Source organism: Bubalus bubalis, chromosome 4, assembly GCF_019923935.1.
Source record: "Bubalus bubalis isolate 160015118507 breed Murrah chromosome 4, NDDB_SH_1, whole genome shotgun sequence".
NCBI classification, from domain to species: Eukaryota; Metazoa; Chordata; class Mammalia; order Artiodactyla; family Bovidae; genus Bubalus; species Bubalus bubalis.
In genome coordinates this window covers 31828276-32102651 of record NC_059160.1, presented here as the reverse complement: position 1 = coordinate 32102651, position 274376 = coordinate 31828276, and the positions used below count along the sequence as shown (strand labels likewise).

Sequence of the window (274376 nt, the reverse complement as noted above, 5' to 3'; positions counted from 1 at the left end):
AACTTGTATTTCTGTTCTATGAGGTCTTTCAAAGAGTACTGTGAGAATCTGATCTAAGCTCTGGAACTTTTCTCCAGAAAAATAAGCACAGAGGTGAAATTTTGCACACTATTTCAGGTTTGTTGAAGCCCCATTGTTGAGCTCAAGTTAAATTTAGTACAGGCCCCAGGTGGTGCTAGGGGTGAAGAACAATGCAGGAGACATAAGGGGCATGGGTTCCATCTCTGCATGTGGAAGATCCCCTGGAGGAGGGCATGGCAACCCACCCTAGTATTCTTGCCTGGAGAACCCCATGGACAGAGAAGCCTGGTGGGCTACAGTCCATGGGGTCAGAGTCAGACATGACTGAAGCAACTTAGCACAGCACAGCATATGGAAGGGAATAAGGAACCAGGCTGAAGGAAACATTAGGAAGATTTGGGTAAATCCTGTCCTAAAATGTTTGCCTCTTCTCCAGTAGAAAAGACATTTTTAAGATTAGACATTTAAATATTTGAAAGATGTATATTTATGGTAGGCATGATGATGTCCCCCTGGCCTCCCATCTCCCAGCAAAGATGTGCACAGCCTAACCTCCAGGGCCTGTGAATATATTACCTTACGTGACAAAAGGGACTTCGCAGATAGGGTCAAAACTAAAGACCTAGAGTTGGGCAAATTATCTAAGTTTATCTGTGAGAGTGCTAGAACCTAATCTTTCTTCTTGAAATTCAGCAATGGCAGGTTGAGTTTCTCTCTCAAAGAGGGATAGGAGACTAGGTCAGAGAGATTCTTTGAGAGGTGAACTCAACCTGCCATTGCTGACTTTCAAGAAGAAAGAAGAGAGCTATAAACCAAGAAATGTGGGTGGCATCTCAGTGCTGGGAATGGCCACCAGCTGACAGCTAGCCAGGAAACAGGGTTCTCAGTTCTACATCTGCAAGGAACTGAACGTTGCCTCACCGCAAATGGAGGAGAAAATGGATTCTTCCTTTGAGCCTGCAGAAAGGGGTTTTAGCCTAGGCAGACCCACATCAGACTTAATGACCTGTGGAACTGTAAGCTAAACTTGTATAAGTCACTAACTTTGCAGTCATTTTTTAATAGTAGGAATAGTAAACTAATACAAGTTCTCATAAGTTTAAACTGAAGAGATATAGTTCAAATATCGCTCTTTATGAGCGACTTAAGCACAGCACATGGTAATAACATCTAATACAAAATGCTTCACTAACTCAAGGTACGAGTATAGTTGTATCTCTTTTGTTTGCCAATTAATTTTTTCATACTCATTGACTAAGCAGAAATTCATGATCTCCAGTCTTTGAAGTTGCCTTCAATTCTAGGTCTCAGCCCCCAAAACGCTCAGCTCCCAGAACCTCTTTGGTTTGCACTTGCTTCTCACTGCCACATGGTGTCACTGTTGTAATGGGTTCCACACAGTAGAGCAGAAGATGCTGGTTTTTCTGCGGTGAGGATGTCAAACTGGCCAAGATGCGCATATGTTTCCAGGATTCTTTAGCAAGTAATTTTCTTCATGCCTGCTCCATCTGAGGAAACCTGCCAAGATTCAGTTCATGGTGCTCAACTGTTTATTGAGTTCTGAGAGTTACAAATTCTAGATATCAGGGGTTTTTTTGTTGTTGTTTTTTTTTTTTAATATGTATTTTGCAAACATTTCCCCTCAGTCTGTGGCTTATTTTGCATTCTTTAAACATTATCTCTGAGGAATAGAAATTTTAAATTTCGGTGAGGTCTAATTCTTTTTTTTTCTTTTGTAATTTGTGTGGTGGTCTAAGAAATTTTTGCCTAATGAACCTCGAAAACATTTTCTGGAAATTTCAGTTTTTGCCTCTACATTTAAGTACATGATCATTTCAATTTACATTTGTATATGGTATAAGGTAGGGGTCAAGGATTTATTCATTCATTCATTCCTTTGCTTGCATATGGATGTTGAATTGCTCCAGCAATGACAATGTTGACGAGCTTTGCTGCACTGGATTGACATGACCTCTTTGTTGAGAACTGATTTTTAGTATATACAAATATTGATTTTTTACATTGATATTGCATCCTGCATCCAGGATGTATTGATTCTATTAGCTTTCTCTGTATTTCTTTGGAGTTTTTATGTGGAGAATCATTTTTATGACTGTACGTGGGGACCGTTTTATTTATTCCTTTGAATCTAGTGTATATTTATTTTTCTTGTTCCTTACTTAATTGGCTTTATTAGTAATTATCTTATTAAATTATTAAGTATAATGTAGAATGATAAGAGTGGATATTCTAACCTTGTTCCAGATCTCAGGGGGCGAAGAAGCATATTTTCAAAGAAAGCTTTTGGTTTCATTGATTTTTCTCTACTGTTTTTCCCTCTGTTTTCAGACTCTGTTATTTGTGTCTGCTCTTACCTTTATATTTCCTTCTTTATACTTGCTTTTGGTTTAATTTTCTCTTATTTTTCTAGTTTCTTAAGGCAGAAGCTTAGATCATGGATTTGAGGCCTCTTTTCTAATGTAAAATTGAATGTGACACATTTCTCTATATACACTCCTTTAAGAGGCTCCCCAAATTTTTATATTTTTCTTAAATTCAAAATAGTTCACAATTTTCCTTTTAACTTCCTCTTGAACTAATGAGTTGTTTAAAAGAGTGTTAATTTCCAAATATTTAGGGATTTTTCCAGTTATTTTTTTGTGGTGATAGCCAGATCGAGTCTTTCAGCAATTTTGAAGTTTATAATACATGATGTTCGTAGTGATGCTTTCTAAGGCCCATTTGACTTCACATTCCAGGATGTCTGGCCTTTGACTGTGTGGATCACAATAAACTGTGGAAAATTCTGAAACAGATGGGAATACCAGACCACCTGACCTGCCTCTTGAGAAATCTGTATGCAGGTCAAGAAGCAACAGTTAGAACTGGACATGGAACAACAGACTGGTTCCAAATAGGAAAAGGAGTACGTCAAGGCTGTATATTGTCACCCTGTTTATTTAACTTATATGCAGAGTACATCATGAGAAACGCTGGACTGGAAGAAACACAAGCTGGAATCAAGATTGCTGGGAGAAATATCAGTAACCTCAGATATGCAGATGACACCACCCTTATGGCAGAAAGTGAAGAGGAACTAAAAAGCCTCTTGATGAAAGTGAAAGTGGAGAGTGAAAAAGTTGGCTTAAAGCTCAACATTCAGAAAAAGAAGATCATGGCATCCAGTCCCATCACTTCATGGGAAGTAGATGGGGAAACAGTGGAAACAGTGTCAGACTTTATTTTTGGGGACTCCAAAAGCACTGCAGATGGTGACTGCAGCCATGAAATTAAAACATGCTTACTCCTTGGAAGGAAAGTTATGACCAACCTAGATAGCATATTCAAAAGCAGAGACATTACTTTGTCAACAAAGGTCCATCTAGTCAAGGCTATGGTTTTTCCAGTGGTCATGTATGGATGTGAGAGTTGGACTGTGAAGAAGGCTGAGCGCCGAAGAATTGATGCTTTTGAACTGTGGTGTTGGAGAAGACTCTTGAGAGTCCTTGGACTGCAAGGAGATCCAACCAGTCCATTCTGAAGGAGATCAGCCCTGGGATTTCTTTGGAAGGAATGATGCTAAAGCTGAAAGTCCAGTACTTTGGCCACCTCATGCGAAGAGTTGACTCATTGGAAAAGACTCTGATGGTAGGAGGGATTGGGGGCAGGAGGAGAAGGGGACAACAGAGGATGAGATGGCTGGATGGCATCACTGACTCAATGGACATGAGTCTGAGTGAACTCCGGGAGTTGGTGATGGACAGGGAGGCCTGGTGTGCTGCGATTCATGGGGTCGCAAAGAGTCAGACACAACTGAGCGACTGAACTGAATACATGATGTTGACTGTAATAACTATGCTGTGCGTTGGAGCTCCAAGACTTACTTATCTATTGTTTGCAAGTTTATACCCTTAAAGAGCATCTCCCCAATGCCCCCATTGGTTCCCCATCCTGGGCTCTGATAACTACCATCCTGTTCTCTGTTTTTATGCATTCAACTTTTTATTTTAAAATGTTTACTATTTATTTAGCTTATTGATATAATTGATGTGTAACCTTGTGTAAGTTTAGGGTGAGCGATTTTTTATTAATTTGTTACATTTATATATTGCAATATGATTGCCGCCATACTGTTAACTAGTACCTCTATTTGCTCATGTAATTATCATTTCTTTTTTGTGATGGGAATAATTAAGATCTAGTTTCTTAGCAAGTGTTATGTTTGAAATACAGTATGTTGTCTATAATCACTATACTATAACAAGTTTTGTTTTTTTAAGATTCCACATACCTTACAGTATTTGTGTCTTTGTCTGACTTATCTCACTCAGTATAATATCCTCAAAGTCAGATTTTCTGATTTCATTTTGTCTTCAAAATTGACATATAAATTTTGCCTCTTCTTAATATAGCTTTGGTGGTTGCTCTAGACTTTTCAATATATATTTTTATATTTATCACAGTCTACCATCAAATAATAGGATAGCAGCATAACTTTGCAGTTCAAGAATATTCTTTGAATGATTGAAATCAATTTTACTTTTCATTTTTCTTCCTTTGGACTTTATCAGCTTCCTAGGGTGAACATTTAGCTTGTTTATTGTCACTCTTAGTTAGATACACTTTCTAACTAATACATTCTTAGTTAGATACACTTAGATACACTCTCATACGTGTATCTAAAGTTATAAATTCCCCTGCAATTGCTTTTTTATCATCCCACAAGTTTAATTCAGTATCTCTAGATTTTTATCTGAATATTTATATTACCATTATGGTGTCTTCATTAGAAGTGTATTCTTAGTTTCCAAAAGCATGTTGTTGTTGTTGTTTTCTTTGGTGTTTTCTAATTAAGTTGCACTATGATAAAATATTGTGATCTCAATAAGTTCTTTGAAAATTGTTGAAAATTCCCTGGTTGATTTTCTGTTCAGTTTATGTAACTGTTTCATATGCACTTGAAAAGAAAATTCATTTGTTGCAAGCAAGTTATATATCTCTATATCATCTATCTGTCATCTATCATCATGGCTCTATTAAATCAAGCTTATTAGTTATGTTATTAAATCTTCTTCTTCCTTACCACTATTTTGTCCCCTGACCTGTCAGTTTCTGAGAGAGGTGACTGTGCTGCATTGATTACACCGATGGCCCTAAATAATGGCCTCCAGGTAATCAGGCATTTAGCATATGACTTTGTGGCTCCTACTATCAAGAGGTGGACTCTCTTTCCCCAGATTTTGAGGAAACAGACTGGCCTCCTGCTTTGCAAAGGCCAATGGGATAAAGCAGAAGTATATTTGCTTACACTGCACTTGGATCACAGATGTATTGTACTGTGCGTTTCTGCTTTCTCTCTGGAACCTCTACCATGTCATGCAAACAGGCCCTGGCTAGTCTGCTAGAAGCTGAGGAACCTTGTGAAGCAAAGATAAGTCCTTCTGAGTCCATCTCACACTTGAATTAATTAACTGTTAGGTAGATTCATAAATAGTAATGAATGACAATTGCTTTAAGCCAGAGAGTTTGAGGGTAATTTTTATGAAAGAATAACTAACTGATACATAATTTTAAAAATTTTCCACTGTAATTATGTAGTTGTCAGTTATTAGTAATGACATTTTGGAGAATGTGACTTTAAGTCTATTATCTCTGAATTAGGCAGACTTATCTGGTTCCTAACAGTGTAGAGTAACCACAGGACTCCTTCCGTACTGAGGAATAAAACAGAACAGAGCAGAATTCGTGTTCTCTACTGATAGATCAGATCAGATCAGATCAGTCGCTCAGTCGTGTCTGACTCTTTGTGACCCCATGAATCACAGCACTCCAGGCCTCCCTGTCCATCACCAACTCCCGGAGTTCACTCAGACTCATGTCCATTGAGTCAGTGATGCCATCCAGCCATCTCATCCTCTGTCGTCCCCTTCTCCTCCTGCCCCCAATCCCTCCTACCATCAGAGTCTTTTCCAATGAGTCAGCTCTTGGCATGAGGTGGCCAAAGTACTGGAGTTTCAGCTTTAGCATCATTCCTTCCAAAGAAATCCCAGGGCTGATCTCCTTCAGAATGGACTGGTTGGATCTCCTTGCAGTCCAAGGGACTCTCAAGAGTCTTCTCCAACACCACAGTTCAAAAGCATCAATTCTTCGGCGCTCAGCCTTCTTCACAGTCCAACTCTCACATCCATACATGACCACAGGAAAAACCATAGCCTTGACTAGATGGACCTTTGTTGGCAAAGTAATGTCTCTGCTTTTGAATATGCTATCTAGGTTGGTCATAACTTTCCTTCCAAGGAGTAAGCATCTTTTAATTTCATGGCTGCAGTCACCATCTGCAGTGATTTTGGAGCCCCCAAAAATAAAGTCTGACACTGTTTCCACTGTTTCCCTGTCTACTTCCCATGAAGTGATGGGACTGGATGCCATGATCTTCATTTTCTGAATGTTGAGCTTTAAGCCAACTTTTTCACTCTCCACTTTCACTTTCATCAAGAGGCTTTTTAGTTCCTCTTCACTTTCTGCCATAAAGGTGGTGTCATCTGCATATCTGAGGTTATTGATAGCTGATCCCAAAGATTAGAAGGGACTGAGCTATAGCTAGAGAAAGCCTGCATACAGCATGGAAGGACACTTATGGACACTTGTGGTTACATGTAGGACCCACCTGGATTAACCAGGATTACCTCCCTATCTCAAGATCCTTAATCCCATCAGCAAAGCCCCTTTGGTGTATAAAATAATATTCACAGATCTGGATTTAGGGCATGGCTGTCTCTGGGGCCCTTTAAGGAGCCTACCACATATATGTTTTTTTTTCTTAAAAAAAAAAATTGCTTATTTATCTGTCTGCATCAGGTCTTAGTTCTGTGCATCATGCAGGTTCTTTCATTGCAGTGCAGGGTCTTCTCTCTAGTTGTGGCACATGGGCTCAGTAGTTGCGGCACAGGGTATATGACATGTGGTTCCCCAAGCAGGGATCAAACTTGCGTCCCCTGCATTGCAAGGCAGATTCTTAACCACTGGACCATGAGATAAGTCCTCATGTATCCATTCTTAGTGTGTTATTTCTCTAACAAGTTGAAACTTTTGAGTGTTCCTATCTTTCTCCCTAATAAGCAAAGATTTAATGTTATTGTCTATGATTTTTAATTCTCACACTTTAAAACATAAACAAATTGTGGTTGTTTTTGAGTTTTATGTATTTATGGAGATTACTGATGTACTTTTCTGATATCTACTTAGCATTGCTTTTTGTGTACCATTCCTTTTTTCTGGGTTTATTTTCATTCTTGTATCACAAGTATATTTATTAGAATTTAGTTTGCTCGGGTCCTGTGCATATTTAAAATTTTGTATCTGAAATTTTTTTGTTCCACCTTCACTATGTAGTATAGTTGACTCTATAATTCTAGGTTCACAATATTTTTCCCTCTGAAGAGTACCATATTTTCTAGCGGAGCACCAGATACCTAGGGGTGAATGAATGAATGAACTTTACAGATATTAAGAGAACAGAAGAGTGAAAATAATCATTAGGATGAAAACATGGACTGGCGTTCAGAGGAACTGGCCTTAAATGCCAGAGCTCCTTATCACAGTTTGGTTTAGACAAAGCCACTTAACATAACAATCTCACTTGAAAATGGGGATATTAATCTGTGCTCTAAATCACAATGGTCTTGTGAGTTTCCAAATAAAAAGAAAATAATGGACTGAACATTCTTTGTGAATTGTAAAATTTTACAATATCTGAGTAATCAATTACTTGTTATATTAATTATTTTTATAATAAGTAATTGATTACTCAGAAATGGTGACTGCATCCCTGAAAAAGACTCTTGCTTCTTGGAAGAAAAGTTATGACAAACCTAGACAGCATATTAAAAAGCAGAGACATAACTTTGCCAACAAAGATCCATCTAGTCAAAGGTATGGTTTGTCCAGTAGTCATGTATGAATGTGAGTTGAACTATAAAGAAAGTTGAGCATCAAAGAATTGTTGCTTTTAAACTGTGGTGTTGGAGAAGATTCTTGAGAGTCCCTTGAACAGCAAGGAGATCCAACCAACTCAATGGACATGAGTTTGAGTAAATTTCGGGAGTTGGTGATGGTGCAGTCCATGGGATCACAAAGAGTTGGACACGACTGAGCGACTGAACTGAACTGAACTGAAAAGCATTTCCAAAACGCTGATTTAAATCTACATCCACTTACTGGACTTGAGAGTGTCTCTTTCAAATTATTCAGAGTATTTGACAAGGTTGATTTTTTGTTGTTGTTGCTAAACAAGGGAATGATTATGTTTCACAAACATAACTTTGACCTGTGAGATTTAATTACATCAATTAGTAAAAAGTATATTGCCACAGCAAGGGGCTTCCCTGATAGTTCAGTTGGTAAAGAATCCACCTGCAATGCAGGAGATCCCCGGTTCAGTTTCTGGGTTGGGAAGATCTGCTGGAGGAGGGATAGTGAATACCCACTGTAGTATTCTGGCCTGGAGAATTCCATGCAGTGTATAGTCCAAGGGGTCGTAAAGAGTTGGACACGATTGAGCAACTTTCACTTCACTTTCATATTGCCACAGCAAAATATATTGTGTATCTGAAGACTCTTCTCTAGTATATCAGTACAGCGTTTCCATAGTGATGGTTTTTGAAGTAACTTAATTTGTAAAAGGTTAATTAGAAGCCTTGATATTCCTAGCAGTAATGTTTTCTTGACAGGAAATTATTTATTTGAGAACTGTTTAAGGGAGTTGATGAGATCTGTAGAGAAGATGACAGATGAAGCTTAGAATGAATAATGAACCAGAATCTGTAATGGTTAGAAAACATTTTGCATTGCAGTCAGTCACACATAGCACTTTATCCTCACAGGTAAGATTTTCAAAGAAAATCTGTGAAATTTTCTTTGAAAATCTTACTAGGCTTCAGGTTGAGGGAACAAGATGGATTCTTTATGGCATAAGAATGAAAGTAACTATTCCACACCCATAAGACAAAAAGGCACACATGCATGTTTTAATAGCAGAGTCATCTAGGTGAATTGCTCTTGCCTGCCTTGGGTGGTGTTTGCTAGGTGTTTTTAGAGAAACGATCTAAATAGAAAGGATCTATTTACAGACATTCTCATCTCTTTCTCACTCTCTGAAGTTGAGGAAATTGAGGAATAATCATTTCTATTTTTGCTTGGTCACATTCAGTTATGTTGGATGGACCTTTGCCAAAATTTCCATTGATCAGTCTCCTAATCCTCCACTTTGAAATAAAGTACTCAGCCATTATTGGATCCCAGGATAGATAGAAGAAATACTTATTGGTCCCTAAGATTTTCCTCCACACATTGGCATAAATACCTCATTTACCAGAGTGGTTATAATGATGGAAATAAAAGATGAAGCATCAGTTTGTAATGGGTGGAAGGAGGTGGGGAGCAGCTGGATTCCGTGGACTGATTGCTATTCATAACCTTAGGCATTTTCCAGAAAGGCCTTTCACATTTATTCTTATCATGTTTCAGAGGCATGGACCCTAAGGGATTACCACTTAATGTCTCTAGCTGGGAAACTATAGGCCAGTTTTCTTGGATGCTCACTGGGATGGACATAGATACCACTTTATCCCTCAGATTTTAGGTCTTAAACTACTAATAACCTATTTACAGTTTCTTTTATTTTGCTTCAACTGATCTTAGTATATTAAGAGTTCTGCCACTCTTCTAATGCAGTGACTGGTACATAGTAAGGGCAGAGTAAATATTTATTACAGGTAAAATGAATGAGAAGCTTTTGTTTCTTTTTTCAAAAAAATCGAAATGCAATTCAAGATAAACTTTTAAGCATAAAGCTGTTTAAGGTAAAAACCAGTTATATCTCTTAGTGCTTGTATATCTCTAATAAATTTTATCATTTTGGCATCATGCTCCCTGAGTTTTCATCTGTCCTAGGAGTTGCCTTGTGTGTCTTTTTTTTTAATTAACTTTAAATTTTTTTTGATCCTAGTGTTTAAGAATCTTTTATTTTATCACTTTCTTCATACACTTGTTTGTTTGAATCTAATTTTCAGAACCTCTGATATTTTAAAACTAAGATCACAGGCCAAGAATCTTTTGGTCATTTTTAAGTAAACATCCTGATATTAAATACATGTTATCTAAATAGCAATCAATCAAGAAAAGAATAAAAAGCCAATGAGGTTAATTATCCCTCTGCCCAAACTCCAGATTGATACTCTTCCGTTCTGAAATTGTTGTTCAGTCACTAAGTTGTGTCCGACTCTTTGCGGACACATGGACTGCAGTCCCCATGGACTGCAGTTCATCAGGATTCCCTATCCTTCACCATCTCCCAGAGTTTGCTCAAACTCATGTCCATTGAGTCAGTGATGCCATCCAACCAGTTCATACTCTGTTGCCCCCTTCTCCTTTTGCCTTCAATCTTTCCCAGCATCAGGGTCTTTCAGTTCAGTTCAGTTCAGTCACTCAGTCGTGTCCAAGTCTTTGCGACCCCATGGACTGCTGCACACCAGGCTTCCCTGTCCATCACCGACTTCCAGAGCTTGCTCAGGCTCATGTCCATCAAGTCGGTGATGCCTTCCAACCACCTCATCCTCTGTCATGCCCTTCTCCTCCTGCCTTCAGTCTTTCACAGCAGCAGGGTCTTTTCCAATGAGTCAGTTTTTCATATCAGGTGGTCAAAGTATTGGAGTTTCAGCTTCAGCATCAGTCCTTCCAATGAATATTCAGGACTGATTTCCTTTAGGATTGACTGGTTGGATCTCCTTGCAGTCCATGGGAGTCTCAAGAGTCTTCTCCAACACCACAGTGCAAAAGCATCAATTCTTTGGCACTCAGCCTTCTCTATGGTCCAACTCTTACATCCATACATGACCACTGTAAAAACCATAGCTTTGATTAGACAGACCTTTGTTGGCAAAGTAATGTCTCTGTTTTTTAATATGCTGCCTAGGTTTGTCATAGCTTTTCTTCCAAGGAGCAAGAGTCTTTTAGTTTCATGGCTGCAGTCACCATCTGCAGTGATTTTGGAGCCCAAGAAAATAAAATCAGTTTTGTCTGATTATTTAACACTTTGGCAAAAGTTTTCGCAGGAAAGTTGATATTAAGTAATTGTTTTTCTCCTTCCCTCCCTCTCTTCCTTTCCTCCCTCTCTCTTTTTCTTTCCCTTTCCATCTTCCTTCATTCTTCCTCCCTTCTTTCCTTCCTTCCTTCTTTCCTTCCCTCCTTTCATTCTTCATTTCACAAGGATTTTAGAGATTCATTTCTTCCAAAATCACAATGAATCAAAGCGTCAATGTTTTTTTTTTTTTAAATTCATAAAACACTATCCATCTAAGGCATTTCCATTTAAAATGATGAGATAAAAAGTAGTTTGCTTTAAAGTCCACATTAGCTTTGAAATAAGAATTGTGCCTCCAGAGTGGAAAAAAAAAAACCTGTGGATAAGCTTTGGCACAGTAATTATACTCTCAGCCTGTGTATATTGGCAAAGGCACTGGTGTTCAGGAACTGGTGTCCAGGTGGGTGGCTCTTCCACTCACCTAGTATTATTACTTCTTCACCTTAAAGTCACCTCCTTGACTCCTTGATCTTTAAAGCCACCCAATCTCTCTCTTACACATCACCTAATACTAATTCTCTACGTAGCCCTTATCACTTACTACTTGATATTTTTCTTATTTGTTTCTTGTGACTGTGATCCTCCCAGAATTTAAGCTTCAGAGACATTATGTCTTTTTCTTTGCTAAATATCCAGCGTCTAGAAGAGAAGCAGGAGTATACCTATCTCACCAAATCTAGCATGATGTCAATTATAAGATACACCATCATTTTACATATGTATGAAAAAAATGCCACCACTTAAGCTATGGCACAATGTCTTCTTGTCACTTTAGATTTTTAATCTCAAAATATTGAAGAGCTCTTTTAGATTTATTTAGAAAGACCATAAATTTATCATACATCTTACCGAACACTTGAAAGATGAGAACATAAGCAAAACTAAACTGGTTAACCTATTCCTGAAACAACTTCTCACTCAGAATCCAACTTGCCAGTATCAATTTTCAATGAAAAGTTGCCAGTACACACACTTTTCACACAGTATTATTGTCTTTGTCATCAAGAGCATTAGCAAAGCAGTGTTTCTTAAAAGACTGAGCCATTATTGTCTCTGTGATTTTCTTCCCAGAGGGTAACATTTGCTCTGCAAGTTTTGATGCTTGTGGACAGTCAATGCCTGGCAGATAGCAACTCTAAAAGTCACCCAGATTTCAGAGTTGTCAAATTATGAAAAATTGTACATCCATGAATTGCCCGAATGGGTTATAGATACTCAATAAATAAATGTGTTTTGAATACTTGAAGAAATGAAGCTCTCTGTCCTTAGGCAAGCCAGTTTATTCCTTGAGTCTTGTTTTCTAATATAGAAAATTAAGGTGTGAGACTAGAAGCCCTCTAAGATCATTTTTTACTAAAAGAAAAATTGTCTCTTCTTTGTAAGTGGCTAGAGTTGTATAAATGTAAGACAGTGTAGTTCAGGTGAACTATTAAAAAAAAATCCTCTAACTAATTTTGGTCTTCAAGTGTTCAAAATTCCAGGTTAGACAGTAAGAATCCCACCCATCTATTTCTTCAGGAGACTGATGGAAGGTGCAAGAGCTCAGCTCAAAAGATGTAAGTTATGTGGAGGGTGGGGATTCTCACCACACTTAACTGGCGCCTTTGCCTAGCTGCCCGGTTGCAGATGGTGAGTGAGTGTACAGCACCCAGAACACTGCCATCAGAGAGAGAAAAACATCATTGAGCGGGTTTCCAGTAAGGAACAAATATATGTTTAACCTCTATATGGCTCGGGATGTAAAGAAGGGATGATCTGACCAAAACTCAGGTTCCAGACATTGTAAAAGGACTATCTGGTCTGACTGCTGGTGACCCAATGGGTATAAGTTAAAATGTCTTGTCTGTCCAATTTTGTCTTGATTCTGTCTGTACACAGCCCTCAGGGTCTTATAACTCCAGACATGGCTGAATGGACACTTTGTGAATACAGAATTGCTCCTTTATAAGCCTGAAGGTAGTGCTTACAAATTTGGGGAGCAACTCCATGAACCACCAGATAACCCGTGTATGTATGCACACCATCCAGCTAAATATGTCTATAGGCGCTGCCCAGAATGGCTACCTACACCAAGTAATCTCTATGGTCTTGAAATTGCTATAAACCTCGCTATGTTTCAGGAGGCCATATCTTAGATACAGTGACCTCCTGCACATCAGTGAGATGACTGAAACTAGAAAAAGGAAAACTTGGATTGGTTTCGCCTTTGTTTTTGCTATTACTGACAGTATCTGACTATTGTAAGTAATTGTTTCCTGCCTGTTTCTTTCTCTAGGTTATGAGATACTCCGCAGAGAACTGGGGAAGAACAATGGAGTACACATTCCTTTCTTTTTTTTAATGCCATCCTGTAATAGATAATTTATTGTAGTTTTAGTGCCCCAGGAAACATTCCAGTTTTGTTACGTGCTACAGAGAGAAGTTGTCGTAAACTTGCCTCCCAGACCCCTTCTTATATCTGGAGTGGTGCTAACACCCCCCACTACCTTGGGACTCTTTCTTTCTCAGCATAATTTGAAATTCTACTTCCAAGTCAAAATCAAAGAAGGATTAGAAAGAAGCCCATTTCAATATTTAAAGATGACTTCAGGAATACTTATAATATCCCACCAGTTGTTAATATCCCACCAGTTGTGAATGTATTGCATTTACTAAAAATTATTAAGTACCCTGCTAAATTATTTTGTTAATATTATCATCAAAAGTATTTAGTTATAGGTATTTCTGCAGCCACTGAAAATACCAAGTAATGATATACAGAATATATTTTCTCCTTTGAAACTGCAAAACCCTAGAGGTTCAGACTAATGGCCACACTCTTTCAGATACATTATTCATTATATACTAGCTTTCAAGAATCCTACATAATGGAAAACTAATTACCTGCCACATTTCAAACCACATGTATGCTAATTTACACTATTAGCATTTTGAACAATCACTCTTGGTCAACTGTTTTCTTTTTATTTAATAATAAAGGCACTAAATATATATATATATATATATTTGGTAAAGCTTAAAGAAAAATAACAAGTTAGGGAAATTTGACACAAAGACATTGACAGAATTTATTATTAGATGCAGGATAAACAAATATAATGAAAGATGGGTAAGAGATTTATGTTCCGAGCCAATTGTTTGCTGCTAAGTCACTTCAGTCGTGTCCGATTTTGTGTGACCCCACAGATGGCAGCCCACCAGGCTCCCCTGTCCCTGGGATTCTCCAGGCAAGAGAACTGGAGTGGCGTGCCATCACCTTCTCCGTTTAAATATGTCTTTTATTGTTTATGGTTCTGTGCAGATGCTAAGGCCTGAAATGGAGGTGATAAGAGATGTCTCCCAACTGAGGATGCGGAAAACATCACTTATCCATTTGCAGCTAACACCTTGGAGAAGATTAGATAGGATGCTTTTTCTAGGTAACTTTTTCCCCCTTCTTGGAAGCTTCCCAATGATTGTATATGGAATTATATGCCTGGTAAATTTGGGTTTACCAAGACCCATCTACTGTCCATTAAGTTTATTCTTTTTTACAGTTTTTTTTTTAACTTTTTATTTTGTATTGGAGTATAGCCAATTAACAATGTTGAAATAGTTTCAAGTGAATACCTAAGCAACTCAGCCATACATATACACATGTATCCATTCTCCCCCAAACTTCCCTCCCATCCAGGCTACCACATAACACTGAGCAGAGTTTCCTGTGCTTTACAGTAGGTCCTTGTTGCTTATCCATTTTTAAATATTTTGCTACAGGTTTTAGTGAAGGATATTTAAAAGCATATTAAAATGCAGAGACATTATTTTGCCTACAAAGCTCCATATAGGCAAAGCTATGGTTTTTCCAGTAGTCATGTACAGATGTGAGAGCTGGACAATAAAAAAAAAAGAGTCTGAGCAAGGAAGAATTGATGCCTTCGAACTGTGGTGCTGGAGAAAACTCTTCGAAAGCAAGTCCCTTGGACAGCAAGGAGATCAAACCAGTCAATCCTAAAGGATATCAACCCTGAATATTCACTGGAAGGACTGATGCTGAAGCTGAAGCAAAGATAATCAAGGGAGGAGAAGGTGAAACATATGTATGTATGACTTCTCCTCCCCTGATCTCCTTCACCTGATGCGAAGAGCTGACTCATTGGAAAAGATCTTGATGCTGGGAAAGATTGAGAAAGGTTGAGGGCAGGAGAAGAGGATGACAGAGGATGAGATGGTTGGATGGCATCACTGACTCAATGGGTGTGAGTTTGAACCAACTCTGGGATATGGTGTAGGACAGGGAAATCTGGTGTGCTGCAGTTCATGGGGTCACAAAGAGTCAGACACGACTGAGCAACTGAGCAGCAAATTAAAAATTTATCTCACATGTAATGTTCAAAAACCCTGGGAAGGCCTGAAATATTATCACATATAGAATAAACATAGAGAATAGTTAAAATAACAACAAACCAAGTATAACTATATTAGTGAACCTGAACACAGAGTTTTCAAGTCAAACTCTCCCCCAATAACCCCCTTACCCTGCTTTTAAGTCTCATTCATTTAGAATGCAATTAAAATCCTGCAAGATCCTATATGAATTGTCCCCAGGCACCCGCTCTGACAGCAGCTCCCAGCCATCCCGGCTTCCTCCGCTTCAAGGTGTCTCTTGTTCATCACTGCATCCCTTACATAGTTGTTCAGTTACTAAGTCATGTCCAACTCGTTGCAACACCATGGACTGCAGCATGCCAGGTGTCTCTGTCCTTCACCATCTCCCAGAGTTTGCATGAGTTCAGTTCAGTTCAGTTGCTCAGTCGTGTCCGACTCTTTGCAACCCCATGGACTGCAGCAAGCCAGGACTCCCTGTCCATCACCAACTCCTGGAGTTCACCTAAACTCATATCCATTGAGTCGGTGATGCCATTCAACCATCTCATCCTCTGTCGGCCCTTTCTCCTCCTGTCCTCAATCTTTCCCAGCGTCAGGGTCTTTTCCAATAAGTCAGCTCTTTGCATCAGGTAGCCAAAGTATTGGAGTTTCAGCTTCAACATCAGTCTTTCCAATGAATATTCAGGACTGATCTCCTTTAGGATTGACTGGTTGGAGTGCCTTGCAGTCCAAGGGACTCTTAAGAGTCTTCTCCAACACCACAGTTCAAAAGCATCAATTCTTCGGCACTCAGCTTTCTTTATAGTCCAACTCTCACATCCATGCATACTGGAAAAACCATAGCCTTGACTATGTTATTTTGACGGACCTTTGTTGGCAAAGTAATGTCTCTGCTTGCCTTGACTATGTTTTTTTGACGGACCTTTGTTGGCAAAGTAATGTCTCTGCTTTTGAATATGCTATCTAGGTTGGTCATAACTTTCCTTCCAAGGAGTAAGCGTCTTTTAATTTCATGGCTGCAGTCACCATCTGCAGTGATTTTGGAGCACCCCCAAATAAAGTCTGATACTGTTTCCACTGTTTCCCCATCTATTTGCCATAAAGTGATGGGACCAGATGCCATGATCTTCATTTTCTGAATGTTGAGCTTTAAGCCATCTTTTTCACTCTCCTCTTTCACTTTTATCAAGAGGCTCTTTAGTTCTTCTTCACTTTCTGCCATAAGGGTGGTATCATCGGCATATCTGAGGTTACTGATATTTCTCCCAGCAATCTTGATTCCAGCTTGTGCTTTATGCAGCCCAGCATTTCTCAAGATATACTCTGCATGTACGTTAAATAAGCAGGGTGACAATATACATTCTTGACGTACTCCTTTCCCTATTTGGAACCAGTCTGTTGCTCCATGTCCAGTTCTAACTGTTGCTTCCTGACCTGCATACAGGTTTCTCAAGAGGCAGGTCAGGTGCTCTGGTATTCCCATCTCTTTCAGAATTTTCCACAGTTTATTGTGATCCACACAGTCAAAGGCTTTGGCATAGTCAATAAAGCAGAAATAGATGTTTTTCTGGAACTCTCTTGCTTTTTTGATGATCCAGTGGATGTTGGCAATTTGATCTCTGGTTCCTCTGGCTTTTCTAAAACCAGCTTGAACATCTGGAAGTTCACGGTTCATGTATTACTGAAGCCTGGCTTGGAAAATTTTGAGCATTACTTTACTAGTGTGTGAGATGAGTGCAATTGTGTGGTAGTTTGAGCATTCTTTGGCATTGCCTTTCTTAGAGATTGGAATGAAAACTGACATTTTCCACTCCTTGTTTCATTAATATTTACACAGGTCTACAAAAAAGGTAGAGACATATATACACATATATATAAATAATATATTTGGGTGCATATGTATATGTAATTATTTCTTTATTTTAAAATTATTTCTTTATTAGGCTGCAATGGACCTTCTTTGCAGCACACAGGCATGTCTCTAGTTGTGGCTCCAGGACTCTAGAGTGCATGGGCTCAGTAGCCCTGTGGCTTGTGAGACCTTAGTTCCCCCCAACAGGGATCAAACCCACTTTCCCTGCACTGGAAGGCAGATTCGTAACCACTGGACCACCAGGGTTATTGATGTTATTAATTATACCATGTGTACTTATTTAAATTGTAGTGCTTTATACTTTCCCCTCTTTGATCTCTATCTTGTTTCCAGAAACTTTCTATCAGTTTCTACCAGTTTTCTAAAAACTCACCTCTTCTTGATATCAGATTATTAAGAGGTTAGCAGTCAGTAGAAGTAATTGATAAAATAAAAGAGTCAATCCATGTGGCATGTTGGTGCCTTTGAGAAAACAAATTAGTACAGAAATAGATGGGAAAAAGTGTGTTTATTTTCCATTAGAAAATACATGAAAAAGTCAGTGATTTGTTAGAGAAGGCAGACGGGATGTAGTCAATTCCTCTAAGGTAAAGGAGCTGCATTTAGGGGCTCCTTCAGGCTGTTGTCCATGATTCTCCTTTGTGAATCACAGACAGCAGTCTCAAATCAGAGCAAAAAGTCACGCCTCCTTAGATTGGAAAATCTGTCTTATCTTTAAGCCTCTCTTGTATGGATGATGGTTCTATCCATCATGGTGTCATTTAATGAGATTGAAAACCTGGGTCCCTGTGCCCTCAACAGGAAGAATAATTAACACGTGGCTTCAGATTCTGTTTATGCTTCTGTTGTGACTGGAAGTCATTTTCTAGGTTGGATGCAAACAATCTTTATTTTTTAAACTGATGTGTAGTTGCTGTACAATATTATACAAGTTAGAGGTATGCAATATAGTGACTCACAATTTTAAAGGTTATACTCCATTTACTGTTATTATAAAATATTGGCTATATTCTTTCTGTTGTACAATATATCCTTGTAACTTATTTTATATCTAATAGTTTTGTACCTCTTCCTCCTAACCCTTATATTGCCCCCTCCCTTCTCTCAAACTACTAGTTTGCTCTCCATGTCTGTGGCTCTGCTTCCTCTTTTTGGTTATATTCACTAGTTTGTTTTATTTTTCTAGATTCTGCATATAGGTGATAACATACAATATTTGTCCTCTCTCTGATTTATTTCATGTAGTATAATGCCCTCCAATTCCATTCATGTTTCTGCAAATGGCAAAATTTCATTCTTTTTTAAGGCTGAGTAAATGTGAATGATGGCTTCCCTGGTGACTTAGCGATAAAGAGCCCGCAATGCAGGAGACGCAGGAGACTCAGGTTCGATCCCTGGGTTGGAAAGATCCCATGGAGGAGGAAATGACTGCCCACTCCAGTATCCTTGCCTGGAGAATCAGATGGACAGAGGAGCCTGGCGACTACAGTCCATGGGGTCACAAATAGTCGGACATGACTGAAGCAACTGAGCATGCAAATGTGAATGACACAAACGCTTTGAGGTAAAGAGGATAAGCCAGTAGTTTTCCTGAAGACCAAACAGGAAGGAATACACTGAAATCACAGGAGGGTTAGGACACGGGCTCCATCTGTGTTCTTCATTTCCACCTTAACAAACCACCACAAAAACAGCTGACATTTATATCATGCTTCTCATATACAGTTACTACTTCAAAAGCTTTACATCTATTAAATTTTTAACTTTCATGCAACAGTTCAGGAAGGGATGAATTTTACTCTCCTCATTTTTTATTTTGTGGGCTCCATGAAACACAGAGTAATGAACTCTTTTCCCCAAAGTCACACAGCTAGCAGTGGCAAAACTGTCATTTCAATTTAAACTCTCTGAGTCCAACACTGCAATAAAACCTGGACAAAGCTCTCTAAATCTATTTCCCAAACATGAGTAACCACAGCTACTTCTATTTTTAACATCTTTTTATATGGCTTCCTCTTCTGCCACAAGAGAGGAACAAAAAGGGCAACTGATACTCTAAAACAACAAGTGTTTCTCCCCTGGAGTATTTCTTATGCTCCCCAAAGATAGTAAGAACAAGAAATTCCTGTTGCTACTCCAGGGACATCAAGGAGGTGCCAGAATACTGTGTGGTTGCTGGCCTGGGAGCTGGAGGAGGCAGGTGTGAGAGCATTAGAGGGGCTTTGAGTGCTTCTCCTGAGTCATCAGTGTTTTGGATATTTACAAATTTTTTAAAAGATTTTTTTGACATAGACCATTTTTACTTAAAGTCGCTCAGTCGTGTCTGACTCTTTGCAACCAGTCCATGGAATTCTCCAGGCCAGAACACTGGAGTGGGTAGCCATTCCCTTCTCCAGGGGATCTTCCCAACTTGGGATTGAACCCAGGTCTCCTGCATTGCAGGCAGATTCTTTACAGCTGAGTTATCAGGGATACCCAATTAATAAAAAAAAGTCTTTAAAAATTTAAAATTTACATTTTAAAATTTACAAAAATTTTAATTAATTAAAAAAAGTCTTTATCGAATTTGTTTCAATATTACTTCTGTCTTATGTTTTGATCTTTTGGCCCTGAGGTATGTGGGATTTTAGCTCCCTGGCCAGGGATTGAACCTGCACCCCCTACATTGGAAGATGAAGTCTTAACTACCGGACCACCAGGGAAATCACAGGATATTTATGATTCTTACAAAAAAAAAAAAAAAAAAAAACAGTGCACATCGGCTTTAATTCCACTCTGGATCATTGGAAGCTCCTAAAACAGAAATTATTGCAAATGCTCGGCAAACACGGGAAAAGAATCTTCAGTCAGCCTTTTACTGGCTTACACATTAAAGCCATGTCTTGCTGATACTCTTTGTAGAACTTGAGATGTTTTGATATTTATGTTGTTGAAGTTATAAAAATAGAGAAATGGAAAAATTGTAGAAGTAAATCAACAAGAACTGCTTCCTAATATTGAACATATGCCCCTTCTTACAGACAAAATCTTTTCTTTTGGATGACGTGATTTTTCTTCTGCAAATCCAAATCCTTATTTTGTCTTTTTGCTCTTTGTACTGTAGAGCTTGGAAAAGGCGAATCTATTTTCGCATTTCAATAATAAGCCTCAACAGCCTCTGTTTAAATACTTCCTGTGATAAGAATCAAACAACTCAGAGGACAGATTTTCTATTTTAGGAAATACAGCTTGGAGTATGAGAACATTGATATCGACGGTTGGCAATTGTCAGAGCATGTTTTCGTGGCGTGTAAGGACAAAATATTCCTCATGACCTGTGGCTGAGGAAACGTCCATCTGACAAAAGTGTATGGAAGATATTGTTTGGGGTCTTTAACCACCGGGACTCCACAACTTCTTCTCCCCACAGCCTGTATCTGGCCCTATATTTAGCCTCTTGGTTGCCCAAATACTAGTGTTCATACTCTATGCTCACCCCAACCTGGAATCTGAATCTAGGGACGTGCTTAACTATAGTTACTCACTCCGTGACACCACTCTGCTGAGTTCTGGCCTAGAGTGATTCTTCTGGTAGCATGTTTAGAATAGCAAACTTCTGTAATTCTACTTCCTAATTTTCTTTTCTTAGAAATGTTATTTATTTACTTGGCTGTGCTGAGTCATGTGTTTCCCTGGTAACTCAGAGGTAAAGAAAGTGCCTGCAATGCAGGAGCCTTAGGAGATGCAGATTCAAACCCTGGGCGGGGAAGATCCCCTGGAGAAGGGCATGGCAACCCACTGCAGTATTCTCACCTGGAGAATCCCATGGGCAGAGGAGCTATAGTGCATAGGGTTGCAAAGAGTCAGATACGACTGGAGCGACTTAGCACTCATGCACACTGTCTTAGTTGCAGCACGTGGGATCTAGTTCTCTGACCAGGGATTGAACTCAGGCATTAAGAGTGTGGAGTCTTAGCCACTGGACCACCAGGGAAGTCCTGTCTATTTCCTACTTTTCTACTTGAGACAGTTTTTAATTTTTCTGACCTGGGGAGCCAGGCCTCTAGCACAAAGACCAGCCCTGTTTCTAAATCACATTGAAAAACTGTACTGGTAAACAAGAAAACTTCCCTTTTTAATTATAATAATGATATGAACACTGAAAACTCAAATGAGACAAGAGCTTCCTTTTAAAAAAATAAAATAGCCATATTCTAGTTCCAAGTGTGGTTCTAAGACAATGGATACTACTCAACACTCATGTGGAAAAAAGAGCCAAAGAAGTAACAACTGGATGTAGATTGTGTAACACTGGATTTGAAAGTCCTCCAAGATGTGAGTGTTGTCCTGGAAGGCAAAGTTATGATAGCCCCAAATACCACAAGATAATATTTGTTACAAGTGGTGCTGGAAGAATATGTATGGGAAGAAAACATTATCCATATTTTTAGTTGTTTTCCTTCAAGAGTGAGAGTGTAACAGATACCTACTTGAAACAGTGATATATTTTTCTTCCCTTTAAAAGGTGGTGTCCCAGGACTTTCCACTTAATGAACCAGTGGGTTTCAGTTCTTCAGAAGAAGGGTGTGTGTGTTGTGCTAAGTTGCTTCAGTTGTGTCAAACTCTGTGCAGCTCTGTAGTCTGCCAGGTTCCTCTGTCCATGGGATTTCCCAGGCAAGAATACTAGAGTGGGTTGCTTTGCCCTCCTCCAGGGTATCTTCCCAATCTAGGGATTGAACCTGAGTCTCTCATGTCCCCAGCATTGGCAGGTGGGTTCTTTACCACTAGCACCACCTGGGAAGCCCCTCAGTGGAAGGCTAGGACAGACTACTTGATTGCTTGGATATTTATAGGACTCTTGCAAAAAGCAGGATCCTGGGAGGCAAGGTTTGATGAGAGAGAAAGGCTTTCTACATTTTCAAACTCCTTAAAGATTGGTGGTCTGAACTTCAGCTTTCACTAGGGATTGCAGGAAGAGGGAGCAGATGGGCTGAGATCTAGGAAGGATATTGATTGCACAGGGAAGAACCGGAGATCCCCAGGGATGAGTAGAAAAGAGGAAGACAGAGGACATGGTCAGATCCATGACTCCTTCCTCCCTGTTTCACATCAAGGCCTGGAAGTGAGGTGTTAAAAACAACCAGGTAAGGTTTCGGGCATGTAAGAGAAGAAGGGCTTTCTCTCCATTTTTTCTGGGCACAGGCTGGAATTTCAAGTCCCCTCATTGGAAAAGACCCTGATGCTGGGAGAGATTGGGGGCAGGAGGAGAAGGGGACAACAGAGGATGAGATGGCTGGATGGCATCACCGACTCAATGGACATGAGTTTGAGTGAACTCCAGGAGTTGGTGATGGACAGGGAGGCCTGGAATGCTGTGATTCATGGGGTCACAAAAAGTCAGACATGACTGAGTGACTGAACTGACTGACTGACTGACAGAAAGAAGAGCAACCAGCCAGGTGCATCCAGCTGACAGGTTAGAACAGATGTTGGGGGCGTTGTCAACTCCTCGCCTCTCCAACCAAGGCAGAGTTCAGTCATCGTGGAGGGACAAGCACAAGGATCTGATCAGGAAAGAGAAAAGACTGCAAGTTTTCCTCCTGGTGACTTTTAGCAACAAATAACAGAGACTGCAGTTTCAACCCCTGGGTCAGGAAAATCCCCTGGAGGAGGGCATGGCAACCCACTCCGGTATTCTTGCCTGGAAAATCCTATGAACAAAGGAGCCTGGTGGGCTTCAATCCATGGGATCACAAAGAGTTGAACATGACTTAGCACCTAAACAACAACAAATGAATAGAAAAATGCCCAGTGTCCAGGGAAGATCAGAAACAGCCTCAGAGAAGTCAAACAGGGTGAGAGCCCCAGGCCTCAGGATCCTTTCCTCCTCATCTCCGCCTCCACACATTCTCTGACAGAGGAAACATTCTGAACACCTGAGCAATCACCTGAAATAAAAAAAGTTAAACCCAAGTAGAATTTTAAACAATATGGGTGCCCAAGTTATATTTCATTGCCAAATTTAATTGCACTTTTTGCTTCAAACCTTTACAGGTCAAGATGGGAAAGCTTTCTTCGTTCTCTAGAAAAATAGGGAATGCCATGCGTTTCTTCTTTTTTCCCCCTCATCTGAAAGTATTGTAGAAATGCTGATTCCTCCACAGAAAACAAAACTCTAGATGTATTTGTTAACTTTATTTGGTCCAGGCACTAACTCCTATTGAGTAAATTCTGAAATTCCAAAAAATGATTTCATGTTTTCCATGATCACATCACCTTGTTGGACTGTAGCAAGGAGATCCCTGTATCCTTTTCAAGACCTGTTTCTTTTTTATTCCTGAAAGTGAAAGTGTTAGTTGCTCAGTTGTGTCTGACTCTTTGTGACTTATGGACTGTACCTCGTCAGGGAGGCTCCTCTGCCCATGAAGTTCTCCAGGCAAGAATACTGGAGTGGATAGCCATTCCCTTCTCCAGGGGATCTTCCTGACCACACAGATTATATCTCAGATTCCCATTAACAGGTTGGGCTATTGGCTACATGCTGTGATTCATGGGGTTGCAAAGAGTCGTACACGACTGAGCGACTGATCTGATCTGATCTGATGGCTACATTCCAGTCAATGAAATGTGGAAGTGATTTATTTTTTTATTGAAACATAATTGCTTTACAATGTTGTGTTAGCTCCTGCTGCATGACACAGTGAATCAGCTATATATTATACATATATGCCCTCCATCTTGGATCTCCCTCCCACTCCACCCCCCTTATCACTCATCTCAGTCATCACAGAGCACCGAGTTGAGCTTCTTGTTCTATATAATAGCTTCCCACCAGCTGTCTGTTTTACAGCTCGCTTCCCACTAGCTCTTTGTACTTATGTCAAACAATCTCTCAATTCCTCCCACCTTCCCTTTCCCCCTCTGTCCATATGTCCACTCTCTACATCTGCACCTCTATCCCAGCCCTGGAAATAGGTTCATCTGTGCCATTTTTCTAGATTCCACACACATGCGTTCGTATACAATATTTGTTTTTCTCTTTGTGACTTACCTCACTCCATATGACTCTAGGTTCATCCACATCTCTACAAATGACCCAATTTTATTCCTTTTGATGACTGAGTAATATTCCATTTTATATATGTACCATGCCTTCTTTATCCATTCACCTCGTGATGGACATTTAGGTTGTTTCCATGTCCTGCCTACTGTAAATGGATGGAAGCGATTTATGTTGCTTGGTGGTCTGGCCCCTAGAACCTCCTATACATTCCCTGTTACTTCCCTCACCTGTCATTTGTGTGCTGAAGATGTAGGTGAGGACTCATTGGCTGGAAAAGCTGATATATGCCTTGATCCCTGAACAATTGTGTTTGAAACAGAGCCCCAACCTCCACCTGTCAAGAATTATGAAGGATCTGGGATTTTACAAGACTCACAGGATAACTGGTGTATCTGCTACTGTTTCGTAGATCTTGGAAGAAGACATAAAACTCCGTAGTCAGAAACAAAAGACTTTACTATTCCTGGCAAAATCGGTAGCCAGAGCTTCCTGTTGGTTTGTATCTATTTTTCTTGTCTCCCAAGTTCTATTCAGGCTACACAGGACATGGGAGAGATGTCTCCACATACAGTGAGCTACGTTATAGGGAAGGAAACTTAGCTTGGGGAATTCACCACTTTTATTGTAAGCAGAATCGAGCCTGCCCTTGTCTGTGGAGAAGACATTACTTCGTCTTTCAAGGCTGACACAGTAACTATAACCCTGCGGACGGTCCTGGTAAAGAATGGTAAAGATCTGAATGAAATTTGCAATGATGCTCAGAGTCCAGGCAGGACTGGATAGGAAACAATCTTCTATAAGGTTAAGCCATGGTGCTCCTGGGTTGCTGTAGTATTTGCCAGTCCTACCTGATACATGGATTTACCCAGAAAGAACCTTCCTTGCTCATCCCAGAAATTTAGCAGTAATTTCTCCCCTTCTGCCTCATTCCATAGATTTTATTTTCTTCTTCTTTCTTCTTTTATTTTCTTCATCTGCAGCTGTTAAGCAGCCAGGGGCTATATTTGTAGACTAAAGAAGCAATCCATTTCTTTCTAAGGTAACTTTATCTTCAAAAATTATGACTAGAATTCAAGTATCAAGGTTTTGGTTTAATTAGATTCAGTGTTAATTTTTTTATTTAAACATCTACACTTGAAATATTTGATGAGTAGCAGTTTGGACAAATTGGCAAAGATTTTCAAGGTGTCCCAACTAATGAGTCATTTCTAAACACAATAAATAAATACTGTTACTTTTATTATACTAGTATTTGTATACTAGTGGTAATAGTATTTGCCTGATTAGTGTTATTATTAAGTTTTTAATAGCTATTTCTTTAACTCACAAAGGAAAAGTCAAGTGCTAAAAGCATTGTAATGACAAGTGTCATGGAAAAGAACTAACAGAATGACATTTTGCAATATCAGGGGCAAGATCATTAGAATATGTTCCTTCTCCATGAGTTACTATGGTGAGTTCTTTTGATGTTTAATGCTGAACTAGGAAAATTGCAAAGAAGATACAGTTTTCAGTGTCCTGGAAAACTGGGACACATTTTACTTTATGTCAAAAGTAAAAGTCATATTTCTGGAAATAATGTTTAACATCTAATCATAATAATATTTGGAAGAGGGCATGGCAACCCACTCCAGTATTCTTGCCTGGAGCATCCCATGGACAGAGGAGCCTTGTGGGCTACAGTCCAAAGGGTCGCAAAGAGTCAGACATGACTGAAGCAACTTGGCACACACCCAATAATATTATTTAACATTTCCACCACTGATATGAATTACAAGTGTCTGCTGTGTTCATAATGATTGGTTCTCTCTTGTTTTAAAGGTGAAACTGCTGACCTGTCACTAGCAGAATAAGCCATTTGAATGGCTTTCCAGTAATAGAGATAGATCCATACATTCTCAATGCCCTCCTTTTTTTGACCTATTTAAGGGCAAATTGCACAGTGTAGCCTGAAAACACAGAAAATTGGCCTACCTGGGGTACTGAACACACAACTTTGACCTGGTTGCTGATACATTAGCACCATTTTCTACTCAAAAGAGCAACTCTGTCACAGACTCAAGATCTCTGCCCCTGTAACATGTATGTTCTTAATCAATTTTCTATTTTCACAGGGTCCTATGCAGGCTGTACTGTGACTCTATCACATTGAGTTATATTTCTGTTCAAATAGAGAAGCATAAAATATATATATTTTTTATCCTAGAGTTGATCATTCTGGGATTTTATGTTTTGTATCTGGGTGATGTAATTTACAACTACCTCACCAACTTCCATGATGGATACCTGCTGTACCAAGACTAGTAACTGTACTGATATATGGATGGATGCTATTTTCTGAACTGATTGGTTGATGTTTGTTTTCCCCAGAAGATTTATGCTGTCTATTAAATCTTCCACCACCATCTGGTATAATTAATGACTTGTGAATCTTGCCTCTTGTAGCCCAAAATCCATTGATGGCAGACAATGCCGGTGGGCATTCTATGAGATGAGCCAAGGTTTCAAAAATAAACATTTCCTCAGCCAGCAGGGGGCAGATATACAAAGAGCCCACCTGGAATTTATTCTCCTTCCCCATTCACTGTTCCAGAATCCCAGAACATGGGGCAGCAGCTAGATGTTGACTATGACTGAAACTGAAGCTTCACTTTACTACACTGAAGCCTAGTCCAACCTATGTCAACATCCAGAGGTTTTGACGTCAGACTTATTTGTTATTTGCTAGTACCTTTGTTTTCTTGTTCTTTATTCACAACTCTTTACATTACTCTGTGCTCTATTCTTTATCTCATCTCTGACCTGACAAATTGCCATTTTCTTCCATCTCATTTTTTTCCCCAGAAATAATGTAAGATCATGATAAAACCATTCAAATATTAAAAAGTATTATAGAACATCCCTGGTGGTTTCAGTGGTTAATAATCCACCTGCCAACACGGGGGACATAAATTCCATCTCTCATCTGGAAAGATTCTACATGCTGTGGGGCGACTAAGCCTGTGCACCACAGCTACTGAGACCACGAGCCACACTAGTGAAGCGCATGTGCTCTAGAACTTGTGCTCTGAGACAACAGTAGCCACCGCAATGAAAAGCCTGCACACTGCAGCTAGAGAGTAGCCCCTACTTGCTGCAACTAGAGAAAAAGCCTGCATGCATCAATGAAGACCTGGCACAGCCAAAAATAATAAAATAAACAGAAAATAAAAAATTTTTAATTTAAAATATTATAAAGTAACAGCCTAATATTATGCAAAAAAGTAAACATTGTTACTAGTTTGCTTTGTTTCTTTGGATGAATTTTTTATGCATATGACATGTAAATAATACATATGTATTTTGTTTTGCATAAATGGAATCATACTATACATACTATTTTGAATTGTTTTTCTACTATCATGTTTTTGAATATATATATATCACCCAATTTTTATATAAGGAGGGTCATTAACTATGTTATATAAACCAAAAGTCCTGAGATAAGAAATCACCAAGGCTTTATTTCCTCAGTTGTCATTGGCAAGTCGGCTTTCTCTTCCTAGTTACGCAATGGCTGTTGTAGTAGCAGAAAGTGAATTCTGGCATATGCCAAAGCATTGTTTTGAAAGAGGAACTGTCTTTTCTTGTTTCTTTAAGAGTGAAGAAATTAACTGTACTTCAGTTAAAAAAAATAAAGAAAACTTTCCCCCTTACACATCATTGGGCAGATCGCCAAACACCCACATTGAGGCAAAGAGGATGAGACATGATTGTCGATTGTCTAAGACCAGTTACAATGAGCCCTAGGAATGACATGGGAAAGGGGCATTCCTTCTGCAGCAAAGAAGGTGAACACAACTGGAGCTCTGGTAACGAGAAAGAATGGGGAAATGGTTGCTGTGTAGGCAGCTAATAGTATCGGTTATAGTCACTGTAACCATTTTTTTTCAAAGCTGTGTCAATTATCCTTAAACATTTATTCCTTCTTTTAAATTTGAGAGTCTGTTTGTCATATTTTTCTTAAAGTCCACCTGGGTTTTGATTGGGACCATGAGGAATTTCTGGATTATTTTTCTTTATGTGTTTCTGTGCAAGGAAAAATATCTCTACAATCTCAGGTTTTTCAACCATGAACATGGTTATCTCTCCATTTATCGAGTTTGTTTTTAAAATCCTTAATACAGTTTAAAATTGTTGTAAAATAACAATGATCTTGTTGGAGGTTTACAGGAACAATATGACCAGACCTTCCAGACAGCTGCAAGAACAAAGTATTCTGGTGCCAAAATGTTTGCAACAAACAGCCACACTCCTTCCCCTTTAGTATAAAGAAGCCTGCATTCTAACTTGGGTAAGATTTTTGGGGGGACACTAGTCCATTATCTTCTCGGTTTGCTAGAGTTCCAAATAAAATCACTGTTTCTTGTCCCAACAACTCATCACTCGATTTATTGGCCTGTTGTGTGGTGAGCAGTATGAGCTTGTATTCAGTTACAAAAGTAGTTGGTTTTATAGAAGAATTCCAGATGAAAATGTAGGAAGAGTGATAGTATTATAAATGAACCATTTTATAACTTCTACAGTAATAACTATTTCAAGCAATAATCATTCAGATCAGATCAGATCAGATCAGTCACTCAGTCATGTCCAACTCTTTGCGACCCCATGAATCGCGGCACGCCAGGCCTCCCTGTCCATCACCAACTCCCGGAGTTCACTCAGACTCATGTCCATCGAGTCAGCGATGCCATCCAGCCATCTCACCCTCTGTCGTCCCCTTCTCCTCCTGCCCCCAATCCCTCCCAGCATCAGAGTCTTTTCCAATGAGTCAACTCTTCGCATGAGGTGGCCAAAGTACTGGACTTTCAGCTTTAGCATCATTCCTTCCAAAGAAATCCCAGGGCTGATCTCCTTCAGAATGGACTGGTTGGATCTCCTTGCAGTCCAAGGGACTCTCAAGAGTCTTCTCCAACACCACAGTTCAAAAGCATCAGTTCTTCGGTGCTCAGCCTTCTTCACAGTCCAACTCTCACATCCTTACATGACCACAGGAAAAACCATAGCCTTGACTAGACGAACCTTTGTTGGCAAAGTAATGTCTCCGCTTTTGAACATGCTATCTAGATTGGTCATAACTTTCCTTCCAAGGAGTAAGCGTCTTTTAATTTCATGACTGCAGTTACCATCTGTAGTGATTTTGGAGCCCAGAAAAATAAAGTCTGACACTGTTTCCACTGTTTCCCCATCTATTTCCCATGAAGTGATGGGACTAGATGCCATGATCTTCGTTTTCTGAATGTTGAGCTTTAAGCCAACTTTTTCACTCTCCTCTTTCACTTTCATCAAGAGGCTTTTTAGTTCCTCTTCACTTTCTGCCATAAGGGTGGTGTCATCTGCATATCTGAGGTTATTGATATTTCTCCCGGCAATCTTGATTCCAGCTTGTGTTTCTTCCAGTCCAGAGTTTCTCATGATGTACTCTGCATATAAGTTAAATAAGCAGGGTGACAATATACAGCGTTGACGTACTCCTTTTCCTATTTGGAACCAGTCTGTTGTTCCATGTCCAGTTCTAACTGTTGCTTCCTGACCTGCATACAAATTTGTCAAGAGGCAGATCAGGTGGTCTGGTATTCCCATCTCTTTCAGAATTTTCCACAGTTTATTGTGATCCACACAGTCAAAGGCTTTGGCAAAGTTAATAAGGCAGAAATAGATGTTTTTCTGGAACTCTCTTGCTTTTTCTATGATCCAGCGGATGTTGGCAATTTGATCTCTGGTTCCTCTGCCTTTTCTAAAACCAGCTTGAACATCAGGAAGTTCACGGTTCACATATTGCTGAAGCCTGGCTTGGAGAATTTTGAGCATTACTTTACTAGCGTGTGAGATGACTGCAATTGTGCAGTAGTTTGAGCATTCTTTGGCATTGCCTTTCTTTGGGATTGGAATGAAAACTGACCTTTTCCAGTCCTGTGGCCACTGCTGAGTTTTCCAAATTTGCTGACATATTGAGTGCAGCACTTTCACAGCATCGTCTTTCAGGATTTGGAATAGCTCAACTGGAATTCCATCACCTCCACTAGCTTTGTTCGTAGTGATGCTTTCTAAGGCCCACTTGACTTCACATTCCAGGATGTCTCGTTCTAGGTGAGTGATCACACCATTGTGATTGTCTGGGTCGTGAAGCTTTTTTTTGTACAGTTCTTCTGTGTATTCTTGCCATCTCTTCTTAATATCTTCTGCTTCTGTTAGGTCCATACCATTTCTGTCCTTTATCGAGCCCATCTTTGCATGAAATGTTCCTTTGGTATCTCTAATTTTCTTGAAGAGATCTCTAGTCTTTCCCATTCTGTTGTTTTCCTCTATTTCTTTGCATTGATTGCTGAAAAAGGCTTTCTTATCTCTTCTTGCTATTCTTTGGAACTCTGCATTCAGATGCTTATATCTTTCCTTTTCTCCTTTGCTTTTCGCTTCTCTTCTTTTCACAGCTATTTGTAAGGCCTCCCCAGACAGCCATTTTGCTTTTTTGCATTTCTTGTCTATGGGAATGGTCTTGATCCCTGTCTCCTGTACAATGTCACGAACCTCATTCCATAGTTCATCAGTAATCATTCATCATCATAGTTCATCAATAATCATTAATGGATATCAAAACATCAAGAGGAAAGTTGATGACTATAATAGAAAGATCAGACAGGCACTCTTGAATTTACTTGTTAGTAAATGTAAACATGTCAATATTTCTTGCAAAAAATGTTGGACTTGACTGTAAGTGAGGTTATTAATTTCACTTCTGGTTTAATGAGAGAAGAAGAGTAGGGGAAAAGTTAAATATCACCAGGGGGAAGCAAATAGACAAATTCTGAAGGAGGATATTCTACAGAAGAACCATCTTATTTCATCCATAAGTCAATGACATGAATACAAAAGGGAGGATGACTGTTCTAAACTAACAGCGCATACTAAGTGGCTTCAGTCATGTCAGACTCTGTGACCCCTGGACTGTAGCCCACCAGGCTCTTTTGTTCATGGGATTTTCCAGGAAAGAATAAAGAGTGGGTTGCCGTGCCCTCCTCCAGGGAATCTTTCCAACCCAGGGATTGAACCCACATCTCTTACGTGTACCTGCGTTGGCAGGAGGGTTCTTTACCACTAGCACCACCTGGGAAGCCCAAACTAACAGAGACCTAAGAAATATAACCATCATATGCTGTGTGCGAACCTTGTTTTTTTTTCTGTTTCAAAGGAATCACAAAAGATATTTTTGATACAACTGAGGAAATACTATTACAAACAAGTTATTAGATAATATCAAAGAATTATTGTTGATTTTGTTACAAAAGAAAATAAGATTGTTATTACATGAACAATGCTCCTAATTTCAGTGACATCTATGGAAGTACTTGTGATTTTAAATAAGATAATACCAAGAATTTTCCTGAAAATACTATAGCACCAACTCCACCCTCCCACTTCCAACACATACCCCTAGAAAAGAAAACATAACAAAACAAAAATGAAGGAAATAAAAAGGGAAAAAAATTAGTTGAAAAGAGTATTTTTAAAATGTTAATAGTAATAACAGTTTAATCTGAGAAATATGTAGTTCACTTATACTATTAATTGTACATTTCTGTATGCTTGACAACTTTCATCTTAATAGATTTTTCTTTTAAAGTTTGAGTGGTCTCTGGGAGATGGTGAAGGACAGGGAAGCCTAGCGTGCTGCAGTCCATGAGGTCGCAAAGAATCAGCACGATTGAGTGACTGAACAACAGAAGATTTAAAATCTAAAATCAAATTTTTTTACTTTTGTGAGTCATACATCCAAAAAAATGTAACTCCTAATCAAATTTTCTTGATCTATGAAAGTCCAAAGAAATTATAACCTAACTTTCTTAAATTAACCCCCTACCCCAATTTCCCAATCTTTTTTTCTGCTTAATCTCAGCCAGGTGCATCTCCAATTGCATGAATAATTTAGTGTTTGCTTCTTTTTTTTTTTTTTTTAATACAGTGGTCCTTAGTCTTATGTTTAGGCTTGTCCTCCAAAAATTCTAATTTCCTTTGCTTGAGATGAACTAGAGAAGTAGTTCTCAACGTTTTATGTATCTTAGAATCCCCTGGAAGGTTTAATAAAACAAAGATTGCTGGACCCTATCCCCTGGTTTGTACTTTTTTTTTTCTTTTCTTTTTGGTTGAACCACATGGACTGTGGGATCTTAGTTTTCTGACCAGGGATCAAGAGGTGCCCCCCTTACAGTGGAAGCACAGAGTACCATCTGCTGGACTACTAGGGAAGTCCCTGATTTGCATTTCTGAGCAGTTCCCAGGTGCTATTGGTGGTTCTGGTAGCAGTCTGGGGACCAAACCCTGACACTCACTGCGCTGTGAAACTGGCAGTTTTTTAAAAGCTCTGAGCTGATTTTAATGTCAGTCAAGCCTGAGAACCACTGTTTGAAAATCTTCAGCAGGTACTGTCTTTAACCGATGTGGGTGTGGTTCTTTGGGGATCTCAGAAAATTAAATATGACTCATCCTTGAATCATTCTTCCCTCATAGCTCAGTTAGTAAAGAATCTGCCTGCAATGCAGAAGACCCCAGTTCAAATCCTGGGTTGGGAAGATCCCCTGGAGAAGGGAAAGGCTACCCACTCCAGTATTCTGGCCTGGAGAATTCCATGGACTGTATAGTCCACAGGGTCACAAAGAGTCAGACACGACTGAGCAACTTTCATTTTCACTTTTCATCTTTGAATGACAGGCTACACAGGATAATCAGCTTCAGACCCCACACCTACCCCACCACAAGACTAAAAAAAGAAAGAAAGAAAGAAAAAAAAAGCCTCCTAGAGAAGACCTATACCAAGCAAAATGATGTTCTTAGAACTTGTTGCTGCTGCTGCTAAGTCACTTCAATCGTGTCTGACTCTGTGCGACCCCATAGAGGGCAGCCCACCAGACTCCTCCCTCCCTGGGATTCTCCAGGAAAGAACACTGGAGTAGGTTGCCATTTCCTTCTCCAATGCATGAAAGTGAAAAGTGAAAGTGAAGTTCCTCAGTCGTGTCTGACTCTTCTCGACCCCACGGACTGCAGCCTACCAGGCTCCTCCGTCCAAGGGAGTTTCCAGGCAAGAGTACTGGAGTGGGTTGCCATTTCCTTCTCCATCTTAGAACCTAGAACTTGGTAAACTCCAAAGATGGGAACTCTGTAAGTGAATGAAGGAGACTGATGGAAAAGAGAGAACCATGAATGATTTCTGGCTCACCAGGATGCCAATCCATCTAAGTGAGTTGTTTGGATTCCATGGTTTGTCAACATTAATTCACCAGAGGTAATTATATGTGTGTGTGTGTGTGTGTGTGTGTGTATTAGTTGCTCAGTTGTGTCCAACTCTTTGCGACCCCATGGACTGTAGACTGCCAGGCTCCTCTGTCCATAGAATTCTCCACGCAAGAATACTGGTGTGTGTTGCTATTTCCTTCTCCAAGGGATCTTCCCAACCCAGGGATTGAACCCAGGTCTCTTGTATTGCAGGCAGACTCTTTACCATCTGAGCCATGGGGTTTCCTGAGGCAATTACGCTACTGTGCATTTGTTAGAATATCCCCTGTCCATATTTTAAAATAGTTTTTTCTAAAGTTTTTTTTTTTTTTTTTTTTTTTTTTAATGGGGACTATTTTAAAACCTTTATTGAATTTGTTACAGTATTGCCTCTGTTTTATGTCTTGGTATTTCTTGGTCTTGAAACTCGTGGGATCCTAGCTCCCACACTAGGATTTAAACCATATCCTGTGCATCGAAAGGCAAAATCTTACCACTGGACAGCCAGGGAAGTCCCTGTTGTTGTTGTTCAGTTGTTGTTCAGTCATGCCCAACTCTTCGTGACCCCATGGACTATAGCGTACCAGGCTTCCCTGCCCTTCACTGTCTCCCAGAGTTTGCTCAGTTTCATATCCATTTGGACAGTGATGCTGTCTAACCATTTCACCCTTCAATCTTTCCCAGCATCAGGGTCTTTTCCAATGAGTTGGCTCTTCACATCATGTGGCCAGAGTAGTAGGGTTTCAGCTTCAGCATCAGTCCTTCAATGAATGTCCAGGGTTGATTTCCTCTACAACTGACTGGTTGGATCTCCTTGCAGTCCAAGGGACTCTTAAGTGTCTTATCCAGCACCACAGTTCAAAAGCATCAACTCTTCAGTTCTCGGCCTTCTTCATGGTCCAACTCTCACATCTGCACATGACTACTGGAAAAATCACAGTTTTGACTATACAGATCTTGGCAAAGTGATGTCACTGCTTTTTAATAAGCTGTCTAGATTAGTCATAGCTTTTCTCCAAGGGGCAAGCATCTTTTAATTTCATGGCTGCAGTCACCATCCACAGTTATTTTGGAACCAAAGAAAATGAAATCTTCACTATTTCCACTTTTCTCCCTTCTATTTGCCATGAAGTGATGGGACTGGATGCCATCATCTTAGTTTTTTGAATGTTGTGTTTTAAGCCAGTCTTTTCACTCTCCTCTTTCACTTTCATTAAGAGGCTCTTTAGTTCCTCTTCGCTTTCTGCCATTAGAGTCATATCATCTGCATATCTGAGGTTGTTGATGTTTCTCTCAGCAATCTTGATTCCAGCTTGTGCTTCATCCAGTCCCACATTTCACATAACATACTCTGCATATAAGTTAAATAAGCAGGGTAACAATATACAGCCTTGACATACTCCTTTCCCAATTTTGAACCAACCCTTTGTTCCATGCCAGTTTTAACTGTTGCTTCTTGACCTATATATATAGAGATTTCTCAAGAGACAGGTAAGGTCATCTGGTACTCTCATCTCTTTCAGAATTTTCCACAGTTTGTTGTGATCTGTACAGTCTAAGGCTTTAATGTAGCCAATGAAACAGAAGTAGATGTTTTTCTGGAATTCTCTTGCTTTTTCTACCATCCAATTGATGTTGGCAATTTGATCTCTGGTTCCTCTGCCTTTTCTAAATCCAGCTTGTACATCTGTAAGTTCTCAATTCACTTACTGTTGAAACCTAACTTGAAGGATTTTGAGTACTACTTTGCTAGCATGTGAAATGAGTGTGCAATTGGACAGTAATTTGAACATTCTTTGGCATTGCCTTTCTATGGAATTGGAATCAAAACAGTTTTTCTACTCCTATGGCCACTGCTGAGTTTTCAAATTTGCTGACATATTGAGTGCAGCACTTTAACAGCATCGTCTCTTAGGATTTTAAATAGCTCAGCTGGAATTCTGTCATGTCAGCTAGCTTTGTTTGCAGTAATGCCTCTGAAGGCTCACTTGACTTCGCAATCCAAGATGTCCAGCTCTAGATGAGTGACTACACCATCATGGTTATTCAGGTCATTGAAACCTTTTTTATATAGTTCTTCTGTGTGTTCTTGCCACTTCTTAATCTCTTATGCTTCTGTTAGGTCCATACCACTTCTGTCCTTTATTGTGCCCATCCTTGCATGAAATGTTCCCTTGATATCTCCAATTTCCTTGAAGAGAGCTCTAGTCTTTCCCATTCTACTGTTTTCCTCTATATCTTTGCATTGTTCATTTAAGAAGACCTTCTTATCTCTCCTTGCTGTTTTCTGAAACACTGAATTCAGTTGGGTTTATCTTTCCCTTTCTCGCCTGCCTTTTACTTCTTTTCTTTCCTCAGCTATTTGTACAGCCTCCTCAGACAACCAGTTTGCCTTCTAGCATTTCTTTTTCTTTGGAGTGGTTTTGGTCACTGCCTCTTGTACAATGTTATGAAGCCCTGTCCATAGTTCTTCAATTGCTCTGTCTACTAGATCTAATCTCTTGAATCTATTCATTACCTCCACTGTATAATCATTATAGATTTGATTTAGGTAATATCTGAATGGCCTAGTGGTTTTCCCTACTTTCTTCAATTTAAGCCTGAATTTTGCAATACAGAGGTGATGATCTGAACCACAACTTGCTCCAGGCCTTATTTTTGCTGACTGTATAGAGCTTCTCCATCTTTGGCTACAAAAAATATAATTAATCTGATTTTGGTATTGACCATTTTGGTGATCTCCTTGTGTAGAGTCATGTCTTGTGTTGTTGGAAAAGGGTTTTGCTATGACCACTATGTTCCCTTGACAAAACTCTGCCAGCCCTGCTTCACTTTGTGCTCCAAGACCAAACTTACTTGTTACTCTGCATCTCTCTTGACTTTATACCCTTGCATTGCAATCCTCTATGATGAAAAGGACATTTTTTTTTTTTTTTGGTGTTAGATCTAGAAAGTGTTGTAGTTTTTCATAGAACAGGTAAACTTCAGTTTCTTTGGCATAGTGGTTGGGGCATAGACTTTGATTACTGTGATATTGAATGGTTTGTTTTGGAAATTAACTGAGATCACACTGGCATTTTTAAGATTGCACTAAGTACTGCATTTTGGAGGTTTTTGTTGACTATGAGGTCTACTCCTTTTCTTCTAAGGGATTCTTGCCCACAGTAGTAGATATAATGGTCATCTGAATTAAATTCTCCCACTTCCATCATTTTATTTCACTGATTCCTCAGATGTGAACGTTCAATCTTGCCATCTCCTGTTGCTGCTAAGTCGCTTCAGTCGTGTCCGACTCTGTGTGACCCCATAGACGGCAGCCCACTAGGGTTACCCCCGTCCCTGGGATTCTCCAGGCAGGAACACTGGAGTGGGTTGCCATTTCCTTCTCCAATGCATGAAAGTGAAAAGTGAAAGTGAAGTTGCTCAGTTGTGTCTGACTCTTAGTGACCCCACAGACTGCAGCCTACCAGGCTCCTCTGTCCCTGGGATTTTCCAGGCAAGAGTACTGGAGTGGGGTGCCATTGCCTTCTCCTGCTTGAGCACATCCAATTTACTTTGATTCATGGACCTAACATTCCAGGTTCCTATACAATAATTTTTCTTTACAGCATTGTGCTTTACTTTTACCACCAGATGCATCCACAACTTAGCATTGTTTCCACTTTGGCTCAACCACTTCATTGTTTCTGGAGCTATTAATAGTTATCCTCTGCTCTTCCTGCATAGCTCAGTCAGTAAAGAATCTGCCTGCAATGCAGGAGACCTGGGTTTGATTCCTAGGTCAGGAAGATCCCCTGGAGAAGGAAATGGCAACCCACTCCAGTATTCTTGCCTGGAGAATCCCATGGACAGAGGAGCCTAGCAGGCTACAGTCCATAGGTTTGCAAGAGTTGGACATGACTTAGTGACTAAACCACCACCACTTCCCCAATAGCATATTGGACCCCTTTTGACCTGGGGGAGCTCATCTTCTGGTGGCATATCTTTTGCCTTTTCCTATTGTCCATGGGGTTCCCCAGGCAAGAATACTGGAGTGGACTGCCATTTCCTCCTCCAGTGGACCACACTTTGTCAGAACTCTTCACTACGACCTGCCTGCCTTGGGTGGCTCTGCATGGCGAGTCTCATAGCTTCACTAAGTTACACAAGCCTCTTCGCTATGACAAGGCTGTGATCCATGAAGAGGAGGGATGTCCCAACCTGTGTACCTTATGGTCTTTCTCAAGAATTGAGGTATTTCAATGGTGTCAGTCCCAGTTCTCAGGTCTTTCGTGGGTCTCTAGTTTTATCTCAGCAAGAATGTACAAAATCTCTTTATTTCCATTGATCCTTTGAATTTGGGCACTGTTCTACTTTTGTGAGCCAAGTTCAGCTCATGACACAGGGGTGACTGTGACTTCCTCTCATTGATGAAGTGTGTGTGAAACCTACTTGTTCTGGAAGGTTTTTACCTTGTCTCCATTTAGGTTTCAACTAGAGAGGATGCCTCAGTCAGTTCCTGAACTGAGGGTCTCAAAAGTGTGCCACCAGGGGCATAAGGTGGATGGGCGCCTCTGCCACCTGCTCCTTAAGACATGTTCTGTCAGCCTTTTGTTTCATGCCCTAAGTAGCATTTCTTACTCTTATATCTTTATTTTGTCAATTGCAGGATATATCTTAAGTATTTTACTTCCCTTTTGCTCTTTCTTGACCTCTTTCAGAAAGGTTTGGCTGAGATCCTTGCATTTAAAATGCTTGTACCCTTTACTTCTGTACTGTAGAAAAACCCCAAGATGAATGCATTTTTGTTTTTAATTCTTTCTTCCCAGCCCATATGTTTATTTTCTCATTTGTTCTATTGGAGTTTGCTTTGTGGTATTTCTCATAGTAAGATAGATGAATCATTTAAGTTATGGATCTATTAAAAGCATCAATGTTGAAACAAACCTCATCCATCTTCACCTTTTTGAACTGACTAATCTGACAGAGGAGGTATTTTGTATTCTGTGAACATCTACCACAGGCCTATTTTTGATCTATTGTTGTCCTACCTGGCTCCCTTTTATCTTGGCTCATCCTGGTTGGGTCTTTCCTTAAGAGTCCCAAATTCCATACATTTCTTGGCATGTCTCTACAGGGCCTGGCTAATGCTTGCATTGTCTACTTAGAGTAAATGTGTTGTTTTGAAGCTCATCCAATAATTCTTTGGATAATTTACTCTGTTCTTGGTTTCCCCCATCAAATCTGTCCAAATTTTATTTAGCAATTTTGCAAACCTTTCCCAATCTTCAAGGTTAATTCTCCCAGTTAATTGTACTGTGGTCTCTCTGCACCTTTGATCCTGTTTGCTGTTGGGGGTCAAAGGCTGGGCCCTTCCTGATGACGGTCTGAGACCTCACCGCTCTTCCTTTGTCAGATTTATTGGAGCTCCAGTTGCCCTTTCTGTTATACAGCTTGTACATCTCTCTTTTCCTATAGCTGGATAGATCTTTTTCTCCATTTTAGGTGTATTTTTGCTAGTCTCTAAAATCTCATTTTCCTTTCATGTTTCTCTAGTATGCCCTCAATCCCACTTCCTAAGAAAATATCTTTTTTTTCCCCTTCAGTGTAATAAAGTTTTTTCCTTTCTTTTGATTTTATTCTTCTGCTGTTTCTGTCCTGATAGTAAGTCAGTCAGACTAGGTGGTTGAAATGTGTGTGTGGTGAATATGTAAAGGACATATTCAGATGCTCCTATTTTATTGAATTTTACATGTCAAGATTGATGTAAATTCTGTCCATTCCACCTTACTTTCTGAAAATTCTGTTCCTATTATTTTGTTTGTTTCTAAAGATATTCGTGGTTTCCTCCACCTACTATCTTCTTTCCTAACTCCTTTTTATATTTTCAAGACATCATTCCCTTCCTTTCTTCCTCTTTTATTATGTTACTATATAGTCTATTTCATTTTCAGAAGACAGTATACCTGTGGCGGATTCATTTTGATATTTGGCAAAACTAATACAGTTATGTAAAGTTTAAAAATAAAATAAAATTAAAAAAAAAAAAAAAGAAGACAGTTTTACTTTCCTTGTCATCTGCTTCCATTATAATTCATTAACTGGACCATAGCTCAGTCAAAAGCATATTTCTTTATTTACAAACTTGGAAGTTTTTTTCCATTATATATATATATATTTTTTTTTTTTTTAGTCATTATTTATTTATTTATTTATTTTTAAATTTTATTTTATTTTTAAACCTGAAACACTGTATTAGTTTTGCCAAACATCAAAACGAACCATTATATTTTTGTTACTGACTTCTAAGTTGAATTAAGGTCATAGTATATCATTTATGTGACTTCAAATCTTTTTGTAAATAATTCATGTGTATTTGAAAGAATGTGATTTGTAGAGTTTGTGCATATGTTCCAGAAGCACTGCTGTTCATCAGGTCAGGTTTGTAGGGTGTGCTATTCAAACATTTTATAGCTTTTTTTAAAATCTGAATTCTAATCTACTGAAGGAAGAGGTGTTAAAATTTTTCCATTCTGATTGCGCAAGTATTAACTTTCCCTTATAGTTACGTAAAATTTTACTCTCTATATTTTGTGGTTATAAACAGGAAAGTACACATTTAAAAAATTTATATTTTCTGAATGTTTTATTTTTATGAATAAATGTTTTCTTTTAGGAATAAAATTTTTCCTTAGAATCTTCAATAAAAAGTTATTTAAAAGTGATGAGCCTATACTCAATGATCAACTGTAGCTTCAGTAAAATTAATATTTCTTGTAAGGTGCATCTGCTAGTGATGGATTTTTTAAGTTTTTGTTAATCTGGGAATGTCTTAAATTCACATTTGTTTTTTGAAAGACAGTTTTGCTGGATATAATATTCTTGGCTGACAGTCTATTTCTCTCAGAACTTTGAATATGCTGTCCTACTGTTCCCTGGCTCCATGATTCCTGATGCAAAGTCATGGAATGTGTGCATTTATTAATTATTATTTTTCAAATATTCCTCCTTTTCAATTTTCTCTCACCTCTCCTCCTAATATGCCCATTATATGTATGTTGAATGCTTGAGGGTTTCCCATAAGACTCTGAGACTCTGTTCAGTTTTGTTTATTCTCTTTTCTTTCTACTCCTACGTGTATATAATATCAAGTAACCTAGGTTATAGTTTTATAGTTTTTTCTTCTGCCATTTCAAATCTGATGTTGAGCCTGTCTAGTGAATTTTTCATTTCAGTTATTCTTTTCAACTCCATAATTTCTCTTTGGTTCTTTGTCATAATTTCTGTCTCTTTGTTGATATTCTCTATTTGGTAACACATGGTTCTCACACTTCCCCTTAATTCTTTAGTCATGGTTATTTTTATTTCTTTGAAAATATTTATAATAGATTGCTTAAAGTTCTTGTCTAGTACATCCAGTGTCTAGAAATATTCAGGGACAATTTCTATTAACTTTTTATTTTCTGAGTATGGGTCATAGTTTCTTGTTTCTCATCATTTTTTTTGTTTAAGATTTAATATTTAAAATAATAAAATATTTTAATTCTGGGAATCACAGTCTCCTTCTTCCTCCTTTAGGGTTAGTTGTTGCTTTTCATTGGTATTACTACTGTTGTTGCTGTTTGATTGTTTAGTGACTTTCCTGGACTAATTCTATAAAGTCTATATTCTGCATTCTGTGCAGCAACTGAAATCAGTTAACTTATTGATCAGGTAATGATTTTAATAGTTATTTCAATAACTATCCCAGCCTTTGCTAAGTATCTTTGCACTGGACATGTTTTCAATGCTACAGCAGGAAGTTCACAACTCTGCCTTAACTCTCTTCTTACTTGCACAGAGTCTCAAGGTCTGTGAGAAGTTAGGGATTATGTTAAACAATTGCCAGTTATTGTTTCAAGAAATATGCTAGGACAGAAAAGCTTGTACAGACCATGTGCTGAGTCAAGTCTTGAGAATGAAGCTTTTTCAGGAAACTAACAGATATTCAGATACTGACAATTTTCTGCATATGGGACTTTCAGGCAGCTTCAAATCTGTCTGTCCTCTCTGGGTTCTCTAGTCTGCTGGTTTTCACACCTATGACAGTTGTGAGGCTGTTGGCTTTCATGGCTACCATGGAGCTGGAAAGGCAGATGAGAATAGAGCAAATTAAAACATCACAAGGCTCATAATTACTACTAAGATGCAGCTGTTTTCTTGAACAATACCCTTTAGATTGTTGTAAACTAGTAGTTAATTTCCAGAGTTCTAAGAAAGTTGATTTTGACAACATCTACTTTTATGAAGGAGATGATTTTCAGAGATCCATATTCCACAATTCTGGAAGTACTTTCCCCCCATGTTTTGAAAATCTTTCAAAAAATATTTTCAATTTCTTTTTCTCATTGTGCATCTTTCTGGATAATTCCTTCTGAGCTATCTTGCATTTCACCAGTTCTCTCTCTAGCTCTGTCTCATCTACTGTTTAAATTTCCAATGAATTTTCATTTCAGTGATGATGTTTCTTTGTAACAGTGTTGCCATAACTTGTGAGCAACCTCTCAACTTCAAAGAAGTAAAAAGGAGAAATAAGTACATATTATGTTCATGAAATTCATTATTAGATTTTTTTCAATTCTAGAAGCTCTGTTTTCATGCTTTTCAAATCTGTTGGTCATTCTTTACAGTTTTCTGATTTCAGATACATTCAAATAAATCTTTTATGTTTTAAGCATAGTAATTATAGAATTATATATCTGATGATTCTACTATATCATCCTTTTTAATGTCTGTTTCTACTGTCTATTATTTCTGCTATTTTGCTGCTTTGTTTCTCCTTGTTTCCAGTGATTTTGGGGGGTGATTCACGAGTTTTTCCTGTAAAATTATTTTTGGAAGTTCTTTGATGCCCAGGATGAAGATGAATTCCACAGAAAGAATTTTTGTTTTCATTTGATATTTCCAGGTAAAACTATTCAATATAATCTGAGATAATTTTAAGCCAAATTTTCAACTTGAGGTGTTTTTTGCTATCCAGGAAATAAGAATAGAATCTAATAATCCATCTAATAATCTAATAATCACTAGTGTTTCCAATTTTTCAAGCTCATTCTCACTGTCTCCATTTTTTGTTCAACTTGAGATGGTGTTCCCTTTGTTTCCTAGGTTTAGGATAATAGAATGAGTTGACATTGTTTTTACATTTATGGGGTTTAAGGGCTCTTCTTAGTTTCCAAATTTGTTAACATAATGCTCACAAGCTGCTTCAGCCAAAACCTTGGTGGTTTGAAAAAATAGAAATTTATTATTTTGCTCATGTCACAATCAGCTGTAAGTCAAATGGCTCTCTTGGGTTCATCTCCATCACAGTCCCTTTCTAGAAACCTTGAACTTTTAGCTTAACAAGCCAAGGACATTGTGGATTATGCGAAGAGTCAGGCCTAAAGCTGCAGACATTAAGTTTTGCACATATTCCATTGTCCAAAACTAGACATGTGCCTTCAACATTCCTATAAGTAGGAATGGGAAATACAGTCACCCTGCAGGTCTAGGATGAAGAAAGGGGATGTTTGGCACATACACTGTCTTTGCCTATTCCTTCCACCCATGACTATACACTCCTATAGGTGGTGAAAACAAAATCAAAAGTTGTCTAGTTTTATCAAATACTCTCAGGGAAAAATTAAGGCTTGATTTCCCTCTGTGGGTCTCTGTCTTCATTTAGATTTAGACATTGAGATTGCTTATTATCTCTTTTTCTCTTTAGTGACTTTAAGATGAGATAAAAACATATAAATTGTATGCAACATTTATAGTTATTTTCAGCTAGAGTGAGGATAAAGAAATTCAGCCAGCATGAGGTTGAGAAGTGTCATAAAAACATTTTCCACTGCGTGGGCTTTTTAGGAATACCCCTAAGCGTGTGATTCCCAAGAGCTTAAATACCCTAAATTATTTGTTTGGAGCTGGTAATTATTAGTGTCTTTTTCGCAAGTCTAAATAGCACATGTCTGAAGATAGAGTAGCATTTCATACAGTTTAAGTGACCTCATCTTTAAGCCTCATACCAACAATTTCAGGAAGGGCTACTTTGTCTTTCTAGGTGAATGAGGAAGATGCTTGGTCCTACCATACATCTACTTACAGCAGAGATGATGTGCTTTTCCATGAGACTAATCATAGTTACTCATTCTAGCCTGCATCTATCTGCCTCCCTCATTCTTGGGCATTGCTTTGTTTCTTCAGTTTTTCTCTGATGCTTTCTTTTAAATTGGTTCTGCCAGCATGGCTGTGTCCAGGCTTTGTATGCCCAGGGATGAGGGAATCCCACAGTCTTACTGGAGTCTGGATACCACACATCAGCTTTCAATTTGGGGATCACTTTCTCACCCCACATTTCTTCCGATTCTTGGCATCTGAACTTCTGATGCATGTTAACTAACTCTGAAAATATAGTTTTTTTCTTTGATTAATATCACTCATCTAGGGCTTCCCTGGTTGGCTCAGTGGCTAAGAATCTACTTGCCAATGCAGGAGACATGGGTTCAATCACTGATCTAGCAAGACTCCACATGCCTCGGAGCAACTAAGCCTGTGCATCACAACTATTGAGCCTGTGTTCTAAAGCCCAGGAGCCACAACTACTGAGCCTATATGCTGTAACTAATGAAGCCTGCATGCCCTAGAGCTTGTGCTCCACAACGAGAGAAGCCGCTGCGATGTGAAGCCCGCTCACTGTAACTGGAGAGTAGCCCTCACTCGCCACAGCTAGAGAAGAGCCAGCACGGCAATGAAGAGCCAACACCAACAAAGATAAATAAATAAACAAATGAAGCATCACTCATTTAACATCCCTCTTTTTATGAAAAAATGTAGAAAAGGAGAATTCAAACTTCGACTTCTTTGTGAAACAGTTCAAAGCTACAGAAGCTGTGGCCTCAGACCAGGGTTTCAAACTACCTAAGCCGAATTATATTTTCCTCACTGCTTAAAATGTCAGTGAGGTATGGGTATGATGCAAGCTTGTTTCTTTTTTAAATTTAATTTAATTTTTATTTCATATTAGAGTATAGTTGGTTTATAATGCTGTGTTAGTTTTTCCTGTAGAGCAAAATGATTCCGTTATACATGTATCCATTCTCTTTCAGTTTCTTTCCACATACAGGTTCTTACAAAACACTGAGCAGAGTTCCCTGTGCTGTATGATGTTGCTGTTGTTTAGTCGCTAAGCAGCGTCTGATCCTTTTGCGATCCCGTGGACTGTAGCCTGCCAGGTTTCTCTGTCCAAGGGATTTCTCAGGCAAGAATACTGAGGTGTATTGCCATTTCCTCCTCTGGGGGATCTTCCCCACCCAGGGATCGAACCATGTCTCCTGCATTGGCAGTTAGATTCTTTACCACTGTGCCACCAGGGAAGCCCCATGATAAATTGTACATCCTCGTTGATTACCTATTTATGTATAGTAGTGTGTATATGTTAATCTCAAGGTCTTACTTTATCACTTGCCCTCACCTTTCACCTTTAGTAACCATAAAGGTGGTTACTTTTACGTAAAGATAGCAACCGAATCTCTTTGTGTTTGGTAAGTAAATTCATTCAGATGATTTCTGTTATAGTTTATGAAGATCATTCTTACCTAACAAGATTTACACATGAAATAAAAAATAATAAAATAGAAATATTTGAAATATTGAAGATTAAAATAGAAAAATTGAACACTTTAGTAGCTTTCTCTCAGTGCCAGGTTTTAATTGAGTAAGATAGATTTTCATGCAAATGATGAAGCTTATAAAAGTCTCAAAGACATTTAATCAAGGTAATATGCTATTTTGCTTGGCCCAGATAAATACAAAGATTTACAAGTAAATTATTTTCTGTACACGTTGGCAATGAAAGTTTCAGGAATCTATTAAATACCTAGTTCAAATAGAGAAACATTTCTGTCTCTGTCTTGAAGCAACACATTTTTCTTGAATCTAATTTGTTTGTATAAGTATTAGTGATTCACGCCAGGATTGTCACTAAGGAGAACAATTTTTAGTACACATTTGAAAGGAGTTAGATGAAAATATGAATTTATGAGCCAACATAGGAACTAAACTATTTCTCCCATAATTAGCCTTTTATTACTATTTTCAGATACATAATACGTATTTATCATTTACTGTTTTAAGGTAGAAAGACTATTTCTTTCATAGTAAGAGGCAGTATTCCTCTTGGATATAGATTTCTGATGCAACTTGACCCTTTTCCTTTCCCTGACATGGATACACCTTGGCAACTCACTTAGCTTTCCTTGGGCCTTGGCTTCCTCATCTACAAGTTGGGTCAAATAACAGTAAATCATTTCCTAGAGTTTTGAGTGTGAAGAGAGCTAACATATGTAAAGCATTTGGAATAGCTCTTGGGGCATAGTAAGCATTAAGTGTTACCTGCTACAATTATTAGCCTAAAAAGCATTTTTATTAACTTTATTGTTTCATATAAGTAAACTATTATTACAGTAACAAAAGTAATTTAAAAATATTATATTCTATGGTTACCAAAGGGGATGGTGGAAACAGGGAGATAAATTAGGAGTTTAGGATTAATGTATACACACTACAATACATAGAACAGATAACCAACAAGGACTTACTGTGTAGCGCAGGGAACTATATTCAATATTTTGTAATAAACCATAATGGAAAAGAATCTGAAAAGGGAATACATATATATCAATATATACGTGCATATTGGAGAAGGCAATGGCACCCCACTCCAGTACTCTTGCCTGGAAAATCCCATGGACGGAGGAGCCTGGTAGGTTGCAGTCCATGGAGTCGCAAAGAGTCGGACTCAACTGAGCGACTTCACTTTCACTTTTCACTTTCATGCATTGGAGAAGGAAATGGCAACCCACTCCAGTGTTCTTGCTTGGAGAATCCCAGGGACGGGGGAGCCTGGTGGGCTGCCGTCTATGGGGTCGCACAGAGTCGGACACGACTGAAGCGACTTAGCAGCAGCATACTTGCATAACTGGTTCAACTTGCTGTACACTTGAAACTAACACAATGTGGTAAACTAACTATAATAAAAGACAAAGGTTATACTCTAACAGACACAAGTCTCAACCTTTTTGGCGTGACGTCTGTCACAGACCTGGGTAAAGTTCTCAACTTCTCAGTGTGTAGCTTCTTCATTTACAAAAATGAAAATCACACTTGTGTCCACTTACAAGGATGTTCTGAAAACCAGTTGAATGAACATGAGTGGACAAATACCTAATAGAGAGTGTGGGTACAGTAGACACCCAACAAATCAGAACCATCCCCATATCTTTGTCACCATTGCTGTAAAAGTCCATATGACTCCTTTTATTCCAAGTTTTATCTCATTCTGATCCAGTCAAGTATTAAATGGAACTCAGTGATGTATCTTATGTTCTATTTTCAACCTTGTACTTTTTTTGTTTGTATTTGTTAAATGCACTATTAGAACATTTTACTATAAGTAACAGTACATTTCTTGTACAGTTTGGTGAAGTCAGAGAAATATTTTGAACATTTTTATCTAGTTCCCCTTCTGATTTTCAGGATTGTGTCTCTGAAATGTAAAAATCAAAATCAAACAACAATAGCAAAAACAACCCCCCGCCAATTCTATGGGACAGGGAGAAAGATTACAGTGTTTTAAGTAATATAATAAGATTATCCATCTTTCATGTATTATGACAAGTCTTTAAAAAATTATCTCATTCTATCCTCATAGCTGGGCTTCCCAGGTGGCTCAGTGGTAATGAATCCACCTGCCAACACAGAAGACTCGGGTTTGATCTCTGGGTCAGGAAGATCCCTTGGAGGAGGAAATGGCAACCAGCTCCAGTATTCTTGTCTGGGAAATCCCCTGGATAGAGGAGCCTGCTGGGTTACATTCCATGGGGTAACCAAAAAGTTGGACACGACTTAGCGACTTAACAGTAACAACAATTCTCATAACCACCCTATTATTCTCCCCATTTATAAATAAATAAACTGAGTTAGAGAATAATTGAATAAGCTAAATAATTTGTCCAAGGTGACACCAGTATTAAATGGCTGAGCCAAAGGAGTTAAATCTATGAAATCTAGTTCTCATACATGGACTCTTAAATAAAATATTATGATTCAGAGAAAAGATTTTATAATGGGGTAATTTAATCTTTTATAACAAGTGATTTCTCTCAGTGGATTCTTGCTTCCTTACGACATTATAATCAGAGAAACCTAGAGTAAAGGGAGACAAGTATGAAGTAGTAATTTGTAAAATGAACATTCTTCTGGAAGGTTTTTTATGTGTGTAGAGGAATCTTCACTTTTATGTTTGTTTAATCCTTAATACAAATATTTACAAATTATTTTTATAACTATATGTAGAAATTTATTTATGTAGTCAGTTAAAATTTCCACATACTTAAACATGGTTGTAATCATAAAGTGTTCGTAAGTCTAGCACAGCAAATTTTTAAAAATTTTTGAAGTCTTTAAAAAATGCATTTAAAATAAAGCAACGATTAAAGAGACTTTTTTCTTTGTTTTTATACCCAAGCCAGTTTTAAATATAGCATGGCTCAAAATGTAGCTTTATCTTTTTACTCTTATAGAGAGGATTTGCTACATGCAAACTAGAGAATTTTTCAGTTTTTACTCTCACTCCCTCCCCCATACTCTTTTGTTAGTAAAAGTTTGATTTATTGAGACACTCTCCATTTTCAAAAAAAAAGATTTTCTCTGATTTATTTCATACATAAATCATCTATCCACTTAACAGGGTGAACCTAAGTTTTGCACTTTCAGTGCCTCTCAGAGATGAAGAGTATTACCTGAGCCTGAATACCCATTTAGGAGTAAATCGAATTTACTTATTATTATTCCAGGTAGTGTTAGTCACTCAGAGGTGTCTTGACTCCTTGCGACTCCATGGACTGTAGCCTACCAGCCTCTCTTGTCCATAGAATTTCCCAGGCAAGAATACTGGAGGTCTGAGTTACCATTCCTTTCTCCAGGGGCTCTTCTTGACCCAGGGATCAAACCCAGGTCTCCTGCATTGCAGGCAGATTCTTTACCATCTAAGCCACCAGATTCCAGGTAAAGAAGTACCAGTTTCCCAAGTATTTGAAAATATATTCATGCTGGCATTCTACACCAAAAGCTAGTTTCCTTTTTTGCCCTCCCTTTTGCTATCACTTTAAAGAAGTGCCACAGGAATAATATTAGCTCTCCAGTGGAGGCCAGCTGTGCACTCTCTAGAACTGCGGAAGTTGCCATTCCTGATCACAGGATCTGTTCCTTTTCAGGGTTTATGTGGTTGTATAAATCAGGGCTCTGTCACTTGAGTCAGAAACTAATTGCAAATGGTCAGTATGACTGAAAACATCTTTTTTTAAGGCCTTAGGAAAGTCTGGTAGTGGAGCCTGTGGTCTTTTACCCAGAACCTGTGATACTTATCCGAAAACCCCAAACATTGAAAACTGTAAAAGCCACCGGAAACCCAAACAAGTACTTGACCTAAAAATAGACACAAATAAGCATGTAGATGTTGAGAGACACAGAGGACAGTTTTCCAGCCTTGATTCTCTTGATATTTTGGACTGGGTAATTTTTTGTTGTGGAAGGCAGTGTTGTGCACTGTAGACTTTTGTGGCATCCCTGTTCCTGGTCTCTACCACTAGATGCTCGTAGCACCCTCTCCCCCAGTTATCACAGCCAAGACTGTCTCCCTCCAGACATCGCCCAGCAGCACCTGGAGAAAAAATCTCTTTGGTTGAAGACTGCTGACATGCATATGTCACAATCCACTTGTATGGTGCTGAACGGAGAATCAGACACAGTTCAGTTCAGTTCAGTTGCTCAGTCATGTCCAGCTCTTTGCGACCCCATAGACTGCAGCACGCCAGGCTTCCCTGTCCATCACCAACTCCTGAAGTTTACTCAAACTCATGTCCATCGAGTCGGTGATGCCATCCAACCATCTCATCCTCTGTTGTCCCTTTCTCCTCCCGCCTTCAATCTTTCCCAGCATCAGGGTCTTTTCAAATGAGTCAGTTCTCTTCATCAGGTGGCCAAAGTATTGGAGTTTCAGCTTCAGCATCAGTCCTTCCAATGAATATTCAGGATTGATTTCCTTTAGGATGGACTGGTTGGATCTCCTTGCAGTCCAAAGGACTCTCAAGAGTCTTTTGCAACACCACAGTTCAAAAGCATCAATTCTTTGGTGCTCAACTTTCTTTATAGTCTAACTCTCACATCCATATATACATGACTACTGAAAAAAACAGCTTTGACTAGACAGACCTTTGTTGGCACAGTAATGTCTCTGCTTTTTAATATGCTGTCTAAGTTGGTCATAACTTTTCTTCCAAGGAGTCAGTTCAGTTCAGTCGCTCAGTCGTGCCTGACTCTTTGCGACCCCATGAATTGCAGCACGCCAGGCCTCCCTGTCCATCACTAACTCCTGGAGTTCACTCAGACTCACATCCATCGAGTCAGTGATGCCATCCAGCCATCTCATCCTCTGTCGTCCCCTTCTCCTCCTGCCTCCAATCCCTCCCAGCATCAGAGTCTTTTCCAATGAGTCAACTCTTCGCATAAGGTGGCCAAAGTACTGGAGTTTCAGCTTTAGCATCATTCCTTCCAAAGAAATCCCAGGGCTGATCTCCTTCAGAATGGACTGGTTGGATCTCCTTGCAGTCCAAGGAACTCTCAAGAGTCTTCTCCAACACCACAGTTCAAAAGTATCAATTCTTCAGCGCTCAGCCTTCTTCACAGTCCAACTCTCACATCCATACATGACCAATGGAAAAACCATAGCCTTGACTAGACGTAAGCGTCTTTTAATTTCATGGCTGCAGTCATCATCTGCAGTGATTTTGGAGCCCCCAAATATAAAGTCTGTCACTGTTTCCATTGTTTCCCCATCTATTTGCCATCAAGTGATGGGACCAGATGCCATGATCTTTGTTTTCTGAATGTTGAGTTTTAACCCAACTTTTTCACTCTTCTCATTCACATTCATCAAGAGGCTCTTTAGTTCTTCTTAGCTTTCTGCCATAAGCGTGGTGTCATCTGCATATCTGAGGTTATTGATATTTCTCCTAGCAATCTTGATTCCAGCTTGTGCTTCAGAATCAGACACAAATAGAAGCTTTTTAAAAAATCTTCTCTTGGGCTTCCTTGGTGGCTCAGTGGTAAAAAAAAAAAAAAAAAAAAAAAAAAAAAAAAAATCCACCTGCCAATGAAGGAGATACGGATTTCATTGCTGATCTAGGAAGATCCCATTTGATGTGGAGCAACTAAGCCCGTGCACCACAACTATTGAGCCTGTGCTCTAGAGGCTGGAGCCATCCTGTGCTCTGCAACAAGAAGCCTCTGCAAGGAGAAACCTGTGCATTGCAACTAGAAAGTAACCCCTGCTGGCCACAACTAGAGAAAAGCAATGAAGACACAGCATAGGCCACCCCCTTAAAGAAAAAACCCAAAAAACAAAACTTTTCTCAATTTGATATTGCTGATGGGAAATGAGGCAGAGGGGCACTCCACACTTCCTGTTTCCCGACTCATTTTTGCAATCAGTTGCCCTATCTACTGGTCCTTCACTCTTACTGCTGGTTTTTCAGTTTTGTTTTTGTTTTTTTGAATCATAAATGTAGAAAAAGATGCATATAAATTGTATTAGCCTGGGTGCTTTCCACTAGATTTGGCAGGTCCTAACTCAAACGGACTAACAAACGTAGTAAATTTATTCACTCAATAACCGGAAAGTTCAAAGATAGAGCTACAGAAATAGATCCAGAGATGTACATGATACCATCAGGGGCTCAGTTTCTATCTACATCTAGAGGCTCTGCTTTCTCTGTATTGACTCCTTGCTCAACTCTCTTTGCATGGTAGTAAAGTGTTAGTCTCTCAGTCATGTCCAACTCTTTGTGACCCCACAGACTGTAGCTCACCAGGCTCCATGGAATTCAACAGGCAAGAATACTGGAGTGGGTTGCCATTTCCTTCTCCAGGGGATCTTCCTGACCCAGGGATTGAACCCAGGTTGCCTGTATTGCAGGCAGATTCTTTACCATCTGAGCCACCAGGGGAGATGGACACCAATATCTTAAGATATACTCTCTACTAGTTCAACTTCAGTAGAAAGAGAGCTTCACTTTCACAACAAATTTTTATAAAAGTCTTAAAACAGAGTCTTATTGGCAGTGGTTGACCCAGGTTGGGTCAGGTGCCCATTCCTGAATCAATCATTCTGGTACGGGGAGCCTCAGATTTTTTATTGTCCATGCTTTGTCCACAAGCCTGTTCCAGAAACTGGGATAGTCAGCTTTACCTAAGTGACATCGACAGATATATTTTTTAAGCATGTATTTTATTATTTTAAAATTGTATTTATTTTTGGCTGTGCTGAGTTCTTTGTTGCTGCACAGGTTTTTCTCTTGGTTGCAGGGAGTGGGGGATACTCTCCAATTTTGGTGCACGAGCTTCTCATTACAGTGGTTTCTGTTTTTGCAGAGTGCAGGCTCCAGGGCACTTGGACTTCAGTAGTTGTGACAAGTGGGTTCTGTAGCTGCTGTTCGCTGGGTACTAGAGCACAGGCTCGGTAGTTGTGGTGCATGGGCTTAGTTGCTCCACAGCATGTGGAATCTTCCCTGGTCAGGGGTTGAACCCCTGTCTCCTGCATTGGCAGGCAGATTCTTTACCACTGAGCCATCAAGGAAGTCCTAACATGTACAGATACTAAAGGATGTTTGACTTTCCTTATGCTAGGACTTGAAGAAAAAGAATTAGAGACAGGGAAGATGGAAAACTAAGTTGACCATTCTAAATGTGCTCATTGGAAATTCTAGGAAGAATGTTCTGATGTATTTTGGTCCACAGTTCAAGAATGTTCTTAATAATTCATCTCAATAGACAATGCATTTAGCAGAACTTCTCAGAATTTGATATATCATCTTCTCTTAGCTTTAATTTATAGTGCTCATGGCAGCCTCTCTGTATATATTTTCATTGTCATTTTAATTAATACTATTTGATTGAAAGCATTTGGTGTTTTATTTTAACTAAAGAGGTTACTTTCTTATGCCATAAATATAGCCATGCCACACTGCAGTACTGTAAATGTTAAACATCTCATATTTCATTGATAACTTTGGTAATCTTATAAGTTGATTTTAATGTTGTTTTCAACCTAACATCTATGGAAAAAGCAATTTCTGCATGCTTAAAGAATATGAGAACTGGCATCAAATATACTAATAGGAGAACACTTAGACAATTTCATTTTCTGAGAAACATAGCAATCTTTTATATGCCAGCTCTAAGGCAAAATAATTGACAATGTTTTTGCACAGAAGAAGACTTTTAGAAATTTGTTTTAGTGTGTGAGAAACTTAATTCAAATCCAAAAAATGATAATACTTTGTACCCAACTAATGTTTTTGCTTTTGTATCTATATTATGGGAAATGTATTCTGCATAAGAAATAAAGATCTCATATACCCTATTTCTTCCATTTTATTTTCCCCACTTATCTTGTCTTCCCTTTCCAACTTTACCTCTTCTCCCCTTTTTACACTGCATTCTCCTTTTACCCTGATTTGTACTTTTCCTTTCCTTTCTATCTCTTACCTTTTTTAAAAAACTCTTTATTTCACATTGGCACATAGCCAATTAACAATGTTTAGTGGTAGTTTCGGGTGCACAGCAGAGTGAACCAGCCGTACATCTACATGTATCCATTCCCTGGTGGCTCAGTTCTAAGCCACCTACAATGCAGGAGCCACAGGAGACGTGGGTTTTATCCCTGGGTCGTGGGAAGAGTCTCTGGAGGAGGGCATGGCATCCCACTCCAGTTTTCTTCTGGTGGCTCAGACAGTAAAGATCTGCCTGCAGTGCAGGAGACCCGAGTTTGATCCCTGAACCAGGAAGATCTCCTGGAAAAGGGAATGGCAACTCACTCCAGTATTCTTGCCTGGAGAATCCTATGGCTAGAGAAGCCTGGCGGGCTACAGTCCATAGGGTCACAGAGTCAGACACAACTAAAGCAACTTAGCACACATTCACCCCCAAACTCCCCTCCCATCCACACCACAACATAACACCGAGCAGAGTCCCTTGTGCCAAACAGTAGGTCCTTGTAGGTTATCCATTTTAAATATTATTTCTGTTCCTTTCTGTTTTTTCCCTTTGGCTTAGTTTCTTCATCTCTTAATAGTCATTGAACAGCCTGAAATGGCTTTACTGAGTTTCTATATGAATGAGAGAATTGCTACAATTATTTAGTTCTACTGACTGCAGATTTTTAATCTTCTTACCATTTATCTTTATGGGCCTTTCCAAAAGGTTTTTCATTAGTGAATAATCATATACAGAATTTAACTTTCTATAGTGGACCCTACTGATTGTCCACAGAAGTCTGTTCTCCCCTTATAGTAATTATTGCTAGAAATAAGTGCCCAGGTGCAATCAAATATACATGGAGATGGGATCCAACAAGGTTTTACTTAATACTTTATTGTAATATGTTGACTTTGCATACAGTAAAATGTGCACTTTTTGGTGTACAGTTCTATGTGTTGTGAAAGATGAATAAAGTCATACAATCACCACCACTGGCTTCCATGGTGGGTCAGTGGTAAAGAACCACCTGCCACTGCAGGAAATGGGGGTTTGATCCCTGGGTCAGGAAAATCCCCTGAAAAAGGAAATGGCAACCCACTCCAGGATTCTTGCCTGGGAAATCCCATAGGCAGAGGAGCCTGATGAACCTGATGTGTCCATAGGGTCACAAAAGAGTTGGACATGACTTAGCGACTAAACAACAACAATCGCTGCCATCACAATCAGGAAACATAATCCTTTCTTTACCTAAGAAAAGGTTTCTCATGCTACTCCTTTGTAACCAAGTACCATCCGAACCCAAACCCACAACCAATGATCTGTCCCCTACCCTATGATCCTGCCTTTGCCAGAATATTATATATTTGGAATTGTACAGTATGCAGCCTCTTGAGTATGGCTTTTTAAATCTGGCATGATGCATTGAGGTTTACTCTTGTTTTTGTGGTATCAATAGCTGTTTTTAAAATATTGCTGAGTAATATTCCTTTTTATGGATGTAATAGAGTTTACCACTCACCAGAAGACATTTGGGTTGTTTCCAACTTTTGGCAGTTGTAAATTAAACTACTATGCACATCCTTGTACAGATGTTGAGTGAACATAAGCTTGTATTTTTCTGGATAAATATCTAGGAATGAGGTTACTGAATCACACAGTAAGTGTATACCTGGTGATGGTGGTTTAGTGGCTAAGTGTCTGACTCTTAAGACCCCGTGGACTGTAGCCCACCAGGCTCCTCTGTCCATGGGGTTCTCCAGGCAAGAATACTGGAGTGGGTTGCCATTTCCTTCTCCAGGGGATCTTCCTGACCCAGGGATCGAATCCAAGTCTTCTGCACTGCAGAAGGAACCAAGGAAGTTCAAAGTGTATACTTAGCATTATAAGAAAATGCAAACTGTTTATTCCCATCAATCGCATGTGAAACTACTAATTGCTTTGCATACTCACCAGCATTTAGTATTGGTAATGGCTTTTAATTAAATTTATATAATTAATCAATTAAGCTATTTAATAGATGTGTGGTGATACTACAGTTTTAAGTAAGTATTCATTATTCATAATGAATAATGATGACAAACATCTATGTGTTTATTTTCCATTTGTATATCTATTTTTTAAAGTGTCTATTGATATCATTTGTCCTTTCTGAAAAACTGAAATGTTTGTTTTCTCATTCCTAAGTTTTGAGAGTTCTTTATTCTAGATACCAGTTTTTTGTCAGTAATGTGACTTATAAATATTTTCTCAAATTCTGTGGATTTTCATTTCATTCTCTTTATAGTGTCTGTCAGAGATAGAAATACTGTAAATTCGATGAAATACACTTTACCAACTTTAAAAAGAAATGACTTAGCGACTAGATCATAGTATCTTGCAAACTTGCTACTCATTTATTAGTTCTAGGTGCTTTTTTTATAGCTTACTTTGGAATTTCTGTGTAGATAGTTATTTAATCTAAAAGTAGAGAAAATTTTTTTTGTTCCTTTCTTATCTGCAAGCTATTTATTCTTTTACTGTTTTATTGCACTGGTTAGAACTTCCAGTATAATACTGCATAGGAAGGGTGGAAGTAGATATCCTTACTTCATTATTGATCTTAGCAGCAAAATTTTTAGTCTTATCAATAAGTGTTATGTAGAATGTAGGGTTTTCTGAGTATTTTTGTAGATGTTCATTATCAGGGGCAAAGCATTCAATCATTCATCATTTAAGTGGGAGGCAGAATACAGGTTTTATGTAGATATATTTTATTAGGTTAATGAAGTTTGTATTCCTAGTTTGCTAAAGGTTTATATCATGAATGGATGTTGAATTTTGTAAATCGCTCACTTTTTGTATCTGTTGAGATAACTTTGTAGTTTTTCTTCTTCTAAAATTATGAAATACATTGATCGTTATCCTTCAATTCTTAGGAAACAGCCACTTGGTTGTGATGTATTATCCTTTTAACACATTGTAGGATTCTATTTGCTAATATTTTGTTGAAAAGTTTTGTGTTTGTATTCTTTTTTAATTTACTTTTGATTATTCTTGATGGATAATTTTATCCAGTTTTTATTTCTTGTAATGTCTACGTGTGGTCTTGGTCTTAGGTAGTGCTGCTGTCATAACATAAGTGGAGAAGTGTTTCTGCCTTTTCTTTTTCCTGAGGAGCTTATATAGACCTGGTATTATTTCTTCTTTGAATGGCTGGTAGAATTTGACAGTCAAACACTTTGTATATGGAATTTTTGTTTTAGTTGTTTCTTTTTAAGTGAGTTTTAGTAGTCTTTCAAAGAATTTTAAAAATTCATTTAAGGGATTATTTTATTTTATCCACATTTAATATTATGGGCATAGAGAAATTGGTAGTGTTTTCTCTTTATCTTTTTCGTGTCTACATGGTCTGTAGTAATAGTTCTTTCTTTTCTGTCATTAGCAATGTGTATCTTCTGTGCTTTTCCCTGAGAGCCCTATCATTTTTATAATTTGATTCAAGTAATTGGGTTTTACTTTTATTTATTTTCTCCTAAAAATTCTAAGTCATTGATTTCCGCTTTTTTGTTGTTGTTCTTTTCTTATTTTTTTTTAATTTTATTTTATTTTTAAACTTTACATAATTGTATTAGTTTTGCCAAATATCAAAATGAATCTGCCACAGGTATACATGTGTTCCCCATCCTGAACCCTCCTCCCTCCTCCCTCCCCACTCCATCCCTCTGGGTCATCCCAGTGCACCAACCCCAAGCATCCAGTATCGTGCATCGAACCTGGACTGGCAACTCGTTTCATACATGATATTTTACATGTTTCAATGCCATTCTCCCAAATCTTCCCACCCTCTCCCTCTCTCACAGAGTCCATAAGACTGTTCTATACATCAGTGTCTCTTTTGCTGTCTCGTACACAGGGTTATTGTTACCATATTTCTAAATTCCATATATATGCGTTAGTATACTGTATTGGTGTTTTTCTTTCTGGCTTACTTCAGTCTGTATAATAGGCTCCAGTTTCATCCACCTCATTAGAACTGATTCAAATGTATTCTTTTTAATGGCTGAGTAATACTCCATTGTGTATATGTACCACTGCTTTCTTATCCATTCATCTGCTGATGGACATCTAGGTTGCTTCCATGTCCTGGCTATTATAAACAGTGCTGCGATGAACATTGGGGTACACGTGTCTCTTTCCCTTCTGGTTTCCTCAGTGTGTATGCCCAGCAGTGGGATTGCTGGATCATAAGGCAGTTCTATTTCCAGTTTTTTAAGGAATCTCCACACTGTTCTCCATAGTGGCTGTACTAGTTTGCATTCCCACCAACAGTGTAAGATGGTTCCCTTTTCTCCACACCCTCTCCAGCATTTATTACTTGTAGACTTTTGGATCACAGCCATTCTGACTGGCGTGAAATGGTACCTCATAGTGGTTTTGATTTGCATTTCTCTGATAATGAGTGATGTTGAGCATCTTTTCATGTGTTTGTTAGCCATCTGTATGTCTTCTTTGGAGAAATGTCTATTTAGTTCTTTGGCCCATTTTTTGATTGGGTCATTTATTTTTCTGGAATTGAGCTGTAGGAGTTGCTTGTATATTTTTGAGATTAGTTGTTTGTCAGTTGCTTCTTTTGCTATTATTTTCTCCCATTCTGAAGGCTGTCTTTTTGCCTTGTTTATAGTTTTTTGTTGTTGTTGTGCAGAAGCTTTTAAGTTTAATTAGATCCCATTTGTTTATTTTTGCTTTTATTTCCAGTATTCTGGGAGGTGGGTCATAGAGGATCCTGCTGTGATGTATGTCGGAGAGTGTTTTGCCTATGTTTTCCTCTAGGAGTTTTATAGTTTCTGGTCTTACATTGAGATCGTTAATCCATTTTGAGTTTATTTTTGTGTATGGTGTTAGAAAGTGTTCTAGTTTCATTCTTTTACAAGTGGTTGACCAGATTTCCAGGCACCACTTGTTAAAGAGATTGTCTTTAATCCATTGTATATTCTTGCCTCCTTTGTCAAAGATAAGGTGTCCATATGTGCGTGGATTTATCTCTGGGCTTTCTATTTTGTTCCATTGATCTATATTTCTGTCTTTGTGCCAGTACCATACTGTCTTGATGACTGTGGCTTTGTAGTAGAGCCTGAAGTCAGGTAGGTTGATTCCTCCAGTTCCATTCTTCTTTCTCAAGATCGCTTTGGCTATTCGAGGTTTTTTGTATTTCCATACAAATTGTGAAATTATTTGTTCTAGCTCTGTGAAGAATGCTGTTGGTAGCTTGATAGGGATTGCATTGAATCTATAGATTGCTTTGGGTAGTATACTCATTTTCACTATATTGATTCTTCCAATCCATGAACATGGTATATTTCTCCATCTGCTAGTGTCCTCTTTGATTTCTTTCACCAGTGTTTTATAGTTTTCTATATATAGGTCTTTAGTTTCTTTAGGTAGATATATTCCTAAGTATTTTATTCTTTCCGTTGCAATGGTGAATGGAATTGTTTCCTTAATTTCTCTTTCTATTTTCTCATTATTAGTGTATAGGAATGCAAGGGATTTCTGTGTGTTGATTTTATATCCTGCAACTTTACTATAGTCATTGATTAGTTCTAGGAATTTTCTGGTGGAGTCTTTAGGGTTTTCTATGTAGAGGATCATGTCATCTGCAAACAGTGAGAGCTTTACTTCTTCTTTTCCAGTTTGGATTCCTTTTATTTCTTTTTCTGCTCTGATTGCTGTGGCCAAAACTTCCAAAACTATGTTGAATAGTAATGGTGAAAGTGGGCACCCTTGTCTTGTTCCTGACTTTAGAGGAAATGCTTTCAATTTTTCACCATTGAGGATAATGTTTGCTGTGGGTTTGTCATATATAGCTTTTATTATGTTGAGGTATGTTCCTTCTATTCCTGCTTTCTGGAGCGTTTTTATCATAAATGAATGTTGACTTTTGTCAAAGGCTTTCTCTGCATCTATTGAGATAATCATATGGTTTTTATTTTTCAATTTGTTAATGTGGTGTATTATATTGATTGATTTGTGGATATTGAAGAATCCTTGCATCCCTGGGATAAAGCCCATAGAAACGAATGAAAATGAAAACACAACAACCCAAAACCTGTGGGACACGGTAAAAGCAGTCCTAAGGGGAAAGTTCATAGCAATACAGGCACACCTCAAGAAACAAGAAAAAAGTCAAATAAATAACCTAACTCTACACCTAAAGCAACTAGAAAAGGAAGAAATGAAGAACCCCAGGGTTAGTAGAAGGAAAGAAATCTTAAAACTTAGAGCAGAAATAAATGCAAAAGAAACAAAGGAGATCATAGCAAAAATCAACAAAACCAAAAGCTGGTTTTTTGAAAGGATAAATAAAATTGACAAACCATTAGCCAGACTCATCAAGAAACAAAGGGAGAAAAATCAAATCAATAAAATTAGAAATGAAAATGGAGAGATCACAACAGACAACACAGAAATACAAAGGATCATAAGAGAGTACTATCAACAATTAAATGCCAATAAAATGGACAACGTGGAAGAAATGGACAAATTCTTAGAAAAGTACAACTTTCCAAAACTCGACCAGGAAGAAATAGAAAATCTTAACAGACCCATCACAAGCACGGAAAATGAAACTGTAATCAAAAATCTTCCAGCAAACAAAAGCCCAGGTCCAGACGGCTTCACAGCTGAATTCTACCAAAAATTTAGAGAAGAGCTAACACCTATCCTGCTCAAACTCTTCCAGAAAATTGCAGAGGATGGTAAACTTCCAAACTCATTCTATGAGGCCACCATCACCCTAATACCAAAACTTGACAAAGATCCCACAAAAAAAGAAAACTACAGGCCAATATCACTGATGAACATAGATGCAAAAATCCTTAACAAAATTCTAGCAATCAGAATCCAACAACACATTAAAATGTTCTTATTTTCTTTGTTTTGAATTCAATTTGGTCTTCTTTTTTTAGTTTCTTTAAGTGGAATCTTAAATGACTAATTTGAGACATTGTTTCTAGCACAAACTTTTAATTAATTATATTTATATCAAATGTAAATAGTCTAAGCACATTATATATATATATATATATATTATATATATATATAATATATATATATCCCTCTAATTCCTGATTTAGTAGCCCACTACAAATTTTGATATGTTTCATGTTCATTTTTATTTAGTTTAAATGACTTTTAAGCTTTTCCACAACTTATTTAACCCTTATGGCATTTAGAAGAAGTTGTTTAATTTTCAATTGTAGGAGGGAATTTTCCATATATCTTTCTATAATTGACTTTTCACTAGACTTCCCAATAAGTACAGCTAAAAATCCTGGACAGTGTATGGAAAGCAAACAGAGAAGACTTTGAAAGACAGAGAGAAAGAAGAAAGACTAGGGACTTGGCAGAGTTGCTGGCAGAGTCCCTTTCTGTTACTGCTGTTGCTGTTGTTGATTAATATCCCCTGGCCTGGGTGCTGCAGAAGAAAACATGGAAACACCAATGTAATGATGATTAGTTGCTCAGTCGTGTCCAGTTCTTTGTGACCCCATGGATTGTAACCGCCAGGCTCCTCCATCCATGGGATTCTCCAGGCACGAATACTGGAGTGGGTAACCATTCCCTTCTCTAGGGGATCTTTCCAACCCAGGGATCGAACCTGGGTCTCCTGCCTGTAGTCAGATTCTTTACCATCTGAGCAACCAGGGAAGCCCTTACTTTACCACTAGTGCCACTGAAACACCAATGTGTATAGCAAAAAAATTTTCAAGAAAAACTGACTCTCTCTAGCCAAAGGACCAGGAAGGTGGAAGATGAGCAAGAAAGAAATCTTTTAGACACTAACAACCTTAATGCAGCCCACTAAAACCCAGAATAAATAGTTGCCATATGTTCTTCTTCCAAGGCTGAGGAGGCTAGACTTCACCGTCACCCAGCTGTAATGACTCTCCCCACCTCCTCCCACTGCCCGCGGTATCAGTAGAGAACATGGGGACGTGGACTTCAGTGCCCACCTGGGAGTAATAGGAAAGTTCCATTTCTCCCCAACTGGCCTGTTGTTAGAACATCTGCTAAATCAGAGGTTTAAATGAGTCTTATGACAATACTCAAAATGTCCAGAATACTATCAGAATCACTCATCCTAAGAATCAGTAAAATTGTAATATATGTATGTGTGTTAATCGCTCAGTTGTGTCCAACTCTTGTGACCCCATGGACTGTAGCTCACTAGACTTCTCTGTCCTGGGAAATCTCCAGGTAAGAATACTGAAGTTGGTTGCTGTTTTTTTGGTCCTCTGGCAGGAAAAAGAAGATTTCTCTTTGAGTTTTTATCTTATTTGCTGTGCACTGGGCCACACTTGGGTCAAAGTATTGTGATAAGGGGAGGAAAAATTTTATAAATTCACTCTCATACTGATTATTTGATTCTGCTTCCCAATCTCCCTGCTACTTTTTAATTTTCAAAGCTCTCAGGTGGGTGCCTTTGTGTCTTGTCCAGAGTTGTAATTGGGCTATAGTAGATGGACACCATCCTGGCCAGAGTGGAAATCTAAACACATTTTGAAGCTAAGTTGCTAGTCTACCTGCCCTAGGTTTGGAGCTGTGAAAGCTCTGTGACACATTACCTTGGGCAAATCTTACCTATGATATTTGGACTCTAAAATTTTGACTTTTTTTTGGTCTATGTCTGTTTTGCAAATAAGATCATCTATATGTGGAATCTAAAATTTTGACTTTTGAGGAATTGGTAAAATGTATTGAGAAGGAGAGGCAAAATAAGGAATAAGTGGCCAGAAATACAGTCCTCTGATTGCAGCAAACTGCTTTCATGAAAATTAAATCCCTGATGGGGCTAAGGGAAAAAAAACAACATGAGACAACATAAAGTAGTTCTTTAGAAACCAAAGGAAAATGTCCTGACTCTGCACATTACCAGATTGCACATTATTGCTAGCTGGGAAAAGAAAAACTCCTTCCATAAGGTGACCAGCTTGCCTAAAGGGTCTTGTCAAATTCACTCTATTTGTTCCAGCTTGGATAAATTTAAATTCAGTAGTACTGATGGGGAGTGGAAGAAGGATGTGTGAGGAGGGTGCTGAGGTTGCTCCACCTGTTAGGTGGTGAAAGAAAAGACGATTGACTTGAGTCCTACAGGAAGGGTCCAAGGCCATATGCTATGGCTAAACTAAATAGCCTTGGGTGGTACAGTTATAGCACACTGGTGAATAATGTACTGCAACACTTGCTCTATAGCGCTAGGAAAAATCAGGAGACCAAAAGCAAATCTTTAGGGATACGGTGATTTACAATGTGAAGAACTAGCATTATGGCAAAACCATTATTTGGAAAGTGAGAAACAAAAGAACCATATCAAAATAAATAAATAAAACCTCCTAAATGCAAAAACCTGTAGTGGCATTACCTATGTACTTGAGTGCATAGTTGGAATAAATATGTTTGTGAAAGAAGGGCTTTGCCATTGTGTGCAATCTCTGTTGCTTGATTTTAATTGGTCATATTAATTATGGATTTTTTAAATTGCCTACACCCTTCTTGCTACTAAATACTAAACACTACCAAGACCTAAGAAAATAACAAGAAATTTAATTTTTAATTTTTAAATGTTTTAAATTTTAATTTAAATATTTTAAAGGATATTAATTCCCAGAAACTGGCTCTGCAACCATCCTCTCTGGTCTGTGAGGAAAAAAACAGATGATTCATGGAGATGAAGTGCTGTTTATTGTGATTAAAGCAAGTGTTCCACTGATCACTCCTGCTGTGTCACACGTGTGGAAAGCTGCTCAGAAAATGCAGTAAGCTAAGCTGACTGGGATGCTGTTATAGTCTTGGCTAATACTTTCTTTACTGTCCCAGTTTTAGAAGCAAGTCACGCAAAATTCTCCTTTTTCATAGAAATCACTGATATACATTCACCATCCTCTCCCAAGGGTTATTGAATTTTCCAGCCCCTTTTGACAACCTGGGGAAGTTTAGCCCAACCACAGTCAAAGGCTAAGTGAATATGTGCATTAATGATCATGTAAAGGTTTCCCTCTCAGAGAAGGAAGACCCCAGGATTTGAAAACAGCACTGGTACATATGACTAGTTGAAGATGGTTAATATGTGTGGCTAAGACACAGAGCTGAATTCATCACCTAAATGCTTGGGAATTCCTTGGGTTGGAGACCATGAGAGGCCACCCAAGGCAGGGAATAAACTGATATATTTGTCAAGCCCTGCTAATAAGATAGTCTTCGCCGGTGGCACTAATGGTAAAGAACCCACCTGCATTGCAGGTTAGACGTAAAAGGCACAGGTTCAGTCCCTGGGTTGGGAAGATCCCCTGGAGGAGGAAACAGCAACCCACTCCAGTATTCTTGCCTGGAGAATCTCATGGACGGAGGAGCTAATAAGATACAGAACTTGTGGGGCACTTTGGGTTTGGAGGACACCATTGACTGTTCCTGAGCATCTTGCAAGCACTAATATATTAAATGACAAGAAAGAAATCTGAATGAGATCCAAAACAAAACCAGGCTTTGAGAGATTTGCAGAGGAGGGTTGTGGCCTCAAATAGTACCATTTGGGTTACCCTAATGCACAGATTATTGTGGAGGCTTTTACTAGCTAAATACACACAAACTAGTCTCTTGCAGAAGTCTTTAACACTACCCTTCCCTGCCCAAGTGGTAGTTGCTGAAATATTGGATTCAAGGTTCCCTGATGCTGAAAAGAGATATGACTCTTGAGAGATAATTACCAGCCTTTTACTGGGCATTAATGGATATTGTTCCTGCCACTCAGGTATTTAAAATAACTCTGAGATCCAAAATACCTTCATGTCTTGGGCAATGTCAGAATCATGCCGTTCAGGAAGAAGCAGCTCAGAAGAGCTCAGTGTTAAAATGGAAATGATATATATAGGAATATCCCACAGACTATGGCCCTGGGGATGTATTAAGACATTGCATCCATAATTATATCACCACCCTGCCCTTAGAGCCAACCACAGGAGCCTCCCAAACTGGCAGCTCTTAGTGCTAAATGGTTTGAATCACTGGTTTCTCTTCTTGTTAAAGCAAAGTCAATTTCCTGATTTACTGATAGAAGTTCCCAAACTGGAGAATGCTTTGCAGTCTCGAAATTTGCCCCATTTGATCAGTGGGTCAGAAAACCTGGGCTGCAAAAAGCAAGGATGAGTTTGAACAGTGGTCAAAATTGAGGGTAATATATCTGTGGTACAGCAAGATCTTGGTCTTACCAAGATCTTAATGTATAGTCAGGCAATGCTTTGTGGAGAATGTAGTTATGAAAATTCCTATAGGAATTCCAAGGATGAATTGAAGTGGCCTACATAGATGCCAATGAGGGAAGCCCAGTGGGTGCCTCAGAAGGGGACTGGAATGTAGAACTGTCGTTGTCCAGACCCTGGAAATAGCTACCCAGATACATGAACTGAGCTGCATGATAGATGCTTAAGTTAGGAAATGTCAGTGAAAACATGACAAATTCCTTTGCCTCCTCCTGAAGCTGCTAATGAACTAAAAGACTGTAGAAAATGTCAAGAAGAAAAGATGGCTGAAGATGGCTTTAGATAACAGTCTCCGAGTTCAAGAGCCAGCATTTAGCCGACAAGTGGATAGTAGGACTCTCATGAGTAGCCCTAGCTGGCTTCCAGTGGGTCCTCCCTGGAATAGAATGTAATTTTTTTTGGCCTGTGCTTCCCCAGTGACCTCAGCAATGGCTGAGAAGCTCATCTAAGGTATGGGGCACCAGTTATGCATTAGCTGGTCCCCTGGACCAGAGTTCATTGGACTCTATAGTTAGCTGCTGGTTATGTACAGAACTGGACTAAAGAAAGTAATAACATGTGGACAGATGTCCCTGACCACACGCAGAGTAGAAGTTTGGTTGAGAGCTAGAATGAGCAATTAAAGCACCTAATAACAAACCTGGAGATGATAAGGCAAGAAAAGATGGCTGACTCACACGATGAATGCGTATTTCGTCTGATTATATGGGTAATAAAGGGGAGACACCTTTGGACAAGTTTCTGGAATGCGGATTGGGAAGAAAGGAGCGGAGTTTGATGCGCTCACAGCAATTCTGCTTTCTTCCTGTCTCACAACATTTTTTCCTTGTTTTCCCTCATTCAAATGGGCTGGTTCTGAGACTGCTCTTGTGGGTCTGGAAAAGGAAAATAGTATTCAGAACACTATTTGTTAAAGAAGAAGTGTTTTTTTTTTTTAATTATTTATTTATGTACTATTGGCTGCACTAGATCTTTGTTGCTCTGTGCGGACTTTCTCTGGTTAGAGCAAGCGGGGGCTGCTCTCTAGTTGTGGTGCGCGGGCTTCTCATTGTGGTGGCTGCTCTTGCTGCAGAGCATAGGCTTGAGGCATGTGGGCTTCAGCAGTTGCGGCTCCCAGGCCCTGGAGCTCAGGCTCAGTAGTTGTGGCACATGCAGTTTGTTGTCCCGCAACATGTGGGATCTTCCCGGACCAGGGATCAAACGGGTGTCTCCCGCCCTGGCAGGCTGATTCTTAACCACTGCACCACCAGGGAAGTCCCAGAACACTGTTTTAATTGCTTTGAATTTGACTCAGTGTATTCTTAAGGGAACAGTGAGTTGGGTAGCATGTCATGTGCTTAAACCACGCTGTCTCCCTGCCGGGTGGTGGAAACAGGCTCATCACCCTTACTCTTTCTAACTCTCGTCCTGTTTCCTCAGCAAGGACAGAAGAGGAAACTCTGGCAAGCTGTGCCTGCAGCTTGCTCTATGGTTAGGCTGGGACTCTCAGCCAGGAAGGCTGAAAAAAGGTAATAAATGAAAGCAAATGGAAACTGCAGAGGATGGAAAGGAGTTAGGTAGCAGGGTGATGATGCTAGGAATAGGCATCATCACATTTTTCCTGGGAGAACAATCTCAGAACAAGAGAATCAATACTTGTAGCTGTTTCAGATGTACTGTTGAGTCATGGCCAAGGCTAGGCAAAGCCCCGAGATTTGTTTTCCCCTGAGAAGGAGATCTGGACTGAAGCCATACTATAAGATTCATCTGAAGAATGTACTTGGGAAACTTGGAGAAAAGCTTAATCAACAGCATCTTATGATGAATCACTGGAATGAGAGCAGGTTGCAAGTGCCATTTGGGTGATGTTCTATTGATTGTGTTTATTGTATTGAATCTTTTGTGGTTTTAAAAGAAACCTGTCTTTGAACTGGAAGAGGAATCACAGGTTTAGCATCTATAGCTGATACCATGGCTTGCCAAGATGACAGCCTGCTGAGGCAACTGGGTATGATGGGAGACGATTTGCTGCCTGCCTTAGATATCAGGATCTACTTTGCTCTTTCAATAATACCAGATGTGAATGTAGATAGAGTGCTTTACAAGCCTGTCTTGATGGAATCAGGATGATCCTCCAGAGGGTGAATACTGGTTTGATATGATTATCATATATCATTGGTAATTTATGCCTGGAACTTCAAAATGAAAAATTATGGAGAGTTTTATGGTTTACTTAAAATGAACTGTATCTAGGAGTTTCATAGGCTCAATGAACACAATTTCTGAATCTCACTCAAACCACAAACATATGGTGGGAAACATCTGTTGTGCCTTAATCAATATTAGCCACAATCTACTAAGAGGGACTTTCGGGTTTGGGGCGTTGGATTTGGTACATGAAGACAAGTGGAGATAGGGGGTGGCATCATGATAGTAAAGATCTGTTAAGCTGGAAAATGACAACTAGTGAGATAGCTACAGGCTTGGCATTGGGTCTGGAAAGATGATGAAGCAATAGGAGAATGGACTTTCCTTATTTCTAATCTGATGAAGGGCCAGGCTTGATAATATCTCTGGGGGAAGGCATGAGCCTTGGCACGTTGCTTACAATAGAATCTGATATACTTAAAAAGGCAGTGCCAGAGGATACAATAGAGGTTCAGGCTAGGAGGGGGCATTTGCAGAAAAACTGAACCCAGCCTAAGCTATGGCAAGATAACACCAGAAAGTAGGTGTTTTTTTTTGGTTCCATTACACCACGGTGCCATTAATTTAAAATATATTTATATTCCCTGTGGCATATGTTGGTTAGATTTTGACAAGTTAAGGATCATTGTTGACCACACAGAATAGCAGGCCTGGACTCCAAACCTTATGAAATCGAATCTGGATTTTAACAAGATGCCCAGATGAACTTTATGTGCATTAAGGTTTGGGAGACACTGGAATAGGCCTTTTTAAATCCTTCTTATGATATAGGATTGCTTCTGTTTATGTCACTAGATCTGAAAGAATAACTAGGGACTTTGCCTGGTTTTGATATTTGTGTGCGTGTGTACTCAGTTGTTCAGTCGTGTCTGAGTCTTTTGCAACCCCATGGTCTGTGGTCCGCCAGGCTCCTCTGTCCATGGAATTTTTTAGGCAAGAATACTGGAGTGGGTTGCCATGCCCTCCTCCAGGGGATCTTCCTAACCCAGGGATCAAACACACATTTTTTTGTGCCTCCTGCATTGGTAGGTGGATTCTTTACCAATAGCGCCACCTGGGAAGCTGTATTATCTAGAGTAAAAGAGATTTGTCAAGTGCCAAGTGCTTATCCCGTCCCTTGTTTATCAGCTTCCCTTGTGGCTCAGCTGATAAAGAATCCACCTGCAATGCAGGAGACCTGGGTTCGATCCCTGGGTTGGGAAGATCCTCTGAAGAAGCAAAAGGCTACCCACACCAGTATTCTGGCCTGGAGAATTCCGTGGACTGTGTAGTCCGTGGTGTCACAAAGAGTCGGACACGACTGAACAACTTTCACTCACTCACTCAGATGTTTATCCACAATGCCCAAACCTTATCCAGGTTAAGTTTTTCTTGCTTCATTTCACCCAAACATCTCTATTGGTAGATGGTTGGGGACAGCTCTGAGTTTCACTCAGACCACAAATACATGGTGGGAACATCTGTTGTGCCCAAATCAATACTGGCCACAATATACTAAGAGGGACTTGTGGGTTTGTGGAGTTGGACATGGATACATCTAAATCCTCTCCTGGATCCTTTGACTTCATCTTCCCACATTTCATTTTCATCTTACAGCTTGTATTAGCGTTCTCCTAAGACACAGAACCAATAGAAAATACATGCATATATATATATATATATATATATACACACACACACATATATATATATATATATAGCAATCATGCATATATATATATTCCTATATATAGGAATTGTCTTGCATGATTATGGAGGCTGAGAAGTGCTGTGATCTTCCATCTATCTGCAAGCTGGGGACACAGGAAAAAAGCTGGTGGTGTAATTCCAGTCTGAGTCTGAAGGCTGGAGTATCAGGGCAGTTTATGGTATAAATTCCAGTGCAAGATCAAAAGATGAAGCAGAAAGACAGAAAGGACAAATTCCTCCTTTCTCTGCTTTTTGTTCTGTTTTGGCCCTAAATGGATTGCATAATGCTTACTCATATTGTGGAGGCCAGTATATACTTTACTTAGTCCACTGATTTTGACGGAGGAAACAGAACAGGCTCTATCTTGAAAGCAGGACTCCATCTTGGGCTGGACTGTGGACTTTGAGCTATATGCCCAGTATCTATGGAAACAACATACCAACTGGAAAACCATGCCCCTAAAAGGAAGAGCCCAGGGCTCTTTTGCAACCCCATGGTCTGTAGTCCGCCAGGCTCCTCTGTCCATGGAATTTTTTAGGCAAGAATACTGGAGTGGGTTGCCATGCCCTCCTCCAGGGGATCTTCCTAACCCAGGGATCAAACACACGTTTTTTCATCACCTAAAAGAATACCCTGATTATTTGTGTAACCTAATAGAATCACACATTCTATTATGATTATTGGGGTATGACCACAGTTCAGTTCAGTTCAGTTGCTCAGTCTGTCCGACTCTTTGCGACCCATGAACTGCAGCAAGCCAGGCCTCCCTGTCCATCACTAACTCCTGGAGTCCACCCAAACCCATGTCCACTGTGTTGGTGATGCTATCCAACCATCTCATCCTCTTTAGTCCCCTTCTCCTCCTGCCCTCAATCTTTCCCAGCATAAGGGTCTTTTCAAATGAGTCAGCTCTCCACATCAGGTGGCCAAAGTATTGGAGTTTCAGCTTCAACATCAGCCCCTCCAATGAACACCCAGGACTGATCTCTTTCAGAATGGACTGGTTGGATCTCCTTGCAGTCCAAGGGACTCTCAAGAGTCTTCTCCAACACCACAGTTCAAGAGCATCAATTCTTCAGCACTCAGCTTGCTTTATAGTCCAACTCTCACATCCATGCATGACTACTGGAAAAACCATAGCCTTGACTAGATGGGCCTTTGTTGGCAAAGTAATGTCTCTGCTCTTTAATATGCTGTCTAGGTTGGTCATAACTTTCCTTACAAGGAGTAAGCGTCTTAATTTCATGGCTGCAGTCACCATCTGCAGTGATTTTGGAGCCCAGAAAAATAAGTCTGACACTGTTTCCACTGTTTCCCCATCTATTTGCCATAAAGTGATAGGACTGGATGCCATGTTCTTGGTTTTCTGAATGTTGAGCTTTAAGCCAACTTTTTCACTCTCCTCTTTCACTTTCGTCAAGAGCCTTTTTAGTTCCTCTTCACTTTCTGCCATAAGGGTGGTGTCATCTGCATATCTGAGGTGATTGATATTTCTCCCGGCAATCTTGATTCCAGCTTGTGTTTCTTCCAGCCCAGCGTTTCTCATGATGTGCTCTGCATATAAGTTAAATAAGCAGGGTGACAATATACAGCGTTGACGTACTCCTTTTCCTATTTGGAACTAGTCTGTTGTTCCATGTCCAGTTCTAACTGTTGCTTCCTGACCTACATACAGGTTTCTCAAGAGGCAGATCAGGTGGTCTGGTATTCCCATCTCTTTCAGAATTTTCCACAGTTGATTGTGATCCACACAGTCAAAGGCTTTGGCATAGTCCATAAAGCAGAAATAGATGTTTTTCTGGAACTCTCTTGCTTTTTCCATGATCCAACGGATGTTGGCAATTTGATGACCACAGGCCTATTGATAATTGTCCACTGTTAACAACCTAGGCTTAAGGCCTATGATCACGGGTTAACTTTGATTGTATCTTTCTGTTTCCTTTGTTCAGACTAGTTTCAAGGAACCTTACACACTTAGGGTGTATAAGGTTTTCACAAAAACTGCTCAGGGTCCTTGGCTAAGAGGAGATTCTGCCTTGGGCCGCCAGTGTAATAAACTGCACTCCACTATCTGCATTGTCCTTCTAGGTGAGTTTGTTTCCTGGAACATATGGCTACAACAATTTTAATGCTAATCTCATGAACAAACACCCTTACAGACACACCCAGAAATAACGCTTAATTCTGGGCACCCTGTTGGCACAGTCAGGTTGACAAAGAAAATTAACCATCACACAAAGAAATTTTTTTGTTCTCCACCTTTTCTACGTTTATCACTCCAATTTTAACTCTAGGTGGTGTGAATGTAAGAATAGTTGTAGAACTTTATAACTAGAGGGACGTTCAAGATAAGTAGGCACAATTCCCTAATTTCAGAAGAGAGAACTATGTGACCTAGAAAAATTAAGTAACTTTGTAATCTATTGTGGGTGGGATTTCATAGAGTGTACATATTGACATTTAGGAAAAATAAATTATGCCAGATGGAGTGGGCAATAGTCTCCAATGGGTCTTATAAAATAGATTATCTTACAAGGTACCCAAAGAATCTATTTGAAAAAGGCCGTGTGATAAAAATCACCGTAGGCCACTGAAACAGCATTCAATACAAGTTTCCCTCTGGATGTTTTTACTGACAGGAGCAAAGGTATTGGACTGTGGAAGGTGGCTAGGCTCACCACTATATCGTCAATGCCCTAAGGTATATGACTCTAAAAAGAGGAAATGTCTTTGCTTTAGGCTGTGAACTTGGGAATACAGACTTGTCTTGATAAACACTTTTTTTCCTGTTTCACAAACACTTTGTATAACATAAAAGTCTGTCTTACAATATGCTATCGGAATTATGGGTAGGCAAAGTCACTGAATACCTGTTTTATCTCCATTAATACACAAAAGATTAGTAGTGCCAAAAAGGATGGGATTTAAGCAGTGTGTGAAGTGGGACTGTGTCTGTTTTGTTCATAGTTGTATTTTTATACGTATAGTGTTCTTGCCTGGGGGTCACACAGAGTCGGACACGACAGAAGTGACTTGGCAGCAGTGGTTTGGCCTTAAAAGATAGCCTTTTATTTGTATTTGATGTTACCTAAGTCATTTAAGGAGAAGGCAATGGCACCCCACTCCAGTACTCGCCTGGAAAATCACATGGACGGAGGAGGCTGGTAGGCTGCAGTCCATGGGGTCACTAAGAGTCAGACACGACTGAGCGACTTCACTTTCACTTTTCACTTTCATGCATTGGAGAAGGAAATGGCAACCCACTCCAGTGTTCTTGCCTGGAGAATCCCAGGGACAGCGGAGCCTGGTGGGCTGTGGTCTATGGGGTCACACAGAGTCGGAAATGACTGAAGCAACTTAGCAGCAGCAGCAGCAAGTCATTTAAAATTTAACTGAGAAGGCAAATCATGTAAATTTAATATATAGGTAGGAGGTGTAAGGTATAGTTCAGGCCGAGGCAGAAAAGGAGAAACGATCTCAACGGAAGCAGGTTACCTTTATTCAGGCAAGGAGGAGTGACAGTCGGCCTAACAACCAGACTGAGAGTGAGAGGGATCAGGGAGGCTTCATACTGAAAGGGAGGTTTGTGGAAGCAATAAGGGAAACTTTAGTCAGGCGGGATGTTTTGGGTACTCTTTAGTTAAGATGGCATTTGTAGTTGGGCAGGGGGGTGATAAGTCCCTCATAGATACAACTGGCCTGGAGCATCAGGGCGGGACCTAAAGTTCAGTTATGTTTTCTCAGAAGTTAGATGATTCAGCAAGGGCCTTTGAGACTGTTGTTTTCTTTTCTAGGCCCAAAGACTCCTTCAGGAAGACAAAGTGAAAATTCAAACCATGTTGAAATTGTTCTAGAAGCACTGCTAAAAGAGATTTATAGATATTGGTATAAAATCAACCAGGGGAGTTATGACCATGGCTTAGAATATTGTGGGGAGAAATGAACATTCATGAAAAAGATGGGATTTGAAGATGGGTGAGATCTACACAGGCAGAATGTTAAATGAAGCTTGTATAAACAAAGTAACCACAGGAAAAGTAGGAACATGAATAGAATGACTTGGTTGGAGGCAGTGTCTTGCATGGGAATACAAGTCTGAGAATAATGATTGGTGAGATTATGGTGCATGCAGCCTGCTCGACTATGGATTTAGACACACATACCTGGAAACTGGGAGTCCTTGTTTAATGGCAGGATGACACAATTAAGAGTTTCTTAGAAAGATAAGCATATCAATAGTCCACAGGATGGAGGAGCAAAAGGACTGCAGGCAAGGGTTACTTTAAGAGAGAAAATCAGAAGCAGACTTTTGGGAGCAACTCAGGAAGATTGGATTCTAAAGACACACAAAGAATTAGCCAAACTTAGTGCCCATTAGATGAGATACATTCATTAATGCTTCATTCTTTCTACCTGTAACCTAGGGACTTAGAATTTTCTTAAAGAAAGACGAATATCATATGTAGAGTTAATCAATAATATAGTCTTTTCAATGTGAACAGATTCAGTTCAGTTCAGTTCATTTCAGTAGCTCAGTCGTGTCCGACTCTTTGCGACTCCATGAATCGCAGCATGCCAGGCCTCCCTGACTATCACCATCTCCCAGAGTTCACTCAAACTCATGTCCACCGAGTCAGTGATGCATCCAGCCATCTCATCCTCTGTTGTCCCCTTCTCCTCCTGCCCCCAATCCCTCCCAGCATCAGAGTCTTTTCCAATGAGTCAACTCTTCACATGAGGGGGCCAAAGTACTGGAGTTTCAGCTTTAGCATCATTCCTTCCGAAGAAATCCCAGGGCTGATCTCCTTCAGAATGGACTGGTTGGATTCCTTTTATTTCTTTTTCTGTTCTGATTGCTGTTTGCTTGGATCTCCTTGCAGTCCAAGGGACTCTCAAGAGTCTTCTCCAACACCACAGTTCAAAAGCATCAATTCTTTGGTGCTCAGCCTTCTTCACAGTCCAACTCTCACATCCATACATGACCACTGGAAAAACAATAGCCTTGACTAGACGGACCTTTGTTGGCAAAGTAATGTCTCTGCTTTTGAATATGCTATCTAGGTTGGTCATACCTTTCCTTCCAAGGAGTAAGCGTCTTTTAATTTCAAGGCTGCAGTCACCATCTGCAGTGCTTTTGGAGCCCAGAAAAATAAAGTCTGACACTGTTTCCACTGTTTCCCCATCTATTTGCCATAAAGTGATAGGACTGGATGCCATGTTCTTGGTTTTCTGAATGTTGAGCTTTAAGCCAACTTTTTCACTCTCCTCTTTCACTTTCGTCAAGAGCCTTTTTAGTTCCTCTTCACTTTCTGCCATAAGGGTGGTGTCATCTGCATATCTGAGGTGATTGATATTTCTCCTTGCAGTCTTCATTCCAGCTTGTGTTTCTTCCAGTCCAGCGTTTCTCATGATGTACTCTGCATATAAGTTAAATAAGCAGGGTGACAATATACAGCGTTGACATACTCCTTTTCCTATTTGGAACCAGTCTGTTGTTCCATGTCCAGTTCTAACTGTTGCTTCCTGACCTGCATACAAATTTCTCAAGAGGCAGATCAGGTGGTCTGGTATTCCCATCTCTTTCAGAATTTTCCACAGTTGATTGTGATCCACACAGTCAAAGGCTTTGGCATAGTCCATAAAGCAGAAATAGATGTTTTTCTGGAACTCTCTTGCTTTTTCCATGATCCAGAGGATGTTGGCAATTTGATCTCTGGTTCGGTTCCTCTGCCTTTTCTAAAACCAGCTTGAACATCAGGAAGTTCACATACCTTAGAGCAGAGTGTTTCCAGTTCCTCCCTCCTGATCCTTCCCATGACATTGCTGGCATTCATTTTACTTATACATCTGCTGTAAATACCCTATAAATTGTTACTGCTATTACTTTTAGCAATTATCTTTAGCTAAAATAAGAATAAGAATGATAAAACATTTTCATTGTACCTTAATTTATTCCTTCTCTGATGCTCTTCCTTCCTTTACGTAGCTCTGAGTTTATGACCTATACCATTTCCTTCTCTAAAAGAACTTCTAACAATATGTTCTGCAGGGTAGATCTTCTGGTGATGAATTCCCTCATTTTTTGTCTGGGAAAGTCTCTTTGACTTTTTTTTTTTAATTTTGAAGAATACTTTCACTGAGTATACAATCCTAGGTGAGTGACTCTTTTTTTCCTCAACACTTTAAATATTTCACTACATTATCTTCTTGCTTGTATAGTTCCTGATGAGGAACTGGTTGTAATTCTTATTGTATTTCCTGTATGTATACTCCTTGTTGACTTATTTCAAGATTTTATGAGAAAACGTCTTTGATTTCTGTAGTATATAATAAGTTTATATGCAGTTTTTTTGTGTGTGTGTATATTTATCTGGCTTGGTGTTCACTGAGCTTTCTGGATCTGTGGTTTGATGTTTATTATTACTTTTGGAACATTCTAAACTATTATTACTTCAAGTATTTCTTCTGTTCCTTTCTCTCTTAGTTTTCTTTCTGGTATTGCAATTAAACATATTTAACACCTTTAAAAAAGTTGTTCTTGGTTGTTTGTTTTTTCTTGTAGTTGTATTGAGATATAATTAACATACTTCACTGTATAAGTTTAAGTGTACAGTGTAATGATTTGACTTATATGCATCATGAAATGATGATCAAAATAAGCTTAGTGAATATCCATTATCTCATATGGAAACAAAATTAAAGATATAGAAAAAATTTTCCTTGTGATAAGAACTCTTAGGATTTACTCTTTAAATCATGTTCATGTATAACATATAGCACTGTTAATTAAATTTATCATGTTGTATGCTATATCCCTAGTATACTTATTAATCTAATAATGACAAGTTTGCACATTTTAACCATTTCATCCAATTCTTCTCTCCCCTACTCCAGAACTGGTAACCAAAAATCTGATCTCATTTTATATGAGTTTGTTTGTTTTTGAGGTGTAACTGATCTATAACATTATGCTAGTTCCTGTTACAAAACACAGTGATTTGATACTTCTATACATTTCTATACAAAATGATCACCTTGATAAATCTAGTTACAATATGTCTCCATACAAAGATATTGCATAATTATTGACTATAATCACCACAGTGTACATTTCATACTGATGACTCTTATATTTTGTAACAAAGTTGTATCTCTTAATCTCCCTCACCTGTTTCTTTCCTCCCTTTCCCCTCTGGAAACCAACCACATGTTCATTCTTCATATCTATGACTCTGTTTCTATTTTATATTTATTCATTTGTTTTTTAGGTTCCACATGTAAGCAAAATAATATAGTATTTGTCTTTCTTTTATGATTGATTTCAGTTAGCATAATACTCTCTAGGTCCATCATGTTGTTGCAGATGGCAAGATTTCCTTCTTTTTTTATTCCATAGCATACATGCATATATATTACATCTTTTTTATTTATTCATCTATCAGTTGACACTTAGGTTTGTCCATATCTTACCTTTGTAAATAATGCTGCAGTGAACATAGGGGTGCATATAACTTGTCTAATTAGTGTTTTGGTTTTCTTCAGATATATACCCTGATGTGGATTTGCTGTATCAGATTGTAGTTATATTTTTAATTTTTTGAGGAATCTCCATACTATTTTCCATTGTGGCTGCATCAGTTTATATTTTCACCAGTGGTGCATGAGGGTTCTCTTTTCTCTACATCCTTGCCAACACTTGTTATGTGTAGACTTTAACAATAGCAATTGGACAGATATAAGTTGATATCTCATTGTCATTTTGATTTGCATTTCCCTGATGACTAGTGATGTTGAGCATCTTTTCATATGCTCATGGGCTATCTCTATGTCTTCTTTGGAAGAAAAGTTTATTCAGATCCTCTTCTCATTTTTTTAAATTGAGTTACTTATTTGTTTCGTGTTGGATTATATGAGTCTTTGTATATTTTGGATATTAATTCATTGTCAGATACATTGTTTGCAAATATCTCCTCCAACTCAGTAGATTGCCTTTTCATTTTGTTGATAGTTTCCTTTGCTGTGCAAAGCTTTTTAGTTTGTTGTAATCCCATTTGCTTATTTTTGCTTTTGTTTCCCTTGCATGAGAAAACATCCAAAAAATATATTGCTTAAGACTGATGTGAAGGAGAGTACTGCCTATATTTTATTCTAGAAGTTTTATGTTTGGGTCTTAGATTTCAAGACTTTAATCCATTTTGAGTTTACTTTGCATATAGTGTGAAACAGTAGTGCAGTTTGATTCTTTTGCATATAGCTCTCCAGTTTTCTCAACCCCATTCAAAAATACTGTCTTTTCTTCATTGTATATTCTTACCTCCTTTGTCATAGATTAATATAAGATTAATATAAGCCCATATAAGTTTAGGTCCACTTCTGGTCTCTCTATTCTGTTCCAATTAGTCCATGTGTCTGTTTTTGTGCCAGTACCATGCTGTTTTGATTATTGTAGTTTTGTAGGGTATTTTGAAATCAAGTTGCATTATACTTCCAGCTTTCTTAAGATTGTTTTGGCTCTTTGGGGTCTTTGGGCTTCCATACATATTAGAATTAGTTGTTCTAGTTCTGTGAAAAATGCCATTGATATTTTGATAGGGAATATGGTCATTTTCATAATATTAATTTTTCAAATCCAAGAAAACACTATATCTTTCCATATGTTTGTACCATCTTCAGTTTCTTTCATCAGTGTCTTGGTTTTCTGAGGACAGGTCTTTTGCCTCCTTAGTTAGATTTATTTCTATGTATAGTCTTCTTTTTTATGTGATCATAAATGGGATTGTTTACTTGGTTTCTTTCTGTTAGTTTGTTGTTAGTGTATAGAAATGCAACAGATTGCTCAATTAATTTTAATTGCAACTTTACGGAATTTACTGATGAACCTTCACAGTTTTTTGGTGGCATCTTTAGAATATTCTATGTATATAATACCATGTCATCTGCAAACAGTGACACTTTTACTTCTTCCCTTCCAATTTGTATTCCTTTAACTTTTTTTTTTTTTAACTCCAGTAGCTGTGGCTAGGACTTCCAATGCTATGTTGAATAAAGTTTGAAAGAAAGGGCGTCCTTGTCCTGTTTGCTCTTAGGGGAAATGATTTCAGCTTTTTACCACTGAGGATGATGTGAGCTGTGGGCTTATCAAATATGGCCCTTATTATGTTGTGGTATGTTCCCTTTATGCCCACTTTATGGAAAGTTTTTTTTTTTTTATCATAAACAGATGCTGAGTTTTGTCTAAAGCTTTTTCTGCATCTATTGAAAAACACTTGACTTTTAGTTTTCAATTGGTTTGTGTGGTGTATTACATGGATTGATTTGCAGATATTGAGCCATTCTTTGATGCCTAGGATAAAACCTACTTTAACATGGTGTTTGTTCCTTTTAATGTAGTGATGAATTCAATTTGCTAATATTTTGTTGAGGATTTTCTACCTACGTTCATCAGTGATATTGGCCTGTAATTCTCTTTTTTATGGAATATTTGTCTGGTTTTAGAAAGTGAGTTAGAAAGTGAAATTTACTTGATCGTGTCTGACTCTTTGTGACCCCACAGATGGACAGAATACCAGACCACCTTACCTGCCTCCTGAGAAACCTGTGTGCAGGTCAAGAAGCAACAGTCAGAACTGGACATGGAACAATGGACTGGTTCCAAATTTGGAGAGGAGTACATCAGGGCTGTATATTGTTACCCTGTTTATTTAACTTATATGTAGAGTACATCACACAAAATGCCAGGTTGGATGAAGCACAAGCTGGAATCAAGATTGATGGGAGAAATATCAATAACCTCAGATATGCAGATGACACCCTTATGGCAGAAAGTGAAGAAGAACTAAAGAGCCTCTTGATGAAAGTGAAAGAGGAGAGTGAAAAAGTTGGCTTAAAGCTCAACATTCAGAAAACTAAGATCATGGCATCTGGTCCCATCACTTCACGGCAAATAGATGGGGAAACAATGGAAACAGTGTCAGACTTTATTTTTCTGGGCTCCAAAATCACTGCATATGGTGACTGTAGCCATGAAATGAAAAGATGCTTATTCCTTAGAAGAAAATCTATGACCAACCTACACAGTGCATTAAAAAGCAGAGATATGACTTTGCTAAAGAAAGGCCTGTCTAGTCAAGGCTATGGTTTTTCCAGTAGTCATGTATGGATGTGAGAGTTGGGCCATAAAGAAAGCTGAGCACCGAAGAATTGATGCTTTTAAACTGTGGTGTTGGAGAAGACTCTTGAGAGTCCCTTGGACTGCAAGGAGATCCAACCAGTCCATCCTAAAGGAGATCAGTCCTGAATATTCATTAGAAGGACTGATGTTGAAGTTGAAACGCCATTTGGCCACCTGATGCGAAGAGCTGACTCATTGGAAAAGACCCTGATGCTGGGAAAGATTGAAGGCAGGAGGAGAAGGGGAAGACAGAGGATAAGATGGTTGGATAGCATCACTGACTCAATGGACATGGTTTTGGGTGAGCTCCGGGAGTTGGTGATGGACAGAGAGGCCTGGCATGCTGCGGTTCATGGTGTCGCAAAGAGTCGGACACGACTGAGCAACTGAACTGAACTGAGCTGTAATTTGTTTCTTCATATTTTCTATTTCTTCCAGGTTCAGACTTGGGATAGTGTACATTTCTAGGTATTTGTCCATTTCTTCCAGATTTTACATTTTATTAGCATATAGTTCTATGTAGTAATCTCTTATGATCCTTAGTTATATTTCTGTGGTATTGGTCTAACTTCTTTCATTTCTGATTTTACTTATTCAGGCCTTCTCTCTCTTTTCTTTGATGAGTCTAGGCTAAAAGTTTATAATTTTATCTTTTTAAAGAAGAACTGTTTGGTTTCATTGATCTTTTCTATTTCTTTGGTCTCTATTTCAACATTTCTTCTCTGATCTTTATGCTTTATTTCCATTTACTAACTTTGGATTTTGTTTGTTCTTTTTCCAGTTCCTTTAGGTATATGATTTAATTTTTATTTGACATTTTTCTTATTTCCTGAGGTAAGCTTGTATTGCTATAAACTTCCCTGTTAAAACTGCTTTTGCTGCATCTCTTATATTTTGCATCATTGTGTTTTAATTTTCATTTGCCTCCAGAATGTTCTTTCATTTTTGGTTTCTTCAGTGATCCATTTGTTGTTTAGTTGTATATTGTTCAGCCTCCATTACTTGTGTTTTTTACATTTCTTTTTCCCTTGTAGGTAATTTCTTGTGACATAAAATTGTCAGAAATTTTTTTTTCCTTTTTTTTTTTGCCATGCAGCATGTGGAATATAAGCTCCCTGACTAGGATTGAACCCATTTCCCTTGTGGTATAAGCACTGAATCTTGACCACTGAACCACCAAGATTCTTGATATGATTTCAATTTCCTTCCATTCACTGAGACCTGTTTAGTGTTGTAGCACATGATTTATACTGGAGAATACTTCATGTGCACTTGAAAATATCGTGTGCTCTGCTGCTTTTTGGATGGAATGTTTTATATATATGTAAAATTCTTCTGGTCTAAAGTGTCATTTAAGCCTTGTATTTCCTGATTATTTTCTGTTTGAATGATCTGTCCATTAATGGAGTGGTAAAGTCCTCCACTATTGTGTTACTGTTGATTTCTCTGTTTATGCTTGTTAATATTTGCTTTATATATTAGATGCTTCAATGTTGAGTGTCTATATATTTATAATTCTAATATCTTCTTGGGTTGATCCTTTGATCATTACACAATGGCCTTCTTTGTCTTTTATTACAGTGTTTGCTTTGTGGTCTATTTTGTCTTATATAAGATTGCTACCCCAGATTTCTTTTGATTTCTATTTGCATGATATAATTTTTCCCATTGCCTCACTTTCAGTCTCTGTTTGTCTTCAGATCTGAAGTAAGTCTCTTTTAGGCAGCACACATATGCGTGTATTTTGTCTTTGTATCTATTCATCCATTCTATGTCTTCTGATTAGAACATCTAGCCTATTAAAATTTAAAGAAATTATTGAAAGATACATACTTCTGCTATTTTTTCTATTTGCTTTGTTTTTGTAGCTCTTTTTTATTCATTTCTTTTTCTTTTCCTGTCTTCCGTTGTGATTTGATGACTAGCTTTAGTATTATGTTCAAGTTCCTTCCTTTCTATTTGTGTGTGTATATGTGTGTGTGTGTAGCTAATATAGATTTTTGGTTTGTGGTTACCATGAGGTTTATATACAGCAATCTCTACATATGTGTGATTAAGTTCCTGATCTCTTAAGTTCAAATGCATTTTAAAAATCCCGTATTTTTATTTCCTCCCCCACTTTCACTGTTTTTGACATCATATTTTACATCTTGTTCTGTGTATTCCTTAACTACTTGTTGTGGAGATAGATACTTTTACTACTTTTGCCTTTTGATCTTCCTACCAGCTTTATAGGTGGTTGATTTACTACCTTTCCTACATATTTGCCTTTACAAGTGAGTTTTTTCTTCTTGTAATTTTCATATTTCTAATTTTGGCTTTCTTTTCTTTTGCTTACAGAAGTCTTTTTTAACACTTCCTGTAAAGCTGGTTTGGTGGTGCTGAACTCTTTTAACTTTTGCTTGTTTGTAAAACTTGTGATCTCACCATCAAGTCTGAATGAAAGCCTTGCCAACCAGAGTTTTCTTAGTTGTAGGTTTTTCCCTTTCATCATTTTAAATATATCCTGTGACTCCCTTCTCGCCTGCAATTTTCTGTTGATAAGTCAGCTGATAGCTTTATCAAAGTTCCTTTGTATATAACTTACTATTTTTACCTGGCTGCTTTTAATATTCTCCCTTAGCTTTAACTTTTGTGATTTTAATTACAATATGCCTTGGTGCGGTCCTCTTTGCGTTGATCCTGTTTGGGACTCTCTGTGCTTATTGGACCTGTATATTTCTTTCCCATGTTAGGAAAATTTTCAGTTATTATGTCTTCAAATATATTCTCAGCCCCTTTATCTACTTCAATAATATGAATGTTAGACTGCTTGATGTTGTCCTTGAGTTCTATTAAACTGTCCTCGTTTCTTTTTTATTCTTTTTTCTGTTTAGCTTCAGTGATTTCCACTACTCTCTTCCACCTAGCTGATACATTCCTCTGTATCATCTAATCTACTGTTGATTCCTTCTAGTGTACTTTTTATTTCAGTTATTATATTCTTTATCTCTTTTTGTTTTCTTTTTATATTTTTAACTGTTAAAAACTTGCAACTTCTCTGTTCATCTAATTTTCTTCCAGGTTCTTTGAACAGCTTCAGTGGCTCAGTTGGTAAAGAATCTGCCTGTCAGTGCAGGAGACATGGGTTCAATATCTGATGTGGGAAGATCCCTTGGAGAAGGAAATGCAATCCATTCCAGTATTCTTGCCTGGAAATCTCCATGGGCAGAGGAACCTGGCATGCTGTGGCCCATGGGGTTGCAAAGAGTTGGACACAACTTAGCGACTGAACAACCAACAACAACCAACAGTGATTATTACCTTATGCTCTTTATTGGGTAGATTTCTTATCATTATCATCACTTTACTTAATTCTCCAGGAATTTTATCTTGTTCCTTATTTTGGAACATATTCTTATGTTGCCTCATTTTGCCTACTTTGCTGTATTTATTTCTATGTATATGGTAGGTTGGCTGTTTCCCAACCTTGGAGAAGATGCTTTTTTTGGGGGAGAGGGTGAGACATCCTATGCATCCAACAGTGTACTCCCCTCTGATCATCAGAACTATATGCTGCAGTGATGCTCTCTCTGTGGTCTGTGCGTCCCTCTGCTGTCAGGGGCTCACTACTGTGAGCAGTCTGCTAAGTGTGGCTGGCCCTTGGTCCACTTGATTGCCAGGCCTTGTCTTGTGTAGAGGTTGGTGCCAGATCATAAGGTGGCTTGCTACAGAGCCCTGTCATGTCTCAGAACTAGTGCTGGCCCACTGGTGGTTGGAGCTGGGTTCTGTGGCAGAAGCTGTGGGACCAGGGATCCTGCATTTAATTTTGTCCTGGTGGTGGATGGATCCAGTTCTTAATACAGCTGGATGTGGTGTTAGAGATGTCCCAAAGCTGTTGGATCCTAAGGAGTTCAAGGTGTCTTGGAGCTGGTGTTGTTCTGCTCATAGGCAGAGCCAGGTTCTGGGGTGTCTGGTTGCAAGGCCGTGAGGGTCCTGGAGCTGGTGCTGGCCCTCTAGTCAGTGGGGCTAGTTCCTAACACTTCTTATTGTGAGATCAGGAGTGTCTCAAAGCTTGTGCTGCCTTTCTGGTGGGTGAGATCAGATCCCAGGGTGAGTAGCTGAATTGTCCAAGGTGTCCCAGAGCTGGTGTTGGCTTAGTGGTGGCTAGGTTGTATCTTTACATGGCAGGCTGCAGGTCTCCCACAGTTCTGAGGCTTGTATCTGCCTGTTGGTGGTGGGTCTGTGTCCCTACATGCCTAGTTTCTTGGCCGTGGGAGATCCAGTGCTGGTGCCAACGGCGCAATAGGTGGGGCCGGGTTCTGGCATGAAAAAGCTAAAGGGAATATTTCCAAATGGTGATTTCCAGCAACATTTTTCTCATAGCAGAACAAGCTTCTGCAAATTACTGTCCCCAGTGTCCTTGTCCCCAAGGTGAGCTCCAGTTTCTTCTTGCTTCTCTGGGAGGCTCTCCAAAAGCAGGGGTGAGTCTGTCCCAGTCTCCTTTCACACTATTGCCTCTGACCTGTGTCCTCAACCATTTTCGACTTTGTGTGCATTCTTTAAAAGTGAAGTCTCTATTTCCCACACCCCTCTGGATCTCCCTTCCCAAGAGTAAGACCCATTGACTTTCAAGGTCAAATGTGCTGGGGCCTTATCTTCCCAGTGCAGGACCCCCAGGCTAGGGAGGTCTTCCCCTTGTTCCTTGGGAAGAACCTCTGAAATTGTAATTATCCTCTCATTTGTGGGTTACCCATTTAAAAGTATGGGTCTTGGCTATATCACTCTCTACCCTTTCTGCCCACCCTTTTCTGGTTCCCTCATTGTATCTTTAGTTGTAGAATATCTTTTCTGCGAATCTTCTGGTCTTTCTCATCAAAAGTGTATTGTATATAATGGTAATTATATATATATATATAATTACCATGGGGTTGCAAAGAGTCAGACATGACTGAGTGACTGAACTGAACTAAATAATATATTATACATGGTTTTAATTTTGGTATGCCTGTGGAAGGTGAATTCGATCTTCCTATTCTTCAATCTTGGTCATCCTCCAGGAAATGCCTATTTAATATCTTTTGAATTAACTATTTTCTATTGCAGCCATGAAATTAAAAGACGCTTACTCCTTGGAAGGAAAGGTATGACCAACCTAGATAGCATATTAAAAAGCAGAGACATTACTTTGCCAACAAAGGTCTGTCTAGTTAAGGCTATGGTTTTTCCAGTGGTCACGTAGGGATGTGAGAGTTGGACTGTGAAGAAAGTTGAGCGCTGAAGAATCGATGCTTTTGAACTGTGGTGTTGGAGAAGACTCTTGAGAGTCCCTTGGACTGCAAGGAGATCCAACCAGTCCATCCTAAAGGAGATCAATCCTGGGTGTTCATTGGAAGAACTGATGCTGAAGCTGAAACTCCAACACTTTGGCCACCTCATGTGAAGAGTTGACTCATTGGAAAAGACCCTGATGCTGGGAGGGATTGGGGGCAGGAGGAGAAGGGGACGACAGAGGATGAGATGGCTGGATGGCATCACTGACTAGATGGAGATGAGTTTGGGTACTCAGGGAGTTGGTGATGGACAGGGAAGTCTGGTGTGCTGTGATTCATGGGGTCGCAAAGAGACAGACACGACTGAGCGACTGAACTGAACTGAACTGATCCCACATTTAGTTTGGGAATTTACTTAGACCTGTCTTCTAGCTTGCTGATTCTCTCCTCAACTATATGCAGTACTGATAAGCTCATCAAATATATTTTTTATTTCCATTATGGTGTTTTTGTTTTCCAGCATTTTCATTTGATCCTTGCTTAGAGGTTCTATTGCTCATCGTACATTAGCCACTGGTCTTGTGTGCTATTTACCTTTTTCATTAAAGCTTTTAACATCTTAATCACAATGATTTTAAATTCTCTGTCTGATCATTCCTACACTTGGGTCATATGTTCTTTGCTGGGTCTGGTTCTGATGCTTGCTTTGTTTTTCATGCTGTTTTTTCTTTTCTTGTTTTGTAATATATAATGTAAAATTGTCTTGTCTTATTATTTTTGTTGAAAGCCAGACATGATGTATGGAGTTATAAGAACAGACATAATTAGGCCTTTAGTGTAAAGTTTTGTGATAATTTGGCTGAATTTTTGCCCATGTTTAATGTTTGTAGTAGCTCCAAAGTGCCATAGGCTTCAAATTGCTCTAACATCACTTGTTTTAACTCATCTATTGACTTGGGGCTTCCTCTAAGTGCTTTCCTCAGAGAGAATTTGCATCGTGTAACTTTTCAGCTATATCCTCTGCTTAGAAAAGTATTAGTCTGGTTGTAAGGGGTAGAAGGGGCTTCCCTGGTAGCTCGGCTGGTAAAGAATCCACCTATAGTGCAGGAGCCTACTGTTTAATTCCTGGGTCGGGAAGATCTCCTGGAGAAGGGATAAGCTCTCACTTCAGTATTCTTGGGCTTCCCTGGTGGCTCAGATGGTAAAGAATCTGCCTGGAGTGCAGGAGACCTGGGTTTGATCCCTGGGTTGGGAAGATCCCCTGGAGGAGGGCATCACAACCCACTCCAGTATTCTTGCCAGGGGAATCCCCATGGACAGAGGAGACTGGTAGGTTACAGTCCATGGGGTTGCAAAGAGTTGGATATGACTAACTAAGCACAGCACAGCACCAGGTATGGAAGAAGGCACACGTTCCATGATATTATGATCAAAGACCTGTGTCCCTGGGCTGTGAACTTCACAAATGTTACATAGTTTTGTTTTCTCAGCTTAATTGAGGCAGGAAGATACCTGTTAAAATGGGAGAAGTGCTCTTCCTCTAGATGGGATAGAGATATGATAGGACTTTGCTATCAAGAATCTTCTGAACATATTTTACAATGGTTACTCTTCTCTACCCCTACCAGAGACTTAAAAGGATCTTTCTCAGTTTTTTACTCTGAGAGCCTGGTGGGATTCCTGGAGTTAAATTTTACAAAATAGGGACCCACCTCATTATTACTCCTAGGAGTTTCTGACTCTTGGTTGTCCACATTCAACTTCCAGAAATTCTGTTTTTACCAACTCCAAGTTATGATGCTTTGCTCCTACCAGTTTTTGGCTCCATATCTTCTACTTCAAATAGACAGGTCTCAGCTCTGGCTTTGGATCTGCCTATGTCTCTATACATGGACATCACCAGATGGTCAACACTGAAATCAGACTGATTATATTCTTTGCAGCCAAAGATGGAGAAGCTCTATACAGTCAGCAAAAACAAGACCAGGAGCTGACTGTGGCTCAGACCATGAACTCCTTATTGCCAAATTCAGACTTAAATTGAAGAAAGTAGGGAAAACCACTAGGCCATTCAGGTATGACTTAAATCAAATCCCTTATGATTATACAGTGGAAGTGAGAAATGGACTTAAGGGCCTAGATCTGATAGATAGAGTACCTGATGAATTATGGAATGAGGTTCGTGACATTGTACAGGAGACAGGGATCAAGACCATCCCCATGCAAAAGAAATGCAAAAAAGCAAAATGGCTGTCTGGGGAGGCCTTACAAATAGCTGTGAAAAGAAGAGAAGCGAAAAGCAAAGGAGAAAAGGAAAGATATAAACATCTGAATGCAGAGTTCCAAAGAATAGCAAGAAGAGATAAAAAAAGCCTTCTTCAGTGATCAATGCAAAGAAATAGAGGAAAACAACAGAATGGGAAAGACTAGAGATCTCTTCAAGAAAATCAGAGATACCAAAGGAACATTTCATGCAAAGATGGGCTCGATAAAGGACAGAAATGGTATGGACCTAACAGAAGCAGAAGATATTAAGAAGAGGTGGCAAGAATACACAGAAGAACTGTACAAAAAAGATCTTCATGACCCAGATAATCACGATGGTGTGATCACTGACCTAGAGCCAGACATCCTGGAATGTGAAGTCAAGTGGGCCTTAGAAAGCATCACTACGAACAAAGCTAGTGGAGGTGATAGAATTCCAGTTGAATTTGGAATTCCAAATCCTGAAAGATGATGCTGTGAAAGTGCTGCACTCAATATGCCAGCAAATTTGGAAAACTCAGCAGTGGCCACAGGACTGGAAAAGGTCAGTTTTCATTCCAATCCCAAAGAAAGGCAATGCCAAAGAATGCTCAAACTATCTCACATTTGCACTCATCTCACACACTAGTAAAGTAATGCTCAAAATCCTCCAAGCCGGGCTTCAGCAATATGTGAACCGTGAACTTCCTGATGTTCAAGCTGGTTTTAGAAAAGGAAGAGGAACCAGAGGTCAAATTGCCAACATATGCTGGATCATTGAAAAAGCAAGAGAGTTTCAGAAAAACATCTATTTCTGCTTTATTGACTATGCCAAAGCCTTTGACTGTGTGGATCACAATAAACTGTAGAAAATTCTGAAAGAGATGGGAATACCAGACCACCTGATATGCCTCTTGAGAAATTTGTATGCAGGTCAGGAAGCAACAGTTAGAACTGGACATGGAACAACAGACTGGTTCTAAATAGGAAAAGGAGTTCATCAAGGCTGTATATTGTCACCCTGTTTATTTAACTTATATGCAGAGTACATCATGAGAAACGCTGGGCTGGAAGAAACACAAGCTGGAATCAAGACTGCCAGGAGAAATATCAATAACCTCAGATATGCAGATGATGCCACCTTTATGGCCGAAAGTGAAGAGGAACTCAAAAGCCTCTTGATGAAAGTGAAAGAGGAGAGTGAAAAAGTTGGTTTAAAGCTCAACATTCAGAAAATGAAGATCATGGCATCCGGTCCCATCACTTCATGGGAAATAGATAGGCAAACAGTGGAAACAGTGTCAGACTTTATTTTTGGGGGCTCCAAAATCACTGCAGATGGTGACTGCAGCCATGAAATTAAAAGACCCTTACTGCTTGGAAGGAAAGTTATGACCAACCTAGATAGCGTATTCAAAAGCAGAGACATTACTTTGCCAACAAAGGTTCATCTAGTCAAGGCTGTGGTTTTTCCTGTGGTCATGTATGGATGTGAGAGTTGGATTGTGAAGAAGGCTGAGCGCCGAAGAATTGATGCTTTTGAACTGTGGTGTTGGAGAAGACTCTTGAGAGTCTCTTGGACTGCAAGGAGATCCAACCAGTCCATTCTGAAGGAGATCAGCCCTGGGATTTCTTTGGAAGGAATGATGCTGAAGCTGAAACTCCAGTACTTTGGCCACCTCATGCAAAGAGTTGACTCATTGGAAAAGACTCTGATGCTGGGAGGGATTGGGAGCAGGAGGAGAAGGGGACGATAGAGGATGAGATGGCTGGATGGCATCACTGACTCAATGGACGTGAATCTGAGTGAACTCCGGGAGTTGGTGATGGACAGGGAGGCCTGATGTGCTGCGATTCATGGGGTCACAAAGAGTCGGACACGACTGAGCAACTGATCTGATCTGATCTGATCTGTTGTCTCTAGACTGGTGGTTTGCCTTGTGACCTCAGTTCTCTGATGCTGCAAGAGAAGTTGATTTATAGCTTGTTCAGCTTTCTGGGAAGGATGGGAATTACAACTTCCAAGTTACTTTTGAGCTAAAACCAGATGTTATTAATTGTTCTTCTGATCCGAGGAATTCCCTTTGTTCCCCTCTTGTATGAGAATCTTGGATCCCTAATTCATTTTTTTCTTGGTACACTTATTTTAGTGGACTCTTTCCAGTATCTTCCCAGGAAAGAGTGCCCAGGAGTAAAATTTTTAAGACTTTTGAAAATTTGAAATCTGCAGTTGAAAATTCTATTCTATCCTCAGGTTTGAGTCACATGTTGACTCTACAGAGAACTTGAGGCTATAAAAAAATTTCTTAAGAATTTTGATGACCTAACCCCATTTCCTTCTGGTTTCTAATGCTTTTTTTGGATAAATCTAATGCCATCATTATTTCCAGTCTTTTGTGTTAAAAAAAAATCTTTCAAAAATTTTTCCTCCTTGCTTTCTAAAATTTCACTGTCATATATTTTGTTGTGGGGTTTTTTTATTCCTTATGTTGAGTCCTTGATGGACTGTAATTTTAAGAATTTTTAAGTATGTCTTTGAAAATTTTCTCCTAGTTTTTTTTCTCTTCCATTCCTATTATTTTGGATGTTTATTTTTCTGCTCGAATCTGTTCTTTTTTGCTCTTTTATCATTTTGATCTACTTTCTGGGAGACTTCTTCAAATTTGTGTTTCAACTCTTCTATGAATTTTGCGTATGTGTGTGTGTGTTTACAAGTTTTTAATCTGGTCATCTGAATATGCCTTTTTTTTTTCTCACTTCATGGATTGTCTCTTAACCCTGTGAAGATTTTATTATAGTTTTTATTGGAGATTTCCCCACTCTGGGTTGATTTTTTTTTTTTTTTTGCATTTTTTTAGATCCTTGACTCCCCACTCTTATTTAAGATTGAAGCCTAACAAAGAAGCCAGTGGGTCTGTGTGAGTTGACTTTATCTACTGATGGGATTCACCACAGGGTGTGAGGTAGGGATATGGCTATTTGGATGGAGACCTCCTGCATATATCACAATCTGTAGGTCTTCTTCTTTGTGCTGGTCAGTCTCTCTAGAAAGCTGATCTCTTATGTTAATCCAGGCTACAGTACACGACTGTTCCTAGAGACATTACTTCCTTCTAAAGACTTTCAAACAAACCTCTTATTTTCTTTCATCCATTACTTACAGAGCCTTTGAAGAACTCCATTGTGCCAATTAGTTTGACTCTTGTTGGCGTCAATCTATACTGCTCTATCCTGTGTGCCTACACACACACACACACACACACAATATCACTTGAAGGCCTAGAGTTTTCTCCATTCTGATAAATCAGTTATCACTCTTCAATTGCTTACTCGCTTGTGAACTTCTTGACATCATTTTTCTCCTTATGCATCCTTTCCTTTTCTCTTGTTTTTTTTTTTTTTTTTTTTGAGTTTATGCCTCTTTTATTCCTTTATTGTCCTTTTAGTGGGGTCACAAGATGGAGTGAAGATAAGCAAATGCATTTATTCAGTCTTTCTCACACTACAACCCTATTTACTTTGGTATTATAACTTGTTGTGAAAAAGGCATGTTTTTGGCTTTTATCTCTTCATTCCAAGTCATTCTGACAACAAGAACTTGAGAGGAAACTGAAGAAAGGATGACATTTTTGAATTTTTAATCTTCTAATGAGATACTTCTATGTGACTATTAATATTTCTCTACACACCATTAGTGTCCAAGCTAACTTGTAAGTTGCACCTGACCCATTCACTCTGATCATCTTTCTGCATTTTGGTCTCTCTTGACTGTTCAATGAGAGGGGCTCTTTTTCTCTCTCTTCTCCATGGCTTCAGTTCTGTGATGGATGTATCTTAGACCAGCTTTCAGAACTCCAATGTCACAAAAGTGCTGCCCATCAAGTTTACTTATGGTATCTGGTAGTTTTGCCCATGGTGTTTACATGATGTTTACTGGTCCAGTAAAAGACATTTATAGAGCAAACCCCGCTTGTGTGTACTCAGATGCAGAACTATAAAACAACACCTAAACTGCCTACTAAAAGTCATATAAGCCAAAGAGCTAAATATCAGGTAAAATATTTTATTTAAAACATTAAACATGGGGGTTTATACCTTTCCTTAAACAGTGCTGCCTTAGCAACAGCTGGAATAAATTAGAGATGCTCAGATTTATCAAGAAAGGAATCAAGCAACAATTGTTGAGTAGGTATGAGTTCAAGCCTGAGATGGCACCTGAAGGAACATGAAAAAAATGTAAAATATTGTTCCTGCTCTTCCCCAGACATTGATCCTCCTTTGGATGAAAAGTATAGGCTTGTCATTTGATACATGAGACCCAATATTCTTACTGCCCCATTGCTGAGACAAAGTTACATATGAAAAATGCTAGCAACAGAACACGACACATCTAAATGTTTAATCATCTGTCAGAGACAGGTCACTCTACAGACATTCAGATCAGGAGGTCAAAGGGAATAGAAGCAGAAATCAGAAACGTTTAATGAGTTCCTACTCACAAAGTCTATGTTTTAGGTGATCTGGGAACACATAGAGGGAGAAACCCCTAGCACCTTGGATTGGCCTTCAGTGATGCACTGTATTTGTATGGAGGGAGAAAAAAAGATATCCCATACAAGAAGTACATGGACCACAAAACACAGTGACAAAAGAGATGCCTGTATGACTTGGAAGGGGGACATGCAATGGTCTGCCTAGATTCAAGTGTTCAAGCTCCAGAGAAGCAGATAATGAGGCTGGATTGTAGGGAAATAGATCTTAATTTTCAGAAGAAGGAAAAACAGCACACGGCATCACAGAAGCCCCTCAGTTTAAGGCACAATTTGCTGCATTTTTAAATAATGTTAAATATGGAATGAGGAGGGAGGAGGGAGGATGGTTCAGGATGGGGAACACATGTATACCTGTGGCAGATTCATTTTGATATTTGGCAAAACTAATACAATTATGTAAAGTTTAAAAATAAAATAGAATTAAAAAAAAATAGGGAAACATTCACACAGACCCTTCATAACCATACCATTTTTGTGGTTTTTGTCCTATTGATTTGTAGCCCTTAAATTGGAATAGGCGTATCCCTTGGACTGGGGGAGGGGGGGGGAGAGAAATTAGGATAGTCTGGGTTCGATTTAAATCACTGAAACAAAGGAGGCATATGATTTATCCAGTCTGGCAACTATGGGACACATTTCCCTGGCCCCTTGGACCACCCCCGTTCCCTGAATCCCCTTCCCAGAGCAGAAGAAAGTGGGTTGGGTATTTTGCCGGACTTGAGGTAATCATCATTTCAAAGACTCTGGATTAGGTTCCACTGTGTAAGATGTAACTTTGGGATTTCACGCTTTTTCGTATCTCTTGATTTGCCTAAAGTAAGTAGGAGGTATTTCTGGGACATGCTTGCAGGCGGAGAGCAGTGGGCCTTGGAGGGAGGATGAAACTTTGGTGGTGATTTTTGATAAATAACTTTCCATCAACTTCTTAAGTCCCATCTCTCAGTAGATAAAGATGCATCAGGCCACCTAACAGTCACTGTAGATTTGAGTGACGCGGTAGCCAAAGTGGGCTTGAGCAGCTGAAGCTATGGCTTTAAATTGTGATCTGACGACGAAGGCGACCCCGTTAGCAGGCTGCGGGATTTCTTTGTCCCTGCACACTTCATGCTTGACGCGATGCCTAAGCAAACAGTACAGGCAACCGCTAGGAGGTAGCCGCGCTATTCGCCCGGCCACCAGTGGTAGCAGACACTATGGGTCTCTGGACTCCGCCGGCCCAGGCGAGTGGCGCTTTTCCAAGGTCGGGGTTGCGATAAGCTGGTCGCTTGAGCTAGAAAGACGTCGAGGAACAGACGGCCCTGTCGTCTAACAGGGAGAGAAGGCTACCGGGGCTCCAAGGCATTGTCACGTCCGTCCCGAGGTCGGCTCGCTTGGCTACCAGCCGACCTCACATCTGGATGCGGCAGAGCCTTTCCCCGCAGGGCGGAGGCGAAGCGGAGGACCCCGGGGTGCAAGTACCTCCTCGTGAGCGCGCGCGGGCCCGCGGGCGTGTGTGCCCGCCTGTGCGCGCGCACGGGGACCGCGGGAGCCGCGGCTTCGGGACCGGGGAATGGGGGTGGGGGCCCAGCAAGGACTCAATCTCCGCCGGCCTCCTTGCGCCTCACTGCGGGTTAATAACCAACCAGTTAGAGAGAGCCGAGCGTGACGGCGGCGGGGTGACAGCCCCGGCGAGCCGGCTGCGTGTCGGAGGGTCAGACTATCCGCCAGCCTCGGCCACGCTCAGGGATTTGAATATATACATTTTGGGGGAGGGGGGTTATTATTTATTGTTTTTATTTTATTGTTTGCCTCTACCTCCAGAGGGACCAGAGCGGGAGAGAGGGGTTCTTTCTCCAGCCGAGCGTCGCGGATCTCAACGGGTCAAAAGAGGCAATTTTGCGGGTGGGGGAAGGAGGGGAGGCCTTGATTTCCACCAATCCCCGGGCGTGTGTCTGCGAAGTCCCGGGCGCCGCGGAAGGCTGCGGCGCGCCGCTGAATTCACTGATGAGAGCGAGTTCTTTTCTTCTCCGGGAGGGGTGGGGAGCGGGGGTCCTGGCAAGCCAGGAGGAGAAGCCCGGGGCGGGCTAGCGGTCCCGCTCGCCGTGGAAATTTCCAAGGACTTGGCGCGTCTAGGGGGCGGCGTGGGGCGGGCGGGGGGGTGCCTGGCGGCGCAGCAGCGCGGGAGGCGGGGAGAGGCGGCGAAGGGCGCAGGAGCATCGCTCGGAAGGGGACGCCGCGGGCCAGATGTCTGGGAGGGAGCCGAGCCTCTCCCCGGACCCACGCCGAGGGCGACGGTGATGCTGCAGAACCGGCGGGAGCAACACCCCGCCGCCGCCCCCTACCCCCTGACCCCGCGCTCTCGGAGACCCTGGCGCCCGCCTTCTGCAGGGAGAAACGACCATGGCCGTAGCTCGTGACTTGCTCCCCGGCTACTTACCCTAGCAAGACATCCTTGAAAAAGTTGCATTGGAAAAAAATATCTTTGCGCTGACCTTTGGGGTCCTGGGCGCCCAAGGAGCGGGCGTCCCAGTGCGTGCAAGAAAGCGGAAGGTGTGCGTGAATGGGGGGCCGGCGGTGGGGGAACCCTCCGCTGCCGCTGCGCCTAGCCTGGTGCTGAGGCTCCGGCCCTCGCCCCCAACCCCCACCCCGGGACCCCGGGGCTGCGATGAGCCCCTGCGGGCGGGCCCGGCGACACACATCCAGAGGGGCCATGGCCGTCCTGGCGTGCAAGTTCCCGCGGACCCGGCTGCCCGTGGGAGCCAGTGCCCTCTGCGTTGTGGTCCTCTGTTGGCTCTATGTCTTCCCTGTCTATCGGCTGCCGGACGAGAAGGAGATCGTGCAGGGAGTCCTGCAACAGGGCACTGCGTGGAGGAGGAACCGGACGGCCGCCGGAATCTTCAGGTACTCCTGCCCTCGCGGCTCCACCCCACTCGTGTCCTTTCCTCCCCGGGGCGCCGAGGACAGGGTCACCGGTGAGGACTGCCTCGCAGCGGCCCTTTCATCCGGATCTTCTTATCCTCCTGCCCTTTCTTTGTCGTTCCCTAACCTGGAGACGGTAGTCAGGGGGCCCTTCCCCAGCCCTTAACCGCCAGAGATGTGCGGACACCTGCCCTGGCCATGAAAAGTCTTTTCGCCTTTCTTCCCAAGCCTGACTGGTAGCGATTTGCCGATGACCTAGGGGAAGAAAAAGCTAGGCTAACTTTGTCCCTTGAACTTAATGAGAATGTATCTTAGGCTCTGTAGAAGTTCAGAGCAGTGGAGAACTAGAAGCAGGTACCAGACATCTTCCTGGGGTTTGGTGAATGGTTGGTAAGAGAAGTCACTAACGAGGGAGTCGTGGACAGTGAAAACATGGACACCCAGCCTGGCTCTGCTGCTTTGTGCAGTGAGCCCATAATAAACACAGGGCACTCGTTGATAACCCTATCTGCTAAAGAGTCAGGGACTAGGTGATTTTTACTGGGGCTTTATCAACTTTCTAATAGTGGATATTATATCCTCATTGTACCCTCTCCGCCTCCCAAACTAAATCTTCAGAAGGAGGAGTTAATTTCCCCCAAGGTCAGGTACCTTTGCGGGATCAGGGCTGAAATTTTTGTCACATAAAGCAATTTTGCTTGGCTTACATGGTGGCTGTCTTCTGGTGACCGGGAGATTGCTTTAGGCAGGGGGTTGAACTCAGAAAACACACAGAACTAAAATCAGCTTGGAAATCAGAACTCTGAGGATCACTCAGAGGTCGAAGTTTCCCTTCCTTTCTGGGATGTTCAGCCTAAGGGTCTAAAAATGAGTTCTTGGCAGAAGGGACTGTGCGGGAAGACTGGAGGTAAGGCAGACCTGCTTCCCTCTGCTTCTTCTCAGTCCTCCCGGTCATGTTGAAGGGACACCCTGGTGCTTCTCTCACTGTCAGGGGCCCCTTTCACCTTCAGTTCAGTCCCTTCAGCTGAAGATGATGCCCTTGGCTCTTCCAGGGATGGTTGCGGTCTAGGGATATGGAGGGGGTAGACAGTGCTTTCCTGTGTGGAGCAAAGGAGTATAGAGCCAGGTGAGAACCAACTGAAACAGTTTCACAGCTGTTACAAATGCTCAGAAACATCTGTAAATTAAAAAAGAAAACAAACAAACTTTGAAAACATATGGTTTCCCTCCCTTTCTCAGGCCTGCTCCTGGAAAGAAGGTCAAAGAGGTAACAGCCAATCCTTGCAGGGAAAGGCAGCGGAATTCTCTAAACTGGGAATTTCCTTTGCTCTCTTTAGAATTCTGCTATCATTAAGTTTAAAAATAACTCCACTCCCCTTAAAAATATATAAGAGCTCATTTTCTCTCACCTTCACGGTATTGATTGTTCTACTCAAAGGGCATAGCATGCAGCAGTTCTTTGCTCTAAAGACAGAAAGCACTTTTATTTCAAGTAATATAAGGAAATGAGTTCAGAACTTCCCATTCGTTTGCAATGAATGAGCCCATTTTTTTGTATAGGAGGAGCAAGAATGAAGCTCTGTTAGAGACTGGATTTCTTTCAGAGGACATCATCAAGAGGAAAATGCTTCATTTTCTGAGAAGCCCAGGCGGGTTGTTCCTGAGACACACTTGCCTCTTGCTGTCTGTAGCCTGGGGTGATGTTCAGTGTGCTTGGCTGGCATGTGGGCTAGTCTCTCTGTGCAGAGAATTACTTATGAAAATCCACATGAATTTGAGCAGACTCAGGGAGATAGTGGAGGACAGGGAAGTCTGGCGTGCTGCAGTCCATGGGGTCGCAAAGAGTCGGACACGACTTAGCGACTGAACAAGGACAACAAATAAAAACTGCCTGAACACATGTCCCTCAAAGTTAGTGTTTATAAAACTGTGTAAGAGGTACCGCTGAATGCATGCTGCTTGACTCAAGCAGTAAAGAATCTACTTGCCGTGCAGGAGACCCGGGTTCAACCCCTGGGTCAGGAAGATCCCCTGGATAAGGGAATGGCAATTCACTCCAGTATTCTTGCCTGGAGAATCCCATGGACAGAAGAGCCTGGAGAGCTGAAAAAGAGTTTGGGCTTCAGAGTCAAATCCTGAGTTTATAGACTGCCATGACTAGGTAAACAGCAGAGTATCATGAGCAAATTAATCTTTTTGAGTTTTAGTTTCATTATGAATAAATGGAGATAATAACATCTACCTGGCAGAGTTGGTGTAAAGTTTAAATAGGAAAAAAAAAAAAAAAAAACCACTGACTGCCCAGTGTCAGGCACATATAACCAGTCAATAGTATCATTCCAGTTGTTATAAATTGTAAATTGTAAGTTGTATATGTTACAACTTAAATAGGGACACTTGGCCTGGCCAAAAGAACTTGGAATGTTTCACCTGGCAGATTTGCAAAGAATCATTATTAGTCCTCCTACACCCCACTGCCCTCCCCCTCTTTTACACTGAAGCTAATAAACAGGGAGGAGGATTTTGAAAGATAGTCAAAGTATCATTGTTTGTTAAGTCTTTTTTTTTTTTTTTTACTCTGAATGATTAATTGATTTTTTAACATCTGGATCATTAGTATGTAGATAGTAGTGTTGTTCAGTCGCCCAGTCATGTCTGACTCTTTGTGACCCCATGGACTGCAGCACGACAGGCCTCCCTGTCCATCACCATCTCCCGGAGTTTGCTCAAATTCATTTCTATTGAGTCGGTGATGCCATCCAACCATTTCATCCTCTGTTGTACCCTTCTCCTCCTGCCCTCAATCTTTCCCAGCATCAGGGTCTTTTCTCATGAGTCAGCTCTTCGCATCAGGTGTTCAAAGTATTGGAGTTTCAGCTTCAGCATCAGTCCTTCCAATGGATATTCAGAATTTATTTCCCTTAGGATTGACTGGTTTGATCTCCTTGCCATCCAGGGACTCTCAAGAGTCTTCTCCAGCACCACAGTTCAAAAGCATCATCATTTCTTTGGCGCTCATCCTTCTTTATGGTCCAGCTCTCACATCCATACATGACTACTGGAAAAACCATAGCTTTGACTACATGGACCTTTGTTGGCAGAGTGATGTCTCTACTTCTTAATACACTGTCTATGTTTGTCATGTGGTGGTGGTTTAGTTGCTAAGTCGTGTCCAACTCTTGCGACCCCATGGACTGTAGCCTGCCAGGCTCCTCTGTTCATGGGATTCTCCAGGCAAGAATACTGGAATGGATTGCCATTTCCTTCTCCACGGGATCTTCCTGACCCTGAAATCAAACCGGGGTCTCCTGCATTGCAGGCAGATTCTTTACTGACTGAGCTATGAGGGAAGCCTTGTGAGCTATGACATTTGTCATATGTTTGTTAAATATGAAACAGGTCAGCCAGAAGCCTTTGTTTGCTGTGTTAAGGAGACACAACTTTGGCAAACAGGTATATGTGTTTTCCAGTCTGACAAATCTTCTGCACAAATACAAACACATGTACATAAATGTACAATGTACACTTATGTGTGGGGATATACACACATTTATCCATAAACCATGGAATGATGTATGTATAGGTATTGACATAAATACATATATTCATATATGTATGCATGCACGCTAAGTCTTTATGACGCTATGAACTGTAGCCCACCAGCCTCCTCTGTCCATGGGTTTCTCCAGGCAAGAATACTGGAATGGGTTGCCATGCCTTCCTCTAGGGGATCTTCCTGATCCATGGATCGAATCCACAGCTCCTGCGGCTCCTGCATTGCAGGCGATTCTTTACCACTGAGCCACCTGGGAAGCCCATATTCATATATACACACATGCAAATAATTGCAGCCATCGACCCATATTTAATGAGTGACTACAGTGCACCAGATATGAGTTAGGATAGCAGTGGACAGGATGCACAGCTGCTTTCTCTGAGACAGCTTACCTCCTCCTGGGTGGTGACTGACAAAAACATATGAGGAAAGAATGGGATGGTTTAAAGTCTTGTAAAATACTGTGAGGACAAAAGAAAGTGTTTGCTTACGTTTATAAGCATCGGAATTTCAGATTCCATTTTGCCTTTTGTGCTTCCACTTACTTTTGTGATTTTCTTCTCCAAGCTTAGAGCCTGTTAAGTGCTGATCCCTCAGAGGGGAACTTTGACAAATCCCCCGGGAGGATGAGGAGCGGCAAGAAAGCAACCAAGCTTTAGGAGTGTTGCTAAACAGAAAGTTTCCCTCTCATCCACATAGCGGTAGAAAGATACATAAATCAGTTCACCCTATCGCAGAAACTTAAACTTTCTAGGCAACTCTTGCTGCTTCTGATTAAACAGTCAGGTAGTATGTTCTGTGTTGTGTGCTCAATCATGTCCTGCTCTTTGGGACCCCATGGACTGCAGCCCACCAGGCTCCTCTGTCCATGGGATTTCCCAGATCAGAATACCGGAGTGGGTTGCCATTCCCTTCTCCTGGGGATCTTCCCTGATCCAGGAATTGAACCCGCGTTTCCTGCATCTCTTGCATTGGCAGGTGGATTCTTTACCGCTGAGCCACTTGGAAGGTCCTTAAGTAGCATGAGGAGAGTGGCATTTCTCTCTTCTGTCAGGTCCTTACCTTGTGTTTGTTCCTCAGAAATAAGCTTCTGTTCCAGGTTTATATGCAAGGCTTTATTCTTGGCACCTGATGTGGTAACAGTGACAACAAAGCCAAAGAATTATTAGGCCCTGTTATGTGCGTAGCACTATGTTCAGTTCAGTTCAGTTCAGTTGCTCAGTCCTGTCCGACTCTTTGCAACCCCATGGACTGCAGGATGCCAGGCCTCCCCTGTCCATCACCAACTCCTGAAGTTTACTCAGACTCATGTCTGTTGAGTCGGTGATGCCATCCAACCATCTCATCCTCTGTCATCTCCCTCTCCTCCTGCCTCCAATCTTTCCCAGTCTCAGGGTCTTTTCAAATGAGTCAGCTTGTCGCATCAGGTGGCCGCAGTATTGGAATTTCAGCTTCAGCATCAGTCCTTCCAATGAATATTCAGGACTGATCTCCTTTAGGATGGGATAGTTGGATCTCCTTGCAGTCCAAGGGACTCTCAAGAGTCTTCTCCAACACCACAGTTCAAAAGCATCAATTCTTCGGTGCTCAGCTTTCTTTATGGCCCACCTCTCACATCCATACATGACTACTGGAAAAACCATAGCCTTGACTAGACGGACCTTTGTTGGCAAAGTAATATCTCTGCTTTTTAATACGCTGTCTAGGTTAGTCGTAACTTTCTTTCCAAGGAGTAAGCGTCTTTTAATTTCATGGCTGCAATCACCATCTGCAGTGATTTTGGAGCCCCCCAAAATAAAGTCTGCCACTGTTTCCACTGTTTCTCCATCTATTTGCCATGAAATGATGGGGCTGGATGCCATGATCTTAGTTTTCTGAATGTTGCGCTTTAAACAAATTTTTTCACTCTCCTTTTTCACTTCATCAAGAGGCTCTTTAGTTCTTCTTCACTTTCTGCCGTAAGGGTGGTGTCATCTGCATATCTGAGGTTATTGATATTTCTCCAGGCAATCTTAATTCCAGCTTGTGCTTCATCCAGTCCAGCATTTCTCATGATGTACTCTGCATATAAGTTAAATAAGCAGGGTGACATTTCCCGATTTGGAACCAGTCTGTTGTTCCATGTCCAATTCTAACTGTTGCTTCTTGACCTGCATACAGATTTCTCAGGAGGCAGGTCAGGTGGTCTGGTATTCCCATCTCTTTCAGAATTTTCCAGAGTTTGTTGTGACCCACACAGTCAAAGGCTTTGGCATAGTCAATAAAGCAGAAGTAGATGTTTTTCTGGAATTCTCTTGCTTTTTCGATGATCCAGCGGATGTTGGCAATTTGATCTCTGGTTCCTCTGCTTTTTCTAAAATCAAGTTGAACATCTGGAAGTTCACAGTTCACATATTGTTGAAGCCTGGCTTGGAGAATTTTGAGCATTACTTTACTAGTGTGTGAGATGAGTGGAATTGTGCAGTAGTTTGAGCATTCTTTGGCATTGCCTTTCTTTGGGATTGGAATGAAAACTGACCTTTTCCAGTCCTGTGGCCACTGCTGAGTTTTCCAAATTTGCTGGCATATTGAGTCCAGCACTTGCACAGCATCATCTTTTAGGATTTGAAATAGCTCAACTGGAATTCCATCACTTCCACTAGCTTTGTTCATAGTGATGCTTCCTAAGGCAGTATGTTAAGTGTTTTAAATATCCTGTCTGATTTAATTCTCCTAAGAATGTTATATAAATGGGTACAGTACTACCAATTGTTTACAAAGATGAATGTGCCCTGGTCCCTGCCATCAAGGGACTTGCTGTCATCCTGTGCGCCAGGCATATATGTATATAATCAACCAATGTCTTGGCAATAGAGCTGTTAAAGAGAGACAGCATAACAGAGTGAAAAACGGCCGATTGTGGAGCTGTCAGCAAATGCTTGGAGTTCCCTGTCTGGTTGTATGACCACTGGTAGGTTCAACTCTCAGAGCTTCACCGTCACTGTTTGTAAAATGGGGCTTGTAGTCATTTCTTACAGGTTTATTGTGAAAATTACCTGATAGCATACAGATAGCACTTAAAAGGACGTTGCTTGCTTCGTACCTCTGTTTAATAAGTGATCCTTGCAACAGTCAAAATAGAAAGCAGAGGGCTGGGGAAATTCACAGAACTTGGCGCTTGATTCTGGGGAAGGAGGGAAGCTGATAGGGAGTGGTATTTGTACTCAGGCTTGAAGGTTGTTAGGATGGGGGAGTAGTGAGAGAGAGCAAAAGATGTTCTGGGCAGAGAGGACACCAGTAGTGAGAGCGGGAGGGTGGCGAAGGGTCAGGTGTATGCTTCCTGCCTGGAAAGTCTTTAAGTTGCTAGTCTTTAAGTCTTTAAGCAGTTATAGCTTTCTGCACGTTCCTTTCTGTCCTTGTTTTTAATCGATGGTTTCTAGAAGCTTTGGGTGTTTCCACAGCTGCCCTGGTGAGTGCAGAAGGGCATTGGGTGGTGGTAGTGAGGGGATGAGAGGTGGGGTGCAGACGTCTGTGCATATGGAATGTAGGTTCATGTTTATTAAGTGTGGATTTGTGGAATTCACTGCAAAGGTCATTTAGGAAGACAATGGTTTAATAAATTTGGTGCTTAATGAAAATAAGCTGCCACTATGTTGCAGATTCACACGTGAAAAAACTTGACTAGCAATGCCCGTGGTGGGATCAGTTTGGTCAGTAAGTCATGTCTGACTCTTTTGACCCCATGGACTGTAGCCCTGCAGGCTCCTCTGTCCATGGAATTTCCCAGGCAAGAATAATGAAGTGGGTAGCCATTTCCTTCTCCAAAATAGCAAAAATAAGTCATGAACATTGCTTGGACTCATGATATGTATCAGCTCCTGTTCTTAGTGCTTGTATTGGTTATCTTGTTTTTCCATAGCTATTTTATTAAGTTCCCATTTTATATTTGTATGTTCTTTGTTTTACAGTTGAGGAAATGGAGGTTCAGAGAGAACCATTAACAAAGTGATGGAGTTGGGAGTCCACCTAGAGATATTAGAGTCTAAGCACATGCTTGTTCGCTGATAATCTTGGGGAAATGATGCATTGCTGATGTCTCTTACGATCTGGCCATGATTACTCCTCTGCCATCATCTTTCAATAGTATTCCCCTTTATGATTTAGTCAGATTGATAAAGGATACAGTCCCTGAAACAAGCCAGGCTGTGTTGGTTTTGCTTGTACCATGCTTTCTACCTGGAATCTTTTCTTTCAAGACCACAAGGTCCAGCCTTCACGGCGCCAATCCTTACCTCTGTCTCCATAGTGCCTAATAGTGGTTAAGAACAAAGTTTCCGAAGTTAGCTGTGTTCAAATCCTGATTCCACCATTTGTTTTGTTCTTGAGCTAATCGGCCTTCATGGTCCATTTCCTCACATGTAAAGGCTGGCTTTTTGTAGAAGTGTCGTGAGTTTAACATAGATAGTGCGTTGAAAATGCTGAGAACTGTTTCTGGCATATAGAGTTGGCCCTTTGTGGCCACAGATTCCATATCTGTGGGTTCCACCTCAATGGGTTGAACCAGCTTCGGGTTGAAATTCAAGACCGCAGTTGGCTGAATCCTCCGATGCAGAACCTGCAAATACGGAGGGCAGACTCTACTAGCCATTGTACATCAGGGACTTTAGCATTGGGGAATTTTGGGAGCCAGGTGGGGATGGGAGGGTAGGGAGCTGGGATGGAGGCCTGAAACCAATCCCTCGAGGGTCCTGAGAGCTGAGTGTAATAAGTGCTTAGTTCACATTAACTTCCCTCAAGGCAGCTTTCCTTCCTTCTCTCCCAGGCTGTGTTAGACTCTTCTCCTTTAGAACAAACCAGACAAAACCAACAAGAAGAAAACATTATGCCTATTATTGCATTTTTTTCCACTGACCCAAAATATCTACTACTGTTTCTACCACTATTAACATAGAAGGTGCTGGAACCACAACAGTGAACTTAACAGAATCCTTACTTTCCTGGAGATTTATAGGCTGATGAGGGGAGACATAATAAACAGATATATATATATATATAAGTATCTGGTAATTTCTCAAGCTGTATTAAAAGCACCAGTTTATTTGTCTGCCTTTTCTGCCAACTCCTTCATATTTGCGTACCTGGAGCTGAGCATGGTTACTGTCACACTTGTTTTTCTTGTGAATGAACATTTTATAAAGGAGTGGGCCCGGTTAGCCAGTCAGTTAACCAGCAAAGATTTATTGAGGTTCGACACTCGGCTTGGCTGTGTGGGGTCAAAGGAGTAAACAGCATCCTCTGTAATTTCTGAGAGTTCTTCCTCTAGAACAGTTTCCTAGTCTTAGCACTACTAACACCCATATGTGTGTGTTTGTGTGTGTGTGTGTGTGCTCAGTTGTGTCCGACTCTTTGCGACCCCATGGACTGTAGCCCACCAGGCTCTTCCACCCTTGAGATTCTCCAGGCAAGAATACTGGAGTGGATTGCCATGTCCTACTGCAGGGGATCTTCCCCATCCAGGGATCAAACCTGTGTCTCTTGTCTCTCCTGCAATGGCAGGCGATTCTTTACCAACTGCGCCACCTGGGAAGCCACTAACATCCTGGGCTGGATAATTCACTGTTTTGGCCGCTTGTCCTGTACATTGTAGAATGTTCAGCAACACCCATGTCTTTTGTCCACTGAATGAAACAACCAGGTATATCTGCAGACTTAGTAAAATGTCTCCTGTGGGGGGCAGAATGGCCCCTGTTTGGGAATCACTACTTTAGAGAAACAAAACCAATCCAATTGACAGGATTTAAGAAATCCAGAAAACATCACGCAATTAACAGTGAAATGCAAACTGCAAACTGTGAATGCTCTGACTACCAAAAGAGGAGTGAATGAATGGTACTTTGATAGATGGCCAGGTCTTGGTTAGGGAAGGATAGGGAACCCGGGACACATTTGGGGAGATTTATGATAAGCATCTGTGTCTTTTGAAAGCTTGTATGTGATCTTGTCAGTTGCCCCCTTAGACCTTGGCGAGAGGAGCCCATGCTTCGTGTCCTATGTTTTGGGGAAGCTCACTCGGCTCTTTTCTCGTCTCACCCCTTCTCAGTCAGGCAAGGCTCAATGGGGTCTTTGTAGCCTGCCTGCCCTCAGGGAGCGTTTCCCCCTTCTCCATCCTAAGGGTGGCTTGCCCCGCTGCTGTGTGCACCCCTAGACCCCCAGACAAGGAACAGCTCTTTGCAAGAATGGGAGGCTGTGAGAACGACTTGCCTACGGGGTTAAGGGGATTCATGTGTACACACGTGGGGAGAAGTTCTCCTTGTGTTGCCATGTTTCAGTATGAAATGCCCTGGGATTTGAGAGGCCTAAATTGGAATCTGGCATTCCAGGTTGTCATATAGGTATGTTTGTCCAGGGAAAAGATTAGGAGAGAATATATATTTCACTTGTTTGTTAATGTGATTATAACTTTTAATTAAATATTAGACACATTTGTAATACCTTTGTCTTCTGCCTTGCAAGTAGGGTCTTTTTTTTTTTTTTTTTTTTTTGCAATGTGAGAGCCTATTCGTCTTAATTTTGCAGAGGCGTGTTTAGGAAGCTAGTTGGATCTACTGGATAATTGTATATGTTAGTCTAGAGCATGGCCAGTTTGTCTTCTGACAGAGTTCTGTCTGGAAGCCAGAGCCGTTGTATCAAACTAAGAACATGCAGATTGGAACCTGCTAAAGGAGGCAACATAAGCTTCCCACTGGGAGGGCAGGTACCTCCGTCAGCATCCAATTCCCATTTGGGGGAGGTGAAACCCATGGTCTAATTGATTTAGGACGAAGTTTTAATACACTCAAAGAATTTGAGTCCAAGATATGTTACTTACAGATCTAAGAAGCCAGGGGGCACTGTGAGCTGGGGGAGGGGCTGCCCTCCATCCCAGGCTAGGAGCGGGAGATAAGAGAGCAATGTTGCTGCTATTGTTCAGTGGCTCAGTCGTGTCCTGTTCTTTCCGACCCCATGGACTACAGCACTCCAGGCTCCCTTGTTCTCCACTGTCTCCCTGAGTTTGCTCAGAGTCATGTCTACTGAGTTGGTGATGCCATCCAACCATCTCATCGTCTGCTGCCCCGTCTTGCTTTCAGTCTTTCGCAGCATCAGGGTCTTTTCCAGTGAGTGGGCTCTTCGCATCAGGTGGCCAAAGTATTAGAGCAGGGTAACAAGCATCTATTACTTATAAGGCAGTGGCGAGTGGAGGGTGACTGGAACTTTTCGCGGGCTTAAACTCTTAAGTGGTTATTTTAAAAGGTGCCTGGGAAAAAGCAAAGAGGGAACTTATGGCAGGCATCCTAAACTTGAGTCCTCATCAGAATGTCCAGACTCTTGAGTGTGAGCAGGGTTATCATACTGTAAAATGCCTAGGCAGCAAGTCAGTAAAATGTTTTTTTCTTTTCCTCAAGGGTCATTTTTCTCATCACAACTGTGAATCATTGTGGAAGTGATGCTGACTATATATGTATCATCAATGCAGTCCTTAACAATGAAGTTGATCTATTTACAGGAAAATCCTTTTTAACTTTTTCATTCTATTTTGGCTCTTCTGGGAGCTGTGTGACCTTGGGCAAGCTGCTTAACCTCTCAGTTCCTTTGTTATGTCATCTGAAAAATGGTGTACTTTGCTAACCCACTTCCTAGGTTTATGATGTTAATTAAGGGAGATAATTACTGTACAGTCTGTAGCCATCCTCAACCTGGCTTGGCGAGATGACAAAATGATTGTTCCCACCTGAAAAGAATCTGGACTTCAGAGCCCCAGAGAATCAGGTTTTAATCCCAATTCTGTCATTTATTAACTTTGTGACCTTGATAAATTTATCTGGCTTTTCTGAGCCTTAGCTGTGGGTGGCAGTTTTTACCATGAGAGTATTAGGTGCTGAATAATTGCTAATTATTAAGCCATAATGATGAGAAATGCTGCTTCCTGAGACACATCCTATGCCTGTTATTACACTTTTAGTAATAGAATAATGGCAATAAAATGTGACCTTATGATATCGTTCTTCCATAGTGTTAGAATGAAGACTGCTATAAAGTGGCCAGGAGAATTTTAAGCGACAGAGCAGGCCCCCGGCATAAATCACCTGTTCATTCATTCATTCAGTCATTCCTTTATCTACATTTAGTAAATGCCTCCTGTGTGCCACTTAGGTGCTGGGATACATGGTGAAAGTTAGACATGGTTTATGATTTTATAGAATTTACAGTTGCATCAAGTGTCATTAGTTAAGTCAGTAAGAAATTGAGTCGTGTGTTCCAAGGGTGAGAGTTTGTTTTAAGTAATCATGCTGAGTTTTGAAGCAACCGATTTTCTCTCCTTTCTGTTGGACCGTCTTCTGGCTATGGCACTGCATGAGAGGGAATCAGCCAAGACCGTAAGAGCTGTGTCACTCCTTTAATTAGGTGCCAGGAGGAAGCCGAAATGAATTCAGAGCTACAGTTCTCCATTATTCAAGGCTTAAGTAACAGACTGCAAGCCAGAGATTTATTTCCAAGTGAATGTAATGAGAAAGGGCTTGTTTTGAACAAAGTGCTTGTTTCAATTATTGATAAGACAAATGTATACATGATTTTTATATCCTTCATGCTTATTTAAAAAATTTATAATGTTTATTATTGGTCTGATTTTGGAAGTCAGAGATACCGACTGTAGAAAATTTTTAATGTAGGAAAAAGAAGAAAACAATCACTCGTAATTCCGTCCTTCAGAAGTACTCATTGTGAACAGTTTTTTGTGTTTGCATGTGAATGTATAACTAAATTATATGTATTTTGTATATTTGGTTTTATATCCTTTTAAAATCATTCAGTGTTATATCTGTAACATTTTCTCATATAATTAATTTTTAACTTACAACCTTGTGATAGTTTTGTGATTTTCATTTTGGAAAAAGATTATTTACCTATGTTTTTAAAAAATTGTTATTGGAACAAATTACTTTCTTCAAAAGGATCCTTAAAAAGGATATTGACAGGATATGTTAGATTCTTTTAAAATTTCTTCATATATATGGTGAATACTGAATGTGTTAGTCGCTTACTCGTGTCTGACTCTTTGAGCTATAAGCCCGCCAGACTGCTCCTGTCCATGGAATTCTCCGAGGAAGAATACTGGAGTGGGTTGCCATTCCCTTCTGCAGGGAATCTTCCTGACCCAGGAATTGAACTGGGGTCTTCTGCGTTGCAGGCAGATTCTTTACTGTTTGAGCACAAGGGAAATACTGAATATGGAAAATCAAAAAGCCTCTTTAAAGAGTTCTTCTTTCTCAAAGTTGATACTTAATGATAAGAGCAATACTGTTTTTATTTGTGAAAGTGACTGACATGTATTCACCCAAAGAGAAACATTTCTAATATTTTGGTATATGTTCTTCTAGACTGTTCATTCTATGCCTGTGTGTGTATACAATGAATTTGGACAGTACATTATGAATATTTTTGTAGTAACAGTATATGTAGATCTTCATCATCCCTTTTTAATGGCTGTAAGATTTTCCTTTTGTGGGAGAGTTAATTTATTTAAGTAACCACTGTTATTGGATATTCATGTTGCAATTTCTCACCTACGTGAATAATGCTTTTATGAACATCCTTGTATAATTTTAGGTATTTATTTATTTTCTAAGTATAAATTTCTAAAAGTGGTTTCTTGATAGTTTTTCCCCACTAGCATCAGTTCTTTATAACTGGTGTGTTTGGTTGTTCATAGGAAACTTGACTTCGGCTAAGGGCAGATTTGAGTTTTCCTCCATTTCAGTGTGGATAGCAATTGTGTAAATAGTCAGGCATACAATGATTGTTAACATTAAATGATGAAATTCCCCTTAGGGAATTTTCAAGAAGCCAAAGCAGCTAAGAAAGATTCCCACAAAACAGGATACTTACAGCGGCAGTTTTCCCTTATTGAGCATTGCAGGCCTATTAATAGCTATGAGGAATTTATTCAGTGCAGTGGAGCATGTACCTTTATCTGCCATGGTTATCCTTCCCATTAGCATGGTCTGTCACGTCGTTTTAAAAAGCAGTGCCTTATTTTGTAAATAAGTTCATTTGTATTATTTTTTCAGATTTCCCATATAAGTGATATCATATAATATTTGTCTTTACTTTACTTAGTATGATCATCTCTAAGTCCATACATGTTGCTGCAAATAGCAATATTTCACTCATTTTTATGACTGAGTAATATTTCATCATAGAAATATGTGTGTGTGTATATATACATATATATATGATATATGTGTCTATATCACATCTTTACCCATTCATCTGTTGATGGACACTTAGGTTCTACATCTTGGCTATTGTAAACAGTGCTGGTGTGAACATTGGGTTTCATGCATCTTTTTGAATTTGCGTTTTCATACTTTCCAGCAAGTAGACGCACAGACACAGAAAACAAACTTATGATTATGAAAGGGAAAGGAGTGGAGGGATAATAAGGTGGATGGGATTAATATTCAGATAAATGCTACTATTTATAAAATAGACAACCAACAAGGGCCTATAGCACAGGGAACCATATTCAATATCTAGTAATAACCTAAATAGAAAAGAGTCTGACAAGAATATATATATATATATATGTGTGTGTGTGTGTGCGTGTGTGTGTATACACACACACAACTGAAACACTTTGCTGTATATCTGCAAGTAACACAATATTGTAAATCAACTATAGTTTTTTTTTTAACAACTGTATTAGTTGTTTTAACAACTAATAAACAACTGTTTAATCAACTATATAGTTGGTTAACAACTATATCTCATAAAGGCACTGCCTTTATGAGATCATTTGTATCATTTTCCCAGAACTTAAGCAGTTAAATAAAACTGTGATTTAAAAGGGAAAATGGAATTCCCTGGCAGTCCAGTGGTTAGAGCTCTGCACTTTCACTGCCAAGGGCCTGGGTTCAGTCCCTGGTCAGGGAAATAAGATCCCACGTGCTGCATGATGTGGCTAAATAAATAATAAGTGGAAAGAAAAGGGAGATGAACTTTTGCTTCATTATAGAGATTTCAAGGGAAATTGCAACTGTGTGAAATAAAGCAATTGTATTTTCTGACTCTGTTAAGAGTTTTTTTCTTGTTTATCGAAATGAAAACTCTTGAGCTTGAATCTGGAGCAGAGCATAACCACATGAGTGGAGGGTGAAGGTGCAGTAAAAAGGCACAAAACCCTCATGATGGTATTCGGTTGGGTTGGGTTTTGGAGGTTGAGTGATGATGATTGAGTTAACATTGCCTGTCATTCCTGTCCATGTCCTCGTCCCCTTGCACCTTTTTGAAGCAACTTACACATTGTTGCTTTGGTGTTTTAGGGTCAGAGATTGAGTCTTGTTTTAATTTGTTTCAGATCCCTCATCACAGTCATTACAAATTTAAGAAGTATTTGTTGATGTCATATAAATATTCACTCCCAATTCATTCGTTCACTCCTCCACTCATTCCTTCCTTCAGCAAATATTTCTTCAGTGCTTTCTATGTGCTGGGCGCTGTTGCTAGGCTCTGGAAATAAAGAAGTTAGTCAGAAGGACATGGGCCTTCCTGCAGAGAACATAGAAGCACACAGTATTTATAGCAACAGCCATGGTCTCCAAACACCCTCTCAATTCCTTTTGGGAGGAAAGCCAAATGCCGGTTGACCTTCACTTTCAGAACTGAACTGTGATAATGTCTGTATTCGGCGGAGTCCAGAGAAGGCCCAAGTTCCTCCTCTGGCCCACTGAGGTTTTGACCTGCATGGGGAGATGCACCCAGAGGTCTCCACACAGTTCAGTGGTATAATATCTTTTGACTCTGGGTAAACTGTGCAACATATGAGATGTCAGAGAGGAAAAGCTCTTTAAAGCATTGCTAAAAGATACATGAGGGGAAAGCACAACAATTACTGTGGAATAAAAGAGATGCAGTAGCCAGCTGGGTTGGATGAGCAGCTGATCTGCCCTCCTCCGGCCAGGCTGCCATAGTGAGAGGGAGCTCAATAGGACTTGGAGAGGCAGGAAGCAGGAGGTGTCCCCACTCCCAAATTGGGAAGCCTCAATTTGGGGGTAAAAACATGGTCATTTTATTCTTTTCCTGGTAACTGCTCCAACTATGCCTTGTCAAATCTATCGCTTGACCCTCACCCTTAATCCCCTTTAGGATGCCAATGGATCTGTGACCAACCTGGCCAGACTGTATCAATTTACATCCACCTTGATTATTGGGATAGTCTTATTCTGGTATTTAGCTCAGTTATGTTGCTTTTAAAGCACAATGAAAACTCTTGTGTGTCTACCACCTCTGCTAGCTTTGAGGGCTTCCCAGGTGGCACTAGTGGTAAAGAATCCACCTTCCCATGTGGGAGATGGAAGAGACTTGGGTTTGACTCCTGGGTCCAGAAGATCCCCTGGAGGAGGGCATGGCAACCCAGTCCAGTATTCTTGCCTGGAGAATCCCATGGACAGAGGAGCCTGGAAGGCTACAATCCATAGGGTCGCAAAGAGTTGGACATGACTGAGTGAGTAAGCACACATGCACACATCTGGGGTGGGAGTGTGCAGGGCACCCTTTGCTGCAGAGCCCCAATCTGTCCCCTGCCTGAGAACTACTCCCTTCCCACTGTGCAGGGAGGATGAGACTATTTCACAGTCCTTCTCTTGGTGACTGCTGCTTTTCATGTGAACCCTGATGGGCTGCCCACATCTTTTTTTTTTTTTTTGCTACATACTACCGTTCAGTTCAGTTCAGTTGCTCAGTTGTGTCTGACTCTTTGTAACCCCATGGACTGCAGCACGACAGGCTTCCCTGTCCATCACCAATTCCCAGAGCCTATTCAAACTCATGTCTATCACGTCAGTGATGCCATTCAACGATCTCATTCTCTGTTGTCCTCTTCTCCTCCTGCATCTTCAATCTTTCCCAGCATCAGGGTCTTTTCCAGTGACTCAGCTCTTCGCTTCAGGTGGCCAAAGTATTGGAGTTTCAGCTTCAGTATCAGTCCTTCCAGTGAACACTCAGGACTGATCTCCTTTAGGATTGACTGGTTGGATCTCCTTGCAGTCCAAGGGACTCTCAAGAGTCTTCTCAACACCACAGTTCAAAAGCATCAATTCTTCGGTGCTCAGCTTTCTTTATAGTCCAACTCTCACATCCATACACGACTACTGGAAAAACCATAGCTTTGACTAGACGGACCTTTGTTGGTAAAGTAATGTCTCTGCTTTTTAATAGCTGTCTAGGTTAGTCATAACTTTCCTTCCAAGGAGCACCATATGCAGGCTCAGATGCCTGACTAGGGATTGAACTCGTGCTCCTTGCAGTGGAAGTGTGATTCTTAATCCCTGGACTGCCAGGGAAGTCCTTGCCCATGTCTTTTAAGAGCAAATTGTCCCTATTCCTTTGCTTGCTGGGAAGTCTTCTAAGGTGGAAGAAAGATGCTGTCCTTGCCATGCCAAAGGGAATTTCACCACCTTTCAGCCTCAGCCTCACCATATCTTTCCATGTCTGTTTCTTCTTCCCAGACAGCTCAGGACCAGCACATCAAAGCATCTGGGATGAAGTGACAGTTTCTTTTTTAATTCAGACCCTCAGGCCCTTGATAAGTGGTTCTTTTGTTCCCCCACCCCTCTTCTTCCCTAGTTGGCAGGGAAGGAAAGGGATTTCTAGCCTCTCTGTAGAGTGGGGAAGCAGTGGCATCATGGCAGAAATGGGACTGCTCATTCCTCCTACCCCTTCCAAGTGTGGCTCAGTGGCATGGTGCCAGTGCTGCTCCTCTGTCAGGTACCATCACTTACAAGACTTGTAGAGGGGTGGCTGCTCTGACTTCTGGCAGCTTCCTGAACTTAAAGCATGGGGAACTTATTGCCCACTTTGGTCTCAGTTTTGGGCAATGATCATAATTCCCAGACAGAAGAAAAACCTTCATGTTTTGTTCTACTTGTCCCCTAGATGAGTTTGTGCATCCTTCTAAAACTCAGTTATTGTGTATTGTTTCTTAAAGGATCCTCATGGCTCCAGGAACAGTGAAATGTTCAACCTAGTTGACTCACTTTCATCCTGAGCAGGTGATCAAGGTCTCACATCACAAAAGGCATCCATGCTCCCCTCCCTCTCATTTTGGGGGTTTACCATGAGTGTTTCCAACTGTTGCCTCATAGTTTAGGGTCACTCTTCTGCTGCCAGTTGGTTTTCATTTCCTTTTCCTTTCACTTTATAAGCTTTGTTGTTGTTGTTTAAAAGCTCTGTTGTTCAGTCACTCAGTCGTGTCCAACTCTTTGAGACCTCGTGGACTGCAGCACACCAGGTTTCTCTGTCCTTCACCATCTCCTGGAGCTTGTTCAAACTCATGTCTATTGAGTCGGTGATGCCATCCAACCATTTCAAACTCTGTTATCCCCTTCTCCTGCTTTCATTCTTTCCTTCATCAGGGTCTTTTCTAATGTCAGCTGTTGGCATCAGGTGGCCAAAGTATTGGGACTTCAGCTTCAGCATCAATCCTTCCAATGAATATTCAAGATTGATTTCCTTTAGGATTGACTGGTTTGATCTCCTTGCAGTCCAAGGGACTTTCAGTAGTCTTCTCCAACACTACAGTTCAAAAGCTTCAATTCTTCAGCACTCAGCCTTCTTTATGGTCCAACTCTCACATCCATACATGACTACTGGAAAAACCATAGCTTTGACTAGACAGACCTTTGTCGGCAAAGTAATGTCTCTGCTTTTTAATAAGCTGTCTAGGTTTGTCATAGCTTTTCTTCCAAGGAGCAAGCGTCTTTTGCTTTCACAGCTGTAGTCATGAAATAAAAGTGGAATGAAAATATCTCCTGCCATATCAATAAATAAGAAATGTCACAGCCAGCCTCGAATTCTGGCCTCCAAATGTGAATGAGGGCTCCCTAAACTACGATCCAGTGGATGCTGCCACCCACCAGGGTGATTGCTGAGGAGCTGGGGGAATGCAAGAAGCAAGGTGAACAAGGAAACAGAATTGGCCCCAGATAACTGAGGTGCATATGAAAGGAATGAATTCAGTGAGCCCAGAGACTTGAATCTTCCCATACACAGAATGCTAAATTCCTTAACTTGATACCTGATCGTCGATGTTCAGACTGCCCCGCTCCCTTTGTTGCAAACTGGAATATAGCCTGAATTCCTCTCCTGCCTCCTTGGAGCAGTTTTATGAGAGCTACTGACATGCTGTCTCCCTGGCTGGGAGTCCTAAATATTCCCACCAAATAAAATAACTCTGTACATTGAAGTTGTGACTATATTTTTTAGTCAAGAGGGGACAGACCAACAAGTTTGTTGGCTTAAGCCAATCCTATGGAAGGATACCCCTCTGGCCAGGTACCCCCAGTCTTGATTATCTTGGGTTAAGATAATCCCTCTTCATCAGGGTAGGGGAGAATCTGCACTAGTGCCTCAGCAGGGTTCTCTGACTCCAAGTTTTCTCCTTTTCTCTCTTTTTCATAGACATATGGTTGATTTACAATGTTGCTACAGATGTGCAGCAAAGTGATTTATATATATATATATATATAATATATATCTACTATATATCTATATATTTATCTCTCTATATATCTACTCCCAGGTGGTGCTGCTGCTGCTAAGTCACATCAGTCGTGTCCAACTCTGTGCGACCCCATAGACGGCAGCCCACCAGGCTCCTCTGTGGGGAATCCCAGGCTCCTGGGATTCTCCAGGCAAGAACACTGAAGTGGGTTGCCATTTCCTTCTCCAGTGCATGAAAGTAGTGGTAAAGAACCCGCCTTTCAGTGCAGGAGACATAAGAGACACGGGTTCAATCCCTGGGTCAGGAAGATCTGCTGGAGAAGGGAATGGCAACCCACCCCAGTATTCTTGCTTGGAGAATCCATGGACAGAGGAGCCTGGCAGGCTACAGTTCATGGGGTTGCACAGGGTCAGACATGACTGAAGCAACTTAGCATATATATAGACACACACATACACATATTATTTTTCAGATTCATTTCCCTTAAAATATCATTAGAAAATACAGCATATAGTTCCCTGTGCTATACAGTAGGTCCTTGTTGGCTATCTGTTTTGTATATAAGTAATGTGTGTATGTTAACCCCAAACTTCTAATTGGTCCCTTCCCCTTCCCAGTTTTTTCTTTTATTTTTCTTTCTGATGAGGCTATGGTGTGGTAGTAGTAGGGCCCTTGATTGCTAATGAATGTGCCTCAAGCCCTCCTGGGGGACTGATCTCATGTCCAGTGTCACTCTTAACTCAGAATATGGGTTACTTAGCATCTGTGTCTCCAGTTTTGGACTTCAACCATAATTCCAGCATAAAATCCCACTGAAAATCTTGTTATGGAAAAAAGAGAACTTGTAGATAAGCCAGAAGATAGCTCCTGGTGTATCAGATTTCAAGATTTAGAACTTTAAGCAGTCTGAAAGATTCTCTTTACATTTTAAAAATAGAGATGCAATATGGAAAATTAAGTTTATATTAATTAGCATTTATTGAGCACCAGTTACATGCAAGCACTGTGTTAGATGCTCTTATACACAATATATCCATCTAACCCTGGATTTTAAAATCAGCTCCATTTTTCAAACAGTAATGCTGATATTTTTAGTAGTATTGTCATTATTTATTTTGTGTCTGCCATATGCCAACCCCTGCTTTAATCACTTTACACAGTGTTATCATTTAACATTCACAAATGCTCTGGGAGGGAGATATTATTGTTCTTATTTTATAAAGAAACAGGCTATGAGTAATTACTTGCGAAGTCCATTTAGATTGTAGGCGGTGCTGAGAGCTAGCGTTTAATGAATCCTTACTATGTGTCAGATCCTCTTTTAAATATTTATGTGTGTTACCATCATCATAGGAGCTTTGTCAGTTAGTCCTTCCTCACTCTGGAACAACACAAATTTATTATTTTACATTTTTACAGAAGAGAAGTCTAACATGGGCCTCCTCTCAGTGGGCTTAGATCAAAGTGTCAGCAGGCTTCATCTCTTTTTGAAGGTTTTAGAGGAGGGGCCATTTCTTTCCTCATTCAGGTGGTTGGCAGCATTCACTTCCATGTGGTTGAAGGATGGAGGTCACCGTTTCTTTGCTGGCTGCCAATTGAAGACTGTCTTCGACTTCCAGAGTTTGTGTGCTCTTGCTTAGTCACTTAGTCGTGTCTGATTCTTTGTGACCCCATGGACTGTAGTCCACCGGACTCCTCTGCCCATGGGATTCTCCAGGTAAGATGCAAACGCATGGACTGTAAGTCCACCAGGCTCCTCTGTCCATGAGATTCTCCAGGAAAGAATACTGGAGTGGGTTGCTGTTCCCGTCTCCAGGGAATCTTTCCGATCCAGGGATCGAACCCAGGGCTTCTGCACTGCAGACTGATTCTTTACCACCAGAGCCACCAGGGAAGCCGAAAAGGCCACCCTTATTCCTTGGCCTATGTTCCCCTTCTTCTTCCTTAAAAACCCCCAGGGGACTTCCCTGGGGATGCAGTGGATGGGAATCCACCTGACAATGCAGGTGACTTGGGTTTGATTCCTGGTCCAGGAAGATCCGACATGCCAAGGGGCAGCTAAGCCCATGAAACACAGCTACTGAAACCTGCACCCCTAGAGCCTCTGCTCCATCCACAGCAAGAGAAACCACAGCAATGAGAAGCCTGAGCACCCCAAGGAAGAGTAGTCCCTGATTGCTGCAACTAGAGAAAGCCTGTGTGCAACAACAAAGGCCCAGCGCAGGCAAGTAAATAAGTAAGCTGAGAAAAAGGAAAAACTCCCAAGAGCCAGTTGGGTTCCCCATCCCTCCTCTCACCTCCTGCCCGTGCCTTTTTTAAGATGGTATTTTTAAAGAGCAGTTTTAGGTTCACAGCAAAATGGAGAAGGTTATAGAGATTTCCTATATATCCTCTCCCCCACATATGAATAACGTCCCTCATTATCAACATCCCCCAACAGAGTGGGACATTTGTTGCAATTGATGAATTGACCTAATTACTCAAAGTCCATAGTTTAACTTATTAGAATTCACTCTTGGTGTTGTACATCCTACAGGTTTAAATAAATGCATTATGACATGTATCCATCATTATAGGATCATACAGTGTACTTTCACTGCTCTATTAATGCTCTGTCTATTCACCCCTGTATGTTCCTCCCAACCCCTGGCAACCACTAATCTTTTACTGACTCCAGTTTTGCCTTTTCCAGAAAGTCGTATAGTTGTGTATATACATATATGTATGTATACACACACACACACACATATATATATATAACATCATATAGTATATGAGCTCTTCAGATTGGCTACTGTCTTTTAGTAATGTGCATTAATGTTTTTCCGTATCTTTTCACAGCTTGACAGCTCATTTCCTTTTAGCCCTGAGTAATATTCCATTGTGTGAATCTATCACAGTTTATTCATCCATTCACCTACTGAAGGGCCTCTTGGTTGCTTCCAAGTTTTGGCAATTAGGAATAAAGCTTCTATAAACATGTGTGTGTGGATTTTTATGTGGACATAAGTTTTTAAACTTGTGTGTGGGGTAAATATCAAGGAGTTTGATTGCTAGATTGTATGGTGTGTGTGTGTATGTACTCAGTTGTATAAGAGTATGTTTAGTTTTGTAAGAAACTGTCCAGTTGTCTTGCAGGGTGGCTGTACCATTTTGCATTCCCACCAGCAACAAATGAGAGTTCCTGTTGCTCCACACCGTCACCATCGTTTGGTGCTATCAGCGTTCCAGGTTTTGGCCCTTCTAATAGATGTGCAGTGATATTTCATTGTTGTTTTAATTTGCATTTTCCCTATTACGTATGATGTGGAGCATCTTCACCTGTTTATTTGCCATTTGATAAGGTGTCTGTTAAGGTCTTTGGCCCATTTTTTTCAATGTGAGAACTAATTGACATGTAATATTATGTTAGTTTCAGGTATACAAAGTAATGATTCAGTATTTGTATGTATTGTGAAATGATTACCACTATAGGTCTAGCTAAAACCCACCACCGTATATAGTTACAGAGTTTTTTTCTTCTTGTGATGAGAGCTTTTAAGCTCTACTCTCTTAGCAACTTTCAGATATACAATACAGTATTACTGACTGTAAATACTGACTTCCCAAGTGGCTCAGCTGGTAAAGAATCAACCTGCAATGTAGGAGACACAGGAGACTTGGGTTTGATCCCTAGGTCAAGAAGATTCCCTGGAGGAGGGCATGGTAACCCACTCCAGTATTCTTGCCAGGAGAATCCCATGGACAGAGGAGACTGGTGGGCTACAGTGCATGGGGTCACAAAGAATCGAACACAACTGAAGTGACTGAGCTTAGCACATTACTCACTGGAGTCACTGTGCCGTATATTATATACCCAGAATTTATTCATTTTAAAACAGGGAATTTGTACCTTTTGGCCTCCTTCACTCATTTTACCCACTTCCACCCCCAGCCTTTGGCAAATAGCAATCAGTTCTCTGTGTCTATGAGTTGGTTTTTATTTTTTGTGGTTTTTTTTTTCCATTTAAAATTTGAGTTATTGTTTTCTTGTTGATATATTTTGGATAAGTCATTTATCAGCTATGCTTTGCATATATTTTCTCCCAGTTTCTGGCTTATCTTTTCATTCTCTTGACACTGTCTTTCACAGAGCAGAAATTTTTAATTTTAATAGAGTCTAGTCAGTTATTTGGGAGAAGGCAGTGGCACCCCTCTCCAGTACTCTTGCCTGGAAAATCCCATGGGCAGAGGAGCCTGGTAGGCTGCAGTCCATGGGGTCGCTAAGAGTTGGACACGACTGAGCGACTTCACTTTCACTTTTCACTTTCATGCATTGGAGAAGGAAATGGCAACCCACTCCAGTGTTCTTGCCTGGAGAATCCCAGGGACGGGGGAGCCTGGTGGGCTGCCGTCTATGGGGTCACACAGAGTCGGACACGACTGAAGTGACACAGCAGCAGCAGTCAATTATTTGAAAATAATTCTCAATTATTTCTGTCATGGATTGCACCTTTGGTATTAGATCTAAAAATCATCACTACATCTAAGGTCATCTAGGTTTTTTTCTATGTTATCTTCTAGGAGTTTTATAGTTTTGCATTTTATACTTAAGTCTGTGATATATTTTGAGTTATTTTTTGTGGAGAGTGTAAGTTTGTGTCTAGATTAATTTCTTTTGCAGGTGGATGTCCAATTATTTCAGTACCAGTTGTTGAAAAACCTGATAGTCTTATTTTATTGATGGAGAAAATGAAGCAAAGAGAGTTTTTAAAGACTTTGCTCGGGTTTATGCAGTTAGTAAGAAGTCTGTCTGGCCCTAGAACTCGTTGGATCTAGGGTTCGGGGGCTCCTTACTATGCTGGATGCCGCCTTTGCTGTAGAATCAATATCAACATTCAGGGCTTTCAGTTAAACCCTAGTATATCTCCATGTGTGTGTGTGAAACTGTTAGTTGCTCAGTTGTGTCTGACTCCTTGCAACCCTATGGACTGTAGCCCACCAGCCTCCTCTGTCCATGAGATTCTCCAGGCAAGAATCCTGGAGTGGGTTGCCATTTTCTTCTCCAGGGATCTTCCTGACCCAGAGATTGAACCTGGGTCTCCTGCATTGCAGGCAGACTCTTCTGATTGCAATTCCTATTGCTTTCTTCTCATTGTAAACAACGCTATGGTGGCCTTACTGGTAGGAAAACATAAAAATGGTGACAAGAGTCAGTTTTTATTTAGATGTTGAGAGTAGAGAAGGCCTTTTTGGCGAGCATAAAAGCAGAAGGAGAACACGGTCAGTTGCCAGGGATGTTTGTACCATTGAGGTCACCACAGTGTTGTTTATAATGGGAAGAAAGCAGTAGGAATTGGAATTAGAAATAAGTGGAAAATAAGGGAACCTTGGTTCAATCATACTCTGAGGTGGCAAAAAGAATTGCTCACGAGGTCATGAGATCTTGTGGAAGAAAGCGTTGTTGTTGGTAAGTCACTAAGTCGTGTCTGACTCATTCTGACCCTGTGGATTATAGCCCGCCAGGCTCCTCTGTCCATGGGATTCTCCAGGCAAGAATACTGGAGCAGGTTTCCATTCCCTTCCCCATGGGATCTTCCTGATGCAGGGATTGAACCCACGTCTCCTGTGTCTTCTGCATTGGCAAGCAGATTCTTTACCACTGAGCCACCAGGGAAGCCCAATAAAAGTCTGCTTTTTGCAAAAATAAAAAGAATTAAAAGGAAAGGTTTTTTGTTTTTTTTTTTTCTTTTTTTCTGTAAACACAAGAATCAGGCAATTAACTTCACCAGTTTTTTTTTTTTTTTTTTTTTTTTTTTTCTTTTATGGTTTTTAAACCTTCTTATCATGATTCCAGCAGCCTAGGTTATTTTTATCTGGTACTTTTCTGATTTAACTTTTTGCATTTAAATTTTAGATCTGTCTGTGACTTATTTTAGTATAATGAGGTAGAGATCCAGTATTTTCCCCATATGTTCTAGCATCATTACTTAAAAACAAAACAGAAAACTTACCCTCCCCACACTGATTTGAAATGTCAAGTTTATCCATGCTAAATAATTCTATATGTGTGGGTCTGTTTTGGAAGTTTCACTTTCCTTGCAAAACTCTATCTCAGTAGTTCTGTTTTACAATCCTACTGTCTCAATTACTGTAGCTTTATAGTAAAGGCTAGTCATCATCTCTTTGTCAGAGTTTTCTTTGTAGTTCTTTCATATTTTTCTCTTACGTACACTTGAGATTGCTTTTGAAGTTCAAGTGATTCCTGTTGATATTTTCATTTGAATTTCATTCATTTATATGTTACAAAGTTGATGGTTTCTACCCAGGAATAAGATATGTTTACTTACATATTCAATCCTTCTTTTATTTCCCAAAACAGAATAGTGTTTTCTCTTAGATTCTATACATTTCTTATTGAGATTGCTCCTAATTATTTTATCTTTTTGATGCTTCTTTTTTTATACCCACTAATATCTTCTTTTCATAATTATTTGTGATTATTTTTTGATTAGAGGAAAGTTATTAATTTTTATTTATAACAGTCTACCTTATTTAAGTTTCTCAAGTGTTTTTATTTTCAGTTTATCTTCTTTGGGTTTCCATATATGCACTTGTATTTTTATATGTAATAAAAATACTTTATAAATAATGATGATTTGTTTTCTAATATTTACCATTTCTGTCCTATTTTTTAATGGGCTTGCTTGTGGTGTTTCTTCAGTGGATTTGGCTCTGGATTCCTTTCTTCTTCTGTCTCTCTCTTCAGTTGAATCTTGTCCCTAATCAGTTTCAAACTCTGGGACCTGGGGCAAGTCCCATGGGGACTTTCCTCAAGACTCATGAGGAAAGTGGAGCTCAGAGAGGTAGTGAGTGGCCGAGTCAGGATGCAAAACTCTGACTCAGGACTCACTCTCTAAGCACCATCTCTAAATGTAGCCTCAAAAATGATTTTGGAAGCTTGTTTGCTCCCCATCTCCCTCTTCTCTTCCCCTTCCTTCCTGCCTGCCTCTCTGTCTCCCTCCGCCCACCCCCCGCACCCCCACTGCTCCGCCCACCACTCCCCTTCCTCCTCCTCCTTTTTCTTCCTTCTCCTCCTGGCTTCTTCCTTCTCCTCCTCCTCTCATTCTCCCCCTCCCTCCCTCCTTCCCTTCCTCTCTTCCCCTCTCCACCCCTCCTCCTTTTCATCCCCCTCCTCCTTCCTTCCTCATCTTCCTCACATTGCTCCCAGTCTCTCCCACTCCTTCCCTTTCTCCCTCTCTTTTTCCACTCTCTCCCCCTCCCCACTGCTTATTGCCTATAGATCCTCTAAATCTAGTCACCAGACCTCATCCCAGATTGCATCCTGTTGGAATAGTGGTGGTGGGATTCTGCAGTTGACATAATAAACATCCAGATAAAGCCTTATAGTGACTGCAAACAAGATAAGATGGACCTCTGACTTGAAGAAACAGCAGATTTCATCATATAAGCATCTCCTCTTTTTGAGGGCCTTTGGGAGGAGGGTCCTGAGTTGGCTGGTTGGTTTGCCCTAACCATTTTCATCTTCTCCAGATTATTCGAAGTCATTATTTCTTCACTCCTTCAAGGACTCTTGCTGCATATTCTCCCCTTAGCCTTCACTACTGTAAGGTCCTCAGCTGGAGAGGGAAACACAGCTCACTGTGAGAGGCTTACATGAATCCGGTTTCTGGAAATGTCATTATTTTAGGAGGGAGCACAAGAGGGAGGGCGGTAAAATAGTTTAGATTTTTGTGGGGAAATGGAAAGCAAGAGGCAAAATAGAAGTTCTGTTCAGAAAAGAGGAAATTGGTGATAGGTTTGAAACATCGGTATGTGTTAATTTTGTTTTTTTTTCTGCATGTGTCTTACTCCAGAGAGAGATTGGCTGCTCTGAACCAAGTTGTTTTGTTAATGAAGCACCGGTTTATCATAAGTGGTTGGGATGGGGCTGGATAAGGAGTAGGAAAAATGAGAAAAATAGCAACTTCTTACTTGCAAATGATAGAATTTCAGTTCTGCTTAGTGCATCTTTTATTCAGCAAATTATTGTTGCTCTCCTACTATGATGGTGACTTTGAGGAGGGATACAGAGAAAGGGTAAGGCATAGTCCCTGACCTCCAAGTGCTTGTAGGCAGTGGGTCAGACAACTCAGTGATGGTACTTGATGGTAGAGAAGACCACTAAACCTAGGCCTGAAAGACGAGTGGGATTTGAATTGGCAGAGAAATAGTAATAGCACACTCTGCGACTAAGAAATGCTTTCTGGTTGTGAGCTAGCGCTGAATGGTTGGTTTCAACAGAATTATGTAAGTGTGAGAATGAGAGAAAAGCTCAAGCAGTTCGGATGGGGTTCAATAGGTGTTTAAGAGCCACTGTAAGATCCTGGATGTGGAAATTACTCAGTAACTGTGATTAGGAGCAGACGTCTGGTAGTGGCGTGGGGGCACAGTGGCAGAGGCAGGAATGTGAGTTAAGAGACTGGCATGCCAAGAGCTCGATGTCAAGTGCAGAGATGGAATAGGCATAGAGTGGAGATCTAAGAGACCTAAGAGATGCTCAACACATACACACTATTGATACTATGCATAAAATAAATAACTAATGAGAACATACTGTATCGCACAGGGAACTCTACTTAATGCACTATGGTGATCTGAATGGGAAGAAAGTCCAAAGGGAGAGGATACACGTGTATTATGGTGGATTCTTTTTGCTGTACAGTAGAAACTAACACAGCATTGTAAAGCAACTATACTTCAATAAAAATTAATTACAAAAATAAAAGACCTAGAAGAAAAGCCCTCTGGACTGAAAAATGATTTGGTAGGGTTAATGGACAAAAAGGAAAATACAGCATAATTTAGATTTGAGCCTCAGGTGCTACTATACAAATCTGGACCAGTAGACCAATTTGGCATTATCTGCATACTCTCCTCCTGAGTCATGGAGTCTGCACTGGAATCAAATTTTCTTCTGCTGGTTGAGCTGGTTATCATTCCATCTTTCTTCTTTAAATCTTTGCCCCATTTTAGATGGGATTCTCAGTGCATTCCCTTAGCTTTTTCTTCGGCTATGTGTTGACTTGTCCTTAAGCGATCCTCCAGAAGATGCTCCAATGAGTGAAAAGTCAAAGCTCTCACCATGATGGCATAAATAGAGGGGCAGTTAGGAACCTCTGTTAAGAGACACACAGGCTGGCTTCCTTTTCTGTCTTTGATACTGTGTTTGAGAGCTCTTGGATGAGTGAAGATCTACAATGAATGCTGGGACCAGTGATCATGGGCTTCCCTGGTGGCTCAATGATAAAGAATCCACCTGCCAATGCAGGGAACACAGGTTTGATCCCTGGGTCAGGAGGATCCTCTGGAGAAGGAAATAGCAACCCACTCCAGTATTCTTGCCTGGGAAATCCTGTGGACAGAGGGGCCAGGCAGGCTACAGTCTGTGAGATTGCAAAGAGTCAGACACAACTGAGACCAAACAACCACCACCAGTGATCATGGAGGAGGGAAGGGGAGAGTATAAGGCTGGCCCAGTTCCATGTTAGTCACTTGGTCGTTTGCTCTGTTCTGGCCCATGAGCACTGGGTGTTTGTGTACCAGGTGGGCCTGAGCTGGTAGGGTCTGGATGGATGGCACAGGCAGACATCTTGGCATATTTATGCCCTTCCTTTATCCATCTTCTGATAAACCAACTCAGTGCTCTAATGATCACAGGGCACTTATTCCAAATGCACCCCTTTCCCTTCAACACACTCAAACATAGACACATACACACACATGCACATGCCCACATGAAGCAAATACTTTTTCACAAGACATTTAATAAAAATGAAAGTCACTAAATTTGCATTATCAGTGCATTCCAAGGCATAATCAGAGCAGGTCTGCTGATGCCAGGTATCTGACCACTAATTGGTAGCCCATATGGCCTAGGACCTTCCTGCTGGCAACACATGCCCTTGGCTTCATGGACATTCCTAGCATATTCCAGATATAAAAGTACCTGGTGAGAAGTTTAAAGTACTTTCCATTAAAATTGGGAAATTGAGCTTAGGCACACATTCATCAATTTTGGTACAAATTAGTTTACATTTCAATAATTCTCTTTTGTTATTGATCATCAGGTCGGTCTGGCTTAGTAGTCCATTTCCCTGAAATAGGGTGACATTTGTGGACAAGTGGTTACCCAAGTCCTTTGGCACAGGCTGGAATTCTCTTCTTATTTTCTGCTCCCTTGGATCTTGTCCCATTTTCTCTTCCTGATGGTTTCTGTGTGGAAATAAGTCCTCCATCATTTGTTCTGCATTTTTCCTATTTTCTTGTTGGCAGAACTCAAGTGTGTTTATTTGGTAGCTTTAATCCATGAATTCTTCTTGTCCTTCTTTGTAACCTAGTTTACTTTATGTTTAAAAATGAATTAAAATTGTAATAGTAATAATGGTTAATTAGTTTGAGCAATGTGACAGGTTCCCCAAAAGGAATTTCTATGACTGATCTTGTTTTGTTTTCTCTACTTAGCTATGTGGTAGATACTGTTTTACTTATATTTCCAGTTGAGAAAGCAAATACAGGCTTAGAGAGTTTAAGGAAAGTGCCCAAGGTCTCCTATGTATTAAGAGTGGGACCAGCATTCAAATTCAGGTTAGCTGGCTTCTGAGGCTTACTAGCCACGAGCTACAACTATACCAGCACACTTACGGATGGTTCACATTTGAACTGTAAATAATAGAGGTATGTCTCAAATTAAGTTATTTGAAAATTATAGCATATGACACTGTCAATATACATACTCATCTCTACCTGCCAAAGAGTTAGTCTAATAATGAACGAGAAACTAAAGTTGTTGGCTAAATTAATCAAAAGTTCTGCTTAAAATTTTAAAGGACCTAAAAATTGAAAAGAATATAGGATGCTTGGTTTAGCAAAGTTTTTTGAATTTTCCCATGATTATTTCAATGCTTTTTAGGAATTCAAGTATTAAGTTATTAAAAAAAAATTTTTTTTCCCATTTCTGTCATGCCCTTTCTTGGTTGGCATGCCATATACAAACATCATCTGCCTTTTGGTTAATCCAGCAAACACTAAAGTAATTTATATTTACAAACAAGATCAGTAGCCTTTGAAAATCACAGCCAGTTCCCCACAACACTGATGACGCGCTGATATGACACGTCTTTTCTAGCAGTTGTGGGAATCTCAATACTGCCTGTGTCAGGCACAAAGGAAGCATTGTTCTACAGCCAAGTGTGGTGCAGCAGCCAGGCTTCTCTGTAGAATGTTGAGTGGGAATTCTTGATACACTCTAAAAATGTCATAATTCTAGTATTTGAAGACTAAATTTTTCATAGCTCTCAAAAGTTAACTTGGTAGATTGTTGGGAGGTGGTGCTTTGTCATATAGTAACATCAGACTCTGGTAGAGAGAGTTGTTATTCATCAATTGGAACTCAAGAAGTGTCTTACTGTTTATGTCACTTCATGTCCTATCAGTAAGACCTGTTGGTTTAGTATCTTGGCCAAAAGGGATGGGGAAGGAGGTAGGAGTTTAAAGCTGATTAGTTTAAATATTTATGTAGAGAAGAGTGAGGATCCTATTAATATTAACCCTTTACCTTTGTGATAAGCAGTCGAATTTAAGAAATATTTCATCAACTTGAGTTTGATTTAAGCACCCATAAGTCTGGTAGGTGTGGTGTGGTTACCAGCATCAGTATTTTCCAAATAGTTCAGTTCAGTCACTCAGTCACGTCTGACTCTTTGTGACCCCATGGACTGCAGCATGCCAGGCTTCCCTGTCCATTACCAACTCTCAGCTTGCTCAAACTCATGCCCATCAAGTTGGTGATGCCATCCAACCATCTCATTCCTCTGTCATCCCCTTCTCCTCCTGCCTTCAGTCTTTCCTAGCATCAGAGTCTTTTCCAGTGAGTTGGTTCTTCACATCAGGGAGCCAAGTACTGGAGTTTCAGTGTCAGCATCAGTCCTTCCAATGAATATTCAGGACTGATTTCCTTTAGGATTGACTGCTTTGATCTCCTTGCGGTCCAAGGGACTCTCAAGAGTCTTCTCCCACACCACAGTTCAAAAGCATCAATTCTTCAACAGAATGAAAACCACAATCACAGAAAACTAATCAAACTGATTACATGGACCCAGCCTTGTTTAACTCAATGAAACTATGAGCCATGCCGTGTGGGGCCAGTCAAGACGGGTCATGGTGGAGAGTTCTGACAAAATGTGGTCCACTGGAGAAGGGAATGGCAGACATTCAGTATTCTTGCCTTGAGAACCCCATGAACAGTATTTGCCAAATAGTGAAGTGAAAGTCACTCAGTTGTGTCTGACTCTTTGCGACCCATGGACTATATATATGGTTCGTGGAATTCTCTAGGCCAGAATACGAGAGTGGGTGGCCTTTCCCGTCTCCAGGGGATCTTCACAACCCAGGTATTGAACTCAGATCTCCCGCATTGCAGGCAGATTCTTTACCAGCTGAGCCGCAAGGGAAGCCCATTTGCCATAAGCAACTTGTCCAGCATCATACTTGCTAATTAATCTCCCTTTTGAATGTTACTCCTCTTCTTTTTGTTGTCGTTGTTTAGTCGCCCAGTTGTGTCTGATTCCTTTTGACCTCATGGACTGTAGCCCACCAGACTCCTCTGTCCGTGGGATTTCTGAGGCAAGAATACTGGAATGGGTTGCCATTCCCTTCTGTAGAGGATCTTCCTGACCCAGGGATCGAACCTGCATCTCCTGTATTGGCAAGTGGATTCTTTACTACTGAGCCACCACAGAAGCCCTCTCTCCTTTTTGCTGGTGGGATAAAGTTTAAACTTATTAACTATCCATATAAAGTCCTTCATAATTTAATGTGGTCCTCACCTACTTTTTAAGTTCATTCTCCTGTGTAAACTAACGCATGCTTATTTGCCATGTATATTTTGCCTTCTCAGAGTACTTGTGGCTCTGTTCATTGTGTTCAGGGTTACTCAAATTTAAAACTTAATGGACTAGAAAATTACCAAAGAAATTAAGCAGTGGACATTAATAAAGTGGATAATTTTGTATTCTGGCAAGTAAGGAAATTCTAAAATACCACCATTTCATTAAAGACTTTACTCATTACCATAAAAATGTATAAAGGACAAGGACGTCCCTGGATGTCCAGTGGTTAAAACTTCATACTCCCCATGCAGGGATAGAGCAGGCATGGGTTCAATCCCTGGTTGGGGAACTGAGATCACACGTGCTGTGTGGTATGGCCTAAAAAATAAAAATAAAAAATAAAATTTGAAGTAGAAAGGACATAATCTCAGGAAAAAAAGGCTGCTAATTAAAGTAATATATGAAAGCCTCATTCATTGCCTGTATTTTCCTCATTTTACCAGAGTTGGTTGAAAAAAATGTTCTGGACTGGCCCTGGCCTGTGGAATTTAGGAGCTTGGTGCTTTTGTACATGCTGTTTTCTTGGTCAGAAAATCTCTATTTTTCTCATGCTTCAAGCCTTTGGTCTGTCTGGCTAAATCCTCTTAGTCCTTCTATTCTCAGCTTATGCTTTGAGCTTAGAAAATCTTTTTCCATCTTCCTCCACCTATTCTTTCCCACACAACCCAGCCCCTCAGTTATCTCTCCTCAGTGGTGTTCTGTGCATTCTCCTCCAGACACTGATAAATGGTGCTGAGGTTGTTTATTTGCTGCTGTCTCTTGAAAAAGACTGTGAGATATCAGGAGACAGAGACCCATCTTATTCACCTTCATTCATAAGGTTTAGCATACAGTCTTTGCACACAGTGTGAAATAAGCATTTAATCAATGAATAAGTGAATGAATGAATGCATGGCTATCTGGGTACCCTTTATGCCCTTGGCTTGTGTCTTGTTCATCTTTTGTGACCTGCAATTTCAAGCACAGAGGATTTATTCAAACAAACACAAGCACTCATTGAACTGAATTAATTTATGGATTTTTGACCTCATCAGTTCTCCTATTTTTCTTTGTCAAGGAAAACTAATTACATTCTCCATTATCAGAGCGTCTGGGAAAAGTCTGCAGCTGCTGTCTAGAGCACTTCCACAGGCCATAATGCTTCTGTCAGCTTTTCTGGTCAGTTTGTCTTTTTCTTGTAGTGTGTTCACTTTTGGTTCACTATGTCAGTGATCACATTTTTATGTATTTTTATGGCAAAGGAACGTTAAGACATGCTATAAAGAAGGTGTGGAGAATATTTAGCATTTGTTGTAGTCTGATCTTTCTAAATCCATGTGGGCTTATGATACTTTTCCTTTTTGTTGTTATTCCTTCAAAAAATACATACCTTTTTTGCCTTTTAAAATTTATGTCAAAATAATTTATCCAGAAAGGATAGCCACAGCTTGTCTTGAGATTCAGTAGTGATGCAAGCCCCCTCTTTTGGGGACATACAGTCTAGAGAGGCAGTAGGAGGTCCTGGGCTGAGCACTTTCCCCACTCACAAGATGACTTTAACTCATGTTATTTCACTGACTTGCTCAGTCACAGTGGGACCCATTCATCGACCCTTCTCACAGAGATGCTCCATGTAAATAGCAAATTACTGAGAGCTCTTCTCTAAAGTTGTGCAGCCACAGGAAGCCCGGGGTTCAGTCTGGGCTTAGGTCTGTGCCTTGGAAGAAACATTTGCTCCTCTTCTTGAAACTCTCTTCCTTTGCTTCCCATGGCATGCCCTTTTGTTATGAAAATACCCCTACTTTATATTGTCAGAATAATAAGAATCACAACAACGTATGAGCACTTCCTATGTACTAAGTAGTTTATATGTCTTATTTACAATCTTTTCAATACTTATCAACTAAAATTTCCCCATTTTATAAATGAGAAAATTGAAAACAAGAGTGTAAAGTAGTTTGGCCAAACTCTGCAGTAAGTGGCAGAGTTAAAGCCGTGTGATCCCAAAGCCTCTGTTTTTTACAGCACTGTGCCTCCTTCTTCATCAGGTGACCTGGGTTTTCTGCTTCTGCTTAATTCTTGTAAAGAGAGATAAAGTACCCGACTATGGGATTGTGCGGAGAAGGCAATGGCACCCCACTCCAGTACTCTTGCCTGGAAAATCCCATGGACAGAAGAGCCTGGTAGGCTGCAGTCTATGGGGTCGCTCAGAGTCGGACACGACTGAGCGACTTCACTTTCACTTTTCACTTTCATGCATTGGAGAAGGAAATGGCAACCCACTCCAGTGTTCTTGCCTGGAGAATCCCAGGGACAGGGGAGACTGGTGGGCTGCCATCTCAGGGGTTGCACAGAGTCGGACACGACTGAAGCGACTTAGCAGCAGCAGCAGCATGGGATTGTGTCGAGAACTAAATGAGGTAGCATATATTTGAAAGGACTTGGCATAGTGTCTTGTGCATCATAAGAACTGAATGCTTTTCTTGTGGTGGTGGTTCAGTAGCTAAGTCGTGTCCATCTCTTGTGACCCCATGGAATGTAGCCTGTCAGGCTTGTCTGTCCATGGGATTCTCTAGCCAAGAATACTGGAGTGGGTTGCCATTTCCTTCTCCAGGGGATCTTTCTGACCCAGGGATTGAACCTGGGTCTCCTGCATTGCAGACTGACTCCTATATTGCAGGTGGATTCTTTACTGACAGAGCTACTTAGGAATGCTTTTCTTAATTCCTTCTTTTTTCTCTATGTCTTCCTTTCTCCATTAGTCCAATCTTGCCCCCCAATTTTAGATATCTCCTGATGGTCCATTCTAGATTTCTTCTCTTTTGTAGTTCTTGACATGATATTGTTAGTGTTCTGGGGTTGAGTGTAAGGAATGTGACTGTGATTCGTTCCTTCATTATTATTAGAATCAAATAAAAGTACTAGGAACCAAAGTTCGAGTCTTGGGACATAACCACATTTAGGTGATGGGAGGAAGAAGTGCTATTTTGTCAGGAAAGAGAGAAAAAGCAAATAGGAGGTGGTTAGGTGGGTTGATACACTGTTTTGGATATCCAGGGCAGAGAAACTTACAAGAAGAAAGCAGGTGGTCAACAGAGCTAAATGCTGGAGTGGCCAGAATGAGTAAGGAATGAGAAAGGCTATCTGATTTGGTTTGCTCATTTGGATATATTTGAAGACATTAGAGAGGGTAGTTTCAGTCAAGTTGATGCACTGGAGGCAAGTGAAAAGGTTAATGAAGAAATAGAAGCAATGAGTGCATTGAGATGTTTTGTTTGTAAAAGACCTCAGAGAGATTTTAGCATATCTTAAAGAAGGAGGCATTTTGGGGGGAATTTTTCTTCTGTTAAGGACAAATATAAATATTTTTATGGTCAAAAGCTAAGGACTTAGATAAGAAGGAGCCTTGGAAGAAGCTGGAGAGAGAGGGGTAAGTAATTAGTCAATCTAAATCAATTTTAAAGAAAATCTGAGAATATGGTCTTAAGATCACAGGGAGAAAAAAATTATTACTTACACTTTTCTCAGTGTGGATGTATTGCTTTTTAAATTTCAATTTCCTATTTGTCCTTTTAAATTTTTTTCAGATTTTCTATAACAAGCATTTATTAGCTTAAATTTGTAAAAGCACTAAAAATTAATCAAATTTAATCTGATAAAGTAACAAAATGGTAAATATAAATACATAATGTGAATGAATAAAAATAAATATGACAAATGTGATAAATTGACAAAATAACAAAAATGATAACGTTCAGAGCACTACAAAAGTATAGAAACATGGAAGATAAATAATAAAAGTCCCTACATATCCTGATAGCCCATTTCTGTTTCTTTAAAGCAACCATCATCAGAATGATTTTCCCTGGCAGCCTTTTAGTTTTATACACATATGTTTTCAAATCAGAAAACATTATTGACAATCACCAGTAAAGAAGCTAAACTGGAAAAGGTTAATACCACCTGGCTTCTGGTTTTCTGACCTATCTTGAAAGACTAATAAATAATAAGAGAAGAATATAAATATGAATAAACTTGTAAGAGTGAAGAAAATGGAAGAGGAGACAATAGTAGACAAAAGACATCAACACAATTTTTGGAGATAAGAAGCAGATGGCCCAATCACGTCTGACAACATGTAGAGTACAGAAATTTGAAATACAACAGGGTAACCCAGCAAGAAGGAAACCAGTTTATGTTGCAGAATTCCTGATAGACTCAGCACTTAGAGGTGAGTGCCAGTGACACTAAAGGCAGGACGATTGATTGAAAGTGTTCCTGATCTCCCCTTGCCCACAGACACAAGGAGCTGCCTTTGTCCATGTGTCAGACGACTAGAGATGAGACAGAGAGGCTCTGCACCTGGGACATCAGCTGAGAACAGGGGAGTTAAGAGAAAGGTTGTATTCTGGAGTGAGATATCAGCCTCCTCTTTTCACTTAGCTCTTAGAATGTTATCAACCAGGCTTATGTTGATCGGCCAAAAAGTTCGTTCTGGTTTTTTCCATAGTATCTTTTTGGCCAGTGAACCTTTTGGCCAGCCCAATAACATCAAGAAATTGGAAGATTCCTCAGTGGGAAAACTGAGTAGTAAAAGAGGAAAAGATGTGGATACTGACATTTAGGGATCCTCTCATGAAATGACTGGGTCCCTATTGGATCATACTCTGATGAGGCTCAGCAGTTGGTAATTACACACAGAGATCTTTGATTCATCACTTTAGTACATTATTTTTAACTGTAAACATGTATAGATCTGTAAATATTTTTAGAAAATCTCTAACATGAAAGAGACCAGTGTAAACCAACAGGAAAAACATACATGAAACAAACGATAAGGAAGCAGAAGAATACATAACAAATGATATGGTTGTGAGTCTCACAAATTACATTGCATTAACAAAGGTTAGGGAGCTATGAACAAAACTTCTTGAAGACCAGAAAGAACTTTTTGATATTAAAAATGTGGTAGTGGAAATTAAAAGTTGAGTAGGTGGATTTGTAAAATAATGTTTAGAAAATAATTTCATCTCGAAATAGGAAAGAAAAATAAGACAGTGAAAAAATGGGGAAAAGGTGAGACGTTTGATATGGAAAGAGAAGTATAGAAGAAAGGGAAGGTATAAGTTATTAAAGACATAATATAAGGTTGTTTCCAGAACTGAAGGACATGCTTCCTGATTGCAAGGGAATACCAAGTGTCTAGCACAGTGAATGCAAAAGACCTATCCAAGCCATATTATTGTGAAATTTCAGAATCCCTAATTTAGGATCTTAAGAAGATGAAAAATGATTAAAATAAAATGATTAGAGGCAAGAATGATCCCACATTTCTCAACAAAAACACTGGAAGCTAGAAAACATGGATAATGCCTTCAAAATTTGAAAAAAAATTTCTTAAGTTGTAATTTTACACCCAGCCAAACTAAGTAAGAGTGTTTTCAATATTCAAAGAGTCAAAAATGTACTTTGCTGCACCATTTCTCGAGAAGATATAAAATATATGCTATACCCAAATAAGAAAGTACTAAAAAAGAGAAAATATGGATAAAGTAACTGAATAATACAATACAGAAAAGAGGTGAAGGCAGTTTTCAAGACGACAGGTGTTTATCAGAGCTAGAAAGAAAGCAGCCCAGATTGGAACTAGAGGGCAAAGGACTCCAGAAGAGATGTTCCCAAGAAAAAAAATCACTGACTGATTTCTTGATGTGTTTGACCACATTGACAAATATTTACAGTTCTTTGAAGAATTAGAAGGGGAATTATTGGAAGGTGCATGTTATTAATAAATGAAGCTAATGAAAAAAGTTAGGCAATATTTAACTCCAGGAAGAGCAAATTTTAGAAAGCCTTCAAGACAGGAAATACAGTGATAATACTCAGCTATTAAATCATACTTAGAGACTCATAATACTGTAATAATATTGGTTAAGTTAAATATTTTATGTAATTCTTTAGGGAATGTGGAATGCAGAGAAGTCTATGCATGTTAATTTGGGGTGGGACTGGAAAGTGACATCTTCATCTTCCATAGTTCAGTTAGTTGATAGTACAAATAATTAGAAAATAAAAATAGCATTATTTGAATGGTAGTCAGAAATAGAAATACCATTGCTTTTTAATCTAGACATCTTTGTGAAGAATATGATAGGGAACATTTGTTTTTGTTGCCTTATAGTAGCTTAAGCTCTGTAACTATTTTGTGTAACAATATTTTTTTGAATCAAGAGGAACCTCATTAGTATAGAATTTAAAGTAAATACTTTGAAAAATTTATCCCACGAAAACAATCATGTGTATGTTTACAAATCTAATAATGCGAATGTTTACCACAGTGTTGTATATAGCATCAATAAATTATAAACAGACTAAATTCCCATTTCTAAAGGGCAACTACTGAGCATTTTGTTTACTGCTGTGTCTGAAATCTTTGATGCATGGTAGGTACTCCATAAATATTTGTTGAGTATTTACTGACTAAGGGAGTAATTGACTTAATGCATAGGAAAAATGCACACAAAAATCTATTAATAGTAATTCTCTCTCCCTGGAGGGATAATGTTTTTTTATATTTCCCTCAGTTGAATGCAGTCTTGTTGGCCTCTAAGCAGTGAAAGCATTGAGTAGGCTTATCTGGTCTCTAGTTTTCAGCTTTTTTTTTGTCTTTTATTGACAAACTAAAAATTTTTTTTTCCTTTAATCTATCATTTTTCCTTCTCTTTTTTCAATTGTTTCTTTATCCACTCTATCAAATGACTCATTCCATCTACACTTGTAATATCCTTTATTTTCTCAGTGCTTTTAGCTTTTAAAAGTCATCTCCACTTTTGTTTCCATTTTTAAGCACATGCTTCTCCTTAACTGTTGCTGTCAACTCTCTCAATGCTTTTCTATGTAGATAGGGTCAATGATATCCACAAAACAATTCAAAATTGAGTACGAATGTAGCGAACCTAACAACAAGAAGAGGGATAATAGATGAAATGAAAATGCCTGCCTGATTGTTTTCACAACATGTTGCAGGTAAACTGAGTTTATACATTTGACCTGGACAACAAGGTGTATTCTCATCTATGGAAGTTTATAGAGTGGACAGTTAAAAATAGATACTAGTCATGCAAATAGCTGACTTGTTTGTGGTTTGATTTGATATAGAGAAAGAAAATGTAACTCTAACTCCAAGGAGAAACCAGCTAACACATCCCTATGTCTCTCCCAAATACTTGTTCCTTTAACCATACATTTAATGGAAACTAGATGGTGGTCAATTGAAGGTTGTTGACAACCTGAATGGCTAATATTCTGTACCGAGTAAAGAGAGACCCATATGTTTTAGGCAAGCAGGTGGCACAGTTAATATTCTGGTAAGAAAATTGAGAATCCCCGGTTTGTGTTGTTGCACAGAATTCCATCCTGGGAAAATGGGTCATAATGCAAAAGCCAAAATTTTTCTCAGAAAATAATTTTGAACTTGTTCAAATACCAGAATGATTATTCACTGAAATGCCAGGTGTGTGTGCCATAAATCATAGAAGAGACAGCCATGGTCTGGAAAAATTTTAGGACTAATGCTCCAGTCCTGCACTGAAGGCAAAGTGGAGGTGAATCCAACAAACTGGACTCCTGGGCTTGAACTTCTAAAATTTACCACTTAGGTCATCTTATGTTTGTTGGTTCAGTTTCCTAGTTTAGAAAAATCTGTATAGTTTGGAAGACTTACGTGGTTTCCATCACATTTGTCTCCTTTTCTACTAACGCCTTGCCATCTACATTTGTAATATCCTTTATTTTCTCACTTCTTATCTTTCACAGAAAATAATCTCAGACCTAGGCGTTACTAGAATAAGAAAAGTGGTTCCGAAGAGAGATGTTTTTATTTTATTTTCAGCATAATGACTTACATGCATCATGAAAGGATTATCACAATAAGTTTACTGAGCATCCATCATTTCATAGCTACAACATTAAAGAAATAGAAAAAATATTTGTCCTTAGGATGAGAACTCTTAGGATTTACTCTTTTAACCTTTATATATATCTGTGTTGCTTATACTTATCATGTTGTACATTATATTCCTAATATTTATTTATCTTGTAACTGGAATTTTGTACATTTTGAAGAACCTTCATCCAATTGCCTTTTCCCCACTCCGTCACCTCTGGAAACTGAAAATCTGATCTCTTTTTCTGTGAGTTTGTTTTGTTTTTGAAGTATAATTGACCTACAATACTATGTTACTTCCTGTTATACAACATAGTAATGTGATATTTCTATACATTTCAAAATGCTCACCATGGTAAGTCTAGTTACCATCTGTCACTATACAAAGATATTACATAATTACTATCTTCCCCATACTGTACATTATTTTTAAAATTTTATCTTTTATTGAAGTATAGTTGATTTACAGTGTTGTTTTAATTTCAGGTGTACAGCAAACTCAGCTACGTACATATATATACACACACACACGTGTGTGCGTGCTCAGTTGCTTCAGTTGTGTCCAACTCTTTGTGGCCCTATGGACTGTAGCCTGTCAGGCTTCTCTGTCTATGGGTGTTCTCCAGGCAAGAATACTGGAGTGGGTGGAGTAGGTTGCCTCCAGGGGTCTTCCTGACCTAGGGATTGAACCTGCATCTCTTATGTCTTCTGCATTGGTAGGAGGGTTCTTTACCCCTTGCGCCACCTTGGAAGCCCATATATATACATAAGTACATATACTTAAGATTCTTTTTCCTTATAGGTTATTATGAAATATTGAGTATAGTTTCCTGTGCATACAGTAGACCCTTATTGATAATCTGTTATATGTACAGCAGCCCCACACTGTACATTTCATACCTGTGGCATTTATCTTGTAACTATGAATCTGTACATCTTAATCTCCCTCACCTATTTCTCTCCTTTGCTGACCCCCTTTCCCTCTGGCAACCACCTGTTTGTTCTCCATATCTATGAGTCTCTTTCTATTTAGTTACATTTGTTCATTTGTTTTTATATTCCATATATAATTGAAATAATACAGTATTTGTCTTTCTCTGTCTGACTGATTTCACTTTTTAGCATAATACATTCTAGGTCCATCCGTGTTCTCACTAATGACAAGATTTCACTTTTTATGGTGGAGTAATATTCCGTTGTTAGAGAAGGAAATGGTATTATTTCCAGCTCTGGTATTATTATTGCCTGGTAAATCCCATGGACAGAGGAGCTTCATGGGCTATAATCCATGGGGTTGCAAAAGAGTTGGATGTGACTTAGCCACTACACAACAACAGTATTCTGTTATATATATATATATATATATATATACACATACATATACACTACATCTTCTTCATCCATTTATCCACCAATGGGCACTTAGTTGCTTCCATATCTTGGCTAAACCCTTGGTGCCACTGGACTCTCAGTGTGAGAAACACTTCCTGCCCACACCTGAGGAGCTGGGCCTTCTGGGTCCTACTGCAGGCTCCAGGCTACAGCCTGAACTGACCTCAGGAGGGGAGAGGGGAGCTCCTTTGACAGATGAAGACATAGAGGCTCAGAGCTGAGTCACTTGCCCGAGGACACCCAGCCAAGGAAGAGCTAAGACTAAAGGACCCCTACAGAGAAGGGGCTAGCCCTACAGGGAAAATGTGGATGGATGAGGGATGCTATGACAGAACTGTAGTCGGATGCACTCCCAGCCTCCCTTGCAGCTAGGTGTAACCATGGACTGAGTTCTCACTGGTGAAACATAAGCAGATGTGACATGTGCCAACGCTGGGTCTGGGTGGGGGCTCTTCCACATTCCCTTTCCTTTCCCAGGAGCTGGAGCACTGATGTGCCCTGTGATACAGCTTTGGCCACACCCAAGGTGAAGGCAGCTCAAGAAACAGAAAGAAAACAGAGTTTCCAAGTGATCCCATCAGTTCAGTTCAGTTCAGTTCAGTTGCTCAGTCGTGTCTGACTCTTTGCGACCCCACAAATCGCAGCATGCCATGCCTCCCTGTCCATCCCATAGAAGTGTCCAAAGAAATAAATTGTTTTCTCTTTTTAGATAGCTGCTGTGGCTTGAGATCTTTTTTGTTACAGCAACCACATCTACTTAACTCTCACTGACTCAAACTTTGTTTCTAGCAGAGTCAAGCCCTCCACTTCCCACCAGGAGACAGTGAGGTGGTTCTGGGTCAACAACACACACACTCACACTGTCCGAATGCTTAAAATTTATAGCTTTTAGAATTGGTGTTTTCATTTTTCAGATAAATGCCCAGGAGTGGAATCGCTGGATCATATAGTGGTTCAGTTTTTAACTTTGGAGGAATCTCCATACTGTTTTCCATCGTGGCTGCATCGGTTTACATTCTCACCAACAGTGTACGAGGGTTCCGTTTTCTTCGTATCATTGCCAACACTTGTTATTTGTTGTTTCTTTGATGATAGCCATTCTGACAGATGTGAGGTGATATTTTATTGCAGTTTTGATTTGCATTTCTCTGATGATTAGTGATGTGGAGCATCTTTTCATGTGCTTGTTGGCCATCTGTATGTCTTCTTTGGAAAAATGTCTGTTTAGGTCCTTTGCCTGTTTTTTAATCGGAATTTTTAATGTTGAGTTGTATGTGTCCTTTGTGTATTCTGGAATTCAACCCCTTATCAAATATATTTCTTGCAAATATTTTCTCCCATTTAGTAGGTTGCCTTTTTGTTTCACTGATAGTTTCCTTTGCTATGTAAAACATTTTTTTTTAGTGTGATGTAGTTTCATTTCCTTATTTTGGCTTTTGTTTCCTTTGTTTAAGGAAATATTGCTTAAGACTGATACTGAAGTGCTTAATGCCCATGTTTTCTTCTAGTCATTTTTTGGTTTCAGGTCTACATTTAAGTCTTTAATCCATTTGTAGCTTATTTTTTATATAGTGTGAGCAAATAGTCCAGTTTGATTCTTGTGCATGTAGCTGTTCAGTTTTCCCAACACCATTTAATGAAGAGGCTGTATTTTTCCCATTGTTTATGCTTACCATCTTTGCCATAGACTAATTGACCAACCTAGATACCATATTAAAAAGCAGAGACATTACTTTGCCAGCAAAAGTCCGTCTAGTCAAGGCTATGGTTTTTCCAGTGGTCACGTATGGATGTGAGAGTTGGACTGAGAAGAAAGCTGAGTGCCGAAGAATTGATGCTTTTGAACTGTGGTGTTGGAGAAGACTCTCGAGAGTCCCTTGGACTGCAAGGAGATCCAACCAGTCCATCCTAAAGGAGATCAATCCTGGGTGTTCATTGGAAGGACTGATGCTGAAGCTGAAACTCCAATACTTTGGCTACCTCACGCGAAGAGTTGACTCATTGGAAAAGACCCTGATGCTGGGAAGGATTGGAGGCAGGAGAAGAAGGGGATGACAGAGGATGAGATGGCTGGATGGCATCACCGACTTGATGGGCATGAGTTTGGGTGAACTCTGGGAGTTGGTGATGGACAGGGAGGCCTGGCGTGCTGTGATTCATGGGGTCGCAGAGTCGGACATGACTGAGTGACTGAACTGAACTGAACTGAATTGATCATTTAAGTGTGGGTTTGTTTCTGAGCTCTCTATTCTGTTCCAGAGATGTGTATCTGTTTTTCATCAATGTTATGCTGTTTTGATTACTGTAGCTTTGTAATATAGTTTGAAATCAGGGCTACCTCCAGCTTTGTTCTTTTTTATCAAGATTGCTTTGTTATTTTGGGTCTTTTTTGTATTCCATACAAATTTTAGAATTGTTTGTTCTAGTTCTGTGAAAAACACCATTGGTGTTTTGATAGTGATTACATTGAGTCTGCAGATTGCATTTGGGTATATAGTCACTTTAACATTATTAGTTCTTCCAGTCCATGAACACAGTATATCTGGTACTTTGTGTCATCTTCAACTTCTTTTCATCAGTGTCTTACAGTTTTCCAAGTAAGTCTTTTATCTTTTAGTTAGATTTATTCTCAAGTATTTTATTCTTTTTGATATGATTGTACGTGGAATTTTTTCTTGATTTCTCTTTATGATAATTTATTTTAGTTATTAGAAATGCAACAAATTTTTGTTTATTGATTTTGTATCTTGCAACTTTGCTGAATTCCTTGATGAGTTCTATTAATTGTTTGGTGATGTCTTTAGGATTTTCTGTGTATAGTGTCATGTCATCTGCAAGCAGTGACAGTTTTACTTCTTCCTTTTTGATTTGGATTCCTGTGATTTTTTTCCCCCTTGTCTAATTGTGGCTAGGAACAAAAAGAGGGGAAAAATCCAAAATAAGTTTGTGTAATAGATCTTCTCATACCTAAGTTTGATGTTAAATGATTATGAAAGGAGTCAAAGTTAGAGGGCTTAATCAAGTGAAATTTCTCTGGATAAGAGAGAGAGAGGTGATGGAGAAAAGGCCAGTTTGTGGGTTCAGTTCAGTTCAGTCGCTCAGTCATGTCTGGCTCTTCACAACCCCATGGACTGCAGCATGCCAGGCCTCCCTGTCCATCACCAACTCCTGGAGTTTACTCAAACTCATTTCCATTGAGTTGGTGATGCCATCCAACCATCTCATCCTCTGTTGTCCCCTTCTCCTCCCACCTTCAATCTTTCTCAGCACCAGGGTCTTTTCCAATGAGTCAGCTCTTCGCATCAGGTGGCCAAAGTATTGGAATTTCAGCTTCAACATCAGTCCTTCCAATAGTCTAGAGGAAATGATAGAATTGTACCCAGGGGAGAGATAGATATTGAAGTTTCTGTTGTGTGGCGACCCAGCCCCCTCCATTACAACTTCAGTAAAATCCAACTATTTGTATGATTTTGGAGTTGGATTTATTCTTGACAGTCTGTGGATGATGCCACAAGAAGTTGGGTGGTGAGGACAGATTCTGCTCCTTTCATTGGAGTAAAAGCCACATACACAATCTGACCTGATCCTCCTTCCATGAACCCCTCTCCCCAACCCACAGTCTAGCTTCATTGGTTTCCTTCATGTTCTTTGAACATACCAGGGTCACTCCTGCCTTGAGACTTTTGTACTTGTTTGTTCTTCCTAATGCTTTCTCTGGGATATCCTGGATATCTATATGACTTACTTTTCTCACCTCCTTCTGAGTAAACTCAGTTACCCAGTGAGGACTTACTTAGCCCTCTGTTGAAAATTACACCCCACCTCTTACCCACATACTTTATTTATCATTTGTCTATCTTCTCTGTTAGAATTTACAAGGGCAAAGTATTCCCACCTCTCCTTTTCCCAGCTCCCATTCTGGCTATAGTGCCTGGGATAGCACTGGACACATAGAAAAAGCTCCATAAATATTTATTGAATGAATAAAATAATGAATGCTGGTCAAAGGAGTCTAGTCAGTTTCAGTTACCAAAAAAGCAAACAGGTGATTCTCAAAGGATGATATTAGAGTTTTTCTAGTTGTATAGATATATAAGCATAAGTAGGAAGATTGCAGGTAAGTGCTTATTGAGATTCTTCCTGGAAAAATTTATGCTCTTCAGTTCAAATGATCATATGTACTTGTTAAGCACATTACAGAACAAATATGTATTTAGAAAAACCAGATCATCTTTGAAATACTTGTTTTCCAAAAGTTCCTTTCTTAAAGTCTGCTCTGCCTGTGGTAGAGAAATGCAAATTACACGTGGCATAAATTGATTTCTCTTTGGAGTACTTTTTCCTTATTATGTAGTCATTTCAAATGTGAAGAATAAAATGCCGCTAAATAAAAGATTGCTTGCCATCTCAAGTAGTACGCAAGAGTTGTTTTTCCCTGTTTTTGTAGTCCTGGCAAATTATACGGAAGATTAATCTTTGAGAAGCTTTTTTATTATAACTGTGGAAAAGATTATTGTAAGCAGTAATCTCATGAAAGTAATTCTCCTCCACACCATTCAAGAGAATTTTGCAGAGAAATAAGATGAATACAGGTCTCTCCCCTATATTGAGGGGGTATTTTGAATCTCTTAGGTCAGGGATCTAAGCCATCTATGGGACCGTGCTGTGGACAGATGCGGTCTCTGCCACAGAGATGGTATTGTCACCGCCTGCTCCCGCGTCTGCTGCAGGCAGGGCCCTGCTGTTCGTTCACTTCGGAGCAACTTCTAGCGCTTGTTCCAGATCCTGGACTCTCAGTCAGTAGTGACTCCTGATTTCTAAACTCGCTTCAGAACGGGTAGTTTAAGACACAGATTTCTTTATGTTAGGGCAAAAACAAAACAAAACAAAAACTTCAGAGTGGTCCAAACTCTACCTGCCATAATCTCTGTGAAATCTGTGATTTACATATATATAAAAAAGAAACTTGTCTGATTTCTCTTAGGCCATTAGATTCTGCACTTAAAGAAAGGCCCTCTTTTACAGGATTCTCTGTTTATCTTCTACTCTTAATGGAGTGAACACATAATTTATCATCCAAATAGGAACATATTTGGGAATGGAAGGGGGATAACTATTAATAATTATATCTAGAAAGCAATCATAACCTCAGATCATGGGAAACAAGCAGAATCATATGGTGCCTGACTGTTAAGGAGCATGAATACTTATGGAAAGCATATAATGTGCTAAGCATGTTATATATATTACTTCACTTTCAAAACCATCCTCTGATGTGGCTATGTGAGCACATTTTTAGCAATGAATCTGGGCTCTATGACGTTAACCCAAGGAGTTAACATATACTAATCTAAAAGGAATTTTATGAACTCAGTACAGTGTACAATAAGAACCATTGATTGAATGGAGGAAATGCATTAGATACACATATGGCCAAAAGCCAAATGTTAAAATCAATACTTGACTAAAGTCAGATAGTGTTAGAATAGAAGGGACTTTTTGGAGGCAAGATTAAAATCTAAAAACTTATCTAACATTTTAGAAGTCAAATTTTGAAAGTTTGACAGTGGTGAAGGAAACAGAATTCATCAGCACCATTCACTGATGGAGCACTCCTGTGGTCCCTGTGCTGCGGCCCTGTAATCCCAAAGACATGCTCACTTTGATCAGAGTAATGTTTGTTAGTGCACAGTGTTAAGGAACTTTGGATTCACCCATCATCGAACCTTAAAAATCCTGGATCTGCTGCTACTGAAAATGTTTACTCACCTGTAGCAACTATTTTGTCAGGCTTTTGTTTTTTGGTCTCCATAGTCTAAAACTGTAAAGAATTGACTTCCTCAATTTGAATTTTGACCAGTGGGAACAAAATGTGCATTGAAGTTCTCTTGATTCTCTAATTTTTTTTTTTTTTATTTTCTTCCTACTTGTAATTTATTCATCCAGTTGATCAGCATATATTAAGCATTCATTTGGTGTAAGACAAAAGTCTTTGCCCTCAAGGAGTTTAAATCGTGGGATTTGGGGAGACAGACAATAAGTAAAACTATAGATAAAATGTATAACATATAGGGACTTCCCTGGTGGTCCAGTGGCTAAGACTCCATGCTCTGAGTGCAGAGGGGGTCTGGGTTCAATCCCTGCTCAGGAAACTAGATCCCACATGCTACAACTAAGACCCGGTGCAGCTAAGCAAATAATTTTTTTTTTTTTAAAGCATATAAATAGTGTTAAGTGCTTTTAAGAAGAATAAAGCAATTAAGAAGGATATGAGGAATTCTCTACTATGACTGGGTCATGATGATTTCTCATGATGTTTGTGGGGTTTTTTAATTTTCATGAAGTTTTTAGGGGCATATTTGGCATTTGACAATCTTGCATATGAAGAGTTCCCAACTAGGGCTTTTTTTCCCTGAACAACTCACTCTCTAAATGTAATTAAATAACTAAAAATCAAATATAGTTCTTAAAGGTTATTCTTTTTTAATATTTTGAATGCTAGTATATCAACTAATTATACAAAGATTTGGATTTTCATGAAATTTCAACTCTGTTACACTGTCTTATATTATTATGTAGAATTTTGTAAATATTTATTGGCAAAAAAAATGCAGTATTTTCCTTAAAATTATCGTCTAGGCACACTTAATATTTCCTTTAACTGACAGTTTATTCTCTTCTGTAATCAATAATCCTTCATAACTTTTGTATGTAAAATTAATTGCCTTCACAATAAATTTATTATTACAGCATTTTCCTCTTACAGTATTAAAGATACATTTATTTATACTTCACCTGATGGCTAGAATTTCAATATAGAAAGCACATAAGGAAATCCTCATTCCATTTACTCCTAGGTTGCTTATAGAATTTTAAATTACACACTCAGTTATAAACATTATGGTATTTCCTGTTTGGGTTACTTCAGTACCCTGTTTAGATATGATAATGAAGGGTGTGATCACACAAGCCTTTGTCACATACGTGTTCAGGAAGGCCAGAGATGGCATCGGATCAGATGTTTAGCTGAGTCTAAAGCTGAACTCTTTAGAGGTAGAACTCGTCTTCAAGTTTGCTTTCTCAAATTCAGTTCTTCCTCCGGAGGGGCACAATAGAGTCAGTCACTGGAGTGGGAGCCTCCCAGCCTTCATTGTGTCTGGTGCCTAGAGCAATGAACGTGGCATCTAAGAGATCTTAGCAAGGTTCACATTGCTTTGTTGTTCAGTCGCTCAGTTGTGTCTGACTCTTTGCAACCCCATGGACTACAGTACACCAGGCTTCCCTGTCCTTCAACATCTCCTGGAGTTTGCTCAAACTCAAGTCCATTGAGTCGATGATGCCATCTAGCCATCTCATCCTCTGTCACCCCCTTCTCCTTCTGCCTTCAGTCTTTCCCAGCATTAAGGTATTTTCCAATGAGTTGGCTCTTCGCATCAGGTGGCCAAAGTATTGTAGCTTCAGCTTCAGCATTTGTCCTTCTAATGAATATTCAGAGTTGGTTTCCTTTAGGATTGACTAGCTTAATCTCCTTGCTGTCCAAGGGACTCTCAAGAGGCTTATCCAATACCACAGTTCAAAAGCATCAATTTGGCGCTCAGCTTTCTTTATGGTCCACCTCTCACGTCCATACATGACCACTGGAAAAATCATACCTTTGTCAGCAAAGTGATGGCTCTTCTTTTAATATGCTGTCTAGGTTTGTCATAACTTTTCTTCCAAGGAGCAAGTGTCTTTTAATTTCATGGCTGCAGTGACTGTCTGCAGTGATTTTGGAGCCCAAGAAAATAAAGTCTGTCACTGTTTCCATTTTTACCCCATCTATTTGCCATGGAGTGATGGGACAAGATGTCATGATCTTAGTTTTTTGAATGTTGAGTTTAAGCCAACTTTTTCACTCTCCTCTTTCACCTTCATCAAGAGGCTCTTTAGTTCCTCTTCACTTTCTGCTATAACTGGGTGTTATTAACTGAGTGATTGGGTTTTCACTCTTGTCTGTTAGTCTCTCAGTCTTTCTGGCCCAGTAAGCCAATATGGTCCTTTTGGCTTTGTTGATATGCATGGCTTTCACTGGTAGGCAGTGAGAACCTGAGTGAGTTTTTAGCATGTGGCTCCTAATTACTTAACTTCACAAAGCAACTATAGTGTCATTGGTAGGAGCTCTGCTGAAGCTTGAATTCGAATAATAAAAACCACTTGCATTTTAACTCCAATACTCACCTTACGCTCAACTGGTAAAAATGAATAATCTGAAGATTTAAACTTGAACATAAAAATGGATTTACTTTTACCATTTTAACCCTGGATTTTATTGCCTGCCATAAAAATTGGGCTTCCTAGGTGACACTATTGGTAAAGAACCGGCTTGCCAATGCAGGAGACATAAGAGACATAGGTTTGGTCCCTGGGTTGTGAAGATCCCTTGGAGGAGGGCATGGCAACTCACTCCAGTATTCTTGCCTGGAGAATCCCATGGACAGAGGAGCCTGGTGGGCTATAGTCCAGAGAGTCACAAAGAGTCAGACACGACTGAAGCAACTTTGCTCGCAGGCATAAGAGAAGCAAAGAATAGGCAGCATCAGTGCCAAGCATGAAAAGGGGGGTAGGAATAAAAATTGCTAAACATTCTAAAAGCTGGTACGTGTCTTCTCTCCAGGATCACCTGTAGGATGGCAGGAGGTGAAGCTCAACTTTCTTTTCCCCCAAACCTAGCAGTGTTAAGCAAGAGCTTAGTAAAAATCATTGCTACCACTACCCTGATTCCCACTCCTACTGCTGGGAGAACTATTTCCACTTCTGCTTTTGCTTCTGTGGTAATATAGCCATATGGCTGGTGAGCTCGTGGGGCCCTTCTCAGGCATGGGGGGGTGAACACACTTTTACGTTGTAGTCTCTTTTCAGCCACCCTCTAGACAAAGGGCCTGACAGACGGAAGATGCAGAGGCACTCTGGATGGAGGATAGAGGGAAAAGTTCATAAGTTTCTAGGGAAAGCACTCCCATACCGCAAATGGTGCTATGATTATTATGAATTTGAATTCATAATTCTTTCTTGAATTTTTAGAAGTATTTATATGCATGTGATGCTTTCTATTTTTGTCCAGTGTTTGGTTTCCCTCCTCAAGGTATAGTTGCCCTGAGCATGTTGATGCTGTAGGAAAAGGTGTGAATTTGAGTCCGTCTAAACACACAATTTGATCGATATTAAACACACAATATGATGGATAATAACATTTATTTACCTCATGAACTTGACTTGAGCAAGTCTCTTGGACCGAGCTTCGGTTTCACTGTCTATAAATTTAGGATAATGTAATCATCTCTATCTTAGTTTTTTATGAGGATGAAAAGAAGAAGCCAGTATAAAGTGATATGTAAGTGGCTAGGACACTTACATATCACTCTCACTGATAAAGATTAAATGGGGTCTTATTATGTAGCTGGGACAAATTTTTCTTCTGAATTTTCTGTAGCACTTTGTGCTAAATGGCAAGTTTAGCTTGGTTTGGAGGCGAGAGCTATGGTCTGGCTGAAAGTAAGTACCAGACATGAAGTGAAAAGACCTGGGAGCAAAGCCATGCTCCACCCTGCTTTGCTAGTTATGTGCCCCAAGTTAAATTACTGGAAAAAAAAAAAAAAAACCCTAAAGCTATGTAGCTCCAAGGTCACTCACTGTAACAATTAAGTAGAGAAAGATCTAGGAAGGCACGTGGAATGTTTGGCTGGTGTTTAGAAAGCATTTCTTCAGGGAAGAGAAAGGTAAGTCAGAATGGTCCTGATAGGCAGCCTTGCAGAGAGGAAAAAGCATGTCCTGCAATCGCCCTAATACTGTTTTCTCAGATGTGAATTGGAACTAATAATAGTTAGTGCTAGTCACTCAGTCGCATCTCTTTGAGACCGCATGGACTGTAGCCTGCCAGGCTCCTCTGTCCATGGAATTCTCCAGGCAAGAATACTGGAGTGGATTGCCATTTCCTTTTCCAGGGCATCTTCCTGACCCAGGGATTGAACCCAGGTCTCCTGCATTGCAGGCAGAATCTTTACTTTCTGAGACACCAGGAAAGCCCATGCATTCCCTTAATTATCTCTTAGGACCACTCTAAGAACTAAAAGGTATTCCATTTCTGGTTATTTCCATTTAACCAGAAAAGGATTAAGGGCTCAAAAATTTCCTCACCTCACAAAGCTCAGAGTCATGCCTAAGATAATTCTCCTAATTTTTATTTGTTATTTTATTTTATCATTGACTGTGCTGGGTCTCGTTGCTGTGCAAGGGCTTTCTCTAGTTGCCCCTCTGCGATGAGTGGGTGGCTACTCTAGTTTCGGTGCGTGGGCTTCTCACTGCATTGGCTTTTCTTGTTGGAGGGCACAGGCTCACTTTCCCCAAGGCATGTGGATCTTAGTTCCCAGATCAGGGATTGAACCCGTGTCCCTCACACTGACAGATGGACTCTCAACTGCTGGACCACCAGGGAAGTCCGCAGTTCTCATTTTTAAAGACCTTGTTCTATGTTAACTGATGATATTACCTAGGATGCCCTTTTGAGAAAATGAAGGCAATTCATTGTAAAACTTTCCTGCCTCTGTTCAGGCTGCCTTTTGGGTAATGAAACACAATAAGAATTATTGAACATAGAGGAGGCAAGAGAAGAGGGGCACTTGGAGGAAATGGGAGGATGATATAGGAGCAAGAGGGACACAGATGCTGGCAAATGTGAAAGAAGAAGGCCAACTTCCCCAGACCCCAGCCCTGTCCTTTCTGTTGAAACCTTTGTGAAGTTCCCCTGGTGCCAAACAAAAGGCACCAGAGAAAGCACCAGGTGGCTGGAAGAACCCCAGACTATGACTCGGTTTATTTGTCCCTGCGTTGAGCTTGAACTTGGTTTACATGCTGCACCTGTATGTCCTTGGGGGAATTTCCAAGAATAGTTTCTGAGACCGTTTCTGAAGCCCAGTAACATTCCTGGGTAATAGAGTTAGTAAGTTGCAGAACCAGGTTTTGAACCCAAGTACTGCTGCTGCTGCTGCTAAGTTGCTTCAGTCGTGTCCGACTCTGTGCGACCCCATAGACGGCAGCCCATCAGGCTCCCCCGTCCCTGGGATTCTCCAGGCAAGAACACTGGAGTGGGTTGCCATTTCTGTCTCCAATGCATGAAAGTGAAAAGTGAAAGTGAAGTCGCTGAGTCGGGTCTGACTCTTCGCGACCCCATGGACTGCAGCCTACCAGGCTCCTCCGTCCATGTGATTTTCCAGGCAAGAGTACTGGAGTGAGGTGCCATCGCCTTCTCCGGAACCCAAGTACAGTTGCCCGCAAATCCTCATCCTCAGATTTTGCATCCAAGGATTCAACTGATGGGTGGATAGAAAGTATTTGGGAAAATTAAAAATGCCAAAAGATCTAAAAAGCCAACTTGAATTTGCTGCACACTGGTCACTATTTAATGGCATTTACATTGTCTTTATAACTATTTACATAATGCTTGTATTGAATTAGGTATGATAAGTAATCTAGAGATGATTTAGGGTACAGGCCAAGAAGTGTGTAGGTTATCTACAAACACTGTGCTGTTTTATGTAAGGAACTTGAGCATCCTTGGGATTTGGTATTTAGGTGGAGGGGGGGTTACGGAACCAACCCTGTGAGGCTGAGCATGACTATATTCCAATTACCTGCCACTTTTCAGCTCCAAGCTTGGGTACCCCTGGTGGCTAAAGATGTCTGAGCCAGCAAGTCTACTTGGGGATGCCATTCAGAAGTGGTTTATGTCAGCAGTTTATTTTATTGGTCCTTCTAGAAGTGGGACTGGGGAATAAGCTCTTTTATTCCTGAAAGCTCAGTGAGGAAACAGAGTTGGTTTCTGACAGGCTTTGAATTTGAGGAGAATGTGAAGATTGGCTTGTAGAATAGTGGCCTCCATGTGAGGGACCAGCAGAGGAACAGCTGTGAGCCATTCCAGGAGGGTGGGTGGGGGTTATCCAGAAGACCCTGGTGTTTCAGAGAGAAAGGGAGTGAGGAAGGAGTGGGACTTCTCAGCTCCTTCCTGTGCTCAGCTGTGTCCCACCCTACTGAGAGGTCAGACAAAACAAGAACAGGAGAAGCACACGAGATTTACCAGCTGGAATGCAGGTTGCTTCATCAGTGCCTGAAATCACATCCCTCATCTCATTCAATTTCTGTTTCCAGAGATTTCCCAGGGCTTGTTCTTGGGTCATATCCTCAGTTTTGGGGGTGTGTACCCTTTTTAGGGCCAATCTGTGTATTTCCTACTCTGTACAGTTCTCCTAAAATCCCTGATCTCTGAAAGTCACCACTTGATGGTTATATCACCATGAAGAGATGTTAGCCATCCAAGCCTTGGATATTTAAATCCATCAGTCTGCAATTACAATGACTATTTCAGACACATTTCAGCTGCATATGAGAGCTGATATGTTTCTTTGTTTCTGTTTAGTTATATCAGTTTCAGGTGTAAGGTGTACAGCCTTATAATTTGACATCTGTATACACTACAAATTGATCACCACCACGAATCTAATTACCATCCATCACCAGAGAGGTGACCCCTTCACTCATTTTACCCATCCCCCAGCTTCTTTCCCTTCTGGTAACCACTAATCTGATCTCTGTAACTCTGAGTTTGTTTTTGTTTTATTTTGGTTTTTTGTTCGTTTTTGTAGATTCCGCCTATGAATGAAATCAGTCTTTCTCTGTCTGACTTATGTCATTAAGCATAATACCTTCAAGGGTCATCCGTATTGTTGCAGATGGCAGGATTTCATTCTTTTTTATGACTGAATAGTATTCTATGGCGTACCACATCTTCTTTATTCATTCATCCATTGATGGACACTTAAGTTGTTTTTATATCTTGGCTATTGTAAATACTGGAGAAGGAAATGACGACCCACTCCAATATTCTTGTCTGGGAAATCCCATGGATGGGAACTTGGGGGGCTACAGCCCTGCAGTCCGTGGACTTGGAAAAAATCGGACACGACTGAGCACGCACATGATTACATGATTGTTAATTCAGTTGACCCTTGAACAATATGGGTTTGAACTGCTGTAAGGTTCACTTCTACATGTTTTTTTTTTTTTTCAATAAATACATATAGTACCATACGATGTGAGGTTGGTTGAATCCGTGGATGCAGAACTTCAAATATGAAGGGCTGACTGTGGGACTTGAGCATCTGTGGGTTTTAGTATCTGAGGCAGATCTTGGAACCAGTTCCCTGCAGATACCAAGGGACAACTTTAATGCTGTAGTGAACATAGGGAGTGCATATATCTTCTTTTCAAGTTAGTGTTTTTGTGCACATGTGATAAATACCCAGAAGTGGAATTGCTGGGTCACATGGTAGTTCTAGTCTTAATTGTCTGAGGCATCGCCATACTGTTTTCCATAGTGGTTGCACCAATTTACAATCCTACCACCTGAGGTCTTTTCTTCTGAAACTTTTTAAAACATGAAATATTCCAGTCATGCATTCCGATGGCTGGAAGGGTGAATGAATAGTTGTCTAATCACCCTGGAGACACAGATGCTTTTGTGAGCTGGTGGTGAGGTAAGGCTGCACATCTCTGTGGGAATGACAAGTGAATGAGTCTGTTGCTCTCTTAACCTGTTGTTCTTTTCTCTCTCCATTTTCTCTCCTAGGAAACAGATGGAAGACTGCTGCGACCCCGCCCATCTCTTTGCTATGACTAAAATGAATTCCCCCATGGGGAAAAGCCTGTGGTACGATGGGGAGTTTTTATACTCATTCACCATTGACAATTCAACTTACTCTCTCTTCCCCCAGGTTAGTAAAGAGTTTACTGCCTTTCAATATAATTTCTTACATGTCTTGATATCATAGGAAAGGGATCACTAACCTTTTCTTACTAATCAGATCTACTTCTTTTCATCTTCTTTTTTCTAAAAAAAAAAAATTATTTATTTACTTATAACTGTGCTGGGTTTTCGCTGCTTTCTCTTGTTGCACATCACCAGCTCTAGACATGTAGGCTTCAGTAGTTGTGGCTCACAGGCTTGGTTGCCCTGTGGCATCTTCCTGGACCAGGGATCAAACTTGTGTCCCCTGCCTTAGCAGGCGGATTCTTAACCACTGGGCCACCAGAGAAGTCCGTATTCTCTTCTTAATTATAAATTCTCCCCTTTGTAACTGTCATTTGTGTGTTTATGTGTGGGAAGAAGTCAAATGGTGTTTTGATACAGGGGCAGCAGTAGGATAGTATAGAATAACAGATTTCCTAGTGCTTCTGATTTGAGTCATATGAGACTGAAGGAGGCAAGCAGAGAAGGAGGCGAGGCCAGAGAATTGTGGAATTCTAGTGTTTTGAGGTTGGCTGTGGAATGATCTTGAAGATTTGCAATACTGGAATGTTTTCTTAAGGCTGGTATTGCTCTCGGGGAGTGGGGACCATATGGTCAGCAGTTGCTTCTTAGAGCTCGTGAATCTTAACCCTGTGGTTAGACTACTGCTCTGAAGTGGAGGAGTGGTGGTGATGGAAAGAGAGTATCTGACCACTTTTGAAGTGGTCTAAATCAAGCTTTGCTCCCTTAATGTTTTCCTCTGTGGTTTTCCAAGCACTGAAATCAAATGTTTTATTAAAATAGATCTATGTAGCAATGGACTTTCCCAGTTGCTTAGTGGTAAAGAATCTGCCTGCAGTGCAGAAGACACAGGAGATACGGGTTTGCTCCCTGGGTTGAGAGATCCCCTGGAGGAGGTCATGACAACCCACTCCAGTATTCTTGCCTGGAAAATCCCATGGACCGAGGAGCTTGGTGGGCTACAGTCTATGGGGCTGCAGAGTTAGACACAACTGAAGCAACTTCTTGAGAAAACTATATGCAGGTCAGGAAGCAACAATTAGAAATGGACATGGAACAACAGACTGTTTCCAAATAGAAAAAGGAGTATGTCAAGGCTGCATATTGTCACCCTGCTTATTTAACTTATATGCAGAGTGCATCATGAGAAATGCTGGGCTGGAAGAAGCACAAGCTGGAATCAAGATTGCCAGGAGAAATATCAATAACCTCAGATATGCAGATGACACCACCCTTATGGCAGAAAGTAAAGAAAAACTAAAGAGCCTCTTGATGAAAGTGAAAGAGGAGAGTGAAAAAGTTGGCTTAAAGCTCAACATTCAGAAAACGAAGATCATGGCATCTTGTCCCATCACTTCATGGGAAGTAGATGGGGAAACAGTGGAAACAGTGTCAGACTTTATTTTTGGGGGCTCCAAAATCACTGCAGATGGTGATTGCAGCCATGAAATTAAAAGATGCTTACTCCTTGGAAGAAAAGTTATGACCGACCTAGATAGCATATTGAAAAGCAGAGACATTACTTTGCCAACAAAGGTCTGTCTAGTCAAGGCTATGGTTTTTCCTGTGGTCATGTATGGATGTGAGAGTTGGACTGTGAAGAAGGCTGAGCATCGAAGAATTGATGCTTTTAACCTGTGGTGTTGGAGAAGACTCTTGAGAGTCCCTTGGACTGCAAGGAGATCCAACCAGTCCATGCTAAAGGAGATCAGTCCTGGGTGTTCTTTGGAAAGAATGATGCTAAAGCTGAAAGTCCAGTACTTTGGCCACCTCATGCGAAGAGTTGACTCATTGGAAAAGACTCTGATGCTGGGAGGGATTGGGGGCAGGAGGAGAAGGGGACGACAGAGGATGAGATGGCTGGATGGCATCACCGACTCAATGGACATGAGTTTGAGTGAACTCTGGGAGTTGGTGATGGACAGGGAGGCCTGGTGTGCTGCAGTTCATGGGGTCACAAAGAGTCAGACACGACTGAGCGACTGAACTCAACTGAACTGAAGCAACTTAGCACAGCACAGAGAATCTATGTAGCAAGTGAGTGGGAAAGAAAGGAAATCCTTATTTCTAGGGAGCCCTAGAAATCATTAGGTGAATGGCAGAGTAGGAGTCATGAGGTGGCTCCTGAAATTACTTAGAACAAGAAGTTACTGCCATAATTGTGGTTTAGAGATTAGGAAAACACAGTGGCCACTGCCATTAGCAGAAAGGAGCCCCAAGAAGTTGTTTCAACTCACCTCCTCCCTCCAGACCTTCCTCCAGTGCATCTAATGGGTAAGATTAATTTGCATCCAGAACACTAGTTACAGAGAATCCAAGAGGGGCCGTTTTCTTTAAAGCAGTCAAGCTTTAGCAGGAAGCTAGAAAAAGAGTGGAATTGAGGTTGAATGAGCCAATTTGCAGTATCTTCTTTGTGCAAAAACTGATACCAACTTACTACGAAATAAAGATGAGATAAGGAAGCAATCTCCTTTAACAGCGCATCAAATACAAAAATATTTAAAGAAATCCAAAATAGGATTTTATAGATGAAGGCTTTCAGTCATACTAACTGGCTCTGTGCTAGGAAATAGATTTGAAGAAAAGAAATGATTAAAGAAATACAAACTAACCTCCCATCTTATCTGTAAGTTGCAGCAGTCAGATAGCAGGAAACATTGTCCTTTTCAAGTGCATGCGCATGAATTCTGTGTCTCTCCCTGCCAGCTGCGAGATCAAGGAACCATCCCTGAATAATAAAGGAAAAGTACTTTTTTCTTAGAAAGCATTAAGCCATTCTATCACTGTGTGTGCAGTCATTCCAAAGGCCTGAACAAGTTCAATGGGTGGACTTGAAAAAAAAAAAGTTACATATATATTCTTCTAATGAGATTCTGAAATGACTAATTAATTTATAGAAACCCTGGAAAATCAGTTTGCAGCAACACAAAAGGTATATATCCCTGAGCCCTCTTATTTCTTAGTGAAAGAATTCTAGTTTGTTATCAGGAGGCTAAATTGTCAGTTAATTGTTAGGCTTCATTCATGCTCCGGGTGGGAAGAAAGTGGCATGTGCTTATTAGGCAGAAATGCAGGTGGGTGAGCTGGGCTCCATGTTGTCAATTGAGTATAACATCTCTCCTTTCCCTGTATTTCAGCAAAATAATGCTAAATCACTCCTTCTCTAACTGAGATGTATAGCTTTATATTACACTTTTAATTATATATTTTAATGTATTTATTTTAATTATGTATTATACGTCTCCCCTAAAGGCTCAATATAAGTTAGCTACCATTCTTATTGGTATTATTCCTTTGCCCATTTTTATCCACTGCTTTTATTGTTGTTGCCGAGGTGCAATCCAAGATTATGTGTTTGATGTGGAAAGTAATAGGTCCTGAATCAAGGTTGGAGGGTCCACAGAGGCCCTGTAGAGATGGTGTGTATTTTGTAATTACAGTTAGCGGCTTCTTATTTGTACATCTTGCAACATCCCGTGGCTTTATTATCTGCTGCTGCTGCTGCTGTTTAGTCGCCAGGTCATGTCCCGCCAGGTCATGTCCGACTCTTTTGCGACCCCATGGACTGTAGCTCACTAGGCTTCTCTGTCCATAGGATTTCCCAGGCAAGAATACTGGAGTGGCCATTTCCTCCGCCAGGGGATCTTCTTGATCCAGGGTTCAAACCTGCGTCTTCAGCGTCTCCTGCTTGGCAGGCAGATTATTTATCACTGAGCCACCTGGGTAGCCTGGCTTTAATTTATTCAGTTTCACATCCTATGCAATTATCTGCATAATTATCTATCACAATTTTCTAAAATTCTTTGTTTGCTGATCTCAATACTATCTTGTGAGGTTTTGTGGGAACTAATTTTTGTGCCTCGTACTGTGCTTTGCACTCAGTGTAGAGGTTCATTTCTAGCTGCTTATGGTTGCCATGATCTCCTCTGAAACATCCCACCTGGGCTGGACCACTGCTCTGCTCTGGCTTGAACTACAGGAGACCAAGCAGGATAGTTAGATGTAGTTGTTTCCAAATGGCTCTATCAATGTATTTTGATGAGATACTTCTTGATTATTATTAGGTATGAGGTGGTGCAATAACAAAGAATCCACCTGCCAATGCAGGAGCTTCAGGAGATGTGGGTTCAATCCTTAGGTCAAGAAGATCCCCTGGAGTAGGAAATGGCAACCCACTCCAGTATTCTTGACTGGGAAATTCCATGGACAGAGGAGCCTGGCAGGCTACAGTCCATGGGGTCGCAGAGAGTTGGACATAGCTGAGCATGCACGCATGCACCGTTTAGACATGAAGGGCTGAATTATAATCTTTATGTGAGTTTTCTAGAATGTACTGTGTATGTGTGTTTGGAGGGGAAGGTGTGTTTGTAGGTGTTCCCATTTTGAGAATACTTTAGGATCCCTCCATCCCCTGGGTTGGAATCAACTCTTTGCTCTGCCTGTCTCTTTGAAGCCTGCATGGTCCATATTTGTAGATAATGCCAACTAAATACTATTTTGGGGCTTCCCTAGTAGCTCAGCTGGTTAAGAATCCATCTGCAGTGCAGGAGACCCCGGTTCTGTTCCTGAGTGGGGAATATCCGCTGGAGAAGGGATAGGCTACCCAGTCTAGAATTCTTGGGCCTCCCTGGTGGCTCAGCTGGAAAAGAACCCGCCTGCAATGTGGGAGACCTGGGTTCAGTCCCTGATTTGGGAAGATCCCCTGGAGAAGGGAATGGCTACCCACTCCAGTATTCTGGTATCCTGGGCTGGAGAATTTCATGGACTATATAGTCCATGGGGGTCGCAAAGAGTTGGACATGACTGAACGACTTTCACTGTCTCTTGACTTATAACATATTTTTGCCCAGAAAGAGCATAAATTTCTTTGGGAATGAGTGAGGAAGTAGCAGGAATGTTAGAAACCACAACCGTGCTAATATAATCTGAGAAATATTTTTCATTGGTGTAATAAAAACATGGTCAGCCTACCATTCTCTTACATCATGCTGGATAGTCACGTGATATACATCACAAACTAGATGAGTCATTTTTCCTCAAAATATCCACCCAAGGCCATATGTAAGTAATCACATAATTAATGCACCTCAAACAGACACTTATTTCCAGTTTCTCTGGTTGCCATGGACTTCTACTTGGCCTAGATCCACCATACCCTTGGCCCGTGGGAAACCCAGCAGAATATGTTGAAGCAGTTTTGTCAAAATGACTTTGTTAAAATGAAAATACACATTTTTATTTTCCTTCTGAGTAATGTGCTTAATAGAATCCTCTGAGCTTCTGGACATTCACACAGCAATTTTTTTTTTTTTCTTCTAACAAAATTTAGATTCAACTGTGTGATCTATGGCTTTCAGTAATTCAGCTTTTTTACTTACCAATATGATGGTAGTCATTTTCCAAACACATACCATTTCAGCTGAAGGAAACTAAAGAGACTAATGTTTGGTGGGCATAGATCTTTGCCAAGCCAGTGTTGGTTCATGCTGTCAGACTTGTGTTTGGCTAAACTTTGGACCTCTTACGATTCCCCATGGCTTTATTATCAAATTTCTCCAATTCTGACACAGGGACTTAACCAAATAGGTACTTATTTATCTCAAGCAGTAATTTGAAATTAGGTGAGTAGTTTAAGGCTGGGTGGTGGCCACACAGTGCCATCTAGTTCTCAGGCTCCTGCCTTAGCTGATGGCCAGGTAACCCAGTTTTGATCCAGGATCCCTGTAGGATTGAGAGGAAACAGAAGAGGAAAATTTGGATACACTCCTGCTGATGTGCCAGTGATCAGAACTGAGTCTCATGGCTGTGTCTAACCAAAAGAGAGGCTAGGAAATTTTAGTATTTCATCTCTGGACAGATGCACTCCATGTGCTGACCTGTGCATGCCTGCTAAGCTGTTTCAGGACTCTTTGTGACCCCATGGACTGTAGCCCACAAGGCCTCTCTGTCCATGGGATTCTCCAGGCAAAATCACTGGAGTGGCTTGTCATGCCCTCCTCCAGGGGATCTTCCCGATCCAGGGATCAAACCCCGTGTCTCTTATGTCTTCTATGTTGGCAGGCAGATTCTTTACCACTAGTGCCACCTGAGAAGCCTTGTGTTGACCTGCACTATCTGCCTTAGTTTTTTTCACATGTTAGCTCGCTTTATCCTCGTAGCAACTCTGTGTGATGGTTACTGTGGTCTTCATTTCATAGGTGAAACTGAGAACCGAGGTGGGCTAAATAACTTACGCACGATTCTAGAGATTGCAAGTGGAGGGCTGACATGTAAAACCCGGCCCATCTGATTTCCAATGTATTATTGTTTATTCTCTTTTTTTTTCTTCTTGAACAATCATGGGTTCTGGCTATTTATTGTTAATTTATATCAGTCACCTTGAAACCATTTTAAGTTTTTTACTTCCCTTAGATGAATATTCTTAAAGGAAATGGAGAAATTCTTTTTGTAGCTATCTGAGAGAAAAAAAAAAAAAACCAGAGTACAGACATGCAGGCTGTAGAATCTCGTGAAGCACTGTAGCTTCCCTTTGACTTTGAGTGCCTTATGGCCCACTTAGGAAGGAGAAATAAGACTAGTCCCTTTATTTTGGTTTCTATTAAATGGGTTCTTAGGCCCAATTCCAATGTGTGTGACTGGAGACTTCGCCTCACCACCAAGCAATTCTCAGACACCAACTGGTGGTCTTACAATTCAGCTCAATTCTGACACTACATACCTGGAATTAGCATCAGATTCCAAGGACTAAGAGATGCAGGTTTGATCCCTGAGTCAGGAAGATGCCCTGGAGGAAGGCATGGCAACCCACTCTAGTATTCTTGCTTAGTATTCAAGGACACAGGAGCCTGGTGGGCTACAGTTCATGGGGTTGCAAAGAGAGGACACACTGAAGTGACTTAGCATGCACACCAAGGACTCAGTCCAGTAAGACTGCCCTCCACTTCAAACATCAGTGGCAAGCCCAGGTTATGGCTTGTGCTTTTGACTGACTGACTATGAATTGGAGGTTCCAGTGACTCCCTCCAACTCAGGCTGCCAGTCGCAAGTCCAGGTCTTATCCTGATTGACTTCTGACTGACCCTCTATAAATCAGAGGTTCCTATGACCTCCTTCTTGCATTCTGTGAGTTTGCTGGAACTGCTCACAGAACTCAAGGAATCTGTTTACTTTCTCCATTACCGATTTATTACCAAGGCTATTAGAGGATATAGATCAACAGCCTGATGAAGAGTTACATAGAGCAATGTCCCCAACAAAGGAGCTTCTGTTCTTGGGGACCTTGAGGCCTTGCTTGGTTGCAAGCGGAAGCACCCTGTTTCCACAACCTGGAAGTTCTCCGAACCTCATCCTTAGGGTGTTTTATGATGGTTCTATTATGTCAGCATAATTGATTAGCACATTGACCATTGGTATTTTATTCAACCTCTAGCCACTCTCCTCTCCCTGGAGATCCAGGGAGTGAGACTGAAACTTCCAATCCTCTGTTCATGATGAGTTTCCTTGACAACCAGCCCCCATCCTTAGGTGGTTTCCAAAAGTGACCTGCATTAACATAAACCCAGTTGTGGTGTGAAGGGGCTTGTGATGAATAACAAGACACCCATTTCACCTGTATGGCTCTGAAGGAGTTTCAGGAACTGGGGAAGTGAAGTGAAGTGAAGTCACTCAGTTGTGTCCGACTCTTTGTGACCCCGTGGACATAGCCTGCCAGGCTCCTCTGTCCATGGGATTCTCCAGGCAAGAATACTGGAGTGGGTTGCCATTTCCTTCTCCAGGGGATCTTCCTAACCCAGGGATTGAACCCGGGTCTCCTGCATTGCAGGCAGACGCTTTATCCTCTGAGCCACCAGGGAAGCCCCCAAGAACTGGGGACAAGAGACCAAATATTATAAAAGATGCTCCCTTCACTCATTACTCAGGAAATTACAAGAGTTTGGGGAGCCATAAGGCAGGAGACCAAATATCTTTCAGAAACATATTTTGTTCATCTGAATGACCAAATATATTTGTTCCTTATAAATCACATCATATCTGTCATAGAGAAATCCAGGTTCTCAGAGGGAAGCACTTTATTCTCTGTACATTGCTTCTTTATTACAGGAACCCAGAACACGATTCCACTGCCATTAACTACCTCAGGGCATTTATTCTTTCATCATTGGTTGGATGCCAGCAATAGAGAAAAAATATGTAGGGAATGGAATCTAAAGGTCTGGGGTTTAGACCTGGCCTTTCTATGATGGTATTTGTCATCTCAGGTAAGTCATTAGTGGTTGTAACTATTCTCAGCCTGAATTTTAGAATTTTCAGTTCAGGATTGATAATACCTGGTGTTCATATTTCAGTGTTCTTATGAGAAACAAAGTTAAAATGAGATTAGGGATGTAAAAGTACTTTGTAATGAATGCACAATGCAAACATATAATAATGTTACTTTTATTATCTTTTTAAGCATTTATGGCATGCAAGCATTTCTTAGGAATTTTGGTAATAAAGGAACCAATGGGCGAGTGGAAGCACTAGAAGAGGGGTCAGTTTTCCATGCTGGTGAGTAGTGAGGAGATAAATCTGTTGAGTCTTGGATTTGGGAAAACATAAAGGAGTGATGGAGAATGCCTCAGACTCTGGCAGTCAGACATTTGTATCATTATAGTTGGATAATAATGATGATATGCTGAAATGTGATGTGAGAAATATGCAATGTGAGAAACATTATTAATTTCTAGTGAATTAAGATTCTGTGTCTAAACAGTGGATTAGCTACTGTTCCTCATACTGTTCTGTAACTGAGAAGATAAGGAGAGTGGGTCATCCCAGGATTTCCGCTTGTCTGTTATCCTCAGAGGAGAGGAAAGCACAAGATTATAAGTGAGTTGTGGATGAATCTAGAGTCTTTCATTCAGCGTGAAGTAAGTCAGAAAGAGAAAAAACAAATATAGAATATATCACGTATATTGGGGCTTCCCTGGTGGCTCAGTGCTAAAGAATCTGCCTGCCAATGCAGTTAATGCGGGTTTTATCCTTGGTCGAGAAGATCCCCTGGAGCTGAAAATGGCAACAGACTCTAGTATTCTTGCCTGGGAAATCCCATGGACAGAGAAACCCGATGGGTTACAGGCCATGGAGTTGCAAAAAAGTCAGACATCACTTAGTGACTAAACAACAACACATATATGTGGGATCTGGAAAAATGGCCCTGATGAACCTATTTGCAGAACAGGAATAGAGACACAGAAGTAGAGAACAGATGTGTGGATGCAATGAGGGGAGAGGGTGGGACTAATTGGGAGATTAGGATTGATATATATACACTACACTACCATTGTAAGACAGATAGCTAGTGGGAGCCTGCTGTATAGCACAGAGGGCTTGGCTCAGTGCTCTGTGATAACCTAGAGGGGTGGGATGGGGACGGGTCTCAAGAGAGGAAATATAGGTATACATATAGCCGATTCACACTATGGTACAGCAAAAACTAACACAACATTGTAAAGCAATTATACTCCAATTAAAATAAACATACAAGGAAAAAAAAAAGAAGTGAGTTGCCCCACAGAGTAGTTGAAGGTAAACTGAAAGATGTGTTTGTCTTTCAAACTTAAAAATAATTACAAATTAAGATCTTTCTGTAATGAAAATTGGGCTTCCCTGGTGGCTCAGATGGTAAAGACTCTGCCTGCAATGCTAGGAGATCTGGGCTGGATCCCTGGGTAGGGAAGATCCCCTGAAGGAGGAAATGGCAACCCACTCCAGTATTCTTGCCTGGAGAAGTCTATGGATAAAGGAACCTGGCAGGCTACAGTCCAGGGAGTCCCAAAGAGTTGGACATGACTGAACAACAAACGCTTTCACTTTTCTAATATTTATCATAGGTTGTCTATGGTTGAAAATAAAATGAAAATGAGATGTAATGAATGGTCTATCTTGCCATGGTGTGGACCTTTCTAAAATGTTTGCCAGTGTATAAAATTTAGTGCAAAGACTGATCATGGCTCAGACTTACAACTTCCTGGAAACGGTTGAAAAGCCTGCATGACACCAGTTACCACTGAGTCAGGTCTCATCCGCAGGTGTGATGGGAGTGATAACTCTTTTCAGGAGGTTTGCATGTTCCATAGAACATTTTCTTCTTAGATTTGGTTGACATGACAGGGTGTTTTCCTGCAGAGAAAACTGGTATATCTCTGTTTTTCTTCAGCTGGTGTCTTTATCTTGGTCCTTCTTACGAGCCAATGTCCAGATGTAGAGAGGTATTTCTGATTTTGATTTCATTTTGAGCTTTTGTTTTCATACCAGGAAGCCTCTGTTTCTTTTTTGCTCTTGATGTACTCATTTGAACTTCTTAATTCTATTAGGGATCTCACAGAGTCGGACACGACTGAAGTGACTTAGCAGCAGCAGCAGCAACTGCATAACGGAGAAGGCAAGAACCCCACTCCAGTACTCTTGCCCGGAAAATCCCATGGACAGAGGAGCCTGGTAGGCTGCAGTCCATGGGGTTGCTAAGAGTCGGGCCCGACTGAGCAACTTCACTTTCACTTTTTACTTTCGTGCATTGGAAAAGGAAATGGCAACCCACTCCAGTGTTCTTGCCTGGAGAATCCCAGGAACGGGGGAGCCTGGTGGGCTGCCATCTATGGGGTCGCACAGAGTCGGACATGACTGAAGCGACTTAGCAGCAGCAGTGTAACTGCATAAAGATACATTTGACTAACTTAGAGCATACACTGAATTTTCTCTGACTTATTTAATTTGGTCAGGGAATAAAAAGATACAAAATGAGTATGGAGAACATTTTCTTAATGTTTGTATCTGTTCAAATCAATTTACTCTCTTTCTTCTGCTAATTGGCCTGTAGTCTTTAGGTCCCTTGGGAGCTGATGCAATGTTCTTGTCATCCTTCATGGCCTGACACACCTTCTTATCTGCAGGTCAGAACTTCAGGGTAGACTTGCCCAACAGGGTGAAGAGGGGGTAGGGAGGGGATAGAATAGGGAACTGAATTTAGCTATGGAGACTAAACGGAGGTCTAGCCAGTAGTAGCCAAGTAGCCAAGATTCTCAATCTAGGTAACTGTTGTCAGTAACCAGGAGATAATAAGAAGCAAAAGAAAGACAAATACCATATGGTATCACTTATAAGTCTGGAGTCGAAAAGATGACACAAATGAACTTATCTATGAAACAGAAACAGACATAGAAAACAGACTTGTAGTTGCCAAGGCAGAGAGGGAGTGGTGAAGGGATAGAGTGGGAGTTTGGGATCAGCAGATGCAGACTATCATATAGAGAATGCATAGACAAGGTCCTACTGTATAGCACAGGGAACTGAATAGTCAATATCCGTGATAAATCACAATGAAAAAGTATGAAAAAGAATGTATATATAACCAAATCGCTTTGCTATACAGTAGAAATTAATATTATAAATCAACTGTACTTTAATAAAATAAATTAAAAAGAGAATAAACAAATGGTTACCAAAGGGGAAAGGGAGGAGAGGGAAGGTTAAATTAGGAGTTTTAGATTAACATATATACACTTCTATATATAAAAAGATAAACAACAAGGACCTATTGTACAGCACAGGGAACTATATTCAGTATCTTGTAATAACCTGTAATGAAAAGAATCTGAGAAAGAATAGATGTATATTAGATGTATATGTATACCTACATCAATTTGTTGTACACTTGAAAGTAACACAACATTGCAAATCAATTATACTTTAATTTAAAAAAGAAAAAATAAAATAATGTTCCACTAGTGTGAAGCTCTATCCAGAGAGCCAGATTCATCTGTCAGTGATTTCAAGTTTCCAGCCACTAGGCTAGACATTTTGGGAACTGGCAGCTTCAGGGAGGTACAGACCAGAGGAGGGCAGGGTCCCATCCTTCTAGAGACTTGGGAGCTGATTCTTTAATCCAGGCAGGGACCCAGGGGAACAGGATGGACGTTTCCAGCATGGACATTGTTAGGACTTGGCCAAATCATAATGTTCCTCCACACCAAGCTGCAAAAACAAGGAGCATATGATTGAGGCCCTCTCCAGGGCCAAGTTCAAGTTTCCTGGCCACCAGAAGCTCCACAGCTCCAAAAAGTAGAGAATTACTGGCTCTTTCCCTTTGCCACCACCGAAGTTTCTGGTGTCCCGTATTTCCGGTGTCCCAAGTTTCTGCTGCTGCCCCGCATGGTGTTATGGATACTATAAGAAAAAGCCATACCCAAAGTCTTCCTTTTGCCAAGGTGTCTCAGATGCTAAGATCTACATCTTTGACCTGGGGTGGAAGAAGGCAAAAGTGGATGAGTTGCCATCACATGGTGAAAAGCTGTGGCAAAGGTGGTTTTCACATCCTGGTGTGGCTCCACCCCATTATGTCATCTGTATCTATAAGATGTTGTTCTGTGCTGGAGCTGATAGACTCCAGACAGGTATGTGTGGTGCCTTTGGAAAGCCCTAGGGCACAGTGGCCAGGGTCCACTTTGGCCAAGTCATAATGTCCATCCCCACCAAGCTGAAGGACAAGGAGCATGTGATTGAGGCCCTCTGCAGGGCCAAGTTCAAGTTCCCTGGTGGCCAGAAGATCCATATGTCCAGGAAGTGGAGATTTGCTAAGTCTAACGTGGATGAATTTGAAAACATGGTGGCATGAAACACTATCCGTATGGCTGCGGGTTCAAATGCATCCCTATTGTTGTTGTTCAGTCGCTCAGTCATGTTTGACTCTTTGCAACCCCAGGGACTTTGTGACCCCAGCATGCCAGGTCTCCCTGTTGCTCATCATCTCCCAAAGTTTGCCCAAGTTCATGTCCATTGCATCAGTGATTCCATCCAGCTGTCTCATCCTCTGATGCCCTCTTCTCCTTCTGCCCTCAGTCTTGCCCAGCATCAGGGACTTTTCCAATGAGTCGTCTGTTCCCATCAAATGACTTCAGCATCAGTCCTTCCAAGGAGTGTTCCAAATCAACGATGTTAATTTCATCCCTAATCCTGGCCTAATCGGGACAATTTTTGAGAACAAGGCAGAGGCACATTTCTAGAACTGAGTCTGAGCTGGGCACCAGGAATCTGGAAGAGCAACGTGGGAGTGTGTTTTGAAAATAAGACAGAAGCCAAGTTACCAGTGTCACACCGAAAGGCTGGAGGCAGAAGACTGCGGGTTACTTGATGTTGGTTCCCACAGCTTTGGGTGGCTACTTCCCCAGATCATTTCCCTGAAGCCAGGGCTGGTCCACACTTCCCAGGGCTCATGCCAAGTCTGCAGTGACCTGAGTGTGGGTTCAGGCTGAGAATTAGGCCTGATAAAGAAGAATTTTCTAGACAAAATATTAAGTTCTTACCCTCTCCTGGGTCACCTCTGTGGACTGACAGACACTCAGTGACTGTCAGAGGACACAGACACTCAGTGATGGAGAGAATCTGGGCAAATTGTTAACCAAGGCAATGTATTAGCAATTTGTCTGAAAAATATGGGACTTCCCTGGTGACTCAGACAGTGAAGAATCCGCCTCCAGTGTAGGAGACCCGAGTTTGATTCCTGGCTGGGGAAAATCCCTTGGAAAAGGGAATGGTTCCCCACTCCAATATTCTTGCCTGGAGAATTCCATGGACAGAGGAGGCTGGAGGGATAGGTGACTGGCTAAGTGTGGTGAAATTTAGGATGGATAGGGTGTGGATCAAGATTTGCTGACTATAATGGAAACAGAAGTGCTTTCTGAGGATAACCACCATTTTATACTCTGAAAACTATTACACATAAAATTCTTTTTGCTACATTTTATTTTTCTTGTCTGCTGAGACTCAGACTTTTAACTCTTTGCTAAGGAAAATTAAAAGGTGCTGAGCAAAAAGACAATAGCAAATTAAATTCATTCGAGAATTTTTACTCTGGGTGATCTGCTGTTAATGCATTGGCTAGCAGCTCCTTATCAGTATATGACTATTTTGCTTAAATTTTCCTCTTCTTAGGCTTCAGTCTACTCTAATGAGTTGGCCAAAAGTTTCATTTGGGTTTTTCCCTACCATCTTACAGAAAAACACAAATGAACCTTTAGACCAATCTAATACAATTTGGGGTCTTATCTGCCGGGGTCCAGCCCCAGCTGATCCAGGGTATTCGAAGGAGAGACGGCATAGGCGAGGGTCAGGGAACAACTGCTTAATTACATGTTAATTAAGGATACAAAGAGTAATAGAATGAGGATAGCTCAGTGAGGAAATTCAGTGGAGAAAAGCGGCTGAAATAAGGATAGCTCAGTAGGAAAATTCAGTGGAGAAAAGAGGCTGAGTAGCTTGGTTTACGCGGGAGACCAATAAAACTTCAAGACAAGAAGTTTGCACCACTTACGTAGGCCGCAGGCGTCCTTCCGTTCTCCCGAAGGAGAGGAGACACTGAGGCCTCCCCGGTCGGATCTTAGAAGCCCAGGCATAATTAGCAAGCATGGCGGGTTCCGCGCTCCAGATGGAGACTCAGCCAGCAGTTGAAAGAGAGAGCGACATGGGGAGACCAAGTTTCAGTGAACAAGGCCTGCACTTTATTTTCCAAAGTAGTTTTTATACCTTAAGTTATGCATAGAGGATAATGGGGGAAAGGGTAGAGTCATGCAGCAAGCCAGGCTTTTTTCCTGTAAACTTATCATATGCAAAAGTTCAGGTGATAGACATCATCTTCTGGCCAGGAGGCCTGTTAACATTTTAAGAAATTTATCTTTCTCTAAAGGTGATTATTCCAAAGTCAAGCGCCAGCCTTCCAAAAAGCATTGGACAAAGCTGCATTTTACATTTCTATACACCCATTATATCAATCAATACACTGCCAAGGACACAGTAGGTAAGGAGTATGGAGACTTAGCAGCAAACATTGGCCCAACAAGTGAAAAACCCTTCACCAATACAATTTCTAATCAATCTTTTAACTACTCAAAGGAATCTGTGTTTAGGCAGTTTAGAACATCTCCTGCCTCTCACAGTTGGGAAGCTCTGAACAATCACATGTGGCCGGAAAAACCCATTCAGGCAGGCTAGAGGATTTCCAAAGGAGTTTGTAGGTTGAAACACTGTCACATCCAAGAATTATTAACTGGAGCTGTAAGCTAACTCTTTTTCCAGAGAGAGGTAGTGGGAGACAGCCCCCTGTAAAGTCAGAGGTGTAGGTGAAAGCACAAAGCAGAAAGTAGGCAGACTCTGGTTTTGGGGGTAGATGCTCGAGAATTTCCAGGGGGACTCCTGAGGCTCGATCCCGCCCTTGCGTATGCCGAGCCTCCTTCCTCATGACCTTTGTCATGGGCGGAGTTCCTCACGCTGGCTCCCGGCAGTGATAGAATTCCAGTTGAGCTATTCCAGATCCTGAAAGATGATGCTGTGGAAAGTGCTGCACTCAATATTCAATATGCACTCAATATGCAATATGCCGGCTCCCGGCACTTATCTACTATTCATATGATAGCACATTCACAAAGTATTATTATTCTGGAACCGTAAAACATATACATTTCCAATTTTTTTTTTTTTTTTTTTTTTGTTAAAGCCTGACATAGATGTTGACTGTTACACACAAGATCATTAAGAAATGAAGTAACTGCAATTGGCAGGTACTTCCAGATGAAATGGAGATTGTTGGAGTTCTTCAAACCTGAAGGCCAGTGATATGTATGGACTCCAGGGAAAAGTATAGTATTTCTTTTCCAATAAAAATAAGCTTTAATCTTAATTTTATTTGTATTTGCTTATTTATTTACAAATATCTATTTGTCCTGTTCAAGTGTCATTTTTTTAAAGAAGTATAGCTGATTTACAATATCATCTTAGTTATGGGTATACAGCACAGTTGTATGTATATATACATCTATATAGACATATGTATTTTTTTTCATATTCTTTTCCCTTGTTGCAAAGAATTGAGTATAGTTTCCTGTGCTTTCCAGTAGGTCCTTGTTGATTATATAAAAACTATAATACTTCTATGTGATCCATAAAATTTAGTACAAATCAAGAATCAACAACATATAATAAGAGTTGAGTTAAATTTTAAAATAAAGCTTTGCTGCCCCAGAAATTCCCTTTCACGTGTGTTGAACTTGCCACCAAAATGAATATGCCCTGTGCCAGAAAAACTATGCTTTCTTAAAATTTGGGTAATTCTGTATAAAATAGAGAGTTGACACATTCATTCCTCAGGCATTTATTAAGCAACTTCTGTTGTGTACTAGGGACTGGACTCACTCCTGGGGACGTGGTGGTGAGTGAAAAGAGACCCTTTCTCTCCCCTTATTTGGGTCCTGTCTTCAGTGTCCCAGAGACTTCTTACCTTCAACATGTTCAAAATTTAACTCCCTCCCTCCCCATCAGCTTCTCTTTATTCCCTGCTGCAGGAAATGATACCATAACCCACTCAATCACTGGAATTGTACTTACGTTTGAGTCCATCCTCTGTAGCAACCACTTTTCCAGTGCTGTTTCCTTTTGTAAATATCTCTTGATTTCACCCCCTCTTTCAAGACCTCTCTGCCACTGCAGTAGGTCAGGGTTTGTCATCTGTTACATGGGTTCATTCGAGAACTTTCTGACAAGTTTCACTGTTAACGAACTTGCTTCCCTGCAATGTCCTGCACCCTGATGCCAGTGGCTGTCGTTATAAGATGTAAATGGTTTGTGTAGCTTCGCTTAGGCTGCTCCTCTCTGCTTGCCATGCAAGCAAACAAAAGCAAGTGGCCAGACTGAACACTTGCCAAGCCTGCTGGAACAGGGTCAGAGCAGGAAACTCATGGAGAAGGACAAGTAGCAGCTGGCAGATACTCTGCTGCCTTTGCATGATTAAAAATGATGAGATTCTAGATGTTCTAGACTCCAGGAGAGGGACCCTTAAGCTAGGCTGGCATATTAATCATCTAATTAGGAGTGCTAACCCTTCCCCTCATCTGGTCCCATCACTTCATGGGAAATAGATGGGGAAACAGTGGAAACAGTGTCAGACTTTATTTTGGGGGGCTCCAAAATCACTGCAGATGGTGACTGCAGCCATGAAATTAAAAGACGCTTACTCCTTGGAAGAAAAGTTATGACCAACCTAGATAACATATTGAAAAGTAGAGACATTACTTTGCCAACAAAGGTCCGTCTAGTCAAGGCTATGGTTTTTCCTGTGGTCATGTACGGATGTGAGAGTTGGACTGTGAAGAAAGCTGAGCACCGAAGAATTGATGCTTTTGAACTGTGGTGTTGGAGAAAACTCTTGAGAGTCCCTTGGACTGCAAGGAGATCCAACCAGTGCATTCTGAAGGAGATCAGCCGTGGGTGTTCTTTGGAGGGAATGATGCTAAAGCTGAAACTCCAGTACTTTGGCCACCTCATGCGAAGAGTTGACTCATTGGAAAAGACTCTGATGCTGGGAAGGATTGGGGGGCAGGAGGAGAAGGGGCAACAGAGGATGAGATGGCTGGATGGCATCACTGACTCAATGGACGTGAGTCTGAGTGAACTCCGGGAGTTGGTGATGGACAGGGAGGCCTGGTGTGCTGCGATTCATGGGGTCGCACAGAGTCAGACATGACTGAGCCATTGAACTGAACTGAACTGAACTGAACCCTTCCCCTCATGTGATCAAAAAACTGTGGTATTTTTGTACTAAGATGCAGCAGAGCTTGACTTTGTCTTGGTTTATCATCTCAGTGTTTGTGGCTGATAGAGAGCCCTCTGTAGTCATGACTAGCAGCCAGAGGACAAGCCTTGCACCCATGGGTGAATGACATAGCTTGCCAGAAAAGGATTTATTAGTTGGCTCAGGGATTGAAAAAGTTGGCCTCTTCCCTGGCATGATGAGAGGGCTGGGATCCTGCCTTGCTATTGGCTTGGATTGAGGGCCTTCAGTGCCAAACCACTGCTGGCCTCAATGGTGCTTTTCCCAGAGGCCACTTCCTTTTCTAGACTGCAGGCCCTCAGTCTTGGACAAGTTAATCCTGCCTGATTACCACCTATAGATAAAGGTCAGACTTCATGCAGTGACACACAGGCCTTCAATATCTGAACTCTTGGAGAATATAAGATGGTATCAGTTTAGTAATAGCCATCCACCTTCTTTCCCCTGCTGCTTATTACTTTATACAATTGATTCTCAAACAACACGGGTTTGAAGTGCATGGGGCCACTTATATGCCGATTTTTTTCAATGGTAAATACTAAAGTACTATACTTCATCTCCTGTGGGTTGAAACTCAGGTTCAGAACCATGAATATAGAGGAACCATGTATAAGAAGGGCTTATTATAAGTTAACATGAGAATTTTTTTGACTGTGCAGAGGATTGGGCTCCCTAACCACCCCTCCCCCTACATTCAAGAATCAGCTGTACTCTGTGATTACCACCTGACTTGCATTTCCCCTCAGAAATTGTGCTTTTTTATTCCCTCTGCCTAGCATATTCTTCCTTTTGTTGTCTGATAAATTTTTCTTCATCTTTCGAGATCCAGCTAAAGCATCTTCATATGTGTATAATCTTCCCAGTTTCCTCTCCAAAATCTCTGTTGCCTGCCATGTCAATTAAAAATCTGTTCTCCCCGTCCTCTGCTCTGCCCAAATTTGTGTATATCTCTGTCACTGTACTACTGAATAGCAGTGATTTGTTCACATGCTTTCTGCACACCAGAAAGCTTCTGAGGGCAGTATCTAGACAGGTTCTGGCACATAGCATGGCAGATGGTAAGTGAAAACAAGCTGAATTAACATTAGAAGGGAGAGTTGTTCTTCCAGAGCCTTTGCAACCACATGACTGCAGCTTCATTCTTTTGGAAGGAGATGCTGCCTGTGCTGGAAGGACCCAGGGTCAGTCCTGTGAAGGCCACAATACTGGGAGAAGGAAAGGGAGTGGGTGTTAACAATGATCCACGTTGTGTGGGATGTGGCATGTCCGAGATCACTTAGGATTTCATTCTAGATTTGAGACAAACACGATCATACAGTTGTAAAGTTAAGCCACAGTTTTGGTGCTGGACATGTAGTTGTTATAGTAAGTCCCCTACATATGAATGAGTTTTGTTTCAAGGACGCATTCATAAATCCAATATTTTTTAAATCCAACAATGTTAGCCTAGGTACCTAACTAACAATCGCCTATATAGTAGAGTACTGTAATAGATTTATAATACTTTTCACCCAAATAATAAAAATACAAAGATAAAAGCATTTTTAGTCTTATAGTACAGTACCTTGAAAAGTGCAGTAGAACAGTCCAAGGCATATGGGGGCTGGCATCCAGTGAACAGGCAAGAAGAGTTACTGACTGGAGGAGGGAGAGGAGGTGGGAGATGGTAGAGCTGAAGGATGGTCAGCAATAGGAGATGGAAGGCAAACTAAAATTTCACTGATGCCAGACATTGATGAAACACACATTCACATCTTTAAAAGTCTGTAACTTGAAGGTTTGTATATAAGGGCATTCAGTTCAGTTCAGTTCAGTTCAGTCGCTCAGTCGTGTCGGACTCTTTGCGACCCCGTGAATCGCAGCACGCCAGACTTCTCTGTCCATCACCATCTCCCAGAGTTCACTCAGACTCACGTCCATCAAGTCAGTGATGCCATCCAGCCATCTCATCCTCTGTGGTCCCCTTCTCCTCCTGCTCCCAATCCCTCCCAGCATCAGAGTCTTTTCCAATGAGTCAACTCTTTGCATGAGGTGGCCAAAGTATTGGAGTTTCAGCTTTAGCCTCAGTCCTTCCAAAGAACACCCAGGGCTGATCTCCTTCAGAATGGACTGGTTGGATCTCCTTGCAGTCCAAGGGACTCTCAAGAGTCTTCTCCAACACCACAGTTCAAAAGCATCAATTCTTCGGTGCTCAGCTTTCTTCACAGTCCAACTCTCACATCCATACATGACTGGAAAAACCATAGCCTTGACTAGACGGACCTTTGTTGGCAAAGTAATGTCTCTCCTTTTCAATATGCTGTCTGGGTTGGTCATAACTTTTCTTCCAAGGAGTAAGCGTCTTTTAATTTCATGGCTGCAGTCACCATCTGCAGTGATTTTGGAGCCCCCAAAAATAAAGTCTGACACTGTTTCCACTGTTTCCCCATCTATTTCCCATGAAGTGATGGGACCAGATGCCATGACCTTCGTTTTCTGAATGTTGAGTTTTAAGCCAACTTTTTCACTCTCCTCTTTCACCTTCATCAAGAGGCTTTTTAGTTCCTCTTCACTTTCTGCCATTACTGTATTTTATTTTAGTTTGTTTTGCTATTATTAAACCAGTTTTCAAGTATATTATTCTTAAGAAATTGTTATTGGATAGAGCTGAAGGGCACTTGAATGTTTGTGAAGATCATTTCTTTCTCTTTCACATCTCTCTTCCTTATTTTCCACCATTGCCTCTCCCCTCCTGTTCCAGGTGACAGTGGCCTCTTGCCCAGGATTTTATAGTAGTCCCTTATTGGCCTTCTTCTATCTAATCTGGCCTCCTCTCCAGTCGATTTCCAAATTGCAGCCTGAGTTACTATTTTAGAATGCATATCAGATTGTGTCATCCCATTGTTTAAAATCCTTGATCAGCTATCCCATTGATTTCAGGATAAGACAGCCTTCTTAGGCCACAAGGCTCTGCCTACTCTGTTCCCTGCCCGGGGCTCTAGCAGCAGTTTGCATGGTGCTCCCTCTCACCCTTGACTCTTCACCTTTCTGGCCTGCTTTCAGTCCCTAATAGATACTATGTGCTCTCTTTCTATACAGCTTTTTGACACTCTGTTCCTTTCCCTGGAAAGCTCTTGTGTTCTCTTATCTGGTTCACTCTTGTTAATCCCTTGGATCCTGTTTGAGTATCAGTTCCTCCAGGTACCTACCTTTCTTCAGATACCTCTCATTCATCACTTAACATTCAGTTGTTTAAGTATTTTATTCAAGGTTCTCTCTCATTTGAGACAGTATTCACTGTCCCACGGACAGTATTTAATTTGGGAGGATAGGGAGCTCTGTAGTACTTTCTATTACCGAATCCCAGCTCGTATTGCTTGCCACACGACAGGCCAGTCAGTGGAGAGATGAGATGTTTGGACAAGGAATCATGACTTTATCCAGAAAACCCACAGATGGAGAAGATGACAGACTAGTGTCCCAAAGATCCATCTTACCCAAATTCGGATTCAGTCTTCTGTACTAAAAGGGGAAGAGGTATGGCTGGTTTTTGCAAACTTCTTGGCGCAGAATCCTTTTGTCCTTGTAGTTGTCTCCACAGGTCAGGTAAATATACAAGAAGACAAATGTTATTCTCTAGGACATCCTGTAAACATCCAGGAAGTCAAATGTTATTCTCTGTTCTGCAACTTTTTATCTCGATATGAATGAAAGTGTTATAGCTGTAAAAGTCAAGCCTGGGAGGCAGAGCTTTGAGAAAGAGCTGTTGTGTATATTTCAGGTTTGTTCTCTGTTATAGTATCTCAGTTATTACCCTGAAGCTTGGGATGTGATAGAGGGTCAGTAAATTTTAGTGGAGGAATGAAGCAGCTTGATTTTACTGTGTAAAATCACCAACTGTAATCCTGGTAGACCTCCCAGCTAGGTGTGGCATATATATATATACACACATATACATATATATACACACACACATATATATACACACGCACATATATATTTATATGTAAGAAACTTGGAGTTCATTATCACAGAGCAGAGGGGGAAAGCCCCACATTGGATGCAGTCACTTGCTGCTAAATCACTTCAGTCGTGTCCGACTCTGTGAGACCCCATAGATGGCAGCCCATCAGGTTCCACTGTCCCTGGGATTCTCCAGGCAAGAACACTGGAGCAGTCACTTGGGAGACCCCTAAATGATTGTCTGAGACTGAAGCCTATATGAGAAGCCTGGTGGTGATGCTCAAGTAGGGTTGAACAGCCCAAATAGACATTGAACCCCTATTGTTGCTGCAACTATTATTGCCCTTAGGTGGTTATTTATCAATACAGGGTCTCAGGTGTTGCAGTGAAATCAATCTTGCAGTCTTCACAATGAAGAAATTGCTTCTCTTTGCAAAGATTTAAAATCACTGTCAGTGATGTCAGTTCAGCCAGGCTCTGCCCTCTGCCCAAGCAGAACTAAAGGGCAGGAGCAGTGAAGGAGCTAGAAGAGTAGGTGTCCCCTGGGTCTCCTCCCTGCCTGGAGCTGGCATCCCCCAGCTCTAGGCCCCTGTGTTGAGGCCATCATGCTCTCTCTTCTTCAGTTTTCCAGCCATCAGATATCCCAGCACCAATTTTCTTGCAAAACGAACGTGTGGGATTTGTATTTTGAGATGACGGCTCTTAAAATACCACATGTTGAAAAATATGTTTCAATTAACATACTCCTTCCCTGCTTGTTTTCAAGGTATCTTGCCTCAGCTGCTGGAGGGAAACATTTTTTAGTCTTTGTAGCACTGCAGAGCCAAGATATTTAGGAAACAAACCAATCAATATAGCTCCCAAACAACCTCTTGCCAGAGACTGTGATAATATTTTAGCCCCTTGGAACTCTAATAAGGAAAAATATTTCAGCCAGATTATAGACACTAAACTAGTATGTTGAGTGTGTGGTTAGAAAAATCATCTTTTGACTTGAAAACTTCATGACTTTTCCAGGAAGTAGTAAAAGCCAATTAAGTAATCCTCTAAGACTTCTTTTTCAGATTGTAATCCTATTTCATGGAAAAGACCTTGCAGCTAAAATAGTGGAATGCTCTATAATATTCAGAAGGAAGAAGATAGAACAGGTCAAAAATTAAAAGTCAATGACAGGCATTAAGTTCTTAAGGCATTTTATCACTTCGTTGCTGACCTTTCCCTTAAGGAACAAATAGAGGCAAGGAAAGGTTTGGAACATGAAGATTTAGGTCCAGAAAATTAAATCATGGTGAGGATTTGTCAGCAGTGAGGTGGATTAAGTGAGGACTAGGAGACCTTGGGGGCAGGAAAGGCAAACTGTTATCATATTAATAAAAAATAGGGGCATTAAAATGTAATGGATAATGTCAAGTCTTTAAAAAGAGAGTGCCTGAAGGAAACTCGGGTTTTATGTTTTAGTTTGTAAAAACCACTGGAATCTTGGTCAATCACCCTTGCAGATAGCTGAGAGAAGTTGTAAGCTGAATAGGGCAGGAGTATGTAAGCTATGGGGATAGGCAGAGCAGATATGGGGAAGTGGGCACTGGAAAAACAGTGGAAAACAGGGAGGAAATCAGAGCAATGTGGCTATTGGTTATGACCAGTCCATCCTAAAGGAAATCAGTCCTGGATATTCATTGGAAGGACTGATGCTGAAGCTGAAACTCCAATACTTTGGCCACCTGATGCAAAGAGCTGACTCATTGGAAAAGACCCTGATGCTGGGAAGGATTGACGGCGGGAGGAGAAGGGGATGACAGAGGATCAGATGGTTGGATGGTATCGCTGACACAATGGACATGAGTCTGAGTGAACTCGGGGAGTTGGTGATGGACTGGGAGGCCTGGCATGCTGTAGTCCATGGGGTCACAAAGAGTCGGACATGACTAAGTGACTGAACTGAACTGAAGTGGTTAATTAAGGTTAGTAATTGCTAATATTTACTGAGTAATTTTGAAGTGCCAGGCTTGGCACGTTTTTTAATTATCATCTTATCTAATTCTCTTAATACCTCTCAGAAGGTACTTTTATTTTCATTTTATAGAAAAGAAAACTGAGACTCAGGTTCAGTAAAAAGCTCAGAGTCACACAGTTGGTGGGAGAATCTCTGACTGTCATTTGTTTGTGTGTTACGCCCTCCACGACTTGAGTCGTTTCCATGACCTGGACACTTAGAGAGTGATTGACAAATAATATAGATGTGTTATGTTGCATGTATAAATATGCAGTCTGTATATGTTATTCTTCTATCTGTCTGCAAAGTTTTCTCCAGTTAGGATGTGTTTGAGAAGTGCTGAGGGTTAAATTGGCCAACCTCGAACTTTCTATTGCCAGTGCTGCTATGGGGTTGGCATTATGTTTAGTACACTTGAATTCATTCTAGCCTTGAAAATCACCCTGTCAATGCACAGTTTTTCTCATTAAGTCAGTTAAGGGTTATGTGAACCAAATGGTCCATCAAAGCTGCTGCTGACAAAACAATGAAGCTTCATTTACTTGAGAATCTTACTGGTAAGTGCAAAAAAATCTGTGTGTCTCTGGGAAATGAAAGACATCATGGAACTATCCTACAGCACATGAAAGGCTGCCGTAAATGCAGGAGAGACAGGGTAGCAGTGAGGAGTGTATGCAAATGAAGATGGCCAAATAAATAGGAAAAAGACATAATGGAGTTTCAAATATGTTTCAATTTACTAATTATGACTCTACACCAAGCATATATGCAAATAAAGCAATGAGTATAAGCTGCTTATGACTCCTCTACAAGTTCCTTAATTGCAATACTTTTATTTAGAAGAAGAATAATGTTGAACATATTTTTGTTTTAATTCACTGTTCTTATTTTAAATTAGAAACAATAGGTACATTTATTTAAATAATGTATTATTTCTAATTTAAAGTAAATGTGTTTATAAAACTGTTATCTTTTAAGTAAAATGTCTAATAAATATTCATGAAAATCAAATATGTTAAATAAAATCTATGAAAGAGGGAGTTAATTATATTTTTGTAATTGGTGCCTCAGATGGTAAAGTGTCTGCCTGCAATGTGGGAAAACTGGGTTCAGTCCCTGGGCCAGGAATATCTCCTGAAGGAAGGCATGGCAACCCATTCCAGTATTCTTGCCTGGGGAATTCCATGGCCAGAGGAGTCTAGCGGGCTATAGTCCATGGGGTCTCAAAGAGTCGGACATGAGTGTGCGACTAACACACGCACAGTGTAGATATACTGTACAGCTGTAGTTGGCTGAGAACTTACTATGTGCTAGGCTTTTTGCTAAACACTTCATCTGATAAAGGTTTTATCATCTCCATTTTACATGTAGAAATTAAGGCTGAGAGATGTTAATGTGACCCAGGTCTCCCAGCTAGAAACTGGTTCCAAGCTGAGTCTGGATTTGAACTTAGGCCCATTGATGCCAAACTGTGAATATATCCATTTAAACTGCACTGCCTTTCTTCAGATTAAATAACTGCCACAGAATGATTACAACACAATAAAGTCTCTCCTTTAGTATGTCTGGAAGAGAGAGCTATAAGTATATAAGGAAATTTCCATTGTGCTTTTCTTATGGAAATGGACGAATACTTGGTCAGTTGCTCACTTTTATTGATATGACCCAAGTTATTTTCAATGCAGGGTACACTGGTGTCAGTGAACCTGGTACAGTTTTTTTCTGGTGAGAAATTTCACAGTGTATATCAAAAGCCTTAAATATGTGCTTGTTATCTGACCCAGTGATTCCATATAGTAAGGATTTGCTTTAAAATAACTGATCAAGTTCTCAAGGTTATATGTATCAGGTCAGTATATATATTCCTCATGCAGAATTCTGTGTGTATGGGTTAGGGATGACAATCCATGAGGAATTCTGTATGGAATGGGTTAGGGATGACAATCTTTCTGGAAGGCAATCATGAAGAGACTCTTGCATGGTGCTTTACATAAAATTAAGCCAACTTGATTGTTTATACAAAAGGAGAAAGAAGAATGGATCATCTGTTCTTCCTCATCCACCTTCCTGGATTTGCCACAATCTGAAGATGTTTATAGCAGTGTTATTTAACACAAGTGAAAACTTAAATACTCACGGGACTTTCCAGGTGGCCCTGGTGGTGAACAACCCACATGCCAGAGCAGGAGACGCCGGAGACTCCAGTTTGATCCCTGGGTTGGAAAAACCCCGATGGGAGGAAATCACAACCCACTCCACTATTCTTGCCTGGAGAATCCCATGGACAGAGAGGAGCCTGGCAAACTATGATCCATAGAGTCAAAAAGAATTGGACACACTGAAGCAACTTTGCACTAAAATACTCACAGTAAGGAATTGGTTAAATTATGAGCCACCTATCCAGTCAAATAATATCCTGGCATTAAAATAATGCCCATCATATCTTGTTAAATAAGATATGCTCATATCTTTAAATAAAGATATGGTATGGGCCCATACCATTAAATAAGCTTTGCCCATCATATCTTGTTAAATAAGCTTGTATGTTGCAATAGCAGGGATAAGATGATCCCATTTTGGTTAGAAAACAAACAACTGTTTGAAATGAGAGGCTTCAGCCACTAAGAGTTGAGAAATCACAGTGGGAAATATCTGAATATAACAATATTACTTTAAAGTAAGGCTTAGGGAGACTTCTCAAAAAACTTTCCATCTGTTGTCTCTTCATGTCCTGAATTCTTCACAGACTGCCTTCTGAAAGGACCTGTTTCTTCTCTAGGCCTGAAAAGGGGAAGAGAGTCTTCCTCAGTTTTTGGCTAAAGGTTCTCTAACACATGTCTTTTCCTATGTATTTCTGAATAACTTGAGATTTACTCTCATCTCTAGCTTCCTGTGCTGTGTGCTGTGCTTAGTTGCTCAGTCGTGTCTGACTCTTTGCGGCCCCAGGGACTGTAGCCCACCATGATCCTCTGTCCATTGGATTCTCCAGGCAAGAATACTGGAGTGGGTTTCCATGCCCTTCTCCTCTAGCTTCCTACTCTTTGAATAAATATAAATCTGCTAGGGCCCTCCTTGTGTTCTAGAGGAAAAATTGCTACCAGCAAGGCAACACTGGCCCTCAAATGTATTTTGTTTGGCTTTTACTGTTTTTTTGTTTTTTTTAAAGCCATGTGAATTATATGATCAATATTAAAGACTAGATTTCATATAAAAATATGGATTTTTAGTTTTCCTTAGAAAAAGCATCAGTATATCTGGCAGCACTGAGTCGCACTGCCCATCAACAGAGTATGGATCAGTTCCTGATCTTTTCAGTTTGATCAGATGTCTTCTGTTTACCCCAGTCCTCAGAACTCCCTGTTATTTTCCTTCCATTCTGCTTGTGCTTCCAACCTGGATTCTGTAGATGTGTGATTTTGCAACTTCTCTATGCTAGACTCTTTTTAGCTCAGCTGTGTATCCTTAACCTTTATACCAGTGGCCTGAGAAAGTTAACAGATTTGCTTCATTTGCTTATATTCTTGGCATTTCTGGGTAGGTAAATCAATCATCTCAATAGACATGGGATTGAGCAAGCTCTGGGAGTTGGTCAAAGACAGGGAAGCCTGGCCTGCTGCAGTCCATGGGGTCGCAAAGAGTCAGACACGACTGAGCAACTAAACTGAACTGAAATCAATCAAATGAAAAAATCTATATATACTGACCACAGTAAGTATGTAGATGCTTTCATCGTACTTACTGTGGTGAGTATATAATGTCTGAGGACATTAGGAGTTACAAGACAGGCTTTATATTCTTGGGTGGTTTATTCTCCACTTGTGGAGGATGATTGTATACAATGGAGGATAGCAATTGGTACTAAATGCCTAGTGTCCAGAGTGTCTGGTTAGAGGGTGTAGGTTTTTTGGTGGCAGTGGGCAGGACTGTGGATGACAATCCTAGAAAATGAGATTGGTCAGGGGAAGTTCTAAGGAAGGAAGACCTTAGCCTGTATTTGAAAGTTGGCAGAATCTGGTGACTCACAATCTTTATTGTGCACGTGAATTTTATAGAACTTCAGCTTTTCAATGGGCTTCCCTTGTGTCTCAGCTGGTAAAGAAGCCGCCTGCAATGCGGGAGACCTGGGTTCGATCCCTGGATTGGGAAGATCCCCTGGAGAAGGGAAAGGGTACCCACTCCAGTATTCTGGCCTTGAAAAGAGTCAGACACGCCTGAGTGACTTTCACTTTCACTTTCAACTTTTCACACTGTACTCAGAGGTAGTGATTCAAGAGGGCTGAGGTGGGACCAAGAATATTGTTGTTGTTTAGTCGATTCGTTGTGTCTGACTCTTTTGCGACCCTGTGGACTGTAGCCCACCAGACTCCTCTGTCCGTGGGATTTCCCAGGCAACAATACTGGAGTGGGGTTGCCATTTCCTATTTCAGGGGATCGAACCGGCATCTCCCACAATGGCAGGTGGATTCTTTACCGCTGATCCACCAGGGAAGCCCAGGACCAAGAATCAGTTCAGTTCAGTCACTCAGTCGTGTCTGGCCAAGAATACTCATCTCAACTATGCATGGTAGGGTGATTCTGATTTCCCAGACAACAATACTGGAGTGAGTTGCCATGCCGTCTTTCAGGGGATTTTCCCAGCCTGGGGATCGAACCCACATCTCCTGCAGCTCCTGCACTGCAGGCAGATTCTTTACTCACTGAGCTGTTTTTTATATACAGTAGTGTGTATATTTCAGGGCTTCCCAAGTGGCTCAGTTAATAAAGAATCCGCCTGCAATACAGGAGACGCAGGCAGACACCAGTACGATCTGTGGGTCGGGAAGAGCCCCTGGAGGAGGGCATGGCAGCCCACTCCAGTATTCTTGCCTGGAGAATCCCAAGTACAGAGGGGCCCAGCAGGGCTACAATCCAAAGGGTCACAAAGAATCAGACATGACTGAGCATGCATTCATTCCTGTATAAAACAGATAAATAATAAGAACCTACTGCATAGCACAGAGAACTCTATTCGATACTCTGTAATAACCTATATGGGAAAAGAATCTTAAAAGAATAGAGACATGTACATGTATAACTGATTCAGTTTGCTGTATGCATGAAACTACTGGAACATTGCCAATCAACTATACTTCAATAAAAAACTAATAAAAACATTTTTTAAATGAGGAAATCAAGCGGGGAATATTCTCGAGTTACTGGCTTCTGAGCTTCCTACCTCCCCTAACTGTATTTTTTAAAAAATCTGTCATCCTTACTTGTGAGAAAAAAGGAAAAGTTCTTTCTAGAACACCCCTTTTCCCAGTTTTGCTCCCTTAGTCAATTCCCAGGAACACCCTTACCTGACAAACCTCCAGTCAGCTAAATTTTACAGCCTCTAAATTCCATATTCACATCCTTACCTCTGTTTATTTCACCCTCCCACCCACCCCAGTTCCTTCAGTGTGGCGCATGTATGTCAGAATCACCCCGCCATGCTTATTAGAGATGTGTATTCTTGGTCCTGGGCTTCCCTAGTGGATCAGCAGTAAAGAATCCACCTGCCATTGCGGGAGATGCCGGTTCGATCCCTGGGTCGGGAAGATCCCCTGGAATAGGAAATGGCAACCCCACTCCACTATTGTTGCCTAGGAAATCCCATGGACAGAGGAGTGTGGTGGGCTATAGTCCATAGGGTCGCAAAGAGTAGAACATGACTGCATCGACTGAGTGTGTGTATATGTCGATCCCAATCTCCCAATTTTTCCCTCCTTTTTCATTTTTAATGGAAATAGCTATATATGGGACAATACTGATTTTTAAAAATGTAATAATTAATAGTTAACTAGCAGGCAGTTGCTACTTCAAGTGCTTAATCAGTTAAATTGGATTAACGGTTTAACAGTCTGCTGCATTACTGAGTAACTGTGCACTATTTATAGTTGAAAACAAAACAGATGTCTTAATTCCCACCATATTTTAGTGGAATAAACATTGAACTGGGGGTTAGGGTTTTTGCCCCAACACATCATATGGTAACTGGTTTATGGTTGGTTGGCACTCAGTAAATACTTGCCGCATTTTCTTAGCTGAAAGGTGTTTGATGTTTGTGGTTCTTCATTCCTGGGGGGAAAAAGCAATTTGATTAGGTTAGTAGTTTTCTGCAGTATCAAATTCCTTACTGTGTCTCAGTGTCACTTTCAAAACTGAGAGAGACCAAGAGGTCAGTTGGAGAAGGAAATGGCAGCCCTCTCCAGTTTTCTCGCCCGGAGAATCCCATGGACAGAGGAGCCTGGTGGACTATAGTCCATGGAATCTCGAAGAATCAGACACGACTGAGCAACTAACACAAAAGGTCAGTGTGGAAGGATGCCCACTTTGACCTCAAAACAACATCTTCTCATTTGTTTTTTGTATTTCTTTTTCTTTTTATGGAGTTTTTCTTCATACAATCTTGTTTGAAAAAACAAGAGACTTCCATTTCAAAGCAAACAGAATAACAGCATCAACAGTAGTAAGTTTAAAAGTCTCTGAAGTATTGAAGAAGTGATTTGATTCAATTCCACACATATTTACAAGCCTCTGTGCAGAGCTTTAATACCTAATTCTCATGACTCATTGAGCATAAATGAGTTACAATGTTTTTCTCTTCTGCTTTAGTTTTTGGAGTATTTCCTTGAATTTGTAGGGGATCTTAGTGGACATAAACCTGCAGACACTTCATAAATATTAACAGTAAAAAATAATTTGTTTGGTAGATAATAGAGGAGGGAAGTTATGAAGAGGGGAGAGGAAGAGGCACTGGAGCAGCCTCAAATGTGTGTGCTAAGTCGCTTCAGTCGTGTCTGACTCTTTGCAACTCCAAGTACTGTAGCTCGCCAGGCTCCTCTGTCCATGGGATTTTTCAGGCAAGAATACTGGAGTGGGTTGCCATTTCCTTCTCCAGGGTGCTTTTTTAACTTATATGCAGAGTGCATCATGAGAAACACTGGGCTGGAAGAAACACAAGCTGGAATCAAGATTGCCGGGAGAAATATCAATCACCTCAGATATGCAGATGACACCACCCTTATGGCAGAAAGTGAGGAGGAACTAAAAAGCCTCTTGATGAGAGTGAAAGAGGAGAGTGAAAAAGTTGGCTTAAAGCTCAACATTCAGAAAACGAAGATCATGGCATCCGGTCCCACCACTTCATGGGAAATAGATGGGGAAACAGTGGAAACAGTGTCAGACTTTATTTTTGGGGGCTCCAAAATCACTGCAGATGGTGATTGCAGCCATGAAATTAAAAGACGCTTACTCCTTGGAAGAAAAGTTATGACCGACCTAGATAGCATATTGAAAAGCAGAGGCATTACTTTGCCAACAAAGGTCTGTCTAGTCAAGGCTATGGTTATTCTAGTGGTCATGTATGGATGTGAGAGTTGGACTGTGAAGAAAGCTGAGCACTGAAGAATTGATGCTTTTGAACTGTGGTGTTGGAGAAGACTCTTGAGAGTCCCTTGGACTGCAAGGAGATCCAACCAGTCCATTCTGAAGGAGATCAGCCCTGGGATTTCTTTGGAAGGAATGATGCTAAAGCTGAAAGTCCAGTACTTTGGCCACCTCATGCGAAGAGTTGACTCATTGGAAAAGACTCTGATGCTGGAGGGATTGGGGGCAGGAGGGAAAGGGGACGACAGAGGATGAGATGGCTGGATGGCATCATCGACTCGATGGACTTGAGTTTGAGTGAACTCCAGGAGATGGTGATGGACAGGGAGGCCTGGCGTTTTGCGGTTCATGGGGTCAAAAAGAGTCGGACACAACTGAGTGACTGAATTGAACTGAACTGAACTTTTAAAGCAAGTTGAGGGAGGGATGTGATTAGTTTGCTGCAAACTTCTTGGCGTCAGAATTCTTTGTTCTTGCAGCTGTTTACATAGGTCAGGTCATGATGTCCTGCAAACCTGCAATGAAACAAAAGTTATTCTCTGTTCTGCAACTTTTTATCTCCATATGAATGGACTCTAAAGGTCAGAACCCTGAGAATAAGCCATCCTGTAACATTCTTTTACAAAAGATGCAAAACCAGAATGACTAAGCACAAGAAAAGGAACAGATCTAATATGGAGTCCGATTTGTTCTTTTCTACTGACTTGATGGATGTGAGTCTGAGTGAACTCCAGGAGTTGGTGATGGACAGGGAGGCCGGGCGTGCTGCGATTCATGGGGTCGCAAAGAGTCGGACACGGCTGAGCGACTGAACTGAACTGAACTGATTATAATATAAACTGATGTTTTATAGTTGGCTTCCAGAATTTATATCCAGATATGTGAAAAATACATTATACAACAATTGAAACCTAAACTGATGTTTTATTTTGTAGTTGGCTTCCAGAAGTTATATCCAGAATAATGGATATGTGAAAATACATAATATTCCTTAGAATGATTAAGTGTTATTTTTAAATAATGAATTGAGTAAAATAGTTTAACAGGGAGCTCAGTTCAGTTCAGTTGCTCAGTCGTGTCCAACTCTTTGCAACCCCATGAACTGCAGCACACCAGGCCTCCCTGTCCATCACCAACTACTGGAGTTTACCCAAACTCATGTCCATTGAGTCAGTGATGCCATTCAGCCATCTCAGCCTCTGTTGTCCCCTTCTCCTCCCACCCTCAATCTTTCCCAGCATCAGGGTCTTTTCAAATTAGTCAGTTCTTCACATCAGGTGACCAAAGAATTGAAGTTTCAGCTTCAGCATCAGTACTTCTAATGAATATTCAGGACTGATTTCCTTTAGGATGGACTGGTTGGATCTCCTTGCAGTCCAAGGGACTCTCAAGAGTCTTCTCCAACACCACAGTTCAAAAGCATCAGTTCTTCAGCACTCAGCTTTTTTTATAGTCCAACTCTCACATCCATACATGACTACTGGAAAAACCATAGCCTTGACTAGACAGACCTTTGTTGGCAAAGTAGTGTTTCTGCTTTTTATTATGCTGTCTAGGTTGGTCATAGCTTTTCTTCCAAGAAGCAAGCATCTTTTAATTTCATGGCTGCAGTCACCATCTGCAGTGATTTTAGAGCCCAAAAAATAAAGTCAGCCACTGTTTCCACTGTTTCCCCATCTATTTCCCATGAAGTGATGGGACCGGATACCATGATCTTCGTTTTCTGAATGTTGAGCTTTAAGCCAACTTTTTCACTCTCCTCTTTCACTTTCATCAAGAGGCTCTTTAGTTCTTCTTCACTTTCTGCCATAAGGGTGGTGTCATCTGCATATCTGAGGTGATTGATATTTCTCCTGGCAATCTAAATTCCAGCTTGTGCTTCATCTAGTCTAGCATTTCTCATGATGTACTCTGCATATAAGTTAAATAAGCAGGGTACAATATACAGCCTTGATGTACTCAGTTTCCTGTTTGGAACCAGTCTGTTGTTCCATGTCCAGTTCTAACTGTTGCTTCCTGACCTGCATACAGATTTATCAAGAGGCAGGTCAGGTGGTCTGGTATTCCCATCTCTTGAAGAGTTTTCCAGTTTATTGTGATGCACACAGTCAAAGGCTTTGGCATAGTCAGCCAAGCAGAAATAGATATTTTTATGGAACTTTCTTGCTTTTTCAGTGATCCAGCAGATGTTGGCAATTTGATCTCTGGGTCCTTTGACTTTTCTAAAACCAGCTTGAACATCTGGAAGTTCATGGTTCATGTATTGCTGAAGCCTGGCTTAGAGAATTTTGAGCATTACTTTACTAGCGTGTGAGATGAGTGCAATTGTGCGGTAGTTTGAGCATTCTTTGGCATTGCCTTTCTTTGGGATTGGAATGAAAACTGACCTTTTCCAGTCCTGTGGCCACTGCTGAGTTTTCCAAATTTGCTAGCATATTGAGTGCAGCACTTTCACAGCATCGTCTTTCAGGATTTGAAATAGCTCAACTGGAATTCCATTACTTCCACTAGCTTTGTTCGTAGTGATGCTTCCTAAGGCCCACTTGACTTCACATTCCAGGATGTCTGGCTCTAGGTGAGTGTGAGTGATCACACCATCGTGATTACCTGGGTCGTGAAGATCTTTTTTGTATAGTTCTGTGTATTCTTGCCATCTCTTCTTAATATCTTCTGCTTCTGTTAGATCCATACCATTTCTGTTCTTTATTGAGCCCATCTTTGCATGAAATGTTCCCTTGATACCTCTAATTTTCTTGAAGAGATCTCTAGCCTTTTCCATTCTGTTGTTTTCTTCTATTTCTTTTCATTGATCACTGAGGAAGGCTTTCTTGTCTCTCTTTGCTATTCTTTGGAACGCTGCATTCAAATGGGTATATCTTTCCCTTTCTCCTTTGCCTTTCGCTTCTCTTCTTTTCACAGCTATTTGTAAGGCCTCCTCAGACAACCATTTTGCTTTTTTGCATTTGTTTTTCTTGGCGATGATCTTGTTCCCTGTCTCCTGTACAATGTCACGGACCTCCATCCATATTTCATCAGGCACTCTGTCTATCAGATCTAGTCCCTTATATCTATTGCTCACTTCCACTATATAATTGTTAGGGATTTGATTTAGGTCATACCTGAATGGTCTAGTGGTTTTCCTTACTTTTTTCAGTTTAAGTCTGAATTTGGCAATAAGGATCTGAGCCACAGTTAGCTCCCAGTTTTGTTTTTGCTGACTGTATAGAACTTCTCCATCTTTGGCTGCAAATAATATAATCAATCTGATTTCAGTGTTGGCCATCTGGTGATGTCCATGTGTAGAGTCTTCTCTTGTGTTGTTGGAAGAGGGTGTTTGCTATCTTCAGTGCGTTCTCTTGGCAGAACACTATTAGCCTTTGTCCTGCTTCATTCTGTACTCTAAGGCCAAATTTACCTGTTACTCCAGGTGTTTCTTGACTTCCTACTTTTGCATATATAAATACTCGGGCTTCCCTGGTGGTGCAGAAGGTAAAGAATCAGCCTGCAGTGCGGGACACCTGGGTTTTGATCCCTGGGTTGGGAAGATACCCTGGAGGAGGGCATCACAACCCACTCCAATATTCTTGCCTGGAGAATCCCATGGTCAAAGGCGGTGGGCTATAGTCCATGGGGTCACAGAGTCAGACTGAGCAACTCAGCACAGCACAGCACATATAAATACTCAACATCATTCAGTTTCCAGAGATGCATCTTGTGCAGCAGAACTATTAATAGTAACTAGTCTTTTTATAATCATAATTTTATTAGTGGAATGGGGAATACAGATCTTAGCAACAGCTTTCTGGAAATTCATTTTGTGTAATTGAAGAACAGTTAACCTTTTTTAAATGGAAGGGATGTACAAATATTCTATCATTAGTATTTATAAATATATATCCCCAGGCAAAGTTTTGGGTAATGCTTTTTTAAAGGGCTCAATAATTAAATATCTGTAATGAGAAGCATTTGTCTCTGAAATAAATTAACTAATTACTAGATCTTTTCATCACAAAAATGCTTAAGCATGCAAAGTTAAAAAAAAACACAGCTGAAATTTTAATTTTGACTTCCAAGAGCCTGGCTAAATAAAACTGAAAAAACAAATACCGGAAAAGCTTATTTACTTGAAAGCACCAAAGCTGCTTTTGATTCAGCTGCATCTGAACATGCATCATTATTTTGCATGTTTATCTTGGTGCCATACTTGCTAGGAATTTGCTTGTGGGAAGTTGGCAGTCTCTAGTTGAAATAATAAAGTGGGGTACAGAGATAAAGAGATGTGCATCTGAAGAATACGGTTGGAGGGTTGGGGGCTTAATTGATGGACTGGTTAGAATGTAATTAGGTCCTTGAGCAGGGCAGTGCAATTAAATACGTCAAGGAGGGCATAATTAGATGGGTGGCTGAATGGTATAATTACATTCATAAGAGGGGGGCTGTAATTAGATGTGAGGCAGGGGGTGTATTTAGATGCTTAGGCTGAGGATATAATTAACATAGGGATGAGAAATTAAATTATGTGTGTGGGTGAAGCATAATTATATGTGGGAGTCCATGTGGATATGTGGGTGAGGGTACATAGAAATGAATGGTTTGGACTGCAGTTAGGTGTGAGTTCATGTTCTTTTGGACAAAAACTTGATATTTTCATCAAGTAAGGGCAAGCATATGTTTTGACTTCATGAGTAATAGCAGCTGACATCTAGTGACAGCCTTTCAGGCCATTCTAAAGGGCTGCAAATCAACCCCCCCTGTTTTTCTATTAGAACTTGAGACCCACATCCAACAATGACACTGATTATTCTTCTTAATCATGGCCCTTAACGGTGTTCTAAGTACTGAAAGATTTGGTAAATTTTCCAGCTTGAAACCACAACTGCATGACAAGGAAGACTTACTTTTCCTTCCTATCAAAGAGGAGTTTGAAAGGTAACAAAAAAGAAATCCCTTGAATTGTGAAAATAGAAATGCCAACTCTTCTAGCTAAACGTATCAGTGTAAAGTTACGTGCGTAACAAAACCAACAAAATTTAGCTTGACAGCCTCATCTTTTTTTGTTTGTTTATGAAACCATGTTTATTCAGAAATATTTATGGCATTTCTCCCCTTCCCTCCAAGTGTAAAAGCAACAAGGTGAGGAATAGAGGTTATAGATACAATAGGGATAGAAGAAAGAGGGATAGAAGAGGGATAGAAGAAAGCTAAAGGAGGAAGAATCTAGAGTAGTGGGTAAGTGAAAATCACTCAGTGAGTCTGAGAAACTTATATTGAATCAGTGAAGTATGGTGAGAATTATAATAACCTAAGTATCCTATATTAAACTTGAAACAGTGGTGTCTTTTGTTGCCATCTTCAAAAGCAAGAGGGCATTTTAAAATACAAGTTCAGAAGCTGGCTTGCTTAACTATAAAGCCATAAGTAAAAGCACAAAATATGCCCCAGGCCTTTAGGTGGAAGAAAAACGTCACAACGCCCAGCACTATGGTAATTCTAGTTTGACCTCATAGGGTCAAACACTCTCCTGCTCAATACAAAGGAGGACCTAGTGATGTAAGCCTGAAATCTTCTCAAAGAAGGTGGTCTTTTCCCCCTCTCTCACTTCCCTTTGATTATAAAATTGTAGTCCACTTAATCCTGGGGACAGAGCCCCCTTGCCTGCCCATTTGCATCTCTCACAAGCATCCTATATTAATACATCTACTCCTTGTCTATCAAAAACATACAAGTTTATTGCTTACAGAAATTTCTTGATATTAAAGTGTTTTAATTGGCCACTAGTCTGCTTGATCTAATTCAGTCTGTTACTTAATTTTCCTAATGCTAGGCACCCCAGAGCTGCTTCTCACCTTTTGAGAGCCTAAGTTATTTCTGGTTGAACTTCACTGTAGTAAGAATCTAAGTGGGACACTTACAAGATTTCAAGCTTTTTGACTTCCTGGTGTTCCAACTTCTGCTGCTGCTGCTGCTGCTGCTAAGTCAGTTCAGTCGTGTCTGACTCTGTGCGACCCCACAGACGGCAGCCCAGCAGGCTCCGCCATCCCTGGGATTCTCCAGGCAAGAACACTAGAGTGGGTTGCCCTTACCTTCTCCAATGCATGAAAGTGAAAAGTGAAAGTGAAGTCGCTCAGTCGTGTCCGACTCTTCTCAACCCCATGGACTGCAGCCTTACCAGGCTCCTCCATCCATGGGATTTTCCAGGCAAGAGTACTGGAGCCTAGATCTAAGGTTGTGCTTGCACACTAAGTTCCTTCAGTCGTGTCCGAGTCTTTGTGACCCTATGGACTATAGCCCACCTGGTTCCTCTGTCCATGGGATTCTCCAGGTAAGAACACTGGAGTAGATTGCTAGGCCCTCCTCCAGGGGACATTCCTGACCCAGGGATTGAACCCATGTCTGCTGCAGCTCCTGCATTGGCAGGCGGGTTCTTTACCATAGTGCCACCTGGGAAGCCCCTGGCTTTAAGGTTAGTTATATTTATTACTTCGATGTAGAGACATTACAGCCTGCACCCTAGTCCTCAGTTTTGTCCTAACGTGGTTCTGTAGAACACTATTTATTCTTTGATTCTGAGTTTACATCAGTGTGTGATGCTAGTTTTTTACACTAAATGCCTAAAAGTTACCCTCTCTCTCCAAGACTGTTGTAACTTAATTTTCAATCAGAGGCACTCTTACTGAAATGTTATATATTCCCGTGAGAATAATTACTGGCAACATTTTTTAGCCCAGTTCTTTCTATATTAAATGGTTTGCATGTTTCTTTTTTCCCATGCCTGTCCTTCCTCCCCTCTTCCCAAGGCCAGCTCAAGTTCCTAAGAGTTTTAGAGATTGATGGTGGTCAACTCAGTCCTTCACAGAGGTAGTGTAATTATCCTTCAGGACATCTAGTTAGGTCTGTGAGATGGAAGAGGAGTAAGTGATTGTGGTCACTGTGTCTTACTACTTTGTTGTCTTGTGTGGATTGCCCATGAGGAGGAGGCAGAAGTCAGGCATTTGGCTTTGGACATGACTTGTTAAATAAGGCTTTTAAGGGCTTCCCTTGTGGCTCAGCTGGTAAAGATTCCACTTGCAATGCAGGAGACCCCGCTTCGATTCCTGGGTCGGGAAGATCCGCTGGAGAAGGGATAGGTTAACCACTCCAGTATTTTTGGGCTTCCCTTGTGGCTCAGCTGGTAAAGAATCTGCCTGCAATGCGGGAGATCTGGGTTAGACCCCTGGGTTGGGACGACCCCCTGAGAAGGGAAAGGCTACCCATTCCAGTATTTTGGCCTGGAGAATTCCATGGGGTCGCAAAGAGTTGGACATGACTGAGCGACTTTCACTTTTCAAATAAAGCTTTTATTCATTTAATTATAAAATCCATTCCTGGATCCTCTGGAGCTATTTATGTAAGGCAGAAAGAACCGGGTTTAAGTTCTTCAGTTTTTAATAGCCTTTGTCAAAAGTCATATTCTCAGCCAGGAATATTTTCACAGTTGGCATTTGTGGTTTTTATCTGAAAAAGTCTTCCAGCCTGTAACAAGTCTTTTTACCTTCATTCATGCCATAAGATATCAGCAACTCTAATTTTTGTCTTTTTTTTTTTAATCTTGGCATCTGGTCCCATCACTTCATGGGAAATAGATGGGGAAACAGTGGGAAAAGTGTCAGACTTTATTTTTTGGGGCTCCAAAATCACTGCAGATGGTGATTGCAGCCATGAAATTAAAAGACGCTTACTCCTTGGAAGGAAAGTTATAACCAACCTAGATAGCATATTGAAAAGCAGAGACATTACTTTGCCAACAAAGGTCTGTCTAGTCAAGGCTACGGTTATTCCAGTGATCATGTATGGATGTGAGAGTTGGACTGTGAAGAAAGCTGAGCGCTGAAGAATTGATGCTTTTGAACTGTGGTGCTGGAGAAGACTCTTGAGAGTCCCCTGGACTGCAAGGAGATCCAACCAGTCCATTCTAAAGGAGATCAGCCCTGGGTGTTCTTTGGAAGGAATGATGCTAAAGCTGAAAGTCCAGTACTTTGGCCACCTCATGCGAAGAGTTGACTCATTGGAAAAGACTCTGATGCTGGGAGGGATTGAGGGCAGGAGGAGAAGGGGATGACAGAGGATGAGATGGCTGGATGGCATCACTGACTTGATGGACATGAGTCTGGGTGAACTCCGGGAGTTGGTGATGGACAGGGAGGCCTGGTGTGCTCCGATTCATGGGGTTGCAAAGAGTCGGACATGACTGAGCGACTGAACTGAACAGAACTGAAGATTATCTAATAGGCCAGAAATCTCAACTGTCTTTCTTATGCCTAAAAACTGTAGTCCTCAGGTCCCAGCATCATTTCCTCAGAAAGATCTTTTTCTTAACCTTATATAGTACTCTATACTTTCCTATTTGTTAAATTTTGTTTCCTGTTTCCATGAGCAAGATATATGTCAGGTTTGTTCATCAGTCCCTTTCCAGAATTCATAACAGCTCCTGTTCCTTAACAGGGCTCAACAAATAATTGTTGAGTTAAAGGCAAACCAGGCATCAGAGCTATTTAAGAAGAGACACAGAGAGTGTAGGCTATGGACAGTGATGAGGATCAGGTCATCTCAGAAGCAAGATTCTGAATGGCTTCATTAATTGACTCTTATTTAGGGAGTGGTGAAATTTGTGTTTGTTCTTAAAGTTTGGAGATTAAATTGTATATCCATTATGGCAGAAGATTTAAATAGACATTTTTTCCAAAGAAGACATACAGATGGCCAATGGTCACATGAAAAGATGTTCAACATTGCTAATTATTAGAGAAGTACAAGTCAAAACTACAGTGAGGTACCACCTCACGGTGGTCAGAGCAACCACCACTGAAAAAAATCTATAAACAGTAAGTGCTGAAGAGGATGTGGAAAAAAGGTAACCATCCTACACTGTTGGTGGGAATGCAAATTGGTGCAGCCATGGTGAAAAGCAGTGTGGAGATTCCTCAAAAAACTAAAAATGGAGTTGCCATATGATCCAGTTATTCCATTCCTGGGCATTTGTCTGGGCAAAGTGATAATTCAAAAAGATACGTGCACCCCTAAATTCATAGCAGCACTATTCACAATAACCAAGACATGGGAACAACCTAAATGTTCATCAAAAGACAATGGATAAAGAAGATGGAATACTGCTCAGCCATAAAAAAGAATGAAATAATACAATCTGCAGCAATATGGATGGACCTAGAGATTATCATACTAAGTGAAGTAAGTCAGACAGAGAACAAATATGTGATATTGCTTATATGTGGAGTCTCAAATATGACACAAGTGAATTTAACCTACGAAACAGAAACAGGCTCACAGACGTGAGAACAGATCTGTGTTTGCCAAGGGGAAGGGGGAATGGGGAAGGAATGAAGTAGGAGTTTGGGATCAGCAGATGCAAACTATTATACACAGTATGGATAAAGAACAAAATCCATCTGTATAGCACAGGGAACTATATTGAGTATCTTGTGATAGACCATAATGAAAAAGAATATAAATAAGGAATATATATATATATGTGTAACTGAATCACTTTGCTGTACAGCAGAAGTTAACACTGTAAATCAACTGTATTTCAATAAAATATATTTTAAAAATAAATAAAATAATATATCCATTATGATGTTAAGAAAATGCCACTGTTTAGGGCAGACACTGTTTCAAGTAGATTGGATGCTCAACAGAACTCTTCAGATTAAATACAAATAATTAGCTTATTGAGCAAGCTGTTGATCATCTCATCTATTCTTAATTTGTGTGTAGAGCAGTGAGCAAAAAAAAAAAATATGGTATTTGGAATGATTCATACAAATATGTGCATTTAAAAACTCATTGACTGGGCTCCCTGGTGATCCAGTAGTTGAGTCTACCTTACAATGCAGGGGACACTGGTTCAGTCCTTGGTCCAGGAAGATCGCACATGCTGCAGGACAGCTAAGCCTGTGCAGCACAGCTGCTGAGTCCGTGCTCTAGAGCCCGGGAGCCACAACTACTGAGCTCGTGTGCTGTAACTACTGAAACCTGTGCATGCTGGAGCCTGTGCTCTGCAACAAGAGAAGCCACTGCAATGAGAAGCTGGTGCCTTGCACCTAGAGAGTAGTCCCTGCTCTCCAAAACTAGAGAAAACTCGTGCACAGCAACAAAGACCCAGCGCAGCCAAAAGTAAAAATAATAAATAAATAAGATAAATAATTATAAAAAAAAAACCTCTTTGGTCAAGTAGTAGATACACCCTCAAAGGGCCAATGATAAAAAGTGCTTTGTTTAAAATCTATATAAAACCTTTGAAATTGCAAGCCCCTCACACAAGGATAAACTACACGTAATAGTAGTGGTCCAGCAATGTAATGATATTTTTTCTCCAGAGAATTTAGTTTTTTAGTGTTTAGTAATGTATTAATCTCATTTATATAGGATTTCAGAGTTTTCTGATAATTTTCAACACCTCAGTTCATTTTTAATTTTCATAATCATACTGAGAGACAGATGGGAATGGTTATTATCATGCCTGACTTCCAGTGAAGCACTGAGAGTTTGAGGGGCCTGGCAAACCATAATCTGAATCCAGATGGTTAATATAATATAGTCATTAAGAAGATGGCCATTAACAGATGGAAGAGTGATAGGTGAAAAAACGTGGACAAAGATTTATAAGGTGAATTGGTGGTCATGCAATATTTTGAGCCCATGGCTGTAATCAATTTGCCTAATCCAGTCTTTCATTTAGAGTAGTATTTTTAAGGTTAGCACAAGGAGTGTTGTAGCATACTGCTATGTTCTCAGATCTAGTAGATATTTTCTTACATGGATGCAAGGAGATACCTTTGAAAAGAAAGAATGAAGTTAGTACCTTAATAAAAATACTCCGTAACAGAATCGCAATCTTTATGTGGAAATGGACTATCCCAAACATTATCAGTTCTTTCTATGTGGATGCGTATGTGCTAAATTGCTTCAGTTGTGTCTACTCTTTGTGACCCTATGAACTGTAGCCCATCAGGTTCCTCTGTCCGTGGGATTCTCCAGGCAAGAATACAGGAGCAGGTTGCCATGCCCTCCTCCAGGGGATCTTCCCAACCCAGGGATTGAAACTACATCTTTTTAGTTTCCTGCGTTGGCAGGTGGGTTCTTTACCACTAGCACCAACTGGGAAGCCCCCCTTTCTGTGTAATAAACAACCAAATGGAGAACACCTTGTTCACACATCATTCTAATAAGCATTGATCATTGCCAAGATGAGATATTCTGCATCTTAAATAGAATAATGATAGTATTATCTCAATTAGTTAAAAAAAAATTCACAGTATTTTCCCTATTAAGTTTTTCCTTTTTAAACTTTGGTGAGCTCTTCTTTTTGCTGCTGCCAATGCCCTGAAGAGTGCACTCAGGGCACTGGAGAAACAGTTGTTGAAACGAAATTGCTGTGTGAGGGCCAGTATTGACCAAATGAAGAGGAAATAAGCAAATATTACCAGCTCCAACTCATAAATGGCTTCCTCCTCAACCAGACTTCAGTTCAAAGGCTTTGAAAAGTATATATATTTATATATGTATATACATACACAAGGGGCTTCCCTGGTGGCTCAGACAGTAAAGTGTCTCCCTGCAATGCAGGAGACCTGGTTCAATCCCTGAGTCGGGAAGATCCCCTGGAGAAGGAAATGGCAACCCACTCCAGTATTCTTGCTTGGAAAATCCGATGGACAGAGGAGCCTAGTAGGTTACAGTCCATGGGGTCGCAAAGAGTCAGACACGACTAAGTGGCTTCACTTTATACATACGGGAAGATCACATATGTATGTGTGTGTGTTCAGTCTTGTCCGACTCATTTGCAGCCCCACAGACTGTAGCCCACCAGACTCCTCTGTCCATGGGATTTCCCAGGCAAAATGGAGTGGGTTGCCATTTCCTCCTCCAGGGGATCTTCTCGATCCAGGAATCAAACCGACGTCTCTTGAGCCTCTTGCCTTGGCAGGCAGATTCTTTACCACTAATGTCACCTCAAATAGGTAAACACCATAGAAAACAGGTAAATTTTCTGCCATAAGATCATCTGTGTTAAGATAGATTTTGAGAATCACTCTTTTACCATGAATTCCCCAAAACTCATGGAATCTGAGGATTCTGCGGCTTTAACAAGTCAGTAACCTTGCTAGGAGAAGGAAAAAGGTGAAAGAAGAGGGAAAAGGGTAATGGGGAAACCACCATGCTAGTAGCTTGGTGAAATGCTTTACCTCTGTCGTTTCATGTAATCCTATGCAGCATGTTCCCTCTTTAGAGACAGGAAGTGAAATGTCAAGGGGTCCCAAAATCTGGAAGTTAGGAGGTAGTATTTGTGCCCAGGTTTATGCTGTTACTACTGCTTTCCAGATTTGCATGTTCTGTGCCCAGATTCTTGTTCAGAAAACTGAGATTGCCAGTCAATCTGGTCCAGGGACTTTTCCTTAACAACGGGGGTGGGGCGGGGGTCGGGAAGTGGGGCTTAAGTTGACTTTTACAAAGCAAACTAAATATTAGTTAAGCATGAGTGAGACCATACTTTTCACATAAACTATATACAAATAGTTGCAAATAGCCACATATTACTCGCTGTACTCCAATCAGGCTTCCATCCTCACTTCTGAACCAGATCTGTCCTGGTGAAGGTTACCATTGACCTCTGTGTTCAAAATCCCATGGCAATTTTCAGCTCTTATTTTATATAATCTATCAATAGCATTTGCTGCAGTTTTCTCCTGTTCTTCTTGAGTATCTTTAGGTTACTTTTAAAAAAAGAAAAAACTTACTTCTAAGACTTTTCTGTTTTTTTCCTCCTCCATTGACCACTCCTCAGTCTCTTTTACCTATTTCTTCTCAGTCTCCTAATTTCTTTCTTGGAGCATCTGGCGATTCAGGTCTAAGACCTCCTCTCTTTCCTGTCTAAACTCACTCACCAGGTAGTCCTCTGATTTTAAATACCAATTGTATGCTTTCTATCTTCAGGAGAAATAGGTTCCCTGACTGTATTCTCATATATTCAACTGCTTATTTGACATCACCACTTAAATGGCTTATGGAGATTTCATATTTTACATCCTTAAAAGTGAACTCCAAATCATCTCACCCAAACTTGCTTCTCTGTTACTGTCCATGTCACAGTAAACGGCAAGTCCATTTTGCAGTTGTCTGAGCCCCGACCTTGGCATTGTTCTTGATTCTTCTCTTATCCTATTTTCACTGCAACTCCGGTCAGCTCTTCCTCCAAAACATCTCCAGAATCTGCTTACTTCCAGCCACCCCCACTGCTCTGACTCTAGCTCAGGCCACCATAATCTCTAGCCTGTCATTTCAGGAGACTGGTCTCTCTTTCTGTGCGTGACATCTTGAAGCCTATTCACCCAGCAGCAGAGTGATTGTTCTAGAATATGACAGAATGCCACTCCTTTGCTCACCTTACCTTGACTTGATTCTCATCTGAGAATAAAACTTAGAGTCTTCACAGTATCCTCCAAAGCCCTTAGAATTTATTCCCCAACCTTCCTACCAGCTAAGTCTCTGATCTCTTCTCCTCTGTCCCTTGCTTACTCATCTCCAGACACATTGACCTCTTTCTCTTCATTTAAAACCCAGGAGTGTCCCTCTTCCATGTCTGCCCCAATGACTCCCCCAGGTGCCTGAAAGGCTCACTAACCCCTCGCTTTCAGGGATTTGCTTCCATATCTCCTGACCACCCTAGATCAATGACAGGTTTTCTTCAAAAGTATTTCCTGATTTTCTCATGCCAGTGATTTCTTTCTCTCCACCATATGATATTCTGTTTATTTTATTTATTTGTCTTTATCATCCAGTTTCCACTAGAATCTGACCTCCTTGTGAACAGGGATTATTATATCCTGGTCACCCAGGACAGTGCTTGGAACATAGTAGGAACTCAGTAAATATTTGTGGAATAAAAGGGCAGTTAACTTGAGCATAAATACCTTAATCTACATCTAGCAAATTACAGATCTGACTTGTGTATTTCTAGTATTGATTCAAATCTTCCTCCCAGGAGTGAGTGAGAAAAATGCCATGTATCATCCTGGCTCATCCAGGAGAGCTGGAGTGCAGCCCTTTTCCTGACCCTCCTTCTTTGTATCCTGCTCTGGAGGTCACTGGACAGTCTCCGGAAAGCCTTTCCATCTGCAGGCATATGCTTAACACTGCAGTTTCAGTGCTGTATCTTCATCACCTTTATTGTCAGAGCTCTGCCTGTTCCTTTGACAAACTAGAAATCAAGGAAGTTAAATTTCCTTCTTGGGCTTTGCTGAGTGCCCCTCAGCTCCCAGTGACTATGTACATTCCTGGAATTTCATTTTTCTGCTTTAATTATTTATACCTATGTGCATATGGTCATATAATCATTTATTCTTTTGGTGTAATCCATATGATGCCCTCAGATTCATCAACAGTCGTGACTTAATATGGGCATGGTTGTTTTATACAGATGTAAGTTCTTCCGCCAGAGACTGCCAGCCACTGTGCCTGGTTTCAGCAAGCAGGAAATGCTGTGCTGGTGGTTCTTGCTGACCCAGCTAAAAGAGACTGAATGTCACATTTCACTTCCAGGGCTGTTGCTGGGTTTTGATAGTCCCTGGTACTATAAATAGCACCCCAGGGAACATTCAGGTACATGGGACATTTTCTTTGCAGTCCAGGTCAATGTCTGCAGAAAGTCACATGCTGCCTGGTTAGACACAAGTCACTTGCCCCTGAGTCGCTCCTAAGTTCTAAACAGACCCAGAGTGTGCATTTGCTCATAAACACTGCACTCGCTCTCAACATACTTCTGCACCTCTGTTGATGCTGCTCTCCCTGCCTGCAAAATCCTACTCATCCTTAAAGATTCATCTCAAGTTAGAAAGCTCTCCCTGAGTCGGCTTCACAGACGTGCCTTCTCATCCCTCTCTGGCTTCTCCACCGCATGTGAAACATTCCTGTTGTACAGCGAGGTCACCTTCACAATACGGTCTGTTACATAAGCTTATATATTCACACTCTCCTCGCATCCCAAACTGTGACTCCTGAGACCTGTGACTTCGCTGTCTTTGTGTTTATCCCCAACAGTTAGCGTAGGAAACACTCAGCAACGTCTGTTGAGTGAATGACTGATTGTATGAACGAATGAAAGTGCATCTAAATAGGGGAGTAGAATTCATTTGAGTTTGTTTCCAGCTTAATGCCTTTGAAAAGAATCCAGTGTCTAGTGGGGATTTTTCCATTTTCCTTAGCAGTCACTCCCTATTATATGCATGGCCAGTTTGATACCCAAAATGTGGTTGTATTGAAATCCACTTCAGGGAGTTAAAAAAGAAATGTTTTTATTTCAAAGGAATGGGCTAGTTTGCTCCTTGCAGGCTTCCTGGCATCTTTCTTTCTATGCACTCTTTTCACTCTGCCCAGTCTTCAATCAAATTCTCCGGCCGGGTCTGCTGTAAACAATGATTTGGTGAGCGGTTGTGTGTTCTCTGCAGTGAAAACCCGCCTTGTTTTCTGTTGCTAGGCAACCCCATTCCAGCTGCCCTTGAAGAAATGCGCGGTGGTGGGAAATGGTGGGATTCTGAAGAAGAGTGGCTGTGGCCGTCAAATAGATGAAGCAGATTTTGTCATGCGGTAAGAGAGAGCTCCCACAGCGCGGCCTCCGCCTTCTCTCCTCTCCCTCACCCCTCCCGCCAGCCCCGGGGCCTTTGGCGACCAGTCACTGGTGATTAATCAGCTGTAGCTTCTCTTCAACTTCCCTCCAGGTTCACATACAAGTGAGTTGAGGAGAGGGCCAGGGGAACCAGGGAACAGGCCCCAAGAAAGCACAAAGAAAAGAAACACTCAGAGGCCAAGGGGAGATACCCAAAGTGGAAACACTCATCTTATTTTAGATGATACAGTTGGGTGACTCCAACTTTAAAACTTGTCCTTAAGACGAATTCTCAATGAATAAATGATTTCATTTCATTCTGCACACTTTGCTGCTTTGTTTTTCACAAAAGCATTTGGAAGTAGTGAGTGGAATTCGAAGAGGCAGTGGATCTGTGCAGTACTAGGAAAACTGGAAGGAAGGAGGGGGAATACATTTTGAGCAAGGTGGCAGCTTAGTAAGGGGACTGAGTGGAGTGGTGATGTGATGTCGCTTGTACTGGAAAACAGGAGGTTCCTGCAGGGGTGTGTAAGGGGACTGCTAGGACAACCCAGCCGAGGATAGAGACCGTGACACTGAAATGGTGCCAACCTGCACCACTGGGTGATTTTGACCAGAAGGAAAGACAGTGAGTGATCAGATGGACACAGGCTTAGGATTGTCTGGGGGAGAGGGGAGAAGGGTGAGGAGGGACAGCATGGCTGGAGAGAGCTTTGGAATCTGAGCTGGAAGGAAGTTGGCCCTGAGAGGCATGGAGAAAGGAAGGGGTGCAATGGGGCCATATGACAAGGCCATTCAGAGCTGAGGGAGTGGAAGTGGGAAAGATAAAAGAAGATGGAAAAATGAGAGTTAGTGTCAAAGAATGGCTCGCTGGAACATGTGACTTCTTAAGAATCTGACGTCGGCTTCTCTGGGATGACCAGATATGTTATAGACAAAGAGGACACTTGTTACTGAAGAAATGTAGGAGCTTGGAGGCTACTCTGGGGAGTGTCTTACACGATGGCCCCAAAGTCTCCTTGAAGTGGGAATAAGTGAGACATTGATGCTTTGTGTTGGTCGCTCAGTTGTGTCTGACTGTGGACTGCCAGACTCCTCTGCCCATGGGAATTCTTCAGGCAAGAATAGTAGAGTGGGTTGCCACTTCCTTCTCCAGAGGATCATCTCAGCCCAGGGATTGAACCTGGGTCTCTTGCATTGCAGGCAGATTTTTTACCTTCTGAGAAGGCTCTGGGGCCAGGACGACTGACTCTAAAGCAACACAGAGGGTGGAAAGCTGAAGTGGGGTGGAGGTTGGGGTTTTGTGTTCATTTTTAAGGATGATAAGGATAAATAAATAATGGTCCAGAGTGACAAAACAAACAAAAAAAGGTAGCTGAGGGAACACTTAGCCCCCTCTGGACTCTGAGCTAAGCGGAGTAGGGGAGAGTAAAGCTTGTCTGAGAGTATATCAAGGAAGCCATTTCAAGGGGAGGGTCAGGTTCCTTCTGAGAGAGCAAGGGTTGGGCTCCTCAGAAGACTTTATCTCACTGGTGAAGCCTGGGGCAGAGGGGGAATCCTTTTGTATCTTTCCTTTGTGGAGGTACCCTGCCCTAGTTTTTCCAGTGTGAGACTGTTTTCCTCTCCACTGTAATGATTAATTTTTGCAATAAAAATAGAAGACAAGAAAGATTAAAAAAATAGAAGAGAGGAGAAGAGAAAAATGTAGTTCTCTTAATTCAGGTCAACATCTGCTTAGTGAGTATCTGATCTGTACTGGGTCTTCACTGGGGTTGGAAATGGTATGTTGGACAGGTCCATCATGGACTTAGAATCTGGAGCTGTGTCATTGCTGAAGTCAGGGTGGCTCAGAGGTAAACGATGAGTGACTGGGGTCCTTCTGTGGGGAAGGGTTGTCTGGATGGAGCCCTCTGTCCATTCCACTCTGGGTACAGGCCGGCCTTTCCAAGCTCTGATGTGGGAAGGACACCAAGGCTCCACAGGGTTGTGAGCCATGGGCTGAGCATGGTGAGATGGTAGCTATAGAAGCGGAGACGATCACCTGAAGAGCAGAGTAGAGGAGGAGAGCAGAGGCACTCCCTCCATGACACTGGCGTTAGGGGGGTGTCTGAGGGCAAAGAACCAGCCCTTGCCACAGACTCGCTCAGTGACCCACAGCGCACCATGGTAGCTTTGCTGCAGCTCAGCTTTCTGATAATCTTGCAGAGGTGGCTGCAGGCAATTCCCTAAGCCTTTCCATTGTGGAAACTCTGATTCTGTGATGTGACTATCACACAACTGTAACACATTCATGTAGTCTAGTTTGATTTTTCATATTGCTCTCGAGTATAAGTTGACTTGCTTTTTCCAGAAACTATGTAAGGAAGAAGTGGAAATATTATATTCACAGATTCAGGAAAGTTAATTGATTTTAAGATGTCTGAGTACAATGTAGAAGAAGGCGGTACAATAAATGTGTTTTCTTAAATTACTCCTGAGCACACATGTGTGTGGCACCACATTTAGGAAGATGGATATTTTTTAAAATTAATGTGTAGGAGATCAGTATTAAGCATCTTAGGGTGTTATCCATATTTATTTATTATAAATATACAAGACCACATTTGCATTGTATACAATCACTGTTGATATATTCACATTCAAAATTAATAAGTGCCTATGATTAGGGTGCACAGCACAGGATTGAACAATGTTCATGGGATGTTCATGGGATGTTCATGGGATGATGAGAGAGGTGAGGATTGAAAAGAATTCAAAGAAGGCAGCATCAAAACTAGAGGTGTGTGTGCATGTGCCTTTGATTCAATTTCAAGAATGGTGCCATTGTCATAAAACATTTGAATCTTTAAAAAGCTTTATTTATAGTTCATGGCAAATAGATGGGGAAACAATGGAAACAGTGACAGACTTTATTATTTTGGTCTCCAAAATCACCACAGATGGTGACTGCAGCCGTGAAATTAAACGACACTTGCTTCTTGGAAGAAAAGCTATGACCAACCTAGACAGCATATTAAAAAGCAGAGGCATTGCTTTGCCAACAAAGGTCCGTCTAGTCAAAGCTGTGGTTTTTCCAGTAGTCCTGTATGCATGTGAGAGTTGGACTATAAAGAAAGGTGAGCACCTAAGAATTGATGCTTTTGAACTGTGGTGTTGGAGAAGACTCTTGAGAGTCCCTTGGACGGCAAGGAGATCCCACCAGTCCATCCTAAAGGAGATCAGTCCTGAATACTCATTGGAAGGACTGATGCTGAAACTGAAACTCCACTACTTCGGCTACCTGATGGGAAGAACTGACTTATTGGAAAGACCCTGATGCTGGGAAAGATTGAAGGCAGGAGGAGAAGGGGACAACGGAGGATGAGATGGTTGTATGACATCACCGACTCGATGGACATGAGTTTGAGTAAGCTCATTGGTGATGGACAGGGAAGCTTGACGTGCTGCAGTCTGTGGGGTCACAAAGAGTTGGACACGACTGAATGACTGAACTGAATTGATAGTTTATGGGGCTTTCCCAGTGGCTCGGCAGGAAAGAATCTGCTTGCAGTGCAGGAGACATGGGAGACATGGGTTTGATCGCTGGGTCAGGAAGATCCTCTGGAGAAGGAAATGGCAATCCCCTCCAGTATTCTTGCCTGGAAAGTCCCAAAGACAGAGGAGCCTGGCAGGCTACAGTCCATGTGGTCACAAAGAGTTGGACACCACTGAGCGCACACACACACACACACACACAGACAAAGAATTTATAATATGGGAGTAATTAAATGTTGATTAATTGTAAATTATTCTTATTTGACCACTTATGGATCAATTTATACATGGTTGATTAATACACATTTTGGGGGCATCTTGAGAAAGTTGAGGTAATAGCATGTGTTCAAAATGAAACACTTAGTGAATATGATTAGAAACATGTATGTCTGACCCTAGACTGTAGGGTACATGGACCATTACAGTGAAAGACGAGATCCCCAAATAGCCTTACCTATACACAATGGTGTACCAGATTACAGCTCAAGATGTTTTCCAGAATTGTAACAATGCCATAATTTCCTTTGCTTGGACATTTTCAAACACGTCTTTTAATGCTAAAATATACCTTCCCATATTTCAAAGTAAACATTTGCTCTAAACATTTGTAACCAAAAGTGACACTTTAAAAAAATAATATTGTTAAATATCATTTATCTTGAAGTTCTGAAAGACAGAGGTAACAGTGATTATATCCTGGCAAGAAATTGGCTGGCTCAGGAATATGAGTGAAGACAATATAATTTTGGTGCTTGTGAATTATACTCAATTATATGTGTTTTATGTATTGAAGTATACATATAATTTAAAAAGGAATTTTAAAATGTATTCTATTCCATTCTACCCATTCCCCACCCATCTTCACTCCCCACTTCAAAGAATTTTCATTTCTCATCAATTCTGTGGTCACATCTTCTATGATCCTGGGCACAGTTACTAAGACACTTCAGCCAGTAATATCCATTCATTGTGCCAATAAACAATAAAGCAAAGTTTGAAGCACTTTTACACAATTATGCCTTATAAGAAACAATTTGATTGTATTAAATGTGCCTTTTATGTAAATCTATGTAATTATCAATTTAGGAGTTGAGCTAAAATTACAGTGTGCTTTTTTTTCCCTGGGAGCTGCAGGGAAGTATCATGAGCATTCATACTTGAAGACAAAGTTTACCCAGAAGAACAGTTATTTATACCAGAGTACAATGGCATTATTTTCCAGAAATGGATGTATAAAATATTATCCTTATTGTTTTAAACATTTCACTATGTTATAGAATTTGGCATTTAGTCTCTGGAAGTGTATTTCTGAGGTTTTGCTTTGTAATAGGAGGTGTCTGTATAGTCAAAGGTGAGATTTTTCCAGTAGTCATGTATGAATGTGAAAGTTGGACCATAAAGAAGGCTGAGCGCTGAAGAGTTGATGCTTTCAAACTATGGTGTTGGAGAAGACTCTTGAGAGTCCGTTGGACAGCAGGGAGATCAAACTAGTCAATCCTAAAGGAAATCAACCCTGAATATTCATTGGAAGGATGGATGCTGAAGCTCCAGTAGTTTGGCCACCTGATGCATAGAGCTGACTGATTGGAAAAGACCCTGATGCTGGTCAAGATTGAAGGCAGGGAAGGGGATGACGGAGGATGAGATGGCTGGATGGCATCACCGACTCAATGGACAGGAGTTTGAGCAAACTCTGGGAGATGATGAAAGACAGGGAAGCCTGGTGTGCTGTAGTCCATGGGGTCACAAAGAGTCTGACATGACTGAGCGAGTGGACAACAAAGGAGGTATGAAGGGATCCAGACATATGAGCCATGGATCAACCTACAAGGAACACATGGAAAAACAAAGTTGTTATCCATGAACACCAACTCCTTTCATTTACTGATGATAGAATAGGTTGACTGCACTTTCTAGCAATAGAGTTTACAGTTTTAATATAGTGAGATTGATTCTCAAATGTTATGAAGGGCCATCAAGATCGAAGGGGAAGTGATAAATTAGGAGTTTGGAATTAACATACACACACTACTATATATAAAATAGTCAACTAAGAAGGACCTACTGTATAGCACAGGGAATTATACTCAATATTCTGTCATAACCTAAGAATTTGAAAAAGAATGGAAATATGTCAATATATATGTATAACTGATTCACTTTGCTGTAAACACTTGAAATTAACAGAACATTGTAAATCAACTATATTCCAATAAAAACTAAAAAAAACTAAGTAAATAATTATATTCATCCAAGAAAAGAGAGAAAAAGGTGCTCAAATTCTAGCCTGTGTTTTATCCTGGGAGTTCTGTTCATCTTAGCAGAGATCAGTTGAATCCCAAGGTCAGCACCATGGTCAGATGAGCCTGGCCATTATGAGTAAGCTCATTCCCCAGCACAGCCCTCAGAAACCGCATGGATGTGATGGGACCGTTAGACTGTGGATGCCTCAAGTAGGCTCTGAGACCCGGCTTCCCCCAGGCTTCTCACAATGCCCATTGTGTTTGTTTTCAATGGGCACTCAGCGAAAGTCACCAACTGGCTGACTCATTACTCTGTGGGGAGCTGTCAGAAGAATCAGGATCTTATTACCAAAGAGCAGATGAAAGGAAGATTCCCAATCAAGTGAGACAAATTTCTACCTCAGATGCCCTGATGTGGTGGGAGTCACGGGGGTAAATACAAGAAAACATCAAGGAACTTGTGCTAATCAGCTGAGTCGATTCTGGACACCCCCATGTCCTGGAGAAAATTTGTCCAGGAAATTTTAATAGTTGGGAAATGGCTGAGGCCTTGATATTTGTAAGATCTCTAACAACAAATAAATGATTCTTTACTTGGCTGAAATAATACAAAGTTAGAGGTGCTCTGATGGTTGGAGTCAACTTAGAGATATGGCTAGAGAGGAGAAATCAGTACTCAGTAATAAAAGAAAAATCCAGTGGAAGCTATAGACTTATTTGGGGTGGTCATAAATAATAAATATGTATTTAGTTATATTTATTTGATCATGGCAACCCACTCCAGTATTTTTGGGGCCTCCCTGGTGGCTCAGTGATAAGGAATCTGCCTGCCTACAGTGCAGGAGACTCGAGTTCCATCCTTGGGTTGGGAAGGTACCCTGGAGGAGGTAATGGCTACACACTCCAGTATTGTTGCCTAGAGAATTTCATGGATGGGGGAGCCTGGCAGGCTACAGCCCATGGGGTTGCAAAGAGTCAGACATGACGGAGTGACAAACTGAGTTACCAAGATATGATATTTCTGATATGGAATATTTTTGAGCTTTTGCTATGTGTGAGGCATCAAGGTAGGGACTTTTTCATACATTTCTTACTTTAATCCTTACACCCAGCTTATTGAAGGAAAAGTCATTATCTTCATTTTGTAATGGGGAAACTGAGGCAGATGTCATAACTTGGGTAACAGCCCGCTAGTAGAAAACCATGAGATTGGATTTGCAGTTGCAGCATTTTCCATTGTAAGCATTCATAAGACATTGCAGTCAAGGAGAGCACCCAGGGCAGGGTGTTGTGTGTGGGAGGGAGGAGGGGCTATTTCTGTCACCTGCACTCTTTCCCTTGTTTAGACTGGGATGGTGGAGAATCACTGCATTTTTTTGAATGACAAAACATTTTCACTGGAAGTCAACCATACGTTGGTCATGCATGCACCGATTTAGGTGGCAGAGTTTGCCTCAAATGTACTCATAATTTAGAATTCGGGAAAAGAATGAGAAACACAAGCAAATACAATTCTTCCGTTTCTCTTGAGGCTTGTTGGTATCCACAGAGAGGACTGTAGGTCCTGTATCTTCTAGCACAGGGATCCCCACCCTCTGGGATCTAATGCCTCATGATCTGAGGTAAAGCTGATGTAATAATAATAGAAATAAAGTGCACAAAGTGTAATGTGCTTGAATCATCTTGAGACCCTCCCTCCCACCCAGTTCGTGAGAAAGTTGTCTTCCATAAAAATCAGTCCTTGGACCCAAAAAGGTTGGGGACCACTGCCCAGGGGCCACACCCCTAAATGCTCATTTCAAGTCTAATGCACCCTGACTTCTCACCTCAAAAATATTTTGAATGGAATAAATTCACTCTAGTTGTATCTTTCCTTTAGTAGATTCCTTACCTCTCTCGCTGACATTTTCTTTCTTCTAACACAGAAATAGTTTTTATGACAACATTCTGAAGATTCTGTAATAGTCCTCTAACATCTATTAAAAGGAAGAGGTGACAAAAATCATTTATTTGTGAATTGAGCTAGACTTAGTAAATTCCTATTTGCCATGATAGTTGACTTGTTTTAAAAGTATGTAAATCATTCTGAAGTGCTTGTTTTTGTTTTTCTAGATGCAATCTTCCTCCTTTGTCAAGTGAATACACTAAGGATGTTGGATCCAAAAGTCATTTAGTGACAGCTAACCCCAGCATAATTCGACAAAGGTAAGAATTTATGATTTCTGCTTGTGAGGAATTAGAAAGAAGGCTTTCAGGATATTTAACATCTTAAAGACAGTGAACATAAATCAGCTTGGGAAACAAAGACAAAAACCATCTGGACAGGCAGGAAGGATGAAGGAGGGAATTGTAAATAAACTAGGCAGGATTAAGGGAATCCAAACACTGTTTCATGCTTCTGCTGGGTTTCTGTTTTTTGCCTTTAGAGATGGTAAAAAATAACATGCGAATCCACCGTTTTTGCTCAAAGAAGTAATAATATATCATGTTTACTCATTACTACTACTTTCCAACTTGTTGGCTTCAGTCCCAACTCATTGATTGGCATTGATTTGTGAACTGAAATCAGATCAGTTTTATTAAAGACAAAGAAATGACCACTTTGCTGCATCTGCATGCATGAAAATAGCAATATTGTGGGAGTGTACAAGAATGTGTGATTATATGATAATACAATATAGTACATCAAATGATTTCCGGTCAGATTTGGGGGAAGAGATGGGAAATTCCTGCTCTAGTATCGATTCCAGAAATCTTGGCAGCTGCTGTGGGAGCTTTTGGGGGTCAGTCTCTATCTGATGAAGCCCAGCGGTGAGCCGTGAGCTGTTTTTCCAAGGACTGCTCATGTGGAGATTCTTGATCTCTGTGAAAAGAAGACTTGAGCATCACCTTTACGCTGTTTCATGTACACCAGCAATTAAGGGTAAAATATCCAGACAGTCTGGGTGCAGGCACTTGTCACCTAAGGAAGTCTTATCCGAGTGAATAGCACTTCAGTGTCACTTGGTAAACAATGCTGCGCTCCTTGTTTCGGTTCTGAAGTAAGTATTCCCATAAAATAGACATTCAGAAACACAACCAAACAACTTTTAATTTGACAGATACCATGAAATTACACTTCCAGAATGTACCATTTAATTCCTCTTCGATAATGCATCAGACTGCCTGTTTCCCAGTATTGAAAACATTATGTGCTATTCATCTTTTCTTGTTGGTTTGTTGAGTTAAAAATGATACATGATTTTTTACTTCATATGCGTTGTTTTCTGAATACAAGAAAGCTGAGTGGGTGTTGACTCTGTATTTTTTATTCTGTAAATTACCTGTATTTTTTGCTAATTTTGTGCTTTTTTCTTTTTAAAAACTATTTTCCTGTTGATTTATACAAACGGTTTATATTATGTATATAGCAAATATTAATGTTTTCTTCTAACCTGACACATATTGTTTAGCTTATGTTCTGTCAGAATTCAACATTTCTATACAGTGAAATTTATTAGTCTTTTTCTTTAAAAAATTTTTCTGTAGAGAGTCTTCCTTACCACATCCACTTCAATGAGAAAATATTATCCTAATATTTTTTAATTTATTAATTATTGCTAGTATTTTAGTGCATTTATAGTTTCACTTTTATATTAAGAAATTTAATCCATTTGAATATCTTTATTTTTATAACAATGATCTTAATTTTCTCAATAAAAATATATGATCATTATAAAAAATTAAAAGAGAAAAATAAGAAAAAGATGGTAACAAAAAATTTACCCCAAACCTCACCATTTGTAGATAACTATAATTAACATGAGGTGAACTTTTTTCAGGTATTTCTTAGATTCTTCAGAACTTTGAGTGTACTGTTTCATTTCACTCAAAGTTGCCAGTCAGAAACCTAATAGAAATTTATTCATTTTTTGTTTGAGGGAAATCTTTATCTCCTCCACTAAAGTTTTTATACATTTCCTTATCTCATTGAAATTCAGAAAGTTTACCAAGACATGTTTTATCTTAGAGTGGGTCTTTTTTAATTAATGTTGCTTGACGCACTAATGGAGTTCCTTTGAGTTGGAAGACGTGGGATGTAGTGGTTAGGAGTCTGTCCACTAAAGCGTGACGATTCAGGTTGCATTTCCCTCTCACCCACTCACAGCTGTGTGAGCCTGACGGAGTTACTTAACAGTTTCTCCTTCAGTTTTCTCATCTATAAAGCAAGGATAGTAATTCTTACATAATAGATATAATGAATTAAACTATGTATATATGTATATGGTAAGTATGTGGGTATATCTGTATCAATATATTATATATGCTTATTTATGCCTGCTATATGTAAGCAATATATAAATGTTAGTTATCATTAGTATTGTTTTTCGTGTTTGTGAGCATTCTTTCAGATGCCTGATAATGTCTTCTTCTCCATTATGTTTGCTCTCTCTTTCTAGTCCTCCTATTAGGTGGATATAAGAACTTCTAGGCGTATTACCATTATTTGTAGCTCTTTCCTTGTACTGTGTAGCTTTGTGTGTGTATACGTGTGTGTGTGTGTGTGTGTGTGTGTGTGTGTATTATGTCCCAAGTACTGTAGTTGTGTTCATTCTGCTATGTAGTCTACTACTTCCATTTTTTAATTGTGTTTTTGTTTTTCATGGGCCAAATTATTTTTCCGTAGCATTTTTTATGGCTATAATGTCCTCTTAGTTATCATCAAGACAACTTTTGTGTTTTTGTTCTTTCTATATGCAGATTATTCCTCCTATTTTTTTGGATTTAATGCTACATGGGTGATTTGACATTTTCTAAAATTTATACTTTAATTTTCTGTTCATTTTTATATGATACGCCTTTTTGTTGGTGGTGTATATAGATGTATTATTTTCATAATAAATAGTTGGTTTTAAAAATATCACTGAAAACCAAAAGTGCCAGTCAAATTTATGAGTTAGTAACTTAACTGAATTTCCCCAAATTAGTGCTCTGTATTATTTTTAGTGTGATTTGTTTGTTGACATAGCTAATGTTGTATAGCAAGGAATTAGTAAGAGTAAGAAAATGAAACATTTCTATTTTATAGTTTAGTTACTGACCCTCACTCAGTCTTGGTTTTCTGTGGTTATTTTATTTTTGAGGGGAATGAGAGGTCTGATCAGCAAAATATTAGAAAATCACCAGTGATGATGGTGATGTCTCTTTAATTCAATTAAGTGGATTGAGGTTCTGGGAAAATTGAGAAGGATTCATATCAGATACAAGAGAATGAGCAAAAGATCAAGAGAATACTTGCAGAATTATTTTTCTTTGCTTATTTAAATTTTTAAAAATAATTTCAGATTCACAAGAAGTTGTAAAACAAACAAAAAATATGTAGGCAAGTCCTTTATACTCTTCAACCAGTTTACCCCAATGGTAGTGTCTTGTATAACTGCAGTATAATACTTTAACTCTCATTTTGAGTAGGAAATAAAATCACTTTTAAGAACAAATAAATGTTCTTATGAAGGGGAATGAAACATTCAGTTCATTATATTGAAGGGTAAAATATTCTATTTTTCTACCTGAATATGTGGAATTGGTGATAAGATTCTTAACAGCATGTGAAAAAGAGTATTTATCTAGAACAAGACGTAGAGCAAGATGAGAGATTGAGATGGTGATTTTGAGAAATGTTTTAACCACAGCAGGAGAAAGTAAAGTATTTCTTTCCTTTAAACACAATAATTAACTGTTTAAAAGGAAAAAATTTAATATAAAAAATTAATACCAGGCAAGCAAGAGCCGTTACGATTAGTTTCGGGTCAACATTTAGTCAGTGTTTTGGCATGCCAGGTTCTGTGTTCTTTATGTGCTTTGCTTCATTTAATCCTCAGAATAATCCTAATAAGGAAGTATCTTAATGTGTGCTTTTACAGAAAACAAGATGTAAATTTTGTCATCTGCTCACGTTCACAGCTGCTACTCATCAGTCTGGGACCTCACCCAGACTTGTCTCAATCCTAAGTCACTCTTAACCAGTGACCATTGCACACCTGATCTTTCCAGATGAGCCATATATTGCGCAAGGAGACAATTGAGTTTTCACAAGTGATGTCCTTTTGGAAAAGGGAGTGAAAGTTTTCATTGAACGAAATGTATTCAATGTTGCAAGGTTTTTGAAGACAAAATCAAAATGCATACAGCAATTGCATTTTGTGAAATAAGGAAAAACATACCACTTACAATAATATTAGAGAACTTTATATACTTAACAATTAGCCAATAGGCATTCCTCAATGGTCCAGTGGCTGGGAGTTGGCACCTTCACTGTCGGTGCCGAGTTCAATTCCTTCTCAGGGAACTAAGATCCTATATGCCGCGACTAAGAGTTTGCATGCTGCAACCAAAGATCCTGCATGCCACAACCAGGATGGAAGATCCCCCGTGACCCAGCTAAGACCCAGCACAGCCAAATAAATAAATACACGTTTTTTAATAGAAATTTTCACTCAGTAAGAAGGAGCTCTGCTATAGCCTTTGTCAGGATATCTTGTCCAGCATACATTCTTATTTTTAAAAAACAGCTTTATTGAGGCACAATTTATATACTCCCAAAACTGCATATGTTTATTGTGTACAGTTTGATGAGCCTGGGCATATGCAAACATCCATGATACTATCACCATCATTAAGGTAATAAACATAGCCATCACCTCCTAAAATTTCCTTGTGTCCTTTTTTTTATTTTTTTGAGTGTGTGGTAAAAATAATAACACTTAACGTGAAATCTGTTAACAAATTGTTGTTCAATGGGTAGAAAGTGAACTCCTTTTGACAGCACCCAGAATGCAGGGATTAGTCAAGGTGTCTGGGACACAGATTAGAAAGGGCTCTGCAGTTGCAGTCGCCCTCTGGACTGCACCTTAGTGGCCTAGGAGAGGTGAGGTTATTCTAATGTGGCAGCAGGGTCTGTTGGATTTTTAGACCCATTGCTGTCATCGTCTTCTTTCCTTTGCTGGGTCTTGCAGGTAGAGGCAGTAAGGATCTCTTCATGAATTTGCTCTTCATTAACATATACCAGCTCTAACCCATTGGTCTGCAAACATTTTTGTCAAATACTCTTTAAAAGAACTAAGAGAGGTTCAAGAGGGAGGGTGTATTACATATATCTATGGTTGATTCATGTTGATACATAGCAGAAACAGCATTAATATAGCATTAATATTGTAAAGCAATCATCCTCCAATTAAAAATAAATAATATTTTTAAAATATAATTTTTTAAATCCAACAGTATTTCCTTCATCTTTTAAAAGTTACCTAATATTTTTGGCATAAAGTTAAATTGTTGCCAAGTATGTACTTTTAGAGCATGCTGCATTGTGCATGTTTAAATATATGGTTACAAAATCTCCGAAGTGCAGTGTGGATTTAACTTTTTGTATGCTTCATGTCCTTAGAGCAAAGCCAAAGCTCTTTGTCAAATTGATTCATTAAGTTGAGTTGGCTTTCTGTCAGAAAAAAAAACTGACTACCTTCTATTCAGTTAAGTGTTAACATATAACACCTTATATGGTTACAAGGTTAGCATTTAACCTCCCTTCTGAATTCTAATTATTCAACATATAAATAAGGTTATAGAAATTGCCAAAAATTGTCCCCCAGATAAAATAAGGCACAGCCTCTTTCTATTTCTTATAAAGATCTTTTTGCCTTTTCTCAGAGGACACTCTTTCAGAAGCTATGTACCTTACCAATATTTCTTTCCTGGGTGACCAGCTGGTGTTTGCACTCTGGGGGCAATGCATCATCATAATATTTGGGATAATAGGAGATATGTCTTTCTTTTGTGAAGTGGAAAAGGGAAAATTATGAAAGTGGAGTTTGGAAAATAGTTGTTTAGACCATCAGATTAGTCTTGAGTAAATGTTTTCAAAAAACATGTATGTAGAGGTTGAGGTTTAAAAATTCATGGCGGGGAGGGGGTGTTAATATGGGAGCTTTACAGGAACAGAGTTGCAGAGGTGCTCATTCGACAAATATAGTTTGAAATCTACTCTGGGACAGAATATACAGAGGTGAAGAAGATGGACAACTTATACCCTGAAGTTACTCCCAATTAAGAGATATTCTGTGGTCTAAGTGTCCATAAGGGGCTTAAGGGGATCTCTGAACACCTTTTGAAGTTTATTTTAACAATTTATGTGTATGTATTATATATTATTTATCAGCTCTTTGAAGGTTTCCATTACTCTTAATAGGTTTAAAATTCACTGGCCTAAACTGAGTCATTTTATCCTAACATGATATAAAAGGAGAGATTATAGTTCTCAAAGCTTGTTTCTCAGTTTCTGAATAGAATTGAAAACTCAGCCATTTTGCCCATAACAAAAGGTCAATACATATTTGGGCCAATGATGGTTAAACAAATAAAAACTGGAACTTAATTGATTGCTTTATTATGATATTAAGAATTCACTTTTGAACTTTGAGACTTCAACTTGGGAAGTTATTATTTGCAGCCACAAAAAAGAGCAGCAATGTTCTGTTTGTGTGTTTCCATGTAGGCATAATAGAGACAGTAGTATCAGGGTGAACAGCTTGGGGTCACTAATTGTTTATCTTTGCTTTTGAGATCTCAGCAAATATATATGGGCTTCCCTGGTGGCTCAATGGTAAAAAAATCTGCCTGCCAATGCAGGAGATGCAGGTTTGATCCCTGGGCCAGGAAGATCCTTTGGAGAAGAGAATGACAACCCACTCCAATATTCTTGCCTGGAGAATCCCGTGGACAGAGGAGTCTGGAGGTCTACAGTCCATGGGATCCAATGGTTATCACCTCTAATTTTACTCAAAGCAGTTGGGATTATGGAGATATTATCTGGGAGAACAATTATTTGTTTTATTGAAGTACTTTTTAAAAAATAATTTGAGCTTTGAGGAAAATGACTTGGGTCCAGAAAAGGTTATAGCAACTTCTGTTTAATATTTTATATGACTCATGCCCCAGACTGTGTTCCTAAAATGTCCTCGTCTCTTCTGTCAGCTGACTTCTTTTTCCTTTTCTCTCCAAACTTAGAGCAACTTATCAGTGTTTGCACCAAGTTTTGGCAGTCACTGATAACCATTCTGTCTTAACATCTGCCATGATGTAAGGGAATTTAAAAGACAGATGCTAAAACTGGAACTACAGAGAACAAACAGAAGACAGAGAAGAAACACCTCTGAAAGGGTGTAGATCTGTATGGGGTTTCAAACAGACATAAGCTCTTAAGAAAACATTGAAATTAGCAATATTGAGAGTCCTCAGAGATTAAAAAATAAATAAATAAAAATTGTGGATAAACATGCCTGAGAACTTACTGAAATTTTCAGATGCAATATATTACTAAGTATGAAATTCTTATAGAAAAAAAAAAGAGTTAAAAGTCAGTAGTAAAACATGAAAAGTACATAGATAGCTTTAAAAAAACCAAATAGGAATTTTAGAAATGAAAATATAATTGTTGAGATGAACAGACATCAGATTAGACATACCTGAAGAGAGTATCAGTGAACTGGGAGATAGAGCAGATAATTTGCTGGATACGAGATATGCTAGAAAATATGCTAGATTTGCTATAAAATATGAAGATAAGACAAAGAAACTTGGATGATTAAATAGAAGTTGCTCAGTCATCTCCAACTCTTTGGGACCCCATGGACTGCAGCCTGCCAGGCTCCTCCATCCCTGGGATTTTCCAGGCAAGCATACTGTAGTGGGTTGCCATTTCCTTTTCTAGGGTATCTTCCTGACCCAGGGATTGAACCGTGGTCTCCTGCATCATAGGCAGACTCTACCATCTAAGCCACCAGGGAGGATGGAATGAGAAGGCCTAAAATCCAATCTTTATTTAAATGGAATTGTGGAATTATAAAATAGAGGTGCAGTGCAAGAGACCAGAATTCAATCTCTGGATCAGGAAGATCCCCTGGAGAAGCGAATGACTATCCATTCCAATATTCTTGTCTGGAGAATTCCACGGACAGAAGAGTCTGGCCATCTACAGTCATGGGGTCTCAAAGAGTTGGACATGACTAAGCAACTAACACTTTCACTACTTTCAATGGCTGAGACATCTTCAGAATTAAAGAATAATATACTCCGTAAATAGAGAAAGCAAGGTATCAAACATGGGTGAAATTAAAATTAAAAATGCAATTCAGTAAAATTGAACTAAAGATAGTAAGAAGCTTTTAAAAGCAGCTAGAGGAAAAAAGACATTATCTGCAAAAGAATGATTAGACTAAAAACAGACTTCTTCCAACAGTCAATGGAAGTCAGAAGACAGTGGGACAAGATCTTCCAAGTGCTGAAGCAAACCTTCACTGAAAGAAATCCTAAAGATTGTATCTCAGGAAAAAGGAATGTTACTTCAGAAGGAAAATTTGAGATGCAAAGAAGTTGGTAAACATATAAACAGATCTAAACAAACCTCACCTGCATGAAGTAATAATTATATGTTATCTTTACATATGATATGTAGAAGCCACAGATATGGAGAGCCTAGTTTAAGGGATGTGAGCATCCATGGACTGGGTCCTGGAACCAAGGGGGATGACTGTACTGGAAAATAGCATCACTTAAATTGAGGAGAGACTGATGTTTTTTTAAACTCTTGTTTCAGTTTTTGTTGCTCAATAGCAAGTAATTCTCCATGGCTTAAACAACAGTTGTTTTATTGTCTTTCACAGTTTCTGTGGGTCAGGAATTCAGGAAGGACCAGGCTCAGGAGATCTGATGCATCAAATCAACTTCAGAGGGTGGCTGGAGTTGAAATGGTGAAGAATTGGAGCAGCTGGGATAGGCTGGGCATCTCTCTTTCTCCTTGTGGTCTCAGGAATCTCTTTGTGGTCACTCACAGCATGCTCACTCAGGATAGTTGCACTGTTTATATGGTAGTGGGCTTCCACCAAAGCTAGTATCCAGAAAGAACATGGCAGGCAGAAGTCATGGTGTTTTTATGACCTCACATTGAAATGACGTATAGGTCAGTTCCATCACACTTTTTAGGTTGAGGCAACCACAAAGACCCATCCAGGGTTGAGGCGGAAGAGTCCTGGCACAGATCCTCCTGATATTAGGAGAAGTGCCAAAGTCACATTGTTAAAAGAATATGACTTCCTTCGTGGTCCAGTGGTGGGGTCTGTCTGCCAAAGCAGGGCATGCTCAGGTCTGGTAGGATCCCACATTCTGCGTGGAACAACTAAGACCTTTTGCTGGAACTACTGAGCCTGTGCTCTAGCGCCCGTGCTCCTCAACAAGAGAAGCCACTGCAATGAGAAACTCATGCACTGCAACTAGAGAAAGCCCATGTGTGGCAACGAAGACCCAGTGCAGCCCCCTCCCCCCAAAAAAGAATATGTATGCTGCTGTGCTTAGCCACTCAGTCATGTCTGACTCTTTGTGACCCCATGGGCAGAGGAACCTGGAAGGCTACAGTCCGTGGGGATTCTCCAGGCAAGAATACTGGAGTAGGTTGCCGTGGCCTTCTCCTGAGGATGTTCCCAACCCGGGGATCGAACCCAAGTATCCTGCATTGCAGGCAGATTCTTTACCAGCTGAGCCACAAGGGAATCCTTGTGTATGCTAAATCATCTTTGGACAATGTAATCTGCTACTGTCTGCCTTACGTCACAACAATTCATATCCCTCGACCATTCAGAATAAACTTAACTCCTCCATGAAGAGTACCAAGACTTACTTCATCACAGCATCAGTTTCAAGTCCCAGGATCTCCAAAGAGTTGAAAGAAGGAGCAGCAACAATAACAGAAACCCAAAAAAGAATAACTTGAAAACAAAAGTACAACAAAGGGGATCCAAAAAGCTAAAATCAATTCTCTGAAAAGTTGACAAAAATTACTTAGACATTTTATCATTTTTCTACAAATCTATCCTAAAAACAAAGAGAAAAATCTCTAGTGTGTGCAAGCACATATATCATGTTGTAAGTAATTTGAAAATAGTTGCACTCTTTAGATATCCAAAAATATACCAATAGTTTTGTAACTTGTGTCCATGTTGATGGAATATTATGCAGTGATGTTATGGAATAATGTTCATGAATAATTTTAGCAAATGGTAAAATGCTTATTTAAGTGAAAAATAAATATATAAATGCATTGCTTCAATTATATAAAATTACATGCCTAAGGAGATAAATCAACATTTTCTGATTTTGCTGCAAAGGTTTATAATAGGAAAAAATCTTTAAAAAGAAAGCCTAGTTGTTTTACATTATCTCCTAATATTAACTCATTTTGATGATATAGTAGCTCCTCCAACAATAGAGGAACAAACAATAGAATGAAGCCCTGATTTTCTTTGTGTGTGTGTGTGTGTGTTCCTGCTTTTCCAGATCTAAGTGGGATTGACTTGATCCCCAAATTTTATATACCAAATTCCGAATGTTAGAACATTCTATGCATCTTTTTGGGGAACATTGTACCAGGAGCAGCAGAAGTGAGCCTGGCAATAAGAACCCAGCTCCTGACATGGAGTAGTTATCACATCAATGTCCATTTGTTTCTTCCCTTTCTCTTTCCCTCTTGTTGTTGTTGTTCAGTCGCTAAGTCGTGTCCAACTTTTCGTAACCCCATGGACTGCAGCATTCTTTCCATCTATGAAGTTCTGATCCTCAGAATTAAGTAGCTGGTCAGATCAAATGTAACTGTAAAAAGAATAATTAGTACTTAATGAGTAAATAAATATTGAAGTAACCTAAATTCTCATGATGCTTTCATGCAGGTCCACTGAGAGTAGGTTACACTTCAGTGAGAAACCTTAAGGGGTTGACCCAGCAGAGTTACTAAGTTTATATTTACTTGCAACATGTTGAATTATAAGAACATGCCTCTGTAAGTTTTTATTACTAAATTGCTTTCATTTGTTTAGTAGAACTTTTAAAAAATAAGAAGTCTATTCTTTGATTGACCCTATAAATTGTGATATGCATTTTAACTTAAACGGTGTCTGGATATGCTCTCATATCTGATCTCTGTATGACTCACACCTGCACACACAACCACAGCCCATGAGAACAGGCATCTTAAGGATCAGAGTCATGATGTAAATTATTGACGTGGGAGGAATGTACACTTGTGAGAGAGAGAACATATTTGATAAATATGATCCTTGGTGGCTCAGACAGTAAAGAATCCACCTGCAATGCAGGAGACACAAACCCTGGGTTCGGAAGATCCTCTAAAGAAGGGAATGGCAAGCCACTCCAGGATTCTTGCCTGAAGAATTCTATGGACAGAGGAGCCTGGTGGGGCTATAGTCCATGGGGTTGCAGAGAGTCATATACAACTGAGCTCCTAACGTGCATGCGTGCACATACACACACACACACACACACACACACACACACACACACACTGCAAGTACTAATGAAGGGAAGGGTGAAAAAAAAGGGATACACACAAGATAAAATAATTGATCAGAGGAGTCCAATTTCATATTATACCATTAGTGAAACTGAGCTGCCTTTTACAGTCTCTGGTGACCAGTTAGAAGCTGAGGCAGAGTTGACACTGCCTAAGTAGGGTTTGTGCATTGTGGGTCCTGCATGTTAAGTTTGGTTGACATTTAAAATATAACCAAAATGTTGGAGTGTCTATTGTGTATAAAGGAAGGCATGGAAACAGCAATGAGTTGCCAATTTGATTTATAAACAAGTTATTTCAGAGAAATGCTGAAAGCAACTCTATATTTTCTTGTAAGGCCGCAAAATGAAGCAAAGGAAGAAAATACCCACAAGTAGATGAAACTGTATTATAAATAGTTACAAAGATGGGTGCAAAATGATTGTCTCCGTATCAAATGTCAAACAGTGCAAAGTGAAAGTAGGAAAAATTGCTGGTTCCTTTTTGTGTTGCCTGTGTGTGCTCAATTGTGTCCAACTCTTTGCAACCCTATGGACTGTAGCCCGCTGGGCTCCCCAGTTTCTTAGAATGGATCAAGGAAATGTCTAAGTGAGGAAGTTCGGCTAGTGGCAACTTCTCTGGTGGTCCAGTGGTTAAGACTCCATGCTGCCAATGCAGCGGGTACAGGTTTGATCCCTGATCAGGGTGCTAAGACCCCACCTGCTGCATGCCTAAAAGATTTAAAAAAAAAAAAAAGAGGCTAGTGCAGGGCTATCTGTAGCACTGTTGTAGAATCATTGAGTTGTAGTTTCATTGCAGTATTCTTTTTTGTGTGTATTATTGTTAAATACTATAATAACATCTCAGATCTGATGAAATACTATTTCTTTTATATAAATAATACCTGCTAATTACTGAGAAATAAAAATTATTAGGTAGAAGGAAAGAATAAATGGAGGAAGAGTGACCCATACCAGAAAGAAACACTAACCATTGCATAACCATTAGGTATATAGGACTGACCCATGGAGAGGCTGGTAAGACAAGTATTAGCATTATCCTGATTTTTCAATGACAGGCAAGTGAAGAGATTGGCTTCAATCAAATATTGTGTCGAATTGGCTTGAACCTAGGACTTTGGACTCCTTTCTTTTCCTGGAGAGTAGTTGGAGAACTATCACCTAGGGGTTTATAGTTGCTATCACAGCTTATATTTAATTGTTATCTCTGGGAGATGAGGGAATAGAAAACTCCAAGAGGCTAGGAAGGAGTTTACCATTTAAAAGGGAAAGGGAGAATTTTTGATTAGGAAACAATTGGGTGAAACTCCTGAGGACATTAAAAAAAGTGATTTATGCATTTGTAATACTACATACTGCAGCCAAGAAATTAAAAGATCCTTTCTCCTTGGAAGAAAAGCTATGACAAACCTAGAGTGAGTGAGTGAAGCCACTCAGTTGTGTCCAACTCTTTGTGACCCCATGGACTGTAGCCTACCAGGCTCATCCGTCCATGGGGTTTTTCAGGCAAGGGTACTGGAGTAGGTTGCCATTTCCTTCTCCAGGGGATCTCTCGAACCTAGACAGCGTATTAAAAAGTAGAGACATTATTTTGCCGACAAAGGTCCATCTAGTCAAAGCTATGGTTTTTCCAGTGGTCATGTATAGGTGTGGGAGTTGGACCGTAAAGAAAGTTGAGTGCCGAAGAATTGATGCTTTTGAACTGTGGTGTTGGAGAAGACTCTTGAGAGTCCCTTGGACTCCAAAGAGATCAAACCAGTCAGTCTTAAAGGAGATCAACCATGAATAGTCATTGGAATGACTAATGCTGAAGCTGAAGCTCCGATACTTTGACCACCTGATGGGAAGAGTTGACTTATTGGACAAGACCCTTGATGCTGGGAAAGATTGAGGGCAGTGGGAGAAGGAGGTAACAGAGGATGAGATGGTTGGATGGCATCATCAATTCAATGGACATGAATTTGGGCAAACCCTGAGAGATACGAAGGACAGGAAAGCCTGGCATGCTGCAGTCCATGGGGTTGCAAAGAGTTGGACATGAGTGAGTAGCTGAACAACAGCAAAAATACTGTAGTAGTAAGATTCTGATAGCAGCAGGAAAGAAAGAAAGAACACAATCTCGATAAATGTTAAAAAAAAAGAAAAACAGAAGAAACCACGGGATTACTACTGAGACATGAAGAGTCAGAAAGAAAAAGACCCTGGCCACTGCAAGTTAATACAGAAAACTTTTGTATTAAGGCTGAATTTACCATCTCTCCTATTTCAAGTTGTTTTGTTGGGGGCTGTTTCAAAGAGAAGCACCCCTTCACTAAATACTTGCTTTTATTCTTTATAGCTTTAAACTCACCCCTAAGTGTTTCCCAGGCTTCACCTGTGGTTCAGCAGTAAAAGAATCGGCCTGCGAATGCAGGAGACTTGGGTTCCATCCCTGGGTTGGGAAGATCCCAGGGAGAAGGAAATGGCAACCCACTCCAGTATTCCTTGCCTGGGAAATCCCATGGACAGAGGAGCCTGATGGGCTTACAGTCCATGGAGTCACAAAAGAGCTGGACGTGACTTAGCAACTAAACAACAGCAGCAAGTATTTCCCACCTGCACAAAAGGAAATTGATTACTCATTTTCAGGATAAATTGTGATTACCCCTCACTGGGTTCTCTTCTTCTATTATGATTCACCTTTTTACAATCAATTCTCACAGCCAGATTATCTTGTGATATTTTAACTGAGATCTTCTTTAAATGCCTCCAATTGCTTTCCTTCAGAGAAGGCCCTTGTCATCACCTTCTAGTTCAATGTGCACTGTTGTGAAAATACTCTTCCCCAGGGTACCTCCTCTTCTGGACCACTCCTGCCGTTTCTCCACTGGAGCTGACTTCTGCTCTTCTTTGTGACCACTCAGGCTTGTGAGCCACACTCTCTGCTTAGTGTCCTTTTTTCTCATATTGGAGTAGTTTCTCTTTTTTACTGCTCTCACCTTCCATTAGCGGTAATTATCAGTCCAAAGAAACCAGCTTTCCTATGTGCCACTAAGACCTGGTAGGCAGTTCCACAGCATTTTCCAAGTCCATTTACTCTTCCACTTCTAGATGATTATATACTGTCTTCTCTCTCAGACTTCCAGCATCTCCTGTTCATCCCGCTTCTTCAAGGTGATAACGTTGCTTTCCACTTTTCAGAGAAAATAGATGAGAAGGAAACCTCCCCGCTCCCCCTCCACAATCCCAGTCCCTCTTGCCTGGAGTTAATCCACTTCTTATTCCTTCTTTTTTTTTTTTTTTTAAAGTACCTGTTTATAGTACAGCTTCCCAAATCTTAACCATTTGTTTAAGTCAGCAGTCCCCAACCATTTTGGCACCAGGGACCAATTTCATGGAAGACAATGTTTCCATGGACCAGGGATGGCTGATAGCTTCAGGATAATTCAAGCTCATTTCATTTATTATGCTGCCATTGGTCTGACAGGAGACAGGAGGCAGAGCTCAGGCAGTAAGTAGCGCGAACGGTGGGGAGTGGCTGTAAATACTGATGAAGCTTTGCTCACTCACCCACCTCTTGCCTCCTGCTGTGTGGCCCAATTCCTAACAGGCCTCAGGTTGGGGACCCCTGATTTAAATGACATTTAGCTGTATCAGCAGTTTCAGCTTTTTTAAAGAATGAGTCCTGGAATCTTTTCATGTGTTCTAATATGTGTGTGCTGCGTGCTCCATGTCCAACTCTTTTGCAACCCCATGGACTGAAGCCCCCCACGCCCCTCAGTCCATGGAATTTTTCAGGCAAGAACACTGGAGTGGGTTACCATGCCCTTCTCCAGGGGATCTTCCCAACTTAGGGATGGAACCCACATTGTGTCTCCTACATTGGCAGGTGGATTCTTTACCACTGCACCACTTGGGAAGCATCATTCTAATCTACTAGATGCAAGTTGGTAGTCTAGAATCTTCCCGTGTGTGTCTGTATATGTGTATGTGTGTGTCTGTAGAATTTTCCCGTGTGTGTCTGTATATGTGTATGTATGTGTCTGTAAATCTTCCTTTACTATCATCCTAAAGATTCGCTTCACCTTTTACGTGTATTGATCGCTGAATTCATGTAATCTGTATCATCTTGCTTGGATTATCTCTTCAGTTTGCTGGTGCATAGTCTCCAATAGCTTACCAAGAATAGGTACAAGGGAATTAAATGTTTTGAGACCCTGTGTGTCTGAAATTCGGAGAAGGCAATGGCACCCCACTCCAGTACTCTTGCCTGGAAAATCCCATGGACAGAGGAGCCTGGAAGGCTGCAGTCCATGGGGTCGCTAAGAGTCGGACATGACTGAGCGACTTCACTTTCACTTTTCACTTTCATGCATTGGAGAAGGAAATGGCAAACCACTCCAGTGTTCTTGCCTGGAGAATCCCAGGGATGGGGGAGCCTGGTGGGCTGCCATCTATGGGGTTGCCCAGAGTCGGACACGACTGAAGTGACTTAGCAGCAGCAGTGTCTGAAATTATCTTTATTCTGCTCTCACACTTGATTGACATTATTGTTATAATTTTACTTCTTGTTTGGAAGTCCTTTTAGCATTTAGAAGGCATTTTTCCAGTATTTTCTAGATTCCAGAGTTGCTTTTGAGAAAAGTGATGTCATTCTGATTCCTTACTTTTGTATATGACCGGGAGTTCTGTTTCGCCTTGCACTCCAAGCTGGTCTTATCTTTACCTCCTCGTCTTCCAGCACCCCCAGTATTTTGAAATTTCACAATGATGGGCCTTGTTATTATTGGCCTACTTTCATTTATCATGTTAGAACTCTGGACCTTTTTAATCTGAAAGCTCATATCCTCCCACTTCAGGAAATGTTCTTGGGTTATTTCTTTAATTCCATGTTGTTACTTGTTAGTTCTCATCTTACTTTTCCTAGTAGTACCATGTGACACATTTGATCCTTCCTCTTAATGCGTCTTCAGTTAGCTTCCTGAAGCTTCCTTCACTTAGCTAGCTTCACTTAGCTTCACACTCTTGGTTTCATGCTGTTTCAAAAGCCACTGCTTCTTAGTAGCTTTTTCTGACTTATCTTCTAAATCTATAAACATTGGAGGGGCCCAGGAATCTATCCTCTAACATTTCTTTTTCACTGTTTGTTCATTCTCTATAGGCTTTCTCCCAGTTACATGGTTTTAAATACTATATGTACTCTGATGACTCCTAAATTTGTACTGTAGCCAGGACCTAATTCTATAATCTCCAGGCTCATATACCCAACTCCCAGCTTGGCTGATCTATTTGGATATTGAATATGAATTTCAAACTTAAAATTATCTGTGCAGAACTCTTTTTTTTCCTCCCTTTAAGACCCATGGGTTCTGTCATCTTCTTCGTCAGAAAAAACAAAAATTTTCAGTTGTTCAGTTCAGAAGATTCCACTCGTTCAGTTCATAAACCTTCGAGTCTGTCTTGGCTTATCTCTTTCTTGCATACCTTGCTTTTGATTAACTCCACTGCCAGTGCTGATGAACCTTCTCTTAAACATTGTAACCATTTTTCACCTTACCCACAGCCACTACCTGGTCCAGACCACCACGGTCTCTTTTCTGGTTTATGCAATAGTCTTCCAACAAATTTTTATGCTTCCACTCTTACCACGTGTGCCATTCAGTAGGCTATTGTCTCTTAACTACGGACACAATTTCCTATACAGTGTTTTGTGATGTTGGAACCAGGACTCTACAAATCATATTTTTCCCTTGCCAGCTGGTTGCCTGAGGCTTTCCAATAGGGGGCAATAGACAGAGACTGGAGGAAGAGGGCCTTTCTTCTTCCTCTTGGCATCCTGTGGATTTCCTGTCTTCATCCTTGAGTTTCCTGTCTCCTTATGATTCTTATAGCATCACCCTAGCAACCATCCCTTTCCATAGCAGTAGCTGAATCCATTGGCAGTTTTTCTAACACTTTTAAGCCAGTCACCACACAATAAGAAATTCTTATTCTTGTCTTCTTGTAAACCCACAACAACCCAATCTAAGTATTAGCATAAAATGAAAGAGTTAGTCTTGGCCACCCCAAATTCTTCTGTTTCCTTATTCTCTTTTCAGGCACTTTCTTCCCACATGGACTGGTTTTTCTGCTTTAAATTTTGGCCTCAGCCTTTTTTTTTTTTTTTAATTTTATTTTATTTTTAAACTTTACATAACTGTATTAGTTTTGCCAAATATCAAAATGAATCCGCCACAGGTATACATGTGTTCCCCATCCTGAACCCTCCTCCCTCCTCCCTCCCCATTCCATCCCTCTGGGCTCAGCCTTAAAACAATTATTTTCTGTGATGTTCTTCAGCTCAAGGGCGGGAAAATGGCTAGTATTTGTTAATCTGATCGGTTGCTTGCCTCTTACCTATCTGGGAGTGCAGGTGTTAGTGATGGGGTAGTGATGGTAGCACAGATGGTATTTCACATCAGGATCTCCAGCAGGACATGGGTCTTTGGGAAAACATATGCAGGATTCTAATATAATTGTATATTTAAATGTTTACATTTAGGGAATTTAAGAAACGTTTTTGTTGTTTTCACAATTCAAGTTAAACGAAATCATGTTCAGCAACATTTTCTTTTGGTTGTTTGGGATTTACAGGTTTGTGATTCTTAGTGGAGGTCACAGCTGCCTTGGGATACAGTGTAGGGACAGTGGTCCAAGAGATCGTAATGTTTATTTATTTATTTTTGGCTACATTGGGTCTTTGTTTCTGTGCGAGGGCTTTCTCTAGTTTTGGCACACGGGCTTCTTATTGTGGCTTGGCTTGTCATGGAGCATGGGCTCTAGGGATCTGAGGCATGTGGAATTTTTCTGGACCAGGGATGGAACCTGTGTGCCCTGCATTGGGAGGTGGATTCTTTACCACTGAGCCACCAGGGAAATCCATAATGTTTATTAAGGAGAAATTTGGTTTGAGAAACTCTGCTTTATATTTTCTCTTTCTCTTATTTCAGCATCCTATCTCCCATTCCAGTGATGGGGAGTTCCTTCTTTACAAGAGCCCTGTCCAGGAGGCAGGACCCTTTGATTCAGATCTTTTCAATGCCCAGTCCCTACTCTTTTTTTCCCTAAGACAGTAACAAGTCATTTGAATAACACATCTTTATTGACATATTAATGACTGATAATGGGTTAGTGTTTTACTCCTCTCAGTGTCTTTATGGAACCACCTGGAGGAATCTAAGTGCTTTAGCAAATGAGAATAATTCTCTAACTCTGGAAATGGCAGACACCTCCACTATCTTAGGAGTGGGAGCTGGGGAGGTATTTTCTGTGAAGGATTGGAAAGGAGTCACCTTTAGGGCTGTTTGTGTCAGAATAGGTATACAGCTGGTTATCCCTAGAGCTGACCCTGCTGCCACAAGATTAATGATGGTTTTTGGAGAACTAATGGGAAACAGACTCTGCTTTTTTTCTATGTCACAGAGCCTGTGGTCTGCTGCTGTCTTCTTAAACCAGAGGCTCCTGAAAGGTTGTCTCCTTCTTAGGTTACCTCTCAGCTCATCACTGCAACAAATTCTGTGAAACAAAAAGGCTGTCTTTTTCAAATCTTTCCTATATAATAGCCTGTGCCAGATATCATTAAAAAGTCCAGAAGGCATAGGCTTCCTAATGAATTCTCATTAGATACTTGTTTTCTGATTAGAAACACTTGTGTTATTGTGAAGGAGCTTTCAGTTATTATTTGTTTGAACATTTTTCTCCTCCCTTGAGATGCTTTTCTTTCTTTTAAAATTGAAGTATAATTGATTTGGGCTTCCAAGGTGGCTCAGTGGTAAAGAATCCACCTGTCAGTGCAGGAGATGTGGGTTTGATCCCTGGGTCAGGAAGATTTCCTGGAGAAGAAAATGGCAATCCATTCCAGTATTCTTGCCTGGGAAATCCTATGGACAGAGGAGCCTGGTGGGCCACAGTCCATGGCATCACAAGAGTCGGACACACCTGAAAGACTATACCATCACCACTACCACCATGGTATAAGAATGGCCATGGTGACCAATTTTAAGCTACAAGTGTGATGTCTGATTGGAATTGAGAAGTGCAAAGGACTCATGTGCCTTCAGGAGCTAACTTCAGCTGGATCTGTTATTCACAATTTGAGAAAAAAAAATAGTTTAAACATTCTCTCTAAGCTCACATACCAAAATCGTTGGTATGTATTGTATACTCCTTATATTAGTTGTGCGCTGCCATAGCAAACTGGGTGGCTGAAACCAACAGTTGTATTGTCTCGCAGCCCTAGAGGCTGGCAGTCTGGAATCCAGGTATCGACCTGTAGAGTCATCATTCCAGTCTCTGCCTTTGCCATCACATGGCATTCTCCTGTGTGCTTCTGCGCGGCTGTGTCTTCTCGTCTTGCAAGAGTATCAGTCATTGGATTAGGGCCCATCCTAATCTGTTGTGACCTAATTTTGACATAACTAATTACATCATGAAGGCCCTATTTCCGAATAAGGTTGCATTCTGAGTTTCTGGGTGGACAGAGATTTTGGGAAGGACTTTATTCAACCCAGTGTAAGGATTAATACATGAAACATAAGAAAACAGGGACTTGCCTGGTAGTCCATTGGTTAAGAATCCACCTTTCAATGAGAGAGATGCAGGTTTGAACCCTGGTCAGGGAACTGGGTTCCCACGTGCCACAACTGGAGAGAAGCCTGCACTCTGCAACCAGAGAAAGGAAAGAGCCCTCTTGCCGCAATGAAGGTCCTGCATGCTGCAACCAAGACCGGATGCAGCCAAATAAATAAATAAATAAATGAAATCTTAGAATAAGAGTAAGTTTTTTTAGAAAAAGACAGCCACCACACAAAAATAACATTAATGTTACTATTTTTTTGTTCTGAGGATGGAATGTTTTCTGCTGGCAGAAATCACAGAAGGATGATTATTTGACTCCAGAACTTTTAAATTTCTTCATTCCCAGAACATGAATAAAGTAGAAAATCCAACAATGATTTGGGGGAGAATTTACATCACCTATGAAAAGAAAAAGGGTAAAACTCTTCCATATTTAAAGATAGTATGTAAATAGACACCAAAAATATTACAGCCCAGGAGATAATTGGATATAAAGGTGGAAAAGTCATAAAGAAGTGCAGAGGGCCTATGAGATGAGTAAGTATTCACAGTATTGATAGTTAAATACAATTACATCAAAATAGCAAGCTGTCTATTTTTAACCATCGGAATAGCAAAAATAAAGAGAAACAATAATGATGTTCATTCTCACAGGAGAACAATGGGGGACTAAATTAGTGCAATCTTTTGTTTTAGAAAAACAAAAGAATTTACATCTATTAAGAAACTTAAAAATGTTATTACCTTTTGAATTAGTAATAACACTTCTGAAAGGCAATCCTACAATGATAATCTTGAAATCTGTATAGCAAAACAAAACAAAAAGAAATAGGAAGGAGGGAATCAAAGAATTAAGTCTTTTTTTGAATAATTAGAAACATTCTTATTGTTAAAAATTTATTGTAGAGAATGTAATCCATTCTAGGTAGTCTAAGCATAAAGGGACTTTTAAAAATGGATCTTAAAATCATTGGGTGGCTGATGAAACACTGAGGAAACAGAGAACGACTCCCAAAGCTAGACTGCAGAACAAGTGTGATCAGTAGGGTGCAGAGCAGGAAGCCTGCCACAGTGAGAAACCACACCAGTAGCTGCTAGCTCCAGACTCCAGCTTCTTTAGTCAGAATCTGACTTGCAAATAAAGACAGTTGTTTCCAGTTTTGTTCTGCACTCCCGAGACTGAAGTTGTTCATTTGGCTGAATTTCCATAGGAAATGACCAGGCAAAGACACCCAGTTGGAGTTAGTTGAGTTTCCGCAGCCTCGGTTAGGTCCTTCTGGTCTTTTTTCCCCCACTTCTGTAGAATTTCCTGCGGCCAATACTTCTTTCTCCTTGCTTGCCTCAGCTATGATGTTCAGATCAGAAATGGCAATCAGAGAATATCTGTCTCTTAAAAAAAGCTAAACACTTGAAAAAAGAACCTAGAATATTCAACTGAACAGTCACTATGAAAATTGTTAGAGTTGGACCACAAAGAAAGCCGTGTGCCAAAGAATTGGTGCTTTTGAACTGTGGTGTTGGAGACGATTCTTGAGAGTCCCTTGGACGGCAAGGAGATCAAACCAATCAATCCTAAAGGAAATCATTCCTGGATATTCATTGGAAAGACTGATGCTGAAGCGGAAGCTCCAATATTTTGGCTACCTGATGCAAAGAACTAACTCACTGGAAAAGATCCTGATGCTGGGAAAACTTGAAGGCAGGAGGAGAAGGGGACGACAGAGGATGAGATGGCTGGATGGCATCACCGACTCACTGGACATGAGTTTGAGCAAACTCCGGGAGTTGGTGATGGACAGGTAAACCGTGTGTACTGCAGTTTATGGGGTTACAAAGAGTCAGACATGACTAAGTGACTGAACTGACTGAATATTACTTGCTTTTCTTCCACATTGAGTTCTTATTTAATTAATATTCCTTTGGTATTTTGAATGAGTAATTTTTACCAACTATGACAAAGACATAAACTCTTCAGTGTCTTTTCTCTCTTCCTTAAGTGTTGGAGATTTTCTTTGTGGAAAATTAGAGGTTTTCTCATGTACCTTGATTCCTGGAATAAAACTACTCAAGAAGAGCAAAAAGGTTTTTTGTTTTTTTTTTTTCCCTGTGACTCCTTATTGTGAGTCAGCTTCTCTTGCTGAACATTTCTCTGGACCATGCTTTTTCAACTCAGCATATGACCTACCAAGACTTTTCTCAGAGATTCTGAGGAGCAGTTAACTGCTCCACCTAGTTGCAGGAAACCCTTACAGGATGATGCTAAATGGTATTGACTCATGTGTTAAAAATAAAATTAACCCAAAAGCAGATATAATAAATCAATGCATTTTTCCCCAAAGTCATCCTTCCTACAAATATATTTGGTCTATCATCCTAAAACACTGTGATTATAGAGCATGATATTAAGATGATTTCAGCATATGTGCTGTTCTCTTTTTTTTAACCTTTCTTTCCCAGTTTTAAACAGTGGGAGAAGTTGATATTAACCATGTTTTCAAGAGATAGGAGAATGACTTTTGTGTATATATAAAATATGAAATTTGTTATCAAAATACTTTCTAGCTGAGGTAGGCAGTGACTCAGGACAGATAGAAATGGAAGAAATCGCTATTTGCCCCACATCTACGTGTAAGTGCCAAAGATGGTTAACTTTAAAAGCTGATGTAATCTACTAAAACTTGAATCACAACATTAAAATAGATGTTCTGTTTTCAACAACTGTAATATAATTAACTCTTAGCCTCTGTTCTTACCTAGCCATAGAATCAACTCTTTTGCAGTCTGCTGAGGTTTGTTTGGGGCTGTTTGCAGTTCATGATTAGAAAGAATTAGAGGTGAGAGGAATGGGTGTATAATTAGTCCTTGAAGTTGAAGAGAGCAAGTGGGACAGACCTTTTCACCTCCTCTTCTTTATTATTTTCTTCCCTTTGCTATTTCTCTCTAGATTGTTGTTCATTGTGGCAGATAAAGAATGGAGTCAGTGATAGGGAAAGAAGTGAAGTGATTTTTGTTCCTTTTCTCTATTTATTTCTCTAATTCTGTAGCACACAAGCTTTTGATCCCCTGATTTTATCTTCCCATTTGTTTTTGGTAGCATTTTTCATTCACCTCTTCTTCTTGTCCCTTTGTTTCCTATTCTTCTGTTCTCTTTCTTTTTTTCCTTTCTTCTCCATCTGTCCTCATGCCTCCTTTTCTTTTTTTCCAGGTGATGGTATACATTGGAGAGTTAGGGTATTAAGAGAGTGTATGAGCAGGGTGTGTGTCTGAAAGGACCACATGTCTCTCCAAGGCGACTGGTAGCCCAAGTGGAGTCCATGTTGGTGCTGGGAGGTGAATTAAAAATGACTGAAGAGTGTGCCCAAAGGTAGGCTTGAGATAATATCTCCAGATCTCCATAGCCTCCCTGGATATTATGAGAATTATGACATTTCCATATTTCCAGTAGAAAGATACAAAAACATTAGAAATACCAATGGAGAGGGAATTCTCTGGTGGTTTAGTGGTTAGGACTTTGCACTTCCACTTCAGGGGCACGGATTTGATCCCTGGCTGGGGAATTAAGATCCCATATGCGGTGCTGCCTGGCCGGAAAAAAAAAAAAAAAAAGTACCAATGGAGAAGAAGAGGTCCCAGATTGGGGAAAGGCAGGCAGCCATGGATTACAGAACAGCAGAGGGGACCATGACTTGAGTAGAAGTCAGCTTGGTGTCCAAAAAAACCAGAGATACTAGCCACATCTCAGAGACACTAGAGCTAAACCCTAAGAATCCAATAACAGCAACCACACCAAGTTAGAGATGACCAGAGAATCCATTATTACTTTGAGACTCAAGAAGAGAGATGAGCAGGAGAGACTCCCTGAAAGAGGAAAAATAGCTCTGATGGGGTTTTGCATTTTATTTTTTTAATCTTATTTTATTAAAGATTTTAAAAATTTGGACCATTTTTAAATTCTTTATTGAATTTGTTACAATATTGCTTCTGTTTTATGTTTTGTTTTTTTGGCCATGAGGCATGTGGGATTTTAGTTCTCCTACCAGGAACTGAACCCAAGCCTTGCATTGGAAACTCAGAGTCTTAACCACTGGACCTCCAAGAAAGCCCCAAGTTTTGCATTTTAAATGGATAAAATATTTACCCCAAAGACTGTTTTACTTCAAAAGACACTGAATTACTTTAAACTGACAAATTGAAGGTTTTCTTCTGTCATTAGTTAAGAATCTAACAGAATGAAGGCAACTGTAAAGGGTAAAAAGTGAGTGAGACTTTTCTGAGTAGTATATAAATTTCAGTCCTGCTTTTAGGTGTGTGTGTGTGTGTGTGTGTGTGTTGAAAGATGGAAATCGGTATGTTAATAGAGGTCAACTCTGAATGGTGAAATTGTTATGTGATTATTATTTTATTTTTCCTTCTCATCATTCAACATGTATTTATTGAACATTTACCATATGCCAAACATACTTCTTTATGCTTATCTATATTTCTTAATTTCTCTACCATTATACAATTACTGTGTTTCACTTAAATAAAGAGAAAAACATCATTTAATGCTACTTAAAAATGAATTTATCCAGTTTATTCATATATGTGGTATTTCAATTATCTGTATCCCACCATGTGAGTTGTAAACAAGCCTTGAAGTTGGAGTCTTCTCTTCCCGAGTATATGTTTATGAGTTTCAGTTCAGTTCAGTTCAGTCGCTCAGTCATGTCTGACTCTTTGCAACCCGATGAATCACAGCACGCCAGGCCTCCCTGTCCATCACCAACTCCCGGATTTCACTCAAACTCATGTCCATCGAGTTGGTGATGCCATCCAGCCATCTCATCCTCTGTCTTCCCCTTCTTCTCCTGCCCCCAATCCCTTCCAGCATCAGAGTCTTTTCCAATGAGTCAACTCTTCGCATGGAGTGGCCAAAGTATTGGAGTTTCAGCTTCAGCATCAGTCCTTCCAATGAACACCCAGGACTAATCTCCTTTAGGATGGACTGGTTGGATCTCCTTGCAGTCCAAGGGACTCTCAAGAGTCTTCTCCAACACCACAGTTCAAAAGCATCAATTCTTCGGTGCTCAGCTTTCTTCACAGTCCAACTCTCACATCCATACATAACCACTGGAAAAACCATAGCCTTGACTAGACGGACCTTTGTTAGCAAAGTAATATCTCTGCTTTTTACTATGTTATCTAGGTTGGTCATAACTTTCCTTCCAAGGAGTAAGCGTCTTTTAATTTCATGGCTGCCATCACCATCTGCAGTGATTTTGGAGCCCAAAAAAATAAAATCTGACACTGTTTCCACTGTTTCCCCATCTATTTCCCATGAAGTGATGGGACCGGATGCCATGATCTTAGTTTTCTGAATGTTTATGAGTTTAGTTAATTGTGAATTCCAAGCTTCTCAGTAATCATTTTGTAGAGTTTATACAGAGCTTACTTCCTACACAGACCTTTTCATTCACAATTTTAGACCTACCGTGTTGTGATTATATACAAACCAGCATTCTGTCTTGATTTTCAGAAGTAGAACAAGCTTGCTGAGTAGCACAAAACCCTAGTGATCAAATGATCGTACACAAGAATGGATTAGAAAGGTTCAGTGGAAGTTAAGTCTTGTAGTTGATTATGTTTTAGAGATAATGACCTTTCTATGTAATGACCACATCAAATACAATGAGTGTTCTTTGCAGATCAGTCATGGACACCCTGACATGTCTCGTGGCTGCCTGTACAAGTAATCTTTGCAAGGTACAGGTGGCACAGCTAGTGGGATATTTCCATTAGCTCTCCCATGACTATTAAACACACTCTCTGGTGGCTTTTGGGATTTGTAAATGATTAGTTGATAATAATTTCATTTTAAAAAATTCTCATGAAGAAATCTCCCCAAATTAGTCATATCTTTTGGTGGTAGTATCTAGCATTCAATCTGCAAAGTCATCCAAAGTCGAGTAGAACATGAAGTCTTTGTTTCTTTGGATCAGTCAGTAGACTGCACAGTGATATCAAGTGCCCCTCCCCTAACTATTTCTTGGCTCTTAAGTTCAACTGATTATCCTCCTCTATACCCCCGCCCCCAGATTCCTAGAGGGAAAAGATCCCTTTCTTTGGACTCTTCCCAGATTTTCAGTTTGAGTTGAGTTTATACCATAAAAGAAAAATCCAAGTTATCTTCTAACTTTTTGATTGAGAAGTAATCAAAGAAATAAAGACTCTACCTACTCCAGTATTCTTGGCTGGAAAATTCCATGGACAGAGGAGCCTGGCAGGCTACCATCCGTGGGATCACAAAGAGTTGGACTAATGTGTGAGCGACTAACACATTCATATTCAATGACATTAAGACATTATTTACTTTAGATTTATGACAGTGATTTTATTGACAGATTTTTAAACTAAATAATCAAATAATGAAATATATCATTAAGTAAGTAAATGTGATACCTAGAATAAACATTAAAGGTGTTCGTACAAGTGGTTCCATTAACTTTTAAATTACATTTTGGAGGGCACAAATACATTCTTCGTGATAAATAGAGATGCTACATTTTATTGTATTTTGGAGAAATCTCATTCTTTCATAAAACTCTGATGATATTTAGCTTTTCTCTTTTTGATTATAGAAAAGATTGTTTCATATTCCTTTTTTGCTCTCAATAAATCTCTGACAAATTACCTGACATTGACCATTTTCACTGACCCTTAGACTTATTCTTTTCTTGTTATTTCCAAGTGTTCATTGACAGTTTGAATATCAGTCATGTATTTAATTTTTTTCCACAAAATAATAAAAACTGACAAATGTACAGTTAATACTCACTTCAGTATTCTAGTAATGCCTATATAAACTTTTGCCAGCCATATCCTGCCTAGGAAGTAGCTTTTCTGTTCATTTATAACTTGTTCCTTTGGCAGTAATATTTGCTTTCTCTGAGTTCTTTAAGAATCAGTTTTTCATCACTTGTTCTTGCAGAGAAAAGAGGTAGAAAGATAATGACAGTGATGACGATGATGATGCTGGTGATGATGTTGATGCTGATGGCAGTGTTAATAGTGGTGATGATGATGGTGGTGATGATGATGGTGGTGATGATGGTGATGGTGGTGATGATGGTGATTATGATGATGATGATGGTGATCGTGGTGATGATGGTGAATATGATAATGGTGATTATGATGATCATGATGGTGATCGTGGTGATGATGGTGGTGATGATGACGATGTTGATAGTAATGATGATGATGGTGGTAATGACGAAAGAGAAAAAATTGTAGAATTCTAATGTGCCAGACACTCTTCATATCATACATATGAACTCAGCTAGACCTCACAGTGACCCTGTAACTATGACAAGTGCTCTTGTCATTTCCATCTTTTTTCAGAGAAGGAAAACTGAGGCATAAAGAGATGAAGTAACTTGCTTGAGGTTGCATAGTAGGCATTAAGCAAGGAAGAGACTGAGTGTGTAGTCTTAAAGTACCCTGTCTATAATTGGAAGCCCATTACTGTATTAAAATCTTCGTGAGATACAAATATAGCAAAATCTGTTGGCTTTTAAAATGGAATCTATTTTTTTAAATACACTATTACTGTTTTGTACCAACATTGCCATATATTGTTACTTATATGGTCGTATTCCACAGATTAGAATATACCTCACTTAATTTTATATCTTAAAAGAAATCAATATCTGTTTTTAAAATTTACTGTGGCATTAAATTCCCACAAAGATGGAAAGCAGTGAAGCAAGTAAAGTGTTTATTGCATGCATGCTAAGTCCCTTCAGTCGTGTCCAACTCTTTGTGACCCCCGTGGACCACAGTCCGCTGGGATCCTTTGTCCATGGGATTTTCCAGGCAAGAATGCTGGAGTGGGTTGCCATTTCCTTCTCCAGGGATCTTCCTTACCCAGGGATCAAATCTGTGTCTTGTATGTCTCCCGCATTGGCAGATGGGTTCTTTACCACTAGTGCCACTTGGGAAGCCCAGGCTTTAAATGTGGAAATTTAGAGAAATGAATAGAACTGTTATTCTGAGAACTACAAAAGAAGCCACAAAAGAACAACTTTGATCAGAAAAATAAAAACAATTTTATTTGTCCTGGAAAACAATGAAATTTTTCTAAATGGTTCCTGAGATTGAAAAATGATTATTTGATTCTTAGAGAGTTTGATGTTTGTCAAGAATTATCATATTCTTTTTACAGGAAAATGAACCAGCTTCTAATGAGAGATTTGTATTTAAGTGTGTTATTCAGTTTCTAATTACCCATTTTCTGGTAAAGCAGGGTAATAGTTTGCATAAAAGCTAGTGAAAGAAAATGTTGCTTGACAAATGTGAAGGCAATCAGAAGTATCTCTTGTATTTTCTTAGTATTCCTGGAAAAAAAAAAAGACATTTTGTTCTGCAGAATATTTTGGAATGGATTAAATACATTCTGTGACAAAGATGCAAATGTGCTTAGAAATTCATTGATTCCTGTATGCATTTATTCACAATGAATGCTTGCACTGTGTCAGGCACAGTATTTGGCTTAGGGAACACAGAGATAAAAGATATTAGCCTTTTCTGAAGGAATTCAGTAAAGGAAACATAAAGAGAAGATTACATGACAAGGTAATTAGTACCTTAATAAAACTAAAGTGCTAGAAGGGTGCTAAAAGTTAGCTACCTAATCGAGGCTTGGGGTCTTGGAAAACTTTCTCTAGCAGATGCTATGAGTTGAGTCCTGAAAAATTAGTAGAAATTAGCAGGGCAATAGGGGTGTTCACTTCAGACAGAAAGCTAGCATGTACAATGGCTTGGAGGCATGAGTGTGTGTGGACCGCTTGAGCAACATCAGGTAATTGGCCTGAGCAAAAGCAAAGAGTGCTGATGGTGATAGCAAAAAGAGATGCTGGAGAAATAGACAGGGATTATATCATGAAAGGTTTTGAATATCCAGATTGGTTGGACAAGCTAAGGACAAACCATTGAAGAATTCCTCCGTGATATGATCACACTGGGACTTGGGACAGTGCCTTGGGGAGCCTTGAGAAGGATGGACTGGAAACTGAGAGATCAGTTTGGATGTTGTTGCTATGATACAGAGGAGGATATATGATGATCTGAAATAAAACTGTGGCATTGAGGATATACATTAGTTAGGGTGTGCTAATTGCTCTAATGAACTACTCCAAATCTTTATTGATACAATAATATAACCTTTCCCATCCAAATATAATTTGAGGTCATTTGAGGAAGGGGAAGGGATCAATTCCATGTTGTCATTTATGAACCTAAACTTCTCCACAGTAGTTCCACCATTTTCCTAGAGCCATGGAATCCGTGACTATGTCTACTTTATTCTGTCTTACTGACAAAAGAAAGACTAGGGCAGAAAATATTGAGTATTAGAGAGAGATTTGAGGGCCGTTGCTCAGTGGTGTTATACAGCAGTTCTGTCCAGAACACATCATGTGGCTCTACCCAGCCACAAGGGATTCTGGGATATAGTCCTCCTGTGTGCTCTGGAGCTTGGTGAACATGGTTCTGTTGCTCAAGTCATGTCTGACTCTTTGCAGCCCCATGATTGCAGCACACCAGACTTACCTGTCCTTCACTATCTCTTAGAGTTTGCTTAAACTCATGTCAGTTGAGTCACTGATGCCATCTAACCATCTCATCCTCTTGCTGCCCTCTTCTCTTTTTGCCTTCAATCTTCCATAGCATCAGGGCCTTTTCCAGTGAGTTGGTTCTTCACATCAGGTAGCCAAAGCATTAGAGCTTCAGCTTCAGTGTAAGTCCTTCCAGTGAATATTCAGGGTTGATTTCCATTAGGATTGACTGGTTTGATCTCCTTGCTGTCCAAGTTCTCAAGGGTCTTTAATAGCACCACAGTTCAAATGCATCAATTCTTTGGCACAGCCTTCTTTATGGTCCATCTCTCATATCCATACCTGGCTACTGGAAAAACCATAGCTTTGACTATACCTATATATATATGCATAAGTATGTAAGTAATGGGCGAGCACATACCCATATTCAACTATTTTTAATCTATAAAATGTCCATTTCATGTGGCTCAATCTGTATGTAATAGAGATAAGAAAGTAGACTCAAAGGATGTTATAAAAAGGAAAATAGTGACCAATTGGGTACAGAAGCTTCAAGAAGGGGAAGAATGTATGTTTTATGGCTGGGTTGAGTCATTGATAGTTGGTTGTACCATTTGTTCACATAAGTAACATGGTCATTGCAAAAGATAATGAAAGGAGGATGCTGAGTTTGAGATGCTTCCTGTAGATCTCCACAGGACATGCTGTCTCATTTTCTTCAGACCTCTGCTAAAATGTCACTAAATAAAATAGCAGCATGCCACCCTCTCTTTCCCTATGATCCTCCTTTATTTTCTTTACGGAATCCCCCACATAGTGTTCATTTTTTGCTTATTAGTTGTCTCTTCTCACTCAAATACAGGCTCCTAGAGAGCAAAAATGACTTTGTTTATATTCACCACTGTCTCCCATATTGCATAGAACAATGCCTGGCACGTAACAGGTACTCAAAAAATAAGTGTTGAGTGTGTAAATGAATCAAAGTGGAAGTTGCCAGCAGTTTATTGGTTGTAGTAATGAACGCTAATGTTTGTTGAATATTGACAATGGGACAGATACTGCTCTAAATACATTGCAAGTATTAACTCATGTAATAAAGCATGCCTGTAAGCTAGATACAACTAGTATCTCTATTTTACAGATGAAGAAACTATAGTGTATTCAGCTTAAGAGACTTGGCCAAGTTCACAGTGCTAGATATGAGATTCAAATGTAGGTATTAGGGTTTCAGAGTTTACACTCTTAACCATTATGCTATTCTGACACTTAATTTTAAAATGTTTGACAGCTGGACTGGAGCCTGAGATTAGGAAGTTATCAGTGCATGTGCGCTCAGTTGTATCCAACTTTGTGTGACCCTTTGGACTGCAGCTCATCAGGCTCCTCTGTCCATGGGATTTTCCAGGCGAGAATACTGGAGTGGGTTGCCATTTCCTCTTTCAAGGGATGAAGTCATCAGATGAATTTAAATGTGAGTAGAGGTCAACTATGCATTGAAATTTTTTTCAGATTGACCTGGAACTCCTACCCTGAATTTGCCAGAGTTCATTGCTGTCCCCATTATTTTGGGAATTTCCATAAGCTTAAATTTACTAGACCATTGTTTATTACAATTACCTATTTCCTTTAGTTACTTTTAGTTTACTTGTCTCCTCATAGGATTTCCTGCGACTGTTCCTCTCTTTCTGCTTCACATCAGTGTAGACATGGATGAAAGCTTTCTTTCCCTAGCTTTTCCAGAATAACTGTTCCCAAAGGCATTATGCAAGTAGCAAAATCTATAGAAGGTTAGAGGTAAGAGAGCAGAAACACTGAAAAACTCTCAAGCAAAGAATATAAAGAGGAAACATCTGACATTTCTGTTTGTAAAAGTATTTGAAGGACAATTCTTCTCAGTACCTGTCACTGAGAAGGTCCCACTGGGTGTATTACAGCTACTCACTAGCCTCTCAGGGTGTTGTTACTCTTTATTCCTTTCTTAAGTTCTCCCTTCATCTCACCCTTTGGCTCTCTCCACCTCCAAATTCCCCTTAATTACATATGAGGAGAGGTTGGTTACTTATTTTCCTTTCTGTTTCCAGGACCTATTCTTAAAATATAACCTTAACACCCAAAAGCACCTCTAAACTTGTTGTTCAGTTGCTAAGTCACGTCCAACTCTTTGTGACCCCATGAACTGCAGCATGCCAAGCTTCCCTGTCCTTCACTATCTCCCTGAGTTTGCACAAACTCCTGCCCATTAAGTCGGTGATGCCATCCAACCATCTAATCTTCTGCTGTCCCTTTCTCCTCCTGCCCTCAATCTTTCCCAGTATCAGGGTCTTTTCCAATGAATCAGCTATTTGCATCACATGGCCAGAATATTAGAGTTTCAGCTTCAGCATCAGTCCTTCCAATGATATTCAGGGTTGATGTTTTTTAGGATTGACTAGTTTGATCTCCTTATTGTCCAAGCGAATCTCAAGAGTCCTCTCTAGCACCACTTAAACAAAGGGAATTATCTTTCCAAAAGAGACTCTGGTGTCTGTTGTTAAGATGGTATTTTCGACCCTATTACAATCAAGGCCAGAGGCAGCGGGTGGGAGGAGCTTCCCCACACCCCCACGCCCGAGGTCAAGGGCAGCGGCTGGGAGGAGCAACCCCACACCCGAGGCCAGGGGTGGTGGCCAGGAGGACCAACCCCACATCCAAGGAGCCATGGCTGTGTGGGCGCAGGAGGGCCTAGAGGATCTATCCCACGTTGAAGGTCAGGAAGGGCGGTGGTGAGGAGATACCCCTCATCCAAGGTAAGGAGCAATGGCTGCGCTTTGCTGGAGCAGCCGTAAAGAGATACCCCACACCCACAGTAAGAGAAACCCAAGTAAGACGGTAGGTGTTGCAAGAGGGCATCAGAGGGCAAACACACTGAAACCATACTCACAGAAAACTAGTCAATCTAATCACACTAGGACCACAGCCTTGTCTAACTCAATAAAACTAAGCCATGCCCGTGGGACAACCCAAGACAGGCGGGTCATGGTGGAAAGATTTGACAGAATGTTGTCCACTGGAGAAGGGAATGGCAAACCACTTAAGTATTCTTGCCTTGAGAACCCCATGAACAGTATGAAAAGGCAAAATGATAGGATACTGAAAGAGAAACTCCCCAGGTCAGTAGGTGCCCAATATGCTACTGGAGATCAGTGGAGAAATAACTCCAGAAAGAATGAAGGGATGGAGCCAAAGCAAAAACAATACCCAGCTGTGGATGTGACTGGTGATAGAAGCAAGTGGTCCAATGCTGTAAAGAGCAATGTTGCATAGGAACCTGGAATGTCAGGTCCATGAATCAAGGCAAATTGGAAGTGGTCAAACAAGAGATGGCAATTGTGAATGTCGACATTCTAGGAATCAGCAAACTAAAATGGACTGGAATGGGTGAATTTAACTCAGATGACCATTATATCTACTACTGCAGGCAGGAATCCCTCAGAAGAAATGGAGTGGCCATCATGGTCAACAAAAGAGTCCAAAATGCAGTACTTGGATGTAACCTCAAAAATGACAGAATGATCTCTGTTCGTTTCTAAGGCAAACCATTCAATATCACAGTAATCCAAGTCTATGCCCCAACCAGTAATGCTGAAGAAGCTGAAGTTCAATGGTTCTATGAAGACCTACAAGACCTTTTAGAACTAACACCCAAAAAAGATGTCCTTTTCATTATAGGGGACTGGAATGCAAAAGTAGGAAGTCAAGAAACACCTGGAGTAACAGGCAAATTTGGCCTTGGAATACAGAATGAAGCAGGGCAAAGACTAATAGAGTTTTGCCAAGAAAATGCACTGGTCATAACAAACACCCTGTTCCAACAACACCAGAGAAGACTCTATACATGGACATCACCAGATGGTCAACACCGAAATCAGATTGATTATATTCTTTGCAGCCAAAGATGGAGAAGCCTATACAGTCAGCAAAAACAAGACCAGGAGCTGACTGTGGCTTAGACCATGAACTCCTTATTGCCAAATTCAGACTTAAATTGAAGAAAGTAGGGAAAACCACTAGACCATTCAGGTATGACCTAAATCAAATCCCTTATGATTATACAGTGGAAGTGAGAAATAGATTTAAGGGCCTAGATCTGATAGATAGAGTGCCTGATGAACTATGGAATGAGGTTCGTGACATTGTACAGGAGACAGGGATCAAGACCATCCCCATGCAAAAGAAATGCAAAAAAGCAAAATGGCTGTCTGGGGAGGCCTTACAAATAGCTGTGAAAAGAAGAGAAGTGAAAGGCAAAGGAGAAAAGGAAAGATATAAGCATCTGAATGCAGAGTTCCAAAGAATAGCAAGAAGAGATAAGAAAGCATTCTTCAGCGATCAATGCAAAGAAATAGAGGAAAACAACAGAATAGGAAACACTAGGGATCTCTTCAAGAAAATCAGAGATACGAAAGGAACATTTCATGCAAAGATGGGCTCGATAAAGGACAGAAATGGTATGGACCTAACAGAAGCAGAAGATATTAAGAAGAGATGGCAAGAATACACAGAAGAACTGTACAAAAAAGATCTTCATGACCCAGATAATCACGATGGTGTGATCACTGACCTAGAGCCAGACATCCTGGAATGTGAAGTCAAGTGGGCCTTAGAAAGCATCACTATGAACAAAGCTAGTGGAGGTGATGGAATTCCAGTTGAGCTATTTCAAATCCTAAAAGATGATGCTGTGAAAGTGCTGCACTCAATATGCTAGCAAATTTGGAAAACTCAGCAGTGGCCACAGGACTGGAAAAGGTCAGTTTTCATTCCAATCCCAAAGAAAGGCAATGCCAAAGAATGCTCAAACTACCGCATAATTGCACTCATCTCACACGCTAGTAAAGTAATGCTCAAAATTCTCCAAGCCAGGCTTCAGCAATATGTGAACCGTGAACTTCCTGATGTTCAAGCTAGTTTTAGAAAAGGCAGAGGAACCAGAGATCAAATTGCCAACATCCACTGGATATGGAAAAAGCAAGAGAGTTCCAGAAAAGCATCTATTTCTGCTTTATTGACTATGCCAAAGCCTTTGACTGTGTGGATCACAATAAACTGTGGAAAATTCTGAAAGAGATGGGAATTCCAGACCACCTGACCTGCCTCTTGATAAATTTGTATGCAGGTCAGGAAGCAACAGTTAGAACTGGACATGGAACAACAGACTGGCTCCAAATAGGAAAAGGAGTACGTCAAGGCTGTATATTGTCACCCTGTTTATTTAACTTATATGCAGAGTACATCATGAGAAACGCTGGACTGGAAGAAACACAAGCTGGAATCAAGATTGCTGGGAGAAATATCAATCACCTCAGATATGCAGATGACACCACCCTTATGGCAGAAAGTGAAGAGGAACTAAAAAGCCTCTTGATGAAAGTGAAAGTGGAGAGTAAAAAAGTTGGCTTAAAGCTCAACATTCAGAAAACGAAAATCATGGCATCTGGTTCCATCACTTCATGGGGAATAGATGGGGAAACAGTGGAAACACTGTCAGACTTTATTTTTTGGGGCTCCAAAATCACTACAGATGGTGACTGCAGCCATGAAATTAAAAGACGCTTACTCCTTGGAAGGAAAGTTATGACCAACCTAGACAGCATATTCAAAAGCAGAGACATTACTTTGCCAACAAAGGTTCGGCTAGACAAGGCTATGGTTTTTCCTGTGGTCATGTATGGATGTGAGAGTTGGACTGTGAAGAAGGCCGAGTGCCGAAGAATTGATGCTTTTCAACTGTGATGTTGGAGAAGACTCTTGAGAATCCCTTGGACTGCAAGGAGATCCAACGAGTCCATTCTGAAGGAGATCAGCCCTGGGATTTCTTTGGAAGGAATGATGCTAAAGCTGAAACTCCAGTCCTTTGGCCACCTCATGTGAAGAGTTGACTCATTGGAAAAGACTCTGATGCTGGGAGGGATTGGGGGCAGGAGGAGAAGGGGACGACAGAGGATGAGATGGCTGGATGGCATCACTGACTCGATGGACATGAGTCTGAGTGAACTCCGGGAGTTGGTGATGGAAAGGGAGGCCTGGAGTGCCGCGATTCATGGGGTCGCAAAGAGTCGGACATGACTGAGTGACTGATCTGATCTGATCTGATCTCTGATTATAATCCTAGTTTGGGAAATGAAAGTGAATGAATATTCCCAGAGTATGAGTGACTTGAGATAAGAAGAAATCAGTTATGGATGGAAGGAAAGAGATCTAGAAGCAGCTAGAGAAAGATATACTCTTGAGAAAATTTTTGTTTGTTATTAGTTGGTTTTCAGTGAGGAAGACTTGGTCAAGAGCTCATGTGGGTGAAATGGGCCAGTGGGAGGAAATGGATGAAGACAAGCGTAATAAAGAGAGTAATGTGGACCAAATCCATGAGAACATGAGAAGGAGTATATGCTAGATCATGGGAATGAATTCCAATCAGTGCAGGAAGGATCTGTGTTTCCATCAAGGAAAAGCTACACAGTGTAATTGAAAGAGTGTTAAATCAAGAGTCAGATTGAGCTGAGCTGAAATCTGGAGCCTACTGTATACATTCCATCTATGAAACTTCGCTGGAATACTTAACCACTCACTCCATAGTTTCCTCCATAGCAGAAAACAGGCAATGCCCTTTTCATAGAGTTACTACAAGGCTTAAGTAGGATAACATGTGTTAAACAAGCATCTTATGATAGAATTTATTATTTCTGTAATTTGATTATAGGTCTTCCTGTTTCTTATCTGAGACTATCACTAACATCATAAAAAAGAGACCATATCTACTATATTTGTTTTTTCATCTGCCTCAAGGGATTGTAGTTCCATGGTGTCATTGTCATTCAGAATTTTGAATAAGTTTTGAGGGTTGAGCTGTTATCATTGGGTCGGACCTGGTCTGCATGACATTAACTTAGCCATTACTTTTTATTTTTAGTTAGAAATCCTTTTAAATTGGACATGTACATTCCATTTTCAGATCCACTCCCTCTTGTCTGATTCTTTGTCCCTTTACATATTTTCCTAATTAGCTTGGCCCTGGACGTGTGACTTTTCAACCCATGATCTAGATTGATTTCTACTAAAATAGCTGATGCTGCCGAAAACGGGTATGTTGTTGAATCTCCAGGTAGCGTTTTCTATCTTCATTTCGCATGATCTCTCCTCAGCATCTACCATTGTTGACAAACTTCTGAAACTCATTTCTCTTCTGTTATTGATCCCATTCTTGGTGTCCCCTTACCTCACTACCCATCATACCTTTTGCTATAATTTCTACCCACATTGCCCACCATTTAAATGCTATGATTTGTCAATATTTTCCTGGGTTGGCGCATTGTTCTTCTGGGTGATCCTGTGCCCAGAGTTCAGCAGGTTCAAAACTGGGTAATAATCTTTCCCCTCAGACAACCTTCTCTTCTTGTGTTACATATCATTGTAAGAGCCACAAGAACCGAAACCACTGACACACCTTAGAGGGACAGAAATCTGACAACTGGTACAGAATTCACACTAAATCAGCATGGACACTGCATCATAGACCTCCACTGCTTTCCAGTGACCAGCACTTTTCACTCCCTTTCAGTCAGCAAGAGCAGCTTCTCCTTCTCCTGTAGCTCTGGGGGTAACACCCTCATCATCTTACTCACAGAGTGATGAGTGCTAATTAGTCTCCATTTTTCCTTATGAGTAAAGTCTCAAACTTGATTGGCAGTGAAGAGGAACTAAAAAGCTTCTTGATAAGGGTGAAAGAGGAGAATGAAAAAGCTGGCTTAAAACTCAACTGAAAAAAACTAAGAGCATGGCATCTAGTCCTATCACTTCATGGCAAATGGAAGGGTAAAAAGTGGAAACAGTGACAGACTTTATTTTCTGGGGCTCCAAATCACTGCAGACAGTGACTATAGCTATGAGATTAAAAGCTGCTTGCTCCTTGGAAGAAAAGCTATGACCAAACTAGACAGCTTATTAAAAAGCAGAGACATCACTTTTCTGTCAAAGGCTGGTATAGTCAAAGCTATGGTTTTTCCAATAGTCATATACAGATGTGAGAGTTGAACCATAAAGAAGGCTGAGCACCAAAGAATTGATGCTTTTGAAGTGTGGTGCTGAAGAAGATTCTTGAGAGTCCCTTGGACTGCAAGGAGATCAAACCAGTTAATCCTAAAGGAAATCAACCCTGAATATTCATTGGAAGGACTGATGCTAAAGCTGAAGCTCCAATATTTTGGCCACCTGATGGGAAGAGCTGACTCATTGGAAAGATTGGAAAGATGCTTGGAAAGATTGAGGGCAGGGAGAGAAGGGGACAACAGAGGATGAGATGGTTGAATGGCATCACTGACTCAATGGACATGAATGTGGGCAAACTTCAAGAGATAGTGAAGGACAGGGAAGCCTGGAGTGCTGCAGTCCATGGGGGTCACACAGAGTTGGACACAACTGAAGTGACTTAGCATGCACATATGTGCACCATGCTAGCTTCAACTCTAGCTACTCCCAAGGTGCTAACACTCCATCATATTAAATTGTTTGCACTTCCCAGAACCCCCTCTCTCCCTCTGTTCCTTTGCCCATGCTGCTCTCTCAGGCAGAAATGCTCTTTTTTTTTTTTTTTTTTCAATTTCATATACATAGCTAACTTCTGCTCAGTCTTCAAAATTCAGTTCAAATATATCCATCTCTTAAAGGCCTGTCCTACATTTCTCTCTTAAGAGGAACATCCTCTAGCAACATCCTCAGTTTTGGTTTGAAAGCTTTACCCTGAAAATATTTTTAAAGTTTGCCTTCTTAGGGCATATTTTAGTATGTACTGTATATGAAGAGAATAGCTTCTTATGATGTGTTGTTTGCCATCTGGTAAAATATTTCTTGTGGAAGAGACACCCCTGTAGGTTGAGAAGGTGCAGAGGAGGAAGGTATTATAAATTAACAGAAAAATCAGTGTTCATTGACAGAGAAAAAGGAAGCAATAGCTGGTAAACAGCTGCACAGAGATAGAAAAATGACAGCAACTATGAACATGGTAGTTGATCCAAAATATTAAAAAAGCAAGTAAATAACACAAGATCTCTTCAAGAAAATTAAAGATACCAAGGGAACATTTCATGCAAAGATGGGCACAATAAAGGACAGAAATAGTAAGGACCTAACAGAAGCAGAAGATATTAAGAAGTGGCAAGAATACACAGAAGAACTGTACAAAAAAGATCTTCATGACCCAGATAATCACAATGGTGTGATTACTCACCTAGAGCCAGATATCCTGGAATGTGAAGTCAAGTGAGCCTTAGGAAGCATCACTACGAACAAAGCTAGTGGAGGTGATGGAATTCCAGTTGAGCTATTTCAAATCCTAAAAGATGATGCTGTGAAAGTGCTGCACTCAATATGCCAGCAAATTTGGAAAACTCAGCAGTGGCCACAGGACTGGAAAAGGTCAGTTTTCATTCCAATCCCAAAGAAAGGCAATACCAAAAAATGCTCAAACTACTGCACAATTGTATTCATCTCACACGCTAGTAAAGTAATGCTCAAAATTCTCCAAGCCAGGCTTCAGCAATATGTGAACTGTGAACTTCCAGATGTTCAAGCTGGTTTAGAAAAGGCAGAGGAACCAGAGATCAAATTGCCAACATCTGCTGGATATGGAAAAAGCAAGAGAGTTCCAGAAAAGCATCTATTTCTGCTTTATGGACTATGCCAAAGCCTTTGACTGTGTGGATCACAATAAACTGTGGAAAATTCTGAAAGAGATGGGAATACCAGAGCACCTGACCTGCCTCTTGAGAAACCTGTATGCAGGTCAGGAAGCAACAGTTAGAACTGGACATGGAACAACAGACTGGTTCCAAATAGGAAAAGGAGTACGTCAAGGCTGTACATTGTGACCCTACTTATTTAACTTATATGCAGAGTACATCATGAGAAACGCTGGGTTGGAAGAAGCACAAGCTGGAATCAAGATTGCCAGGAGAAATATCAATAACCTCAGATATGCCGATGACATCACCCTTATGGCAGAAAGTGAAGAAGAACTAAAAAGCCTCTAGATGAAAGTGAAAGAGGAGAGTGAAAAAGTTGGGTTAAAGTTCAACATTCAGAAAACCAAGATTTGTGTTTTTGTACAGCAGAAACTAATGAAAGGTTGTTGTTGAATCACGCGAAGACACCGGGATTCTTGGCCCCCAGAGAAGAAGAATTCAATCCGGGGCCAGAGACGAGGCTTGATCGCTCAGAGCTTTTGTGTAATAAAGTTTTATTAAAGTATAAAGGAGATAGAGAAAGCTTCTGACATAGGCATCAGAAGGGGGCAGAAAGAGTACCCCCTTGCTAGTGTTAGCAATGAAGTTATATACTCTCCAATGAATCTGAAGAATGTCTGGAGGTTGTAAAGACCTCACCAGACCTACTCCCATAATTTACATTTTAAGATAACAGAATTAGCCAGAAGATTTAATCCAGAGACTGTCCTTAGGCAGGATACATTATTGTTATATAATCCTAAGGAATGTACAGAAGGGAAAAAAAAGTTTGTCCTTTCTTCTTCCTTGAGAATTCCAGACCCCTCTCTGCTTGGGGACCCCTAGATTCCTTATCAACCTGCCTAGGAAATGACTCTCTCACTAGTATAAATTGTATTGTGTTTTTTATTTCAAATTCCACTTGTTATTACTGGTGCATAGGAAAGCAATCCTGCAACCTTGCTATAATCACTTATTAGTCCCATCAGCTTCTGTTCTTTCAGATTTTCTATATATGTCATCTGCAAAGACAGTTTTGCTTATTTCTTTCACATCTGTGTACTTTTTACTTACTTCTCATATCTAATTGTATTAGCAGTGACTTCCAGGATAATGTTGAAAAGTAGTGGGGAGATCCTTGACTTGAAGGTATCTTTGACTTGTTCCTGATGTTAGTGGGAGAGCTTCCAGTTTCTCACTATAAAGTATGATGTTAGGTATAAGGTTTTTTGTAGATATTCTTTATCAAGCTGATGAACTTCACCTCTATCCATGAAGTTTAACTATGGATTTTTAGAAGTTTATCTAGTCTTTTTTGGTTTAAATAATTTTTCAGTTGGTTCTCTTATATATTTTAATAGGTAATTATGTAATCTGTAAAAGTTGACAAGTTTCCTCTTAAAATATGTTTTCTATGGCATCTGGTCCCATCACTTCATGGCAAATAGATGGGGAAACAAGGACAACAGTGAGAGACTTTATTTTGGGGGGCTCCAAAATCACTGCAAATGGTCACTGCAGCCATGAAATTAAAAGATGCTTGTTCCTTGGAAGAAAAGCTATGACCAACCTAGACAGCATATTAAAAAGCAGATTGCCAACAAAGGTCCATCTAGTCAAAGCTATGGTTTTTCCGGTAGTCATGTATGGATGTGAGAATTGGACTATAAAGAAAGCCGAGTGCTGAAGAATTGATGCTTTTGAACTGTGGTGTTGGAGAAGACTCTTGAGAGTCCCTTGGACTGCAAGGAGATCCAACCAGTCCATCCTAAAGGAAATCAGTCCTGAATGTTCATTGGAAGGACTGATGCTGAAGCTGAAACCAGTACTTTGGCCACCTACTGTGAAGAACTGACTCATTGGAAAAGATCCTGATGCTGGGGAAGAGAGAATGCAGGAGAAGGGGACAGCAGAGGATGAGATGGTTAGATGGCATCACTGACTCAATGGACATGAGTTTGAGTAAGCTCTGGGAGTTGGTATTGGACAGGGAAGCCTGGCATATTGTAGTCCATGGTGTCGCAAAGAGTCGGACACAACTGACCAACTGAACTGACTGAACTGATGTGTATTTTTATTGTTGACTTCTCATTTTATTACATTTTTGATCAGATGATCTGGACTGAATGGTGGTAATTATTTTAATATATTTGTGTATACATATATATCATACTATGTTTTCTTTTCTGACATAATATCTGATCATTTTAGAATGTTTCTGTTCATGTTTAAAAATAATAGTTTAAAATTAAAGGATTATGAACGTGAATTTGTGAATATCTATCTGAATTTTAATTAGTTTTGCTATGTGTATTTTGAAACTATCTGGTTAGGTGCATAAAGTTTCTTGACTGTTACTTTTTTGGGTGGTATTGTTCTTTGGATGAATATACATTCATTTATGTTTTTAAAATTTATTTTATTGAAGTACAGTTGATTTACAGTGTTGTGTTAATTTTTGCTATACAGCAGAGTGATTCAGTTGCACACATATATATTCTTTTTTTTTTTCTCTCTTTTTTTTTTTAATTTTATTTTTAAACTTTACATAACTATATTAGTTTTGCCAAATATCAAAATGAATCTGCCACAGGTATACATGTGTTCCCCATCCTGAACCCTCCTCCCTCCTCCCTCCCCATTCCATCCCTCTGGGTCGTCCCAGTGCACCAGCCCCAAGCATCCAGTATCGTGCATCGAACCTGGACTGGCAACTCATTTCATACATGATATTTTACATGTTTCAATGCCATTCTCCCAAATCTTCCCACCCTCTCCCTCTCCCACAGAGTCCATAAGACTGTTCTATACATCAGTGTCTCTTTTTTTTTTTTTAACTTTAAACAATTTTTATTACACAAAGGTTGTCACATAATTGGGTACTTCTCTACTCTGTACACAATTGTTCTTACTCTCCACAGAAAGGCTGTTTCTTAACGTCTCATTTGGTGATAGCAAGCACTAAAATCCTGATTTTAAAAATGCCTCAATGATTTAAGTTGAAAGCAGTATATTCTTTACTTCATATTTTTATGATTTAAAAACTTTAGATTCTAATTTTACCAAAATGTGTACACAGTTTTCAAGATCAAATGATATGACAAAGCTTCATACAGAAAGCAGCAGTCTCCTGTCATATACTCCCTCAAGAAATGTTCCAAAGCCTTCAGCTTCTCTAGCTGATTTTTCTCTTCTCACATTTTAAAGCCACATGATTAATTGTAATTTAAAATTTTTTCCATTTATCTTTTGATTTCTTTTGGAAAATTAAGATTTTTCCTCTCTTAAAGTGCTCCTCACAGCATTGCTCCAGCCCCCCATACACTTATACTTTCCTGATCTCTCAATCCAGATATATCACAATCAAATCAATGGTCAGTGCTTACCTTAGTGTCTAAGTTCTGTTCGTATCTGAGATCAAAAAAAAAAAAAAAAAAACTATTACAAATATTTAATATTCGGTTCAACTTTTAATGCTACTTCCCTGGTAGCTCAGTTGGTAAAGAATCTGCCTACAATGCAGGAGACCCTGGTTCGATTCCTGGGTAGGGAAGATCTGCTGGAGAAGGGATAGGCTACCCACTCCAGCATTCCTGGGCTTCCCTTGTGGCTCATCTGGTAAAGAATCTGCCTACAGTGCGCTAGACCAGGACTTGATCCCTGGGTTGGGAAGATCCCCTGGAGAAGGGAAAGACTACCCACTCCAGTATTCTAGCCTGGAGAATTCCATGGACTGTATAGTCAATGGGGTCACGAAGAGTCTGACATGACTGAGTGACTTTCACTTTCAACTTTTTTAATATTTCCCCAAAGTGAATAAAGACTTTTGATGCAACAGTCACTAATTCATCTCCAGACTCTCATTAGAGCTGCAAATCTTCTTTCATTACTGCCAGCATGTAATCTATCAGGGGCTCTTTTTTATTGTTGAGACATCCTTTTAGAAACTTTTCTCTCACTAGAATCTGATTGATGGCTTTCTCAGCCTGCTGTGTACGCTGACTTTCTGGGGCTTTCCTTTACCAGAATCCATCTGTTATTATGTATGTTAATTACCAGTAGCTCTTTCTTTCTACCTAAATGTTCTCTTTCATTTTATAGCATCCCCATCTTAGTACATAGGTGTGATAATTATTACTATTTCTAAACAAATTATGGACTTTCAAGAGTCTTCTGATCTTGGCCTTTTCTGAATTCTTTTTTTCTTCCATTCTGTTCTCTAGCCCTCATATTAAAGACTTCCTTTCAGCATCTTCTCATCTTGAGTATCTGTTCTTGTTTGGAGCTCTGTGAGAGACTGGACCTGTCGACAAGTGGGCTTCAGTTTCAGTTGAAAAAAAAGTGGCAAGGTGACTCTCAGATGTCATAATATATAGATCTCTCTCTTGACCCATCAGTGTAAAGCCTGGTATAAGTCTGGCTGCCAATACTGTATGAGTTGAAAAGAAGCTTCAGTTTCCCATAGGCTGAGCCAGCTATCATCTATGCACGCAGCCACTGCCCTTCCCTGGAGATCGACACTCCCTCCTCACTAAACACAGTGATGATTGGCCAGTGCAGGATTTTAGGGTTCAATGCGCCTACATGTTCCTGCTGCTCCATAATCTGAATAATAACCTTGTTGATTGTTCCAAGACACCTACCTTCTCCAGGGTCTCCTGCCTTAAGGCATAGGGCACAGCTAACTTTTAGAGCAATGCTTGGCAAATTAGTTTATGTTCTGCTTTTTTTATGTAGGCTTTCTGTTTTCAGAAGTATTCCAGATGTGGGAATTCACTCAAGGTTTGCTTTCTTTTTTCTTTTTTTTTAGAATAAATATAGATTTTTAATAATGTCTTTTCTCTCATTTCTAGAGATTTGCTGTAGGAGAGGAGAGCTGGACCTTTAATCTTCTCTGATTCTATTCAGTTTGCATCTTGACTGGCAACCTGAAGCTGAATATTTTATGAATTTCAGTTCAGATTTTCTGTTTTTGTCCATTTTCATGTTGGTGGCTGCCCTAGTGGCTTCAGACAGTAAAAAAAAAATCCACCTGCAATGCTGGAAACCCAGGTTTGATCCCTAGGTCAGAAGGTTCCCCTAGAGAAGGGGATGGCTATCCAATTCAGTATTCTTGCTTGGAGATTCCATGGACAGAGGAGACTGGTGGTCTATAGTTCTTGGGGTCACAAAGAGTTGGACATGACTGAGCTACTTTCTTTCTTAATGTTTCACACTTTCTTTCATACTTTCTTTCATAATGTTATCAACATTAACATTCTGTTTGTCATGTTGGCTGAACATATTTTTTGGAGTCATTCCCTCTTTTATTTCATTTATCTTATTTTTCATGGCAATGAAATTTCACATCTCAACATAATTTTGTCAGTATTTTTCTTTGGAAAAAGTACTTTGTAAATGATAAGATTTTGGTTGTTTTCTTTAGTTTTTCTTGTATTCTTTAATATAGACTTTAAATATTTATCCCATCTTTTTTTTTTTTGAAATTTTCTTGTCAAGTACAAATATGTTTCCCCTCAAATTTCCAAACTGTTAACTATTTATCTTGACATAAGAAGGAGAAGGAAATGGCAACCCACTCCAGTATTCTGGCCTGGAGAATCCTATGGACAGAAGAGCCTAGCAAGCCCTAGTCCTTGGGATTGCAAAGAGTCGAACATGACCAAGTGACTAACACTTTATCTTGATATTGTCTATTAATTAATTTAAAAAATTTCATCAACTTTCTACTACCACATATTAAATTCATTTGTCAAATGTGCTGTATTTCTGTGCTTTGTGTTGTGTTTGTCTACTATATGTTCATATTCATGATATATTAATCATTTCTATGCTTAATGATTTATTGACTGGTCAGTTTCATTTTTCTTATTTTTCAGTTGTTATTTAATAGTTTTCCATTCATACAGTATACAGCAATTCTGAGCTATTCTGAAGAATGAGGTAGATAAAAATAATAAAATACATAGGTTTTTTTTTAAACCACACCAATAAAATTGGGAGTATAGTACATTCAAGATGTGTGTTTCTTTTCAAGGTTAAAACTCAAGGAAGGAAGACTGCCTTCTTAGAGAATAATCAGTCAGCTTTAAGACAGGGAACACAAACTCAATTGCCCTGATTTTATTGGAGCTGTCTGTTATTCTCTTTAGTATGTAGTCCACTACAAAAATAGGGATAAGTTCCAACCACCAACAGAACCCTATGGAATACAAACCATTCTGTACAGCAATGAGGAGGGAATGCAAGCAAGAAAGGGAACAAGCAGGAGTGTACTCACTGCTCTAGAATGTTGATGATGAAATGAGAGGACTAGAGGGTAGCTCTGGGAACAGCCTGGGCATACAATGAATTTTCTTGTATTAAGTTAGACCCATGTTTAGTAGATAAAAGGAAATGATTCAATAGAGATGGAGAGTTTGACTGTTTTCACACCCCCGCACTAGGGGGTGTGAAACAGCCTGTTTCACAGTTTCTAAGAGAAACTTCTTCCTCTTAGAAAAGCAACAAGGATGAAATTAGAAGATGTAAAGAAAGAGATGCCCATAGATGTGTACAGAGAGTTAGATAACTTACGTTGATGGTGTTGATCTTCTGAATAACTGTAGCCTCTGACACCTGCATCAGAATCAGCAGGGAGGGCTGGATAAAATTTCACCTCCCTGTGTGACTGTCATCAAAGTCTAGGAATCTGTGATACAAGTTATTCTAACTAAAGTTGGAGAACCAAAGTTCAAATTAAGTAGGAGGTAATTTGCAGGATATGTCTACATGATCGGGAAAGCATTGGTGAGCAGCAGATATGGGTGGGCAATGGAGAGAAAAAAAGAATTATTAGACAGAGCCTATGGAAGTTGGAAGTAGGCATTTGTGTTGAAGAGGCTGGCCCAGTTCCACGATAGGGATCAGTGTGCTTCCATGGCTTCTTATAGGGTAAAGTAATCACACCTAAAAACCTGTTATCACTTCTCTATTTGTCAGGGCCCAGGAAAAGTTACTAAGGCAGGCTGCTGAATCAAGGACATGAAGAAAATTTGAGCAATTTCCCTTCCTATAGGATTGAGAGACCCACCTTTCTTGGCAGGCAGAGTTCATAACACGGATTGCAACATAAAATCCTGTGGATTTGTGTATTCAGAATTTCAGTTTCACATATTTCTGATGAGCCCTGCCAACCTGTCAGACCAGACTTTCCTCTGCTGATATGGCTCAGTTCCATTCTCAGATGCTGCTGCTTTTTTTTCTCTTTTATAATTTCATATATTTATTATACTTGACACCTTTTCTGCATATATATATATCTTGACTTCTGTATACATGTGCACTAGCTCGTTTTCTCTGATAGCTACATAGTATTCCCTAATTAGTTTTTCTTTTTAATTAATTAATTTATTTTAATTAGAGGCTAATTACTTTACAATATTGTGGTGGTTTTAACCATACACTGACATGAATCTTTTTGCATTTCTTTTCCATGGGGATGGTCTTTATACCTGTCTCCTGTACAACATCACGAACCTCGTCCATAGTTCATCAGGCACTGTCTATCAGATCTAGTCCCTTAAATCTATTTCTCACTTCTACTGTATAATCATAAGGGATTTGATTTAGGTCATACCTGAATGGTCTAGTGGTTTTCCCCACTTTCTTCAATTTCAGTCTGAGGAAGCCTTACAAATAGCTGTGAAAAGAGTAGAAGCCAAAAGCAAAGGAGAAAGGGAAAGATATAAGCATCTGAATGCAGAGTTCCAAAGAATAGCAAGGAGAGATAAGAAAGCCTTCCTCAGCAATCAATGCAAAGAAATAGAGGAACACAACAGAAAGGGAAAGACTAGAGATCTCTTCAAGAAAATTAGAGATACCAAGGGAACATTTCATGCAAAGATGGGCTCAGTAAAGGACAGAAATGGTATGGACGTAACAGAAGCAGAAGATATTAAGAAGAGGTGGCAAGAATACAGAAGAACTGTACAAAAAAGAGCTTCACAGCCCAGATAATCACGATGGTGTGATCACTGACCTAGAGCCAGACATCCTGGAATGTGAAGTCAAGTGGGCCTTAGAAAGCATCACTATGAACAAAGCTAGTGGAGGTGATGGAATTCCACTTGAGCTATTTCAAATCCTAAAAGATGATGCTGTGAAAGTGCTGCACTCGCTATGCCAGCAAATTTGGAAAACTCAGCAGTGGCCACAGGACTGGAAAAGGTCAGTTTTCATTCCAATCCCAAAGAAAGGCAATGCCAAAGAATGCTCAAACTACCACACAATTGCACTCATCTCACACACTAGTAAAGTAATGCTCAAAATTCTCCAAGTCAGGCTTCAGCAGTACATGAACTGTGAACTTCCAGATGTTCAAGCTGGTTTTAGGAAAGGCAGAGGAACCAGAGATCAAATTGTCAACATCCTCTGGATCATCAAAAAAGCAAGAGAGTTCCAGAAAAGCATCTATTTCTGCTTTATTGACTATGCCAAAACCTTTGACTGTGTGGATCACAATAAACTGTGGAAAATTCTGAAAGAGACAGGAATACCAGAGCACCTGACCTGCCTCTTGAGAAACCTGTATGCAGGTCAGGAAGCAGCAGTTAGAACTGGACATTGAACAGCAGACTGGTTCCAAATAAGAAAAGGAGTATGTCAAGGCTGTATATTGTGACCCTACTTATTTAATTTATATGCAGAGTACATCATGAGAAACGCTGGGCTGGAAGAAGCACAAGCTGGAATCAAGATTGCTGGGAGAAATATAGATAACCTCAGATATGCAGATGACACCACGCATATGGCAGAAAGCAAAGAACTAAAGAACCTCTTCATGAAAGTGAAAGTGGAGAGTGAAAAAGTTGGCTTAAAGTTCAGTATTCAGAAAACTAAGATCATGGCATCCGGTCCCATCACTTCATGGGAAATAGGTGGGGAAACAGTGGAAACAGTGTCAGACTTTCTTTTTTGGGGCTCCAAAATCACTGCAGATGGTGACTGCAGCCATGAAATTAAAAGACGCTTACTCCTTGGAAGGAAAGTTGTGACCAATCTAGATAGTATATTGAAAAGCAGAGATACTTCTTTGCCAACAAAGGTCCATCTAGTCAAGTCTATGGTTTTTCCAGTAGTCATGTATGGATGTGAGAGTTGGACTGTGAAGAAAGCTGAGTGCTGAAGAGTTGATGCTTTTGAACTGTGGTGTTGGAGAAGACTCTTGAGAGTCCCTTGGACTGCAAGGAGATCCAGCCAGTCCATCCTAAAGGAGATCAGTCCTGGGTGTTCATTGGAAGGACTGATGCTGAAGCTGAAACTCCAATACTTTGACCACCTCATGTGAAGAGTTGACTCGTTGTAAAAGACCCTGACACTAGGAGGGATTGGGGGCAGGAGAAGAAGTGGACAACAGAGGATGAGATGGCTGGATGGCATCACCGACTCGATGGACATGAGTTTGAGTGAAATCCGGGAGTTGGTGATGGACAGGGAGGCCTGGCGTGCTTTGATTCACAGGGTCGCAAAGAGTTGAACACGACTGAGCGAATGAACTGACATGAATCATCCATGAGTGTACATGTGTCCTCCCATCCTGAACCCCCCTCCCACCTCCCTCTCCACCTCATCAGATGCTGCTTCTTTACCTGCATGTAACCTGAGACAAATGACTTCCATGTGGAAGAAGAAGAAGTTGCAAGGTCTTCCTCTCATTCTCTGTCTTTTTTCATTTGGTCTACATCAGCAGTCTCTTAACTGGTCTCCAGGCCATCAACTTCTTCCTTCCCCAGATCACCAGAGTCAGCTTTCTTGACAAAGACTGAGAGCTAAACAAATGATGGAATATTTGTAATCCAGGTAGTAAAGTGCTGTGCGTACTCACTTCTGTGAAGGTTCCCCATCATCAGAGTGCAGTCCAAACAAATGAGAGACGCTCAAGGGTTTCTGCAACACACCTCGTCTTCCGCCACTGCCTCCGCCAATCATCCCTGCCTCGCGCATTCCAGAGACACAGAATCTTTATCACAGGATCTTTATCATTGCTTCAGGACTCTGTGCATCCTTGCAAGTGGTATCTTTTATAGTCTCGTGGTTATTCTACTTTTGTTCCCCTAAGGAAATGTATTTAAGTGCCATCCCCTCAATGTAGCTCTTTTTGGAACCCACTCTCCCAAGGCAGAATTATTTTTTCATCTGTATTCCATAGTAATTTATATAACTGTCAACTGTTGTACTTAGAACATTAAAGTCATTATATTAAGTGCTTAATGTATAATGTTAATGTAATGTTATTATATTATATTAATGTACTCAGTTATATTTTTGTTTCTAAAACTGGACTTGGATTTCTTGAGATCAAAAATTTTACTTCCCTAATGCCTGACACATAGGATGTCCACCATAAGTTTTAACTGAATACATTTCAGTCAGAAATCCTCCTATATAATCCAAATTGAAAGAACATAGAAAAGTAGAGTTCTTTGGAGCTAGCAATATGAGCAGCTCTCAGCAACCTTGTTTAATAGAAACAAGTCTTTCTTTTTCCATATTTTATTATCATTGTAGCATTCATTTATCAATGAATGCTTTATCAAGCTTCGTACCTGTAGAATCAGAGCATTTCAGTGGGAAGAGTATCTCTGAAATGGTTCTTTTGATTTGCAGATGAAGAAAAAAGTCCTGTGTTTATGTCTGCCCCACAGGTAGCTTTTATCAAGTCTATTCAACAACCAACAACCTTTGTGAATTCATGAGTATTAAATCATTTTTATATCCCAGGCAAGTAAATTCTAAAAGAGACCAGCATGTGCAATGCATTTCAGTTCAAACAGAATCTCATTAAGAAATCTTAACCTAAGATGTTGGGGTGGGGGAAAGCCAGGCTACTTGATGAGAGGTAATTGGTAAGTTCAAGGTGGGTTTTAAATCAAGAGAAGTGCTTTTTATGTTTTTTGCAGAGATGACATGCCTATCAGGGCATCAGAAGAACTGTAGAGTGGGTATTGATGAGTTTCTTTTCCCCAGGTTTAATTGAGCCTCTTCTCTTTGATAGGTTTCAGAACCTGCTGTGGTCCAGAAAGACGTTTGTGGACCACATGAAGGTCTATAACCACAGTTACATCTACATGCCTGCCTTTTCTATGAAGACGGGAACAGAGCCATCCCTCCGGGTTTATTACACACTGTCAGATGTTGGTGCCAATCAGACAGTGCTCTTTGCCAACCCCAACTTTCTGCGTAGCATTGGGAAGTTCTGGAAAAGTAGGGGGATTCACGCCAAGCGCCTGTCCACAGGACTCTTTCTGGTGAGCGCAGCCCTGGGCCTCTGTGAAGAGGTGGCCATCTATGGCTTCTGGCCCTTCTCTGTGAATATGCATGAACAGCCCATCAGCCACCACTACTATGATAATGTCCTGCCCTTTTCTGGCTTTCATGCCATGCCGGAGGAATTTCTTCAACTCTGGTATCTTCATAAAATTGGTGCACTGAGAATGCAGTTAGACCCATGTGAGGACACCTCACTCCAGCCCACTTCCTAGGGACTGTGGGGGAAAAAAAGGACTGAGCCAGGGTATTTTTGTTAGGTTTTCTACGTAACTTCAAAAGGAAATGATCAGGTCATTTCATGGATTTGCATGGACAACTTGGAAAAAAAAATGACAACAGAAACCCAAGGGAAACTCTACTTTGACTATTGGCTTGGAAGACAAAAAAAGAAGTGAACCATCCCATGAAATATTTGGCACATGGTGGATTTGCAACTAGTAATATGCTGATGAAGTGATGTTGGTAAAGCACATTTACATGAGAAGGTACAGTTCACAAACTAGTCAAAACTAGTAATTGAAGCTGAGGAATTAAGGTAGATTAAGTGAAATGCCAGAGTAGAAGTGTTAGTGGTTATCAACCTGAACTGACTTAGTTTAAAAAAAAAAAAGCTATCTTAATCAGACTAACATTAGAACTATAGGTTTTTAAAAAATTCTTACTTAATTTTGCCCTATTTAAGGGCAGTGAGTAGGTGATGGGGTACATTTTTTAAAAATCCCTTACTGAGTAATATGGATACAAAACACTACAGCTGATAATTGTAATTTGTTGAACCAAGTCTTTGTTAACTAGAGTTCCCCTCCCTTCCATTTAAAAAAATTGTTAAATAAGAATTACTTCCTCCCCTTTTGTCAAGTTCACTTAGACAATGTGAAACATTGTTGAATTTAGATTGTGTTGATTCATTGTCAGGAGGACGAATCACTTTCCCTCCTCAGAATTTAGGGCATAAACTCAGTTTTAGGTCTGCATTATGCAAGCCTATTTGCATTATTATTGTGTGTGCTCAGTTGTTCAGTTGTGTCCTACTCTCTGTGACCCCATGGACCATAGCCTGCCAGAGTTCTCTGTCCATGGGATTTGGAGTGGGTTGTCATTTCCTATTTCACAGGATCTTCCTGACCCAGGGACCGAAACCCACATCTCTTGCTTATTATTTTAGTGCAAAAAACTACAAATACAAGTGCATTATTTGTTTGCAAATTGGCATAATTATCTTCATAATTTAATATTCGGAGATGAAGTAAAGCACAATGACATCAAGCTTAGTCTCTGGAAGACAGACCGGAAGATACTCCCTTTTCTTTCTGCCATGGTAAATAGGTTCTCTCCAAGATGAAGCATATGCATGCACAGATAAAAGCATGCATAGACTCATGTACACTCATACACACACTCAGACAAAGCTCATTCCTGTGCAGCTATGAAAGCGGAACCCATATGACCTGGGATGGCAGAAATCTGTAACTCGTGTTGGAGAGCTATGAATGCATTACGTGCTACCTACCACACTTTGCTACGAGACAAACCAGCTTACTGGTTGCTGCTCTGATGCTCATACCAGCATGAGATGTGAGCCTTAGCCCCAAATCATTCCAAATGAACAGAACTGTTTTACTGTATGTGACTCCCCGCCACCAACATCTCATGAGTAAATCCTGTGTTACATACGGTCATCAACACATGGCTCACAGCAGTACAGGGATGCGAGTTAGTAGTTGTTGATGCCCTTAGTAACAGGTAGGACAGCTTAGAAGGCTTGTTACCTCAGCTTTGACACACTGCACACAAACTCTGTGGACAGTTTACGGGCAGCCAGATGTGTTTACATACAGAGAAAGGTAAAAGAAACCTCACATGGTCTTTGTGTTTGGGGATGTCTTAATCTAAAAGGAGACAGTACATATCACTAACTTGATTCTTTGAAGTGTCACCAAAATGTAGGTAAACTGTACCCAAAAGTTCTGCTTCATTTTCCGTGGAAAAGACGTAGTATACAATGTAGACTAAACCAGGTGGCAGTTTTGGGGTGGATTCATTTAAATAATACTGAGATAACAAAGCCCTTGGGAAAATTCTACATCATTGGGATGTGGTGGTGCTCAGTCACTCAGTCGTGTCTGACTCCTTGCAACCCCATGGACTGTAGGCCGCCAGGCTTCTCTGTCCATGGACTTTTCCAGAAAAGGATACTGAAGTGGGTTGCCATTTCCTACTCCAGGGGATCTTCCTGTCCAGGCAATTTCTAAATAAGATTGAATATTAAGGTTATTATAGAGATCAACAGTTAAAATATGACTGGTGACATAACACAGATTCTATTGATACTTAGAAAGTTAAGAATTTAAGGATATTGATTCTGTGCAGATCCGATTTGCTCTTTTGATCCTATTTGGCAGCAAAAATGTAATGAGAATGTGCTGTGGGTGAGTTGCACTAAATACGCACTGTATGTGCAATCCTGAATATATTTCCTCTTTTGAGCTGTTGTTATTATTTAATAACTACCTGAAAAGGAATGCATTTTTACCTATACATTTCATCAAAATATAAAAGGCCTAACAAAAAACACACATAAAAATTAATAAAATAGATAATACTCAAATTAGTGCTTTAATCGTTTATTGTTAAAATCAGTAATTAATGAACTCCATCGAACTCATGTGTCTTGGCTCCATTGAAGATGTCTTCTGGAAATTTTGCATTTTGTAATTCCTGGGCTAGGTTTGTGCAAGAGATTTGTACAGTGGTTAGTTGTACATTTGGGGCTTCTGAAAGGCAAGCAAATGGATAGAGTATAATTAGATCACGGCTTCTTAACTGGGGTGATTCTCCTCCCCTAACTGGTGACATTTGCCAGTGTCAGAGAAGGCGATGGCACCCCACTCCAGTACTCTTGCCTGGAAAATCCCATGGATGGAGGAGCCTGGTAGGCTGCAGTCCATGGGGTCGTGAAGAGTCGGACACGACTGAGCGACTTCACGTTCACTTTTCACTTTCATGCATTGGAGAAGGAAATGGCAACCCACTCCAGTGTTCTTGCCTGGAGAATCCCAGGGACAGGGGAGCCTGGTGGGCTGCCGTCTGTGGGGTCGCACAGTCAGACACGACTGAAGCCACTTAGCGGCAGCAGCAGCAGCAGACTTTTTTGTGGGATCTTAGTTCCCCCACCAGAGATGGAACCCAGGCCCTCGGCAGTGAAAGCTCAGAGTCCTGACCACTGGATCACCAGGGAATTCTTAGGAGACATTTTTGATGGTCGTGGTTTGGAGGGTGCTGCCAGTATCTAGTGGAGAGAGGCTAGGGGTCCTACTAAAGATCTACAACGCACAGAGCAGCCCCCCAACAAAGAATTACCCATGTGAAAATCCCAGTAGTGCCAAGGTTGAGAAACCCCAGATTAGACCAAAATGATATTTTGATTATCCCATATTATCTTCACTTACATGCTCATGTCATTCAAAGTATGACTACAATTTAATTAGAATGCTTTCTCAGAGTAGATTACAGTTTGGCATTATTTTATAGTGATAATTCACAAGTATGCCGTACATATTTCCTTTTCTGTGGTTAGATATATCTCAATGTAGGAGTTGTGAGTGTGTAGGCTTATGTGTGTGTACATGTGCTTATAGCATAAAGTTAGTATATCCATCCTTATTAGAATATATGTGTTCCTAAGTGAGGATCTATCTAGAATTATCCTGCACAGTACTCTGGCATACTCTATTACTCTTAAGTTAAATTCTAAGCTGCCATTATTTTATTTTTTTGAAATTGAGACCTTCAGAATTGGGCCTCATTATTTGTCAAATTTGGTTGAGTACATTTTAATGTTACTGACCCTTAAGATTCAGCTCAGAAGAGAGTTAGGTTGCACACGTGTGTTGTAGACACATTTCATAAGAAAGTATTTCATCACTTTTGATGCACCTGCAAGGAGAAGGCATCATCCTCTAGCATATTAGTCTAATTTTTACGTTATATTTCAGTGGCAAAAATTAGGTTGCTCCATGGGGATAAATGAGGGGATGAAGAGACTGAAAATGAGTACCTGATGTGAATTTTTATTTTTATTAGCTCCAATTGGAGAACTGCACTGATATTATGGATCATGAGTAAGAAAGACTTCTGTTTGATTTTAATTAGACTTAGGTCAAATTAAGATGCCTGAAGGATTAAGTCTTTCATAAGAAAGTAATTTTTTATATGAAAGATTTTTTATGGAAGAAGACACTGGACACGTGCTTTCTGTAGAGTATTTGACCAACAGTTTATACAACATTATGCATCTAAATTGAAAGTAACACAAGAAGTTAAGGAGTGCTTCCTGGATTTTTTTTCTGTATAGTTCACTTTTACCTATTTTAACAAGGGCAAATGATTCAAAATGATACAGAGATCCAGAGTGACAGATGTTCAAACAGTACTCTGTTTTTTGGCTTTGTGCTGTTTTAGGCCCTTTTCTGGACTAAAAACCTTGTTTAGGTTAAATATAACTTGTACCTGAAGCAATGGGCAACCTGGCTTAAAAATCCATATGGAAAATAACTGGGGAAATCCTAGGATTCTGAATTTGCCAAAAGTATTCTGAGATTAGTCCAAAGCTTTACAGTGGTATTAGTGATAATTTCAAATAGGAATAATAACCCATAACATTGTCAGCAACTCAAGTAGGTTTGTCATTTTATTATATACCACCTCTTGTTTCTCAGTTTGGAAAATCAGTCACCTAGGGTTTTCATTTCTATGTTTAAAAATACTGATTGTATGAAAATTTTAACTGATAAACCCTTGTTAGGAGGGACTTAAAGAGGAAAAAAAAAGTCACAGTCCACTGAAAACTTCAGGAAATGCTTATTGGATTGTATAAAAACTTTCCCACCAAAATCAGGTAATGTATGCTCTCTGTCAGTAAAGTTTCAAAGATCAAACTCTAAGAGGACTTTTATGGGAGCTTTAGGAAGAGCATGTGGAGGAATAAGGCTTGAGAACAATACTGTGCTTTTTATTTCTTCTTTTTCCCAGTGTAGAGGTCTCCTCTGAGATGATCTGATTTTGGTGGGCACACATCAGGGATGGACATGGGCGGACAATACTGAGGCACCTGCAACATGGGTCAAGCCTCTTAGAAGATGAACAGTGTGTGGTGTGTGTGTGTGTTAGTCACTCAGTTGTGTCTGATTCTTTGCATCCCCATAGACTATAGGCCGCCATGCTCCTCTGTCCATGGGATTCTCCAGGCAAGAATACTGGAGTGGGTTGCCGTGCCCTTCTCCAGGGGATCTTCCCAACCCAGGGATCTAACCCAGGTCTCCTGCATGGCAGGCAGATTCTTTACCCTTTGAGCCACCAGGGAAGCCCCAAATGAACAGTAAATACAACTGAATATGACTAGCAGTTTAGGCAACGTCAGTGAACAGCATGCTGGGGTGAAGAAGAGGCAAATGGAAAGGAAGAAAAACCCAGTCCCCAAGCTTTCTATGTACAAAGGGTCAGAGAAGTCTCTACTCTTGGCCTTGGCCTTCCAGCACTCTCTATCTCTGTCTGCTACCACAGAAGATCTCCAAGATTTGAGGTCAAACTAGTAGTCTTGTGATTAGAGAGTTGGTGTGCAAATTTGCTGGGAAGCTTAAAATTTTACACTTAAACATTAAACATTTCTTTTTTTTGTTTATTTATACTTGTGCTCTATAAATTTGGGTGTCCCATGATAGAATTCTGATCATCTTTACCTAATTATGGCCCTGCCAGCGTTTATTAAAAATGAAACTTTTTCCCCCCACTTTGATGCATTTTTTCTAAGTTCTCGAACCTGGGAAGATATCAAATATTCTACTGGTTCTCCAGTAGGCTGGATAAAGCTCTGGAGATGCATGCAAAGGCCTAGACTGCCTGTTTATAAATTCCTAAATAAGAAGCCACTATATTTAGGTTGAACACCATAAAATTTCTATTTTGTAAGTGAAAGGAAACTCCTGTGAATCTCCAATTGTGTTGGCCATTTTTTTTCCTATCATAAGAAAATGGATACTACTGACTTTACTCCCACCGTAGGCCTATCTGAATTTTTTACCTGAAATAAATACATGAGTGGAAAACTCATTCACACATAACACAAAAATTCTGCTTGTCATTGCAATAAGAAAAAAATATGTGCTTCCATTTCCTTCTGATTTTCTGGTGCCAGCATTTCTGATTTCTTCTGCTCTAATAGTTAAGGAATAAATAAATAAATTAACTTAAAATACTTGAGATCACTTGTACGATAGCCAAAGCCCATAACTATAAATTCTAAAGCACAAAAGAGGAATTATATTTTGGCTATGGTCACTCATTTACCTACCTCCTGTATTCATATTGATCTCTACATTGTGCTAAAATTCTTTCTGATTTGCTTTCTTGTTGAAGCTATGGGATATAATCAATAATGTGCAACTACCTTGAAGTTTTATAGAATACTGTCTAAATGTATTGATCATGTCTCTTTCTGCTTCTATGTAATTAGATTTTCTCCAGTTACTTGTCATTTTAAAAGCTCATGTTTCACATGATACAAATAAACATCTAAGGATGTGATTTTATCCAGGGCAGAGAAAATTAGGAGATAGATATGTCTGTTTTTCTCTCTACCATAACAGAAATGGAGAATTGTCATTAAAAAAAAGAAGTTTAATGAAAATGATAGGACAAAAATCAGGGCTTTAATTGAGAGGGACCACTGGGAGGAATCTTTATTTTTTTAATCAAAGTACATTTGCTTACAATGTTGTGTTAGTTTCTACTGTATAGCAAAGTGAATCAACTATACATGTACATATATCCCCCCATTTTGGATTTCTGTCCCATTTAGTTCACCGTGGAGGATTGGGTAGATAGAGTTCCCTAAGCTATACAGTAGGTTCTCATTAGTTATCTATTTTATACACAGTGTATGCATGTCAATGGGAGGGATCTTAGTGTGCAGTGAAGAGGAAACATGGAGGTGGTTGTCCTTGTTTTCAGCCCCAAGAACCTTTTCAAAACATTTTAAAGGAAATACATTGTCATGCAACTGTTATTTCTAATGATGGAAACATACTAGAGGAAGCAGTGTGAGACTGTGCAACGCTTGGGGAAAAAAAGCAGAAGTGGTACCTCTTTACCTACTTGGACCCTCAGGGTCTAAACTCTTCCCCACTTCCTGTCCTCTCCACGTTGGGTTTTCCTTGGTGTTTGAGCCTGAATATGCAAACACGCCCATTCTCACACCCTTGTCCATCTCTACCTTGATGCATACTCACAAAATAAGGTGATTTTGATCTTTTGTCATGATGAGGCAGCAATATAGTAGCGTCACCTTGAACTTGACCCTTTGAAACATGATCACCATGTGCTATGCATAAAGTTAGCTTTCGTTACTGCTCCCACAATTATACCTCAGTAAAAGGCTTTTATATTCATTATTACTTAGGCAGACTAGATGTGTTTTCTCTCCTATGTGTTACTGTAAACACACACATACACACACCCCTTACATTAGTTAGGCCCATTGAAAGAGAAAGATGGCTGACCTGGTTGGGGGTGGCAGAGGGTGCCTTAACTTTTTCTGGCTTGGCTTCCACTTCCTTATGTATTTCCTTCGTGTACCCCTGTCACTCTAGAGGTGTAACCATGTCTGTTCCAAGCTGTATCTTTATCATCAGCAAGAACTCTTACAAGTGTAGTGAATGTGACTATTTTATATAAATGCACAATAGTATCTAGGCCTTGGAGACATCTGATAACAGTATGTAAATATCCTTTGTTGAAGTAGTAGAACCTGCTCATAGGGAATGCCTTAGGTGATAGCTGCAGAAGGACACGGACTAAAAATGCTTGTTTTTTCAGCAAATTCTAGCATTCGTGGAAGCAAGAAAACAATTTTTTTTCCCCATTTCCCATTTATTCTTTAGCACCAATCCATTGGGCTTTCTTGTTGAAAGGTTTCTAAGGACATCTCTTTCATAATGTGTATTGTTGTTGTTTAGTCACTAAGTCATGTCAGACTCTTTGTGACCCCATGGAATGTAGCTTGCCAGCCTCCTCTATCCGTGGGATTTTCCAGGCAAATATACTGGAGTGGGTAGCTATTTCCTTCTCCAGGGGATCTTCCTGACCCAGGGATGGAATGCATGTCTCCTGCTCTGGCAGGATTCATTACCATTTAGCCACCAGGGAAGCCCTCATAATAATGTGTATAGGGTTCACAATTTGTGATGATTGATGATCACTGGGGCACGTCAGAGACACTAAAAAGGGGTGAGAACAGACAACACGGAAGCTCCACTGAACAACAGAGCTCCACTGAAGAGCTAGCCTCGGGGCTGCCCTGGTGGTCCACTGGTTAAGAATCCGCACTTCCACAGCAGAGGGCATGGGTTCCATCCCTGGTCCAGGAATTAAGATCCCTCCTGCCAAGCGACACAGCCCAAAAATTAAAAGGAAAATTAAAAAGGAAAAAAGAAAAAGCTTGCCTAAATTTTTGGAAGTCTGGAACATGACTAGAACTTCAGTTACCATACAACATAACATAGTTGGTCTGAAAAGCTTTGAAAAAGAAAATTTCTCTTTAACTTGATGATTGAACATTATATATTATTCTGCATGTGTGAAGGCTATTTTTCAAGAGTAAATTTGCAGAGACTAGAGCTCAGGAAAAAAATAGAAAAATTCAAATAGACTTTCTCATGCAGTGTAGTCTGACTCCAAGTCGATAGATGCAGTAATTCTGGAAAAGATGTTAGATTAGACCATAAAATTGAAATCACTTGAACTGTGTGTAAAATTACTTCTTCCTAATAAAGCCAAACTCCACTGGCAGTAGGTATGGGGAAAATCAGTGCTCTTCATTTCTTTCCTTTTTTTTTTTTAGTTTCATAGAAAATGTAGCAGGTAAGAAAAAAACTTTAATTGGTACTTTTTATAGTATGACTTGAAAAAAACGGTATCTCTGTTGGTTCTGCTGAGTTGTTCTTTCCACAGAATTTAAATGCAATGTCATAGGAGGAGGTTTGCTGTTAAAACATGTCTTTTTCTTTGCTGTGTTCATTGTAATTATGGCTGGTACTGAGAAGTTTCAGTAAGTTTCAATTTCTCTACCTCCCTTACTTGGAGAAATTTTGGAAATGTACTCTGTGAATAAAATGTTTTTTTATATAGCTTGTGAAGTCTTTTTATTTCCCAGAAGCATTTGGGTAATTCTATTTTCTTTTCTTCCTTTATTTTTGTATGCATATCAGCTACACTTTTTTTTTTTTCTTTCTGGGTACAAATTCAATGCTATTTAGTGAGAAAATTACTTTAGAAATACAGAATTATAAATGCTGTGTCTAGGATACAAGGACATTATTTGTACTTCTTATGCCGGTGAAAGTTACTATCTACTGGGCAACATAAAGTAGAAAGAAAATGGAATATTTATTTAACATGGTGTATGTACATGAACCCACTTTTTCCAGGGATAACATTTTTCCTTAATGCAATAATTCAGTATCAGTATGTGTGTCCTTGCGATACATTAAAACATTTCCAACAAGGCTCAAAATATTTCAATTCAGTGACTTGGACAAGCCTAAGTGTGCCTTCTTGCCTAAATTATTTAGATAACTGCTTCAAACTCCCATTTTCCCTTGAGCTCTGGTGGCCCCCTTCTGCCACTTTTTCAAGAGGGAGAGATATCAGGAAAAATGACCTTGGTCCATCCATTACCATGCACTTCACCTCAGAAATGACCAGGTGCTTTGTGCAGTTCTCCTTATTAATTCTCTGACTTCATTCTCACATAACAGCTTTTTGGACTGTAGCTATTTTAGGAAAGGACATTCTATTACCTAATGTTAAATCTTCATGAGGTTTAGCTGAATCATTTGGGAGAAAGGGACAGAGCTCCAGCATAAATGTGGGTTACTCTAATCTATTCTCAGATCACATGAGAAAAATAGATCTTGCTTGTTTTCACCAACTATCATTAAGTAAAAAAATCTAGGTATTACTGAATCCTGCTGTTCTACGTTATTTTGATTTAAGCCTTCAAAAGAAGATATTGAGTCCAAAGGCATTAATTACTCAAGAATTCCTAAACCGAAGTAAAGGGTAATTACATGTCACAGACTGTATTTTTGCTTGAAAAATTATTATTTGGATATTCAGTTAGATTCTTGGTGATAAAGGTCTAAACACATAAGATGATTGAATTAAATCTTGTGAAGTTCATTGTGAGTGATCAGGAAACCATGGAATGAAATTGAGGCCGTATCTCCTAATGCTTAATGCGTGATTCTGAAACATATTAACTAGTTTCTAGGATTTTGAAAATATGGGAAAACAAATACTTTGTTAACTCTTTTATATGGATAGAAAATTAATTTCTGTCCTCCACAAGAGTCATGGTTTCCAGGCATGAATTAAAAAATCAGCCTCAATATTTGGAAACTTTTTCATCATAAACAATGAAATCAAAAATTATGTTACAAAACAATCAAGAGTTTATTGGTCTCAAGATATCCTTTGATCAAGAGGATTCTGACCTTTGTGTGTGGAGGAAGAGGGCACAGTAAGAATGGAGTATGAGTGTTCCTTTGGTGAGTCTGCTGTAATTAACATCACACCAGGTGAATTACTGATCTGTTTGGAAATGGTTTTATATTGGCCTATGCTGTTAATGCTTGGGCACCCAGCAGTGGTGAAAGCAGGCTTATTGATTGTATGTACAATCTCCATCAGTTCCGTTCAGTTCAGTCGCTCAGTTGTGTCCGACTCTTTGCGACCCCATGAATCGCAGCACGCCAGGCCTCCCTGTCCATCACCAACTCCCGGAGTTCACCCAGACTCACGTCCATCGAGTCAGTGATGCCATCCAGCCATCTCATCCTCTGTCTTCCCCTTCTCCTCCTGTTCCCAGTCTCTCCCAGCATCAGGGTCTTTTCCAATGAGTCAACTCTTCACATGAGGTGGCCAAAGTACTGGAGTTTCAGCTTTAGCATCATTCCTTCCAAAGAAATCCCAGGGTTGATCTCCTTCAGAATGGACTGGTTGAATCTCCTTGAAGTCCAGGGGACTCTCAAGAGTCTTCTCCAACACCACAGTTCAAAAGCATCAATTCTTCGGCACTCAGCTTTCTTCACAGTCTAACTCTCACATCCGTCCATGACCACAGGAAAAACCATAGCCTTGACTAGACTGACCTTTGTTGGCAAAGTAATGTCTCTGCTTTTGAATATGCTATCTAGGTTGGACATAACTTTTCTTCCAAGAAGTAAGCATCTTTTAATTTCATGGCTGCAGTCATCAACTATTACTAAAAGAACTTTGTATATAGAAGACTATCAAGAACCGAGAAAAGGGATTCATGGTATCTGTACAACATACTGTTTTGTCTCGATCTCTTATAAAGGTTAAGACTGAGATGGGGGCAGTTAATACCTTAAAAGGTCAAGAGTGCTTTCAGTGCTTTCCATCATGGAGATGCAGCAGTTTGTTGTCATTGAAGTAGATATTTATTCTGGATTTGTCTTTATTGTCCTCAGTGCTCCTGCTATCACCACCATCTTCTATGGCTTATGTATATATTACATACATCACCATCTACAACGACTTATATACCATATTGGTATATATAACACACAGCGTCCTTTTGACCATTGACATATTTTACAGTAACTGCAGCTGCAAAATTAAAAGACCCTTACTCCTTGGAAGAATAGCTATGACAAAGGTGCTGCTGCTGCTGCTAAGTTGCGTCAGTCGTGTCCAACTCTGTGCAACCCCATAGACGGCAGCCCACCAGGCTCCCCCGTCCCTGGGATTTTCCAGGCAAGAACACTGGAGTGGGTTGCCATTTCCTTCTCCAATGCATGAAAGTGAAAAGTGAAAGTGAAGTCATGTCCGACTCTTAGCGGCCCCACGGACTGTAGCCTACCAGGCTCCTCATCCATGGGGTTCTCCAGGCAAGAGTACTGCAGTGGGGTGCCATTGCCCTCTCTGATGACAAAGCTAGACAATGTATTAAAAAGCAGAGACCTTACTTTCTTAACAAAGGTCCATATATTCAAAGCTATGGTTTTTCCAGTAGTCATGTATGGATGTGAGAGTTGGACTATAAAGAAGGCTGAGCACCAAAGAATTGATGCTTTCGAACTGTGGTGCTGGAGAAGACTCTCTTGAGAGTCTCTTGGACAGCAAAGAGATTAAACCAGTGAATCCTAAAGGAAATCAACCCTGAATATTCATTGGAAGGATTGATGCTGAAGCTGAAGCTCCAATACTTTGGGCATCTGATGTGAAGAGCTGAGTCATTAGGAGAGACCTGGTTGCTGGGAAGGATTGAAGGCAGGAGGAGAAGGGGATGACAGAGGATGAGATGGTTGGATGGCATCCTTGACTCAATGGACATGAGTTTGAGCAAGTTCTGGGAGATAGTGAAGGACAGGGAAGCCTGGCATGCTGCAGTTCATGGGATCGCAGAGTCGGACACAACTTAGTGACTGAACAACAACAACAACAATATTTTACAGCAAAATAAGTGCAGAAAGGCGCTTATGTCTATGGAATTAACAAGTATTACTCTTTATCACAGGCTTCCCAGGTGGCACTAGTGGTAAAGAACCTGCCTGCCAATCCATTAGACATAGATGTGGGTTAAATCTCTGGGTTGGGAAGATTCCCTGGAGAAGGGCACTGCAACCCACTCCAGTATTCTTGCATGGAAAATTCCATGGACAGGGGAGCCTGGCGTGCTGTAGTCCATGGAGTTGCAAAGAGATGGACATGACTGGGCAACTGAAAAACAACAACTACATGCTTGTATTGCCGTTTAATTCAGAATTTTTTCTAATTACCTTGTGACTCTTCTTTAGTTCATGGGTTTTAGACATATACATTTCAATTTCCAAATATATGAAAGGTTTACTAGTATGTTTTTGCTATCTCTTTCTAATTTAATTCTCTCATGATCAGGAAATATGCTATGCATGATTTAAATTTTTTGAAGTTTATTGAATCTGGTTTGATAGCCCAGTGTGCACGAGCACAGTTGTTGGCAGGAGTGTACTAAAACTGTTTACTTGGTCAAGTGTATCCTTACTCACACTTTACCTGTTTGCTCTTTCAATTACAGAAAAAAGAAGTGTTAAGGTTTCCAATTGTATTCCATTTATTTTTAGTTCTATAAAACTTATCCTTATATACTTTGCAATTCTTTTGTAAACTACATACACTGAGGAATCTGAGTCCAGGCCAAACAATTGTCTGATCTTTTATGCCCCAACCATAGGTAATTCAAGGCCTTGCCTGGCAGGCCTCATGAGGAGAAACTATCCCGGCCTCACCAGGTTTGTACAGAGCCAAAGCATTGATTTTCTGGAGTCCCTTGGCCTGCAAGAAGACCAAACCAGTCAAGCCTAAAGGAAATCAACCCTGAATATTCACTGGAAGGACTGATGCTGAAGCTGAAGCTCCAGTACTTTGGCCACCTTATGTGAAGAGCCGACTCATTAGGAAATACCCTGATGCTGGGAAAGATTGAAGGCAGGAGGAGAAGGGGATGACAGAGGACGAGATGGTCAGATGGTATTAGTGACTCAATGGACTTGAGTTTGAGCAAGCTCCTGGAGATTTTGAAGGACAGGGAAGCCTGTCATGCTGAAGTCCATGGGGTCACAAAGAGTTGGACATAACTGAGCGACTGAACAACAACAAAGTCACTTTACTCTGTCTCTCCTGTCCTCTTATTCATATTTTCGTGTGTTTTGAAATAAGTGTTTATGTCCCCCCCCAATTCAAACATTGAAATTCTATACCACAATGTGATGGTATTAGGATGTAAGGCTTTTGATTTAGGGCTTGAATTAGGATTCAGTGAGGTCATGAGTGTGGAGTCCTCATAAAAGAAATTAGTGTATATAGAAGAACCACCAAAGAATTTGCTTCGTTTCTCTGCTCTCTATCATTTGAGGACACAACTAGAAATCAGAAATTTGAAACCTCAAAGAGAGGCCTTGCAAGAACTTGATCATGCTGGCACCCTGATCTGAGACTTCTAGCTTACAGAAATATGAGAAATAAACTTTTGTTGTTTATAAGCCACCCAGATTTAGTACTTTGTTTTAGCTGCTCAGACTGACATGAAGACAATATGTATATTTTTACCATGTATTTTATGCAATACAGTTACAAAACCTTGCAATGCAATATTGTTGTTTCACTTTGTCTTTCAAAGAAATTGGCATATTAAAATATACTTTGCATATTTACCCCCATTTACTAATTTCATGCTTTATTATTATTCTTGTAGAACTGGTATCATTTCTCACAGCTTGACGAAAATTCCTTTTCTAATAGTGCTGGCAGTAAAATCTCTCAGCTTTTGTTTATCTGAAAATGTCTGTAGTTCATCTTCATTTTAGAAATATGTTTCACTGGATATAGAAATATAGCTTTTTAGTTTTTAACATTTAAAATACGTTACTCCATTGTCTTCTAGTTTACTTTGTGTTTGATGAGGATTTTGCTAACATTACTGTCATATTATGCATGATCTTAGCTTCTTTTTCACCTTCTAGCTTCTTTTAGAATGTTTTTCTTTATCTTTGTGTTTCAGCACCATGACACAGATTTTACATTTGGATTTAAAAACAAAGTCTCCAGTTCTAGATATCACCAGAGTGTGCTAAACTATGTAAGTTCTTATATTTTTCAGGCCCAATTTAACTAAGCTTTTCACATCAAGAAGGTTGTTGTTAGTAGTTTGGTAGGGCAGAAAGTGTCAGGCCAAGTAAATTGTTGTTGCACCTGAGGACTTTTCCAGTCCTCTTTGCTCTGATTGCTAATAGCTTGACAGACTTATTATTGCTATTGCTATTTAATAGACAAGCTACCTAAGGTCTCTGTGGGAGATGAATATTACATTTCATCTTAAAAGAAAGGTTAAAACAGAACTGGGTTGCTAATATATTTTTAACAATTATATTTTGGGGTACTTTATGTACCACACAATTTACCCATTGTAAATGTACAGTTCAATGAATTTTAGTACAGTTTATTGTTGTAAAACCATTACCAAAGTCCAGTTTTATAATACTTTCATAGCTCCCCCAAATTTCCTACTTCCAGTAGTCAACCTTGTCTCTCAGTTTTAACCCCAGACAACCATGAATCTGCTTTCAGTCTCTATTGCTAAGTCACTTCAGTCATATCCGACTCTGTGTGACCCCATAGACGGCAGCCCACCAGGCTCCCCCGTCCATGGGATTCTCCAGGCAAGAACACTGTAGTGGGTTGCCATTTCCTTCTCCAATGCATGAAAGTGAAAAGTGAAAGGGAAGTCGCTCAGGTGTCCGAATCTTAGCAACCCCATGGACTGCAGCCTACCAGGCTCCTCTGTCCATGGGATTTTCCAGGCAAGAGTACTGGAGTGGGGTGCCATTGCCTTCTCCCTCAGTCTCTATAGTTTGGCCTTTTATGGAAAATTTATTTAAATGAAATAATAAAGTTTATGTAAATGAAATAATATAAATGAAATAATTTATGTACATAAGTTTATTTAAATAAAGTTTAAATAAATGCATTTGTATTTTATATAAATGAAATAATACAATATTCAGTTATTTGTGTCTGGTTTCTTTCATTTAGTAAAACATTTTTGAGACTTATCTGTTATTGCATGTATCAGTAGTTTGCTCCTTTTTATTGTTGAATAGCATTCCATTGCATGCATTTAACACATTTTGATTATTAATTCATTAATTTATTAATGTATATTTGGGTTGGCTTAGGCCCTTGGCTATTTTGAATAATGACTCTATAAACATTTGTGTGCAGATTGCTGATTCACATGGTAATATTTTCCTTTTAAGAAACTACTAAAACTATTTTGCAAAGTAGCTATACCATTTTACACACCCAGCATAAATATGTGATTGTTTCTTCACATACTCCATGACAATTAGTATATTGTTAATCTTTTTAAAAATATCCCTCCTCTCAATGGGTATGAAGTTAAAAAGTTCTAGAGAACTTTCATACAACATTGCATCTATAGTTAACAATATTATACCATATACTTAAAACTCGGTGAAGAGGTTATAGCTCATGTGATATGGTTTTTACTACAATAAAAAATGATATAAAAAGAAAGTAAACAAAAATGTCCCTCTTAGAGAGTGTATAATAATATCTCTATGGACTTTTCATTTCCATAAGGACTAATTGAGTATATTTTCAGTGTTTGTTAGTCTCTTATATATCTCCTTTGGTGAAATGTCTATTAAAATCCTTTGCGGGGGAGGAGCCAAGATGGTGGAGGAGTAGGACGGGGAGAACACTTTCTCCCCCACAAATTCATCAAAAGAGCATTTAAACGTCGAGTAAATTCCACAAAACAACTTCTGAATACCGGCAGAGGACATCAGGCACCCAGAAAAGCAACCCAACTCTTCGAAAGGAGGTAGGAAAAAATATAAAAGATAAAAAAAGAGACAAAAGAGGGAGGGACGGAGTTCCGTCCCAGGCAGGGAGTCTTAAAAAGAGAGAAGTTTCCAAACACCAGGAAACCTTCTCACTGCCGAATCTGTGCCGAGCTTTGGAAGCACAGAGGGCAACATAACAGGGAGAAAAAAATAAATAAACAATTAAAACTCGCACATTGCGAGCCCTACGGTAACTCCCCCAGCGGAGAAGCAGCGCAGATGCCTGCACACGGCATTAGCAAGTGGGGGCTGGGCAGGGAGTCGCGGCGCGGGCTGCATCGCTTAGAGTAAGAATCTGGCCTGAAAACCCTGAGCACTATCTGAGTGAAATAATGTGGGCTAGCAAACCAGACTGTGGGATATCTACCACGCGAAAAGCCAGCCCTAACCTAAGACACCATCAGGCCCGCGCACGGAACAAAGGACTGAACAGAGATAGCCCGTTACAGACCTTCCCCCTCCAGTGACAGGCAGCCAGAGCTGGAAGGGGGCAATCGCAGCCCCAGAGAGACATTATCTATAAAACTGTAAGCAGGCTCCTTTGCTAACTAAAACTTCTTGGGGGTCTGGACGGTCAACATCTGCCTGAGAAGGTGCGCCGGTTTTACACCCAGATAACCGAGTGGCGGGGAGGTGATAAGTCGCAGCATTGGCGCTCGCCAAACACCTCATCACCTGAGCTGCTCGGACCTGGGAAGAGCACAAAACGCAGGCCCAACCGAGTCTGCGCCTCTGAGGACTACCCGAGTGCCTGAACCCGAGCGGCTTGGACCTGGGAGGTGCATGCAGCCCAGGGCTGGCCTTGGATTGTTCCCGGCGAAACAATCTAGAGCCCGAGCAGTGTGAGCAGGGAGGCTACACACGCCATGAGCGGGGGGCAGACCCAGTGTGGCTGAGGCACTGCGAGCGCACGCCAGTGTTATTTGTTTGCAGCATCCCTCCCTCCCTCCCCACAGTGCGACTGAACAAGTGAGCCTAAAAAAAAAAAAAAAAAAAGTGTCCTCCACCGTCCCCTTTGTGTCAGGGCGGAAACCAGACACTGAAGAGACCAGCAAACAGAAGAAGCTATAACAGAGGGAAACGCCTTGGAAGCTACAGGCAATAGATTAAAACCCCGTGGTTACTACAGACTACATAGGAAGGGGCCTATAGATCTTGAGAAATATAAGTCAGACCAAGGAACTAGCCAAAAATGAACTGAACCCACAATACTCACAACAAAACCAGAGAAAGTCCTAGATATATTTTTACTATATTTACGATCATTCTTTCTTTCTTTTTTTTTTAATTAAAAAAAAAAATTTTAAGTCCTCTATTGTTCCTTTAATTTTCACTTTTATAACCTATTACTTTGCAAAAAAAAAAAAAAGACCCTATTTTTTTTCTTCTTCAGCAAACTTCATATATATATATATTTTATAATTTTTTGATCTTGTTTTTTTTCTTCTTCTTCTTTTCTTTAACATTGTATTTTTGAAATTCCAAACTCTACTCTAGATTTTTAATTTTAGCTTTTTGGTATATGTTATCAATTTTGTACCTATAGTGTTTTTTTATAATTTCTGTGACTTTTTTTTTTCTTCTCTGTTTCTTTCTCTTCTTCTTTTATATAACATTATATATCTGAAATTCCAAACTCTACTCTAGATTTTTAATTTATGCTTTTTGGTATTTGATATCAATTTGGTACCTGTATTTTCTTTATAATTTTTGCGACATTGTTTGTTTTTGTTTGATTGTTTTCTCTCTTTATTTTTCTTCCTTTTTTTTAACATTGTATTTTTGAAATTCCAAACTCTACTCTAGATTTTTAATTTTTGCTTTTTGGTATTAGTTATCAATTTTGTACCTGTATTTTCTTTATAATTTTCGCAACCTTGTTTGTTTTTCTTTGTTCGTTTTTTCTCTCTTTCTTTTCCTTCTTCTTTTCTTTAACATTGTATTTTTGAAATTCCAAACTCTACTCTAGATTTTTAATTTTTTCTTTTATGTATTTGTTACCAATTTTGTACCTTTAAGAACCCAATCTTCAGGACCCATTTTTCACTAGGGAGCGAGATTACTGGCTTGACTGCTCTCTCTCCCTTTGGACTCTCCTTTTTCTCCACCAGGTCGCCTGTGTCTCCTCCCTAACCCCTCTCTACTCTACCCAACTCTGTGAATTTCTGTGTGTTCCAGACGGTGGAGAACACTTAGGGAACTGATTACTGGCTGGATCTGTCTCCCTCCTTTTCATTTCCCCCTTTTATCCTTTTGGCCACCTCTGTCTCCTTCCTCCTTCTTCTCTTCTCTGTATAACTCCGTGAACATCTCTGAGTGGTCAAGTTGTGGAGTGCACATAAGGAAGTGACTACTGGCTAGCCTACTTTCTCCACTATTGATTCCACCTCATCTCATTTGGGTCACCTCTAACTCCCTCCTCCCTCTTCTCTTCTCCATGTAATGCTGTGAACCTCTCTGAGTGACCCTCACAGTAGAGAAACTTTTCATCTTTAAAGCAGATGTTTTATCAATGGTGCTGTATAGAAGGAGAAGTTTTGAAACTACTGTGAAAATAAGACTGATAACTGGAAGCAGGAGGCTTAAGTCCAAACACTGACTCCAGGGAACTCCTGACTCCAAGGAACATTAATTGACAGGAGTTCATCAAACGCCTCCATACCGACACTGAAACCAAGCACCACACAAGGGCCAACAAGTTCCAGGGCAAGACATACCAAGCAAATTCTCCAGCAACAAAGGAACACAGCCCTGAGCTTCAAGATACAGGCTGCCCAAAGTCACCCCAAAACCATAGACATCTCATAACTCATTACTGGACATTTTATTGCACTCCAGAGAGAGGAAATACAGCTCCACCCACCAGAACATCGACACAAGCTTCCCTAACCAGGAAACCTTGACAAGCCACCTGTACAAACCCACACACAGTGAGGAAACGCCACAATAAAGAGAACTCCACAAACTGCCAGAATACAGAAAGGACACCCCAAACTCAGCAATTTAAACAAGACAAAGAGACAGAGGAATACCCAGCAGATAAAGGAACAGGATAAATGCCCACCAAACCAAACCAAAGAGGAAGAGATAGGGAATCTACCTGATAAAGAATTCCGAATAATGATAGTGAAATTGATCCAAAATCTTTAAATTAAAATGGAATCACAGATAAATAGCCTGGAGACAAGGATTGAGAAGATGCAAGAAAGGTTTAACAAGGACCTAGAAGAAATAAAAAAGAGTCAATATATAATGAATAATGCAATAAATGAAATTAAAAACACTCTGGAGGCAACAAATAGTAGAATAACAGAGGCAGAATATAGGATTAGTGAATTAGAAGATAGAATTATAGAAATAAATGAATCAGAGAGGATAAAAGAAAAACGAATTAAAAGAAATGAGGACAATCTCAGAGACCTCAAGGACAATATTAAACACTACAACCTGCGAATCATAGGGGTCCCAGAAGAAGAAGACAAAAAGAAAGACCATGAGAAAATACTTGAGGAGATAATAGTTGAAAACTTGCCTAAAATGGGGAAGGAAATAATCACCCAAGTCCAAGAAACCCAGAGAGTCCCAAACAGGATAAACCCAAGGCGAAACACCCCAAGACACATAGTAATCAAATTAACAAAGATCAAACACAAAGAACAAATATTAAAAGCAGCAAGGGAAAAACAACAAACAACACACAAGGGGATTCCCATAAGGATAACAGCTGATCTTTCAATAGAAACTCTTCAAGCCAGGAGGGAATGGCAAGACATACTTAAAATGATGAAAGAAAATAACCTACAGCCCAGATTATTGTACCCAGCAAGGATCTCATTCAAGTATGAAGGAGAAATCAAAAGCTTTTCAGACAAGCAAAAGCTGAGAGAATTCAGCACCACCAAACCAGCTCTCCAACAAATACTAAAGGATATTCTCTAGATGGGAAACACAAAAACGGTGTATAAATTCGAACCCAAAACAATAAAGTAAATGGCAACGGGATCATACTTATCAGTAATCACCTTAAACGTAAATGGGT

General features: G+C 40.2%; 1 protein-coding gene, 1 non-coding gene and 1 pseudogene across 2 annotated transcripts; all 3 read left to right on the top strand.

Moving 5' to 3' along the window:
- Positions 1 to 92749: 92749 nt before the first annotated feature.
- ST8SIA1 (ST8 alpha-N-acetyl-neuraminide alpha-2,8-sialyltransferase 1) lies at positions 92750 to 256826 on the top strand. Its single transcript, XM_025283384.3, has 5 exons — positions 92750 to 93617; positions 148611 to 148755; positions 195300 to 195409; positions 203318 to 203410; positions 253576 to 256826. Exons 1-5 carry the CDS (start codon positions 93382 to 93384, stop codon positions 254060 to 254062), a joined length of 1071 nt encoding a protein of 356 aa, XP_025139169.1. The 5' UTR covers positions 92750 to 93381; the 3' UTR covers positions 254063 to 256826.
- LOC112584723 lies at positions 157030 to 161604 on the top strand (annotated as a pseudogene).
- Positions 246022 to 246093, top strand: TRNAC-ACA. The gene has a single exon. It is a non-coding gene; the product is annotated as a tRNA-Cys (tRNA).
- Positions 256827 to 274376: the final 17550 nt, after the last annotated feature.

Coding starts and splice junctions, on each gene's coding strand:
- ST8SIA1 (XM_025283384.3), top strand. CDS start 93,382: ATGAGCCCCTGCGGGCGGGCCCGGCGACACACATCCAGAGGGGCCATG. Junction 93,618..148,610: donor ACGGCCGCCGGAATCTTCAG/GTACTCCTGCCC, acceptor TTTCTCTCCTAG/GAAACAGATGGAAGACTGCT. Junction 195,410..203,317: donor GAAGCAGATTTTGTCATGCG/GTAAGAGAGAGC, acceptor TTGTTTTTCTAG/ATGCAATCTTCCTCCTTTGT.